The following is a 213,899-nucleotide window of genomic DNA, read 5'->3' as shown; positions in this document are numbered from 1 at the left end:
AACTGTAAAAAGACATCTTGCATGTCAGAACAGATGCAATTAAGTTAATTCAATTCTTTAATTACAATTGCTTGATGGAAGATGAGTTTTTTAAATACATAATGAATTATTTTAGTGGGTTTAATGAAAAGAAAGCTGTTCCACTTAAAGTTGACCACTTAAATGTTGATTCTTCAGAGATAAAAGTTAATTGATGAATAATTTAAGGTAGATCCTGTCTTGAATTTTCTACCCTGAAAAGGGATTTATTAAAAAGATCAAACTGGAAATGGTTTCTGAAGGTTTTATGGCCATTGTGTGATACCCAGGTGATCTCAGGGTGCTGAATTGGTTGTGTAAAACCTTTATGACACCGTGTTTAAGAGCAGCGGGCCCCAATAAACAAACTAAAGGGTAGTGTTGAGAGACCTTGGAGACCCCCTTTGCTGGAAACCAATAAAGACCTGGTCTCTTTATGACAAAGCCCCTTTATGGCATGGCCAACACAGGATGAAAGGGTGTGCGATAGCAGTCAAGGACTACAGGTACTGCTGGTCCAGCTCTGAGGTGTCAGAACCCGTGCCTTCGGTCACTTCTGTTCGGCATCTTCTACTCTGTTTTGTGTCTGTGAGCATCTCCTCCGCCCAAGTTCTGCACCCGAGCCCACTCGTCCCCGGGTCCTTAGCAGCACACGCAGACCTGGCGGTGCTGAAAACAGCATCACAGTTTAAGCTCCTCAAAATAAGCCGCAGGATGGGTGTCAAAAAATGTTCAGACTTACCCTTTTCACGGTCAAGGTACAATATAGTAGCGTGTCAAAATGATAAATACGAATGACTGCATTGTGGGCAGGCCTTTACAGTCAAGAAAAATTAAATAGTATGTCAAAAACAGTAAATAGGGAGGGGGAAAGCTTGACAGTCTAACTATCCACAATGAACTGTCACAAATAAAATATTTAACCGTTAAACCCATTGCTTGGGGACCTCCCTGCATCCTTCAGCCTCCGCCCATAAAAAGGAAATTAAAGTACATGGAAAAGTGCGTGCTCTGCAGGATTGTACAGCGTGTGTCCGGGTGACCCCACCGTCCCCCAGTTCTCCTGTTATTGCTAGTGGGGGTGTTAGAGACCTCCGTTTGCTGCCGTCATTCCCACAATCCACCTCTCAGGAGAGGGGGAACAGCGTGACCGAAATGCTCCACTCGCACCACTTTGCAAACAGGACTGAAATTACATGACTCAACTTGCTTATGTAATTTACAATTATTTCTTTTATGTATTTTTTTTTTAATCTATGTGTATTTTTAATTTAAATTCTGTCACAGAACGTTATTCATTCACATTACATTCATGTCATGTCCAATCATTGCATTTTGGCTGAAATCTGATTGTACTAATGTGAAGATATCTTTACACCACAGTAAATAATAATAATAATAATAATTAGTAGTAGCAGAAGTAGTATAGGTTATGAATTTTGGCCATAGGAATACTCCTTTTGTACTCAGCAAGCTGCTAAAGTAGAGAAATCAGGCAAGAAGTGTGAAATTCACAAAAACAATGGTAGCTAAGAAAATAATTTAATAACAGTATGAGCGGAAGCAGCGCTGTTGTTCAGGTGCTGTAATGTAAACATGGTTGATAGAGGTGAGGTGCGGTTCATACAAGACGCTGATCAGTGGCGATCAGGAACACAGGGCTCTCGGGTCACTTCCTGCCGGGGAATATGACAGATGCATTCCCTCCGCCATTGTCCTACATTCCTCTGGTGTTTGCTGCACGAATGGTCTGCTGAATAATTTAGGCATCTGTCTGCGGACATCACCATCAGCAGGGTAACCTTGAAGCCCTCCCTCGACGCCGCTACTCGCCCACCTCTCACCACGCCTGTTTGCCTCGTGTGAATTATTTAGGCCCGGAAAAAAGACTCGGCGCTCAGCGCGAGACGTGTCGGCGCGCTGTCCTTCCCCGCGGAAGCCATCCGCAAAGACGCAGCGTTGGCCAGGATGCGTTTTGCCAATGCAGCCCATCCTCACCGCTCAAAAAGTTTCAGCTGTGCAAAGCACAAGACAAAAATCCGAATTTAACCCGTTGTTCAAGCACACATGCACCGTTTGTTCCAAGCTGCTAATTTCTGGTGAAGTGCTGCAGTGGTCCCCGGCCGGGCTACAGAGTGCAACACGCAGATCATCCAGGGACATCAGAGTAAGGGATGGAGCAGCATGTTGAGTGGGTTCAGATGGAGATAAGAGCGAGCGCAGTGCTCACTGTGCACTTTAATGGCCCTCATCGCAAGATGCTTTCCCTCCTTTGTATCCAAAATGGCAGAGCGGGAGAGCTGATAAAGCAAAGGCACGCAGCGGTGGGAAGATTGCTTTACATAAATGGTGGAATAAAAAATGAGCTTATCATTTTTCACGCGACAACAGGAATAGGAATGTACCTGTAACTGAGTTTCACACTGAATAATGTGCCGGGTTCTCGGAGGAGTTAGAGGTCGTAAAACTTCGAGTTCGGAGCTGCTGCGCGGCCGCAGTTTCATCAAAATCAAATCACTTTTTTAATTTAGAGAAAGATCTGAAGTGAGCGGTGGGGGGTGCGTGACTCGTGTAATGTGCTTCAGAAAGGGAAATAACTACCCAGCCGAACAGTCAGATGTAAACAAGTTCTATTTCTGTGAGTCGGGGACGTGCTTTTGAGAACGCTCTCCCTTGTGCTCAGTAAACTCGGAATCATTTCAGCGCAATTCAGCGGAGGCTCTGAAGCCTTTCCGTCATTTAAGTTTCTGTGAAAGTTAATTCCGTGAGGCTCCTGGAAGCAGCGAATGTCAGAAGTTCTGCTTTCTCTCATTTCCAGCTGGATCCACAGGAGGCGGCTCAGGAAGTCCTGGTTCGCGCAGCAGCTAAGGGGCTGTTGCCTGGTATCGAAACCAACCCTTCGCACCAGAAGGAGAGACGTAGAAGGTCGAGAAAGGCCACAGGCGACCATCCTTTGGCCAACCTTCCTAAATCTACCAACAACCAGCAACGCAAACGTCATGAAGCAAGAGACTAAAGGGGACACCATGGTACCAGGAGGACTCCTGAACGGTGTCTCCAGCAGGCATGTGCTACATGGGCTGGGGTTCAGGGAGAAGACCCAAGGAAAATGAGTCCTTAAGAACTGGGCATCACCCCAGTCCCAAGCGCTTCAAAACTCCTCCAACATCAGACGCAGGTCTGTCTTCCAATGACCAGTGTCCCCCTACCTGCAGTTCCCAGATGCCCCATATAGCCCATGTGTGTACAAATATAAGCCCCTGTCAGAATACACGACATGGAAAAAATAGTATAAAGCTTTTAAACCAATTAGAAGAAATACCTTCTGAAGAAGAAACCAAATTCATGAGTAGTCCATGCGTTATCCTCACTCACTGCCACTCATGACACGCTGAGTTATCCTTTTACCAAATGGGGTTAGACTCGATGTGGTCAAATACCTTATCTGCCCCACCTTTGCCCCTCAAATAAGAAGGGTTCTGCAGTGCTCTTTCCAGCTAAAATCTGCACATTTTTAATTAGTAGTAACTGCTGGCCCAATGCAGAGTCATGGTAGTCCAGACTCCTTCCCCACAGGCATCAAACGTGGCAGGGTACACCAAGGACAGCATGCCAGTCCACCACAAGGCAATATCACACACACACACACACACACACACACACACACACACACACACACACACACACACACACAGGTTAATTTCGATTCAACAGTTTATCTTACACATGACTTTGGGCTATGGGAAGAAACCAGAGCTCCTTGAGGAAACCCAAACAAACATGAGAACATGCAAATTCCATTCTAACTGAGCTAAAAATCTGAGTTTTAGTAAAACATTCAGCGCAACAGGATGCTCTCTTGCGCTAGTGGTTCTAATTGGGCTGGCAGCTATGACTAAGCTGATAACCAGTGCAAGAAAACCTTGCTGAGCACATTAGGAAAGCACCGTTAAAATTAAAGTCAACTGTAAAAAATTTCAATGTCTTTATCAGAATCATTGCCCCAGAAATCATATGCACCACCATTTCAAATATATTCAATTCATTGAAATAAGACATAAAATTGGTAATGAGACAATGTCATATTTTAATATGCAGTTTATTCTCACAACAGATTACATTTATATGGTGTAAAATTAGTGAACAGCAGACAAAGCTAAGTTTTCAGTTTTGTTTTCCATGTGTGTTTGTGTGTTTAACTAACGTTGTTCTGGATGTTAATCAACTGCATTGAACATTTTGTGGGATACACTTAGGGTTGTGTGCCTTTGCCTAGAATTGCTCTAGCTGGACCAAGCTCGAGTGGAGATCTGTTAGTTGAAAAGTCGATAAGCAGAAGGTAGCGCAACACTTTGCGGAGCTGCGTATGATGGCGTAGTCTAAAGTCTAACACGAGTTACCTCCATCCAGCACCCGTCTCAGCTTCTCTACAGCTCTTTGCTTGCTGACCCTCCTCCATATTGATCTGAAGAGCAGTTTCCAGATGAGAGTTTAGCTACTGGAAATACCTGGCTGCGATAAACTCCTTTCACACCATTACACAGCGCATCAGACTTAACCATCTGTTAAGTCAAAACGTCTTTCAAAGGCTACAGTACATGAGACGGACCGGTACAAAAACAGTTCACTTCATGTTCATTCTTTTTTAGTCTCTGAGAAACAGGAATGCACATAATAATTTGAAAAAAATTAACGTGCAGTTTAGCAGAACATAGCTACCTTAAACCCCAGATCTGGCTCTGTTGATTTCCCCCGTCACGTAAAAAAAAAAAAAAAAAAAAAAGAAAAAAGGAAAACAGAGAACCTATTTTACTGTACGTAAGGCTCTGATGCAGAATCGCTGCTGTAGCTGTCCTCCGTTTTAAAGCCCTGTTCCTGGTGAAGAGTGACAAGACCAGTGAGGCTGGCTCATTCAAACCTGCATTTAGTGCGACAGAAGACATTTGTCCAGTGACGTCTATGCTTGGACGTCAGTCGTCATCAGTTCAATGTACAGTTTTGCTACTAATGAGTGAAACACTGGATTTCTTACTAGCGTTAGATACTCTGAGTGAGACTGAGCATAAGAGAAAACAGGATTAACTGTCCAACATAATAAAACCAATATACTCCAATAAAAAATAGAATAAATAAAATAAAAATATCTGTTAATTTCATATTTTCCTTTAGTTGTCCCAGGACATGCAAGGCAAAGTTTCTGCTTTCAAAAACCGCTAGATCAATACAATGCATAGATAACGCCTGTTAACATCTAATTTTACAACGACTAAACCAGCCTAAAGGACAGTAAAATAAAATAATCCATTTCGGGTTTCCCATTCCTTTTTTTCTTCTGTTTTTGTTCATTGATGCCACATACCTTGAAACTTTACACTTTGGCTAGAAATACAGTCTTTCGAGAAAAAAAAATAGAAAATAAAAAATAGCTTATAAAGTGATAAATGTTTGCAAAACATTATATATAAATATATACACTTGTGACTACTTCACATTGCTTCCCCCAATTTAAACCTCTTGGAAAGAAAAGGCTTCAGGGCAGACAGATTAGCAAGGGTGAAAATAGAGGAGTGCTGGCGCAAAACCGGCAAAGAGATACCACAGGACACCGGGGGGACATCGAGGGGACACTGGGAGGACGTCGTTCACACACACAGGAAGCAAAGGGGATACAAACAAAGGAAGAAAACAACCACGGATCTCACAAAAACTTCCCTCTCCTCTTTTGCCATCTGTCCTAGTTCGGGTTTGATCTGCACACCTTACGGAGTGCCAGAGTCATTGATGTCGTCACACCTGGAAGAGCTAAGCAAGACCCCACACCAGTCCCACTCTGTAGTGACATGTAGGGATCACATGTCTACAGGTGATTTAATCCACTGTCCCTCCACAATCCCCTCCAGTCAAGTCCAAGACTTCAGACACAGCAATAAAAACAGAAATAATAACAACAATAAAATAAGAAAAAGGATTTGAAATAAAAAATATAAAAACATTCATTTGTGCATCGACCTTCCCCTCCTTCAGTATGTCATTTTTGTGTCTGTGGTAAATGCAGCTGGCTCTGGGTGGTGGCACAAGGCGACAGGGTGCAGTCTGTAGCAGCGTGGGGTCCCAGTAGAATCTTCATGGAGGCCGAGTGCACCGACACATGCCAACATCTCTGGCCTCTTAGGCTCGTCTGTGGCCTTAGTCATGCGGGATTACGTTTGTCTAAAGCAAGGCTGCCTTTTGCGCTGTAAAGAGTAGGCGTTTCCAAAAGACCAACGTACCCCAATGTCATTTAATTCCTCACCAGTAATGACAGTTTAGTCTGTGTCATTAATTTTTTAGAGTGAGTTCTACCTTGCTAATGGACAACGTCCATGGACTGAGCACCTGGGACTCCGCTGTGGACAAAAGTCATGTCCATGTCTCTCCTATGGATCCTGTCTGTGCGATCCAGTAGCGGTGACTACAGACGGAGAGCAGGATACACAGACATGACTCTCTGACATCCATTTTAGACCAGCACTGGACGCAAGGAGGGCGATGAGTGAGAAAGATTTCAATAATCCAGAGCAGCAAATGTCAAAAAATAAAGAAAGGTTGGATACTGTGCATTACAAGTGGTTTCAAACACGCTTCCTGATTCCCTTGGTTTAAAGCAGCGAAGCCACAGGGATCCACTTGAGACGGTCGTGCACTCTCTTGGTCCCACGCGTGACGAAGGCTGGGCGCGGCCGTGAGCATGCTGGGGGCGGCACACGGAAGGAGGAACACCAGGAGACGAGACGAGACAGCGGGGACAGCAGCTATGCGTGTGACCAGACAGCGTGGTGTGCTGTCATTGGCTTCGCGTTTTGTCTTTTTTTTTTTCCACATTTCTTTGTTTCACTAGTTTTCACTTTTCACTAGTTTTTTTTTTTTTTTTTTTTAAAGTTACCAGTTGCGCTTTACTGTAATGCACTGCATTTATGTACATCGTTATTATCATTGTTATTGTATCGTCGAATTTTCGTGAACATTGCTCAGGTAAGTTGTTATTGGGGCAGTTCGGGTACCGGCCGCTTCTGTTTCAGAGTGTCAATGAGAGACAGCACGCCTCGCTTGACACTCGTGGACACTCTCCGGCTCACAGAGTCCGAGGGTGGGGAGGACGAGCATGCCTTCTGGGAGGGGGGCCGGGCTACCAAACACTTCTGGTAACGCAGCTGTTGGGAAAAGGAGAAGTTGGGTTTGGTGAATAAGACATGTAAATACACATAAGCCACACCTCCAGGGGGTGGGGACTGTTGTCTCTGGAAAATACACGCTGAATCGATACTGATATCTGATCACTCGTCATCTTACTTGCAAACTGTAATGTTCATAAAAGTAAATGAAGTAGCAAAAAAACTTTCTTTCTTATATTTCATAATGAGGTCAAGTAGTATGTCAGTGTCATCTTGACCTCTGGTATCTGTAAAACTCTAAATACTATTGAGTAAGGAACTTATTTCACTCTTTTTGTGTAATATTCATTCCCCTGACATTCATATTTTTTCCTTGTCTACACTGCTGAAAAAAGAGAACCTAAGTTCTTAACCTAAGAACTTGAACCCAGGGAACACAATGAACGTACATTTCTTCCGAGAACTAAAACAAGAGGTTATGCAAATGTTCCCCTGCTACTGAAAACAGGAAGACCCGACATTTCCACAATGTAATGACATGTGGGTGGGTTTTATCAGCATGCGGAACAAGGCTTGTGAACCTCCTCGAGCCTGAGTGAGCTTTGTCTCCTGTAGGGTATGTTATTGAGCGTGGAAAAACCATGTCACTATTAATCAATACAGCAAATTCGTTTAGGAACACACTGATCAATATGGTAGGAAACAATCACACGCTGTCTTAAGGTGTAACTGTGGTGTTCCAGATGCGGTTATGATAGGCTCGACTATCTCCAGGCTGCTTCCTACAGCTGCCTCTTTAGGGAACACAGTTTTAAATGTTCTCGGTTGGTTTTTTTAATTGAAAATTCATGCAAAAGTCGCAGACAGTGGCAGAGTTACATTAACCCTGGTGTTCAGGAACAAGGCCTAGAGAGGCATATGATGATGGTGGGAAAGTGGACCTGGTGGCTGGGTTCTTGTCATCACTCACCATGCACGCAGCCTGCACGGCCTCTGACACGCTGCCCGCATTGGGCTCACACCAGAACACGTGGCACTCAAAGTGCTGGTTCCCCGAATCCATAATGAAAGCGAAATTGTGCACGTCACGGCCGACGCCCATGAAGGACAAGAAGCGCACTCGGCACTCCACCAGCACTTCCTCTTCCTCTTCCTGTCCAAGAAGACACACATGTGGTTATTAGCTGCCAGGTTCTCTGTATCTTCTTCCTCAAAAGGCGTGGCAGCAATCTTTATTCAGCCATTACAATGGTATTGTACTGCTCATTTGCACATCTTATAATATTTAATAAAAAAATTTTAAAAAATTAAAAAATGAAGAAATAAATTGGTGTGGGTATCGAGATTTGTCTATCATGTGTCTTATGCACCTACTTGAACGATGAACCTCGGTGCAGCAAGTGGTAGGGAACAAACTAGGTTTGCTTGAGACTTTCATGTCTGCAGCTATGTCTCCTTCTCTCAATGTAATGCATAAATTGTATTTTTGCTAAGATGTACGTCACTTTGGACAAAAGCATCTGCTAAATGAATAAATGTAAATGTAAATGTAATGCAGCAGCAGTGGAGTAGGAGAATTACAGTTCATGAATACGCTAGGACCTCATATAGTAAACATCCAAATTAAGGTTTTTGAAAATACAAATGGTTCCAAGCTAATTTATTTATTTTAGTAGCATTTTCTTCACCAGGCTATTCTCAAAAATTTCTCTGTTGGGGAGCAAAAAATGGTCAGTAGTCCCATTTTCTGCCAACAGAGGCAGCAAAATGCCTTCACAGAATAGAAACTCAAGCTACAGGGAGGGTGTAATGGAGCAGGCAGTTTAACGGACCAGAGACAATTGTTGTTTTTGCTAAGAATTTTATAGATATTACACAGCGAATAAACAAGAGGTATGTTTCTATTATTATGCTGTTTTCACAGCAAAATTAACCAGTTGCTGACAAACATATTTATGTTGTGCATCCTTGCAGCCAGTTTTCTCAGTTTTTACACCACATGATCCTCCATTACACTGAATCTGATGCTGCTTTAATTCCACTGTTTGATTCTCCTGTGACACCTGAGGATTTATGGACAATTCCAAGTTACAAACTGACTCGCATTTCCACTGTGTTTGTAAGTTGAGATACAGGTGTATATACTTCTACATAATACATTAACAATCCCAATCATAAACACCCATTATGGTAAACATAATGTCACAACCCAAACAGTAGATTCAATGCTATTATTATTGATTATATTAGCTGGTGCTTTTTTCCAAAACAGTTTATAAGGTACATAGATACATACATACATACATACATTGTCTGAACCGCTTGTCCCATGCGGGGTCGCGGGGAGCCAGAACCTAACCCAGCAACACAGGGCGTTAAGGCTGGAGGGGGAGGGGACACACCCAGGATGGGACGCCAGTCTGTCACAAGGCACCCCAAGCGGGACTCGAACCCCAGACCCACCGGAGAGCAGGACCCGGTCCAACCCACTGCACTACCGGACCCCCCGTTTATAAGGTACTTAAAGATCAATATAAGACATATACGTATAATTTTTAATGGACCAATTCAGGAAACTTGCTCAAGGATAGCGCACTGGAAATATTTCAAACTGTCAAAATTTTTTTATTAATTTATTCTTCTACTTTGAGTAATTGATTGAATTTGTGCCAGTATCACTTGTGTCATTATGAACACGTGCAGGAAATCAACCTGTCTGTTTCTAGCTGGGTTACAGCACTTGCCTTCTCTTTGATGACAGTGACAGTGGCATCAGCCACACTCAGCATGACGGGCATCCAGTTGTCCTTTGTGGAGGAGGTCATGAGCCCATCAATGGCTCCATTGAGAATGTCCATTCCTGCAGAGAAAGAGAGTGTTTAGAACTTGCAGGACAGAAGGAGTCTGAGAAGTATGACCCTACACTGCAAAACGTGCAAAGCAGGCAGAACCCCAAAAAAAGAGTACTTGCACCACAACTCACGGCCAGATTAATTCATGATATTATCACTCTCTTTCAGGGTACTTACCTTTAGTAAGTTGAGACTATTAACTCCTCATTTACTCATGTGTGCTACATTACTAACCACGCATTCCCAGTATTGCACACAACTTGCAAAGTCTCCTTCAAAGTCCAGCCCAACACAGTTAGGACAGCAAAGAGGAGGGGATCATCAAGGGCTTTGCTCAGCAGCTGTGTCTATTCAGACCTTGGGACTCCCTTTTCAATGACTATGCCAGGTATGAAATAGGAAGGAAAAGCTTTATTGTTTCTACCTGACAAGTGAATTTTCTGGATATTGGCCCTTTTATTACAGGAAATATGAGCAAAATATACCCATGCCCACACACACATTCTTCAGCTTCTCCAGAAAAGAGAACAAAGGAGGACCATGCTACAGGGCACCAGATTTCAACAGAACAGAACCTCTACCTCCACCTCCACCACTATACCATTATATCTCTGATTCACCCCTTCCTACAGTTTATACTCCAGTGTACTTCTATGCATTCCTCTTGTCATACAGAAATGATGCCGCTATCCCCAAATAGAGCATGGATAAAAAATACTTGTAATGCTCCTTGAACAACAGCCCTACAGGCAACACTGGAAAAGGGCCCTTAAATGCCTCATGCTTCTTTTTATCACCTTTCTTTGCACAGAGAAAAAACATTTTACAAATTTGCACCACAGGTTCTGCACAGAGCACAGAAGGAAGGACTGACAGAGAGTGAAAACAGACTGATATGCAGAGTGTGAGTCTCAGGTTGCATATGTGTGTATGTGCGTGTGCGTGCATGTGTGTGTGTGTGTGTGTGTGTGTGTGTGTGTGTGTGTACAGTACACCCTTACCAATTGGCCTGGCCACAGGAAGCATGCCCAGGTAGAGCACGTGAAACTTCTGTACCAGCTCTGTCTTTGGGGTGGGGAACTCTGCTGACAGAATGGAAAGACGCATTAGAAGCGCGCCTCTCCTGCACACATACACACGCAAACACACACGCAAAGCCCACTCACGCTGTGCAAGCTCAGCTCAGGCTAAGTGCTGTGGAAATGACTGCCAGGAAGATCTGAAGAATAATTAGGAATTCTTCTGAGAAAAGCTGCTAACGGCTTTATCTGCAGATGCTGCTAAACCCCGAGCAGGGCAGCCTGGCACTGCATGCCCAGCGCAAAGAAGAGCTGCAGTATATTGTACTAAAGAAAACGCGCAAAACAGGCCGACAGCTGCACTGCCGCACATCAAGCTTCACGATTCAATTCTGTGTCCCACCTCCTCCCTGTAATCATGACCCGGGGCATTATGGGCTGATTTTGACTGCCGCCGAGTTGCTGTGACTGCACATTTCAGTCAAAATAAAAAAGTAATCAGTGGGGGAGGCCTTGCTTCATGGCCACTGCTAAATATTTCAGCTAAGTGGAGCTATTGAGCAGCTCCATTCATGTATTTATTACCAGGGTCAGGGACACACTCTATCAGCCGGCCTGCCCCGCAGCGCACTTCAAATGCTAAATACGCATTTGAACGCACTCATAGTGTCTAAAGCAGAAAAATCATCACAGCCTTTCTTAAGTAAACTGCACCCAGACACTATGTTTCTGTTGCTAGCAGCATCAAGTAGTCAGGGGGGCAAAATGCTTAATAACATGGATTACAGGTAATTAAAATCTGTCTTTTAAATGATGATTAAACGCATATCCTCATACAAGCAGCGGTGATATCCATTTTATCACTCGCAGTTCAGATGTTGAGAATGTGCACCAGTTCAGGAGGAATCCCTACTTGGCTCAGCTCGAGGGGTCCGAATGTGCTGAGGGGGGCCTACCTTGCAAGGGGAGCTCCAGTCCTGCGTGCACCCTCTCCTGCGATGAGCCCCCCGCCAGGGCCTTGGCACTCTTGCGTTCTGCCATAATCTGAGGGAGAAACAGACAAAGAGAGGCGACAGGTGAGAGGAGTTTGAAGGAGGCTGGAGTTGCTGATGTAAAGTCCATGAGAACAATTCACATGTTCCACACTATCTTTCACGCCTACATCGACACTGACCTACCGCAACCACGTGATGAGCAATGCGTTATGCTGCACGTGCACAGCCCTCAGGAAGAGTGACTTGAGGGAAGCACAAGATCAGAGCTGCCCTCTTTTAACTCAAAGGATGCAAATTCAAATCCCACTTCCTGTTGTAGTAACACAGATCAAGGTACATACCCTAAATTGCTCCAGCAAAAATTACCTAGCTGTATGAATAGGTAAATAATTTTCAGTACTTTAACACTGTAAGTTTCTTTCGAGAAAATCAGATAAATGATAAAATATAAATGTAAAGACCAAAAATTGGTTTGATTCCTGAATTCTAATTCCAGTGTCCATACACTGGTTTTCACGGTGGGAGGTAAAGCTCGCTGAAGCACTAAGGAACTCTCCAGACCACCCTAGGATTGCCCCAGGCTACCCCGGTGCTCTATAGAATGTTGGCTAAGTGATAAGATAGCTAGACTGCCGCGCTGCTCCCCAGCAGTATGACGTCAATCGGCATCATCGGGGGAACGCGTGCAGGAGCTTCGAATGAGGTCGCGCTGTTCGGCCCGGTTGGAGTGGAACCGAGGGGCCCTGTTGGAAAAAGGGTTTCCACAACAACTCGTTCTAGCAGACCTGCTTCTCCCGGCAGCAAATAAATTATGGATGCCATTAATCAAAGCTTTTCCTTTGTCAGGGTAAATCTGCATCTCTTGCCACTTTGGGAGGCAAAAAAAAAAAACTAAATAAATAAAAAATGGAAACGGGCTCAACTGCAGAGTGGCTCCAAGGCTGAAATCGCTGAACAGCTTGTGGAAGCGAACGCAACGCCTCTCATTCTGTTAAACTCTCTGTCCCAGAGTTTCGATGCGCAGCATAGCAAACTGTAACCTACAGACTCAGTCCTTTCTTGTGCACCACGTGCATGATTGTAAGTGTAAAGTTACACGTAAGTGGCAAACTTACGTACACATGTGGTCCTCGACTTACATGTGTAACTTACGAGCACCCAGACTTACGATGGGCGTCCCATCAACCTTATTTTATTATTTTCAAGTCCCAACATTTGGTCGTAATATCTAATGACGACCGCTCCAACTGCTTTACAATAACACGGACTGGCTGCTCCGCCGCGGGACAATATATCCGCTATTATTTGGATCACAGTCAGAATTTGGGCGTCTAGCAGCAACTGTGTTTGCTTTACAAAACTTTTTGTTTGCGATTCCCCCGAATTTATTTTCTATTTAAAATGGCTAGCAAGCAAAAAAAGTGAGCGTTCTCATGGTGGTGAAAAACAAAGTGAAAGAAAACATATTTAGAAATGAAAATACTCCAAAAACTAGTAAAATTGTTAAATTGTCATGGCACACCCCTTTTTATTTAAGTGCTGCTCCTGTAGCTCATGCTACTGTCTCTAGTATCTGCTGTTTTACTGTTTATAGTGCTAGTGTAAATTACTTGTCCTGTATGGTTTTATTTTTTGTAGTATATATCATATGCAAATCTTTTTTTAGTATTGTGTATACTGTATATTATTTATATTGTAACCGGACTCTAGTCTGTGTACTGAACTGTTCCGTATTTGCACTCATCTGTTTGTAACACACGGGGAGCACGGTGGCGCAGCAGGTTTGGCCGGGTCCTGCTCTCCGGTGGGTCTGGGGTTCGAGTCCTGCTAGGGATGCTTTGCAGCGGACTGGAGTCTCGTCCTGGGTGTGTCCCCTCCCCCTCCAGCCTTGCGCCCCGTGTTGCCGGGTTAGGCTCCAGTTCGCTGCAACCCTGCTTATGACAAGCGGTTTCAGCCAGGGTGTGTGTGTTTGTAACACACTGCATTATATGTTCTATGTGGCACGGAGGTCCAAGAGAAACAAAATTTTGTTCACCTGTATGTGTAACTCATCTACAGGTGGAATGCCAATAAAGTTGACTGACTTTGAAAGTGAAAATTATTATCGTTATACTGTAGTTACAATTATTTTAACTTGAATAACGCGTGAAATTTGTAAAAATATAACAAAGCTCAATCACACAACATAGAATTCTTGCATGTCAATTGCTTATATATCCTTTCAGTTCATATAAGGGGATTTCCAGCTTATGATAAAGCCAACTTACAATAGGGTCATCAGAATGGAACCCTGTCACAAGCCGAGGACTACCTGTACGCACATTTAATAGGATCTGTCAGGACCAGCACCATTTAGCAGAATAGGAATAGTCATAGGAATAGTCAGTGGGTGTAGAAATTAGCGTCTTGGGCGAGTGGTTTTTGCCTTCACTATTCTGATCCTGGGGGAACTTCACAGTGTTGCTTTCACACCTTGAGGAGACTAACATCTACACATCCAGCCACAAAAGCAGTGCGTCAACACCCAGACACTTCCTAGGAAACCATTCCAGGTTATAGAATCACAGCCATCATAACCAAATTGTGGGATAGGAAACATTATGGCTTATTTTTAGAGAATGTTCATGGAGTGTTCAGTTCTGCAGAAGCACAGTGCTCCTTCAACCCCCACTGGGGTCTCACATCATGACACCTCAACAAGTGCTGTGGAGCCCATCCCCGCTGCAGAAACCATGGCACTTGACTCTAATCTCTTCGAAACGTCTTTCTAGCCAGGAAGATGACCGTGAAACAGCAAGCTCCCATGAGCCGCTCTCTTGAGTTCATTCTGCTGATGAACAATGGGAGCTCAAGGACAGAACTCTCCTCTTTTGTTCTCCAGTGCCGCCAGGATGTTGGGCGAATACTCCTTATGAATGGAACATGAAGCTACCTCACAGCTCTCCTCAGTGAGCCTTATCTACAAGTAACGCCTGTTGGTTTAGCACAGGACGTGCATGAATACTCGGGTCTTCTCAGACTTGATGCCATTTTGGGCACAAAAACAGACAGGTACCTTAGAACAGATTTCGTGGAGACTAGTGGCGATGGCTTTTGCTGGAGTGTCACATCGAAACACATGACATTTTAGTATCCGGGTGTCCTTGTCTCTGGCTACGTAGGCAAAATCCCTGGAAAAAAGAACCAAAAAAACACTTATTAACTTTACCGATACACGCATCGTTGTCTATGAAGCTTCATGCAGTGTTAAAGCTGCCTTTTGCTGACAACAATTATTTATTACTTCAATTTCAGAAAACGCATTTAGATCCACTTCTATTCAAAATGCACATATGGCATATCAACTGCCATTTGTGCAGCTCTCTGATAAAGGCACAGTTTGCTAGGAGACGGAGGTCACACATCAACATAGGACCCACACTGCTCAGCACTACTCCCCATGATCTCGCCCTAAGTGAATTGTCAGCATAATAGGCGCCAAGGTCACATGTAAATGGCTCCATAGGGATGTAATGAATAAATCCAATAACGGCAGAAAAAAAAAACGACGCTATCCCGGGGCAGGCTGTGGGATGGGTTCACTCTGTGTGTCTTTCAGTGTGTTAATGTGAAATCTCTCTGTGCACACTCCTGTTTTTTCCTCATCTCCTCTCTGCGACTAGAGGTGGGAGTACATCGATGAGTCAAGACCAATAGGACACAAAGCTTATTTCCTTGTGTGGACATATAGTAGCGTATGGTGACATGCAGATGAGTACAACTGATCATGTGGTGTCACTCAGGGTCTATTTCTGGGCTGAGTTCTGCCCAAGTGACCATGATCAACCTGCTCCAGGTTCTGCTTCCACTTCCATTTTTTGAATGAAACAGCGCCTCCTTAATAAACAGTGGCCATGGAAAACATAGGAGATGAGCCGCATCAGAATAACAATATTAAACTTTCTACTTTTCAGACAAAAAAAGGAAAAAAATTGGCCTTCAGTTGCCTGTGCGCTGATGGATAATGATATTTATAAGTAATCAGAGCAATCAGCTCCAAGTGAATGAGTGTGTTATGCTGCTCTGCCATATAAATGGGTGAATGTGTGTTATAGCTTAACGTGGTGTATCTACCCATTGTAAGTCCACTTAGATGGTGTCAGCTAAATACTGCAGTAACAGTACTCACATCTGATCAATGAATAAAAGTAAATGTACTTTGCTACCTTTACTAGTATGAGCTGTGACACCCTCTGTGATGCAGAGAACCAGAGTGAAAACAGTTTCCCAAGATGGGCAAGGTGGAGAAAACAACCAAGTAAACACAATGACAATGCAAGGCCGTAGTATAACACAAATGCAGCTCAAGTAAAACGTAGTGACAGAGCAGTGAGGAAGGAAGGAGCTTTACCTCTCTCTGAGTCCAGGGAAGCAGCGGAGAGAAAAAGAAGAGCAAAGAAGAGTTATTGATATCCCCACCCTGGACAGAAACCCACCAAAACCATGCAAGTCCAGAGTGACAACAAGAATGCCCCCCATCTCAGAAGAGCAGCCAGGTCTGTAATACCATTCACATCTCTTTGGCTCACCATTCACCTCCTTACGGCTCGAGACACCATCTGTGTCCGATGAGCCTCAGTTCGCTTTAACACAAAGTCATTTTCCACACGCAACACGTAGCGGCCCCCACCATGTCAGACAGATGGGGACAGAAGAAGGAGATATTCAAGGTTAATTACAACGTCTGTAGCTCATCTGTGGAACAGTGAACGCAATGAGGGCGGCAGGGCTGCGAGTCAAAGGGTGGAAAGGGCAGCAGAAACAGCGTGCGTCAGCAGGAAGTAAGGGACCCGCCGAGTGAATGAAAGCAGCAGCCCTCAGGTAGGGATTATGAGTTCAGACATGGCAGAGCTTGGCGGGGTGGAGGTGTAGGAGGGGGACAAGTCACACCCACTGGTGCAGAGAGCTAACACATGGTGGGGATGAAGGTTGCTAACCAATGTCTTTGGTTCACCATTCCTTTGGATGCCCTCTCCATCAGCCCAGGCGTTCAGTGTCAGGCAAGGGTCGTCCCAAGGTTGAGCACGATGCCCACATTCCACCAGCTCAGCACAAAAACTCAAAACTCAAACCCATTGTACCTCAAACCATCCTTTCACGGGTAGAGCCAAAAGAGTCATAAACCAATGCTGCCTGATTGCAACAGGGTAAATACCTTGATCAAGGGTACTACAGCAGGAGGTGAGATTTGAACCTCGGTCTTCCAAGCACAAAGGTAGGAGCAGTAACCACTACGTCATCTGCTGTCACCGTGCTGACTAACTCTCAGATATATTATGAAACCCATTAAACCCCCAAAAGTACCACAGCTTTTGAGCCCAATTTATTTTATGTACAAAGGCATAAACCAGGGAGCATTCAGGGTGAAGCAGGTGATTCTGAAACAAAGCAAACAGGGGACATTGTATGAAACTAGGCTGACTTAATAAGAAGTGCCCACACTCCTTTTCACCCCCCCTTACCACAACATGGCCCATAATGCAGCGCCATATGCACACCCAGCCCAGTGTAATGACCCTTACCGCTCCATGAAAAACAAATGGCTGCAAGCGGTAATTAGGATGCCGCTGCCAACTCAGTGACATCCAACAAGAAGGAGAAGCCAGTTCTCCAATTGAGGGAATTATCTACGGTTCCAGCTCTACTGGATGCCCATCATAGCCCTCCCATCCACGGGCTCCAGTGTGGAAGCCGAGCAGCCCCCTCCTTCAGGACATGCTGATCTGACACACCATTATAGCTGTTATTAGTTAAAGACAAAAGAGGCTGCGAGAAGATGGTATGAAAACGCTGTGGTGGTAATACTCCAGCGTCCTCGTGGTTTCACACCTCTCCTTTTTCCAACTCTCCCTGAGTCTCACCTGCCACCTAAGACTCTGATTAAGGTTCTGCTGCCTGAATGGATTGCCTCTGCAGGCTCGGCGCCTGTCAGTGAATCAATCAAATGTTCGGAGGACAGAGCCGCAATGTGTTTGCCGGTCTGAGAAACGCATGGACCCGGACTCTTCACCATGACTGTCCTTCTTCAGCATCACCCATCTTGTCAGGCCAGAGGGAGACGTCCTTCTCGTTTGAAGGCTCATCTCTCTCCTGTCAGCTGTCCCATTAGGACCTGGTGGCTGGGGTAACAGGGAACAGCGTACAGGGAGACAGGGCAGGGATGGGGCGACTAAACACTCACCCTCTCATGAAACTCTCTAACTTGCTCCATCACACACCTCTTGGGTTACCGATGATCATGAACAGCCCACACAACATGTCATAGGCACCCTTTCAGGGCACAAAACACACAAGTATTTGGAGTCACACAATGCCTTTTCTCTACATACTGAGGCTACGGAGTTGAGTCACATCATCGCCTGCACCCAGTGGTTTCCCTTTCGGTCAGACTGTAGTTCTCAAAATTAACAGCTGTCCAACTCTCCGGGACAAGTAATTTGCTGAAGTTTTTAGTCAGGCAGGTAGAATCACTCTGAAACCTGTCAGACGGATAGTTGGACAATAAATTAAGGTAAAATATTAAGGAATTGGGGTGCGGTGGCGCAGTGGGTTGGACTGCAGTCCTACTCTCCGGTGGGTCTGGGGTTCGAGTCCCGCTTGGGGTGCCTTGTGATGGACTGGCGTCCCATCCTGGGTGTGTCCCTTTCCCCCTCTGGCCTTACGCCCTGTGTTGCCGGGTAGGCTCCGGTTCCCCGTGACCCCGTAAGGGACAAGCGGTTCTGAAAATGTGTGTGTGTCTGTGTGTGTGTGTGTGTGTGTATTAAGGAATTCAACGCCAAACATTGACTGATTTCATATTAAAGAAACTGCGCTGTCACCGATTTTATCGTATGCATTTTTGTTTCAAAATTGTTTTGCTCTAGAAAGGACCCACAGAAAGAAAACAAAATAGCGCTAACAACTTGCTATTTTGGGTGGTTTCTTTCTGCTGGAGCATTTTTAAACCATTTTCCCTTCTATGTGAGCCTGATTGCTTCACTTTGATTGTAATTGTAAGGGATATTTCACTCATTTAAAGTAAAGACATTTAGTCATTTTTCTTCTTCCAATATGTTCCAGAATTGGACAGGTGGAAAATTTGATGGGAGAAGTAGAAGGTATGTACCTGTACCGTGGACAACCAAACACAAAAAATTAATATTGAACCCTTCACTCATATCCCAGAATGCACCAGGATGTGATCCTCTCAGGTTAATAAGACTGAAATTTTAAAATTAGGTGAAAGAGAGTAATCCAACATGGGTAAAATCAGGGTACATGGGTACAAACAGCACCCAGGGCCTCCAACAGCTGACACCAGGACTTTATGTGGCTGGAACACACAAGATTCTGGTTATTTATAGCCCACACTTTGGAGTGGCTGTCAGCGGCAGGTGGACTTCTAGTGAGGGAAGTACATCCCAGAGTGCTCACACACCTGAAATGCACCTTTTCTACAGGGCTGTCAGTTGAGTGGTAGAACACACCTCCCTTCACACTGACACACCCCACACATACTACCATAGAGGCTTTGCACAGACTATCCTTTCAAAGAGATTAATGACTCCTAACACAACCTCTACGAAACTTGAGAAAATCGGAGCTGATGGCGGGGATGTCCTCACATGGTTTTTTCTTAACTGTGGTGACAGCTTCCTCTCTCTGTTACACACAAGCACACACACATGCATACTCGCACAGACTCCCAGCAGGCTCCCTGCTGACAGCAGCCCCAGGGAAAGGCAATGTGAGCACTAAGTCTCTGTAGGGGGTGTGTGGGGACTCGTGCGAGCTGCACCATCTGGTTCTGTGCTGCGCCACCTCCTCGGCGAGACTGTGAATGTGTTTGAGCCTGTGAGTGTACAAGCTAGGATGTTTTTTTGGGATCACACATAAATTAGAGCACTTCAGCGCGTGAGCCGGAGCCCGCGTTACATTACGTTTATTTTACATGTATTTGTTCGGCACACGTTTCTCCAAAGGGACGTACAACTCACTCACGATAAAATGTGTGAACACGCAGCACTGCTGGCACCCGCTGGAGTTCAGCTAAATCAGTGTGAGCACCTTCCTCTCGATGTGACAAATAAGAAATGAGAAAGACTAAGCCCTGATCCAATCTGGAGTCGCCGCCCGGCTACATTTTCCCACTGACTGCCATTACGGCACAACTCTCCATCAATGACAACCTCCCGGATCACGCCGTTTGACGCAGTGGGCAGTCCTTCTGTTTATACGCGCACATTTTTACACCACTGTCCCCAGCAAGTGACACTGAGCTTTGCTATGCGCGGCAACTCCTAAAAACACAAGCGCAATATTACAGTCATTTTAGAATGCTAAATATGATAATGTGACCCAAATGTGTGGAACGCTGAGTATATAGCTGAGCTTGTTCATTTCTTCAGGGTGCCTGAGAGCAGATGTGAGGGATCCCCTGAGGAATTTCCTGCTAGTGTTGTCCTAGTGCGTCTACTCAGTGTTGAATGGCACTCAGTGTAACAGTGTAGAGTGCGATGACATAAAAAGAAATACAATCTTTCCTCACCTTACAGAGGTAATTTGTCCCTGAAAAATCCTTTGTAAGGTGAATTCTCATACATTTTTATTCCATCCTTCGTTATTTTCTCTTATTCTCCGGTACTGTCAAAGCATCTTTGCACTGGTTGTATGTATGTTTATATGTGTGTATATGTCTTGTCTACTCGACACTAGCCATTGTGCACCGAAACCAAATTCCTTGTCTGTGTGTGCATACTTGGCCAGATAAATTGGATTCTGATTCTGATTACTAGTAGCTTCAATGGTAAAAATATTATTCGTTCCCCAAAACCAACAGCCATTTTTAGTAAAACATCAGCAAATCCAACTAAAACGGACAGTTACTTCAGTGGGTGATATCAGATATCATAACCCAATTTAACCAGGCTGTTTCCCTTTAATAGTGAGTCAATAATACTGTAAGACTGTCTACCTGTGTTCATTCAGCTCTTTCATAGCTGTTACGTACTGTGTGCTTAGCAAATGATCACAAAAAACATAAATACATATGATAATTAATTTATCGCAACAGCGAAGATAAAAGAAATGAATGAAAACAATGCAAATGAATTCAAACTCGCCACACAAGTTGACATTGTTTGGTACTAAATGAAATTCCAGAGTGAAATTCCTGCTTCACGAGCTATAGCCCCACATTAGGACACGTGTGGATGAAGAGATTGAGTTACGTTGAAAGGCACAGCCACCAGGGGCAGTACGTACTGTGCACTCCGCCCAAGGCGTCGCCCTTCTTTAGGCCTTCCTATGGAAATGCACGTTATATTACACCTTCATAAAGCCAGAAAAAAAAACATTCAACATAATTTAATCAATGTCAGTTTGAAAAAAGGTGCAGCGACTTGATAGTAGAGCCATAGGGCTTGTCTGCTCTGCGTGCAACTCTGTGTGTGTCAGCGTTACCAAAGCCCCTCTCTGCTGGTGTTCTTCTCACCATAACAAAGGCAGGGCTTTCTGCATGCCTCATACTCATGTTACCTCCGCAGGAGATCCCCGCACGTTAGTGCTCAACCAGTCACTCACACAACCTTGCCAGAACACCACTAAGCAGTAACTATGAAGAAAACTCTTCATATTATGGTCCTAGGTAGAAGACTTCAAGTAACATTACCCACAATATCATCAGAATCGGAATAAAAGATGACCTTTTAGAAGTGAGACATCACAGCCTCATTGGCTGATTTCCATGGACTGCTCTTGGTACACATCTGTAACGTACAGTATCCCTCCACAATCATCTGCTCTCCTGAAGCCCACAGAGCAATGCTGGTGCTTCTAATCCTGACTGTTCAGGAGCAATAAACAATGCAAGCTCCAGAAAACAATTATTTCATTCTTGCACTGTTACTTGAGATTTATGGAATGTCCGAAGAGCACGAAGCTGGAATGTAAAAGAGGGATGAGAGGAAAAGCGCCTTGGGAGACAGAGGATTTCTGAAGGTCTTCTGGAGACCTTTAATTAAGCATAGGTGAGGAAAGCTGTTTCGCTTCGCAGGGAAAGATCTGTGCCTGACTGGGTAAACCAGAACTAAGACCAGAAGGAGACCTCAGAAGGCTTTGAGGAAAGCTACCACAACCCTCAGCATGTCAGTCACTCAATTAATGTCATGGGGATGGAGAAGAGGGAATGAGGTGGTATGAAAAGGGATCCCATCACTCTCTGAGAGCTCAGAGTGCAGCTTGGCTCATGGTCACCACTAAGCCAAGCTCCACACATGACTACCAGCGGCAAAGAGCCCTTTGGACAATGGGATGCAGGCTGGATAGCACAATGGCACTGGCAACAACTGACTGAACTGAGAGACAAAGAAAAGGTAGAAAACAGGGGCTTCACCACAGACAGGCTCCACCAAAGCGGGGAAAAGAAGTTAGAGTAGAGCAGAGTACAGCAGAGTAACAGAACATAGGAAACCCAACAGAACAACATGTGAAGGGGGCCAGCAGGGCACCGACAGGTTAAACAAGAGTCGAGAACCCGGGCCCTGACACAAACACTTTGATCACAGCGGGACAGAGGCAAGCAGGAAGTGCGCGGACACCAGGGTTTTAAATGAGACAGCTGTCACCAGCACCAGCCAGCATGGAGGTCTGAAATATACAAGACTTACAGAGCTTTCTGCCACAGCTACCGCTATAATTAATTATTCACGCCGCCGCACATCAATTCATCTATTTCGGCAGTGGCAGTAATAGCATCCATATTTATTCCAGCTATTTTATTAATTAAAAACATCTGATGTTTCATACAATAATTTATTCACTCAACTGTTATGTATAATTAAATTTTTTTGCCGTTTTTCATTTAATACAATAAAACTGAAGGCAGAAAGAGATCTGTTATTTTATGTACTGCACATTAGACAGCATCAACTGTGAGCTGAAAATGAAGTTTTGATTGGAGCAAATGCACACTGTGGACTGTGGGAATAAACTGCATCCATCAGAGTGACAGTAAGCAGCAACAGCGTCCGTGCGCACGGCGCGTGGACCTGTCCCCTGCGCGCGTGGAAGCCGTGCGCTCGCACAGGCCTGCGGACGCAGGAGGACGGTGGCACTCCAGCCAACAGCTCACAGCCCAGGACAACTCATCAGCTTTGTGCCCAAACTTCTGTGGCGATCCACGGAGATGCGCAGGCGTGGCTGAACGTGACGGCAGTCTAGTGCGCCAGCTCACACATCCTCTGCATAGTAAGCGCAGGTGTGGAAATGGTGTCACACATGCAAGGTAGCAACTGTCTGGTGACCCCCCTCCCGTGCATTGATGGTGCTCTGCTCTTGGCTGCCACACTGAGGGTGCTGAGCCAAAGCCTCCGTTCAGCCCCCACCCCTGCACCAGGCTCCAGGGGGTGTGGGGGAGGTGACCGTGAAGCTGGGGTGTACTCACCGTGCAGGAAGGTCCCCGTGTCAGCGTCGCGATGCTCCGTGGGTCGTTAACCGCCCCACTGTTACAACCCCCCGACCCCCCGTTGCTCTTTCCCTTCCCCTCACCTCACCTCCCTCCCCGGTCTCGCGGTGTCGCCCTAGAAGCCCCCGGAGGTAACGTGCCACTGCTGCCCCTGCTGCTACGCGCTCGCCTCCCTGTGCCCCTGTGTCTCCCTCCACGGAGAGAGCAAAGATGGGAAAGCCAAAGAGAGGGAGGGAAAGAGCAGCCAATAGTGGAACAGAAACGGCAGAGTGTGTGAGTGTGTGTGTGAGGGAGAGAGACGGGGGAGAGAGGGAGAAACGGGAGGGAGAATGGGGTCTGTATACATGTGCTGAAAACATTAAAAAGACAACTACAAATGCTCGCTCCCTCTCTCTCTCTCGCTCTCTCTCTGTCTCTCTCACACACACACACACACACACACACACACACACACACAATGCGGCACACTCTCTCTGTGTCTCTGTGACTGAGGGGTCCTGTGGCACCGCCCTCCCCGCAGAGGTTCCATTATTCGACAACAAACGCGGGAGGATCAGTGGACACCTAGTGCGGAAGCCCGGGGCTCATGTCTCGTGTCTCCAGCTGTCCCTGAGCAGAACGGAGCACAGCAGGAACATCTACACCCACACCCGTACAATCCGGTCTTCACTGAGGGTTCTGCTGAAGGGACGGTCAAAAGAAGCCCTGATTCGGGGGATTCAAACACACTCGACATTATATACCATGAGTGTGGGGAAAATTAAGTTCAATTTATGGAACTTCTAGACCTCCAAGCTTTGAACTCAAGTACGTTTACATTTATTTATTTAGCAAATGCGTTTTCTCCAAAGCAAAATTTAACTTAGAGTCAAGAAAAGTGCATTACTCAAGATGAAGAGTTATAGATGGAGATGCACGAATGTCAAAGCACAGCTTGTTTGTTCGATACCACTGTTTGTACCGGCGCTCAGTTCACCACTACCTTCCTATAGAATTCACAGGAAACACGGAGGCGATTGTCACAGATGATGTGACGCAACTATAAGGAGCTGTTAGGAGATCTGGAGAGCAGTGGGTCCAAGAGAGATCCTTTATAAGAGCCTTCTTGGATGAATAAACTGTGCATTGTGTTTAAGCTCCTCACAGGGTGCCAACACTCACACCTGAATCATTGCAAATCTCATTTTTCTGCTGTTAAACTGGTGAGATCTGCAACCCGGCTGAAGATGCAACATCTTATCTTCACGGTTTCAAAGGAGCCGTAGGAGAATACGCGAAAAGAGCTGAGAAGACACACAAACGCCACACAAAGGCATCGCTCTCTGCGAGGAGCGGAGCTCCCCCCAGGTGTGGCCCGTCTGTTCGCCTTCACCCCTTTGCACGCCACAGCTTCGACCTGCGGTACTATCTCTTGCCTCCCTGCTGACCCTTGCGACCCAGTGCTGTTGCCACAGCAACGAGGTACCTCCTGTGAGCGAGTGACCAAGCCGCTCTGCTGAAAGATGGGAGTCCCTCTGGCACAAAGGGACAGAAGGGGCTCCATATGTGGTCACTCGATCCAGGGGTGACATCACTCCCGATGCCTGCTGGTCTGGTCACTTTTTTAATCACAGCTGCACCATGATGGATTATAGTGTGGGTGTGAGGGGGTCTGATTCACCAAGTTCTTTTTAGAAATGTTTCAACCTAATATATTCTTCAACCAGCTAGGTTCAATACACAAAGTCTAACAGTGAAGACTGACTTTAATTCATTTTATCTGATGTTTCCCTCCAAATCAATTTACTTGTTAAGCTACATTGATTTATCTAGCTATACAGCCGGGCAATTTTTACTGGAGAAGTTCAGGGTAAGTGCTTTGAACAAGGGCACTACAGCAGGAGGTGAGATTCAAATCTGGATCCTTTCAGACCAAAGGCATTGGCTCTAACCACTGCGCCACCTGCTGCCTTCACACCAGAAGTTAACATTTGTGACTTGTCCTACATGCCAGCAAGGAGGAGAACTTCACAGCTGCTAGGAGTGGAAGGGCTGAGAACATGTGCTGGAACAGAACCACAGAGACTAAGGGGGGCACCTTCACAGTCTCCAGGCCACTCGTTCCACCTGAGAGCCGCTACATCAGACTGGATCCTTTTGTCACAAAGAGTAGAGTCACAGAAGGATGGAGAGTAGGAGTGTTTAAGATTTACCAACGTGACTGTTCATCGGCATCTCCACTAAAGTCACTGCAGGAACAGGCACCCGCTAGGAAACAGTACACACTTCAGATTTAGATAAGTCCCCTCACCCTGAACCCCAACCAGTTAATGTGATGGGTTTTGCCCCAGATTTTCAGGGCTTCCATCAGACTTTTATTCCATTATAATGGAATAAATGCAGAATGAACCAGCAGGGTAAAGGCAGGGAAAAGCCTGATGCAGGAACCAAAGACTGAGAAACCCTGCAGAACAGGAGCATGTTTAGAGCTCATTTTAGAGATTTTGGATCTGATTAGTGTTACTGTTACTGATTACTAAATATATTAAATTAAGTAATTCAAAAATGGACAAATGGACTGCACTAAGGACATGACACACTATTACTATTTTATTCATTCAGCTCAAACATTTCAAACTTTTCTTCAAAGAAATGTCAGATTTGTGTAGCTAAATACAATGACTTATACATATATCCAACATGGTCATTTTACATGAACACACACACACATTTTCAGAACCGCTTGTCCCATACGGGGTCGCAGGGAACCGGAGCCTACCCGGTAACACAGGGCGTAAGGCCAGAGGGGGAGGGGACACACCCAGGATGGGACGCCAGTCCATCGCAAGGCACCCCAAGCGGGACTCGAACCCCAAACCCACCGGAGAGCAGGACTGTGGTCCAACCCACTGCGCCACTGCACCCCCCTGATGAACAATTCAGGGTAAGTACCTTGTTCAAGGGTACTGCAGTATGTATGGGGACATACTCATGTCCTTTAATTCCATGGTGACACTGTGCCACCTGCGGCCCTACTACTATTTATGCTGAGATGAAGTTAACTAATTGGTTTGTTAATTGTAACGTTCCTGAATGATTGCTTTTGGGCAAAATTCACATTTTAAATCTGATGGAATGTCTTTGCCTGGAGACTCTATTGGATACTGTTGATAACTGTTTTTCACTTCAGTTTGTCTTTTTCCTTTCAGCTTTAATATCTGTACATATACATCTCACACAATAGATATGATAATTTTAATAACCCTTACATAAATGCTTACATACTCAGCTTAGTGCACATTAACTGGAAGGCCTTAGAATTTGATTAATTATGTTGCTCCCTGTAAGGCCTATACAGGCTAAGGGATAAACACCTCCTAAGCACCCCCTACTGCTCATACTAGGCACTGCACAGAGAACTGCACCAGAGCCCAGTATCAATTCAGCAGATATGATGATGGACTCACAGCCTGCAGGTACACACAAAGAGTGCTCCACATGCAGACACGACACACAGTCTCTCACACACACACAAAGAGCTACTCTTGATTGGTGGTGGACAGTGGAACACAAATGCAGTCCCCACCACTGCTTGACACATTACAGGATGAAACTTAGATCAGCACATATCTTTGGATCATCAATCATTCATTTGAGAGCTGCTTTAGTGTGGGGGTGAACATTCAGGAATCATTAGTGTGACCTTATGACTTGAGAAAGGTGGATTTTCAGTGCAGACAGTGAATGCTTTCACAAAGTTGGCATAAAATACTTTCTTGAATACACAGCACAAGCAAGAGAATGTTGAAATGACTGAGATATTATCAGCAATTCTGACAGGGCAACAAATTATCATTTTGTGGCAGGAACAAACAGATGAAAAATGTAAAGGCTGCCAAAATTATGTTGAATAATGAGAACAAAAGGTCGAACAGCATAAACCTTGGGAATGATACTGTATACTGTTGTACACAACCCAGAAACTACCACATCGCTGTTAGGTTAACCAAACCCCAATTAAGCAAAACTGCACAGCTTGTGGCTAAAAAAACACTCAGCATCGAGCTCATCTACAGTACACCCAAGACACACAGCAGAGCACTTTTCATCTTGGTAGTAAAACTTCAAAATGTACTGACCAACCCCATGTGGTCTCTAACATCCTCCCTCCATGAAGCTGTGGGATTAATTTGCGTTTAACAGTGGGCATTTAATGCTGCAATGGCACAACGATCATCAAGGAGAACAATCACTCCACCAGCAGGAGATCCTTAACCATTCTCTTCCACTTGAGAGGCAGAATCTGAAAGACCCCCTTTATTTCCACCAGGTGTCCAACATGAGACCAGCAAGGACTCTGTAACTGTCAGTGTGCGTCAACACAAATCTCCCACTCTGCTGAAGGAAGGTGAAACACAACCGTGCAACAGTACAATGCGGGAGCGCAACCCTCACTCAGCGACAAGCTGTGAGAACACAGGCTGAGGCCTATTAAAACACAAGAATGTGGGAGGCATTTGAGGACCTCAGCAGATGCACTGGAGCACCGCTGTGAGTCTAATCAACACACCTCACCTCTGAGAGCAGGATTCTCACTGTGTGACATCATTAGCCGGCTTCTCACTGAACACACACCCGTATGCGGCATCATAAAGAATATCATAGAATATGGAACCACAACACCATCGAGTTATCCTTCATCTGAGAATGGTACTAGGCATACAAAAGAAATGCACTTTATTTTGCAGCCCAATTAACCTACAGTTATTTACACTGTACAACACACTAGTACGAGACACTTTTGGCCTGGTACTTTTCGCCACTGAGAAAAAAACATGTAATTAAGGTACACGGGAAAAATAACTATTAAAAAAAGATTTTCTGTGTCACAGTATAAAGTTCTATTCTACCATAAAAATTTGCAACCACTACACTTGGCGGAAAACGTAACTACAGGCGAAAAAGAAAAAGCAAATTGCTGTATCTACACCAACAGTAGCACCCTCAGGAAGAGATGCCTGTTCCTCCAGTGCCTGGGCAGTCAGGAAGGGAAAGACCTTTGTGTCACTAATTAGCCAAAGTCCCTCGGAAGCAAGAAAAGCAGCAGGAGGCAATTTGTTAAATGTCAGATCAATGGTGGGCCTGCAAGGGGGGCCGAGGGGTACGCCAACATGCTCTTGCCTCCCTCTGGACACCACTGTGTTGCCCTACGCATAAGGAGGAAGTTCTCAGGGCTCCTGGGGCTAAGATGGGCAAGACCTTTGAAGAGGCATTTGTTAAACCTTAAGTAAAAAAGCAAGAATGCAAAGAGAGCAAAGACAGTTGCACTCCCTGGGGAGTCTTGCTATTTTAGCAACCAGAAAATGGTCTAACATCCTCTCATAGCAAGTGGATCAATAGGGCTGATAAGGGCCATGAGACCTGAGCCACCAAGAGGGAGAACAGACCCTTCGGCACGTGACTGTCACTCCAGACTGACCTGCCGTTGTCACGGCCCACGCCCCACACGCGGATGCTGGCAATGGGCTGGGAGTGGAGAACAGTGCGGTCCATGGGGTCCACCAGGTTCAGCATGTTGTTCTCCAGGATCAAGTACATATCTTTGCCCTGGGAGAGAAGAGAGACAGAGTTGACACAATCATAGAACCACTAGGATGGCCCAAGTGAGGCTCAGAGACCACAAACATCCGTCAGCAGGTCTGATTTAAATCACTCATGTGGCCAGCCTTTCACTGGCCAGGAACAGGCTGTAAGTGATGTTTCTTGACTATTCAGAAACAAGAAGCACACACAGAATGTACTTATAGTTTGGGAGCAGTAAGAAGAACTGATGTTGCCTCTCACCGCTTTGATAAGACATTCAATTTACAAAGTGATGATTCACTGATTGAAATAACAGTGCCCTGGCTGGCTGAGAGAAGCAAATCTGTAGAGCTCTCAAAACCAGCCGGTGGTTGTTCTTTAACCAAACACAAATCAAGTTACCTTCCACCACTGTTATTTCAATCAATCAGTCATGCAAATTGATATGTTCTTAAAGTAATCAAAAGACTTGACAGTGATGCTTACTAATCATGGAACAGTGACTGTAAGGAAGGATTCTGAGTACTGGCATTAATAAGCTTGTTTCTACAACGATCGAGCATTTTACAAACACTCATGTAAGTCACAAGGTCACCAATAGACTTTGTACACACATCTTGTACACAAGTACTGAAGTGCAAGACATATTGTACATTAACCTTTACTATCAATTTAGCGTGTTTCCACGGCACCTCAGATTTCCACCCATGGAACTATGCTCTCTGACAGGGTAAAGTCCATTAAATGCAGTTGCTGTTAAGAATGAAACTTGTTGGGGACAATTTTCGTACTGAAATAACGAAAACAACCCCTTGTGACACCAGTTCAAGGCACGGTGAATTAAAGATACCCCCACTCAATTTATGCAGACCAGACTGATCTGGGTTCGATAAATTATTGAGGGGCACAAGGATGAACACAACACAATGAGGAAGCTCTTCCAAGCGGTCTTCTGTCAGGTCTCGTTATACACAAGGCTGCGGTGGGAGCGGGGTGGTCGAATGTTTCCCCATCAGTCGTCTGCCTCGGAGGACCTGCCTCCACGTCCAGTCGCAAATCAGGCAGCCCACAAAAACATGTCACAGCAGTAGCTCTCGACCATTTCCCATAATGCCTTGTTCTGAAAGGTCACAGTGATGGGGGATATTTCTCGAAGCTGACAGTCATCCCACGGGCAATACCCACCTGTCACCCACTGAACTTCTAGTCATGTTCCATGGGTTTGGTCCCTGCCACCTCCAGTGCTCCGAACTCAAAGCACCAGATTAAGGAGAATGACTGGAACTTAACTGCTGCCTGCTTGGTTTCTGCCTTAAGACTTTAGTGAACTTTACACACTAACTTTGTTTGGAATTTAAAGTTACTACGCATCCATCATTTCATATCCCTTGTCTACGTAATGACATGAAAAAAATATTTGTTCTGACCTGTTCTAAAAAGACACTAAATAAATATGTGGATAGGTAATTTAATATAGCAAAAAGTCTCAGCTTATAATTAGATTCCTAAATCTATCATATCCATGCAAGAACTCGTGTCTTCGAGACTGAATTATACACCTATTACTGAGGCCTGATATACTGTATACAGTACAGCGAGCCCCAAGGACATTTATCAGAGCTTCGTTTGACCTACCTATAATGAATATAAATAAGGTCTTAAATCACTTTAGCAGCAACTAAACTTGGAGCAAAAAACATTACTGTCTCCGCTTCTATGTATTATTCAGGACATTCCCTCTGTGAACCTACTTCTCTTTGGGCTAAGTGGTTAGAGTTCATTCAAGTTAAGAACTCTGAAAACTTTTCGTGTAACACAACTTTTCAAAAAAAACCCACATCTTGATCCATGAAAGGAGAAGGAGAATATGGAGGAAGGAACAGAGGACATGTGGTCCACAACCCCAGTTATTCATTTGTGCCCTAAATTCAGACCCCTTCTCGTTTCCCATTCCCTTCTCTTTCCACTAACTCCCACTATTTGCAACCCCCAGCCACACTCCCAGTCCTCACCTCTCCCCAGATTCCCACAGTGTCCCGGATGTCATTCTTGCAGTAGGACAGCTGGCGGATGCAGTTGTTGACGGCCACGCTGCTCTTTCCCGGCGCCAGGTCATCCTCGGCCATCTCCACCCAGCCCAAGGAGCGCACGGCGAAGCACTGTGACACAAAGGGCAGAGACACGACAGGCATGTCAATCACCCCCATTCAACCATAGCACCGGAATGCAACTGGGGTGGTGGACACTGCCATTTGGGCTCTTAGGAGCAACACCGCATCCATCACTCTGGCAGATGCTCCAGAAACTCCATCATGTGCATCATCAGCACAGCCGTCCCCCACCGTTACACTGCAAGCGCACGCACACCCTGCTCTCTGGCATCACGCTTCTGCTGGACCGCAGAGGACAAATTTGAGTGGCCTCTCTGCTCGAAGTCTGCCTCTATTTGTGAGTCCGGTGAGACAGGAGAGGAAGCGCCAGAGCCTGGTGCCATCAGCAGCGGAGTGACGAGACCGCGTTGTGCCACCAAGAGGCTGTAGGTCAAACGGCTCAGTGCGCAACCAAACACACCCACGCTCAGTGTCAGTGAGGACAGCGCACTGGATAGGAAGGAAACACTAATATCAGCTGTGTATTTTAATGACAGCAGGCTCACAATAAACGGTATTTCTGCAGAGGACTGGAAAACATGAGACAATGACACGTCTCACGGCTCTGACTGATGAACTGTACGAAAATAGGCCTCTGGTTTTCTGTGTTTCAGACAAATCAGAGACAGTCCTGCCTTTGAGGAGATACCCTGTCCATCACAAAAAAACCCTTCATGAAGTAGGCAATTGCAGAAAATTCTGGACTTATGATACCATCCCACAAATCCTGACATCACGCAACCCACCAGAGAAACCCTAATATTCAGAATATACCCTCATATAAAGTCTGCTAGAATCCATTGAAAGGTTTGTGATTAAATCCACATTCTCTACATACTACAAGCTATGAAGTGTCAGTAGCTTGGATATGAATCATACATAAAGCCTATCACTGATAATTGTAGATAAGACTTAGGGTTGAGTTAGCAACTGCAGTATAAAAGCGACACGAAGTTGTTCTCCTGAAAGTGAACGGTACACTTCTGCAAGATCGTCACACACCGATGGGAGATTTTGAACACGCACGATTGTCGAGGTAACACTGAACCGTGGCGGCAGACGCAGCGCCAGCCCATAATTGGTTTGTCTTGATTAATGCTAAGAGTGTCCCGCTGCGCGGTCATCGCTGTTTCTGCATTCAGCTGTTGCACATCCGAACGAGCTGGCACCTGTCCGCAGCGCAAGCCTCAGCAACCGAGAGCCATCGTTCCTCTTTAACTGGAGAGGTCAGGCAGGACTGATTCCAGAGCTACTAGATGAGGAACCCTCATTTGCCAACAAGTCACACACCTACATCACCCCCACCCTCCACATAGTCAGAAATCTATTGGCTCTCAGGTGAAGAAAGACACATTGAATGCCTGCCTCTTCCATTAACACTGGCCTCAACTGTGAATTTGGGAGGGTCTTTTATGAGATCAGTAACAAAAAACTTGGTATTTCACAGGCAAAGGACACACTATTAAGTCGATAATCACAACTACTGTACTTACAAAGGAGTTAAAGTTGTGTGTATTCATTGTCAAACACAGGTGTACAGCAAAAATGAAATATGTTTTGTATTGCAGGCTCAGGCACAGCATATACAAGGTATGAGCCACAAAACACAGTAAAAATAGTGTTAAATGCAAATAAAGGCATGTATTACAAACACACAATGAAAACAGACATGATAATAATACAAATACGACAAGGGAACAGCAGCCACTGATCTTGCAGGTTCTTTTTTTTTTTAAACATTTGACAGTTATGCATAATGTGGCGTGAGGTCCTTAGGATATGGTGTATGTCCAGAAGTCAGCAGATTGCAGAATAAGTATCAATGTAATAGTATAAGTGTAATGTGGAACTTTCTCCTTTTCCATAACAAATAACTCCACAAATCTAAACACAGCAGTGTGTAAAATTAGTGAATATAGATCAAATTAAATATACATTTTAAATATAGTAAAATATAGATACATACATAATATATGATTAGTAAACTACTGTATATATTATAATATACCTTAATTCAATAAATAAATAAATAAATAAATAAATAAATAAAATATAGCTTAAATACTAGCATCCAAAGCATAATTTTGGTGGTTTATGTGAAAAGATTACGCTGAGATCAAACAAGGGTGTCTTTTTCTTACTTTTACTCCTACACCGCATCAGATATTAATGTAAGTGTAGCACATCTGCAGTGTGCTGAGTAAGAAGGTCCATTGCGTCTTATCAAAATTTCAACGGGTGACGTCATCCCAGAATGCCCTGAGACAGGTCTTCACAGAAACTGGGCCATAGTAACATTTTCAAGTTCCTTCTGTTTGAACTGTGCATACTTATATTATTATTATTTACATATTTATTTTATCATTTGGTCAATGTCTCTATCAAAAGCGACTGACAGTTTCTTGGGGCTATACATTTATAACTCATGCCTTGGAATTTCACTAGAGTAATTCAGGTTAAACACCACACACAAGGCCACAATAGCAGGGATCCTTGTTGTACTCGAACAGACAACCTTCAGGTTACAGGTCAGCATGTCCCCATGGTACCAGTTGCCCAGGCAAGCTTTATAAGACTCTATATATTTGGGAAGCAAGAAACACACAACTAACAGAATATAGATCTAGCCACTTACAAATGTGATCCTTGAACTCTGATTCTTAAGAACTGTAAGTATGGAATATTTCATATTTCTGCTCAGTAAAACTATGCTTCCAAATCAATCCATCCTTTTATCAGATGCGTTTCTCCAAAATGACATATGATGATAATTAATTAGTATTTAGCCGATACTTGTGTCCAGGGTGACTGTCACTGGACCCGCTACGCTAAACTCCATACAGTCATTTATACTTTTATACACCCGAGCAGCATAGTACACACACACAAATAAACAATTTAAAGTCACCAATTCACCCGAAAAACAGAAGCTGCAAGGTGCCAGCCCTACCTGCTGTGGCGCCCCACAGTGCAATAAATGTAATGCAATGAAATCACTTTAGATGTTTCATTCACTTCCTTCCATTTTTTGATCCTTCCCGTCTCACTCAGATAGAACCGACCATCTACATGCATATAAGGGCTCATTAAACATTACAGCCCACACTTTGAATTTAGGCTCTCAGGCTCAGCGTCTAAGACTAAGGTCTTCTCCCACACATCCCACTGCTGCCCCACCACAAATGTACTGTACTGTACTCTACTCAGATGAGGAGAAACTCAGTAGTACTCTCTCCATGGGACCACAGCGCCCTCTTCTGGGCTGGCAGTAAACCGTGAAAGAGCTGCCGAGCCAAATTCCCAGGTTCAAATGAAAGTAAGACACCTCAGGAAAGAACTTAGCTGAATCCCCTTTAGTAAAGATGCAACTCCATAGATGGGCACTTTTTTCTGAAGAGACTTACAGTGTTAAATTACCTATAATTATTTATCCATTGACACAGTATGAGTAACTTTACTAGAGCAACTTAGGGTAAGTGCCTTGCTCAAAAGTACTAGATCTGGAGGGGGGGGGGATTCAAACCTATGACTTTTAGGTCCAAAGGCAGCAGTTCTAACCCCCACTCTACCAGCTTTGCCGATAAATAAAATATGTGTTGTAAATACCAGTGGAGAGCCCAGGGTGCCTTATTCTACAGTGGGCATCAGTAAAAGTGACTAATGACTTTGTGCTGCTGCAATGACCTTTGAATTGTTCAGGGCTGGGGTTCAATTAATCATCGAATCCAGACCTTAGAGATGCTAGGCACCATCATCACTTGTATTGGCCTTTCTAGGATGGAGTCTGGAGAGCAAAACCCACCTGGAAGGTGCTGGCTGACCACAGAAGAGCAAGTGCTTAGGGAGCAGCACCCATGTTTAAAGAAGCTTTCAGCACCTTGTGAACCTTGGCTATTGGACCCCGTTCAAGCTGAAGCCATAACAAGGCGTCCATTATTTATGTAGCCTGACAGCAGCTGCACCATCCTGTCATCCTTTGCATGCACAAAAACACCCATACACGTACGAACACACTCGGAATGAGTACTGTACATACAGACACACGCACAGGAACACAAAAAAAAAAAAAAACATTTCTGGAGTGTTAACTGCATTGCCATTAAATGCTAATTAATTATACATCCTGACAGATTTTGTATTACATGGCAGTATCCCACTGATTTCTTTATTTAAATTAAAATATCATTATATTAATATGCCATGGGTGGCGCGGTGGCGCAGTGGGTTGAACCACAGTCCTGCTCTCCGGTGGGTCTGGGGTTCGAGTCCCGCTTGGGGTGCCTTGTGACGGACTGGCGCCCCGTCCTGGGTGTGTCCCCTTACGCCCTGTGTTACCGGGTAGGCTCCGGTTCCCCGTGACCCTGTATGGGACAAGCGGTTCTGAAAATGTGTGTATATTAATATGCCTTACTAAGAAACCCAGCATGTACAAAGACTTCAATCTAAGGTAAATAAATGCAGCACAGCTATGTGCCACTAAAAGGGAAAGGTAGGCACTTATCACCTAGTGCAATCATGCAGAGGTGATAATGGGGTTTATTGCTACTCATAGCATATGTTATGGGAAAAATGGGACTAGTATAATATGAGCAACTGAGAGCTCAGACTGTGAGGACCAGGGCTACAGGTGGCAATAATAAAGCGACACTACATACTGAAATAAAAACAGAGTCACCCTCCAGGATCATGCTAAGATACATTCTGTCACCATGTCCCTCTGCTGAATCTGACTAGGTTGCTGTGACACCAAATACCCGGCAGGGGGAGCCATGACCCCGGGCGATAAGTCAGGCAGTGTCACTCCAAGCTCCGCCCCCTGTGCGGTGGGTACGCGGTGTTTTCGGTATTTGAAAGCTTCGTTTTTATTAACACAGCGCAATAGTAAAAAAAGAACTAAAAATGGAGCCAGGGGAATACAGATACGGATTAAGTTTAGATTAAAATCCTCGACGATTTACAGAGTGTAATAGTTTTAATTGATTTTTTTTATGGAGTCTTGTATGGTAACGAAACAGAGCCTAATAAACACACACACACACACACACACACACACACACACACATTTTCTAAACCGCTTGTCCCATACGGGGTCGCGGTGAACCGGAGCCTACCCGGTAACACAGGGCGGAAGGCCGGAGAGGGAGGGGACACACCCAGGACGGGACGCCAGTCCATCGCAAGGCACCCCAAGCGGGACTCGAACCCCAGACCACCAGAAAGCAGGACCGTGGTCCAACCCACTGCGCCACCGCGCCCCCCTGAGCCTAATAAACTTAGCTTCCAATTCGGGATTGTCTGTTTATGGATATGAAATTAGGTTAACAATAAAATTAAACTGAAATAGAACAGTTCTCCTTGCAGCAATCAAAGAAACCAAACAGCATTTTTACCCATAGTAATAATCAATATTTTCACTGATGAAATGTTGCACCTTTGCCGAATTGTTCAGTACAAGAGCACTGCCAGAATAAGTGCAGAACCATCTGAGGCCTTTTCGCACAACACGCACTTGTTGGGTAAATTCCGAAGATCACTAATACCCCTGTAGCCTTATTTCTAAGGAGACAGTCTGTGGTAACAAGTATTTTCCTCCAGCGCGCAGTATCTTGAGGGGGAGGAGGATGAAGAGCAGCAGGAATGAGTCACGGAATAAAAGGCACCTAATGAAACATTTAACGCTCAAAGCACGGATGCTTCTTCCTGCGTCAGCCGACGCTTCACTGGGAGCTCGAGCAGTCATATTCTAAAATGAATAAAACATTTACAGGAGGCAGTACAGAATGAAGTCTGTCGCGAAGAATACCAGAAACATCTCCAAATCACTAATCGATGCTTTTCGGAAATTCGTTTTCATAATTTACTGATTTTTTAGAACGCTACTTTTCCAAAGAAAATAATTTTCAATAGTATTTTACTCAATACGTGATCCGTTTGAGCGCTTTATTATTTTCCCGCGTTTCTGGCTCACGCATCGCGTCAGGGTGACGCTCGCGAGGCACCGCCGGCAGGTGGCAGCACCACGCATGCGCTGTCACCGTGCAGAATTCTAGAATGTACTGGGTGTAGTGACCTGTTTCTGCCCGGAACAAAGGGGAACATTCAGCTGCACTTACGCAACAGATAGAAATGCAGTACATCAAGGTAACAAGCTTTCATTTTCGTCTTCAGACTAAGTGCCCCAGGAGATGGCGAGCAGGATCAAAGGGAGATGGACTCCATCTGTCCGCCATCTCACTGTCTGCTGGGCACCAGGCTGTGCTGCTCACCCCTCCTCCACCCCCAGCAAGCCGAGCGTGGTGCTTCCAGACTAGTGTGTGGCTGTAGAGTGTGTTGCTGGCAGCCCTGCGCCACTGGCTTCGCTCTGATGTGATGCCATGGAGACTGAGAACGGAACAAAGCAGCAAACTCTCCAGAGAAGCTTCTGGGGATTTTCTTCAGAGAGGCCTCCTCCTCCTCCAGTTACAAAAAACACTGTTAACATATCTCATAAAAATAAATCATATTTCTCATGCGACAACATTCTGTCATGAAGATCCCACAAATTGGTTAATATAATGTATAGCACTGCACATAAGTCGAGACGTTAAAAATCAGCTAACGCATCCTTAGTGGAAGTCTACATCAGTGAGGTCTACGTTCAGATGGCTGGCAGAAGAGCATCGGCCCGAACATCCTAAAACGTACGGCCGTGATGATTTCACCATGATCACAACATCTTTGGCCATTAAGCCCTCGTCAGAATAACAAACCTGTTCTCCTTCTAATATCTCCTAATAAAGTTTTCTCCTCTTGACCCCCCCCCCATCTGACATTTAATTTCATTTAAACAAGAAATAAACACAAATAAAATCCTACACCTATATTGCTATGGAGTCAAGAGTCGCAGACTCCTCGAGTGCAGTTCTCAGCACGAACACAAGGTGCCAGTGTTGGCAAGCTTTTCCACGGAGGACATTCTAGAAAAACACCAGCACAGGAAAAGTCGAATATAACGGTAAATACACAAGTGGGTGGATCAGAGATTAAGTGTAAACAACAAGAAAAAATTATCTTATCTGAGCTGGGAGGGAAAAAAAAAGACCTCTGTGTTTATTCAGAGCATAACTCAAAGACTAATTCAAATCTCTGCTCCTGTTCACCACGCTGACTCAACCTCAGAGGACCACTGGTACTTTACTGTGTGTGGGGGGTGGGTTGTGAGCTTTTCGGCTTTAATTCCCTGAGAATCATGATTACCTTAGACCCCGGGTCGCTGCTGATGCTTCGGCTGTCCTCCTCATCCACCTGCGGCGGGTTTCTGGGAAAAAAGAACAGGACGTTAAATCCAGAGGTCTCAACTACATTTGTCCTTCACCCTCTATTTATTATGCTGCCTCAACCGGTCAACAGAGTATAAAGCTATTAAACACAGCACGGCTAGTTTCTGTAAGTACAGTTGGTATAATAGTGGTTACAGTTTCTGCCTTTGGATCCAAAGGTTGCAAGTTTGATTCCCAGCTGTAGTACCCTAGAGCAAAGTACTTACCCTAAATCGCTTCAGTAAAATTACACAGCTGTATAAATGGATAAATAATTGTAAGTCATTTTGGAGAACAGCATTAATGAAATGAAGAAATGTAACGCAGGCTGTAAATGTCTTAAGGCTCAGGAGATGATAAATCAAGAATTGCAAGAATTAATCCAATGACATTAAAAATACCCCTTTATTAAGAGTATATTGTACTCAGATAACTAGGTGCTGAAGACCTGGACCATCACCACCAGCTCCTTTCCAATGATCCATGATGATCTGAGTGTGACTAATGTTCAGGAGCCCAGTCTGATGTCATAGCACTGCCTTTGATGGAGTTTTACCTCAGCTTCAGGGAGGCATAGCGGAGGGTGGCCCCCTCAAACTCCTTCAGACTGGGATCAGGATTCACGGTGGCTTCCTGGAGGTCCTATAGAGAAAGCAGCAACCATGATGGGTCATTGGCAACTCTATACCCTTGCACCACAGCTCAAACTCCCAGCCCACCCAAGCCAAGTCTGTCCATCAGAATGTTCCCACGCCGCCTTTTCTGTCCCATGAATCAACATGCACGAGGCCAACCTCGTCCTTCCAGTGAAGCGTAGTACACGGAAAACAACATGCCGAGCACAGAAACCAAGTCCGTCAAAGGGGAAGCCAAGGAACAAAGTCCAAGCAAATGTGTCGAGGTTACCTGCGATGTGTGGGGGGGCAAAAAAAATTAAACTTGTTTTTTTTTTTTTTTTGGTGGGAGAAAAGAAGTTGTCAACGAACTAAGAAGCCAGGAGCCGGGAGAGCGCTCACTGTCAGCCATTTTTCAGGAGCGAATGGCAGTCGGGGTGGGGACATGGTAGGTAATGTGAGGAGGAGGGACGAGGCAGGTGGAGGTGAGTCGGGCGCTGATGAGGAAGCGGCAGCGCATGCTCGTGCTCAGACCGGGGTCCGCGCATGGTGAGAGTATGCACACGTCCACACTCCACACACACTCACACACTCATTCACGCTCACATACGGATATAGTCATGTGTATACTTGCCTTCCAAATTTCACTATCAATCTTTCCCCCACTGAGCACTGCAAAATCACTCCATGGCTGTTTCTACACAGTTATTGACGGGGACGAGCCGGGGGGTGGGGTGGGGTGGGGGTCGGGTGGCACCACACAACCAGAGGAGGGGAGAGAGACAAGACAAGGCTGTTAGCACACTCCACCTGCGCTGCTCTGCTGGACAATGGGGATTAGTGGGGAGATCAGATCAGTCACCTGCCCTCAAGGGAGCACTGGGGTGTAAAGCAAGTGATCAAAAAGGAACACCTTGACTCTCAGGGCACAGAACTCTTATAACTCCAGCTACATCATTGTAGTAGGGCACGTAGCAGGGCTGGGCAGTGGGAGCAGAGGCAAACAAGTGTCCTGAGTTGTTAAACCATGTGGTCCCATCCAGGCAGGAAGTCAGGGAGCACAACACAGCAAACAGGAAACAAAACAAGAAGGGCCCTAGGAACCTGGAAGTGGGGTGTGGGCAGGACCAGGGAAAGCACCTACCTTCCTGTCTTCTTCAGGTTGGAGCTCCATGCTGCTCTCCTGTTCTGCCGTGACGTGGAGCGACGATGACCGAGGCTGCGGAAGGAAATTCAGTGTATAAGGCACAGCACAGCAACAGGTGGTGTAGGGGTCAGAACCAGTGCCTTGCAAGCAAAGGACTTGGGTTTGAATCTCATCTCCTACTGTAATTACTTAATTGTAACTGTAATAAATAACTGTAAACAGCTTAGTATGAAACCTAACACTGTAACTCTAACCCTTACTGAATGAGTAAATAATAAAATCACTGCATAGCAAGGTGCAGGGGAGTGTCAAGACAGAGGAAAATTATCCAGTTCACATGTTAATTCTCAAGATGTTCAGAGTAGAGGATTTTTAAATTATCAGCTCAAGGTGAGCACCTTGATCAAGGCTACTACAGCCTGCTGTGGGATTCAAAGAATTCCGATAACAGTGCACAAGAATTTCTCTGAGCTAATGCAGAGTAGTGTTAAACTGACACTATTCCGACTTGTACTGGCCAGGCAGAAGCAATACAGGTAGAGGTGCCAGGTGTGGCAGCCTGTGAAGTACTGATGAAGATCATGATTTGTGTGTTGTTGCTGAAAGGTTCTGCAGACGGGGGTGTACTTACAAAGTAGCAGCTGTTGACAAACCCGCAAGAGGGGACGGCCACGTCGGAGGACAGGACCAGGGAGCTGTCCGAGGCGGTGCTGCCCGATCGTGAGGATGCCCCGAAAAACACGTCTGCGTGAGCAGAGGTCTGCAGGAGGGCAAAAACGGATGGATGGGGCGACAAAGGGGTGGACAGGGGGACATGGGTAGGGGGCAGAAAGAAAGCGAAAGAGACAAGGGGAATAGAAAATCAGAAATGGCAGGGCACACTGTATTAGTGTTTTAACAACATGGCCTCTGGAGAAGACAGACTTTTCATGGGCTTTAATGACCACCCTCATCCTGGGGAATGAGGGCTCATGATGGAGGCATTGCTGAAACACCAGGAAGCCGGGGGTTAGTATTTATCATTGCCCCACTCCCAAGTGAATATTTCATGTCTCATTAAACATTTAAAACCACCCTCTCTGAAAAGCAATCCAGGCTTCTTCACTCACGCTGCTGCAGATGAGCTCGAGGCGTGAAATTATAGGAAACAAGCAGGACAGAGAAGTGGTGTAAAGGTAGTTCAGCAAAGTCAGTGTCAGTGCTAAATCACTCAGCAGCAGCTTGGACCTCCGCAGGTTCAGGACACTGACGTGGCAAACTGTCGCACCTCATTCTCTGGGGTAGGAGACGGGCTGAGTGAGCCCAGAGATGGCTTGCGGTCATCCTGCAGGGTATCACGAGTGATCCGGGGTGCAGGCCTCTCCCACTGCGTTGTTCCCGTGGGGATGTGCCAGTAGTAAATTCCTGCCATGTCGGTGATCTTCTTCCATCCAGGGGGCAGGTCTGGGTCTGTCTGGAAGGACTGGTCGCTCCAGATATCTGTCAATGCAGAGACACAAGTGAAAACGGGCGATGCTCTCGTTCTCACAGAAATGTACGTAGAGTAATTTACGGAGGCCAGCAGCAACATTCCTGCTCGAAACTATACAGCAACACAGGGGCACTGGTGCTTTTTGTACTGCCTTCCAGGGTGCGAACGTGACTTCCTGACCCCGTCCCTCAGTTCCACATTAAACTGCCGTAAATGTAAAACAAACAAAAACAAGTGAAAAGTTGGCATCTGAGAGCAATTGAGGTGTGTTTCACTGATGTCATCTCTCTAATGAGGTACAAAGCAAAAACAAGGCTGTGCCAGCATGCGAGGTAGGACTCCCAAGACCGATTCTGGAAAATTGGGATTCAAATGCAACAGGGGGATGAGGGTACAAGTGCAGTAGGGGGGCGTCATTGTATTCTAATGTTACATCGAGCCAGGGAAACAGTACAACCGGCATTGGGCTGCTGAGTGCTCTGGACCCCTTGAGAATTTTGCCGGGTCTAACACAGGGCCCCCATAATGCACAGCAGTACAGCTGCTGAGCTCCACCATCACTGCTAAGAGCTGCTCCTCTTGCCGGCCCATTGAGAGGAAACAGCTGAGAAGGATACTATTTGTTGGACCAACAGGAGCTAAAAACCACATTACATACCCACAATGGTATTTAGCTTTCTCTACCAGTGACTTACGAAAACACACAAAGGACTGTAATGAGGGAAACGTGCGGTCGGTGAAGGAATGAAACCAGCACGGACTTGCTCAGTGCGGATGGAGTGCTGGGAACACAGCAGAACCAGAGTTCATTCCCAGCACTGTGCACCTGGCACCATGAAATCAGGTTGCGTTACAAGAGGGTAGGAGAGGCAGGGAGGTGTGTGAACAGACAGGGAGGAAAAGAAACAGGGGCGTTTACAATTTGACCCAGACTACTGGGAACAGTTTGCAGGGATGAACATCATATTAAGGTTGAATGCAAGTTCTGGGCAAAATTCCCTGGCACATCATCAGTATAAACAACAAGACCATCATCATCATCATCATCATCACTACCACAATTCATAGCAATCAGATTAACAGCACGCAGACCACCCAAGTTGACAGATTACACCGCACCAGCACAGCTTTGCCAGAACATCATTAGCAACATTCTGATCCCTTCCAGGTGTAAAGACACTGAGGAAAAGACCCAAACAGTCAATCTGCCAGTGTGCTTCTTGCCGATGAAAGGTATGATCATAAGCTCACAGACGAGCTGTGCAGCAGGGTCAGGTAGCATGACCACGGACATGAGAGAGATCTCTGGTGTACAAGTCTCCTGCCCTCCCAGCTCCACCGGTGTAATAAAAGGTTCCTGCATAACGTTACTTACGCCACTTGCTTGTAGCTACTTGTTTTACTATAGTACATCTTCAGCAGAGACACTACTCACATACCAGTCACTGGCATTGCCTTCATCATCAGCATATATAGTCTTCCAATGTTACGGAATCCCAGGAAGGACAAGTTTGGGTAGATGATTGCTTGTATTACTATGTCTACACACAACTCATATTTGTCACTCTTCTAAACACAAAACAACATGGTTTATATTTATGCTGTGAATGAGGCAGCAGGTGGTTAGTGCAGCTGCCTTTGGACTCAAATTTGAATGAGTTTTGAACCCAGGTTTGAATGCTACCTCTCACTGTAATACCCTTCAGTAAGATACTTACCCTGAATTGCTGCGGTAAAAATTACCCAGCTGTATAAATTATTAAATCACTGTAAGTGGTTTAACATTGCAAGTTGCTTTGGAGAAAAGCATCAGCCAAACGAATAACTATAAACTGTAAAGTAAATTCTGCCTACAGCCACGAAGAGACTTGTGATTTGAGGCATGAAGAAGTGAACATTGCGGCATGGAGAAGATCACAACTAAGGGCACAGCAAGGTACTCTGACAAGGTGAACTTCACGTCAAAGTGTGGACCAGCCCCTGCTGCAGGAGGGCAGTGGCATCAGCTGACCAGAAATAAAGACTGGGAGAATGAGCACAGTTCTCACTGCAGAGGAAATGCAACTGGGTCACCCTGAAACGGCTGTGTTTCATCATGATGAGCTACATTCTCATACCATCTCTGAGGAGAACACAAGCCTGACCTTCAGGCTCTGCCTGCACCATTCCCCCTGTGTCCAACTTGAAAACCACAATGCATCATCATCATCATCATCATCATCAGGAGCAGACCTCGCTAAAATTCTATCCTTGTCATCTAGACCCTGTCTGGAGCTAAAACTAGCCAAGTGGACGAGTGAAACTGTGCACGAATATTAACCCTCACCTGGGTGAGACAGCTGAGGTGGCTGGGTTTGTCTGCGGTGTGGTGATAAATAATGAGAGGGACTACAGGCAGCTCAAGGACAAGAGAGGCATTGTTCAAATCTTCACACACACACACCCGCAGGTCCCATGATTTAATTCAGCACTCAGGGACTCAGACCAGGTACAGTAACTCACTGCGCACTGGCACCACCTCCTCCTTCCCTGTCACAGCCCTTCCCTTCTCTGACCACGCCTCCATTTTCTGTGGCACCACCCCTTTCTTCCATGGCACCACCTCCTCCTTCCCTGTCACAGCCCTTCCCTTCTCTGACCCCGCCTCCATTTTCTGTGGCACTACCTCTTCCTTCCCTGTCACGGCCCTTCCCTTCTCTGACCCCGCCTCCATTTTCTGTGGCACTACCTCCTCCTTCCCTGCCATGGCCCTTCCCTTCTCTGACCACGCCTCCATTTTCTGTGGCACCACCCCTTTCTTCCATGGCACCATCCCTTCCTTTCCAGGAGACTGTAAATCACAAGGATCGATGTTATCGTTTAAGGGGAATGGGGCAGGAGCGCAGCAACCGAGGGACTTTCTTGCTGCTGTAGCCCCATGTTTGCAGGAGCTGGTGAAGTAAAATTCCCTCGTCTGTGTCCCTCTCTCTGCAACCCCCCCCCACCTGCCGCAGCCACTGGCACTCCAGACAGACCATCTCTTCGCGGCACCGCCACACAAGCACATTGAAAGCGAAGCTGCACTGAGGCTGGTACCCAACCTCGTAATTGACAAGAAGAATCGCCAGCATGCAGTCCATCCCCAGCATCATGACTGCTAAGACATGCACAAGCAGCATCGGCAAAAAGACAAACAAAAAAAAAAAGAGACATAGAAAAAAACAGAACGCCCTTCTTTGTCGCCCTTTGTATTACTGCGCAACAGACAAGAAGGAAAACAAATAATAACAAGGCTGACTTCCTGTCTGGGTCAAGCGGAATTCACCTCATCGCTGGGAAGTGATCAATGGGAGAAGAAATGTGTCACGTGGAGCAGTCCTTCCCCTAAGCAAATTCTGTTGTCGTAGCAACCCGAATATCATTTTCCCTGCAGTATCAGTCATGTGAACAGAGACAGGTATGGGTAGAAAGAGAGGCCAACAGGGAGACAGACGGGCAGTTTGATGACAAAATTAAAATTAAGCACACACACTGAAATGCACCAAGTGTGGTGAAAAAGAATGGTGAAAAGCAGTACAACCGACATCTGAGCACATAAAGAAAAAAGACATACATGTGGAGACACACACATTACAGTAATTCCAATCTGCATCATACGAGCTATCACCGAAGACATCCAGCAGCCCCCAGAAAACACATCTTCCCAGAAGGGAGGTTTGATGCCAGTGTTGCCTGTAAACACAGGCAGAATAAGGAAACTGGCACCTGCAGTGCAGCAGGCCACCATTTTGGCTCTGGCCTGGGATTAGCCGGAGAAGCCTGGGCCTCCACTCATCATGGAGCGCGAATGCAGACTTGCAGTTTCACACTGACCAGACAGGTGCTTGAGAGATTCTGGGCAAACGCAGAATCCGTGTACACGCAGGTCTTGTCGAATTCATGGGGCATTTTAACTACATGTGCAAAGACTGAGTCCTACAGCAGGACTGCACTTTGAGTAGGAAGGGAATTAATGGCTGCACTTGACTTCAGTTCCACTCACGGCAACCACTCCGGCGGTGCTCATGGTAAGGGATGGCACAAATCTGGTGTACCATTGCCTTCTTCTATGTATGTCTTTGGATTGTGAACTGGGGACAACGTGCAAACTCCACTCACCTTGAGCAGGATTCAAACCTACACCCAAACATGCAGCTGAGGTACTGTGAGGCAGCAACATTACCCTCTCTGTCAGTGTTCCAGTTAACGCTAGTCCTTTATTTCCTTTGTTCAGCTATCAACATGCATCTATAATGGACAGTTTCATTGTTGAGGACAAAACCAGAAGGCTGCTGGTTCAAACCCCAGGAGGAGCCCCACTGCCATGATTGACAAATGAAATGAAGGAGACAGTATTCCACAGAATATAGTGTTATCACTTCTATTAAACTGGACACATTTACATTTATTTATTTAGCTGCTTTTCTCCAAAGCAACTTACAATGTTAAGCTACTTACAGTTATTTACCCATTTATAAAAATTGGTTCTTTTTCACTGGAGCAAATTAGGGTAAGTACCTTGCTCAAGGGTACTACAGTGAGAGGTGTGATTCAATCCTGAGACTTTCAGAACCAAAGGCAACAGCTGTAACCAGTACACTACCAGCTGCTCTGTATACACATCTAGGTACACCTACCCAGAAGTCACTGCGCAAACACTGCCGGATGCCATATGGTGTAAAACGTTTACTTTTACATTGGGGCAGCAAGTAGATCTGTTGCCTTGTGCTCCAAGTACTGAGGTTTGAATCCCACTTCCTGCTGTAATACCCTTGATCAAGGTACTTACCCTGACTTATACAGTAGAAATGACCCATCTGTATAAAGGGGAAATTATTGTATGAGGGTTAACACTGTAAATTGCTTTGGGGAAAGGTATCAACTAAATAAAAAATGCAAATTGTCTGGCATACCATCTGTTATCAGTACAGCGTACCTTCTACTTTTTGATCATAATACGCTTGTCATTTCAAAGCATATATCTGCAAAACTCAGTGTCACCTAATTCAGTTACTTTCCAATATTCAGATGATCATTCGTGTTTCCTTTCAGTCACTGAGACCAATGATGGGAAAACTGTTGAAAGATGTTTAGAATAATCCCAATATGCCGCATTATTTTCAGCAGATAAGTTACTGAAGCACAGCATACCAGGTTCAAGGGTTTAGACCCAGGGCCATGACTTTAACCACTTTCCTACAAGTCCATGAGGTCCACTTAACAGGAACACAAGGGTCCCCACATTTCACATGATCCAGCGAGGATATCCTCCCATCTTTGTTCAACGCTCTGCTCAGATGCAATGTTGTGGAAAGGGTGGTTTCCTCAATGCAGGGACCTTCTTCCGGCACAGCGTGAATGTGTGGGTGGGCCAAAGTGAGCGCCACTGAAGGACATCCTAAACATATTGCTCTCTACAGGGACAGATTTGTGCTCTTCATCTCCAAGCATGACCTTACACTGGACTTTGCTGATGTACTGCAGCTGGGAGGACTACATTAAATATACCACACAAGGAAACCCCATGGGACCACAGCATCATATCCCCATGCATCATGTGTGATCCCTGCCATCCAGCCCGCTATCGACTGCCAGGGGGTCAATCGCTCCCTTTCTGCTGGAGTCTGCTTTCTGAGCTCAGTCTCCTTGTCGATAGATGCGGGTCTTTGTTTCCCAGTTCCCTCAATCTGGCACATCAACAGACCGCACCGCATTAAGTACATTTGTTTTATAGTCTCTGCAGTCCGCACTGAATTACAGCTGCAGTTTGGAAAGAAAAAAAAAAAAAAAAAAAAAAAAAAAAAAGAGTGGCTTCATAATGACGCATTGCAATGATACCCCAGTGTTTGGTAACTCTCCTGTGTGTAACTCACTTTTACACATTCATTACTCTCTCCATGCGGCTTCATTACCATCCCGATCAATTAATCAGCCTAAGAGGTAAATGTTTAAACATGGCAAAGATACTGCACCCAAGCACCATCAGATCATACAATTTCATGACAGCGATACTAGCATTTGCAGAAGGAGTTGGTGTCCCAGTCCACTTTTGTTCCAGTCCCAGGACACGTTACTCTGAATTACCCGTCTCTGGACGAGTGGCTTCCCCAGTTAATTAGGGATAATTAAGAACGGCAATTTCCTGGCTTAACTGTGGCCAGACCTGCTCCCTCCAATTCTGCTCATTTCTTTGTAAGCTTCTGTTGCACAAAAATCACATAAAACCACATACCACCATTTTCCTGCCCCAATGAGTTGCTTTTTTATTAGCAAAAACAAAATACAGATTCTATGGGAAAACTTATAAATCGAACCTTGCTCACCATTTATATAGAATTTATACAGCTGTACACTCAAATTATACTCCAAACCCACATATTTATGCAAGTAAACTGACACTCACACACAAGCATGGAATAAAAACTGTAAGAAATGGTTAATCAAAAAAGTTGGTGGGGTGTGTTGAAAAATCCGATTTTCCATTCCAATTCAAGTTGTGTTTCACCTGGTGTCTAGAAGAAGCACATGTGCCAAGTCGAAAAGGAGACTGTGGAGTAATCTGGTAACCCTCTGGTCAGCAATAGCTGGCCGTGGTGTCAAGACCACAGATCTCCTGGGCTTTGGAGCCCATAGTAGCAGCCATAGGGCCTGCACACTGCCTGGTCAGACTAATCGAAACACAAAACACTAAGTGCCGCAACCCCAAAACCAGCTGTTTAAGAACAGGTTGGGGGCACCTACACCAAACCCAACCCAGCTAGCCCAGCAGAGCCCAATCACACTTCAGTGTTAAAAAGCCCTGTGCATATGTACGGTATATACGCATATATTCCCAGGGGACTCACAGAGCATGGCCCCTCCCTCCTTGTCTCGGCCCCTCAGCTGTCCTGTGAGCAGCATGCTGTCTCCTCCAGCCCCCAGCTCCAAGTGCTCCGGCGCTCTACTGCACAATGCCCGCCTGCAGGCCCTCTGGCCCTCGGCTGACCAGCGCATCCCTGCCGGACCACGGGCATTATCTTAATTAGCTCCTGCAGCAGAGCCCGAAGCAGGAAAACATAACAGCTCTGGCCCCTCCTGCTCCATCCCCGCCTCCTGGGCTCCAATAAAAAAACCAGCCTATCGACCAATCCAATTGGTGCCTTTCAGTACTTCTGCCGCCAAAGCTCATAAAAAATAACAGCAGCATGTGCATGTGTGATTGATGGGATTGTGTTTGTGGATCATGTCCAGAGCGGCTGGCCAACAACAGGGAAAGAAGTAGGACTCCACTGCTCTTAGAGCAGGAGTTCTTGTGCTGGTCCTGTCCCTTTGACCCCCTGCCTGTGCAATATGTATTTACCGCTCTTCTTCTCATTGAATCACTACTGCAGCAAGAGACGACATCGATCTGGCTCCCTTGCCTGTCAGCTGCCAGGCCTACAAACCTACAGAAGGATTTAAGCAGAATGTGAGGTCAGAATGAAACCACCAGGAGACCTTCATGTCCCTTGCGGGCCAAAACACTGAGGAACTTGCTCTTGCTGGAGGTGGAGCTCAGGGCATTGGAGTGGGCCTTCTGCAGGAAACACCTGCTGGGACTCAGTCCAGATGGATCTAAGTGGTCCAGAGGCTACACGCTTATTTCCTGAGAGACCCACCAGGGTTTAACTGCAATTTGTATCAGTGTTTTTCCATGGCTGTCGAGTTCAAGTGCCCGGGACCCAATGCGTGCATGCTGAGAAATCCAGAGAGAAGGCCAGCAGGCTTCAGAGGCCGCACGGAAGGCAGGGATCCAGGGACAGGCACAAAACATCACCCAAAATGCAACAATCTGTAATTACACCAAAAATATGCTCAATGTGTTCTCCAAGTGTAATTTCAGAGTCTTCTGCAGTTGACCTCAAACTTAACCTCTGGAGAGAAAACCTGAAGAGATGTCACCACACTGGTAAATATGCCAGTAAAACACAGCATTGGCCAACACACACATTAACATTTGCATTTACATTCTTTTAACAGCAGTTTTTATCCAAAGCATCATGCAACTCAAAATAAACAAATCCTAACCCTAACCCAATTCACAAGTGATGAGTTAGATAAATAGAGAGTAGCTGCATACAGAACTGACGGGGAAGTTTTTGGAGCAGCTGAGAGATCAAGAGAGATGTGGCTCTGAAAGAGATGAGTTTGGAGCCCCTTCCTGAATGCTGAAAGGGTTTCAGCACCTCTGAGGGACAGAGGGAGCTCATTCCACCACATGCCAATCAAACACCATCACTGAGCACCAATGTACAGATTGATCTCTTTCAGCCACAGCATTCAAAGGCCCCTGTCCCTCCCCAGCATAACTGAGACACAGAATCTCTTGAGGTAAATCACTGACACTGTGCAATCACATATGGTTTTACTCAAGACCTCAGCTTTTGATACCTTTCTTGAATATCTTTCTTGAATACTTTGATCTGTGTCTTTAACAAAACAGAGTAAACTAAGGTGAAGGTGAAGAGCAGTCTGCTCTGCTCACCTGTCTCCTCTGGAGAGCTGAGAGATGCGCTGTCCTGGGACAGCGTGGTCCAACTGGAGTCCTCATCACTGGGAGCCAGGTTCTGGATGCGATTGAGAGCACAATCTGTCTTAGCCCCTGTCTTAGGCCGGTCCTTCTTGGTTTCGGGGCTAGAAGAGGAGGAGGACGAGGAAGATGATGCCGCTGGGAGCAAAGGGACAGCTTCAGGGCTTGGCTGCTTGGGGGGTGTCAGAGGAAGGTGGTGGGACTCCTCCCCACTCAGCAGTGGCAGGGATGGATCGTCACGGCAGGGCTGGTTGTCATTGCGCTCTTGCTCCACGGGTTCCTCACTGTAGTACTCCAGGAAGCTCTTGGTCCTGCGGGGCGGGGCTCTGCTAACCCCACCTTCATCTGGGCTGATGTTGCCGTTGATGGCATTCTTATTGCAGTCCTGCTGCTCTGCAGCTTTGCGCAGCTGGTTGGCCCCGTTCTTGGCCAGCTTAGGGTTGGCGGAGGAGGTGGGCGGCACTGCACTGTTGCCCTGGGGGTCTGTCAGGGCAGACTGCCCCATGTCACTTAGACCCATGGCGCTCTGGATGCTGGTCAGGGCATACTTCTTGCGGCACTTGGGTGGTGTGGTGGGACCCCGCCCATCAACCACACCCTGCTTCGTGACATCACAGCTGAGAAGCTGATTATGGGAGGAGCGCAAGCTGAGGGATGTGGGCGGGGTCGCTGCCGGGCCGTTGCGATTGGCTACATCGGCTGAGGGTCCGCTGTGAGAGGCTGGCACACACACTGACATCATGTTTGAGGAGGAGTCCACTGGAAAAAAAATTAGAAAGGAGCTTTGGATCAGTCAATAGACATGATGTTCAGCAGAGCTCAAATTGAACACTAAGCACCTCAGACTCAGCTGCTTGTTTTAACTTAATTCTACGTAGATTTGACTAGGCAGAGCCTACAAAACGCCAGCAAGCTTTGGACCAAGTAATTCATACATATTTATTTGTCTTCAAGGATGGAGTTCGGAAAAAGGCCCCAAGTTCCTAATTTAACGCAAGAAAAAAGGGCTTTCTTTAATACTTTGTCTGGCCGACATGAAAACACCAAACTTTTCCCTTCCCTCTTTCAAAGCTCTAAACAGCAAGGGTGGGAGGGAGAAGTGAACAGAAACCAGTGAAATGATGTTACAGACATCCATGGCAACCAATGAGCACAGAATGAAACAGTGCAGAAAGGTAAGAAACAGCGGAGGAAGGAGAGACAGAATAATCAGAGGGGTAGTAATACAGTACGTTCAGCATCGCATTCCACCTTCTCATTTTTAAAGTCCCTGCAGTGCTGAAGACGAATGAGTGCAAAAGCATGTAGGACTTCTAACCTTGGAGCATTTGAGACATGAATCTCTGGAGGGGATTTCACCGAGCCACAGAGGTGGATGAAGGCTATCACTTCAAATCTGGAAAGAGGGATGGTTCAGTGCAACATAAAAGTAAACTGTGCAGCCGGTCAGATTTATCAAGGCAGAACTCGTGTTTTTTTTTTTTCCCCTTCAACACTCAATTCCACATCAATTTGAAGAAAAGATGCTTTTATAACAATTTTTTAAAATTCAATATATACACACACACACACACACTTTTTGAACCGCTTGTCCCATACGGGGTCGCGGGGAGCCGGAGCCTAACCCGGCAACACAGGGCGTAAAGCCGGAGGGGGAGGGGACACACCCAGGACGGGATGCCAGTCCGTCGCAAGGCACCCCAAGCGGGACTCGAACCCCAGACCCACCGGAGAGCAGGACCCGGTCCAACCCACCACGCCCCCTATAAAATTCAATATATTAATTCAAAATTGAAAAATACATAAACTTTTTTTTTTATATAGAGACTAAAAAAAATGTAGCAGCAAGCGCAAACCCATGAGAATACAGGCCTCTGAAGCACAGTAAAAAAGAAGACTGTCATTGAGACCAGCAAAAATTTTGGGGGACTCTTTAAAGGGTTAACATGCAACAGAAATTAATTAATAAATACTTCCTTTCACATTCTGCACTGATAAGTCTGACATTAAATAAAACATTCACAAGTCATTTATGAGGAAAATGGTGCTGATGAGTACACAAAAAAAGTGAAAAATGAATTTAAAGGCAAAGTGTACACCTTCAAAACAGCAAAATAAGGAAAACAATATAAAAGTTCAGAATTAAAAGTCCACACAAGTAATATTTCAATCTTTTCTTCTACCCTCTAATGGGGGGTTGTTCAGATGAGATTCATCACCATCTTTTACAGCCCTGTTAACAACAATCTCGCATTTCGAGGTGTTTAAAGCAGACACTGTGATGGAAAGTTAAAAAAAAAAAAAAAAAAAAAAAACATTTTAGTTGCTTACTAATTACCAAGCTTGCTCCAAAAAACATTTTTAAATAAAGTAATTAAACTGCAAAATTTCCACATTGGCTAATAAGTTTCTGCAAAGTCATGTCATGATACAGTCAGGGATTTGTTTTCACAGACACATACCAGAGTCTTACAGTAAAAATCTAATTAGGGTCTATTTTTATTTCTATTCCAACCTTTTGAACGTAAAATGCATTTATATTTATTAATCTGACTGGCACTGTAAGGTTTGTATACAAAGCTACTTACAATACTTGCCCGTTTAATGGCTAATTTTTACTGTATCGGTTTGGAGTAAGTCCCTTTACTGAGGTCCTTCTGATTGCATGGGAATGGCTCTGTTGGAGTGTACCTATTTTTCTTATATAATTATTACCACCCTTATAATTTAATTATTACATTATGATTTGTTATGCTTTACTTTTCAATCTACTTTTTCTTTATTATTATTATTCACCATCATTTGTGTCTGTGACGTGGCCTGCTGTAGAAGCTTCTAGAAGAGGGTGTTTCTGCTGCGTAACTAGGATTGGGTGGAGAAGACCTTGGAAGGTCTTTGTGTCTGGTACAAGGCAAGTCGAGCACTATGAAAAGACACAGGAGGAAGTGTGTGTATCCATGGTGGTCAATATCTGGTGAGAAGGGCACATCTGTGATGGATAACATCTAGTGAGAACAGCAACAAAGGTTGGTGAACTCATTACTGAAAACTCCAAAGAACCTCAAACTGAAAAAGGAGAAATTCCAACAGCTCTAACCATTACGCCACCTGCTGCCTTAACAAATGTGTTAGCCATGAGTGTCTTTTGCTTCAGGTATCTCAGTGATGTCTCTGCCATAACTTTCCGAACACTTTACAGCGTATCGGTGTAGTGCTGTCTCCAAGCCACCTGACCCAGACCACCGATCTGTTGTAAAACAGCAAGACGGGTATGCGAGAGAGCTCAAACAATGACGTGCAACTAATCTTCTCATGTCCTTAAGCTGCACAAAACAAGACCCATCTCAAGGTCCATCAAGCCCATGTGATATGCAATATCCTACAAGGTTCAAACATCCCATTTGCTGGTGAACCATCAGTCCTTCCAGAATCATCTGCTTTGATCGGCATGTTCAAAGACAATTCTCTTATCTTACTGACTCAATGTTGGACCACTGAGAAAATAAAAAGCAGGTGCAGCGCTTCAATATCGAATACAACATGGTGTACAGGACACTAGTAATTTTAATTCTTCAGATCAGGGCCTAGCTTCAAAGGATTAAATCATGTCAACTGAAGTAAAATAAATATTAACAGTGGGAAAAGTAGCACAAATAATGCAATTTTTCATATGTAAAGAACAAATGGATGCAAATATAACACCCTTAAGGTTCATCATGTCAGCTTAAATGCCATGGAAAATGCCATCAGACATGACATCCCAACAGAGTAGCTGATCTGCTGTTAAGAAAGGCCACCATCCCCCAGCACCGGGAAGTGGGAGTAATGGGGGCAGGAGAAGTAATTTAATAAGAAGAAATCCTTGAGTAAAAAAATATTTTTAATAACAAGCCATCATTCCCCAACCGGTGTCAAATTCCCATCACCCTGTTTCTGCATACCAGGCTGAAAACAGATGTTCTTCTCTGTAATCCACACCTCAGGGGGAAGGTGGAGATGCGCCTCGGTAAATCTTACTTCTTGAAAAAAGAATATAAGTACACGGGACAGAAAGAAAAATGTGTTTTAATCAGTGGTTTTACCGCTGGAAGTATTTCAAACAAACCCTGCGAGAGGAAACAAATATAAGCTCCTTGTGTGATTTACAAAGTCGACAGAGCACAGCTCGGGTCTGGACAGGCGGAGCATGCTGTGTGATGTCGCGGCTCCCGAAATACGAGCGGTAGCACTCCGACAAGGAACTGCAGCGGACCACAGGCCAGTGACCACACACACACGCGCGTGCGCGCGCACACAGAGGTGAAATGGGCAGGTGAACATGTGCAGGGCAGACGTACCGGTGCTGTTGCTGGGGTAAGAAGATCCAGAGTACCGTCTGCCCATTCTGGAGCGTCAGTACATTCGAGGATCTCAAATGGCTGCCACACGGGGATCTTCAGTGGGGAATAGGCAGCCTCCTTCTGGGTGAGAGCAATAAAAATAACGCATCTTAATAAACACGTTTAAAATAAAACATGATTGCTTTCAGTGACGGCAAACAGCTTTTTAAATGTGCTATAGCCTTCCCTGCCTACGCCTCCCTCAAAGTCCAGCAGCAAGACTTCAAGCTCATTCACGGAATCTACCCCACTCCAGTGCACCTTCACAGCATGTTCCCTGGGATATCTCGAGCGTCTTTTAAGCATAAGGCCGTTCCTGACTCTGTTACATATATTCTCAGGAATATGATAGCATACAAGCTTACAGGAACGAGGCTCACTCAACCATTAAAAAAATCTTTATCAAAAATCTGGATTAGTTCCCATCTACGTTCCTGATAAACCACAACCCAAACTCACTTTTTTGATGAAGTTATCAAACTTAGGCTAATTAGTCTTACATACCTGGAAATTAAATATATTTTAGTGCTATAAAATCTCCCCACCAGAAGCCACCTCTACAAATTTGTGGTTGACCCAAGTGTCTAACTGTCTTCTGCCAGAAAAGTTAACATTTGATCTGCATAATAACCGAAATGAATTCTGGAACATCTGGACACTCTTCTGGAAGTTCTGCATGACCACCCCTGCTAAACACTGCAACCTTTTGTTCTTTTATTGCATTATGTATCTGTATTTATTAGCATTTTCTCTGTGTACTGTTTCTGCCTCTTTGTTACCGTGACCCAGTGCTGCTCTGTTATTTTTTTATTCAATAAAAATAAAATAAAACAAAATTCACCCCAATGACATCATCTCTCCCAGTGGTGGAGGGGAGGAATGAATTAAAAAAACATTACGTAACACTGCTGGTTCAAATGGAAGAAACGAGAAATGCTGCAGGCCCTTGGGGACCAGCGTCACAACTCTGGCTCAAAGTGATACAACTAACGCATCATACCCATAATCCTTTGCACCTCTTGCATCCAGATGCCTAGCAACGCATTCTAATTTCATCTGCTCTTTCCCAACTTTTTCATTCATTTAAAGGCAGTTTTAATAACCGAAATAAAAGAAAATCACAGCACTGAAGACTGCAAAGCCAGGATCAGCTGTGCAGCTGTGCCTACAAGGGGAGGGAAGCCATTGAGAGCCCAGGGAATAAAAGCCAATCCGATGATATTCCTTTTGACAAAAGCCCTCTAAAAGTCGACGGTCCTGATTGACGACAGCTGTGGGACTCTGAGTGCCAGACGGCCGGGAGGTGCTTTGTGAAGAGTGGGCCGATTAACAGGTGCCTCCCGCTGCCCTCCGCCTCCACGCCGAAGAACACTAAGCACAAAGCTGCAAGCTCCCTGGTCCTCAACACTAATGCTCCCACTCAACCTCCCTCCATCTGTTGGCCTGTCCCCGTGGTAACACAAGCCCCCTGGCCAGAGGTCTGCTTCTCAGCGGGAAAGCACCGCCAACACCCTGATCTCGGATACCGCCGGCCATATGACTGACATGAACACATGCTGGGCTGCTTCTCTTGATTCTTCATTACAGAAAGGAGGACATCCATAAGTCATTAAGATTCAAGTAAATGACCGCGGTGCTCTGTAAAAACGGGACGGCCAGCTCTTCCGGCTAAATACAAGCGGAGGAACGTAACACAAGGCCATCTGTCTATGGTTTCTCCGGAGGGGAGCTCTGAACCCTTCCGAAAGGCAGAGGAGTATATTAAATTGCTTCCATTATCTTCTTTATCTCCTTTTTATTGGAAATGGGGTCCATCTCCAGAGGGCCCTTGTCCTTTCGGAGCTCCTTATATATTAAAAACAGTGGGGCAGGTTTGTCGGCAGAAGCCGACACCTGAGACTCCAGGGGGGTCTGGAGGGTTTGCTCACATTCCCACCCTGACCCCAATCCTTTGTGGTATTAATATGCATGAGGTGTAATTGTCTCTCACTTCCTGCAGAGCACAACGGAGAAGAGGGCTGGTGCCTGCATGTGTACAGAGGGCAGCAGGGTGGAGGAAAGAAGTGGCTGAGCTAAGATCACAAAAAGGGAGGCAAGGCAGAGCAGCAGAAGCGGCGAAGGGAATAGATGGGGGCGGAGGCGTACTTTCGCCTACGGTGCTCACATGCAAACTGAGGCAAGGCCACCAGGGGAGACAGCATGTGACCGCAGACATGTGCCATAACAACTATCTCCAAGAGAGCAGGAGAAGAGACTCCTGGCAGCCTCCTACCCGCGGGCACCCAGGCGTGACAGCAGCTCGGGCCCTGACGGTCGTCACGTCGACAGCAGAAAGAGCTCCCTCCAGCCAAACTACCCTCCGACAAGCCCACTGCTGTCACTACGACACATAAACACATCCCTTGGGACAGGAGGACGACACAGACCGACGACAAGTCACCGGGGGTGGGCACAAGAGGTTGGAGACTCACAGAGCACCCGTAGCTCCACACCAACTGTGCAAGCTGGGTGAAGTGTGATTCACATGAACATTCATGAATGTTTACATTAATCCATTTATCTGCAGCTTTTCTCCGACGTGACGCACAACGTCACGTTACTTGCAACGCTTCACCCACAGGGCCAGGTGAGATTTGAAATCGAGCCCTTGGAATGCAAGTCGGCAGCTCCAACCACCACGCCGCTTATTATTCTGATGTCCGCGATGGACGCATTCTGGCTCTGAACGCCCCTCGTCGGAGGGCTTGAGAAAAAATAATAATCTCTTTAGGTTCAGCGTTACCTATTGAGCTGCCAGCAGTGCGGCTCTGAAAAGAAAGCTAATTTCACGTGGCGCTGAATACTGTCACGCATTTCGACCGGGCTATTTTTCGTCGTCTTCTCGGTGTCGGTGCAAACCCAATGGTAACGTGTCATGTCACAGAGTCCTTCTAACGCAACGAACGTGCGGAGTCGCACGACTGACTCGCGGCTATGCTAATCGCCCTCCGGAGGAAGACAAATAAACTGTCAGAAGAACTCGGAGATAGCGAGGCGGGGAGAGAGAGAGAGCGCGCCGCACGCGGGAACAAATTGCTCCACGTTCAAAATTAATTAATTCTCCGCCTTAACTAAAAGAGGCTTTGCAAATTTCGGTCGCTCTGTGGACCGCATCGTCCCACACACTCGCCCACACGCAGGCGCGCGCGTGCAGCCGACCGAGAAATTAACTCCGCGAAAGTAGGATTATTTCACCTACGGAACATGTACCTGTCACGCCACCAGAGAATGTTTCCTTTAAAAACAAAAACAAATAGATAAATGGTGTAACGCGGGAGCAACATGTGAGATTCAGGGGTCAAAGGTGAACTCCACTTTCACCGCCTTCCTCCACGGACCAAAGGTGCTGCCCATCACGGTAAATCGACACTTGCACGGAGATCCGGATGAGGAATTCTGCAATTCCGTGAACAAAGGCCAACTTGCGTTGACGTCGTCGGAGGACCGAGGCGAGAAGTGTAAGGACACGACTGAAATGCATTTGGACACCTGCAGGTGAAGACGACCGCCTGCCCTTCCCTATCGGTCCCTGCCTCCACTTGACTCCCATAATACAGACACTTTAATCGGCACTGGGACCGTATTGCTCCGAGTCGCCGTTAATTTGCGCAGGCTCACATCAAGTGCTCAAAAATCCTTGCCTTTAATGGATTCCGAGTGCAGACAAATAGAAGAGAAACCCACAAGTCCAGCCCGGATTAAATCCCTAATGCTAGGAAGTATGAAAGCAAGTAACATATCGTGCTCAAAGGAGAAGGATATATCGGAGATACCGGTCTCGCTTTGTTTGCTCTGGTTAATTATTCCCTATAACCGCATCAAATCTCTGCATCTGCAGACAATTTTGCAGCTTCAGAGCTTACAGAAGAAACCTTTCTTCAGAAAACTTGCCCTTCTGTCACCATAAAAAACCAAAACTTTTTTTTTACTGAGGCCCACAGCAAAGCGTGCCTAATGTCTGCAAAATTGCCGAGTCATGGCAGAGAGATCGTCTTACAGGATCTCACAGGAACACGTTATCAAAACATGAAGCAGTTCTACACCATCACTTCACGTTTTCCCATCGGATTCCCAGCAGAGGACCTGTACTCGCTCTGCTCTCTGCCGATTGGCTCTTGGCAGGGCTTGACAATCCCCAGGGAGTCAGCTGATTGGCTCCCCTCCTAAGAGTGTTTCTTTGTTGTTATTATTATCATCATCATCATCATCATTACCCTATGCCTTGGAGCAGGGGAGCAAAACACAACAAGTCACAGATGAGGCTAAATCTACCTCTCCAGGCTCAAACCTCAAACTACATGAGCTCTCTCAGTCTGTGAGGACAGACAGACACAGACACAGACACACACACATTGAGTGAAACCACTTGTCCCAAGGGGGGGAACTAGAGTCTAACCCAGCAACAGAGGGCATAAGGCTGGAAGGGGAGGGGACACACCCAGGATTGGACGCCAGTCTGTCACTAGGCACCCCGAGCAGGGCTCGAACCCCAGACCCGCCAGAAAGCAGGACCCAGCCAAACCCCCCACACCACCAGACTCCCTTGCCTGTGAGGGCAGAAAAGTCAAAAGCACCTTATAAATGTGAGGTACACTTAATACCTAACGTATGCTACATTTCCTGCGGATGCATTTAGCAAAGGGAAATGAGGAGGTGATCAGACCTAACCAGCAATGAAAAACACTGGTGATCTACAGCACACTTAAAATCAAACCCTAGGAAAAAAATAAGGGGGTGGGGATGCGGTATTTACCTGCCGCTGCGGGTAATGGGTGCTTCGATTATCTGTAGGTAATGGTACAAACTACATGTACACAGAGCTAGGCTGGATGGTGTAAAAGCTGAGACTCAGCCAGTTCCCAACAGTGAGGCTTCTACCAAAGTGACACTTTCCACCCTGATGCCGCATCATGGGGCAACACATATAGCAGCGGGTGTGAAACTGTGAGCGCAGAGCAACAAACAACGATTTACCCAAGTGATTTTCAAGGCGTATTGATTAATCAGTTTGTTTGTGCATGGCGGCGATCAATATTACTTCCTGGAGCACCAGAATGACTAAAACTAGACCCGTGTTTTCTTTCTTCCGCTGGTCACATTTACGTTTATTTCTTTAGCTGACACTTTTCATCCAGAGTACCGTGAAATGATTCACCCATTTATACAGCAGGGTAATTTTTAACTGTATCAACCCAGGGCAAGTGTACCTCCTTCAAGGTTACTGCCACGGAGGTGCGACTTGAACCTAGGTCTTTCAAGTGAAAGGTTAGGATGCGCTACCCAGTACACCAGCTGCCGCTGCTGTCATTTGACATCTCATAATGCAAATTAAGGGGGTTCTGGGAAAGCGAAAGCAAAGCTTTGCAGGGCCGTGACTGTCCTTCTGCTGTAGCACTCAAAGCTCTTCTCCATTCAGACAGCATGAAACCCCTGCAGCCGTTGTCGATCCAGTAGCCACAGGGTTGGGGCTCCCGCTGTCCAGCGGTCGGGGACGGGGACGGGGACGGGGACTCTCGACTGGCTTACTGCCTGGGACACGGGACTCGAGCATGAAGCTGCAAAGCCCACGACATCTCTCCATTTCACAGGCCAGGTCAACACTCGGGCCGGTTATTAAAGCCGATTCGTCACTGCACCATTTCTGATGCCACGAGCTCCATCCGAATCACGCAAACGCAAAAACGGGTCACAAGCGGCCACATCTCGAACAGCCGCGACACCTGATGAAAAAAAAGCTCCATTCCGACCGCTAGGTTTAATTTTTCCAGACAAAGCGTTAACTCGGGGAGCCGCGATTTGCATGTGTCTCGGTGCCGGTGAGTCATGGCCCCCTGGCTCAGCTAAGAGGCCCGCGCAAGCCGCGCCACCAGGGGCGGAGGTGGGGCGGACGGCCCCTCGCCGTGCCCGATCACCCGCAGAGAGGCTTGCTTTTGTCTGTCCAAAGTCCACTGATGTGGGGTTCCACCTGCGGCCCCCCCAGACACCCGCTGCTCCGCAGACAGTGAAAGGCAGGGTTCATAATTGGGGGGGGTGTGCAGTCAGGCCCTTCGCCATCTGTCGCTGCCTCTGCGCTCAATCCAGGGGTGGAGGAGTCAGTGGCTGTGGAGTGTAAGGATGGCGATTGGGGAAAGGTGGGGGGGGTCAGTGTCCCTACACACCCCCACGGTCAACTGCACTCGCCTGGAAGGGGGCTTCATGTTTGATTCCTCGAATGCAGGAATTCGACACCAGACCTCAAACCCTCGGCTACTGAACAAAGAAAGTGGGCGAGGACACACACGCTGAGTCCCGCAACACTCCTGCGACCATTTCTTATGCAACATTTGACATTCGTCCCCTCCAGATGGTCTCGACAACAAGGAGCGCCGCAGGAACAAGTCGCAGCAGTGCAAATAATTCATAAAGGGAATTATAGCGGGAAAAGACTGCTGGACTCGTGCACAGCAGCACGACGGGGCGTTTTAACGGGTCCGTGCCCACTCGGCCCGCCGCAGTCCTCACGAATATCTCGCTGACTCTATAATCAAAGATCTGTGGGACAATCGATGTACTTTGGAAGCTGAGGTCATTTTAAAAGAATAAAATCTTTTTAGATAAGACTTGTATGACCACCCTTGTCAGCTACTGTAACTCTTTGCCTTTGAGTTGTATTGTGCACATGTACGTTTTTGCATTTTCCCAGTATATTTATTACGTCTGTATTGTTGAGTATGCCTACACTGATGTGACCCAGTTGTGTTCATTGGCTAATAAAGAAAATAGGCCTAAATGGAATATTTTCCTTTTGGATTCTTATTTACCTGATGCTTTTCTCCAAAGGAACTTACAATGTTAAGGTCATAATTATTATATGCTTACAATCATTTACACAGCTGGGTAATTCTGCTAGAGCAATTGAGGGTACGTACCTTGCTCAAGGGTACTACAGCCAAAGGGGGGATCGAACCTGCAACCTTTAGATCTAAAGGCAGTAGCTCTAACCACTACGCTACCAGCTCTCCGTCATTGATGGCAGACAACAAACAACATAGGAGTTCCAGCCATGCCACCCAAACTGGAGGGAGCTGCTATTTCAGGTCCGGAGCTGTTTGTCTAGGACGGCTAACGAATGATGCTCCCTCCCTCGTCCTCCTACTAGCATCCCGCTTCCACTGCACCACTTTTTTCCTCTGGTACTCATCAAGCAGCTGGTTTTAAAAGACGGCCCGCAACAAAGGTGCCGGATGCAGAGCCGGCTGTAATTGGAGTTGCGCGGGTGGTGGGGGCAGGGGGCGCCCTTTCACCGCCCGCTCAGTGCCCTCGGGGCTGGGGCCCCCCACCTGACACCTCGCTGCACAAACACCGCAGGGCAGCAGCGAAGGCACAGACTGAAGGAAAGGGAAAAACAGCCGACAGAAGGTGGGAGGGTGGGGGTTGGTGAGGCTGGAACACCGGTTCAGCGGGTGGAGTAGAGCTCAGAGCTACCACCTTTAGGAGCTGAATTCAAATCCCATCTTGTGCTGCAGTACCTTTGATCAAGGTATTCAGGCTGAACCGATAGGGTAAAAACACTTACCTAGCTGTATAAGCGGATAAATCAGTGTAAAAAGCTCAGAACTGGAAGTAATTTTGGAGAAAAGTGTCAGCGAAATGAAGACAATACATGGAAGTGTAACGCAATTCACGTGTTCGTACACAGGCTCGCTATACGGCTTTCGTCCCCGTGATTGAGGGCGACAACTGTACATTCCTGACAGGGCCCCCCCACCCTGGCGCCCGGTGACCGTGCCTCTCCCCCGACCCTCCCCCCCACACACACACACACACACACTTTGGCCATCAGATGATGCAGTCCGCCTTCCTCGAGCCAACACTGCAGGGCTGTTATTACAGTAGCGCAAACAGAGCACCGCACACCGCACCTCGGTGTGAAACACAACACTGCACAACACAGGCTCGGCGACCGACTGCAACAAGACGCTGCACTAAGCAGCTACGCCCCCATCTCTCATCGTGCTTCACAACAACACGACTCAAGCCAGAATGCACACACGACAGACACCCGTGTGAACCTTATCTTTACTGTACAAAGATTGACAAGCTAAAAATACACACTCTCTGCAGGCTGAAGTGAAGACGAATGGGTAAAAGTCAGCTGAGACCTCATGTTGAAGGACACTTTCCTCACCAAGGACAGACACACACACACACACACACACGCAGAGGCATCGCCAGGATGACTGGGCACTTCTGCCTCAGCAGCGCTCCACACTCATCCTGGGGGGACAGGAGGCCACATTCAGCCCCGACCCCATCAATCAGCGCCCCGACGGCAGCTCGCCAGAGGGGCAGACGTGCCGCAAAGGCAACGCTGCCGGGAAGAGGCGTGAAAAAACCCGCCCACGCAGAGCTGGGCCTTTCACCCGCTCAGCTGCCTGCCACGGGTTCAAAGCAGCACCAGCTACCGCACGGCTGCGTGCTGGAAAACAGTCCATGGGCTGTGCTTCCCTCCTGGAAGAAGAGAACATCAAGAGATAAACAGGCTGTTTGATGAGCATCAAAGGTTTTGCAGCATCACAGCTTCTCATATGGCAAAATTAAAGCCATTTTCAGAGCACCTTTCGAGTACAGATTAGGAACGAAATAACCCCGTGTCCGGGAAAGCAGTTGGACAAGCACCTGAAGTATGCAGATCCAAATCTAAACATGGGCAGAGCCACCGTGCCTTTGAATAAAGGTGCCAGGACTTAAGCGCTCCCAAAACATCCAGTAAAGTAGTACCTTTTGTGAACTCTTTTGTACAGCAACTCAGATACTAAGGTAATAATTCAGGACAGCGGAATGGTGTGGACGAGTCTCCGCACTGGGAGATCCAGCGACCTTCTGGAAACCTGGCAGCTTCCCTGACTGTCCTCAGTCCAAACATGCACTGAAGCCAAAGACCCTGCGAACAACTCAGCACTGCACTCACCCCCACCCCTCCCCACCCCCCCTACCCCAATATGGCTCGAACTCCACGACAGGGTCGCCGCTAATCGGAGAAACCCGACTGCTGAATCGACAGACACCCAGCAGCTACTCCACCCTTCTGGAATTTTCTCACAGGAGCCCAGATCTTCGGTCAAATGTTCCACGCCAACACTGATCCGTAGCTCTGGCCCATTCAAGTGCTCAAAGTTCAGATGTTTTCTGACCTACGCTGGCCTTTCTCTACCCTGGACATGTTCTGTCTCAAAGAATCAAAGGTGCAACAGCAGAGGAAGCACCTACGGGGGGTGTCTTCCTTCATTTTTGTTTTGACTTCCCTGACTTCTTCCCGGTCTCAACACTAAATAGGAAATGGTCAAAATAAATATCTACACAAATAATTCATATAAAACATCCCCTCTATAAAACACACTATTCTACACTACCCTACCCTATAAGTTACCTTATAGCTCATAAATAATACCTTCATGTCTCCAGACAAGCAAGTATAAAGCCTTAAGTATTTTCAGTTTTTAAGAGCTACTTGGCTGTATCCAAACAGAGGACCGAGAGCAGAGCTTCTCCCCATGGTGCTAACAGCAAACGTCACGCAAAGAGGGACAACCAAAAGAGGGCCGAGGCGGCAGCCTGACTCGGGAACAGCAGGAGAGCCCAGCCCTTCCTAGCACCGCGCGGTCAATGGGAGGAAGTGACCGGAGACAGAGTTGTTCCGATGGTCAATGTTCTCTGAGACATTTCTCAGGCTTTGGAGTCCACACCCAGAATTCGAAAAATTCAACGACAATGCAGGATATTTTGAACTGTGGATACACGGGGCTATTCAAATAACAATGCAGCAATCGCCAATAAGACCGTAGCCTTCTTGGTCATGGCTACGAAACCACATGGGTACAGGACTACTGGACAGTGAGCTGGACAAGTGCAACAGTTGCCTTGTTTGCATGCATGTGTGAAGGCCATGGTTAGCTTCTGGTCTGCTTTTTTGAAGACTGCGGAAGAGAAAAATGCGCGAGGAATTTCGTGGGAGCGGCACGACTTTCTTTGGAAAGTTTTAATTACTGAAAATAAGGACAGGCAAGATTATTTTTACGTACACATAAACTAAACTGGTCCCAATGTTTTTAAAGAGTGGAAAGAAAGTTACTGGCCTATTTACAGCTGTGGGAAAAGAACTGCTCGCACTTGCTGTCTCTGAATAGAGCGCTTCTGTACCTGTTTAGAATTGGCTGCTACCGAACCTCAGGGACATCCTTTGAGAAAGTTCCAGAAGCAACTCCAGTAAAAACACGGGAGGACGGTAACGTGAGGGTTCAGGCACACTAGATGGTAGAACTTATTTCGTTTATGCACGAATATGAAGAGCGCATTTACGTTGAATGTCGGAAAGAGGAATGCATGGAAAAGGTCCCACTACTGCTGAGCGGAAATGAAAAGTGGTTTAGCGGTATGGAAACTGGAAATTGGAAAATTTTGTTCTACCACTGGTGGTCTAACTCCGGTGAGGAATTATCACCTCCACTCCAGATTTTGTCACAGGACCATCATCTGAAGCAGCCTGAAAAATGCAAAAAATGGAACCTGAAGTGCTTTGCATTGATTGTGTGCACATTTATGATTAATTCATGTGACATTTATGACGCAGAATACTACGTTTTGTTTAAACTACCAATAAACTACCCTACCAATGTTTGTTTAAACTATGCCTGCTACATGTACAATTCCAAAGGCAGCGGGAGATGAAAGGGTTTTCATTCTGAGACGACCGCATTAAAATGAGGATGATTTCAGATTCATATTAAGACTCTCCCGGCAGAAAAGACAAGCGCAGCAGACCTGAACAATGAAAAGAAAGAGACTGCCTGGGAATTCTTAATAACTGTCAAAAGTGCTGCAACTCTAAGGAGACGGGAAACAGGAGCCGACATCAAAATGAGCGAGACGCGAATGCGGCATTACCAAAATTTACAGACCGTGGAGGGAACCAGGCGGTACGTTCATCAAACGAGCGTCGCTTCGACTGTGGATCGACGCGGCGCGTTTGCCATCCGCTGCCTCCACATCGGGGCGCCAGTCTCTTGGCCTCAGTCATGCAGAAGCAAACTCTATAATCAACATGCAGGTTGTTCTAAAGCTGTGAATAAGACCTGCTTTAATTAGCACTGTGCACTTCGTGTACCTCTGTCACTCCGAAGGTGTTTCGGGAGTATTAAAATAAACCTGCATCCCTTCCACACCGTACCTCCATTTACTCTACTCTTAAATAGACATCTTTAATTTTCAGATTTCGGGACCTGAAGTTACGCTAATTAAATGTGCCTCATCTTGTCAGTTAACATTTCCAATAGCAAACTTTTTAACAAGTAAAATCTCTCAGTAAGTTTAAAACTTTAGAGAAAACATGATTTTTTTTTCTAATCTGGTATTGTTCCTCTTCTGACAGTTGTCTAATTACATTTTGAATATGTAAATCCTGCTCGGCAACCTAATGTCGTCGTTCATTATTGTCATCTTAACCCACGTTCATTAAGCAAGCGAGGCTGGACACTCTCGAGGCTTAATGACCGGCGCGTCTTTTTGTCGTCTTCTTTGCACGTACTCGGCTTTTCCTTTCACGTTAATCACAGAAAATGAGCGTAAAATTGGACCTAGGGGTTTCAGAGATGACCATGAGAGCAGGAAGGAGCTGCTCAGTTTCTTTGATTCAAGGGAGATTATTGTGAAGAAGTCCAGCGAGACGCACGTGCTCCGGGCCACGATGAAGGACACAACTGCAGTGTCATTCACAGAGCTGCCCTCTAACACGCCGACAATGGCAGGCAGACAAGCGGCACTGATGTCAGACGCCACGGCACTCCGTTTCACACAATTAGAGCTGCCAGTTTCCCCCTAATCCCCTCCTCCGAGCGTCCCTTACCGCGGACAGTAGAGCAACCCCAGTCAGCGGGTGGGAGGCTGGGGGAGGGACTGGGGGGGCTTTAGTAAACCGGTTCGTAATTCCCATTTTCCCGATTCCATGTTAAATATGCTCAACACGCGACCACGTTCGACTCCATCGTGGGAGGGGGGCAAAATGACAATCTCAGCTGGAAACGAATAAGGCCTTTTAACATGAATATTAAAAAATAAATAATTGATTACCCATTCCCACCAATACAAGCAGTGGAGATCTGATGCAAGACTGAGGCGAATAGATGACGCAGATGTCACATAAAAAAAAATGACGACGGCATGCTTTATGCCCGATGATTGTCAAAAAACGCGTGAAGGTAATTCAGCTCGAAATCCACACGAGTGTTTACGGCACGAACAGCAGGAGCTGGATTTGAGAAGCTTTTTAAGGTCGGGCTCCAACGGAGTACATTTTGAAGGGGTGAGCAGCCGCAAGCGACAGCGCGGTGGCACCGGGACGGGGCTGCGAAATGGGGACCGCTCGCTCGAGGGAGGCCGCTTCCTCCGTCAGATGCGGAGAGGTGCCCGCGGAGGGCGTGCCGCCGACGTGGAGCGGGAGGGGAGGAGGAGTGGCGCTCGCATTCCGACGGAGAACTCCACGCCAGGCTGCAGCATTCTCACACCGCACAAAAATGAAGAAAATAACTCAGCAAAGACAAGCGAGGCTGGAGGAGCGCGCTGGCCTGCGTTCACGTTTCATAACATATAGGGTTTCGGATGATTACAGACCGACGGCAGCTCGCGGGCCAAAGGCACGGGTGAGACGCTGCTTCGCATACAGTTTCAGCTCTTATAACGCTCTGGCATTCATCTGTATGCTGGAGCAGAACCCAAAATGTGCACCACAGTTTCTGTGCACCTGTACCTTTTTATACTGCTGAATCGAAGTGTTATCGTCACATGATGCTGCACACTGAGAGCAGTACATCAAACCTCAACATTTCACACTGTCCTTATTGTCCGATTTTGCTCAGAAATAGCTGGTAACAGCCACCTGAATAGATACCAGAAAACTTTCTGATGTTAAAAATGAGAGAAAATGGGACTTAAACATCCCGCAGGGGTTAAGACAGATCCAACCCATGGGCCTTCATCAGCACATCTGTTCAAAGGTACCACCACTTTGTCCATCCACTGAGGTCTGGTGGAATCTGCAGCGCCGGAGACCCAGACGTGCAAACTCGGGCTGTGATCTGAGGACCCAGAGAAGTGCCGAGGTTCACCAGACTGGAGGGGGGGTGTCTTCCGGGGTCATCTCACATGCCTCCACCCTCTACACAGGAAGCACGGTCGCGGTCCTTGAAGACTTTTGGGCTTCCGTACACCATCCCACCACTTCCCTTAAAGCCGAAAGCTTCCTACCTTCATTCGGGTCAAAATGTCCAAAGCAGCACACAGCACCATTCTGACCTGCTACAAGCAACCTGCAGGACTCGAGCCTGCAGAGAATCTAAACACTGGGTTAGAAAAGTCTAGAACTGGGGAAGCAGGTAGCATAGTGGTTACAGCTGCTGGTTTTAGGTGCGAAAGGCTCGAATCCAACCTACCGCTACAGCAACCTTGAGCAAGGTATTTTACACTGAATTGCTCCAGTAAAAATTACCCAGCTGTATAAACAGGTAAATAATCATAAGTAGCTTATTGCTACTTATACGCTGCTCTGGAGAAAAGCATCAGCTAAGAAATGCAGAACTGATTGATGCCCTATATCATTTTTTATGATATTTCTATGCTATAAACAGCCATGTCCTCACAGCAGAGGAGTGGGAGAAGCTAATTTAGGGCCGCAGCTGGAAAGCTGGAGACAGGGAAATGTCCTCATTCTGCTTCCTCTGCAAGGTAGTAGCCAGGATGTACTCACCACGGTATGGAGCAGAGCGGAGGGGTTCGGCTTTCTGGAAGGGGGAGTAGCAACCGATGTGCTGCCATTTCCTGCTGCAGCTCTGCAGCGAGCTGCTCCACTACGGGAGGGGTTGGAAAGGGGTTGGGGGGGGGGGTTTGGCCCACCGAGAAGAGAACAGGCCCTAACCGCTGCAGTCTGTGTGATGTCACATGGCCAGAGCAAAAGCCACTTCCTTAGGGAATATGATGACCCCACCATCCAGTACAATGGGTAACTCTTCACATCGTTCACGAGACGCAATCCGAGGACCAATCCCCGACCCCATACTGGGGTACAATTATGCTCTTTCCCGCAGATCTTGGCTGCGCATTTCGTTTGTCCGGACTTGAAACGGACAGTTGAGATCTGCAGCACAGAGGAACAACCCCCCCCACCCCCCCAACACACACACCCTGAACCGTAATCCACCCCACCAGCTCACCCCGTTTTTGAGTGCAGAGCAGCCTTCTCTGTCACCTCCCTCTCCCGTACCAAAGTATTTATAGCCGTGAGATCAAAACCCTGCCAAAGAACTTCTGCAATCGGTGAAAAATGTACATACATACACAGAGCGAGCATGTGCTCTGGCCCGCCGTTTATGTAAGCATTCTTTCCTGATTGTACATTCGTGCTCTGCCACAGGTCACTGGGGATGGGCGAGACCGGCGCTCTGTGATTCGTCTTCATCGGGCTCCTAGAACCTTACAGTTTTACGTATAATTATATCTGAGGCAGCGTATTTCTTACAGAAATTAAATACATAATTTCGGCAAAAATCAACCGAAAAACACGCACCACTTGAGGCAAACTGGGAAAGGATCACCATGGAAACTATCGCGCCACAACAGAGAAACGTGTTGATGTGGAGATCAGGGTTGGAACCCGGACACACCGACGCGCTCTGGAACAGATATTTCAGTCGCATCACCAGAGGGTCCTTTCTTACCTGTCCGCTGCCCTACACGGTTCTCGTTGCTCCCCTACATGTGGTTCTATCCACTGTGAACATCTGGTTGCCTTTCCCATACATATTAGCTATTATCATGTGCGTTTCTCTCTCGAGGACCATAAATGGGCATGAAGTCACCCAAAGCTTAGCCACAAAGTAGTATTGCTGGGATTCAAAGAAGCCACGGGCTTAGGAGCAACGAAGGCTCGTAAGTCCAGCAGCAGCTCCCTAACAAAGACAGGAACGTATGGCTCCGTTCCATTCAGGCACAGGCATGCAGAGGTGCTGTGGATGTCAGCAGGGTTCGTGCGTGTGAGTCAGCCAGAAGGAAACCGGTTCCCTTCCCACCGTCTCCACATCCAACTCGGCATTCCGAGGATGTGACGCGGGCGTGACGCGGCGAGCGGTGCGAGCGATAAGGAGCCAGCAGACCGGAGCAGGAGGTTGAACCAGCGCCGACCTGGGACGGGCCGGGCCGTCGCCAATGGGTCCGATCCCGTGACGGCACACCGGCTTGAGGGAAACGAATGGGCTCAATGACAGAGCTAACTAGGGAAGGGATGCGGCAGAGTACGGCAGGGACATTGCTAAAGGCTGCACCTTTAATCACGTCCATGCCTAGGAAGCCTCTTCATTTTGAAAGCATTCGTACTGTTATGAACATGTACGTAAGGCATCTTTGCAGAACCTTCCTTTTTTTGACCGTCAGTGCTGCGCGTTACACTGTGCATAAAGGGAGAGAACAGCACTCATGCAATGTGGCACTGATTCAGTGCATGGAATCCAAGGACATTGCGTGGAGGGAGGGAGGGAGGGAGGGAGATCATCTGGCTGCCTGACACTGAGTGTGCCTGTTGTCACGCGGCCCTGCCTGCCGGCGTGTTCCATTCCACGGTCAGATAGCCCTCTGTTGTGAAACGGGTACCTGTCAGAGTCGTAGCGCGAGGACATCGTGGCAGACAGACGCGATCGCGCGACGACGTATGGACACGCCTGTTCGCAGCTATAACGTGCTACGTTGCTCATTTCAGATCTGTTGCTAAGAAGATGTTAGGAAATAAGTGCATTCAGTCATTTTCAGATTGTACTACTTCTGGCCACACACACACACATACACACATTGACTGAAACTGCTTATCTCAAGCGGGGACACACCCAGGATGGGACGCCCGTCCGTTGCAAGGCACCCCGAGCAGGACTCGAACCCCAGACCCACCAGAGAGCAGGCACAGGCCAAACCCGCTTGTATTTTGCTTGATACTATGACAGTTCAAGTGTATTAACAGCAGATTTAAAAAAAAAAAAAAAAAGAAAAAAATCAACCAAACGGGCATCTAGATTTTCATTTATATCTATATTCTAAGAATTCTAAATAGAAAATAAAGACAACACTGACAAGAGTGTTGCCGGAGCTGCTTGTTATCAAATACTGATTAGTGCTGGAGATGGACCACCCTGATATTTATCTCCAGTAGAGCAGTGAAAGAAAATACCCTCCACGGGTAAGCATGCTCACACCTGCCAGGTTCCAGGTCGCTCAGGGTCGGTCTGCAGCTTCCAGGCTACAGAGCTAAAGCCATATGAAGAAGGTCAAATGTCAAAAGAGCCAGAGGTGTGGGGTGAAGAAACATACATGACTCGCTGGAAACAGGCCCAAGGTAAAGCATGCGGAAAGAGCACTTATCCCTCCAGCTCAGGTGCCAAAGTTTGAAGACTCCACATGTTTTCGCATTCATTTACGATAAACATCACGTATACAGAACAAACAGGAGCCAGATGTCATAACTGTCGGTTGGCGCAGACAGCTTCCCGGCCTGCTTTCCATGCTTCGGCGGAAAACACAAACATACAACAGCAGTGGGACAGGCGCGATTGCGGAGGATTCACAAACACGTCAAGCGGAAACGCGCCGCTGAGTCAGCACCTTTTTGTCTACGAGGGATGAGGTGGGGCCAGTTTATTTCGCAGGACGAGCTCAGGTTTTTGTAAACAGGTGCACCCGTACTGCTGCTGACGCCATGCTTTTTCAAAACCAACATCCACACATCGCATCCTGCACCGCAACGGCTTCGGCGACTGTTCGCTCTACAGCCAGATTTTGCAGGAACTGAGACAGAAGCACCAAACTAAAACTGGGTGTTTGGCACCGCGACGATTACGGTAATTATGTGGAGGAAAAGGAAGCGTTTAGCTGGGTCTGTTTTGGCCGCAATACCACTCATCACGTCCGCTAATTCAATCCTCGTCCACAGCCGCGCCGCTCCGATCTCGTCGACCGGGCTCACGAAACGGGTCTCCCCGGACCCCAGGGTCAGGAAAAGCCCCCAAACTACCCTGCCCTCCTGCCCCATCCCGTAACCCCGCAGTCCTTCATCAGCGGTAATTGAGCGACGTTTCCGCCGAGGAGCCGAGAACGAGCCGCCATCTCCGCAGCATCCCATGAGACGCGGCAACTGCGCCGCTCAGGAAACGGAGACTCCGCCCACGTAGGCCTTTACGCACCCCTTGGGACACGGACGCCGCACCACATGGCCACAGGGCTGCTGCAGCGCCAGCTTCCCAGACAAGTAACAGCATCTTCGCTGTCCTGGGGTAAATCACAATGCGTGCAAAAGAGCCACACAAAGGCACCAATGAATCATCGTGCAAAAAAATCACAGATAAACAGGAGAAAAAAGAAAAAGGAGAGCTAGCCGGGGAAAGAGGAGCAACAATCGCCATCGCCCTTGCTGCCGCCTCGCTTTGTCACCCCTCACAATGGAAAGCCTTCAGCGGACAAAGGTGCTGTGTCAACAGAAAGGCCAGAAGGGACCACGGCACGACCTCTCCCTGACCTCTGGGTCCCAACAAAGCGGTCAAAGAGCAATTAAAGACTTCGGCAACTTCTGAACCGTTGACTCCGCCCGGAACGCGTGGTTCTCCGAGCTACGTCCGCCACGGTTAAATATTTTAGAAACTGCACCGGGAACGAACATTGCGTGATGTCATCGGTTCAAAACTAAGGACGTTACACGAGAAATCAACACCCGCGGTCCGGTCTTTTAACGCGATTCACTTTGATTTCCTTGTAACTGATATGCACCATTAGTTTCCTCCTACAAGAGAGGCGCATTAGCTTAGTTACACGTGTCCATCTTACATTTCTAATTTGAGCTGTCATCGGCAGATGTTTACTGTAGCCTTTAATCGAGACTGCGCCCGCGCACGCACACACACGCACATAAAATCATAGTGTCATATTAATGCTGACTGCACAATCCTGTCCCCTTTGAAACAAAACATCAGCAGCTGTCCTCAGACCACCCCGACTAGACCAAACAAAAGCTGAAACGTAAAGACGATAACGGCTTAGGGTGCAGCACACCGGAGAGGGTCCGGAATGAGGTTTAGCCTGAGGAATGGGCCTGGTTTTTTTTTTCTTTTCTATTGTTTTTATGATTTTTCGCCTGAAGAATGAGATGATTTACCGCCCACTTTTGTGGAGCAAGACTTGAAAATAGGACCTCTTTCTGTAGAAGTCGGCGAAGTGAAGGTGATCCCGGCTGATTCCGCAGCGTCGCGCCGCTGACGCGAGGCCAGCGCGTGTCCTTCACACCCGCCGACGGGGGTCACAAACATCTACTTTCGCAGATTGCTTTGTTGAACAGCGCTCCAGTTTCCCTTCTTGTGCAAACATGCCTCGTTGCCTTCGGCTCCGCGGCGGGGGCCGCAGGTCCTGGCCGGCGGGCCGCTTGACTCGGGAACGGCGGGCGACAATCCGTGCATTGTTTGTCCCTTAAAGGGCACGCGGAACTGCAAACAGCCACAAGAGCGGAACCAAAGGCAAGATTCCTAGAAGCCACGAAAACAGCGGCAGCACTCACCCTCTCTTTGTACCTCTGCTTTTTTTGGACTCCGTGTAAACAAAGATAACTTATCAAAAATAAAAATAACTAATGGAGACCCAGCAACGTTTTCGTCAACACGGGAACAGCAGCAACAAAACTAAAACAAAATAGGGGCTGGATCTCTCATGTTCAAGGCAAATCACTGCCCAGAAGTAGAGAAAAAGGATATGCAAATAACTGACAGCTAATGCTTTTGTTAAAGTCCAAACATTTCCCTCTTTTCTTTGCGTTTCATTTCATGAGGCACTGATCGCAAATAAGTGGGGGAAAAAAATATATATCTATATTCTACACATAACATTTAAAGTCAGGACCAACCCAGGTACGAGCATCCTGCCTCTGGCTTTAAGAACATACGCAAGCAGGGGCCGGAAAGCAGCATCTTTGCGATCTGACCTTATGGATCTTCAAAACGTCATTCTAACGTGGCATAACCCATTGTGCCACCTTCGCGAAAACCTGCCGACAGAACGGTTCTCAACAGCACGGCAGGGTTACGAGCAGTTTTCCAGCACACGCCGCTGCTAATCTGTTTACACCTGCTGACTAAACGGAAATTTTCAGCAGATCTTACCGTCACGTGACTTTTAATGGAAAGGAAAGTCATTTAGAGGCTGTGAAGGCTAATGATTGCTCTGAGACAGGCATCTGAAACATTACTGCATTTTGTTTATATTATCCTTTGCCTGGCAGGCCACAACATAACACCACACCAGGCCGTGCGATTCCTTACATCAGAAAGCCACCAGACCGCAGCCGCACGACAGCTGGAGTGAGCGGAAAGAAAGGCCTTTCTGTTCTCGCTCTCCTCAACCCACAGAGAGGGCATTTCTTCCCAAGAGCACCGAATGTCAGGCAGCTCGCCGGCTCACTTTTTCCATACCCTTTATCTGAAGCTCCGAGTGTACCCATGGCACAGAGCGAAAGCGCAGTAATAATGCTCCGGGAGAGGTTTTCTCCATTAGCACCAGCAGCACGTATGGAAGGAGAGGCACAGAAAGCCTAGAGCTTCCTGCTGTTGCTGCAGAGCCCGCGACGATTCGGCTGAAGAGCTGCGGCTGCCGGATCAGAACGCAAGGCTCCGCAAACGAACCCGGTTAACCTGATCGGGATGTTCCTGCAGTGGATCTGTCCACCCCTCTCCCTGACTGTCACATTTCAAAATACCACAGTGCACACATTCCTGGGTTAGACAACTACGAGCATGACACGGTGATGGAAAATTCTAATTAAACCCATCCTCTAATTTGGCTGATTGTACGCTCTTATTCAGTCCATTTGTCAACAGCATGGCAATAGCAGCCACTTATAAAACGACACACAAAATTTTCCTCTGTTGTGCTTAAAATATCGCTTTTTTCCCCATTACTTGTGTGTCACGAATAGCCGCGAGCCTGGGAATTCATAAAGGCGTCATTATGGTTATTATAAGGCGGAAAGACACCTTTCTATAGAACTTTCTTGCTTTACGTTTTTAAATTTTACATCATAATGTGAAGAAACCTTAATTGAAAATCTGCTACGCCACATATATTAGTAGGACAAAGCCAGTTCTTCAGAATAAAGTTTTATTTTTCGTTAAAATGACTGCCCATGCCTTTAATAGTCACCGCAGGGCATCTGAGATCTTTCCACTGCAAGAAGCAAATCCCCAAAGAAATGGCAAATATTAGCATTCAAATCCAAAACACACCCTTGGCAATTTTATAGGACAAAGTACCCTGAAAGTTTAGATTGCTTGTTCTGCTGCAGTTATAATTGGACATTAATTATTACTGGGAATTCTAATTACTTAGTGTTGAACCGCCTTCGCCGCGTCAGAGCTGAATTATGTTTGCCATATTTAAGTCTGCATTTCAAGGCACGTTTTATCACGTATAAAATCCAAAATCAAATTCCATGAAAGGCTGGAAGTTTTGACTGAGAAAACGTTAATGGACAGAGGTCAGAATGTACCATCCTCTTGCATCCTGAAGGTTTCCAGTAACAATAACCCTCTATTTCCCTTGACCATGGTACTGTACATACCCTGAAGGGTAGCATGGCTGTACAAATGGTTACATCATTGCAAAGTTGGTAATCCAACATTGTAAGTGACTTCAGACAGCAGTACCAGCTAAATAAAGGTTAACAACAATAACTTTATATCCCTTTCTGGACAGATGAGGATTCACCACCTGTGCAGAATCAGCGATGTACAGACCAACTTGCATAAGATACTGAAAAATAATTTCAAGCCCCTTGAGCAAAGGGGGTGATTTGGGATCTCTCTGACTAAGGGCAAGAGATGAGCCCCTATGTATGTGCATCTTCAAAAGTGCGACTTAGAATGAAAATTCAGTTCAAGGTTTGGACGGATTTAAAAGCAGACATGAACATATAAGGGGAGGTAATTGTTTCAGATCGAGAGGACTGAAGGAAGTCTGGAAGCAATTACCGCAAAGCCGGCGTGCAGAAATGGGAAAAGGGGGCAAATGTATTTACTAGTAAATGAAAGAGCAGAAAGTGAACACTTGACATGATATTGCATTAAAACTCGCGCAACTGCAAAGCCTGACGCGCGTTATTAACCTTAAATAAACGAAACGGTGAAGGTAGCGGTGGCGCAGTGGGTTGGACCGGGTCGGACCGGGTCCTGCTCTCCAGTGGGTCTAGGGTTCGAGTCCCGCTTGGGGTGCCTTGCTTGCTACGGACTGGTGTCCCGCCCTGGGTGTGTCCCCTCCGGCCTTACGCCCTGTGTTTCTGGGTAGGCTCTGGTTCCCCGCGACCCCGTATGGGACAAGCGATTCAGAAAGTGTGTGTGAACGAAACCCAGTTCTATCTATTCTACGTGCAACTGAAACACCAACCAACCACCAGGAAAGCGGTGTTCTATTTTGTAAATAGTCTTCGGTGTGCCCAGTCGAATGGTTTCATCCTTAGAACTCGGTTTACTTGGTTAGAAAAGGAAAGCCTCTCACTCAGATGTGCGCAGACGTAAGTGACAATCAGTCAGTCAGTGTGTGTGCGCGTTTAAATGCATCGCCAGCTGCGCTGCGATGCGATGCTGCGTCTCCACTGCGGTGTTTCACCGTCCGCATCCATCTCATCCACTTCCCCCCCCCATCTCTCCTCCACCTCCATCCACATCACTTCCATGATCTCCCCTCCAGCTCTCCTCAGCCTCTCGTCCACCGCGGTCCACCATCAATCCTTCCTTCAATCCTTCCCCTCCTCCCTCGCATCTCTTAAGCCCCCGCTCTTCCGACACCCACGCCGTGGCGCACCGGCGTCTTTCTTTGCGCCAGATCCCATCCATCCGCAAACACTGTCATACTAAGGATCTAAATTTGAAACACAGAATCTAAATGTAGGCTTTGATCTTCAGCCTGAAACACTCAACGTGAGCGGTTGGCGCTCTGCTCCGTTCCCCGAATCCTTCTTTACCTTAACTTACTGCGTTAACTGCGTCCATTTAGAGATACACGACAGAGAGAGATCAGAGACTCAGACCGCTGACAACTGGAATTGCAGCGCGTGCAACATTCTAATATTTAAACATTGCGAATCCTTAAACGCCTCTGTATGACCTGGATGTAGATGGTGGTATACCCGACACAATATTAGCAGAAATAACTCCAGCACAGACATAACGGTGATGAAGGGACATGATCGCTGCACCGCAAAAAACCTCCTCCGATCCGCCTTCCCTCCCCTCGTATTAAGAAAGCAAACCATGTTTATCTGGCGATGGACAAAATTGGACATTGTGAATAACAAACAGATGCATCCGCGGGCGACCCGGCGAGAAACAGCGCAAATAATTATAATAAGCCGTCGTTTTCGAAAGCGATCCGTCGCGCGCTTCTGGGACTCGGAGTCGGAGTCGGAGTCGGAGCGCTCACCTCCACATCCGCGGCGCGCGGCTCCGTCTGCTTCTCTGCGCCGACGATCGTCCAGATGCCGGTGCCTCCCACTGCCTCCCACTGGCTCCCACCGCCCCCCACAGGCTCCCAGAGGCTCCCACTGGCTCCCAGTGCTTCCCACCGCCCCCCCCGCTGCCTCCCAGCGTCTCGTCCCAGTGTCTGAGCGAACCTCAGAGTCGCGCCGCTCCGGAACCGAACGCTCCCGTGGCAGCTCCACGTGCAGGAAACACTTTCCCGGAGTCGGTGGGAGTGGAGTCGCTCCGGCAGCGGGTCACTCACTGCAGATACACACACACACGAATCCGCTGACACATACCTCCTTCTTGCTCATATACCTTCATCTTTACGATGGACACGCATCGCACAAACACAAACCCACTGACATATTCATTTTATATATGAAAACCTATATATATGACATGTAGACATGTATGTATAATAAATGTGTGCGTTCTTTGATTTGCTTTTTGTTTTGTATTACATCATGTATGTGAAACTTGTTATTTTTCCTGTTTGTTCAGAATAAAGAAAACTACATTAATTATTTACCATTACTCCTTGTAGGAATGAAGTTTTCTTGCCTGTAAAGTGCAATATTTACATTATGTAAAATGGCATTTTCCCCCACTTATGTCAGAATGGGGCTGTTCTCATTCAAAGAAAGGCCATGCAAGAAAAGCACTTGCTCTTTTACCGTATCCTGTGCACAAGTGCAAAATGTCATTTTGAACACAACTGTGTATGTTTTTTCTTTTTGACATCCTCTTAAGCACCCTTCAGGTCTTTGTATTTCATACGTGAAAAATCCATAGCTGAATGGTTGTCGCATGTGCAATCCATTTCTCTCATGTTTTATTTTCTCATTAGAATAAATGAATCTTAAGTCTTGCATTACATTAGCAGTCAATATATGGAGCTTGCAGTGTAACTATCTTTTCGATTGAACTTAGTTTTATTGATTGAATGTTATGGCATGCTGCACTGTGAAAGGTTTCAAAGTGTTTTATGGTTAAATAGTTACTTCAGCAGAGTTACTTCTGACTATGGAGAAAAACAAAGGTAGCAAAAGGGCAACATCTTTTCCAAACCTCCAGTAAGACAAATGAGATGATCAGGCCTTAAGCTATACAGCTGTCTGTCTTCCCATTTCTGCTGTATGTCTCCTTGTTAACGGCTGGCAAAACCCTAAATATCAAAAACCAACATACAGTATATGACATGAACCCACAAAACACAAAAGTGCATGTAGCAAATATTGCAACAATATAAACAAAAGTGCCAACAAACAATAATTCTAAAATAATGCCCTATTAAACAGAAAAAGTGCAAACATTATTAGCCATCCAGTTTTACATTTATTAATTTAGCAGATGCTTTTCTCCAAAGTGACTTCCACTGAACTCTATGTAGCGTTATCAGCCCACACACCTTATTCACTGCGGTGACTCACACTGCTAGATACACTACTTACACTGGGTCACTCATCCATAAATCAGTGGAACACACTCTCTCTGTCACTCACACACTATGGGGGAGCCTGAACAGCATGTCTTTGGACTGTGGGAGGAAACCAGAGCACCCAGAGGAAACCCACACAGACACAGGGAGAACGTGCAAACGCCACACAGACCAAGCAGGGATTAAACCCACGTTCTCTCGCACAACCCAGGCACTGTGAGAGAGCAGCACTACTTGCTGTGCCACCGGGCCACCTGTTTTGTTCCTAAGAGAGCTGCTTGGCACCAGGTAGTTCAGGGAAAGGCAGTGTGGCAGCAGAGGGAATTTAGAAACATACTCTGCCTCACAAAAAAGACTGCGACTCCAGCGACTGATACCCATGTGTATACAAATTTGTTACAATACACATAAGTTACAATAAGCACAATTATTCTTTTGTGCCCCAAAAAGACAGAGGCAATGCATTTGTTTTTAAACTGTGATTCATTTTAATGTAATTGTGAATCTAATAGAAATACTGTCATGTATACTGTATCTTTATCTTCAGTTAAATGCAACAGTACATATAAAAATACATTCCTCCTTTTCACATAGTTTTGAACGTTTTTGAAAAGTATTGGTTAATTTACAGCTAACTGTTTTATAATACATACTAGATAATACTGCACTGCAAATGTATTAAAGGGCATTGGGTGTATAAATACAGTTGTGTAAATTTAAAGAAAAATCAGTTTTATTTAATGTTCTATTTTTTCAATTTCAAATTTCACAAATAAGCACATCTTTACAGCATTATTTACAGTGTGGGTATTGTCTGATTATCTGGATTGTATTTAATGCTATAAATTAATCCATTCAAAAATGTGTTTTAGTTGCTTCATTGGCTGGACTATAACAAAATAAAGGGTATTGCATAATATGTATTTGATCATTTGGGGAATAGTGAGCATAAAGGTTTATGTTTGCTTTAAGAATCAGCTGAAACCACTTTCCTTATCGCAAAGGTGTTGTTTATAGCAGATCTATTATGATTGTGGGAGTGATGCTGACTGACTGAATTTATACCAGTCTGCAGTCATAAAAACGTGCACTTCCCAAAAGTGCTGAGGAGAGCAGAATCAGTTTGAACAGACCTTCCCTCGAGCACAGGTGGACAGATAGAGATAACAGAAGCAGCACGAACGTCACCTGATAGGGATTTATGTTGCCCGAAAAAAAGAAGACTTCCCCAGGGCTCAGAAGGCCTTGCATTCCTGATATTCTTTGTCTATCCACAGGGATAATTAACATACCTTTTAGACACATACAGAGAAAGCAATATCTGTCAAAAAGACATGACTAGGGTTGAAAGGCATTCATGCACAGATTGATGAAAATACTAAATATTTTGAGCTAGAGGATTTAATTTATTTAAATTTGTTTAGTTGCTTAATTGTCCTACACCGAGAGCTGGGGGCAGAGTAAACCATCAAGCCCCTTGCAAGGTACCAAATCATTACTGCCCTAAAAACTGGAGAAACATCCTCACTGCTACCCTTTTGCAGGATAACAGCGAGGATGTCTGTCGCGGTAATGAAAATTTTATTCATTATAAAATTTAAAAACAAAACTGATGCATAATACATTAAATGTTAAAACTCATACTTTTTTTAAAAAAAAAAAAAAAGCTTTTGTCCTTTTGAATGTGAAGACTCAACCATACATTTTTTGAGGCGACAGAATCGGTTGTTGAACCCTTAGGCACTTCAGGCTTATTTCCATATCCAGGCTCCCTTTGACCTTTGAACCATCAGCTGCTAAATTCCTGCTCATGGAACCTCTGTTTGTTTTCCTTTTGTCCCACAGGCCACCCGGTCAGACCAACCGGGGACGAGGCGCTGCAGTACCTCTGGCTGTCGGTAGAGGGAGACAAATCCCAACAACTGCGCCTAAAGTGACGGCCACACCCAGGAAGCCAAGACTGGCCGTCTGACCTAAGGGTCGACAGTCATAAAATGAGCTTTTTGTTGTTCTAGAAGTGGCTTTACATAAATAACTGACGTTGTGTCCAGTTTGTCGTGTTTACTGTGTGGGTTCTCGCTAATGTCCTTTTTTTCTATGTTCCATCCATTTATTTAGTTTCACCTGCAAAACACAATACGGTTTTGAACCATATTACGAAAATACAGAAGAAGAATAAAGGACAAGAGCAAAAAAAAAGAAAATCACAATGTTAAAAAAAAAACAAAGGAACAATAAGAAAGACTGACCGGAGTTACACTAAGACCAGAATTAATTCTTGTATGAATGCATGTGTATAATCTATATAAAATCTTACAGAGATGGGTATTTTGTCTTGGTAACATTTTAATATGTTCCTGATGAGGAGTAAAATTTATCACAGTATGATGTGGCCGATTTTTAATCCCAATGTTGAAAATGATTTGTCCTGTTAAAATCATAAAGCACTCACATTTCTTTTTCAAGAGTAAAATAGAATCAAGACAAGCGGCAACTTCACCAGACTTTAACAAATATCACCCCCTGCTGTTGATTCCGGGAATTACACAGTGAAGTTTCTTCATATTCAAAATTGAAGCCTAGGCTATTTATCTTGAGAAGGGAAAAAAAAAGACTTTTTGATCCTAAATGACTCTACACATGATGTGCCTGAAATCCTCTGATCATTCTCCAACCTTCAGAAATCTGCCAGGAAATGTTATAGTGGTGCAGCAACATAGAAACTATCACTGTCTCTCAGTGGTCATCTGAGACTGATTTGTAATCTAGATGTTTCTGCTTTATTTCTCAAAGCACCCCTGAAGCTGAGTCAATGTGCCTAGATTACAAATTTTGTGGCGTATACACCTTCTGACACTCTGTCTTTGGGATCTATGCAGCTCCATTAGAAACCATTTGCTCCGTGACCATATCTTGTGATTTTGTGGATTACACAATCCACTAGTAAAACCCCTAGTGTGCGAGTCACAAGGTCTGATTCATGTCTTTTGATTCTCTCGAAATCCTTTTATTTCAATGTTCAGATGGCAATAGCAGAGAATAGCAGCATTTGATTCAGATGAGCATACTTTAAAAATGATCGAATTCATGCCTTCTCGTGGTACGTTGAAAAAAATGACTTGCTAGTTTGCGACATTTCATATCGAGTTTTTGAAATTTGCATTGAAAAGTACATAATATTATCTTACTTTTGTATAACTACATATCAGTGACAGTGAAGCAATGTGGGTTCAGTTGTCTGCTCAAAGGCTAAACTGCAGTTCTCTTTCTGGTATTTGTACCACAATGGTTTGGCCAAGAGTCTCATGCCTTAAGTGTTCAAACCCTTAGTGCCAGTACTACTAACAGTCCAAAGTCAAAACATGAACATATTGTAAATGCTTGATATACCCATATGATTCAGTTTGTCAGCTATTAAAATCACAGTAACTGGTCAAATTTAATGCTTTGTTTCCAGGACTGATGTCCACAATGCATAAATTTCTACATGTTTCGAAATGACTCACATCCATTACCAAACTCCGGCGATAATTCATAATGATAAATATTCAACTGTTTTGCAGCTGTTTTCTCTGCAGAAGACATCATCCAAGCTGAGGACCTACTGCCTGCTTCTCAGGCCCTGCGCCTGAGGCCACAAGGAAGTTCACACAATAGCATGAACAGCTATATATAATTACTATGATGAGACTCTGACACCTCAACCCTGGGGACTATGTGTAAACCCAGATGTATTAATGATCAAAATGAAAATTTAGAGAAATGGTGTTTAATTCAAACTTGAAATGATCTGATACCTCTCAGTCTGAGGTTCAGACTGCTAATGACAATTGAAAGGTATGAAACACCAAATATTTGCGCCAACAGGTTAACCCCAAGAAACATTTCAAATGAACAAGGCAACAACGTGTGGTGAGGAACAAAATGATTGAACCCAAGCATGTCATCTAGAAGAAAACATAGTCATTTTACTGATTTCAAAATTTGCACAAACAAATTTGCTGAACAAAGAAAAAGACAAAAGCACATGCCACGCAAACAAACTTGTATGTACATGTTTATTGACTGGTACCTCCCAATGCATGGTTCATTTACCCAACAGCTCAGATATGCACAGCACTGATTGAATATTTAATTCAAAGGGTATTTAATCAAACTGATATGAAGGGAAGTGTGAACATTTAATCACTGTGTGGCAAGTTGATTATATAGATAATTAAAAGCTGATTCCAGATACGTTATGAAACAATAGTGAGTAGCAAGCAGCAGCAAATTCTGCTTGTCTCCATAAATCAGTGTAACATACCGTGCTTAATACACAACACAAGTGCCCTCGATGAATTAATGAGCTGTGATGTCCAGGCAGCATCTGAACCGTGTGCAGCAGTGGGCTTATTTTTGCCAAAGTGCAAAAAAGCAGCAGACTGAAACGTCACACTGCGCCGGAGTGTGTTTGTCCACACCACTTAATACACTTTCACAGCAAAACCCACTCGTGTGAATGCACAAGAAGAATTAACTAACAGCTATATTTACTTTCTATTATTTATCAGTCAACAAATTGACACTTTTTGTCTTATGCTGTGCGTGCATGTTCAAAACGCAACACCCACCACGTCCTCGTACATGCATATGCATGCAGAAAAAAAGGGATGCAAACAATAAGATTAATGAAAACATTTTTCTTTTTTTTTTTTTTTTTTTATCGATTTTGAGAAATTCCCGTCACTTCACCGTTTCTCGCGGCGCGTCTTGCATATACTAGCAACTTCCATGAGAATCACACGACAATGGACCGTGCCATTATTCAGAGAGGCATTAAACAGATATTCTTGATGTTTACAACAGATGAAGGGGGAAAACACAATACCGCGCGTGCGACAGCCTTCGCCAATATTAATATATCCGTCGTATACCCGTTTCATATGCGAGAAGGACGTGCTGACTCTTTTATTTCCCCCCATTTGCACCCCTACATCCCACAGGAATGGAATGCGACCGATTGTATATGAACACCTCACTCAGCGCATGCACTAAGTCCGCAAGTGGTTGCGCGAGACGGTGTGTCGAAAGTACGAGAAGAGCCGTGACGACCGTATTAGGACTTGAAAACGCAAAACTCTGTATTTGTATTTTCGCCATCGTTCACAATGGAGTGGAAGCCCATGGAAGTGAATCCGGAGGTGGGCGGAATCATTTTTATCGTAACACGCAGAGGCTTTTTGCTGTCGTAGTCAGTGTTAGTTGGTATTAATATATTTTTATGCTTGTCTTTTTTTTTTTTTTTTTTTTCTTCTTTTGCAGATGTTGAACAAAGTACGTACCTGCTGCTGAGTCACCCTCGGCGTGGATGGGTTGTGTGAGGACGCGGGGGGGGCAGGCGGGAAGGGTAAAGGGAGGGGGTGCGTTCGTTGCCAGGGCGCGGTCCGCTCCCTTCCCCGCGGTCATCCAGTCTTTAATTGCATGGGAATATTTTGTAAGAATTTTCCTTAATGCACGAGGACGCAGTGGTTGTAATTTAACATGCCATGAATCAATGATAGCATGATGATGGGGGAACTTGGCACTTGCGCCTCGCTAATTTAATGATGCGCAACGTCTGACGACCGGGACGGGAGACGCGCGAGTCCACGCTCCTGCTGCCTTCCGTTCTCTGCAGGTGCTCGCGAAGCTCGGCGTCCGGGACAGCTGGCGATTCGTTGACGTGCTGGGGCTGGAGGACGAGTCTCTGTCCGCGGTGCCCAGACCGTCCAAAGCCATGATGCTGCTCTTCCCGCTCACGCAACAGGTAGGGCGCTGGCCGAGGGGTCTAGACGGCGGGATGCGCGAGACGCTCAGTGAGACGGGAGCGCGCGGCACCGAAGTGCAGGGCGGGGCCGCGAGCTCGTGGTGCTGCATAATCAGGACTTTCTAAACGATTAATAACTTATTAAAAAAAAAAAATCTTTCCTACGATAAAAGATTATCACGCATACTGAGAATTTTTGAATCCCCCTCTGAAGTATTGATCATCTCGGGGAACCTTTTTCCCATTTTATTCTAGCAGTGTTCTTGGTGACAAGTTGGTAAGCGCTCTTTGTTTTGAGCAAGTGCTAACAGTAAGTGATTCAAAATAATAATGTAAAGATTGTGTTCAGCAGAGATAGGAAAATGAAATCAAGTTTCATCTGTGTTGATGTCCTTTCTTCTTAATGGCAGAAGGAATTTTTTTTTTTTTATATCTTGAAGTCCATCCCAATATGAACCAGAACATCTTGTTTTGTAAGTGTTGTCATTCATAATTCAGTTTGTTAGAGCTTTTCAGTTTTTTTTTTCTTTACCCAGCATGAGGCTTTCAGGAAGAAGCAGGCTGCAGAGATTGCCGGGGACTACAAGGAGAACCCGAACGTGTACTTCATAAAGCAGACTGTGGTGAACTCCTGCGGCACGGTGGGTCTGCTGCACGCGGCGGCCAACAACAAGGGTGCTCTGGAGTTCGGTGAGTGGCCTTCCATGCGAGAAGTACACGGTTCACATTTGTAACTGCACTGACCCCCGTTGCATCAGTGGTGTGAATGTGAGCTGGTGACATGATGGGGGGGGGGGAGCATGGGCCTGTGAACAACCCTACTGTCTTCACTGCAGAGGATGCATCTGTCTTGAAGAAATTCCTGGATGAGACGGCCAGCATGTCTCCTGAGGAGAGGGCCAAGCAGCTGGAAGGTAACAAGGTATGCTTATGGTTCATGTTTCTTTTGAAAATACGAATGACTGACTCATTGCCTCGGAGTATAAGTGCAGTGTTGATCAGTGCAGCAGGTATCTGGGTTTCAGGTAGCCATTTCCCCCTCAAGTTGAGAGGCCTGTAGTTGCACCCTTAGTCAAGTGCTTAAACACAGTGGTTCCAGTGATAAATACTTAGCTGTATATGTGGGTAACACTTTTTATGATTATGTGCAATAAAGGTAATGTGACTTTTGTTTTGAAATACAATATCAGGGTTTTGTGTATTTTAAAGCTCCTGACAAACTTGCATATAAATAAGTTTTGAACTTGACAGTGCAAATGACTTGCAGGGAATATGCATTGAAAACTGCACCCAGTGGTACTTTGGCTAGGGGGAACCTTGAGAAATTAAGCTTGCATCCAGTATGATCCTTGACCAAGATTTGATGTAATTTTACTGTACAGTTCTTGGTGATATACAGCATCGTACCACTAGATGTCACTAATGCTGTACAGCTTTCCCCTGAATAACGTTTATTTGTTCTTGACAATCTACTTGTAAGGTGAATTTTCCTGAAACTGATTTAATTGGCATGATTCACTTTCAAGGAAAAATAGACTCCAACACATTACCACCCTTTGTTTGAGCAAACATCCAGAATTTCTGATACGATTACAGATTTTGCTGAATTAATGTTCAACTGTTCTGATCGTCTTAATCTGGATTTTGGACCCTCATTTCATACAGAACACATCTTCATACTTTTCCAGCCTTTAATTTTACTGTGTTTTGTCATGATTGTAAGATTTGAAAATGTTATATTGAACTGCCTTAGTTCTACCTAGGGTATCAGTATAATAGTGTTTTGAGGAGCTGCTTTTAAAGGCTATAAATTAGAATGATGCCCAAAAAGGCAATGTCATTGCTGTAATAACACTCGTATCCTGTCTGAGCTGTTTCTAAAGTATAACTTGGCAAAAGCAAATGAGTAATTTTGTACCACTTTTTTCCAGTGTAGTCTTATCACTTAGTTTCATTAATGTCTGTGGTGCTCATTGTCCCAGAGGCTTGTATTTAAATGAAATTTCTTGAGGCTTTTTTAGTAAGTCTTAAGTTGATAGGGTGTTGTGCTATACTTTTTTGTAAAGTATAGGTGGCTGTTAGTCAGCATTAGTTGTATGGTGGAAGAATGGACTAATGTAGCTGCTGCTGCTCAAGGGTGTTTCCAGTCTACTACTATAGTAAATCTACAGTAGTTTACTGTAATGATACAGATGTGACCATATCGGTACTCCTCTCCTCAGGAAATCCACGCAGCCCATGATGAAGTGGCAGCAGAAGGGCAGTGCAGGGTATGGGTATTTAATTCCTTTTACAGATATGTTCAGCAGTCTTGTCTTCAAGCCAGTACATTGGTTAAACTTGCATATTTGTATTAATTCTGAAATATCAAAATGGTGCAGACAACTTCCTGCATTTTTTCCCTTAGGCAGACCAGGGGAAGGTGAACTTCCACTTCATTACTTTTGTCAATGTGGATGGACAGCTGTATGAACTTGGTAAGATCATGCAGTAATATTGTAAAAAGGTTGCATTATTGTAATGGCATTTTTGATATAAATGTGTTTATAATTCTATCCCTGATAGTTCTGCAGTCCAGTAGATTTCAGATGCATACATGTGCTTATGTTTTTAGATGGGAAACTTGAGCATCCTGTGAATCATGGCACTACAACAGAAGCTGCCTTTGTAATGGTATGTTTAGGATGACTGGATTCTGTGCATGTCTATTTTATGTAGCTCCCAAATGTTAATGGCCATTTTTGATTTCTGCAGGATTCTGCCAAGATCTGCCGTCAGTTTGTAGAACGTGAGAAGGATGAGATGCGCTTCTCAGCAGTGGCACTGTGCAAAGCCTGAGCACAATCACTGTGGGTGGAGGACCTGACTTCTGCCATAATTCCAATAGCACATACCTACAGCTCATAGATCCACACTTGCCTCAGCTCTGTGTAGAAGTTTCCTGCAAATGTCCAATTTTCATTGGTTGCTGTTGCAGTACAGTTTTTGTTTTTTGGGGGGATTATTTTGAGGTGTTCTTCCTGACTTCACAACTTGGAATGTTTCTTGGTGACTAAAGGGTTACTGTTGAAGGACATGTTTGAGGTAATGGCCATACTACTTTTGCTAAGACCTGGCTCCTTGTTTAAAGGCCCTAGCATGTAACTTAACTGCACTGCTTGTTGGGGTTGGCCATATTCTGTTGTCTTGGACTGTTTTGTGTAGTGCTATGCAGTTGACTAATAAACTTGTTTTGCTTATGTGTCTGCTAACTGCTGTCTTTAATGGAAAATGCAGTTTTGAAAACTCCCAAGTTTTTTCTAAACCAGAACTTGAACAGTGATGACAACCAAGAGGGCACAAGTAAAACTAAACTATGGTGACTGAATATTAAGCAAGTATATGATGGCCTCTGCCTTGTAAATGTGATGAACTGTTTGGTCATTCACTAATTGCATTCTGTTCACCTTGCAAGTTGCAAATGCCCTTTTACAGGAATGTGTGTGGATGTATTAATGAATGCTATTTTGTACAAAAGGGTTTTTCTCCACTGGTTTCAGTGTTAATACCAATATACATTAGATGGTATATCTTCATGCTGCACTTCTTTCCCTCCCCCCTTTCTGCACAATGAGAACACCTTTGGCTTGTAGGTCATTGTAAAGTTAGTTTTTTCTGCAATACATTCCTGAACTTTAACAATGCAGTTGCTGATGGACAGTGTAAAATAGGGGTGCCTTGTGGCAACACTGCCAATTGATGTAAAGGTATAGCTTGTAACAAATTAAGACTTAAATAAGTTAATGATGTATGTGAAGTCTAGGCCTACCGGTGCCGTTGTGGTCTCAGTGAGAGACTCTACTATTGGTCCAGAGGTGGGTCCTAATTTTTCTCAAATGTGATGTGGAAAAGTTCTGATACCTGCAGGACTTGATAGTCTAACTGAACTCCAGCCAGACTGCTGCACACTTTCACCCCTGCCTGCTTGGTGGCCTTATGCACAGAAGGTCAAAAAATAAAAAGCTTCAGCTCATTCCAAGGGGGTAGAATGTCTTTGCAGTCTCATTCAGAACTACTGAATCCCCCCCCAAATCTTCAAGAATGGTCTGAAAACACATTCCTTTCAGACCCCCTTGACTACTCAAGAATTGTGCTTGCTGCTACTAGGACTCTCCATTTGTGGGTGTAATGCACTATTGTTTTTCTGAGATATATGCTGCTTTGGAGAAAAATGTCTAAATGAAAAAATGTAAAACATGGTGTCATATTCTTGTACTTTGAATATTTCCATATAAATACCTTGCTACAAGGGTTAAATAGTTCATAAATTATGGTTTGATTTCTTCACAGTGGGAATTAGCGTAAGCAGGTGTTTTCGTGGAACGAATTAACCCCGTTATACGAGGAATCCGTGTATTGCGCGTAGTTAGTGTAATACACGGTATGTCCAATAGATGTCACTGATAGTACACCAATGCACCATTTTCTCAATTTCTTCTTGTCCGTGCCACTGTAACGATGTGTACACGACCACACTGGTACCTCCCTGATCCGGATCTCCCAGCTACCCTCGATGAAGCTACATTAGGAGAGCAGTGCAGGGTTCAGCATCTCCTTTACAAGTGTGCCTTCATTCAACTCTTGTCTGAAAGCCCTGGGTTTTTATATTAGTCTTGATTCCCTCCAATGCACCTTTTCAGGTGGATGAAAACAGGGTGAATTTCCACTTCACCGCTTTCAGTCAACAAGGAGGAACAGCGCTATGAAGTTGGTGGGATCATGTAGTACTGATCTGAGAAAAACCTATTATAACTTTAATAGCTTTGATTGTAATATACATGAAATATACTGCAGAATATTCTGGATTCCCCATGGTTAATTATTTATTAATCCCATGCATCCATATTTTCTGTACATTAATGATTGGAATATCATATTAACCAAGGAGTTAAGGAGGTGGCCACCTTTGTCATGGTATCTCTAAGTATGACTAGTAGATGCTATACTCTTCCATGATGTATCATAAAACTGCTCAAATTTACTTGGATCTTGCCCAGCAAGACCTTCTTCAATTTCTGTAGTGAAGACCTGCTGGTGGTTAGTTTTCAGGGCGTGAGAAGAACGAGACACACTTGCTGACAGCACTCCATTACTGCTATCGCCATGGGTTGAAGAACTGACTTTGGTCAAAATTTCCAAGTGCACATACCTAAAGGCCAGAGATATGCTCTTGCCTCTTTGTATTCATGTCACAACAGCTCGAATATTCCTTTAATGAAATGCTTACTACAAAACACACCTTTATGTCAAGCTAGAGGTAGATGGTCAAGATGTTGTTTTCTTTGTTCCTTCTTGAAGGACCTGCCATGTACCTTGACTGCCATGCTGCTGATCAGGACTGGCCCAATTCTGCTATCTAGGAGGATTAATATATTGTTTAGTGCTGTGCAATGGAACAATAAATGTACCTTTTGCTTATGCAGCTTGTCCCTGGGCTTTATTAAAGAAAATATAGTTGTTTCTGACTCTCCCTAACAGTTTTACTACAATCACAACAGCAATTGTAGAGACAACTAGAGGACCTAAGAAACTCTCTAAACTATGCACTGGAACTTGATGGGTGGTACCACTGGGCTGATTAGGGCCTCCTTGCTGGGTCCTATTTTAGCTCCTATAGGAGAGGTTTAAAATATTCTACCTAGATGTACTAAATTTTTGTTTTGGACTAAAACACTTTTAAGGTTGAATTATTCTTAAGATCTTGAATAATTTTAAGTAGTAACTGTTAACTTTTAAGTTGCATTGGACAAAAGTGTTAGCTAAATCCCAAGAAATAAAAACATGCATTATATAATTAATTCTATAATATAAAATCTTTCGTAATGTGATATTCTGATGGTTAAGTGCCTTTGGCTTAGTTTCTTCAGTCTGCAGTTTCTCAGAGGCCACTGGATTCCCGGTCACTTGGCTACACCTCGCCTCCCCATTTTGTCTTTTTGCAGCTGTCAGATGATCTTACACTTACTGCACACACTCCTTCCACATACAACATAGACATCATGGGTGGCATGGTGGCACAGTGAATACCGCTGCTGTCTCACAGCACCTGGGTGGTGCGTGAGGATATGGGCTCAATCCCCACTCAGTCTCTGTAGAGTTTGCATGTTCTCCCCGTGTCTGTGTGGATTTCCTCTGGGTGCTCTGGTTTCCTCCCACAGTCTGAAGATATGCTGTTCAGGTTCACCCATAGTAGTGTTCTGATGTATGGATGAGTGACCCATTGTAAGCAGTGTATCTAGCAGTGTAAGTCACCGCGGTGAATAAAGTGCGTGGGCTGTTAACACTACATAGAGTTCACTGGAAGTTGCTTTGGAGAAAATCATCTGATAAGAAAATAAATATAACTTGGATCCAAATATTCTGACCTCTTAATTTTTTATTCATTACTTGTTTAGCTGGCGCAGTGGGTTGGACCACAGTCCTGCTCTCCAGTGGGCCTGGGGTTCGAATCCCGCTTGGGGTGCCTTGTGGCGGACTGGCGTCCCGTCCTGGGTGTGTCCCCTTCCCCCTTTGGCCTTACGCCCTGTGTTGCTGGGTAGGCTCCGGTTCCCCGTGACCCCGTATGGGACAAGCGGTTCTGAAAATGTGTGTGTGTGTGTACTTGTTTAGCTTTTATTTTTTCTGCAGTTGCCCTCCTTCTGGAACGACTGATTTCACTGACGTAGTTAAGTTTTGGCAGAATGCAATCAAATGTGTGTATCCTTGGATTTGCTTTTTAATGGCTCTCCATGAGCTTTGCAATATGGGAGACACCTGTCTGGCATATAAATCTTGTTTGCAGCAGCCTAAGAAAAGTGACACAGACCCTGGTTAGGATTCTTTGCCTTGCGCAGATGTTTTCCAGATGCACCATTTGCCTCCGCTGGGGATGAAAACGTGCTAATTTCTGCCTAACGACCAAAAGTGCATTCAAGTGTCTTGCAAGTAAATATTTCCAGCAAAATCTGTAACATGTATAATGTTGAATTTTAAAAAGCAAACACTTTGTCATTTCATACCCTGTGGTATTTTTTAACATCAACCCTAAAACCTCTGAAGGCGAAGATACATATCTGGGGACCTGGATATTTCCACTCAGTGTAGTAAAACCATCACTGGGCATCATATGTAAGCAGACTCACCTTCCGATTACTTTTTTTTTTTTTTACCTTTTTCATATAAATCTATGCTGGTTAATTATAGCAATTAGTCAACCTATTTCGGCTTCAACCTACACACAAATTATGCATCAACTCTCACTGTGCAATTGATTTTTCCTACTGTAGTGAAATAAAGACCTAAATGTATATAATATATAATCCAATAATGACTCTGTGACACCATTTTACATGTTCTGACTTGTTCTGTATTGCTCTTCTCACTGCTGTTAGCATAGTGGTTAAACCTACTGCCTTCAGATCCAAAGGTTATAGGTTCAATCCCCACTTCTGGCTGTAGTACCCTTGAGCAAGGTGTTTACCCTGAAATTGCTCCAGTGGGGGGAAATAACCTCTCTGTGTTAACAGGTAAGTAACTGTAACCTTAACATTGTAAGTTACTGTGGAGAAAAGCCTCTGCTAAATGAATCAAGGTAAATTAAAGTAACTTCAGCCTTCTTTGGATGGTTGGTGTGTACTTAGGGGCACCTTGTAGCATAATTGTTGGTTGCTTAAGGATCACAGGGATCCCCCCACAGAGTTAGTACTGTAGTACCCTTGATCAAGGTTCTTACCTTGATTCATCCAGTTTGTTGCGCTAGAAATACCCTGCAGTATAACTGGGTCAGGTGTGGTAAGTTGCTTGGGACAAATCGCCTTTTTTGTCACATAGTGTATTAATATGAGATGCGCAACCCATCCCTTTGGGGTCCTCCTGAGACAGTGAGGGACGTCGGACCGTTCGGACCCTGATCCTTTTCTCCAGCCATTCCCTTCAGCCCTTCGTGACCAGCGAGCGAGTGTCCCGCTTGTGTAAAAAAAAAAAAAAGAAAGAAAAAACAGAAATGGGCCATGTGATGGAGGAGGAGGCTGCGCGCCCCGCATTGGCTGACGGCGGCGCTCTGTGTATTTTTAGCCGACGGTTCCTGCTCACACTGCGGTGCGTGTGGATGTGTGTGTGAGCGCGCGCGCGCCTCTGTGTGCGTGGAGCGCGCGCGGTGCAGGACCGAGCAGCGCAGAGCGCAGAACAGCGGGAGCGCGGCGCGGGTTTGCGGCAGAGCGGCGGGGCGAAGCGTGTCCTGGCGGGGGGGGACTCGACCGGCGCGTGATCGAGCTCAGAACACACCTTCCCACACACAGCCCGCGCTCTTCTTCTTCTTCTTCTTGTGCCAGCGCGGGATTTCCTTGTTTTATCATTATTTTTGATATTTTGAACACGATTCCGGCGCCGGCCAGCCCTCGTTTTTCTCCCAGCTTTTCCTCTTGATCTTTGAACAAATGGCCAGTCCTGGTTTAGAAACTGAAGGGAATCCTTCTCCTCCTCCTCCTCTTCATCATCATCATCATCATCAGCAGCAGCAGCATCATCATCATCAGCAGCAGCAGCAGCAGCATCAGCATCAGCACGCCGAATCGTCCCCGGAGCCCGCTTTTCAGGAGGCGCAGAAATGGATCGAGGTGAGTGATGTTTACGAGCGACACCGCCGCAGATCGCCGCCGCGGACACGCGCGCACTCGCGCTGTCCCGCGCTCGTGAGCCGCTGCCGGCGGGCTCCGCTTGCGCGCGTGCGGCGCCGACGCGCAGGTTATTAATATTTCACCGTCACCTGTTGTGAAGGCACACGGGCGCATATATAGGGTTACACTTGTGCGCGCTGGAGTTGTGCACCATTGCGGCTTTAGGGGACAATAGGGGACAATCGCGGTTTTGTGTTGGTTTTTGGGGGGGGGATTTGAATCATGTGGCCTCCGTCGGCGCGCGCCACCACCGCACTCGCCTTCCATGAGTTCATTTCGGTGTCTTATTGAGCGGCAGCATCGCGTCCTTGCTTTTGTTGGCCACTTTTTCACAACGCAGTACATTGCAGATCGATGCCTGTGAAAATGTTGCGTGTTTCTCTAAGTTATGTTGAACTTGATAACGGCTCCCACCCCCCCACCCCCCGTGGAACTGGGACCGTCTCCCGTTGCTATAGCAACACGACTAATCCCGCTTCGGTGAGGGGCGTTCAATGATCAAGTGGAGTGGCAATAAGTGGAGGGAGGTGACATCTAAAATAGAGGATATGTAAAAATGGACCGATAATGTAGCCCGCGGTGTAAAAACTGTCCGGGTGGGAACACTTTACATGATTTGACTCTTTATCTAAAATGTTTCATTACTTCATATCATAATTAATTGTCAGTTTGCCCTCCTGGTTTGATCCGAAAGTGAAGTGAATAAGTGGTAATGCAATCATGTTAATATGAATTTGAAAAGTCTATAAAATATAAGTTCTTGAATGAAAAAATGTGTGTATTAATTGGATGACCCATTTTCAGAAACTCATATCTTAGGCCACCAAAAAAGTCTGATTGGTGGCAACCATCACACTGCTGATCTCATGTCTTTCGGCTGGATTTCTAACACCTTAGAATAAGAATAATGCTCAGAGACGAGAACTATTTCTAACTTTTAAATATAGGTCCTAGTGCATATTACCAGCGTAACCATTTTCAGGAAGTCTAATAATAATTTAAACTAAGGCTGAGAGTGGAGATCAGAACCTAGGTAATATGGGTCACTTCTGATTTCCAACAAAGAGAAAAAATCTCTCTTTTTCTCAAGAAGCATCTTTTTCAGACCGCACAGGGTGACAGGGAGTGGAATGCAAAACAAAATTAAATGTGTGGTATTTTGAACAAAGTATTTATTAAAGGACACCTGTCACTGCAACTTGGATCCCATTTCTAAATCCAAAAGGTTGAGATACATTCCAGCAATTAGTTCTCTTCTTTTGAAGGAGTTTGGAGGGAAGAGTATTGTATTGTGAAATGATATCTTATATATATTTATTTAAGCTTCAAATAGCTGTGTTGTCTGTGTCCTAGAAACCTTCCACTGCCTCTGATTTATTGATGGATTCATTCACTCCCCTTCCACCATATGCATTTAAATATGTGTCAGTCTGCATGGTTGACTTTATGGTTACATTTGTACACGGTAAATGACTCTGGCCTCCCATTCAGAAGAACGGCACACCTGTGGCTGACCGATGTAAAAATAACCCTGCCACAAATGTAGTCAAAGTACATACCCACGTCTTTCAGCGGTGGCACGAATATTATTGCTGTCATAGCTGTTGGCAAACTTTTGTTTATTAGCAGTAAACAAAAATGTCCTTTTTGGGAATAAAACCTAAGAAAGCAAACTGAAAATATGAAGTAATGTATGAAATATGTTTGTAAGAGTTCTTGAGAGAAAAAAGAGACTATTATGAGGAGCATCATAATATGTCTGTAGGACAGCAGGTGGAACAAGAGTGGTTAAGGGTGTAGAGCAAGCGAAGAATTGATGGACTGAGTCCTAGGGCCCTGTTCCTTCCAGTTGGACTGAATGCTTTTGGTAAAAAATATGCCACTGTATAAATGGGTAAAATTGTAAGGTGGCTAAATAACTTGGCGCAAAAGCCTCAGCGATCAATAGACAAATGGCAGTGAGGTGCTCTGTTGAGTCTGTGTGAAAACAAAGTGCAGAGTGCAGAGAAATGGCCTGGGGCAGGACTGCCGCAGCTATTGTGTGACATTGAATGGGTGTTGTTGTATCCCTTGAGTTCCATAAAGTTATAAAATAGAGGATAAACTAAGACTGGCCTGTTTTGGAAACACAAAAACAGCCACAACAGAAATGAGGCTTTCAGTTTGTCTCTAATAGCTGGTCTGCTGTCATGTGGGGTCATATCTCACAGACGTCTAACGTCGTGTGGGAAGACGGTTACGCTGCGAAACCACCAAAGGGTCTCTCCCGGTCACGTGTGAAGCAGCGTGCTGAGAGGAGGATTCTGGGTAGAGCATTTTTGATCTGAATTGTTGGCAGCTCTCGGGAGCTTCTTACAAGAAGTTTGGTCACGACGAGGAATGGGAGGTCTTCAGCTGGTCTTTCCAGAGAGGCTGCTGGGAAATCTGCTTACTGGAGCTGGGGCCCACAGCTGTCCGTTTCACGATGCGCTGTATGTGACATTGCTCAGCAGTTCCCGTGGGATACTCCTGGATCGGGTGTCGCGAGTCGCCTTCTCTCTTGGAGCAGCGGCTAACGGGCGACCCTATCGGGTTTCTCCATCTCCCATGGCCTCTCGGCTGCAGATCAGCTCGCGAAAACGTTTCCCCCCGAAGAAATGCACAGGCTGGCTCTAACAGGTGCTTTTTGTGACGTAACAGTTTGTTCAGTGTTCACAGACGTCGGTTCCCCCTGTGTCCTCCTCAATGGCTCGTTTTAACGGGGAATTTGCCGACCCAAAGGGATAATTGATAGACGCATTGTCTCTGGGCTTGCTGGTCGGCTTAGTGCTCCATTCCAGTGTTTTTCTCCTGAGACACCAGATTAAAGGAAAACAGCGGCACAGGGTGTTGAAAACCACATGGCACAGAGGTCAACTGTACACACACCTGGGCCTCCGTACAGTCACACTTCTGCAAACTCTTCATAATTTTCTGTTTTCCGACCGATCATTTAGGTGTATGTAGTGCAACACAAACCCCAGGGTTTTCAGCTCCTTAAACCTGCAGGAAGATGTTTCCTCAGGGATCCTAACTTTTTCTGCTGAACCCAGAGAGGCTTTAGATGACCTCTCCTATCTGGAGTTTACTGCTGTTTATGTCCAGAATTTTGTTTAGGATTTAGTTTAGTTTCTGGGCAGATTAATTCAAATTTATTTTCAGAATTTAATTTCCTTTATTCTGATACACAGTTTTTCACTCTCATTTTGCAGGACTTGAATATTCGTAGATTCGTGCACAGGTTCTAGAGATGGCCCGTACATGTCAAGTGAACCCTAGACAAAACTGATTTCTCATTCTAATGAATTATCTTCCTAAACCCTGTTGTTGCTGTGGTTTGAACTGTCAGTACCCAGTGTTTCGTAGTGGCTTCACGAATGATCGCTGGTCTAATCCCCTTTTGGCCATCATACTGTGCTTCCAGCATGTGGTAAAAGGCTATAAACTACAGTTTGGTGGATGATGGACAACAATGAGTCTGCAGAGAGCAACAAGCCACTAGGTCCAGCTCCCAGGAGTCATGGAGTGTGGAGATTAAGGGTACCCGCAGATATGAGTTGTGAGTCTTCCTCGGACCGGTCCTGGACACCCCCCAATTCCAATCTTCTGACATTTCAGTTTGAGCCCCAGCCCAGAGCATTACACCCACCTCTCATCAGGGCAAAATACAGGATGCTCATACGGCCTCTGCTGTGTCTCTGCTGAAGTCCTTTGTCTGGGGCTGCGGTGGCCCTGTTTCAATTCCCCAGAGCAATAATCCAGATTAGGGCGGTGCTGATGAACTATGCTTTCCTGTAGCGTGCGTAATCTCCAAAGGTGATTAGGTCCACTTTGTGATCCCACTGATCTGCACTGGAGCTTTGCTCTTACAGTACCTGCAGACCCAGGTCATGAGGTGGGGATGGTAGAAGTGCTGGACATGAACTGTTCTTGTTTTTTTGTAATAGTGATTGATGGAATATTCCAGACATTGGGAGCCTTTTTCTTACACTGACATATTCATACATGCCAAACGCTCATCCATGACACATAATACAAGTGTAACCTTGTGATAATCATATGAAAGCATTGCCTAAATACTTCAGATTTAAATTGATCATTGGCCTTAATGCAGATTTTTTTGTAATTTGACATGAGTTGTGAAATGTGTTTATCGGAATGAGGTCTGAAGTAATCCATGATCAAGCGCAGCTGTGTACATGTCAGTGCAGTTTCCTAATATTAAATATTTACACAGACATTCTGTGGAAATAAAGAGGCCATAACTCCTGTGCTATAAATTAAGTTATAATTCATGGAATCTCTGCTAAGTATCATTTGGCCATTTGGTTACAATGTGGTAGAAGAGAGTAGATGTACTGCAAATGTAGTGTTGTACAGCCTGGCTACAGGCTCTTCATGAATACGCTATTTTCCCGTAGATATTAAGGATGACCGACAGATTCTTGCTTCATGTCTTCATCCCGGAAGATTTTCCGCAATAACATGTCTGCAGACAGAGCTCTAATTTTGCTACAGCAATATCTTAAGACCCCTTTGCGCTTGTTCTTTTCCCGCTTTCCGTCAAAGTATGTCGTTTCCAGGACGGAGGAAATGAAAATTCAGGTCAGTTTACAAAGAAAGCTTTTAAAATACTTCTTATTATACAGCCGAAGTTCGGCTCCCGCAGAGAGATTTGATGAGCACTACATGGTCATAAATGTGGGATCTCTTCATTATTGCTGACCTTTTAGGTCATAGAAGCAGAAATGTGAGTACCAGTCTCTTTCAACATTGCCTGCCGGGTTCTCCTGGACTGGACTTCATTATTAATTTAAAGTAAATGCATTATGTTCCTTGTGTCAGCCGTCGCTATGTACATATTTCTCATTAGCCTTTACTGCAAAGGACTGAGCTGTTATCAGTGAAATTGCTTCTGATAGCAGAGAAGTTTCTAAGTTACGGTGGCCATGGACTTCACTGATGCGCTGCATCGAAAGGTCTCGGCGGTGTGGTTTTATCTGGGCCATTTTGCATAGATAACAGAACTGCTGCCTTCGGGGAGCTGGGCACATTCACTCTCTTCATGGAGGGGGCTGTAGGTGATTGAAATCAGCTGTGATCAGCATCACCAGGTTCTTGGTGGATGGAGAGACCAGGAGAGAGCCACGAGATCATGGCCATGCTTGGGTTGCTGCAGACACACTCCCCCAAGGCCAGTGCCGAAATGCCAGCAAATCCACCCAGAGCCGTCATCACCATAACACGGGGATCCCGCTTTCCCTGCGCATTGTGGGATGCGTCTCAATGAATAATGCACAGCTGCTGTCAATGGCTCCCGGCAGTGAGGTTGTCCTGTGATCTGTGTAAATACAGCGCTGTCCCGTGTTGCTCCCTAAACGGAACCTCCGGCGTGTGACGTGACAGGCAAAATGGCTTTCAGATTGCCATCATCATGTAGAACAGAGCGGTAGGGTGAAAAAACAATCCCCTGACTGAACCTCCGAAAGGGGACTGAAGAAAAAAAAAATTGAATTCATGAATGCATATCTTTGTCAGCACCTTCTGGGAAGATGTTTTCCCTGTTCTTCAGGACGGAGAAACGGAGACAAGTAAATGGCAGCCAGATGTGGTGTCATTCATGAGCTGTGATTCTCTGACACTGCCTGCCTACCAAAGTCAGGAAAGGTTGGCTGGTTTTACAGTTCCAGCTGCTTACATTTGATACCAGAGATGAGGATGGAAGATAGGTGAGGGATTACTAGATAGAGAGTACTGCACTCCTGTCAAGCGCTTCTAAATGCCAACTTTCCACTCCTGGTGCTCATTCTTCATGTGCAGTAAATGTGGAACTGAAGCATGTGGGGAGGAGTGGAAATGCAGTGTGAACATCAGGTCATCTGGAGGTTTTTTTAGGGACAGGAATAAAACCTGACAGCTCCTGTTTTTCCAGGTAGCTCTTGAGTACTGGCACTGTGGTTGTTGGGGGGAAAATGCTACTCCAACCCCACCAGCCTGTGCTGCCTAACCATGCTGGAAGGCATTTCCATAATGTACCTCAATAAGAGTCTTGCTTACTTTACCAGTGGATCCTCAGGCTCTCGATTCTAAGTTGCTTTGTTCTGTAGTCTTCAGTTCATTGCAAGTATGACATTACATGCAAGCATCCAGCAACTTCTTTAGTCTTGCAGCCCAGGGGTGTTGCCGGTTGCCTCTAAGGATGGAGAGCATCAGTGGAAGCACGAGGCCAGCTCTCACATGAACTGTCAGATGGAAGTGTTCATTCTCCTGGCCTGTGCCGAAACCAGAGAGGGGACCGCTCAAGCCTCTCGCCTAGGCGTGGTGGGACGCTGAAAGGGCCTCATTCAGAGGGGGGGTGGCGAGCGTTGCTCATTGTGCTTGCAGCACTCATATCCCAGCCCCATCCCTCCCTGGGGCCTCTGAAACCCCCTTGTCTCCATCTGTCCGCCCCAACAACAATGCAGCCTGTCACCCACCCCTGTGTAGTGAGACAATTGCCGCTCAGCTGACCAGCATGTGCCTGGACATTCCTTCACGGCACCAACAACCCTGTCCCAGCCACTGGGTTCAGTTTTTCCTAAATACCATGAGGAGATAAATACTGACCTCCCTCCCCCGGACAGGTGTATTGGCTCTACGTATAATATGGAATGGTACAACTCAATGTGCATAGAAGCATCTGGCACACTTTGAACCTGGGCGTTAGTGCTCCATGTCATTACTTAGAAGTACAGGACCACTGGTCTGCTCCAGGTTTTTATCTCACATAGACTTTTGGAAACTATTGTCCAAAATAAAATTTCAACAGAAATGTTCTCAGTTGGTTCAAAACCAAGACAGTGCGTGAAAAATGGAGACTAGAGAATAGTGTCCTTCGGAATACTTCTACTCCATCCTAAATTCCCTTGAGAAAACAGTATAAATAAATCCTCAGTGGGTGTGCCGGTAAGCACAAAAAACATATTTACACAACAATATCTCGATATATGCAAAAAGGTCTTTTAGGCAAAGAAGTCTGATCATGTCTTACAGCTGTTTTACTGAATGGGGATAGGGTGTTTTTTTGGTTTGAGACATTTTTTTCTGTATGCTGTATCCGATGTACCTCTGTTCTGCTCTTGGTAATTGTGTTTATGGATTGTATCTGTGTTGCTCTGTGTCAGCAGGTCACCAAAATCTTCTTGTCCCAGAAAGTTCCAGGCATAGAGAGGTAGAATGACGCCTGGCTGGGTGAAGGGTAGGATTTCCACGCATGGCTAAAAGCAGCAACGGCTGTTCCCCTGTCAGATGCCTGTCATTCCTCTTGTCCCGGGTTGTTTTCACAGGGACACCTTGCCACAGATCCACTGGGGGGGTCAAGAGCTTTTGGGATCTCCTCCAGGTAACTGCGTACTTGTTTGCCGCTGCTCACAAACTCCACCAAAGAAAAGGATCACAGTCCTCCTCTGGAGCGATAACAAGACTGCATTGTCCTTGACTGGCGAAACAATTTGAAAAATGTTCCAAACTCAAAGGGAGTGTGTGTGTGTGTGTGTGTGTGTGTGTGTGTGTGTGTGTGTGTGTGTCTTTTTTAATGAGCTCAAAGCCAGGAGTATTCTGTTTATTGCTGCTCACTTGGCAACCTGTACAGTATAACCGAGATGTCAACTCTGACATGTCAGATGAACATTTTACACAAAGAAGTTGTTTTGCAGGCACTGTGACCAACATTTTATGCCACATTATTGATGCTATAAACAAGCAGAGTGAAAACTTTGAAGCCAAGATGAGAAAGTCTCAGGGTTCTTTGGTGGTTGTTGGAAGAACTGTTGACGTAGAGTTCAGAACTAGACTTTCTACAGGCAGAGTTGCGACGATGTTCCCTGGAGCAAATGGCGCAAATGAGCTGGCGTTTGAAAGCTGATCCCCCACCCTCTTTGAAATGGGATGCACAGTGAATAATTAGGGAGAATGGGGCTGTGGAAAATAGCTGGAGAGAAGAGCCAGGTTTCCGTAGGCCTGTGCCAGACAAAGGAAACTCAACGGGCACTTCTTCCGTGAATCTGACTGCACCTGTTTAGACTCATGCTGATCCAATTGTTTGTGGCCACCAGAGGGGAAACAACTGCTTCACCACGGTAAAAACGGTTCATGAATTATTTTTGTTGCTTGCGCTGTACCTTTTTAGGGTTTCCCATTGTTCTAAAATCCTCTACAGTCTGTTCCTTGTGGCCAAAAATGCTTTCAGCTAGCGGCACTGTTTTGATTGGCAGGAAGTGAGATGTGTATTTTCCACCTATAATCTACTGGAGTTCAGAGAGCATGAAATTAACTAATATGGCCTTTCCTTCTTCACTGAGGATGACTTGATATTCAGTTGTAGATTAGGAGCTCGCTGCAGGCCTACGGAAAAGGGTTCTGCCAGCAAGGCCATTTGTACGGTTCCTGTTGAAATTTTCGGTGGCTCTGGGTAATAACGTCAGAATAGTAATTGCTGTAGTCCGCAGACCTTTCAGCTGTGTCTTTTCCCACTGACCCAACCTATTTGTACTCTTCTGCTCTGTGGGAGCTTCAATGATGCCATTATACCCAAACTTCTCCCTTCGTGCCTTCGTCTAGAACTCCCTCTCACTATGCACCATGCTTTTCAGATGAGGCGTTTTCACCCAGCAGAGAACATATGGCATGCCGGCCAAGAGACAACATCATCCCATGCATGTCCTTGTCCATGGGTCGCCCTGGGCAATGTGTTGTTTGGCTGGCATCCAATGTCTCCTGCCCCTCTTTGGGACAAGTGGGTATCCATGACATTTGCCCTCAAGGGGCCCACACAGGTATCTATGGCAACGAGGTGAAGCAAAAGATGCCTGTCCTCAGCTTAGCGCGATGAATGTGGTTCACTGTGTGCCATAAGGCAAAAGAAACCAAAGCTAAACGTGTAGGGTTACTCATGGGTATGTTCCCGAGAGCTTCTTGGGCCCCGATCACATGGTTGAACAGTGATGCAGTCTTTGTGGAAACATTACACTTGCTTTGAGATGTGGGGAATTCTCAGTAAATCTCATTTTATTTCTGTGCAAAGCTGCTTCTGACCTTCTGAGCCTACAGTTTGATGTTAACTTGCTTCATGATTGCCTCCTTTCATTGGGTTTTGTCGGCATTGTGGTGATATGAAAGCTTTCAGGAACGATCAGCTTTCTGAAATTATTTATAAAAATTCCAAAGTCTCGAACAGAACATAAAGAGTGATCCCATTTATGATAGAATTTGTTCCAGTTGACTGGGAAATCTATTAAATTGCAATTAATCTATTCTCTGAACACCTTCCAGTGTGATAAGCTAATCAGTTCACTTAGTTAATTTGCGTTATTAATGGTATTATTTATGATAAGTCTTGGAAAATGCAGTGAAGTTGCCGAGCACAGAGGCACCAGCATGAGGGGTAAATTGTTCCATTTCACTAAATACAGGAATTGATTGTGGAGCGATGGGTTCATGTGCTCTGTGGCCTTTTGAAAATCCCACCAGTAAAAGTCTGAAAGCGTATTTAAGTAGGCAGAGCTTTGAATGAGAGAGTCGATTTTCGACCAAAGCCCAGTCTGCGCTGCTCCATTGTGACTGCACTGTACTCTGAAGACAGTTTCAAGGAAGACGGACGATGGGACACTGGAGGAGTGAGTTGGGAATGATTTGGTTAGGAGTGTACGTAGAAAAGGAGGGGAATTACTGAGGGCCATCAGTAGAGGTGTTGAAACGGTTGAGGAACTGTGTTGTCTTCAAGATCATCTTCAGGAACTGAAGGTGCACATTAGAGACAGAATTTGGGTATATAAAGGAAGTGAACTGGATGTTTAATTCAATTTAATAATTTAATGATGACCACATGTATTAATCTGGAGCGTGATTATACCTTTCATACATAGCGATGTGTCAGCAGTGTGTTATGCAAGTACAGAATGATTTACGGAAAACTTTTGGTTCCCTGTGTGTTTGAATATGTGCTTGCGTGTGATTGTGTATATATTTTGCTACCTTCATATGGATATTTTAGAAGACGTCTCCCTAAAGATATGAACCTGACAAAAATAGACTTTGTGACAATGCACCCAGCATCTGAAATTCTTTTTTCTGGTTGCCTAACTTTTAAAAATTGTTAAAAGTGCCAAATTTGGAATTTCTGAAGTGTGTTAGGATGGAACTAGGCATAATTTATTGTTTTAAAGTGGTATGTAAACAAATGTAGGTGTATGGCTCCAACTAATATGTATATATGACTTCTGTTTCCCTGGAATGTTGCTTTATGAATCGCTATAGTGTTTGTTTTCGGATTACAGGCATCCCCTCCGAGCCTGATGTGGGTCGGTGGGGCGGTGGACTGAATTTGAACTGGGGTAGTGAAAGGAAGATGGCCCCCCTCTCATTATGAGCACATTAAAGCCTTCCATGGGCAGGGATTACCTTCGCACCAGAGTTCATGACCTCCATTAGATCTGTGGAAAGCATCAGACGTGCCTTGGGATCCCTGTAGTGTTTCCCTCATTAGGCTCCGTAGCTCATTGGTCTGATTAAATCTACCCCACAAAGTGTTTTCATTAGGATAAATATTATTTTGGTGAACTGGAGTGTTTGTTCACAATTGTAACAATACAGCAAAGTGGCGGATTAGAATTTTCCAAATACCAGTTGTCTAATGCGGGCTGGTTGGATTGATGCAGTGTTGGATTAAGATTGGGTGACCTGTGACCTTTCAGTGTAATTTCTGGTTTTCACCATAGAGATGAAAACATAATGGTTCAAGGGCCACATCTAGATTAGTCTGGGGAGCTTGATGCTCAAATGGTGATTTACAGCAGCCACCGAGTAAAGGCTGATGATTGTGGGGTAAGTATCTGTAGGAAAATAATGGTGTCACCACTACTGGATGAAAAAAAAGGTGCTCTATGTCTTTCAAGGATGGATTTTTCATTACAGTGACTAAATACTTAGAGAGACATCTCCAGTACTACATTATACTGAGGCATTACTGTGTAATACTGCTAGTAATATAAGATACTAAAGTATATGCATTTTTGTAGTTCAGTGCGTGTTATTTATGCGTGTCTTGTGTTTTTGCACTAAACTGAGGTTTGTACCAGCTTGTTTTAATGGCACAACATGTCAGACAGCCCCACTTGATTAATATGTGTTTCCTTTCCTGTAAAAGAACTGCTCTGCTTCCTACAGGGCTACACCGTGACTTTTTTGCCCCAGTGACGTCTTAAGGGCACGGCACAGCTGGCAGCGTTGGCACTGCTGTTTTACCCCTTCCCAAATAGCGAGGAAATTCTGCTGAGCTCAGATCAGGCACACCCCCAATTCTCATTTCAAAGCATGGGTCCTCGAGGCACTGACTGGCAAACTGTGTGAATTCAAGAAGGTAACTGGCCCGGTGTCCTTCATTGCCTTCTCTCTAGGGTCCGGCGATTGGAAGTGATGTGATTTTGAGCCGCTGCACCTGTTTTTCTTAGTCCTCTCAGTCGTGGGTGATTTGTAGTCCCGATGAGTGTGTTTTCTGGCTGGGAATCTGGTTAACAGTGAAGTGGTCAGTGTGATCTCTTCTGGAGTCACCTCTGTCTTTTTCAGTACTCACCGGGGCCGGTTTCATAATTAGGCAAACCTCAGCGGTTGACGCCAAATGTTGCTTCTAAAATAAAGAGATCTGCGCAGTAAATAGAATATGTGTGTGGTCCCTTAACAAGCTACAGTTGTGAAAAAAGTTTAGCTCTCAGTCCGTTTTTAGTTGTTCTAGTGCAAATTCGTTTTCTGTTCATTTGCAATGTAAAAATGACATTTCGGCCGACTATCACGATACATTTTACAATTTTTACTTTTTTCTTATTTTATTAATTTGTCAATTTTTTTGTAAATACACACACACACACACATTTTCAGAACCGCTTGTCCCATACGGGGTCACGGGGAACCGGAGCCTACCCGGCAACACAGGGCGTAAGGCCAGAGGGGGAGGGGACACACCCAGGACGGGACGCCAGTCCGTCACAAGGCACCCCAAGCGGGACTCGAACCCTAGACCCACTGGAGAGCAGGACTGCGGTCCAACCCACTGCGCCACCACACCCCTTTTTTGTAAATATTGTTTATGAAATGTTCTCAAATTTTCTTATTTAAAAATTGGTCATTTATTTAAAGGAGTTATGCTGCAAGCTGCCATCTCTCCGCTCTCCTCCTCATAACTAGTTCAGATGGATATTTATACACCCACCCTGGTGCTAAAACTGGGGGGGATGAGCGCCTCAGAGGAGTGCTGGCAGGGAACGATAGTACAGCCACGCAGGCTCCGTTCTGCTTTAAAGTAACACCCGTCTCCATTCCTGCGGCCGTACGTTTCTCTAAATGAAAGGTAGCGTCCAGTGCGTTTTGCTGAGCGCCCGTGGCTGCTCTGGAGGAGCAAGTTCCGTTTCTGCAGTCTTGGCCGGTGTTTATTCATACATTTTTCACTTGTCCTGTTTGTGCAGCTTGGTACAGCTAGCCTAACGTGTCCCGCTGTGCATTAAGCTCATAGCTCAGTAAAGCTGTTTAAATCTGATGGCTCCGCCTTCCGGAGTCTACGGTGCCGATGAGCGCGCAGTGATGGGTTGCCCTCTGATCCCAGGAGGGGAGAGCACCGGTTTGGCACCCGGGCCTTTTGTGCGTCCTCTGTTCTCTGCTCCTTCTTTGGAGGGAAACGAGAACGAGCCGATGCGGCCTCCTTTCACTTGCCCCTCATTAATGAGATTACCTCGTTTTAGCAGGAGGATACAGTAATCGGAGCCCGGCCTTGTCGATCAGGCCAGCAGCACAATACCAGGATTTCTGCACAATAAAAGTGGGGGGGTAACTGCTCGCAGTGGCTCGGTATAGTGGTTCTGGGGCTGCCATGAGCCTGGGGCCTGTCAGGTGAAGACCGACTGGGACCGGGTCCTGCCTTGGGAAAGTGTCGCTAATGAATGCCGGGTCGGGGCAGTGGTAGGGAGGGGGGTACGGAGGACGGGAGGCAGCTTGACGGGACAGAGTAGCGCTCGCTTATTTGTGCGCTTTGTGAGGAGGGCCCTGTCGCTAGGCAGGTCCCGCCACTGTTCAGTTTGCACAAAAAAGCTTTTATTTCCCCCTACTTTCTAGCTCGCAATAAGAGGGTGATTAACCAGATTAACCTTCTCAGGGCAGCTTGGTTGGACATATAACGTTTAATTACAGTTGGCTGCACTTGCAATGGACATATCTATATACTGGAAAAAGTCAACTCAAAACTCTTGGTTTAGTTATGTAGCTTGATGTGGATAAAAATGTTAGACTTGATCATTTATACTTGTATAAAAGTTTATACTTGATCTGCGTGATAATTCAAATTAGTTCTGCAATGTCGCGACACTTGTCTGAATCATACCTGTGAAATGCTGTAACTTTTTGCCCATGTTTTATGTATGTGGATGGATTTGCAATTTCTTTGTGTTCGTTTCTGTTACTGTGGCCCAGTGCTGTTCTGTTGTTAATCAGTTAAAAAGCTGGATATATCCTGGTTAGGGCTCTTGCCTTGGAATCAGAAGGTCTGAAGTCTGAATCCTGCTTTTGCTGTCGTTCCCTTGATCAAGGTACTTATCCTGAATTAAATGAGTACAGACATGCTGGGGCAGCAGATGGCATAACGGCAGCCTCTGGACCAAGGCTCAAATCCCATCTCCTGCTGTAGTACTCTTGAGCAAGGTCCGTACACTTAATTCGTCCAATAAAAGAAAAACCCAGCTGTATAAATAGTTAAGTGACTGTAAAAAATTAATGTATAAACCTGGAATTGTTTCTGTGGAAAAATCAGCTAAATGAAGAATTTTTAAAATGAGAAAAGCATATACAGCATCGGGGGAGGGGCTTGACCGGGTCCTGCTCTCCAGTGGGTCTGGGGTTCGAGTCCCGCTTGGGGTGCCTTGTGATGGACAAACCCTGTCTTGGGTTTGTCCCCTCCCCCTCCCCTTCCAGCCTTATGCCCTGTGCTGCCAGGTTAGGCTACAGCTTCCCGCGACCCCGTATGGGGCAAGCGGCTTCAGATGGTCTGTGTGTATATAGCATGAGATAGAGATGTGTCTTACCTGGCCCTGCCAGAAAATGTCATGTGAAACTGCTTTTTGATTACCTGCACAGTCACAATGTGGTTGTGTGTGAACTTGTGTGTGGTGCTGCTGTGGCTCCATGGAGATGATGGCGGCACTGCAACGGGGCACGGGGCTGGATCCAGTGCCCCACTTCTGTGTGCTCCTGCGTCGGGCCGGCTCCAGTGGCGTACCCCTCGACGCCTGGGGAGGCTTATTTTAACTCGCACAGATTCCTTGTCGCTTCCATCCTGGTATAAATAGTGTCCAGCTAAACCCAGCCTGTTGCGGGAGCTGGCCTGGGCTCCAGGGGCTTGGATACAGCCCACCAAAGCAGAGAGACCCTTGACCCCTTGTATTGTTATAACTGAATGTGCTGGATTTGGGCAAGTGCCCACTTTCTCCTGAGACCTGCATTGAGTTTTCCCTCTGTTGCACCACTCTTTCTGGGGATAGTTGCCTTGTCTTTGGCCTAGAAGTGCATCCAAAGGATTCCTTTATCGAACACTGTACTATTCTGCAGCTGCTTTCTTAAGGAGACAAAATGTTTTCTGTACCGTTTGTATAAAAACTTCTGCCACTGAAGTGATTTGGTTTGGTAACAAATTTAAGTGGAAGTGAGATCAAATATGGAATGTGATTGGTGGATTGATCGATGATTGAAAGGAAGTGGATGACTTCCTCTTCTTCCTTTCGTTACATCAGGGCTCCGCAGAGATGTCGCTATCAGCATCCCAGGGTGCTGTCTGTCACCAGGTTCGAAGGCCCGGTTAGTGACGGAGAGCAACTCCAAAGTGCTCTAAAGCTAAAACTTTTTTTTTTTTTTTTAAAGGTTTGTACAGATGAATATGAATCCAAAGTTGTTACGGTTTCGACGACTAAGTAATAACTTAGTCACAGATGAGTAATTGATAATATTATGACATGTGAGTCACTTTGAAGCAGATCTGAAGTCAGCTGGTCGATGAAAAAGCTCATGTTGGGCCGGGCCCGGCTCTCAGTGGGAGTCTCTCTTGACTCGGCGTGGAAAATAATCAATGTCGATTTCACTTCTGAGCTTTGGGAAGGTGGGAACGGGTAAGGCTGCCATGGTTACTCTCAGACCATACACCCACATGCTGGAAGGTGAAAAGTGAAGAAAAGTCTAGATGCAGGGTTCATTCAGCCTTTAAAAGCAGCCTACTAACCTGATTCGTCTCTTATACATCTTATCTCTGATGGAAGGGCTCGCCATGGGTTTCTCAGGGACTGGATTGTTCAGTATGTCATTTCCTTTAACTGTTTTTTTTTCTTTTCAGGAAGTGGTGACCAGACTGCTAAAATAGCCCAAGGGCTACGTAACCGGGTGGCTATGCTCAGTCTGAGTCTGAAGAGTGGGACTCACAGGGTTAAGTCGTTGGGTGAGCCTTAAGAATGCAATTTGTGGAGGTGTTTCAGAGGAGTCAGTAACACTGCCACCCCCTTTTCTCTCGGACCTGTCTCTCGGACCACCCTACACCAAGCCGCCTAGCCATGTTGTTTTTATGGTGCCATGGTAACCATACAACTGTGCAGACAGGTGTTCTGATCTGTGTGAAAATGTGGCTGGGTTGGGCCCTCCACAGGTAGGGATCGCTCTCTGAGTCTGCATGTCCTCAGTGCAGCTACTTTGCTCTTAGTAGGCCAGCTCCTCTAGGACCTGGTACTTCACACTTTCTCATCACATGCTGAGGAAGGCACTGATGAAATCAGAGGCAATCAGATGCAATATTCAGGGTTGGTCTCGTCTCCCTGAGCTTCGGTATGCACGTCTGTTTGGAACTAATGGAGAACATCAGCGCTTACATGGTGCACGTACTATGTTCTGACGGCACTGTGTATTGCTGATCTGTACACTTGGTTTTACTTGTACGTGTATGCAGTACTGACGTTTAAACAGGCACTCATTGCTCATGGTATCCCCTCCCAGCCTCCCACCACCTCTTGCTCTTTGATCATGACCCATTTCAGGCAGTAATGGGGTGGTTCTCATCACATCATGATTAGTATGGATGCTGTCAGAGTGCTCTGTAGAACTGTGTATTGATGTCAGGCTTGTGGTTGTAGTCTCTCTATAGAAAGGTCCAGGTCCATGTGATGAGCAGGACTTTTCCAGCCATAGGTGTGTCCACTTTCATCAGTGCAGGGGTTAGCATCACTGTAGCTCGTTCTCTGTGGCAGTGGACGGGGTACTCCTATTCGATGGGAATCACCCTGGGCAGCCCAGTTTGATGGATGTGATATTGACATCCATGCTTATGGGCCGGGGCGGACCCAGACTCTGTCCGATTCATTAACTATTTGGAAAACCATGTGGATTTGCAGCTGGAAAATCTGTTTTGGCAGATTTATTTTTTCATTTGCTTAATTTACATTTTGGACGGCTCTTGTAAGCTATGCTAAGCTAAGCTAAGCTAAGTCATAGCACATAGCAACGGAGTCATAGCAAATTTTGAGTATAGACAAAGAAAAAGACTAAAGGTTTACTATTGTTTCATAACAAGGTTGTGCTTAAACTACAGTAAGCATTTGAAAAAGATGAAGCTGGTGAAATTTTGCACAGAGACTTCGCTCTCAGCCATTCACACCATTGAGGAAAGTAAAGGTACCAAAGGTATGGCAGGAAGCGCACTTCCTGTCAAATGTCCCATCGCAGACAACCTTTCCAACGAAACTGGACAGCTGGCAACTGGCACTGCCTGCGTTTCCCCCTCTTAGTGACCTTCTCAGTATGGGGACAGAGAGACGTCTCCGTTGCCAAAATAGCATGCTATGTGGAGCATCTCCTGAAAGCCAGTAATCTCTTTAGCAAAAATAAAGACGGCATGTTTTCGCAGGCACGGCGTGCGCTTGTCTGAATCCGTTGTTGGGCCAGGGCTGTGGGGTGCTGCTTAAAGGGAAGTGTCTGCACACAACATGTCAATCTCCCCACCACAGACATACCCGCTCCCCGCCGCTCACAGCGTGTAGCTGCTAGTTTGTTATCAGGCGAACATGAGTCAGGAAGTGTTCCCTTTATGGAAGGGAAGATAGGAGGTGGGCTCAGCAAACCCTCATCTACAGACAGAACTCGTACAAAGCTGTAACCCTTGACTCAGCCAGAAAGTGTGTTGCGTACAGGGGCTGCACTGCATTCTGATTTTTGCTCTAGCAAATCTCTTTGGGCCTTCATTTTGACTAAATATTTGCATGCTTTTTCACCCCAGGTGTAAATTGGTGGCTAAAAAAAGCATCTTTTCAAAAATCTGATTGACTGTGGCCTTCCAGGACCAGGGTTAGAAACCCCTGTTATAGGTTTTATGTGAACTTCATACCTCCTCATGAAATAGGCTGGGATCATTATGTGTGTTATGAGTTTAGCGTTAAAGCTAAAGCGTTCAATTAAGTTTAGAGAAGATGGCTGGAGCGATGTCCCTTGTGAGCTCCCGCCGCTCTCCATTAATCTGCCTGCCTCGTCCTACAGTCCATGCCCAGATTTTTGTGACGGGGCCTGGATTCACCCGCACCGATGTCGGACTGAGTGATCGTACAGGCTGCTACAGAAACGCTTGGGTCTGCAGCCCTTCACACCACAAGGGCCACGTGGCGAGTCCATCTTTTAGCAATTTACACAAGCGGTGACATGCAAGTAGTCGACGTTTCCTTTACAGATATTTTTGATTGTGATTTAAGTACTGCTTCTGCAGCTGTAAGTTTTACTTCTCTTTGATTTATTGTTAGGGCCCCTGTCACCTTATTGGAATGTCGTGAGTGCTGAATAGAAAGTTAAAGTGATACAGCTAATTAAGGATAATGGGTTACCAGGAAGCAAAAGGTACCCTGGTTCTATGTTTGGTCCTCGTAAAGCCTTCTTACATTCTGCGTTCATCACCATGGAACGTAAACAGTCTGGGACAGATGTCCTAACAATGTTGCAGTTGCCTGTTGACGGCTCAGACGAAGGTGAGGTGACAGGTTAAGTTTAGCCTGTAGATGACATAGTCTGTGAAAGGGTTAGCAGGGAACGGGCCTCTTTATCACCTGTTTCTATGGTTCTGGCCAGAAAGCTCGAATTTAATGACAAAATGCCTTGATCACAGGGGCCTGGTGGCACAGTGGGTTGGACCGGGTCCTGCTCTCCAGTGGGTCTGGGGTTCGAGTCCCGCGCGGGGTGCCTTGCGACGGACTGGCGTCCCGTCCTGGGTGCATCCCCTCTCCCTCCGGCCTTACGCCCTGTGTTGCCGGGTAGGCTCCGGTTCCCCACAACCCCGCATGGGACAAGCGGTTCAGAAAATGTGTGTGTGCCTTGATCATGGTGGCTAGTACATTCTTATGTTTTATTCTTTCCAAGTGTTCCTATTTCTTACGTGCAGCATGAAGCAGAAGGCCTATGATAGATGGGGCTGCCTTCCTAATAATAGCAAATGATAAGGCTGGCGGCAATAAGGTCACCGCACACAACCGATCAGAGTCCACACATAAAAAAAATTAATGTTGGCCATATATTTATCCGTGCCATAACTGTTCTCGATTTTGTGATGCAATTTCATTTGTGCCTTAAGAATGGGAGTCGAAGTGCAGCGCCAAAGCACATCCTAACTGACCTGTTTAGTGAGCTCCAATTTGTGGGTTCCCATTTTCTGGGTCTCAGTTCAACGCAATAGGAATGAGGTTGGGAAGGAATTGCAGCTTTTTCAAGGAGCAGTCCCTGCTCGTGAATAAAGGGGGGTGATTCTGATGGTTCGGGAACAGTGCTCCCCTGGACCTTCACTTCTACCGCAATAACCGTGGTGCTGGGGTTTGGGATCGCTGCTGGCTGCTCTTGACACAGAGGCCCCAGGATACATGATGAATTGCACTGCTATTGTTGAGTCATGTAATCGGCCTCCGTGGAAGTGCTAGGGAGCAGATATTTCTGGTGCAGGTGAGTTGAGCTGGTTGTATAACCCACCACAGGAGCACGTGCAGCTCCTTATAGCCCATCGATGGCGTAAGACACATGTTGGCGTGGTTTGGAGGCTGTTCTCAGCTGCTTCCCACAGTGTTTGAGGAGTGGTTTCTGTTGCTTCTGGGAAAGCTCACTACGTTCAGTGGAAAGTGCTGCAGGCTTGGCCCTGTATGGCTTCCCCCCCTAGGTGTTTTGCTAATTCGATTTGGTTTCTAACAGAAATATCTAAGAACAACGATGTCACACACCGCAGAGCAAGGATTGTGATAGTAAGGTGGTACCTGGCTGCCTGTTAGCATGTGGATGCCTTGCATCTCCATTGAACCCAGGCCCTGGGCTGAATCCTCCTGGGCTGTGTTGCCTGTGTATGGACTGTGGTTCGAGGGGATGGGCTGGGTGCAGGTCAGGCTGCTGATTGTCATGGTGAAAACAATCCGCCTCCTTTTGTAGAACCCTTGAGCAAGATACTTACCTTGAATTACTCCAGTAAAAATGACCCACCTGGATAAATGGGTAAATCGTTGTAAACTGCCTTTGGAGAAACATTTTGGAGAAAAGCATCAGATCACATGAATAAGTAACTGTACCAGCTGTACCCAGGACAGAGTGCGGCACACTCTTGGGTTGGGCTGCCGTGGGACATTTACCACAGGTTACCCTCGTGTGACTGATGAGAGCCAGCATGTCGTTGCAGTGGGTTTGCTGTCCAGGGGCTTGTTTGCTCTGGTTCCGTCCGCCTCAGAACTGCAATCTGGTTTCCCTGCAAACCCAGATCCATCATGGTGCATTTGAGCAATTCCCCGTATCCTCTCCTGAAATCGTCTTTGTTTTTTCATTCCTGTCGTGTCAAACTTGAGTTTTTCTTGAGATCGTCCGTTTGCTGCATGCAGAACGTCGCCAGCAGAAACACCGTCGACCCAAATTCCAGGGCTCGTTCAGCTCTGCCCGGACCTATAAATCGCTGCTGTCGGACAATCGACAGCAGCCCGCCGGGCCCGGCTGTGGGCACGGCCCAGAGGAAGAGCCGACATGGTGCAGTACCGCGGTGGCTCAGCCCCTGCGAAGTACCAGCAGGACTGTGCATCACTGCTTCAGCATGTCATAGAAACACAGTAGACCTGCAGTAGTGCTTGTGAGTTTGACAGTCCTCATATATACCATTTAGGGAAACGTTTCGTTGCTCACATTGATTGCTGCTGGAAGAGTGAACACTAAGCAGTGTGGGCTCATCATTCCTGTGCGGTGAGGGATTGTGGTTCAGCTCAGCAGCATCCATTATATACCTACAACAGTGTTAGTAGGGTTTCTACTTGGCCAAAATGTGTCTATTTATGTACTGCTTTTAAAGCAGAAGCACAAATCGACATTCAATAAAACAATTAATAGGCCCATCGTTCGAAAGTGTCCTTGATTTTTACAGTGTTAAAATTTTTACCAGCTGCTGTGGCCCCAGTCAGTAGGGACTCCCAAGGTGTGGGCGAATATACATGTAGGTGAATTTTGGAGGTGCGCTTTATTTCTTTATCTCTCTTCAGAAACACACCTAGAGTCAACCGGAGGTGGAAACATCTGGTCAGCAGTTTTTACAGCCCTCTGGAACAATGGGGTGTGTTCCCAGTCGTGCAGCTTGTTTACTCTCCGGGGTCGGAGGGTGTGCAGAGCACAGACCTACTCAGCTTTTGTCATTAACAGCTGATGTTTCCAGAAGGCTCAGCAAGGAGTGGCAGATGAGAGGGACTCGAAAGCGAACTCGGGAGGGGCGGTGGCTCGTCATACGGCCCGAGATGTGTGATGAGCCAAGCGTCATTCTGCTGATTTGACAGCGTGGCTCTTGCAGGTCTTGATCGTGACCAACGCCAGAGCTCTCCAGCTTCTGGACATGTCATCGGCAGTGCTCCTCCATGTGTCTCTCTATGTACTCTCTATATGCCTGTATGCACATGTGTGTCTGTGTATTCCCAGTGTGTATTTATGTATGCGCTTATGTGCGAGATGAACAGGGATGGGTGACTTGAATCTGCGACAGCTTGTGTCTGGGCTGGGCTGTTTCTCATTCTGCCCACACGCAGGTGAGCACGATGTCTGCACTCTCAGAGACTACATCATCCATGCCTTTTTAGGTCGTAGATGCACCTGGGAGTTGAGCGATCATAACAGGATATTATCTGTTATTGGTTTGTATAAACCCCGAACTGACATTTACCATCAGTGTTTTTAATTCCTTTAAAATTCGACACTGGGGTATTGTGTGTTTATAAGTATGTGTCTATATGCGTACTTGTTTTTACCACCTGTGTGTGACTTTTGCACTGAGGACTATTTAAAGGATGGAGTCTGCTGACAGTCCCTTTTGTGTTTTGATGGCAGCACTGTTTTGGGTTTTTGTGGTGGCCCTCTAGAGGTTGCTAGTGGAATAACAGGTGCTCCTCACACCTTTGGGGGGGGCTGAGATTTATATTTATATTTACATTTGCTCATTTAGAAGATGCTTTTCTGCAAAGTGATGTACATTTCATAGAAAATACAATGTGTGCATCACATTAGCAGAAAGAGACACTTAGATGCAGACACTTGACTGTAAAGCACAGTTACTTTCCACCATATCCACCGATGTACATCACACGAGTAGCTGCATAAAGGTTTATCCAAATAATCGACAATTTCAAATCACATTTTTATTAAACATTTATATTACACGTGTAGCTGCGTTATATTCAACAGGTACGATTTCAAAGTTGTAGAGCATGAACACTTACACGTTCCACGAACTTAAAAGATCATGGGAGAAGTGAGTCTGGAAGAGGTGAGTTTTAAGACCTTGTGGTTTGTGAAAAAAGGCTTCTATTTACACAACCTCACCATCCTTTCAAGACCTATCTGCTTCTCGCTTGATAAGACAGTGTTTAAGTGTGGCCAGAACAAGAAGCTGATGTGTCCATCAAGTTCCAGGCTGGTGTGGTTCGTCCCATTGCCCCCTTTGCCAAATATACAATTTCTCAGGGGGCCCCAAAGACCTCAGGAAGCAGATTCCAGACACAGGATTTCCACTGAGAGTATTGTGTTGAAGGGAAATGTAAGATGGGGCCTCTGTCCTAGGGTATTTTGGAGAAAACAGTGGTCTCACCATGTGGGACAGCTGTTAGCGTACTGGATGGAGCTGCTGCCTTTGGACCCAGAAGGTTGCCAGTTTGAATCCCACTCCTGGCTGTAGTACCCTTGAGCAAGGCACTTACCCTAAATTGCTCCGGTAAAATTACCCAGCTATACAAATGGGTAAAAAATTGTAGGTATGTTGACAATATAAGTCGATTTGGAGAAAAGCATCAGCTGACTGAACAAATGTAAACCTCACAGGTGTGTGAATAGATGGCAGTGATGAACGTCTAGGTGGCCATTGAACTGTCAACCCATATGGTAAATATCACATGTGACAGTGGTGTGAAATGTCACTGCTGCGTGGGTGATGAGCCAAAATTTCTGTGCATGTAGGAAGGTGCCCAGTGAGGAGTTCTTATATGTATCCAGGGTTTGCTGGGCCTGCGGGCTTCTTCAAACACGCATTTCTTTCATTCTCTTATAATGTAATTTCTCATGGAATGCCATTAAGTTTATGTAGTAAAACCACATAAGTAAACACAGTGATGATTTCTTATGTTGTTAAAATGTGTCATTAGTAGATGTAATGTTATTAGTGCATTACTGCAGCAATGCTTTTTGTGAAGCCCAGTAAAATATGGTAAATTCCTGTCCTTTCTGGATTGTGTTTGCAGTGTGATTGCTGTCAGTAGCTGTTCAGCTCGTGCTTTTCTTCAGCACGTGACAGCATGCGAAAGACCATTAATCGGGCGCGAGGCTTGCACGCCGGAATGATCTGGGAATTAGAACTGTTGTTTCTCCAGGAATCACGGTAACATCCTGCGAACGAATGCATAAAGTGCTTTACTGTGCTGCGAATGCTGCCCGATTATTTTGGTGACTTCTGCTGCCTAGAATGTGTGAATAAGGCAGCTGGTGCTTGGCATGTCACCTTTTTTGTGTTTATGAAAACTCTGATTCACCAGAAATGTTAGATGAACTGGTTCAGCCTGCCTGCTCCGTACCTGAACTCAGTGACTGCAGGTATGAATAGCAGCAGTATGGTGGCACAGTGAGTAGCGCTACTGTCTTGGAGTGCCTCGGTGGTACAAGAGGATGTGGGTTTGATTCCTGGTCAGTCTGTGTGGAGTTTACATGTTCTCCCTGTGCGTGGGTTACCTTTGGGTGCTCTGGTTTCCTCCCACACTCCAAAGACATGCTGTTCAGGTGATAGAGTGTGTTCCACTAATGTATGAATGAGTGACCCAGTGTGTATCTAGCAGTGTAAGTCACCTTGGTGAATAAGGTGTATGAGCTGAAAACCCTGCATAGAGTTCATTGGAAGTTGCATTGGAGAGAAGTGTCTGCTAAATAAGTCCCTGTAAATTCAGGTAATACTTTTCTCTAAAGCAAATTACAGTGTTAATCTGCTTATAATTATTTACCCATTTATACAGCTTGGTAATTTCTGCCAGAGCAATTTTAGGATAGGTACCTTGCTCAAGCATCCTGGAGTCTGAATAGAGACGTGAACTTACAGCCTTCGGGTCCAAAGGCAGCAACTCTAACCGGTACACTACCACCTGTCTTGTTTTTGTTCTCTCTGTTTCATGAGGCAGTAAAAATAGAGTGCTGTATAATGTGTGCATGTGAACACTGGAAATATTGTCTATTATGCTAAACTTAAGTGAAATAATTATTGTTATTCAGGCTTATACTAATAACATGACCATTATATTAATGACGGTCATGAGCAGTGGCTGTGGGAAGTACAAGTGTGAAATTGCATGCGCACACACACACACACACACACACACACACACACACACACACACACACACACACACACATGGATTCCTCTGTGCTGTGTAAATGGAATTCAAATTTATAAAATGCAGTGACAATATGTTTACATTCACATTTAACATTTTATATTGAAGACCAATCTCTGGTGTGTGTTGCTGTCAAATTACTGCATAAACAGTAATTTAGTCATTTTCAACTGTGACATTCTTGGACATTTGGTGTTTTACCCAGAGAATATAATCAGAAACTTCAGTGATTTTTTTTTTGTTTGGCTCTCTTCATAAATGATGAATTATTGGCGAATTTATAGAATCAATCCCATTCGTCTTCTCAGTGGAAGCCTTTGTTGGATGGGTACCCTGTTTTTGAAATAGAAACCAGATTAGCTCTTATTTTTTGTTTTGAAGGAAAAAGTGTGTGTACAGTACTGTAGTCTCTGCTGTCTCATTAATGGGTGGGTCTGGGCTCTCCTCTTTCTGGCCTCGCCTTCGTTGGCAGAGAGGGATGTCCGCGAGGGACGCTGGAGTCCAAATTTTAACTTACTTATAATGCCTCTGGGGTTAGGGGGCGCCGGAGTGGTGGCGTGAGTAGGGTTACACAGCATGCGAGGGCTCTTTGCCCCTGGTATGTGGCAGTTTATGTGGCTGCTTAGCCCCTAGGATCAGTTGGAGGTGGAGGGGGGTGTAGGAGTGGGGGGAGTATGTGGTCGACAGAGGAGCCCTCCAGGGTGTGTCTGCAGGCCTAGTCCCTGCCCCTGCCCCTGGAACCAACCATCTGGGAAGGGCTGCTGCAGTGGGCTGCCGTCTAACTGACTCCACTGTCACTGTCATATTCAGCAGTTAATATTCTTTTCAATAAAGTGTATTGCAAAGAGCAGGGGGTGCAGTGGTACAGTGGGTTGGACTGGGTCCTGCTCTCCAGTGGGTCTGGGGTTCGAGTCCCGCTTGGGGTGCCTTGCGACGGACTGGCGTCCCGTCCTGGGTGTGTCCCCTCCCCCTCCCGCCTTATACCCTGAGTTGCCGGGCTAGGCTCCAGTTCCCTGTGACCCCGTATGGGACAAGCAGTTCAGAAAGTGTGTGTGTATCGAAAAGAATATTAAAATCGTTTATATTTTTTTACACTGCTAGATAGACTACTTACAATGAGTCACTCATCCATACATCAGTGAAACACACTGTCTCTGTCACTCACACACTAGACATCAGTTAGAGTCACCAGTCTTTGGACTGTGGGAGGAAACCAGAGCATAAATTGTTACTCAGTTTGAATGGAAGGGTGCTTAGTGCTGGTGCCTCGGTGCGTCTTCACATTGGCTTCGTTCCGTGCTAAGTCTGTCTGAAGTTTGTATTCTGAGGGTGCTCTGGTTTCCTCCCACACTCCAAAGATGTGTTTGCGGTGAAATGTTCACTCTAAATTTCCCATAGCATGCGTGTGTGCACATTGTCCAGTTGTACAGATGGAGGAATGACTCTCAGGGAGTTTACTGCAGTGTGAGTCACTTTGGGTGACAGCGTCAGCTAAATACTACACAGTAAATCTTTGTAAGTTGCTTCGGAGAAAGTCATCTTCTGCATAAATAAATGTAATACCTGTTTGTACTAATTACATAGTGATTAAAAAAACAAACCTGACTTTTCTAAAATCATCTTACGTGATATATTGCTGTTTTCTGATTTAATCCACTTTTAGTTATCCGCATATTTACCCATACGTGCCCATCTCGTCTTTACAGCACCGCTTATAACTTATTCAGTACTAACGTGTTGCGTGCTGCAGGGTGACCACGCACTCAAACGCACACACGCGCGCACGTGTAGCGCTGTTCTTTTCATTACTGCATTCAGATTCCATTGTTTATTCTGAACTTGAGTGTTTCCTCACTGGGCCACATTGACCCCAGCTGCGCGAATCTAAGTGCATCCCGTTGGCTGTCAGAGAACAGGTCAGATGTGATTGCACCCTGCCAGCAGACTTCTTCCGAGCCTGAGCTCCACATGCTCTTGAGAAGCTGAAGGAAAGGATCTTCAAGCTGAAACTTGCTTCCAACACCTGCTCTGGATCCCCTCTGCTGAAGGTACCTGTAATCAAAGCATAAATAATTCCTGCAACTGTAGGATCACAGGGTCCTGAATGCAGCACCTCGATGTACTGACAGTGTGTTTTCTGGGACAGATGGGTCACTTGAATAGAAGGAGGTGTCATTGGAGTTGTCAGGATTTCCACAGGCCGACGTGTGTCGAGCTCCTGCTGTTAGTATAAATGGAAAAAAGGAGTTTAGATACCGTGGCTCAGAATGTTCATGCTGTATAATGAATAATTGCTGATTTTTATGTAATGAACTTATTTACACGGGACTTTTTGAACCTCGTTGTCGAGGTGCGTTCTCTGGTTTCACCGCTTCTGCTTCGCTTAAGACGCCGCGGCGGTGATGTAAACAGAAAGCGGGACACGATCCGTCATCCTTCGAGGGACGCGGCACTTCCGCTCCCCCCGACCCCCCGCATCCCGTGTTGTCCGCAGCAGGTGCTGTCCTGGGAACTGCTGTCCCCTTGTCGGCTTGTTCACCGTTTCCTGACCTCCAGGGCCTGACCGGGGAGAGGAAAGTCATGAGCTTGGACAGAGGGCTCCTCTCAACAGGCGGAGGCTGCGCAACGAGCTCGACCCCCCCGAGAGCTCTGATGTCACAGATGAATATATTTTCGCCTACGTGTGGCAACGCTGAGTGCTCTGGTCCCAGTTTGAGCCGGGTGACAGCTGTGTCCCTTCCTCTCTCTGTGTCCTTGAGGCTTCTCTCTGGATGCTCACTCCCACACACACACACACACACACAATGTCCACAACCGCTTCCCCCAAGCCGGGTTGCGTCAAGCCAGAGCCTAGCCTGGCAATGCAGGGCACACCCAGGATGGGATGCCAGTCCGCCGCAAGGCACCCCAAGCAGGACTCGAACCCTAGACCCATCACAAACCCGCTGCGCCCCCACGGCTCCCCCCTTCATGAAATAATACAGGGATACCGATGTCCAGAAACGGATACTTTCTGAGGTTCCCCCTAGCAACTGAAATCGGTTCAGACCCTTTCAGAACATTCACACTACTTCATTTAGCAGACACTTTTCTCCAAAGCGACTTCTAATTAACACTATGTAGTGTTATCAGCCCACACCTTATTTACCAAGGTAACTTACACTGCTATTCGCACTACTTACATTGAGTCCTATCCTTACATCAGTGAAACACACTCTCTCTGTCACTCACACACTGAACAGCATGCCTTTAGAGTGTGGGAAGAAACCAGAGCACCCAGAGGAAACCAATGCAGACAAAGGGCAGAATATGCAAACTCCACACAGACTGAGCAGGGAGCAAACCCACATCCTCTCGCTCCACCCAGGCGCTGTGAGACAGCAGCACTACCAGCTGTGCCACCATGCCACCCGTTTATTTATTTTTTATTATTTTTCTGTTTATTTAGCTTTTCCTCATCGCTGCTTTGGGGTTAGGGTATGATCACGCTGGCATTTTCCCCCAGAAACGCTCATGATGCATACTGGAAATGTTATACCTTCTCTTTAATAGACAGTGGATTCTTCACTTGATTGGAAAAGGTCATATTTAATGCGTCGACAACACCGCACCGTGTCAGGTCTTGGAATTTTACGTGAAGGGCTCCTTTAGCGGGGGCTGGCAGAGAGCTGGATGACCGAGCCCAGAACCTCAGATGGTAACTGGCGTGAGATATGGAAATGCAGATAGTGCTGTGTCTGCAAGAGCTATGCAAACATCCTCAACGTGTTGTACCCTAGAGATGCCTCCGCAATGTGAAAACGCACATGTGGTACCGATATGTTCGCTGTGCCGCCAGGTGCCATGACCGGAGTGTTTATTCACAAGCAAAGCACTCATTCACGGAGAAGCTCGAGCTCTCGGCCTCCAACCTAGAGGCCTGAGCTGATTATCCTGCGCATCCCCAGGGCTCGGTCGTACGGCGGATGATGCGGCAAAGAAACAGGTGACGATGGACTGGGAGCCAAATGAGCGGCTAAAGAGAATTATCTGTGTTATTACTAAACAGTGTAAAAGTGAATGTGCAGCTGCAGTGGACTGTGGTTTATTGTGGTTATTGTTATATTATCGGTAGTTAGGCGACCAGCAAGACACTCGGGTTTCTTCGGTGACCGCCGTATGTGCGCGTGTGTTCATTTGGGTCCCTTTTAACGGTGGCGGGCACTTATGAAGATGAAGGAGAAGCAGCCCATTACACTGATTGGAACCTCTCTCCGGCCTGACGAACACATCCTCCTTTATGGGGCCATTAGTCACGGCCCCTGAAAGAACGCGCTTACGTGCAGGTGTAAGTGATCTCCGTTCCGGCGGAAAACTACGTTTGTGAGATCAACCAGACGTTTCCACAATTAAAAAAAAAAAAAAAAAAAGAAAAAAAAGGCCATAGGTCGGGTTCCGTTGCCCGCGTGTTCTTTTTCAAGGAGCAGAACGTGAAGCAAAGACGGGAATGATAACTGCGCATACCACGGGAGAACTTTAACACGCGCCTTTCAGAGAATCGATGTAAATGGCAGAAAAAGTGATGCAGATGTTGCCTCTTATGTAATGTCATTGTTGACTGACAGCATACATTCTCTTCTAAGTTGCCTTTGTTTGCTTTCACAAAGGAGGCCTCCAGCACGGTGTCTCGAAGCAGTCAACAGGCGCAATGAATCAGTCGTCAATCTCGGTTCTTGATCCGCCCACCTTAACTTTGTGGAAATGAGACTTTTGTGTCGTGATGGACTGTTATTGGGAAGCGCCATTAGTTTCAAAGGCGTGAGGCGATCTGTGGGAAGCTCGATTCCTCAGTCGACTGCTTAGGGTTGTGTCGTCGGCGCAGAAGTTGAGATGCTGGAGAGATGTGTTTTTAGCTAAATCAGAACAATATTTATTCCGTGCTCATAAATTGTTCGAGCAGAACTGGGATGAGATTTCATTTATCCAAGACAAAAAAAGCCTTGAATAGCCAAGTGGAGAGATTGCTGTGTTTGTGTGCTGGGGGGCTCCCGGGAATGTAGTGTAGCGAACGAGGATGGGGCCGAAAGCGGACGGGTGAGGGCGCGGTTAAGGTACGGGGTCTGGGATCTCTCATCAGACCCTCTCCACGGGTGCTTTGAAACCACACAAGTGCCAAACACGCTCCCTGCCGCCGCCTGTCCTGCCAGAGGCCCCGCTTGGGGGTCGGGGTGGTGGGCCCACGTGCCGTCCGCCACAAATTGACTGCAGACCTGGTCACTGGCACAGAGGAAGAGGGACCGCGTAGAGACGGCTGTGCGAAAACTCCAAGCATCATAGGAGTCGTCTCTCTGACCGGATTACAGGTATTTGTTGCTGAAAAATTAGCGGGAACGGATGAGCTCCCTCGTTTGCCAAGAGCTGTTGAGGTTTAGACTTAGAAAAATAATTAGAATTCTGGTGTCAGCTGCTGCTGTTCATCTCCGTGATCTTTATCTGGCAAAGCGGAGGGAAGATGATGGTTATTTATTCACTTAGCGGAGGATTTTCTGCGCAGCGGCTTACAGTTATTCACCCATTTGTACAGCTGGGAAGTTTTACCGCATCGGTTCAGGATAAGTACCTCGCTCAAGCACAAGGTGGGATATGAGCCTACGTCCTTTAAGCGCGAGGTGGCAGCTCTAACCACGATGCTACCAGAGTGAGCGCTCTCTGCTATGATACTTATTGTTATTATTGTTGTTATCATTGGCCAGTCACTAAAGGTTAGTTGGGTATTGGCTCTAGAACCCACGGTTTGGGTTCTAGACCCAAATACCCAGCTAACCTTAAGTGATTGGCCAATAATAACAGTAAGTATCTTAGCATGAAGAGAGTTGTTAGGTGAAGGTATCATGAAGTACTTCTTCAGGTAAGGTTTTGTGGTTCACTGCAGATTTCCTGGACTTGGAGACACACACACACACACACACACACACACACACACACACACACACACACACACGTTGTCTGAAACCCCTTGTCCCGAGCAGGGGTCATTGTGAACCGGAGTCTAACCCGGCAATACAGGACATGATCTGGAGGGGGATGGGACACACCCAGGACAGGATGCCAGTCCATCACAAGGCACCCCAAGCAGGGGTCAAACCCCAGACCCACCAGAGAGCGGGACCCGGCCAAACGCGCTGCGCCACCGCACCCTGCCGACTTGGAGACACTCATTATGATTTGAGCGTAATTGTCTGTGACACACTGACAGAGCAAGACTGTAAAGTGTGGGATGTGTGACATGTTATTATTTAACTGTGGGGTTAGGGTTACACACAGAAGGTCCCTGAAGACTGTTTGCACAGCGAGGTGTTTGAAACCACGGAGACCAGATGGTTGTGCACCCCGTGCCACACTCATTGTCACTCAGACAACAATGACCGTTTCATTGAGCTGGTGGTCAGGGTCACGGTCACTGAACAATAAAGGGTTTCATCTTTAAACAATTCAGTCTGTTTGTCCTCCACAAAGAAGAATCAGGGCCTTGGGGGGGGCTTCTTGAGAAAACAAGGGGATGTATGATGTTTGCTTTGGTATGTTCAGCCACCTCAACGTCAAATTACACGTTTTAAGATTATTATTAAAGTATTTAGCTGGCACTTTTCTCCAAAGCAAGTTACAGTTTTAAATTACTGCTTATAGTTTCTGAGCTTTTTCTGGAGCAATTCAGGGTTTGTACCTTAGTCATGGGTACTACAGCAGGAGGTGGGATTCAAACCTCTGTCCTTCAAGTCAAATGCAGCAGCTCTTGACCAGTACGCTCCTTGCTGCCCCTATTTCGTTACTTTCTTGTGTGCTTCCAGGACTCTACAGAACCACTACGGTAGTAGGGTTGGAATATGTTGGAGCTGTGTGGAGTTTGCATGTTCTTCCTGTGTCTTTGTGGGTTTCCTCTAGGTGCTCTGGTTTCCTCCCACACTCCAAAGACATGCTGTTTAGGTTCACCCATAGTGTGTGAGTGACAGAGAGTGTGTGTTTCACTGATGTGTGGATGAGTGACCCAGTGTGAGTAGTGTATCTAGCAGTGTAAGTCACCGCGGTGAATAAAGTGCGTGGGCTGATAACACTACATAGAGTTCATTGGAAGTCGCTTTGGAGAAAAGTGTCTGCTAAATGAAGTAAACTAAACGTAACAAACGTTGGAATAACAGTTGTAAAACTCAATATGGGTCTGTGCCCCTTTGTTTAAGAATAACTTTGTTTTGGAAAATAAATTTGAAATCTGCCATAGGACCCAAGGGTTGAACCACTTAGGTAAGGAAGCGCTTGGCCACTCTTACAGAAGTAGCTCCTGCTTGTTGAGGTATGTACGGTGTCTTAGACAGTCCTTGTCCTTGTCCCCTGTGTTTACTAGCTAAAGTTGACCAGTTATGGGATTTGCACCCGAATCCTGCGTAGTTCCTTCTTGACACACCATGCGGTCAGGGTCATGGTCACTGAACGCGGTCACTGCTCATTTTTATTTCTTCTACACCTTTATTTGTTGGGTTGTTTAACCCAAGTGCCGTACCCCCCGGGAGGCTGCGGCTCATCATATTTCGAAGGAGACAAACACTTGGCAGGAGGCTGCGGCTCCGCCTGCCCTTTGGCTGAACTCCGGAGCGAACGTCGCGGATTTACGGTGCTGTGGAACGTGGCTTCTTGCAAGCGGTCACGTCACACACAACCTGTCACTCGTGCCTGTTACATGTATCCGTTGATCTGACGCATTCCTCCGAAGCGACTTCTGATGTTCAGCAGCTTACCTTGATTTACCTCTTTGTACAGCTGGGTAATTCTTGCTGGAACTCTTAGGGTAAGAACCTGGTGCTGATGTGTGGATGTATGTTTTTCGGGAAAGGACTGGCTATCCACAGTGGTCAGTGGCGACTCTTGGAAAGGGTTTCGTTCTGGCCTTCTGCCGGCACGTCGGAAGAACAGCTCATGAAAAAAGTGCTTAATTTTTCTTGAACTGTGCGAACTCTGCTATGATTATTACCGATATTGCAGCTGGAAAGATTTCATTAAGAAAATTATGAAACCAGATCCGCTATAATACCATGTTAATATATTGGTAATTATACGTTCCTTTGTCATCCCTTTAATCTGAAATGAAGATTATATATCTGGCTCGTTGTGGTAATTTCAGTTACCTCACTGCGGTAATTTAAGTTAAATTCCTTCCAGTAGTGGTATGGTGGTGCAGCCAATAACACCGGAGTCTCAAGAGTGTTCAGGTGTAGGTTCAAATGTGGCTCTAGGTATGGGTGGACCGGTGCCATGGTAATTACTTCTGTACCTTCACTTCCCATGAAAACCATGCATGTCCAATTTGGCTCGACCCTCATGGGAGTTGAACCGACCCCCTTCGGGTTTCTAGTCCTCAATCGCTGCGCTGCGCGCTTTCTATTCAGGTTCACTGTTGGAATTAATATTTGTGTAGCGCAGGCTTGCGGTTTTAATGAGTGTGGAGTCTTGTTTAATGGGTCTTCTTGTTTTTCAGAAATGGAAAAGCTTGTTTTTTTGCTTCATTATCCATTAGATGCTGATAGTTGTTTTTTTGTGTGAAAAAAAAAAAAAAAAAAAGAAAATTCCAGCAGCAGAAACAATAAACTTGGCTGTGGGTCCATGAGAACAGTGCCTGCTATCTTGTACACGGCCCATTGGGAAGGAATGCTGGCCTTTGTTGTTGTTTAGAGACAATGAGGCTTCAAAGCGGACAATGACCAGGCCGAATTCCGCGGAAATGACAAAGGGGAACAAATCCCGGGGTTCGAGTGCCTCGCCTCGGACGACCCCTCGCTGCGCCGCTCGCTAAACTCTCTGGATGAGGAGCCACGACAGGAGCTTGGCCTCGGATAACGGAGGGCTCCCGTGCGGACGTCGCCTGACGCGGCGCGTCTCGGGTCCGTTTACCCGGCGCGGGCTCAGACCCCGGTTTCGGCCCCCGCTCAACCCAGAAGGAGCCCCTGTTCCTACCCGGTGCCAGATGGAGCGTTAGGCCCCTGATGCGCAGGCTCGGCCAAGTGCACCCCCCCGGCCCCCTAAGACACGGCCGCTTCACAGCGGTCCCGTGCCAGAGCACGGCCTCACAATGAGGAGACATGAAAAGGTCACATTCTGAGCCCCCACCTGGGAGCCCCCAGCCCGAGAATGCCCCTGCCATTACCCATGCTGCTCGGTTCCAAGGAGCCCATTAAAAGCCAATCAGTGAATAGTGCTTTTCCATCCTTTACTCTGAAGGGCTTGTTCCCCCTCAAAGGGCAGCATGGGTAAGTGATCCCTTATCGTGATGCGAGAGACGCTCTAGGCTGCAGGGGTCTGCGGACCTGCCAAACTCGACGCGGTGGGAAATTAAGTGGCGTGAGAAGGCGTTATCCGTGGCCAAGTGCTCTCCTGAATGATGCTGCACAAGTGGAACCCTGAAACTGGAAAACGGTGCTTTCAGAGGCACGGGACTGCTGGGAAAATCCTTCCCACCCCCCTTTAAATCAATACATAGGCGGTCGAACCCATGTCCTCTCACTCCGCCCAGGTGAAATGAGACGACGGCGCTGTTCCCCGCGTCACCGTGCTGCCCGTGAATTATGACGCCGTGCAAATGTGGCCGTTAATCTGCAGCGGTTTCTTTGTGAAGTTTCAGAGCTGCTCCGCAGGCGCTGGGGTTCATGGCAGCGGTGCCCTCAGAAGCATCGCTCGTCGGCTCGGCTTCCCGCAGCAGGTCTGGAGGACAAGGGCGGTCACGCCGGGCAGCCCCGAACCGACTGATTCACTACACCGTGTGTCGCAGGCATCCTGCACCCATTTGATCTGTGCGTGTGTAATAGTTCACACGCGGGATCTACCGCATTCAGCTGTGTCCGCTGTTTAAGTAACACGGAATAAAGAGTCGTCTTAACAGAGAATGTGCAGCTTATTAAACCTACCCCACTGTCTTGTTATTTTTCATTTTGCTGTAGAGAAGAATTTCCGGAACTGCGAGGCTGCCAAGACCTCTAAAAACAATACCTTGTTATGTCTCTGTGTGACAACATTGGTGGTTATTTTAGAGCTTATTATTTGGGGTACTTGGCAGTGGCCGGGGGGGGTGTTAGTGTGCAAAAACTGGAAAACACCCAGGCCTTATTATAAGGGACCCTGTGCGTGGCTCCATGAGGTCGGTGCCTCTGCGAGGAGGATGAGATGCCCACTCCCATGGCCTGTGCCTATGGATCTAACTGAGAGATGAGCTCCAGCACGCAAGGCATCCCGCAGTTTGACGTCATGTTCAAGAATAAAAAAGATCAAATGGGCTTGCAGGAAGTTTCCCATCTGCTCTCCAGTCCCATAAGGGCTGGACACCGAGGGAAGGTCGCACTGGCTGTAGTACTTTGCAGTACTTGCTAAGGTGATGTAAAGGAAGAGCTCGTAGGATCAGGCTAAAGTGCTGACGCATCTTACTTTGCCCGCCTTAGAAGGCATTCTTGTTTGTATTGATGTGTTTTCTTTTCTTTTAATTTTTTTTTTCGCGAGGGAAAGTCAAAGTGATGCTGTCCTTAAAATGACAGTGGTTTTTTGACTCCCCGGGGCAGATTAAGTGAAAATGTCTATCTGCCCACCCCGTTCTGACAAGCCAAGTGCTAACATCTGGCCTGCTGTGTCTGTTGGTGGAAACCAGATGAGCCGAGGGCTGAGATCACTGCCGTCAGCAGCTGCAAATTAAGAGATGGCCAGGACTGAACGCAATTCTAGCTTTGGGTTTGAGAAATTGTGATTATATGCTCAGAGTTTTTATAGAGACCCACTCTGGAACTACACAGAGGTGCATTTTTCAGCAGGGGTTTTAATTGTGTGTGATGGACTGGCACCCCATCCAGGGTGTGCCCTGACTTTGCAAGCACCTTGTGACTCCAGGATAGGCTCTGGACCACTGCTGCGCTGCCTGGGGTAGTGCGTGATAGTGTCTGATCATGTGGTGCTTATGGGGGGGGACAGAAGACAGTGTGTGAAAGTGGCAGCAGTATACACACACACCTGTCACATAGGGGAGAGGAGTTACTGCACTTGCCCACACACACACACACATACACACACACACACACACAAAATTAATACAGAGTATTACCCCACTATATATCATAATAATTACACTATTGTCTGTTGTTAAAGGGGGCGCGGTGGTGCAGTGAGTTGGACCGGGTCCTGCTCTCCGGTGGGTCTAGGGTTCAAGTCCTGCTTGGGGTGCCTTACGATGGACTGGCATCCCGTCCTGGGTGTGTCCCCTCCCCCTCCGGCCTTACGCCCTGAGTTGCCGGGTTGGGCTCCGGCTCCCCGCGACCTGTCTGGGACAAGCGGTTCAGAAAATGTTTGTGTGTGTGTGTCCGTTGTTATGGACACAAATTCAGGTATTAATTTGTTCTGTTTGGATTTTTTTAATCATCTTACTTTTTATTATTAGAAAATATTGTCAATTCAGTTGTGATACCAAAACTTTGGAAATGCGTGTACAACTTGTGACTCCAGTTAAACACACTAGATTGAATTGAAATTGAATAGTGTGTGAGTGACTTATTGAGCGTATTAATGATTTTCTGCTATATTCCCGAATATGCTAATTTCTCACCTGGGGAGTGTTTTAAAATAATCCCAGTCCATCCATCAGGCGGTATGAACTGGGACACAGCACCTGGCAGCAACGCCTCATGTGTTCCACTTGCCCCAGACCTGCCTCCTCACCTCCCCCATCCTACAGGCAGTACCATGTCACCTCAAGTGAGCTACGGCAGACCCGTCCCCGCGGCCCCTCCTCGGAAAAATAGCGAGATAACTGAATGTGCGCCAGGCAGCCGATTGTTGCAGATCCCGCGCATTCGCAGCTGTGCAAACAAGCTTTATGGAACGTGGGGGGAATTTAATCCCTTAATTGTTTCTACTGCCAAAGCCGAGTCAAAATGTTAACTTGTAATGGGTGTTTGTCTTTCGCTACAGACATAAATCTATTGAAAATAAGTCCTGCTTGCGGTCATTTCTTTGAATTCGGGGCATGGGCCTTGTGTTGGAGACCCTCCTCGCTGTGTATGTGGTGTCCGTGACACACAGCAGCGCTGAGGTGTTGAAGAGGCCAAAAAAAAAAATGTGCCGAGAAAGAGTTCTGCACCTTCGGCATTCCTCTCGGTGTGTTGTTGGGTGTTGTGGTTACCGATGGAGGCGCAGGCTCTACACCCCCACTCCTCCTTAGAACCCATTCTCAGTGGGCTTGCTCTTGCTGTTCCCTGTCGAACATCATTTAATGGCAGTGTAGACCATCCTTTCTGCTTCATCAGTCTCCTAACAGCTTGATGGTGCCCGACAAGCTTCCTTTTATTTCTTTTTCGTGCAATTTGGCCCGTAAGTTTAGTTGGAAAGCCTGAAATTGATCATGACATTGATTTACAGTGAGTCGCTCAGCTTGCGTTCGACGAAGGGCAGCATTGCTCTACCTTCTTGGAGCGGCGTTTATTTACCAAGTTGCGGTAGCACTCCCTCACTATCCACCACAAAGAAGCAATGGTTCTGATAACCTGGCCTCTTGGAAAGAAGACAGCATCAAGTCTTTGCGTAGGAGGCCCTTTGGCTCATCATATTTCTTAAGGAGGGAGTCTGCATGTTGTCTGCTGTGTTCAGAACCGTACAGATATGGATGTGGCCAAAAAGGAGCTAAATGGAGTTAATGCAGATCTCTGACGATGACTGCTGACAGGCTCCAATGATGGATCGGAACCAGAGCAGCTGTAAGGCTGGGAGACGCATTATCTCGTCTTGGGGAAAGACGGTTGGAACACGGACACCTTCGTAGCGGAGGTTGTGTGAGGACTTGTCAGTGGGTGGACACTGGCACTGCTGTTTTAAACTGGGTTATTAGTTTTTAACCAGAATTCTTTCCTTCCCTCTGAGATGTTGGTATCCACATTTTTGGTTCTTCACAGTTTGGTCACAGCTGAATGTATGAACTCCAACAGGACCCAACCGCATAGATGTTTCTCTGTTCGTTGCGTAGCTGTTCTTTCTGAAGCTGGAGCACGATAAACATGAGGTCGAAGTATGGTGTGGTTTACTAAATACCAAAATCACACACACACACACACACACACACACATATACACACACAGGGTAGAGTTTATTACAATGTGTTCTTCAATTCTTTCTCCTTTTTGTCCAATTTAAGGTGCCAATGAATACTGGTAAGTGGTTTCACGTTCGATTTCATAGTTCCAACTGCGGTTCTCTGGCATTCATGAGTGTTTCTCTGCTTTGCTCGCAGGCGGTGACGGGCCGACGCTTCGGGGACAAGGACTTCCGCGGTGGCCTGGAGAATGGGATCCTGCTGTGCGAGTGAGTGTGTTTCCTCCATTAGGATGTGTGCTGATAGAAGCCAAATCGCAGCAAACAGATGTTCAGCCTCCTGTCCTGAAAAGTGGCTGCAGGTTGTGCAGTGCTCAACAAAGTTGACCGGAGACCAGGGTATTGCAGGGTCGGATCCTGGTTTGAATCTTGCCGTCTCCTTGAACGGGGTGCTTCGCTGATGGGGATTCATCCAAGAACTGACCCCAAGTGAAGGTTCCTCCTTAAAGCCCCTCTGTCTGAAATTGCTGCAGTACCCATGAGCAAGGTACTTACCTTAAAATACCCCGGTGTGGAAATCTGTCCAACATTTCAAGTCTTTTAAATAAAAAGTGTCCATCAAATCAATAAAGTAATAATCATAATGGATAGAGTAGACTCCATAAATGGCGTGTGCTGAGCTGTGCATGTGTGTGGGCACCGCTGCCCTGGGGATTAACAGCCTTTGCAATTGCACCATTAATTATCTTGTTCAGCTTTGAATGAAGCGTTTTATTTACTGTAAGAAAGGTGGAGGTGGGGGTGATGTAATGAAATCGCCACTCAGTGGAAGCAGATGTAAAGACGTATGGAACCAGAACTGGAACTCCTCGACGGCTGGTAATTCCGAAACAATGGACGTCTTTATCATCTCCATCTGCCTGGGTCAGTGAGGTTCTGCTGTAAATCGTCGTCCTCGGAGCTCAGCCCCTCCAGTCTCTACAGGCCGCGCACCACCGAAGGGAGACTTAATCACTCATGGACGATTTGTGGTAAATTATATAAACTGTAGCGTTATTCCTAAGACTGCAGGAGAATGGCCCTCATTGTGCTGCACTGGAGTATCCCTTATAGGGGCTATCCAGTGTCACCCTTCATGGAAGAGCCTGCTTTGGGGAGAATTGGTTCTCCATATACAATATTAGCGAGGCTTTGCATTAATTTCCTCACTTGCGGCTTTCTTTCATTTCCCGAAGTGAGCGGCTGCAAGCTGAGGAGGCCTTGGCTGCGTGGGGATGCCGGGAATGTGTCCCATCTGTTAGCCATTACAAGTGCAGTCTTAAGCAAAGCATTTTTTATTTTCGGAGTAACAAACAGGACCAGCCATTGGCCCAGGGATGGACCCCCGGAGCCAGCGAGGCTGCGTGGGTCTCTGCGGACTTTCCCGACGCTCGCGGTTTAGTCGAGCCGGATGAGACCGAGAGGGCTTTTGGGGCTTCAAGGCTGGAGGTGTCTCCATGGTGTAAATACTTCATTGCTTATGGTGCTGGAAAGGCCAGCCAGTGCTGTGAAGCTTTTCAGCACTGAGAATATATGTCTGCGTACTTTCATTTACATTTACGTTTATTCGTTGAGCTGACGCTTTTCTCCAAAAGACTTAGTGTTAAGCAAATAACTTGTATTTGGAATAACTTGTATTTGTTAAGGAAATATCGTGTGTGTGTGTGTGTGTGTGTGTGTGTGTGTGTGTGTGTGTGTGTGTGTGTGTGTGTGTGCGTACGTGTGTGTATCTTTACCCGCACGAGTGTTTTTGCATAGGCGTACTTGTGGCTTCTAAAGTGCTAAACAAAATGAATTGTTTGTCAACTCAAAGAGCAGGTGTATCAGACTCAGTCAGCGGCAGGTTGGCCTGTACACTGGTTATTGCATCAGCCACTTCACTTAATTGCAGCGTTGACACAATCGCCTCATCGCATCATTGCTGGATGAATTACTAAGAAATCAAAATCCGCAATGCAGGAATATTTCTGGATATCTGCACATTTGGGATGAAATAAGTATTTATGTGGCTTTATAATGGACTAATTGGATCATTCAAGGCACACAAATTGGCTGCATCAAAAATCCAGAATGTACACATTTTCACTGTGTATGTCTTAATGCTGGGAGAGGGCATCTGTGTGAGTGTGTGTGGGTTAGGGAGTGGGTGTGGGTGTGGAACGGGACGGCGTGGTGATGCAGCGAACATCTCTTGCATCTCACAGCACTTGGATAGCGCAACCGGACATGGGTTCTACACGGGAGTCATTGTTCGTTGCTTTGGAGGAAAGCATCTGCTAAGTGAATAAATGTAAATGTGTCCGTCGGCGTCTCAGCTGTCGAGCAGCACTTTGTTCGATTGGCTCTCGAGGGGCAACACCCCCGTCTCCCTGCTCCATCGCGCAGCGGAGGTGGACGAGGGCAGATGTCCAGCAGCCTTGCCCTTCAACACTCAGCATCCAGCCCCTCAGCCTCATGGTGCTCATTACTGTAGCCATTCTCCCACGTTCAGCACAAAGTAAAACTATTTATTAATACCACATTATGAGAGTATAAATGCATTTAGCTAAATGGGCAAAAGCGGTGTAATGTGGTTACTGGCTCAAGCGGAGCTGCTGATTGGTTGAGTACTTTCTACTTTTTGTTAACAGTTTTTTTCAATCCACCCCCCCTCATTTTTCCATCATTTTTTCCAAGATTTTTTGCAGCACTTTTCAAGTCAAACTAAATGAGAGGTCTGAGGGCTGTTATAATGTTTCTCATGCTCGTCTGTTTTTTACGTTTTCTGACATACGCTGTATGGCGAAAAAGGTCGAATCGCAAAAACACAAAGCAGAAAGGCATAAAAGGGTCCTACGTCGGTGTAAATGGTCAGTTAAGTGCCTGTGTGTTAGTGGCGGATTAGGCGGAATACAGTCTTCAAGGCGGGGAGTGTGTTATTAAGAATGACCCCACACACAAATAGACGGTCTTGTTGCTTAGGGTTAGAGTTCGAGGTCAGAGTTCAGTGCAGTGGATCTGGCATTTTAAGTCACCTTGGATAAAGTGAAATTATTATCTACCAAGTAAAACACCAAAATGACTGAACTTTCAGACATCAGCACTACGTATCTAAGCAACATCGACAACCACTTGGCCCGAGCAGGGTCGTGGCGAGCCGGAGCCTCACCCAGCAACACAGGGAGCAAGGCCAAAGGGGAGGGGACACACCTTAAACAGGACACCAGCCTACCACAAGGCACCTCAACCAGGGCTCGAACCCCCGACCCACCACACAGGAGGCACTGGTCAAACCTGCCGTACCATCGCATTATGTAACTCCAGATAAACAAAATATTACATTTACATTTTGTTCATTTTCAGATGATTTTCTCTAAAGCGACGTGCATCTCGGAAAACAATACAACGGTGCGCTACACCACCAGAAGGAGGCATGTGGATACATACATGTGATTCCTGTGTACAGTCAATTACACGATTTAACAAAGCAAAGCAAAATATGGCCAGGGAACAGTCATGAGCAACAAGCACTGAAATAAATATTTACTATAGCTGGAACTGAACCTCGTTACCAGTTCAGTCCGCTGTACCTTTATGGGTCGCACTGGGACTTACTTTTTGCGTTCATGAGGGCAAATACATGAACTTGATACTCAGTCATTCATACACAACAATAGCCTAAAAACTACCTGTCCTTGCATCTTTCCACAGTTACCCTTGTCACCGGTAAATGTAATGTGCTCTTGTGTGTTATTGTTCTGGTGCTGGGCAGTTCCACACACGGGGATCAGTATCAGGCTACTGTTATACCGGTGTGTTCTGTGCTTTCGCGTTGAACAATAGTGTGTTAGAGGTGCCCAGCCTGTGCCCTTGGTCCCGTTCCATGTGCTCTGTTGCTCTGCGTTCAGTAGATAGCATCCCAGGTTAGTACCAGTGTTTTGAACTGCATCATGTAGTTGTGGATCCAGGCCAGAAGGAGGTCAGTGAAGGGATGGGTTCACATCCTGTAGCTTTTTTTTTTGCAACATTTTGGCCCTGGGTCCCAGCCCAGGCCCTGGCCAGCAGATCCCCAGACTTACCTGTACAACTCTGCCTGACTCATGGCACCTGGTTGCGATTGACCTGTAGTAGATGGCAGCAGGTGTGGGTCACCGGTGACCAGGCCACTGTTCAGCTTCTTGTCTATAGTATGAGCCGCAGTCCAACGGGGGCTGTCAGAAACAGGTCAGCAGCCCCTGAGGTTTGGCGCGGCGCGGGCACCAGCAAGATGCTTACCTCTGGATTCTGACCCTCCTCTGCCTCTTACACTCCTTTTCACACGTTTGCGGTGTCGTCCGACCTAAAAGGGCGGTTCACTTCCTCCGCTTCCTTTGGGCTTTTATCTGACGGTGGGAGCAGTGAAACAAAGTGCCCCACCTCCCGTTTCCCGCAACGCTCAAGATGAATGAGTGGGCAATGGTTCCGGAACGTTAATATGAAGCGCATGTATCAACCTGGCATATTTAGAGCCCCTAATGTTGGCAGGCACACGCACATTGCCGAGGCCCGGGGACCAGTATGTCTGTTTCCTGCCTCTAGCTTCAAATACAAATGAGTGGCGGGGGAGTAAAAGCCATCCTTCCTTTTGTCCTTTAGTGGACTGTACATTTGACATGTGCTGTAAGTGCTGTTTCTTGTTTAAAACTGAGGGCACAGTGAGTGTGTGGGTGAGCACCCCAGGCTTGGTTCTCCAAGCTGATGTCACCCAACATCCAGCCATCGCTCCCTTTGAACTCGAGTCCAATCCTGTCATCAGTAGACAGTGATCCTTCCCTCGTGTCTTTTTCCCACGGGTGTCCCATCGCTCCTCCGGACGCAGCTCGTCAAGGGATCCTGGCAGAGTTACATCAACCTAGCCTCTTATCTCCCATGGTTTAGACGTGAGAAACGCAGAGATGTGGTACTTTCGAAGGCGTGGCCTTGCCCCTGTCCTGCCCCAGGTCTCCTTGGTTTCCTATCAGGAAATGCTTCTCTCCGGAAGGCCGTCTTCAGATCTCTTTGTCGTCAATCTTAACTCTGCATGGTTAACACTGGAGGTCATGTAGCGGTTAGGGTTGCTGTCTTGCAATCGGACACAGGTTCAAATGCCATCTCCTGCTGAAGAACCCGTGAGTCAGTAAAAATGGCCTAACTGTATAAATGGGGAAGTCCTTGTAGGTCTCTTTGGAGAGAATCGTCTGCCAAGTTAATATGTGAACCATAATGTGAATTTCGTTTCCGCAGTGTCCTGGTTATAAAGTTGTTTGTTAATCTGGCTAAATTAATTTGAACTGTTCTTTTAATTCTGTGAGGTCCACAAAAGGTGACGTTCCTTCTTGAAGAAGGGAATGATTTAACCAGCTGATCTGTGCAGATGTGCTGACCAGGTGCCCACTGTTGCAGTGATGTGATCGTAGCTCTGCTCTTTTCAACACAGACTGCTGAGTTCCATCAAGCCGGGACTGGTGAAGAAGATCAACAGGCTTCCCACACCCATAGCCGGCCTGGTAAGTAGTGATTCTCACCGTTCTTTCCCATCCTTCCTCTGTGTCATGTCTGCTATTTCGCTGATCTCAAGCTCATACTCATACCCATGTTCCTTTGCATTTTATCAAGCTCTCTGTCAGTTTGAATGTCTGGGAACAAGCCTGGGTTTCAGCTCTTATAAAGCTTGGCAGGGTTGCTCCTCAGCTCGTATGTCCCAAAACACAAAGCGATCTAAGGCAGGCTTTCAATCCCGGCTACCGCTCTATTTTAAACTCCTGTGAGGGTCTCTGACTCTCGTGGTGCCATGTCTGTTTCTTCTAACAATGGATGCTAACTAACCTGCACGTGGCCAGTCCTGCCCTCGTGCGCCGCCCTGTAGATGGCCAGTGTTGGATTTCTCGTGCTGGGGCTCCTGGACCTCTGATCTGCTGTGTTCCTGACACACCCGTTCGGACAGGCAGCCCAAACCCAGAGCTGCAGATGAGAAGAATAGTGGTTCCTCTGTCCTGGTGAACAGGATCGGCTTGATCCGCTGCGTAGGTCTCTCCAAGAAGCTTTCTGTGGCTACCTTTCATAATTTGAAAACTGTTTTTTGTGATGGTGAAAATAACTGACCGTGCCTAATTTTTAACTACACTAAGATTCCTGTTTGACCAACAGAACAGATGATGATGATGAGTAATTGCTGGTGAAATCCTTCCTGAATATCCAAGAGGCATATTGTCAAATGAAATGCGGTGTTAAATAATGAAGGTTGTCAGAATGCTCCCAGCAGTTTGTTAGAGCACACGGTGGATCTCATATCAAAGGAACTGAAATAAAAAATGTCCAAGGGGCTTGTTTCTCTCGTGTCTCAGTTACCATTTCCAGACATTCCCTCTTTGGGTCAGGATGTGCAGCTCAACCCAATCCTGTGTCCTTGTCATCTTGCTTCATAATTCATACTACATGTTCTGTTTCGAAACCTCAACGAGGCCATAACCAGAGTTGGGTCATCTCTGGAGAATCGCTGAAAGAAGCTGAAAAGTAGTGGCTCTGAAGGCTTCTCGGCCACTTTGAGGAAACTCTCGGGCGTGCTGCACCTGCCGTTAGCGTTGGGGTCGGCAGCAGACTCACTTGGAGAAGATCTCCATCTGACCTCATCAGCTTTTCCTTGTTTTTCTGTCCATCTCTGTTTTCATCCTTCCTTCTGTTTCCCAAGGACGTCCCATAGCTGGTATTTGTTCTTCATTATAGTTCAGCTCCTCCTTTCATCCTGCCTGGAGCACTTTCAGCTGTGGCAGTGGTTTGCATCTCCAACCTCATGGTCTTCAAAACAGAGAAACTTGTCTCTGGTAACCATTCCTTTTTACCAAAGCAATAACAGAGCAGAGCAGCAAACTACTGTCATTCTGCAGAACCCCAAGATGTGCACCAAAAGGGGACTGCGTACGTCCCGTTGTTTTCAGAAGTCCTGCACAGAATCCTGCTTTGATGGCTCCACAGACATCTCATTTAGTGTGTTAAACCTGCCTCAAGCATCAAATCAGTCATTCTGACTGTAATGGAGGATGGTGCAGTTTTATTTCTTGCCCTTCACCGTCATGGATTCAACAGAAGGTACAGAAAAAGAAGTATTCACCCCCTGTGGATTTTTTTGTTTGATTGTTTTAAGACATTGAATCACAACGGCTTTTTGATACTGATCAACAGAAGAACATTCTGGCCTGGTGCTCGGGGCCGTGTCCAAGTCCAGTGCAGCCGCGGTGTCTGGACAGGCCTGCTGCTGTGGTTCCACCTGGTGTTTCCATTAGGGTCCTTCTGCCTGCTGCCTGGTGTGCATGACATCCACAGCTCTCCTGTGAGACCCCCCCGGGGAGCACTTTAGGAGAGCTGGCATTGTTCACGCTTACACTTTGGTCGCCTGTAGAATGCAAGGAAATAGCTGAGGGTGAAAAAATGCACTCGTTGTTTTCTGCCTTCTCATGGCTCCTCTGCGCTTGGTATGTGGGAGCTGGAGGGTGACTGAGAGGCCAGCGAAGATGCGAGGGGGAGTACATCAGCCCCAGCAGAGGATTCAGATGCACTTTTTATAGGCATAATACATTTTGGTATATCACTGAAATACGTCTGTTATGTGACGTATATTTGGACTCCTGGCTTTTCCATGGTATTGGGGGGGTTTTGAAGTGCATGTGGTAATGCTGATGGACAAGGTGCTGAATTCTCTGAGTGTGCCGTGAGAGGAAGATACACGGAGACGTGAGAGAAGGTCCTCAGCGAGACAGCCCAAAGGGGAAGTTTGTCTTGGCTGGATTGGACACGGCAGTCTGGATCGCGGGAGGCTCAGATCCTTCTGAGTTGTACGTCTTCGGTCTTAACAAGGAATGGTAACTGCGTGGTCTTTCTTAACAACAGCTCTCACTTTTTATTGCTTTGTGCTCCAGTAATGGTGCGGTACTTAATCACTGTTCAAATTACACCACTTCCCTCGGTAGCAAATTGTAAAAGTTACACATTACAGGATAGGGGTGGGGTCTTCTTTTCAAAGGAGCAGGTTTGAATCCCACCACCTGCCGTACTACCCTTAACTATGGTACTTCCCCTAAACCGATTACCAAAAAAATTATCCAGTTATATAAATGGGTAAGTCATTAAAAACTAATATTCAATACTAATATGTAGTTTTGTATACAAATCAAACACTGTAAGTTGCTTTGGGAAAAAAAAAAAAAAACAGCTGCATGAATAAATATAGCATAAAATTATTAAATGTTTAATAGGGTCACTTGTGACAATAAAGAAAATTTACATAATGAAGTGTCAAGATTGCTGTTTATACTCTTCTACCTTTAATATTCCTCCATATGTGGCTTATACAGGGAGCATGACACATTTTGGTGGAAGTTAGTCCCCCTTTATTGGCCTTACGGTTTCGGTCGTAAAGCTGCCATCGGTGCAGCTGCTGTGTAACAGAAACCCAGAGCAGTAAAGTGGAGCAGTGAAAATGCCTGGACGTTTCTATGCTGATACACTGCAGGAGGCTGCATGTGGCAACACCTGGCCCGATTCAGGATCCCTCTCGTACTTCGGACTTCGTACTAGGGATCACGCCTCTTCGTCTCATAATGGCTGTGTGTGAGCTGCGTTGATGGGTAAGCCCGCCCTCCTTCGAACCCCCTGCAAACCCCCAGGGGTCTGCGTTTACGTAGGTGAGAAGTGGGTAAACAGCAGCGTTGTTATCTCGGACATCCTAATTAAGCAGCTCCTCCCCCTTTCCTGTTTTGATGAGTGAGGGGGTGCCAGTAGTGGGTCCCGTGGGGGTCCGGGGGGGTGCTTACTAGGTCGAGTTCTAACACGAGAGCCATTGAAGATGCAGTAATACACCATTTTACCTCCTAGAACAAGGCTAGATCTCACATAGTTGTTTGAGAGTGTGTTCATGTGTCTGTTCAGCTCTGCATGTCCTTGCATGGTGTGTGTATGTGTGTGTGTGTGTGTGTGTGAGGATGCGTGTGAGTGCACCTGCACCACTTGCATTTGGTGCCCCGTGTGTCTTTATAAGGCATGGCCCATTGTAGCTGTCCCCGCCCCCCGATGCCCTCTTTGCTCCAGCCAGGCGGATGCTGGACAGACCTTCTCTCTCAGCAGCATGACCTGGAACAGAAGGATCCCTGTCCCTCCCACCCGAGGAACAATGCGAGCCCCGTTCTTCCGACCCAGCGGCCTGGGCTCTGATTTGCTTGGGTTGCTGCGCAACACCACTGTCACAGATATCGTTTGCGTTTGTATTTGCTTCCACATGAGTGACGTGCGTTAGCTGCAAGCGGTGCACTGTAGCGTATGTGGGTCGCATTCATACATTATGAATCCCGGAGCTCTCAGCAGTGCTGCATAGACATCGCCGCCCTACAGGCCGATTCTGGTCACTGCAAGCCTTCACATAAGACCTCTGTGATTTTTTTTTTTTTTTTCTGGAAAAAATAATTCCTCTTTTTTTCACCGGTGTGGACAGTTTATGTCTTGGCCTATGGTCACAGTTCTTTATGTCTTCATTGACAACACCGTCATCCTTTCCCTGATACCTGGAGCTGAACTGTGCGGTAGGGCTGCTCGCTTGTGCTTGTTCCCTGAGCGCCTCCTCACCACAGCCGTCGCGGGCCTCCTGCCTTGCCTCTCGTCTGTGTTTTCCTCCAATTCTGTTTGACAAACTCGGCACTTTTATTTTTGTGAAATGTTTTTCTTGGCATCAAAGGGCACATATTGCTTTTGGGAAGGAAAAAAGAAGGAAGGAATTTGTTTGTTGTTGTTTGGGTTGGGAAGTCAGCGGCTGCTTACGGAGTGAGGTTTTTTCTGTTTTTCTCCAAGTACTATTGTTTTGCTCTCTCTCTTTCTCCCCCTCCCCCCCCCCCCCACTCCATCACACCTCACATCCTGGTCCCTGTCAATAAGGCTACCCCCTGTTCCCTTTAAACACATCCCTAGGACTTCACTCAAACCTCAGGACGTTGAAACCCTTTGAGTCCTACTAGACTTGATAATGAAATATTATGCTGCATTGAATGAATGCAGGGGGGTGCGGTGGCGCAGTGGGTTGGACCGCAGTCCTGCTCTCCGGTGGGTCTGGGGTTCGAGTCCCACTTGGGGTGCCTTGCGGCGGACTGGCGTCCCGTCCTGGGTGTGTCCCCTTCCCCCTCCGGCCTTACGCCCTGTGTTGCCGGGTAGGCTCCGGTTCCCCGTGACCCCGTAAGGGACAAGCGGTTCTGAAAATGTGTGTGTGTGAATGAATGCAATAAAAAACAATGATGTGTTTAGGGTTAGGTAGATATGTGCAGTTTCAACCTAATAAAAAAACATAATAAACCTCACTTTCATGCTCATGACAACTCAGTTTGTCCAACACCTGATCTGTCTTTAAAAGTACGTATGAGAGGTTGCCAGTGTTGACCATGGTGGGCTGCTTTGTTTGCAGGATTTCACATTACCTCAGTATTTTTTCCTCTGATTAGTCCAAGTCAAAGTAACTTAAGTTCCTCTTCCAGTACCGAGGTTATTAGCGGTGGAAAACTGGAGACCCAGAACCCCTTGCAGATCAACCAAACCCAGAACTAGGTCCCCTCTCGTAGGCTCTATTTCATAACTGGCATATTTTTCTCTGAAATCCCTCAATGCCGTCGATTTAAAAAATGATATCCCTTAAAAAAGTGCCGCATTGCTTACATGCACTGGTTGTGGTATGTACTAATTTAAGCACGATTAATTTTCGCAGTTTTGGCAGGGAACGGCACATTTCCTTTATCTGCGGGTCTCTTATTCAAGACAATCCCTTGGTGCTCGTCAGGATTTTTTAAAACAGATACAGCATGTGGAGCGGTGGGCGGAAATGCTTGGGGAATCTGGACATATGCCTGCTGCCCACATTTCGAGCACATTTAACAGAGAGAACGCTACATGCGAACCATGTCTGAGCCCCACGTTGTTTGCTCTCCTCATTCACCCAGAATTGCAGGATTTAAATCGACTTGGAGAAAGGAAAGAAAATCCTTAATTCTGCTCAGCCGAGCTTTCTCGTTCTGGTAAATGATACGCCGCCGAAACAGAAATATCAACAAATCATTGTGCGCCCAGTCCCACAATTTCTACCTCCGCATTTCAGCTGGAGCAGTTCCAGAAGCAAGCCTAGACATTATTTTAGCAAACTGGTGTTTTTAATACTTTTAACCTCCTGAAATTTTATCCGTGGCCTTGTATCAGTTTTTTGCACGCATCTCGTTTAAACTCCTAAAAAATGAAAGGGGTGATTGATGCCCAGTACCGTAAGTAGCTGCTCTTTACCAGTGTAGCGGAGCAGGTCTTAAAACAGTCGCCACTCTAAGACCATATGGAAGTGAGGACTAGTACAAGAGCCATGGGTCAAGAATACGAGGAATATATTTTATGGATGGAGGCGTTTTACAGTTACTTTTGCATTTATTCGTTTAGCAGACACTTCTCCCCAAAGCAGTGTATAATTATTATTAATTAGTATTTAGTCTTTGTTCAGCATGAGCTACAGTGGACACTATATAGACTAAACTAAACCCCCATAGTCAGCGACCCATTTATATATATATATGTGTGTTTTACATATACAGTATGACGATGAAGCACCGCACACCCACTTGCATTTTCACATACGGCAGGAAAGCTAGAGTCACCAATTCACCTGAAACACCTGCTTTTGGGCTGCGGGGGCGGGTGGTAGTGGCATGCCCTGGAGGGAACCCATGGAACACGGGCGGAACGTGTCATTTCCACAGAATTGGTCAGATGTGTTGATGGTGATGTGGCGAAATGTTGCTGATGCCTGGCACATGGGGACAAAGAGCATATACAGTATCTAGCGCTATGTACTGGTAGGTGCAGGGAGCCTGCGGTGGATGGCATCAAAGCTTCCTTGCACTTCCGGAGCTGGTGGTTTAATGTGAAAAGGTGCCTTTTCCCTCATAAGTGACACTTGCGGCCATTGACCACAAACTGGCTGAATCCATCTCATCAGTGGTTGAAATTTCAGTGACAGAGAAAGACTGGAATTGGTCTTGGGAAACAGGTTGGGACAATTTCAGTGCTGACATGTTGCCCAGACCTGGACATTTCTGTTCCATATGGAGGCTCATGGTCGCTGCTAATACTTCTTCAGGGTAACTGAGGAGGCGCCTTGGCTCATCTGGTTTGTCTTATGTTTCAATTCATCGGTTTCAAAACCTTTTTTTTAATCTCTGAATTTCCTCTGACCTTGATGATTTACTATGGTAGGCTTGTTGTAATGCGTCGGCGAGGTTGGCGTAAGACAGCCAAGGGCACTGAAATACTGAGGAGCAATTCGAAAACCGAATTTCTATGAGTTGATCGGAGGATTATGCTTATAAGAACATCGGTGTGTTTGTGTCTAAAATGGCAGGGAAACCAAGCGTTTTTTCCGAGTGCAAAAACATCAGTAGATGGTGTGACTGATCCTGCCCATGTCTCCATTCTAGGACAACCTGACCCTCTTTCTCAGGGGCTGTGAAGAACTGGGGCTAAAGGGGTCACAGCTCTTTGACCCCGGAGATCTGCAGGACACCTCCATACGCGCCAACCCCAAGTAAGAAAGCGGTGCCCTTGTGTTCCCGAGCCTATCCTTGTCCCCACTGCAGATGACATAGTCTGCCAGGCACCGGGTAGTGTAGTGGCTAGTGCTGTTCCCTTTGTATCTGAAGGTTGCTAGTTCAAGTCCCACTTCTAGTTGTTATGTCCTTGTGCAAGGTACCTGCCCTCACTTGCTCCCCTAAAATTGACCACTTACATGAAGAGCTATAAATAACATTATAAGTTGCTTTGCAGAAAAGCATCACTGGTATAAATAAGTGTAATGTATTTCAGAGTATCTGAAACATTCACCTACAGAATAGTGCTGAGAATTTGGAGGCCAAACTGTTTTGCCACACACACACACACTTTCTGAACCGCTTGTCCCATACGGGGTCGCGGGGAGCCGGAGCTTGAGCCGGCAACACAGTGCAAAGGGCTGGAGGGGGAGGGGGACACACCCAGGACGGGACGCCAGTCCGCCACAAGGCACCCCAAGCGGGACTCGAACCCCAAACCCACCGGAGAGCAGGACCCGGTCCAACCCACTGCACCACCGCGCCCCCCTACTGTTTTGCCATTTTACAGTAAAATGTGTGTTTTTTACATTTCTTTATTGGCAGCAGAACAGCGCTGAGTCACAGCAACATAGAGACAGAAGCAGAACACAGAAACTGTGAATTTGTCCCCATACCTAAAACAAGGGCAAAGCTTATAATATTTCACAGGTGTGCTCATGAAACAATGTCACTGTATTTACAGAGGGAACTTCAGCAGGAGGCGCATAGCATTAAAATACATTTCCATGCTAAATATGTAGGAAAAATGTGTTTTATGTTGTTGTACCCTGTCATTTTTTTTGTTTTTAATAACATATGTTTTGCCTACCTGAAATTTAGAGCTTTGTGTGTAAATCCCATACTTGTTGGTGTTTCGAATACAAATGCATCTACACTCTTTACATTTATTAGTTTAGCTGACACTTTTATCCAAAGCACCTTGCAGTTGTGAAGGTTACAATTATTACAGCTGCATGCTTATTTACCCATTTATACAGCTGGGTAATGTTACTGGAGCAATTTAGGGTAAGCACCTTGCTCAACGGTACCACAGCCGGAGATGGAGATCAAACCTGCAACCTTTGGATCCAAAAGCAGTAATTCTAACTACTTCGCTACTAGCTGTCCCACGTCATGGGAAACGTGTATTTCCGTAATGTTGCTTTTCTCTGTTTGCGACATGGCGCTGTAGGGACGCACACCAGGACCATCGCAGCACAAATAGGAAGCTCAATTAAATTGAACCCAAGCGTTGCCCACAGTGGTCTAGTTGGAGGCAGAATAGCAGAAATCATAGTGGATAGTTAAATAAATGAAGTTTAAAGTCTTAAGGCCAAAGAAGGTAGTAGAAAAGGCACATGAGGTGACAACATACCTCTCTATCCTGATAGATCATGTTGTAACCAGAAGGAAGGGGTCCACATTCGTACCCCCTGTGGTGGGATCTGCCCCCATACAGTAATGAAGGAAACACTGCAGCTGCTGTATGAACGGGGGCAGGACAGGAGTGTACAGTAACAGCTCCTCTCCAGCTGCACAGACATTCCCATGGGGGGAATTCACTGTGGGTTTACCACGCCTGTTTGGTGCCTTCTTGTTGCATTCTCTCCTGGGGCTGATCTCTGACACCTCTGAGTGGTGGGTGGGTAACTGGGCCAGGAAGCGATCCGTTCCAGTTAAGTGCCGTGCCACTGGGTCGACGCGGGAGTCGTAGGACACTGGGGTGGGGGCGGGGGGCGGAGATCTTTTTAGCCATTTATTTAACTGGGACTTTTTCCCAAAATCCCTTAAAATGTCAGCTTTCTCACAACAGTTTCAAAGACTGAAGGCTCGCTTTTATTGTAACCACTCAGGGTCAGTACATAAGGATATTACAGCAGGTTGGATTCGAACCTGGGACTTTCGGGTACAAGGAGGTGGCTATAATCACAACATAACCTACTGCCCTGCTTTTTAACAAATATAATTTATATTAATAAATGAATACTGTGTGTATATATATATATTTATTTATTATTTTTTAGATGGATAACAGTCTTTTTCCCTCCTTCACAGGGTCTCTGAGTGCAGTAGAAAGCTGAAGAATGTAAGTGATATCTGCTTCTTTCTCCTTCTCTTCTTCCTCCATCACTGTTACGGCTAACCCTTACTCCCACCCCCTGGCTTTTGTTGCTGTAATAGGACCCCGTGGTGCTGAAACAAGGCCCCGCAATTTCCCCCAGCTCTGTGCACACACGTATCGTGGGAGCTGTGTGTCAGGGAACTGAAGGAAACCTTCATAGCTCTTTGTTAAACATAGGCTGCCTGGTGTCAGCTCCTGAACATTTACGGACCTCGCTCTGTTCGACGTTAGCACTTAACTGGAGAACGCCTCATCAGCCTTTTCCTGGATACAACATCCTCCGACAGCAGGGCACGCTGCAAATAAACCCGTAAACAGGGGGTTAACCAACGAGCGGGGCATGGCGGGATCGTGCTTCTTTGAGACCTGTGAGTTGTAATCACATGACATATCGCAGTGCCCACAAGACCACATAATTCACAGCCCACGATCATTCCCGAAGAGCACTCTCGGCCTTGGAAGATTTTGCTGCCACTGTAACTGGGCAGTGTCACTCGAGTGCTAACATTCCTTGTCTTACCAGAATTTCTAGGCTGTGGGGAAGATGTTTCAGCATGTCTCGGGACAGATGAACGCCCAGCTGAGCCCAAAGCTGAATGAAATAAGCATGTGCTGAAGGGATCACGGAGAGGAGCTCAATGAACTTTACACATGGCAAGCGTCACATCTCCTGACATAAGGGGTGACTCATGGACAGTAGGTAGGAGCTGTCATAGTGGCCCTGGGAGCAGCTGAGCGACAGACGCCCTGCTCATGGGCCCGTTGAGGGAGACCTGTGTTTGAGCTTGCAGCTGCTGCAGCTGCAGGTGCCTAGGCGATGATGATCTCACACCATGACTGTGATCTCACACCCCTTAGCGACCGAAAGGGCCGTGAGGATCTTTGCAATCCGACACAGTATGCAGCTGACTTGGCACAAGTGTTGTATCGCACTTAGCGGCAGAGTGGTTAGACTCTATGGGTGTGTGTCCAATGGTTGAGTGTTTTACTGAATTTCTGGGTGTGTGTTCAGCCTTGGCCACAGTGGTCAGTGACAGTTTGTTGCGTTTGTGGACACTGCCTTGTCCTACTGGCTTGCAATGGTGTGGTAAATACCACAGGCATTAGAACTGCGCCTTCTGTAACACTCAACTGTGCTGAGATGCTTACAGGACCAGCACTCCTGGCGCTTTATGACAGCATCTGCTTGATAAGCCCCAGGTTTCTCAGTTTAGGTAATCTCACTGGAGTGAATCTGTGACATCTTGCGAAGAATTACGAGCTCCCTAACAATAAATCATCCTCCTGGGTCACTGTGACTTCATAACTTTCCCATGTCTTTAATATTACATTATGTACAATTACACAAAATATATACAGTATGTATTTTATTGTGGCTCAGATCTTAAGTTCGAAGTCTTAATCATGTGTATTCAACAGCAGGGATACATAAATGTGATGTGAATTGATTTCAGATGGAATCGAAATACGGCCTTCAAGCTTTTCAGCTTAAACTGAATTCCATCTGTTGGCTCCTCCTGATATTGCCGCTCCCTTTCTGCCAGCGTACATGTGAACCGCGGTCAGCGTCAGCTGCTGAACGATTCTCCCACGTCTGCTTTTCCTCTCAGGTCCTGATCACCATATACTGGCTGGGGAAGGCGGCCAACAGCTGCGCCACCTACAACGGGCCCACCCTGGACCTGAAGGAGTTTGAGGGGTTGCTGTCGCAGATGAGGAAGGTATGGTGGGACTGAGAGCAGCACTTGTGGTCCACTATCGCATTACATGGCCAGGGCTGCAGTGGAAGATGGTGCTGCAGTTTAGAGTGGCAGTCTGTTCCATGCTGCTGACATACAAATGAAAGGAGTGCAGACAGATGGTAGACAGGTACTGTGTTTTCAAACTGGAAAAAACCTGCAGCAGCGTGATATGTGATTTTGCTGTCCATTGCATATCATATAATCTGATTGCTTTTCAGTTAAAAAATTAACACGTGTCCTCACGGCAGTGTATATACAATGTGGACGTTAAGGCGAAAATCTGCCTTTCGTGCTCCGCCAGCGCCCAGGACCTCAGTTTCCAGGGTCGTGGAGAGCCGGTCTGTCAGTTACCCCACAGCCCTAGACTGGAGGAAATGAGTGTTCTGCAGAGCTTGGATCTTCTTGCCTTGCTGCCCATCCACCCCTGGCCCATATATCTTCCTGGAGTTAGGGCTGGGAGTTTAAGGTTTATATGACCCCTCCCTGCCCCTAGCTGCAAAGTGTCACTCGAGGTCCCTGCTGCCTGCACTGCCCTGGGGGAAACTTTCTGCTGGAGTCAGCGAGGGGGTCCCTGGCTACCTCCATTTGGTGGAGTCCCACAACAGATGATGCCATTCTGCACAACTGACACACACACACACATTTTCTGAACCGCCTGTCCCATACGGGGTTGCGGGGAACCAGAGCCTAACCAGCCAACTCAGGGCGTAAGGCCGGAGGGGGAGGGGACACGCCCAGGACGGGACGCCAGTCCGTCGCAAGGCACCCCAAGCGGGATTCGAACCCCAGACCCACTGGAGAGTAGGATCTGGTCCAACCCACTGCACCACCGCGCCCCCCTCACAACTGACATTCCTTCCAAAAAAAAAAACAAATGTATTTTACACCCGAGAATTATTTTCCAGACATTATTCAATGTCCCAAAGAGGTTTTGAGTTAAATGTGATGAGCTCCTTTTTAACAACTTGCTATATAAACAACCACTTGGAGGAAAATTTGGCTCATTATTTTAATATTGGGCAAATTAATTGTGAGCATACTGCAGAGGTCTCAGTCTGTTAAAAAAGTCCTCCTGTAGTCTGTATTGGCTGAAATCCACAGAGCAGAACTTCGCATTTAGTGTATAATCTCAACCAGGGCAATGGACACCATACCGGAATTTAAAGAAACCCTTAAAACAATGTCCTTGTATGCAACAGGGGGTTCTTCCCAGAACAACATGCCTGGTTGTGTCAAAGCCTGAGATCTTAACATCTACTGTCTTATGATGCTTGTTATCCAACGGGACTCTGGGTCACCTTGTTGTTCTGTTTGCATGCCACCCACCCCTGACAGTCAGATGTTTCAACCGAATGAGTTTCTGAAGAACTGGATGTTTTTTGTCTTTGAGAAGAGCTGTTAATCTTAACCAGGTTCTCGACCTGCTCTCAGTGTGTCGGAGCTACATGACACTACAGGACCCCTACAGCATGTGGCATCCGTCAGCCAGGTTGTTAGTCCATCAGCGACTGCTGCTGTGCGTCTGGGGTGGGGTACGGTTGAGATGGGGGAAGCTCTCTGTGACCTTTGAGTGAAGGTGGGCTTTCAGTGGGGGGATTCTTAGAGCGCCAGTAAGAACCCTGAAAGAATTCCCCCGGCGCCCGGGTTCTGTCAAAGGCTGCCATTGTTTCAAAGCCCCAGCCTTGCGAGTCGGACACAAACGCTTCCATATCCTCCCTTGTCCGAGACTTGGCACGGAGGCAGTGTCGGAGGGAGAGAAGGCTGGGCCAGGAGTTTCCTCTTTGGGACAGGAAGGGCTCTATCTGGCATATAGCACGTTTGGGGAAGGCAGAGCCGACTGTGGAAATTTCACAGCAGGAGTTCACTCTGGACACGGTACCAGCTGGCTGAAGGAACAGGAGCTACCAGCTGGTGGGGGCTTGGTTTCAGTAAGGCAGGGGAGTGGGAGAAATAGGGTGCGATAGAGGGGGCAAGGAGGGGGAACAAGAGTGAGAGGCTGAGAAGGAGAGGGGGTGAAAGGTAAGAGAGACGGACTGGCTGCTGGATAGAGAGACCGGCAGGGAGGGAGGGAGGGAAAAGAGAAAGAGGGAAAGAGGGATGCAAGGGGTGTCTCTTAGCTGCTGGTAGACGGAAAGCTGTAGGACTGGTGTCTGGACCTACTGTTTGGATGATCTTAAATTAAAACGTGGTGTCTGTGCACTCTGAAACTGGTCTCACGCAGAGGTCAAGGGTTCGCCTGGGTGGAGCATCATGAGCATTAAACAGGTATGCTTGCATTTCTTCCTAAAGCCAAGCCGTTTGCCTGTACCATAGCCAATTCCCTGAAACGTAAGGAGAACGGTTTCCTTCAGGGGTCTGGCACGCACGGCACGGTTTAAGTGGAGGGCAAAGCCGCATCTCAGAGGCCATCTGCCCTGTGTCTCACGCGTGCCAGGAGGCCGAGGATTCGGAGAGCCCCAAGCGGAGCGTGAGGGACAGCGGCTACATCGACTGCTGGGACTCTGAACGCAGCGACTCGCTCTCACCTCCACGCCACGGCCGCGACGACTCCTTCGACAGTCTGGACTCCTTTGGCTCCCGCTCGCAGCAGACCCCCTCCCCCGACGTGGTGATCCGCGGCAGCAGCGATGGTGGGTACCCTACTTATTGATGGCATGCAAATCATTGCGACCTGTTTTCAGACCAAGTCACCGAGATCCAAAAAGTGGGACTATGAAGGGTGTCCCCTTATCAGCCTCTGAAGTACACAGTTAGCACAGTATATATCCTAAAAAAATTTCTTTATTAAAGTGTTACCAGTTTTACTTATTTATATTTCGTCCTGCTTTTTTTCCACTTCTATGCTCATATTACTTTGATACGCACATCCCCAGTCCTGTTTCTACCAAAATGATTGTATTTTCTTCACGCTGAATGTGAACCCGCCACGTCCAGTTCCTTGTATATGCGTATTTATTCCGCCGACAGAATCTTATCTCATCTCAGCTTATCTTTAAGAGCCACCTGTTTTGCAGCGGCCAGTTGAGCGTCACCCATTGTACCCAGGAAAATGAAGGAAAAATATGTGTTTAAATACCATTAGCTCTAAAAAGAGATAATTGTCCTAAGAAACAGAAACTCTGTCTGCTCTGTGTTACTGTGTGTTCCTGCTGCGCTGGGCATGAATATGTATTCTACTGGAATTCTACTGGAAGGAGTCGAAGGTCATCGCTAACAGTACACCAAGTAGCGTCCAGTGTTTGGGAGGTCCGGATTCTGTCTGTGGACCGAACAGGACAGGTGGGGAGGCAGGACGATTGACATCGTAATGTGGGGAATGAGCCTGCTGTAGCCATCTTCAGCGGAGCTCACACACCCTCCACGCTGAGACCCACCCACTTGTGTGGGCTTTAACAGTCCTCTCTGGACTGCAGCGTGGGATGTTTTCGTGAATGAATTCAGTTAGAACACTTTTTTTCTAGGAGTGAGTCTATCAATGTAGGCAGTTTTACTGAAGGAGCCAAACTAAGTGACTTTTCACATATTTTTACTCCTTCTTTTGCCACATACCATACATATGCATATTTTAAATGAACTTTATTGTGGTTAAAATATCTAAATTAATTGTATGGAATCATAGAATGAATGAGACATTGTCATACTCTTAGTCTGACATCTTGTGTGTGAGTGTGTGTTAGAATGTATTTTTTCTCGCTTGCTTGAATCCGCTGTTTTATTGGCTCATATTTGCTCTGAGCCTTCTGTCACCTGAACCGTGTGTCTCTGCAGAGTGTTTCAGACACACAGTGCTACCGCGTAATAGTACTATACATGTGTCTCACAGAATATGGTTCTTTAGAGTAGTAATTCTACCTGTGTGGCAAGGTGTAACAGGTATCAATCCATGTCATTTAGTGTATGACATTATAGTACTTATTTAACTGTTGTTTTTCTCTGTAGCGACTTACAATGTTGGTTTGCTTGCAGTTTTTTACTCGTTTATATAGGAGGGTAATTTTTACTGGAGAAAATTTAGGTTTGTATCTTACTCAAGGGTTTTATAGCACGAGGGGAGATTTGAACTCGGACCCTTTGAATGCAAGGTGGTAGCTTTCACTACTATGTTGCCTTCTGCCCACTTTTTTACATCACCCACTGTCAGTCAGTGAGTGTCCGGATGTCTGATGCCTCTCTCAGGGGAGCTACATCAGTTTGCCCCATGTTTCAGTCCGCTGGGCTGCGTGTTTGACATTCGTAAAGCGTCTGAGCCATTCGGCATGACAATTGTCAGAGGATGCAGCGGGCACCAGCCTCTTTAAACCACTTAACATTCAGCTCCAAATGAGCGGAGCGGCACTCAGACAGGGTCGTGGAGCGTATTCAGCAACTTGTTTCAGTTCAATATACCAGTCAGTCCCTGCCACATCCCTCAGATCGGAGACATTGTAATGTGGAAATTACATTTATACTAACGTTATGAAACAGCCAGAGGATCTGCACCCCGATACCTACGAAACCTGATCACTCCCTACACCCCAGCAACAGCACTACACTCTCCACTTTTAGGTTCCTTGCAGTTTCACACATGAGTTGTCCAAACATGAAGGTCTGAAGGTTCCCAGTTTTGGCTCTGATGTGGTGAAATGAGCTCCTACTGTCCCTCAGAACTGCTGAATCCTTTTTAACATTCAACAATAGTCTCAAAGCACAAATATTTTTCACAGCTTTTCTCCCTTTATCTCCTAATCGCTTCGCAAATTCAGATCACACCTTCTGTCATGATCACCTTCCCATTTCCTACCAATTCTATAGGCACCTAGTCATGTAATGTGCACCAGCAGAAACGGCTGTATCACTCCAAAGCTCTTCATCTATTGTGAAAAGCACCGTTTTTTGCTGAGTTCTGTATGAATTTGGAGGAAAATATGAATAAAATGCATAAATGAATGTGTAATCATTGTAGCTAGACAGCTACGTGTTCGTTCACACAAAAGGAAGTTTAAATGAACTGTTTTAAAATCCCTGCTGCATAACAGGTTTTGCTTTGCTGTAGCGACGGGCATTGGCCTCTACAGGTCTGGTGCTCAAGCTCTTGTTCGCTCTGAAGACTGCACTCACCGTCATCCAGTACGCTTGAAACTCTGTTACTCCAGCTCCCCTCTGGGACTCGGCTAGGTTGCCGTTCGTTGTAGAGGTTCACTTGTGGTTGTCCTCGGGCCCCTCGGCAGTGGCGAGACTTTCAGATGTCTGCCTGTCTGGTAAAGGCAGCTGCTGTAGCCCCTGGGGGGAAAGTGGGGTGTGAAACAGGAAACCTAGAACAAAAGCCATTGGTCATGGCACATGGGGAATTATCCTTTGGAAACCCCTCAAATGATCTTTCAGAGCTGTGAACTCACTCCCTGGCACCATGGGATCGAAGCCCCTTTGGCCAGCAAGGCTGCACTTGCGGAGAGATTTGTGTTGAACAGCATTAAGCCGTCCAGCAGCGCAGGGTGTCAGCGGTGGACGCCGATTCAGTCACGCTCGGACAAGGAGGGAAAACGGTCCTCAAATGGGCAGTGTTTTTATGCAGAGGGCTGTTTCAGAACTCAGAGAGGCCGCCAAAAAACCTTTTAATCCTTGCTTTTAATACCCTGCGATTGTGCTTCCTGCGGCTGAGGAGGCCCTCTTCCTGTGTATGGAGAGCCAAGCGGAGTGGAGGCAAGTGTGTTTTTCACAGAAAGTGTCCCACATCCCTGCGTGACCCCCCAACTGCCCCAGAGCCGTGGGCCAACGGCCACCTTTGGTTAGGAAGCAGAAAAGGGGCTTTGTTGCTGTGGCAACTTAGACATATTCCTGGGTTTGGAGAGGGTGGTGTTTAAAAAAAGGTTGACAGACTTTTTTTCTTCAAGAAGAAAAAACTTGGCCTTCTGAGGCTGTCTTCAGAGAAGGGCACAAACCGGAACTCACAGAATGCAATGACGATTTTCAACCATCATGCGTACCTCGCTGTGTGGTTAGGGTTAGCATCTTGCTAACGGGCTGGTTAGGGTTAGCATCTTGCTAACTGTTGGAGAGCCTAATAAGTGAACAGAATACTGAATTACTGCCAAAATGTTCACTCAGTGTTATGCAAGAAGAACAGAATAGTGACTTAGCTCACAATGAATACCTTGTACTTTATATTACGACTAAGTGTAATTTGACCGAGTAGGAGATTCCAAATGTCACTTCTGAGCCCAGTTAAAGTCACTCTTCGCTTATTTGTTATGAAATGCCTCAGTGGATTAGTTAAGAATTCCTCTCAGTGTGAGCAAGGTCAGTGTCCTGTTTGTGCTGAGTGTGTCTCAGAGTTTTTGGAAGAGCAGAGAAAAAGGTTTGAGAGAGAAAAGAGCTCGGATGATCAGGTGCATCAGGTGGAGGAGCACACTGGGTCTGTTAGCGCTTTTGGCTACGTGAGCCAAAATGGCTGCATGTCACCATGTCAACAGGCTTTTAGTCTTCTTTGGGCAGTTACATTTAATCTTCAAACACTCTTAGTGTTGCTGATCTCGCTGTGAGTGAAGATCATCTTTTCTTTTGAGTGCAATTTCCTAGTTGGGCTCAGGAAGTTGGGAAGGCAGACTAGTCAGCGCACATGGAAATTCATTTTCAGGAATAGGGAGCAGTAGGTGTCAGAAGCATTCAAAGTATTTGGTGATTGATTAATATGAAACGCTATACATTTACATTAATTCATTTAGCAGATGCTTTTCTTTAAAGCAACATACAGCTATAGTGCCGTTCACAGCAGGCTAAAAGCTTGAGATGCAAACATTCAATTGTTGAAGCGCTGTTAGCTTGTCTGACACCACCGTTTTTCTCGGTACACATTACACCAGTAGCTGCCTGTAGAATTGAGTCTGGCCTTTCTTGAATGCTGAAAGGGGTTCAGCAGTTGCGAGGGACAGCGAGAGCTCATTCCATTCAATTCTAGGGACTTTTGACTTTGAATCCCTTGTCGGTGGCACCACCAAGAACCCAGAAATGGAGGAAAGTGGCATTCTAGCGCGGGTGCAGGGAAGTGAAGCCAAAACGTGCATCTTATAAGTGAGCTACTTCTGTTAAAGATGTTTCACGACTGCTGTTTTATGCAGTCCCTCGCATGTAAGAGTGAATGTTGGTGAATCAAAGCCATGCAATGCCACACACAGTTTTATGTCCTCTTGTGGCAGAGTGCAGAACTGCAGCTCCCCCCAGGTTACCTGTCAATACTGTTTGATCCTGATGCAAACAGAGAGGTCTCCTTTATGTCTCAAAGCAAGGAAAGCACTGCGAAGAGCACACTGTTGTGCCAAAGGTCCCGTAATAAAGTGCGTTAATGGTGTTTACCATAGCGGAGACAACCAAGCTCTCCATACTTACTGGTGACGATACAGCACATTTCACCCATGTGTGCCATGTGTTCTAAGATGTCATGTTTGAGCATCGTCTGTTCCAGTGATCCTGGAATAGATCTGTTACATCTGTTGGACATTTCGAAGGGGAATCTGCGGACCAGGCACCTCGGCAAAGCTCTGCTTAATTGGAGGCAGACTTCACAGACTGGAGGCTTGTATTGTGTGGGGGGTAGGGCAGCAATGCCAGGAAATTTGCAGAAATCCACCCCATGAGGCACGATAGCTTTTTGGATGGTTAAAAACCCAGTGCGACACTTCAGTTATTACCCTGATTCAGTTCTGAGCTTCACACAGCAGTGAACACTTGAACACCTACACTTTACAGTGTCTACATGTATTTACGTTGGCTGTGTGACTGTGTTACAGCCTTTCAATGATTTCCTCCCACTCCCAGGTCGTGGCAGCGACTCTGAGTCCGACGCCCCCCACAGGAAACTGCCGGATGTGCGCAAGGACGACATGCTGGCACGCCGTACGTCCTACAATGAGCCACGCAGCGTGATGCCCTTCAACCAGTACTTGCCCAACAAGAGCAACCAGAGCGCCTATGTGCCGACCCCTCTGCGCAAGAAGAGGGCGGAGCGTGAGGATGGCCGCAAGAGCTGGAGCACCGCCACTTCACCAATAGGAGGGGAGCGCCCCTTGAGGTAAAGACCGCTATGTGGCATAGGCCCCTCTCTGCACAAGCCTGACCCAACACTGATCCGGCCTATACCTGAATATGTGGTACATATGAGCTGCTGTCCAGCTCTGATTGTGACAGCTGTAGGCCCTGCCCACTACTGACAGCGCCCACTATAGACTCTGCCCACTGTTGACACCGCCCGCTGTAAGCCCTGCCCACAGTAGGCTTTTCCCATTGTATGCCTTGCCAGCTATAGACCCCACCTGCAAAAAGCCCCACCCACCATACGCCCTGCCCACTATGGGTCCCGCTGTCCCGACACCCCCAGAAGCGTGGTGAATGGCTCTGAAAGTCAGAGATTCCCTGTAGTTTCTGTGTGGGTGTATACTGTGCTTTCACTGGACTTTTGTTATATAAAGTGTTCGCTGGTTAGGAAGGATGAGCAGTGTAATTACACAGTAATACAGCCAAACCTTTCTGTGGACAGTAAATGGGTGGAGTCTCATTCCTTTTCCACTAAGACACATAGGAGGACAGCAGCTGCTGCACTGAAGAGAATGGAAAACAGACCTTCATTTCCTGCACTTCCATGTCAATGTATGGCTGCATGAGAAGGTGGCTGACTTTGAGGGACATGGCAGTGTGGACATCAACGTGTCTTTCTCTGCAAGGGGAACTAGAACACAGCAGGTTTACATTTATAGCACACGTTGTGCGATCTATGATCTCAGATGTATCTTTTCCCAGCCAGACTTCTCTTTAAATACAGCATTCTTTAACCATGCGTTTTTTGCCTGGGTTTGGCTTCCGTGTAGGCCGAATACTGTTCCTTCTGTAGCGCTTGACAAAGCATTCAAATGCCTTGTGAATGAGCCAGTTCTCCTCAGTGCTTTTATACGTTTGAAGTGAAGAATCGGGCCCCTCATTCCCCATTTGTTCAAGTGAAAGTACAAAGGAATCCCAAATGTTTAATCATAGCTCCTCGGCCGCCGAGCAAATAAGGGCCCGAAAAAGAGCAGATGTGTTAGAAAAGCATCACCATGGATGTTCTTCCACTAAAATATCTGCGCTGTTAGGTGACTCCGGTTGTTTCTGAATGTCGGATGATCAGTGGTTGATGTGAAGTTGACGTGCTCTGAAAGGGGAATCTGCTCGCCCACTATGGTCACTGTGACCACTCCAACCCTGCGGAAATGAAGGGACCAGCGCTCAGTGCGTGACACACTGTATGTCCTGCTTTGTGAAAGCCACCCGGAGACAATACACGAGGAGGTCTCAGCACTGGGAGACGTGGAGGAGCATAAAAGAATGGCAAGTAGGAGGCCCGTGGAGCCCCAGGGAGAGGCCGGAGCCTGGGGCTGGGAGAGCCGAGCAGCTCGGCCCCTGCAGGAGGGCATGGACGACGAGGAAGCAAGGAAGCTGCAGAGGCTGGGGAAGGCCGGGATCCGGGTACTACCTGCAGTTGTGCGCTACGGCAGGTCAGCAAGGCATGGAGTGGAGTGGACTGACACCACTAACAACTGTTAGTTGATCCCCAGGGACAGGACTGCTATGGGGGTCTCTGCTCTGACTTGGAGGAATGAATCCCCTGGGGAGCACACGCTACTCACCTTTGACCCTCGGTACCTTGAACATGGTTACAAGTGTGTGTTTGTTGGCCTCTACCAGATGTTGTGGGCACGAGCATAGCAGTTTTACTGATGTAGAAGCCATTTTAGTCTACGGCAAAGAACCAGTCAAGGAGTTTAGTGCAAAGTACACTGGTTTTTTTTATTTGCGAGAAAGGGTGTTATTGCATGAGTTTTGGTGCAATGGCGGTCCGATGTGGTGTTGCACAATAACTGTAAAATCTCCCTGGCTGTTTGAGCTGAGCATTCTAACGTGATTAATGAGCCGCACCGTGGACCAACCCTGTCCAGACCGCTGCGCGATATGTCTGCTGCGTTAGCAGGACAGAAGAGCAGATACTTTGAGTTTTGGGAATTGTGTAGAAATTCCCTATTTAATGTAATTCCTTTTGGAAAATTGGAGCCCGAATATGTGTGGTCTGGCAAAGGGAGTCAGCTATTGTTAGCTGAAGAAACATGCTGCAGTGTTTAGAATAAGAGCGAGTGAGTTCTGCCGTGTTTGTCTTTCGCGTGTGTGTTCGCGCACGTGTGTGTGTATTCGAGGATGCTTGCTGAGTCGCAGCAGGGACCCGTGAGCTGGGTGGGACTCTCGTCTAGACGGATTTGTGTCGTTTTGGCCGCATGGGCCACGCTGTAAATTCAGGCGAGACTCGGGTTCGGGTTTGCAAACCCGCTGTTTGTTATTGCAGATGACTGTGCAGTTCAGTGCGAGGCCTTGTGGGGAGTTTCTCTGTTTTGTCTGGCGTGGGGCGATTCACCTCGCTCTTGGTTTTGCTGGTTTGCCTAATTCTTGTGGATGGCGGAATGCATGATGATGAGGTCGTACCCTCTGCACGTGTGCTGTCTGTGCTGCCCTCTGCTGGAGGGGAGTCGAACTGCAGGCACAAGCCGTTCCAAAACACACCATGTCATTGTGCCGACACCCCAGTGCCAAGCCCATGAGCAAAGAGGTGGCCAAAGGTCCTGTTCCGGATGTCGTCCTGCGGAGTGACAGCGACTCCCAGAAGGTCCAGCGAGAGCACACGAGGCGCTCAGGGGAGATCGAGGAGGAGGACGCGGTGGAGGAGTCCGAGCGGCGGGTGCCGGATGTGGAAAAAGATGACCTAGCTTCGCGGCGGGCACGCATGAATCGCTCTGCTCCCAGGCTGAAGCAGCAGTTCCTCCCACCTGCCTGCAGCAATAAGGACTGGGAAAAGTGGGAAGGCATTCGCCGGGCCTCCCAGCAGGCCGCTCTGCAGCAGCAGGCGCTCAGGTGTGGCTCTGTGGCCAGAGATGATGGGCTGGGGTTGCCGGAGTGTGCCGCGCATGGTGTGTGTCACCAGGAAACCCCAATGTGTGCTGTGGCCTCCCTCTGCAAGGAATAGCATCTGCTCACAGCCTGTGCACTGGCACCTGTGTTGAACACAGTCACAGACAAGCTTGGCCTGCTGTGGACTTGTGTGTGAGTGTGTCTGACCTGCTCATGGCACTGTGATGTTACCACGTATTACACTTCATGTGAGGTAACTGCTTGCTGCTGGTAGCAGCTGTGTATGGAAAGTGCTTGGAGCACAGCTGGGAGACACGACATGTGCTGACTATCTCAGTAAGAAAGTAATATAGTGAAAATATGAGTTACTCTGTGAATAAACGAGGACCAGAATGAATAACACTCGAATGCATATAGATGACAGAGTCTGCAGAGGTCGAGTGTGTGTGTGTGTGTGTGTGTGTGTGTGTGTGCGCGCGTGTGCATGTGCACTACTGATTCCTGTGCACCCTGTCACTGCTTCCTGCCCTGTCCTCATACCACCTCCATGCTGTTTCTTTCCCCACATTTCACCTACTTTTGTCAAACATGCGTGATGTCTTTTCAACTCATGACACCGTTTCGTTCTTTTCTCCTTCTCCATCTCCAATTTGTGTTGTCCTTGTCGCTGTGCACGTGTGTGAATGTGCGCTGGCCTGTTTGGGTGGTGCGGCCGTGTCGGCGGTGTGCTCCCGTGGCTGTGCTGCGTGCAGCAGCGAGCACGAGGACGTCTCTCCAGATGCGGCCGACATCGTTACCCGCAAGGAGAACCCCTTCGTGCAGCCGAGTCGGGAGCAGGACGTGGATGATGGGAAGGAGGTGGAGGAGGAGAGGCAGAAAGGCGGGCAGGGGAGCAGCCCCCAGGCCCGGCCCAATGTGCACAAGGATGACCTGGCCCGCAGGAGAGCCCAGAGCGGCCCCGTGCCCCACAGCGACCCCCTGCAGACCTTCGTCCAGGCGTCCATCACGCAGTCCGACCTGGAGAAGTGGCAACGCCTTAAGATGACCACCGAGCCCAGGTGCCTGCCTAGCCTGTCTTGTTTGACCCCCAAGTTTATCATGTGTCCAAAATCAACAACACTGATACTAAAGAGTTAATCACATTGTCTTAAGAAGTCAACATAACAAAATAATACAGTTACCATTTGTTGGGCCTTAGACAGAAGGGCACTTCTGGTACTTGTAAGTGGACCAGATCCCTGTCCGAGTTGAAGAGAAGCACTCGGCGGGACGTCGGGGAGCACACTTATGCACAGAGGTCTTGTCTCACATTAGCAGCACAAGGGAGGTTGATACACTTTCCCGACTGCGAGGGTTTGCCGGGGCTGTATTGTTCTTGGACTCGCGGAATGTTCTCTGTAAATCAGTAGAGTGCAGATGTTTGGAAAGCTACTCTTCTCGCATCCAGATTTACAGCTTCTAGTACTTTATGCTGCATTCACTTCTTCGATAGGGTAATTCCCTCGCAATAGTTTTGCTGCTAGTAGAACCACTGCAATCTGCTGTAAACAGAGCCACTGGTGCAGTTTCGTACATTTATCCGCTGAGCCAACACTTTTCCCCAAAGTGACGAGAAACCACTGACGCCAGCAAAGAGGAAAGGGTTGGTTCCACCAAGACTTGAACTGGGATTCAGCCACGTTTGTACACCATGGGGGCAACATCCATCCACCCAGACTGGGATGTAGGGTGATGGTAGCTAGGTGTTCCATTGCTTCATGTCATCATTGCTTGGCCCCCAAGTAGAACCCAGTGGCTTCCATGCTGGCCCGCCTTGGCGGCCTTGATCGAACGAACGAACGAATGAACCTCGGTAATGAAACATCTCCTCACGTCCCGCTGCAGCGAGAGCGAATTGGACACATCCAGCACCGTCACTCGTAAAGAAAGCCCCTTCCTGCAGAAGTGGCAGGGTAAGGAGGAGCTGGTGGAGGAAGGAGGGCAGGAAGCTGGGCAGGGGAGCAGACCTCAAGCCCAGCCTGCCATGCAGAAGGATGACCTGGCCCAAAGGAGAGCCCAGAGTGGGGTCCCACCCAACAGAGACCCCCTCCAGGCTTTTATCCAGGCCTCCATCACCCAGTCTGACCTGGAGAAGTGGCAACGCCTTAAGATGACCACAGAGCTCAGGTGCCTTCTTGCCCTTCATTATGCTGTTCCACATCTCCTGAACCCTCTCGGGGTCGATGCTCTGCCAACATTTGACGTATGTTTCCAGACAGAAAGTAATTACATTAGCCCTAAAAGAGGCGCTTACCTCTCCCTAGACTGAGCTTGCCGAAAATCACCAGATATTAAATGTCTGGCACGGATATTAAGCAGCTTTTCGTGTTTGGAGCTGTTCGATGTGCAGACATTTAAAGTAACTCAGAGTCTGACTTAAGCACTGATCTCGATGTGTTTTTTTACCAGATGCTCTTCAGATGATAAATTTGCCATTGAAAAGTGTTCATCTGTAGAAGTGACGGGTGTGTGTTGGGTTTTCTTAGAAGACTTGGGGAGAGCACTGCTGCTACGGTGTGTCTTGTAGAGTACGAACAAGTCCTGCATGTCTTGTGGTCACTGACGTTTCATGGTGCACCTGGATGTCAAGCACATTATTCCTTCCCAGCCAGACTGAAAAGGGAACAGAAAAACCGTAGATGGATGCCAAAGAGCCAAGGGCTGCGGATAGTGGTTACGTAGGGTGGACATTACCCTTTTCCATAGACTTTGATGCAAGTGACTGTTTGCTTTGGACCAGTGTTGCCATGGGAGACATTCATCATTCCCTCTAAAGCTTTCCTGCAGGCTTCTTTCTTTCTGGTTTGTGCGTGAAAGGTCATCGGCGGATGTGAACAGAGGGACGACTTTGGCAGTCCTGGCGAGTGCACGCTAGGGGCAATAGGGTAATGGACATCACCATGTGGTGATGGTGGAAAGCTCAGCTGTTTGGGGGCAGTTTTCCGCTTCTTACGTCAGAAGCTCGGATAGATGAGAGTGGCTGAGATCCAGCTGCCAGGGGAACCGTTGTTTCCACTTTCTGACACATACTGCGCTTCCTCGGTATGGCGACCTGCCCCAGGCACCTTTCTGATTTGCTGTCACCAAGGTGCTTCTTCTTTTGTTGAGTTTGGAGCATGTTGGTGTGTTCATCCCTGTGGTTACTATGGTACTCGTCCAATATCTGGCTGCACAGTGAGGACCCTCCACCCCAAGTCACAAATTCAGGCTTACCATCACACACGTTTCCTTTGTCCATGAAACACTCCTCTGCTCTCTTCATGGCACTTCTGTTTAATTTGATTTCCTCTCCCTGACCTCTTACGCTGTTCTAACACTCTCTGTCCTGCGTTCTGCCCCCTGCCCCCTTGTTCTGGTGGTCTGGGGTGCAGCGAGGCCCCCCCGGCACCTGTGTGCCAGGCCTGCCTAGAAAAGGGCTCCCAGCCCCCTGCCATCCTGGCAGAGACGGCGGCACGGGACGACCTTGCCAGCCGGCGTGCCCGCGCCAACCAGCGCCCGCCTGGGAGCAGGCAGCAGCGTTTCGTGCACTTTGGGCCTGTCACCGAGATCGACCAGCGGTGCTGGGAGAAGTTGAGCATAGCTCGTCTGGGGGAGGAGGACGAGGGGGAGGGGCTAAGGGCCGGGGAGGACAACGAGGCCGCCACTCTCCGCCGTCTTCTGTCTGCCGCCCCCGTGGCCACGCCCACCATCGGCCTGGGCTCCCAGCTCACCGGGCGGGCTGCCAGGTATGCCTGGTGTGCTGTGCTGCGTGACGCTGCCATCCAGGCAAATGTTCACAAGCATACAGACACATCTGGATTGCGGTGGCCTCTGCTGTGTCCTGTTACGCTAATTCTCTGCGCTCTATAGCATACATTGGCTGTGGACTGCGCTGAGGCTCTGTGGGACATTTGTGCCAAATAAGGTTTCACTGCAGTGTGCTGATTTCGCTACTGTGTCATGCTTGACTTTGCTGATAATGCTACAGGTCCCTCTCTTTCTTGTAGTCGTTGCGGTGTTGTGTATATTCTCCAGGTGCAGCTTAAGGGGGTTAGATTTGTGTGTTTTCATATTACCCTCCTAAATAAGCATGTAGGGTGTGTTAAGCCAGTCACGGTGGGCCTGTCATGGTATTACCTCTCAGTGCCATATCATTGAAAGACACTAATTTGGGTTCCTGGTTTGTAACAGTGGAACACCAGAAAACTTAAACTGGCAGTGTCTTCCCTGCCTAACTGTTTAAAACTGCAAGGGATAATGGGTAAATTAAGTGGTAAATTTGCTGGATGTCGCTCAGCTCTGCTTGTCGGTCCTTTTCTGTTTGGTCCACGGGGTCACTTTCTCTCCCTGTTACTCTTCCTTGTGTGGTGGTCCACCTCAGTGCCCTGAGTGGTGGAGAGGAAGTGCCACCTCTGACCCCAGCAGAGCTGGCACAGAGGGAGAACAAGGTGCTGGATGAGAAGTTGGCCCAGTACAGTGAGCAAGAAGAAGAGGAGGACACGGACAGGGAGGGGAAGGTCCCTGACCTTGAAAAGGATGACATGCTGGCCCGCAGAACCGGGGCATTCCAGAAACAGGCGGGTGGCACCACATTCAACAAGTTCCTCCCTCTGCCCGGGTCCAAACTACATGCCAGAAAGGACATTGTCCCTGTGAGCCCCAAAGCAAAAAGAGAGGCTGCAGGAGGTTCTGATGTTAAGAAGGAGCCTCCCTGCAGGGAGCTGATGCCCAACAGCCCCAAAGCGGGGAAGGAGCCAAGGTGGGAGGGACCGAGGCTGGTGTGACCTTGGAGCTTGATGCGTGTTGGCTTTTAACGTGTGTGCTGTGCATTGCTGTGACTAACCTGAGCCACATACTTCACTATGGTTTATGACTCAAGGAAAATGGGAAGGCAGCTTTGTCCAAGGTGACTTACAGTGTTAGTTTGACGCAAAGCAAATGTGCGTACAAGGCCACGGGGTAACAATCAGATAACGATCAGGATGAAGTGTTGCACTGAAGATAGCACAAGGTCCAACTGACACAAGGTGGACAAGATGCGATAATTTAACAGAAGAAAGTTATAAAATGAGAACAGCAGCTTAAAGGAAGAATGAAGGCATTTAAAAGACGTGCAGGTTTCGCAGTTAGTTACTAGGGATAACACAGAAGTTTATGCATTTGAATAACAGGAGTCAGGATGACATGATATGCAAGTACTGATTTTGTAATCTTGTTTAGCACCTTACTTACCATGCTTTACTCACATTTTTAGTTTGGGTATAGTCTGTTTGCAAGTGTGTTAACAACGCACCGGCTCTGCAGTGAATTCGCAGTAAACCCTTGCGATTTGACCGTTTACAACAACATGTGTTATCAGTGCAGTGATTCTGCAGTCAATTCCCAGTAAATCCATGTGATTTAACAATATACAGCATTTTGGTTTGGCTTTGGCGTGATGAATTAAAAAAACCAACAAAAAAGGTGTACCTCAGGGCACCATGCATGGACCCTATGTGAAAGTAAGAGATTGGCATTTCCCATCACAGTGTTGCCAGAGCAGAGCTCTGCTCTCAGGAGTTTCAACCAAAAGCCAATGCAGCTGCCCAGCCGAACTATGACACAGCAGTGGTTGTCTGTGTGAATGTCCAGTCCGAAAATGAGGATGAGGAGAATGAAGAAGAGGAGCTGTTACCAGATCTGGAGAAAGATGACATGCATGCACGTAGGACTGGCATGTTTCAGAAGGGGGTTGGACCAGCCTTTAACAGTTTTCTTCCAATGCCTGGATCTCTTAAATACAAAGCCACACCTGTTGCTGGCCATGTGTCTACTTTCAGCAGGCCAATGGAAGAAGGGAAGGTGTCAACCCTCGAAAGGTCAGAACAAATAGTTCCCTTCCATTTATGTATCTGTTGTTTTTAGGCATGTGTCTGTGGGAATTCTGATGGTGAAGTTATTTAAAGCAGGACGAAGCTATAATGGTTAGCACTTCAAGGATATCCGACTTTATGCACGAATGTCTCCTACTGATTTCTCATTCAAAAAAAACATTCTTGATTTTTGAAATGCGGCAGGTAATAATACAGAACTCATTATACAGAACAGTTAGCCTAGACTGACATGGAATTCTAGTTAACCAGTCTTTTCCTTCAAAACAGTGGAAAATTTCTGTGAACAGGGAACATAACGGATAACATTTTATATGCCACGGATTTTGTTTTCACTTGGTGTAAATGGATTTAATACTTGTGTTTGGCTCCCTGCGAATTTCTTCCCCCTTTCCTTTTCTGACTTTTGATGTGTAACTGGTACTCTGGCCTTGGCTCGCTGTCCTCATGACTACCAGCTTCTAGCACCCCCCCCTCCCCCACCCCACACACACATACTTTAACTGGCTAATTCTCTTAGCAGTAGAGCAGGCACGTCCCATTCGATGGAGTTATGCCGAGAACCTAACACCGCTGCGATGGTGACAAGCCCTGTGACCTGGACCCCCAAGGGCAGCCCCGGAATGTCCAGAAAGCTCCCTCAGGTGGCCAACAGGGAGGAGGTGGACAGAGGCAGGAGATCGGCGTCCCCCTCGCTCGACCTGAAGAAAGATGACACATGGGCCTGCCGCACCCTGGCTTCGCCCAAACCCAGCACCCCCAGCCCCACGCACTTCCAGCCCATGCCGGCAGCCAACGAGGCTGGGGCAGTGTGGACCGGGGCAGAGGGGGACAAAGCGCAAAGAAGGCCCTCCTGGTTAGATGAAGATCTACCCCCAATGTGAGAGTCCCCATCACCTCTGATAACATTGCAAAACATGTCAAAATGTCTTAATTGCACAGGTTTAAGGAAGCCTCTTCCCAGTGTTTAACATGCCTGCTGCAGGTGCCGCAACCCTGCCTGCTCATTAACATGTTGACCATGCACTTGACAGCGGTTTTTCTTGGTTGCCAAAAGACCGAGTGCCATAAACACATCAGACAAGTGCACCCTGTGCTTGCGGTGAAAGCAGTGGTATTAAAAACCTGCCCTCTCTGCCCTTGGATTGTGCCTCTTCTTGCATGCTAGTATACTGGACAGCACACGGCCTCTTTTCAAGATCTCCTGAACAGAACGGATTGATTGAAATTCCATTTTCGTTTCATCAGTTTTTGCCTGTTGTAGTTATTGATTTGATTTGCATTTGTCTGTCAAGTTAAACACCCCTGGGTGTGTCCAGTCTGCATGTGACCGCACGGCTGCTCGCTCCAGCACGGCCTGGCCTGGAAATGGGAAGTTTTACTGGGGGTGTGTGGTCAGTGCCTCGAGGAGGAAATGGAAAGGCCTGTGTTTTCTGGCTCCGAGAAGAGGATGAAGATACCAACCAGTGCTTTCTGTAGTTGCTGAATCGTACCTCACCTTTGCATCCAACTCACTCTGCATGGGAACTGAGTGATAAATGGAGTATGCAGCAGAAAATCCTTTGTCCTCATAGATGCTTCTGCTCTTATTTTACTTGACTGTTTGGAGCATGTTGTGGATAACACGCAGGGAAGCCGGAAACTGACCCAGTTTAACCCTGCATGACCCCTGACCTGATGAACCTGGACTGGGCTGTGTGTGACGGATATGCAGTGTTTAAAAGACTCAAAATAGCTCAGAATGTATTCATACATCATGCAGGAATGAGGAAAAGTGTGTGTGTGTGTGTGTGTGTGTGTGTGTGTGTGATTTCAATCTTGTGTTCTTTCCTATCCTAGTATTCTGAAGATTTCAAAACACTTTGTGGTAGCATGGACATTTAAATATAGAACAGCCCAGAAATCAATTATCTTTTCAGAATGATATTAAGGCCTTTAACTCTGGAGGGTAATTTTGCAGTCTTGTGGTTTCCTGCAGCAAAACTGCAAGCATCAATTTCACTTCCACCACAAATTGGATCACAGATTGGTGCAGTTCTACAAAGAGGATGAAATGAGAACTCGACAAGCAAAATCTTTGACCTGACTGTTGTGTGAATAAGGAAATTACACTTTGACAATTGGATAAGCAATAAAAGAAAAGTGGAGCGCACATAAGTGTAGGACTGTCAAATACCACATGTGCTTTCTGACTGGGGAGCCTGCTTAGTTTGTGCAAGAGCGCCACCCAGAGCTTAGTGCTACGTACAGCTGCTTGGGTCTGTCCCCACGACCACAGCTTGCTGCTGCTCTTCATAACAAGCTCCGAGAAATGCCTGCCCCCTTTAGCCGTGGCATGTTCTAGAAGGTTCCATCACTCTGCCGTGATTTATCGTCTCCCTGACCAAATGGCTCGATGCCCCAGCGAAACACATCCATCGGCGTTTCCGTTTGTGTTTGCTCTCCGCTCTGTTTTGTGTGAACTACATCATCTGTCCTCTTTTTGTGCTCTTTTTTTTATTTTTGCCTTTTTTAGATTCAGCCACAGAGCTACTAATGTGTCAGATGACCCAGAGTAAGTCTGTTAACCCTATCCCCGGCGATGCTTTCATCTCCACGGACTAATCTGCATGCCTGAGTGTGTCCATTGGCTCCTGTTGCGTGCCAGCCTTACCATCATGCTCCGACACACACACACACACACACACACACACACACACACACCCACAAGTATAATAAATGTCAGTCCCATCATATCTTGCAACAGAGATTCTAACTGTAGCACATGTTTCTCTTTAAATACTGGTGACCCCCAGTATTTTAGGTATTAATAACTGCGATCCATATATAGTCCCAGGAAACATTGAAAACCCCAATACTTAGTTTTTCCTCTGAATTTTGCTCAACTTTTTGCATCCCTGGGTATATACTGCTTACTTGTGGTTTTTCCTGGGAAGCTGCAAACCACAGGTTCCCTTATAGCACACACTAGTTCATTGACTCTAGATGACCACACTTTTGAACTCAGTTTGAGAGATTTCTGATTTGTGTCTTGTAGCACAAAAGCACAGGCGTGCATGCGTTTCACTTCTCTGCTGAGATTTGCTGTTTGCCCACAGTCACCTTTTGAACTCATGTGAGCGGGTTCGAAGGACTGGCTCACCTGGCTCTGCCGGTCTGAGATGAGCGCTTTGTACGACAGAGCTGCATGCATTCCGGTAGAGCTGTTCCATCTCGCAAGTCCGCACAGTGGGATCTTCAGCTGCTTTGCTCTGATCATCTGCACACGACTCTGGTTGTGTGTCTGTTCTTGCTCTGTTGTTCAGCACATCAAACTTTGAAGTTTAGCCTTTGTTTGCTTGTTCGAGGTTATCGGGCAGTTATACGGGCTCACAGACTGACCCATACCAGGGGCCCCAGGGGGCTTAGCTTAATTCATGCAGAATGCGGGGCATTTCGATTGTTTGTCATATTTTTTTACATTGTGCAAATTAAACCCAGATTCCTAACTGATGAAACAATCTTGGACCTTGTTTCTGCTCTGTTATACAGAAAAACTTAAATTTAAAAATATGTTTGCGTTTAATTTTTCACAACTGGAAGTCGAGGCTCTGTTCTTAACTCACAAATGCAATTTGTGTAATTCTACCTATTACTATGTTACACAGTCCGGTTAATGATTTTAAGTTTTTGTCATTTATACAGCTGTATATTTTACTGAACCAATTTGCTTTAAGTGCCTTTGCCAAAGATACTTTCCTCTTATTTGAACTGAAAGCATTGATGTTACAGGTCTCTATTCTTAGCCCCACTACTTCACCTGCTGCCTCCCTGACATCTGGTGAGAGATGAATGGACCCTATCAAAGATCCCATTAAAGAATCCAATTCACTGTGTGTTCTCACTATTTGATTCTTTAGCTGAGACCCGATTTTCTCCGAGGACAGCTGTGAGGGACCTGCCCCCGTAACCTTCACTTGCACACCCAGAGCAAACACACAGACCGAATGTGTCCTAAAAACAGCTAATCTTCTCACTCAGCTGCTTCTCGCTGCTTTGGCCTCACAGTCCAGAGTTTATGCACGTTCATGCAATACAATTGCCCATTTCGAGTGCAGAATTCTCTGTTCCTCCATGTGGAAGTCACGTTTAGAGTGGTGGTCCAAAGAGTGGTTACTTTAACAGTGGCAGAGACAGAGATCAGAAGTGGGTCACACATTGTCTCAACGTAAGAAGAGTGTCCGCAGTTGCGATGCGACATTGCAAACACAACTGTACGTGCACAACTATTTTCAGCTGCACAATTTTGGAGGCACAGGTGCAGTCGTTTTTGATTATGTACCTTTGTGTATTGCATGAACATAACCTTCTCACTCCATCAGCCGCGGGAACGACCTTCACGAATTAACAAGAAGTAACAGAAGGGATTCTTGTTACAATCCTTTTATTCACAGGCTAAGTGCATGTTTAAGTGGTTCGAGCTGTTAGTTAACAGTCTTCCTTGCAGTTGTTCTCTATGGCTTACTGTAATGTGAGGTAGAAAGCTTCAAATGAAAACGTAGCGGCTGGATGTGACTGTGCCCATCCATCCTGTTTCCATGCATTCCTGCGCAGGAGCGTGAGCATGATCGACATGCGGTGCGAGGAGGAGGCCATGCTGCAGCCGCACAGCCAGACACGCCATGAGCTTATGCATAACCAGTACAACAAGATGCGGGAGGAGGAGGATCACTGGCAGGACGTGAGTGTCATGGGGCGGGAACAGTGCTGGTGTGGACTGCCATGCGCTAGATAGGTTGGCAAGGAAATGTTTCGCCCAAGGATCCTCCAGGATTTAATTTTTCGCAGAGTGAAAAATGGGTTCTGCTCTAGTTTACATTTACATTTATTCATTCGTCAGACACTTTTCTCCAAAGTGATGCACAACTCATGGTAAGGATAGCATTTAGAGTCCTGAAAGTACTCACTACGATGCTGACGGCAGTGGTAGCGATGATTGAAAGGCTGATAACGATGATGATGATGATGACAGTGGGGATCATGTCAGGGACTGTGATGAAAATGATGATGGCGATCATAACAGCTGCCATATCAATTCTGCCGCCTCCATTGGCACACGCTGTAGGACTTGGCCCGCTGGAAAAGCCGCAGGAGGAGTGCTTCCCAGGACCTGATCAAGAAGGAGGAGGAGAGGAAGATGATGGAGAAGCTGATGAGTGGAGACGGGAACCAATCGCACAGGAGAAGGAGCATCAAGACTTACAAGGAGATTGTGGAGGAGAAGTAAGTGTGAACAGCTTGTGGCCTCTGTATATCTCCTGTCTCCCATTTCCTCTCCCTTGTTTTTCACTATGGTTGAGGTCTCATGGTTGTCTGCCCTCTTTTGCCATCTCTGCCCCAGGGAAAAGCGCGAGCAGGAGCTGCACGAGGCATATCGAAAGGCACGTACCCCGGAGGAGGCGGCTGCTATACTGCAGCGCTATGCCTTGCGCTTCACCATCAGCGAGGCCGTGCTGGAACGGCTGCAGATACCCAAGCAGCCGGAACGCGTCCCGCTCTCCGAGCCCTCCGCTTCCTCCGCCCCCTCGCAGCTCCCCTCCACCGCTCCTCCATCTGCGGGCCAGGACGCTGGTACCATGAAGTACCTGCGGCAGCAGTCTGTGCCCGTGCCCAAGTTTACCTCCACGGTGGAGACCATGGTGGGCGGAGTCCCAGAAATCCAGGCCCAGACACAGGCTGATACCCCAGATCCTGCTCCCACCCGCACCGCACTGCCGAAGACAGTGCCACTTCTGACTCCCAAACCCTACACCCAGCCCAGGAGTTCTCAAACAGGGCTTAAATCAGTGAAGGTGAGGTGAATCTCTAATCTGTGAAACTTCGGGTTAGTGTGCTATCTTGTCCAGGATTCTAGATCACATGGATGGATTGTACTAGATGTATGATAAATGCTCTGTAGCTGGGGCAGCAGGCACCATAGTGGTTAGAGCAGTTACCAAAAGGTTGTAGGTTTGAATCCTGCCTCCTGGTGTAGTTTCCCTTAAGCAAGGTACGTATCCTGAATTGCTCCAGTGAAAGTCAGCAGCAGTAAAAATGGGTAAGACACTGTAAGTTACTTTGGAAAAGCAGCAGCATGAACTGTTCATATAACGTATCAAGGAATTTAAAAGGGGGAAGATTATAATGTAGGAGAGGGTTTGCCATATATTATTTCACCAGTGATTGTGGCGAGATTTATGTGCTTAGAATGTGTGCTGTATAAGCCTTAATGTTTCCATACATGCTGTAAGTGTTTTATATAACTGGATTTTGATTGGAGCATCATGGTGCTGTGTTGTGTCCAAACCTACATCCGGATTTTCTGATGAAGTGCAGCACTGCAACCGACTGTCCCGTGAATGTCGTGCTGATTATTCACAGATGGAGGGAAGATCGTTTCTTTCTTCATCTCAAGTGTGGGAGTGTCTTGTTGAAGCACAGCGGAGCTTTGGGAACTGCCAGCTGTGCTGTGTTTTTCGCTTCCACAGCCAATAAGTGGGCCTGCTCTTTACAAAGTGCGGTCCTTGTGACACAAAGACCCACACAGGCCGACTGACCGGCTTCCATTCGTGGCCAGGAGTCTTGAGGAACTTCTTAAAGCTTCTTTCCCTAGAATTAATGAATTAATTTAAAGCACTTTTGCTGCTGCTCAGGTCATTCAACCCTTTAGGATGTATGGGTCTTCTGGTCTTCTGGAATAGTCTAAAGAAAGTGTTAGTAGCATTGGTGTAGTTTTGTCCTCATACAATAAGCCATTCCTTGTACCACGGAGGCGTATCTTTCAGCGTTTATGTTTTGTGAATTTAGCGAAGGAGAACAGACTCCATAGTTCACGATCCACTGGATGTGGTAGCATTTGTGATTTTTTTGTTAGCATTCATTGCTGGGAAATCTGTCATGATGTAAATGCAGACATTGAAGGACTGAACGTGAAGTTGTTAGCTCCAAGAGCTCTGCTGACCCACCTGCTCCTCCTGACTGCAGGCTGATGGAATGGTGCGTGTAAACGGAGAGGCGGGGGAAACGTCGGGAGTAACGAGGGACATCATGGACCAGAAAAGGACTGAGGGAGCATCCCCGGTAAAGTCCACGGTTTTCCTGACACCTTCCCTAGTTGAGACTCCGGACAGCCCCAGAAAAGAGCCACAGGAGCTGAAGGGAAATAATGAGCTCATTGGGGCCCAAGAGGGCCCCACAAACAAAACCCCAGAGGCGGGGCACCAGGAAAGCAGCAGCGCAGTGATCCCCCCAGTGTCCGCAGCACTGGACCCTGCTCCTGTCCGACCCACCTACCTGCCTACGGTAAACACCCCGCACCACCAGTATGCAGGGTGCAGTTACTTTATCCCGTACTAGACTAAAAACTCATCCATTTGCATGATTTATCAGTTTGGACTGGTGAACATATTTAGTTTTAATGCAAAACATTATTTTGCTGCTTAGTGACAATTTTATCTAACGCTACTTAAGTCATTTATTGTCAGGTCTGATGGTTATGGAAGCCATCATTACAAATACCCAGCTATAGAAAGGATACCTGTATGACAACCAGATGGCACAGCTGTGTATTTCTCATAGTGTTGTGCCCTACAAATAAGGAGCTCCTTCTTCTCCTAGAGAACATTTGTGCCGGAGGGGGTGTATCTTGTGAGTCACCAAATCTGTGGGTTTATTGTGCTACAGAGTGGGCTCTGCACAGAGACCACAGTTCATGCTGCAGCTCCTGAGGAGGGAGAAGAGGAGGACGAGAGAGCTGCTCAACAGTCACCAGTAACAGGTGATTCCCGTCTCTCTTTCCTGGAGGAGACCCACCGTCCAATGGCCCCCCTCACAAGTGCCGACCGTTTCAGACTCTCTCTATAAACACACGTTGTCCTCGTCTCGCAATATATGCAGCCTATAACAACTCTTGTGTCAGCTGTCTTCTTATCATCATCAGTCTTATATTTTGTTTAAGTCCTGATGTTTGGCTGTTACATCTAATCACGACTGCTTGACAACATGAGCTCGCCACACTGCTACAAAGCACCCGTTTTTGTTTGTGATTCCATCCGTGTTACTTTTTTTTTCAATGAGCAGCAAGCAAAAAAGTGAGTGTTTTGGAATGCAGAATGACAATGCAATTGTAATACTGTACTGTGTTCATATTATTATTCTATACTAGTATTATTTTTAGTATGGATAATGTGTGAAATTAATGAAAATATGTATCCCTATTATACAATGTTGCGTTCATGGATGCCAATTATTGATATTTCCTTATGGTTTATATAATACAGTAAAAGGGGGCTCACAGCAAGGTGAACTGACAAGCTCTTTAAAAAGGAGCCCCTTGATAACTGAAGGACCACATGTATTGAGTATTGTGTAATATGTATGGGATTGCATACTACCGTATACGACACGCTCTTCGCTCTCCCTCGATCTGATGCCTGGGTCCGCTGTGGTTACAGAAGACAAGCAAGAAAAGGAAGCAGAGGATGAAGCCCCGACCCCATTGACAGATGTGGCCCAGAGCCTGGAGACCTCTGACATGTCCATCAACACACAGGTGGGTCTCAGCCCACGTGGCTCAGCAGACAGGCAGATTCAGCAGAAATAGTGCTGCGCCGCTGACAAAAAGCACAATAAGCATCAAGGCTGTCCATACAGCTGTGTTACAGTCTGATCATTTAGTGTTAGGAAACAAGGGTTTCTTAGTTTCTCTTAATGTTTATTGTAACACCCTCACAGTGTGGTTTGTAATCCTTGTTTACCTCTTTATGTCTTTCCACACTCAGCTTAGTAGCTCATCAGACACTGTCCAGATGGGAGAAGACGGAGAGCTGTCCATCCTATTTGCTCCAAGGGGAGCCAAAGCGATGCCACCCAGCACCCAGGTGGCCTGCCAATCACCTGGGACAGGTAAACTCCTGGTCTTACCACAGCTTATACCAGGTTGCTTTTTACTCATGGGAATTTTAAAGTGAGCATCACCGAAAATGAGGTGAGACAGGGTAAGGCAAACTCCTGTGAGAGGAAAGCTGGTGTCGCTCTTAGGTGGTTCAGACATCCTTGTTCTTTAGACTCTCTGATTCTGCTGATCTTCTTATTTTTTCCTTCTTGTTAACGTGCCAGTTGGTCAGCTCACGATTTTGATATCTATTTCCCCTTTTCTCCTCCGCGCCCTTGACTCGTTCTCGGGCGTGGCGTAGAGTTGGCTTACAGTGCCGATAACGCTAGGTTACGCTGGGAGTTCTTCACCCTGCCAGGTAAAACCCCTCTCTGACTGGCTGGGCACCGCCCAAGCGGGCGTCCTCATAGGCTAGCTGGCAGTGTGTGGTGACCTTCCCACCGTCTGTCCCTCCTCAATCTCCGTCCCCTCTCCCTCCTCCCTTCTGTTCTCGTTGCCCAAATACAGTATGAGCCGCCTTAAAATACTGTATATATCTGTATGTCCTCTCAAGGCTTGTCCAGTCATAGTGCTGTAGATGCTACTTTTGCTGTTTGTTTCACTATTTTTCCCCACTGTTTATCATGGTTCCACTTTTTTAGTACATCAAAGTCTGTTCTGTGATGCAATACGTGTACTAACTTTGCGCACCTATCTTGCCTTTTTTATATTTCCGGAGCGTAACCGTCCCCGTAGGCTGGGTTTGCATAAACTGCTTCGTAGAAGTGTATCACACTGATGGTTGAACTTCTCAAATATCTAATGACTTGTTGAACCGCTGAGTGTTAAGCCCTGCTTGGAAGGATAGCCTGAGATGGACGGGGCTGAAGGCCATGGACCATCGTGCCGGTGGCGTCCCTTCCCACATCACCCAAATCCCCAGTCCTCTCTTGCCTCATCTCTCTGTCCCCCGTCCCACCAAGCTGAAGTGTGGAACTGCTGAATTGGGCATGACTGGCTGGCTGAAATGTCGTAGACTTCGTCCGTACCACGAATGGTGTTTTCCTACACTCCATACTTATGCTGTCAGGCTCAGCTTCTGCAGTAGATTCCCTATGAGATGGTTGAATAACAGAACAGCAGACGACTGAACAGAGGAGAGAGGGTTCAGTCAGTACATGACAATTCAGCTTTCCTTGACGTCTGGGTTTCCTCATGTTGCTTGATTTTTGATGTCACTGAAAAGTCCAGTGTCTGACATAGCTTTGTTTTTCAGTATTTATTTCACCGCTGTACCACCGACTTGAGTGTAAATCCCGTGGTCTCAGCTGTGCTCTAGATCTGGGCTCACGTGTGTAACTGAGAGCAATTCAAAACGAAGAGAGTTCGTTTCTGTGTCCGAATGTGTCTCAACGTCTTTAACTCATCTCCTTTCGTTTTTTTTAACAGATTCTCCAGAGAAGGATCCTGTGAGTGTAAGTAACCAAGAAGGAGGTCCTCGCTCACAAAGTACTCAGCGGTGCTGTTTTCAGCTATAAAATGATGCTAAACAGTTTGGAAAATTAAAATAATTTCAGTGTTTTTTCTCATCTGGTTTTTAGCATGCATATGTATGTATACGTATATATGTATAATTCACTTCTCAGGCATGACTGTGACTAAATTTAATGCAGATCTATATTTTGGGGCACCGTTTTCACTGAACATCAGCTACCTACAGTTGACTGGGCTTTCGAGAAAGAAATTAATGTATCGTTTATTCATTTTCCCGTTGTCATGCGCTCTCACAAATCACTGCCTCACTTGGTACTGGGTGGGATTAGCAGAAATGTATAAGACAGTCAAAAGTCATAATAAAAGAATTGTGACCAGATGAGGAAAAACGCCAGTAAGTGAGGTGTGACCTTCCTGCTCTGTTTGTTCTTTCTGTTTTTCTTCTGTGTGTTAGAACAAGTCGCTTCCGTAGTAAATGGCAGTACTGAGACATGCATGTAGAACTGAGTAGTAATAGATGGTTGCTCCTGTCACCTCCCCTCTCTCTTTGTGCGCTGTGCCTGTGTTTGTGTGTGTATCTGTGTGCGCATTGGGGTGCCCGTCCTGTCAGATCCCCTCCCCAATGTTGGGTCTGGTCAAGCGGGTCGACCACTGGTCTTGGGACCCAGAGGAGGAGCGCAAGCGTCAGGAACGATGGCAGCAGGAGCAGGAGCGCATGCTTCAGGTATATGACCCCAGCTCCGGGGCCCCCCGCAACACCCGGCCGGCACTGCCCTGCTGCAGCCCCTGGGGGGCCCCGCTCTCCCGCTTGAGCCTTGGCCACATTGGCTTCTGGCAGAAAAAAAGAAACTTGCATGTGCGCTCAGATCACGCTGCCCTAGCCTGCCCCACTTCTGCAAGCTGCTCCTGGTCCTCAACCGCATCGTTCAGCCCCCCTCCCCCCAGCCGATTCGCCTATTTTCACAGCACGTTAACAGAAAATCCTCCTCCCACGGCTCTAATGTTGCGGCATGCATGTCATATTTCCGTTCCCGTTGTTTTGGGCTGTGCTCAAGGTCCTGTCCGGCACTGCCCAGCAGGTGACGTTGTGCATGGTCTGTAAGGCAGCGCCTTTCTCCAAGACCATGCATAACATCTGCGAATGTCAATCAGGAAGACACTAACACAATATGACAATTTGAGAAGTGCACACCAGACAGCTCGCTCGGGTGACCTCGGCTCTGATTGCTGCCGCCGTCATGCTGCGTGTTCAGCTCTCTTGACCCCGCATGCTTCAGCTGACACCTGAAAAAAAAAATGCTCCTCAAAGACCAGGTACAGAAGAGATGCAGGCAGAGATTGTTTGGTTCCTTGGATGCCCTGTTTGGTGCACCCTGTGTGTGTTACGTGTGAATAGAATGGCAGAGGCTCTAGTTGTTTGTCTTTTGAGTGTCTAGGGCTTTCCTTCATGTTTTTCACTGTTTTTCCTTCCATTTCTGTCTGTAGACACACAGGCGTCTATTTCGTATCTGTCCGTGCAATGCAAGCGGCAAGCGTGTGCTGAGCTCGCCGACCGGCCCGTGTCTGAAGCGGTAGGAGGCCAGGTCGGCCGGGCTCGTGCACATGCGGTGACCCTCCGTCCAACTGTCTGTGTGATCCATCCCTTCTTCTCTGTGCCTGGTGGCAGGAGAAGTACCAGCGTGAGCAGGAGAAGCTGAAGCAGGAGTGGGAGAAAGCGCAGAGGGAGGTGGAGGAGGAGGAGAGGAGGTACCATGAAGAGGTGAGCACCGGGTTCCTGCTGCTAACATGTCGACCTCATGTTATGTCCCTTCAGGTTTTGCTTCTTCTCTGCTCTTTTCTGTTACCAGCGAATCGGTGATTCTCTTCTCCGTGCTTAGTGCTTTGCTGAGTGATCAGAGCTGAAGAATTGAGCTGTTCCATTATTGATCACATGGCAGCTCTGTTGTGCTGGTCTGAGCTAACGCAGTGGTGGGGCATGTTTGCTAGCGTTCCAGGCTGGAGAGAACTGCTTGGGTTGGAGATGATGGCGATGCGTGACCGGGTTGCCTATTTTATTACGTCAACGTGACTGAGGCAGAAAGAGAAGGTGTGGAGGGTCATGTGACGCTTTGATTGACTTGCTCCTGCTGCTGCAGGAGAGGAGAATCCTGGAGGAAACCGTGGCCCCACTGACCCCCCGTTCATCCGCTTTGCCCTCCCCCATCCGCGTTGACCCGCCCATGCCCTCCAACCCACAGGATGCCATCGTCAGGTCGCTGGCTGACTGGGAGCGCAAGCAGGAGCTGCTGGAGGAGCAGGTGATGAGCTGGGGGGATAGGAGGAGGCACAGCCCCAGTATGTACAGCAGCTACTGTGGTCACTGCAAGACAGTCAGAAAATCTTGTTCAGTATAATGATATGCAGTACAACACAGATACAGGCTCTAGAGGAGGAGAAGAAAAATATAGCACTTGCAGAACTGTGTTCTCATCGCTAATTTTACCCTGTCGCATCTGCAGAGAAGGGCGGAGGACAGCGGGCACGACACGAGAGCTGAACACCTGGCCATGGGGAGCACAGAGTGTTTGCGCCCCGCAGAAAGGTCCGTAAACAGGGGTTTTACAATCCGACACTGCCGGTGTTGCAAATGTGTGTGTCAGTGTATTACCTTCACATTGCCAGTGGACCTGAGAACTAGTCTCGCCTAATGCTGGAGTATCTGTCCTTTGAGTGGAGTCTTCCACGTATGGATTTAAAGTTTCTGTTCGCGGCACCTCATGCAGCTCAACCCCACAAAGCTTGAGCCAGACAGAAGCAGTTGCAGAGACTCTGCAGAATGGCCAAAGAGCCCCAGTGGACCAGGGCCAGACCACCGTGCCTCAGCTTCAGTTCATCCAAGGTGAGACCTCAGCAATGTCGCCCTCTGTGGGTGGAGAAGAGAAATTTTACATTGCGAATAGCCCTGTGGAGGCTTTCCTGGGTAACTCTGTACAGTAAAATGTTTCACTTGTCATCCTCGCTCTGTTTGTGATTCAATATTTATAGCATCTTTCTGACTAGAAATACTCAACTCGGCAAACAAAGTGCATTCTCCAAGTACAGTCTGTTTGTCCGATGCCACCATTTAAACTGGGTGGCACGGTGGCACAGCGAGCAGCCCTGCTGTCTCACAGCACCTGGGTGGTGCGAGAGGACGTGGGTTTGATCCCCGCTCAGTCTGTGTGGAGTTTACATGTTCTCCCCTTGTCTGCGTGGGTTTCCTCTGGATGCTCTGATTTCCTCCCACACTCCAACGACATGCTGTTCAGGTTCCCCCACAGTGTGTGAGTGACAGAGAGAGTGTGTTCCACTGATGTAAGGATGAGTGAGCCAGTGTAAGTAGTGTATCTTGCAGTGTAAGTCACCTTGGTGAATAAGGTGTGTGGGCTGATAACACTACACAGAGTCCATTGTAAGTCACTTTGGAGAAAAGCATCTGCTAAATATGTAAATGTAAACCAGCATGTATTACACTGGTAGCTACATATAGAACTGATAGAGTACAACATTTTTTAAAACATTGCATTAACAATGAGATTACATGAGTAGCATCATATAGGATTGAAAGGAAATACAAAGTTAATTGTGACAAATGACATGTTGTGAATGTATTATGTGGTCAGGAGATCCAGAGAGAAGTGAGTCCGAAACAGATGTGCTTTGAGTCCCTTGTTGAACATTGAGAGGGATTCATCAGGCAGAAAGAACTGAGGAAACAACTTGCTTTTTACTTTTTTATTTATGCTGTGGTGGGGCGATGAGTGCTTCACTGTTTTGTAGATTGGTCTCAGCATATTTAAGTCTGTTGCCGTCTTGACCCAGAGGCATCATGGAGCAGCAAGCCGCCCCAGAACAAGCAGCCCCAGCAGGAGGAGGTGTGGAATAAGACAGCCTCGCTGGACCGAAACTTGAGTACCCAGCAGGCACAGTCTGGGAGAATGAAACGGTGCGTGCATGTGTGAGGGCCGCTATCCGTGTGTTCGGGTGAGTTTGCGTGTGTCGCTAAGCGTGAAGGATCGCGGGTATGACCGAGAGCGTTCGTGTTTGTGTGCGTGCGCTTGCTCTGTGTGTTTGATTCTGATTGTTTAAGCTTGCTGTCTCCAGGTCTGGATCGTGTGAAAATGTAGGGACAAACCCATCTCAGTCATCCACATTTTCATCTGCCATCCAGTCCCAGTCTCCCAACAGGTACGACCCTCACCCAGTGACCCTTGCAGCGTAGCCCCCAGCCCCACACACCACACACACCACTTTGACTTCCCGGGTACAGTCGTCGCTTCTGTTTCCTCATTATAAACCCTCCTCTCTTGAAGTGAGCATAATTCCTGTCCACTGTGCATTTTCCTGCATTTTTGTATCATTTCGTGTTCAGAAAAAAAAGATATATTTGTGTTTCATATTTATCTGTGTCAATTAAGAAATTGCTCTGAATGACTTATTTTGAACAAATGAAGACTTCGAAAAGCATGAAAAGTGCACTTTGCAACGTCACATCATCTGGGACAGAACACATCACCCTGCCATGGTGCCGCTGACCATCGAGTCCGAGTGTGTCGTCAGCGAGTTATTTCTACTAGAGTGTCGCCCCCTGCAGGTCAGTGAGTGGAAAGAAGCTGTGCTCCAGCTGTGCCCACCCCTTAGGCAAGGGAGCCGCCATGATCATCGAAACTCTTGGCCTCTATTTCCACATTCAGTGCTTCAAGGTATGTGCAGCCTGTGTCATTTTGGTGCTCACGTGTACCTATGTAACCCATTTTGTCTTTAATTGAGTGATGTGGGTTTTGAAAACAGTGCCAAACTAGGGGTCTGTGTGTAACACACACACACACACACACACACACACACACACACACACACTGGCCTCTTGTCCCGAGCGGGATCGCAGCGAGCAGGAGCCCAGCCCGGCAACACAGGGTGCGCGCCGGGAGGGGACACACACAGGACGGGATGCCAGTCTGTTGCAAGGCACCCCCAGCAGGACTCGAACCCCAGACCCAACAGAAAGCAGGAGCCGGCCAAGCCTGCCTCACCCCCCCCCATATGTAACAGTTTGGAGATAAAGGATGAATTATTACTATGGTGCTGATAATTGACCATTTATGTAATCAGTAATGCACTTTACTTATAAATTGTGTGATTCATTTTAATGTTTTTAACAATTTAATAGCAAAGAAATACTGTAATGCAGGGTTTGGGAAGGTCAGTGTGAAGGTTTCTTTTCAACTTAAATATCTGATTAATGAATGTAAAATAGAATCCTTTACATTTATGATGAATGTGCCCCACTCTTGTCTGAGAATGAGAGATTTATTTTGCCAGGGACAGTCCTTCTGCTTCTCTTGGAACTCCCTGAAATGAAGTTTAGCACTTAACTTTTACCTCCCTCTGTTCCAGTGTGGCATCTGTAAGGGACAGCTGGGGGACACCAGCACCGGCACGGACGTGAGGATCCGAAACGGACTCCTCAACTGTCACGAGTGCTACATGAAATCGCGCGGTGAGCTACTGTACATGCACAACGAGCGAGGTATTTCTTGCCTGAGCTGCGAGAAAAAGCCTTCGTAGTCACCTGCAACTGTGATCACGGTTCCTTTCAGCTAATGGATGTTGATCGTGCCGTTTTTATTGTTATCTTACATAAGCCTGAACTCCTCTTCACAGAACCTTAGACTTGGCATAGCACCGCTTAATTATCAAAGGAAGCAGAAAAACCATGATTATGGGCTATTAGTAGCACATTTGCAGCTGTTTCCTATAACAGAAATAATTCCTATACGTCACGATTTGCCACTTACACCAAAGGATTTTTACATGAGAGTTTTAATCATATTGAATCATAACTGTTATAAAAAAAAAAACAGTTTGTCTTCTTGTTGTTCTGCAGCTGCTGGTCAGCCCACCACTTTGTGACGAGGCGGAGATAAAGGAGGATCTGCGTCGGAGCATGTTTGTTGACACCTGTATGTATGGACAATCGCCAGCAGGTCACCATCTGAAATGCCTTCCCAACGTGTGGAGACCGCGACCATTTTTCCTCCAGCTCAAACTAGAGAAAGCATTAGGATGGCCCCCCCAGTGGTTCAGGATGAAAAAAAGAACCCCACCCCCCAGTTTCTTCAGCAGGATTTAACAACCATGTCGAATTTCTTTGTGCTTGGTATGAGATGTTTGTTGTTTTTAGAAAATACAGTGTAAAGAGACCCTTATAAAAAAATGCATAATTTCAATCAAATTTCACAGTGCTTGCAACTAAAGAATCCCTTATACCTATGTTGGTGTTTCCACACCAACAAAGAAGTTCTGTAAAAATAGTCGAATGGTGTTTAAACACTGTTTGATGCTTGCAGTTTCATTGAGTGGTTGGTTGTAGCGTGACTGAAATTGTAATTGACATCTTTATCATGAGAGAATATTTCACCGTAGGTCCTATATAGTATATATAGGTACATATATATGTGTGTGTGTGTGTGTACCTGTGTATATATATAGTATGCACATCAGTATCTCTGTGTGATACTATTCTGCTTCCTCTTGTGACAGGAGTGCTCTTGTCGTAGGTTCAGTGTGTTGAACATGGGAACTGCTTGCAAAGACCGGAGCTCCTGTCACTTAAGCTCTGTAGATAATGCGCTCAATTCTCTGCTTATGATAGGCGGACAAACTGCGCTGCCCTCGGTTGTTTGTGCTGAAACGAAAAGGGCCGTTTAACACTCGCATCACTATAATGAAACATGCATCCTGATGTTGGGTAGCTGAATATGTGTAATGCCTTAATCATACAGTCATAACGAATCCAATCTTATGATCTTATTTTCATTTTTACCTGATATTTTTTTTTAGCATGTTTCACCTACATTTAACTTTAAGGAGGTAGACAGCTCCGCTTGATTTCTTAAATTGCGGTGGGTTTGTTGACTCTTTTTCAGTACCAGAATTCCTCTAGAACGTTTTTCCTGGTTATATTTCCTTTTTGAATCCCATTCAGTATTTAACCTGCCTTACAATATATGATGAAGGCAGCTCATCTGAGGTTCCTCTAATTTTTGTGAGCACACAGATTTATACGTCCATAATTGTTTTATTTGTCATTTAGTGAATAAACCATCTTATTTCTTTACTTTTTGCTTGTTTTAATTATGGTGAGAATGAATGAACCCACTAACGTAGCAGTAGTGTATTGAAATATGTTGCATGGTTTCTCTTACAGTAACATTTCTCTGGTACTTTCAGGTATTTTCCATCACTCCTCCGTTTCAGATGACTGCAGATTTATTTTACTCTCCAAGCTTATTTTTAGCAAACATTGCATTGAACATGTGCCTTAGGAATGCAACTGATTGCACACGTTGTGTAACCTGATGTTGGGTCTGAAAAAAGAAATCCAAAGATGATGTCTTTAATTTGGGACTTAATGGCAGATCAGGTTTTCTCCAGGCAGACAAAAAGACAAGGGAAAGTGATCTGCACTTTATAGTCTGCTGATGATCTGGCCCAGTTTTGCTCATGCAAGACAAATACAGCTCTGTCTTTTAGCTGATCCCTATTTAGACACCTGAGTGAGCATCTCATAAGGTTCCCAGTCAGGAATAAAATGCAACACATCTAATCTAAACTGATCATATTGATATTCGTATTAGGCCTATACAGTAGCCTATGAACTGCACAAAGAAACCAATTTCATGTACAACGATTAGATATATTTTAGGGTAATCCTTGCCTGAGATGGTCAATCGTATAAAGTTTCTCTTCTTTTCGGGAAAACACCAGGTAGTCCTGTTTTGTGCATATGTGCGTGAATGTTTTTAAAGATCCTGAAGCACAGTCTCTCCTCTACGACATGTTAAAATTCATTTAGACTAGTTACTAGTTAACCATTGCTCTGCCCTGCTCTAGCTGCCAACTTTTCCTTACAGGTTTTCTGAACCAAGTTAAGGTTTTGTTTCCCACAACTTCTAGACCACTTGATGTCCAGGATGGATTTTTTTTTTTTTTTCTTTTTTTTTTTACACAGCTTTGCTATTGAAAAGTTTTATTTGTTCCTGTTCTGCAGTATTGATTCGGTTCTGTTTATGTATTATGTTTACTTAAATATAAATAAAGATATGAAAGAAAAGGGGGGAGGGGAAGAAATAAGGCAATAATTTCTGTGTGTGAAATGTTTGGAAGGAACAGTTATATGGTAAAAAATGAGAATGATACTTGTGTTTTAAGTTCTGTATTTATTGTGATATTGCTCTGAAAATAAACAATCAGAATTTAATAGATGAGATGTTCAAATGCAATGGCTTTTATAGCAAATGTATGTTTATAAATAAAGTTGAAAATGCGGCTTGTCTTTTCATTTTTTTTAAATTTGCTTTTATGCATGCAGTTTGCACTAGAGACGTGTGTTTTCCAGCTTTGCCCTTTTGAGATGTTTTTTGCAGCAGATGTGTATCAAAAACGCTCGTCCGGGCGCTCTCCGTGGTCCTGAAAGTATTAAATCGCAGTAAAAGACATGGGAAGTGTGATGAGACACGGTTTATGTGAAAACAACAATATGGAAAGAAAGGAAGTACTGACAGATCCCGATTCATTAATTGCCATTGGTTTGTTTGTTATTTATTTATTTTATTTATTTTTTTTTATAGTTTATCGTTATAAAAATGATGTAAAATAAAAACATTCCAGAGAAAATTTAGTTTCACAAATTAACCACAAGGTGTCCCTAAAACACAACTAAAGAGAGAGCCTGCGTCTCACCAGTCACCTAATCGATTGGCCAGTTTCTATAGTGATCGATGGATAAGTCTACAGCTTTCTCCCAGATAAATAATGTAGATTCTAGAATGTTGTTTATCTCACATTTTACTCAAAGATGTTTAATAATAATAATAATAATAATAATAATAATAATAATAATAATAATAATGTTATTATTGTTAATGTGATTATTATTATTATCATCATCATCATCACCATCATCGTCATCATTTCCTAACGTTTGAACATTTGAAGAACGTCCTACCTGTAATATAACAGTAACGTTTCATTAAAATGTTCAGCTGTGGGATTTTGATGCTGAATCAGCGAGGAAAAAACACGCAAACAGACACGGATTAACTTTGCTAATTATTTTATTATCAACAATCAGGTCAATGGTACACTTTTGGAAAACTATATGCACATGTAGAAATATTTCCTTCTTAAATATAAGCATTCATTATACCTACATATAAATAAATTTAAATCCTGGAACACAACGTGAAATGCTCACATAAAAAGGGGGGAAAATAAATGTAATAAAATCTGAAAGAGGACATGCAAATGAAAAAAAAAATGTAATAAATACAACGTTTTGTATATTTTTTGTCCTTGTCGAAGAAATAAACCCGCAATGACCTTTTTTTAAAACTTCAAAAACACTCTTCATAAACTACAGGGTAGACATGTCCTATGGTCAACTATAGAAGACAAATTTTTATACTGTATTAACACTATACAATTGAGCGACACAAACACAGTCGTAGAAAGACACACAAAACTGTTAAGTATTTCTGTTTATGGTGAAATATGTACTTTTGTGCCTTTGGTGAAACGGTATTTAAAACATATAATTGATAATTATGAAAATAATAAGGACGTTTTCTTCTTCTCGCACTGCCCTATATTGAGATAAAGAGGTTACGGTCGATCATCTTAACCTCAAATTGAAAATGGCTTGGAGATGAAAATAAACGATTAAAAATTAAAAAAAAGAAAATACACTGTGAATTAAAGCATCTTGTATGAAACAAGGAATATAGTGATTAATGTCTTACTGTACAAGTTTAGAAAAAAAACTGAGAAATAATCCAGCCTGTTTCTGTTATTCGCCCTCATTTAAAGACTCAAGTGCTGAAGACACACCTCAAACGTAAGAAATAAAATGAACCTGTAAGTAACACAAATATTGTGTTATCTGGCTCCTTCCTGGAGAACCTGGAACAGACAGCTAAGCAGGAATGGGGTGATTTGCCCCTCTCCTCTCCTCTCCTCTCCTCTCCTCTCCTTCCCTCTCCTCTCCTTCCCTCTCATCCCCTCTCCGCTCCTCTCCTCTTCTCTCCTCTTCTTCTTCATCAGTCCCGTCTTGTGTGTTCGGACATCTCCCTCAGCCTTGGTCAGTGCAGCTCCCAGGGTGACATCTCTGAACCCAGGGTGACACGTGGAGCCGTCAGAACATGCTGGTTTTCACTAAGGCGGCTTTGGCTCCGTTCTGCCTTTGCAAGGAGGACAGTACGCTGGCGAAGGGTCCACCTAAGGAGTCGGGGATGGATGTGATGGTGCTGGGGGTGGACGCCCAGCCCTGGCTCGGCGCAGTAACCCCCAGACCTCCAGCTACGGACGTCTTGACCGGTTCTACCGGACCGGCACCGCCAGGGTTAACCTGTCCTCCGGTGGGACTGGGTCCTCCACAGCTGGGGTTGGGGTTGGGGTTTGGGTTGGGACCCCCGGTGCTATCGGGGTCGGTGGCTTTGGGCTCTTTGCTGTCTTCATCCCTAGAGTCCGACTTTTTGCCCGATGATCCGTTCTTGGCAGCCGCAGCAGCAGCAGCCGCAGCTCGTTCCTGTTTGCGGAACTTAGCTCGTCTGTTCTGGAACCAAACCTTCAAAACGGTCGAAAATGTCCGTTATTACATGCAACAGCTGGCACCGTGTATCAAAACTGAAATCGGATCAAGGGACTCCCGTAAATATAATAATAATAATAATAATAATAATAATAATAATAATAATAATAATAATAATAATAATAAACGTTAGTCGAGCACTCTTGATGACACAGCCATTGTACATATGGTTTGTGCCACAAGGTATCGCCGGGATATACTGTACGCGGTTCGCGGTATCCTGTCAAAAAAGGCGCATCCGATTCCTGGCTAAAATTGACGCGCGTGTCAGGCCCGCGACACACCTGCACGCGGGCTTCCGTCAGGTCGATTTTGAGCGCGAGCTCCTCTCTGGTGTAGATGTCGGGGTAGTGCGTCTCCGCGAAGACCCTCTCGAGCTCCTTGAGCTGCGCGCTCGTGAACGTGGTCCTGATGCGGCGCTGCTTGCGCTTCTCGTTCAGACCGCCGTGGTCCGTGAAGAGCTTGTAAGGGACTGGAGGGGGGCAGTGGGGCGGGGGGGGAGGGCGAGAAACAGTAACGCACCGATGTCTGAAAACAAGGTAAAAGGACAGCGTTGGTCGAAGCCCAGAAAGAAGCTGTCCCATTAGAAATATGAGTTCATTTTCGAATTGCCGAAACTGTCCTCGCGGCGTGTTCGTCAACTTCTGAAGGTCGGCTGTCCAAGTTCATCATGGAACGACACGATACTGTGTTTCAATCCCCTTTAAACTTACTGTGGAGATCCGCTATTGGAAGCAATAAAACAGAAAAAGCATGATCGCTCTTTCGATTGAATAAACCCTAACAGCATTGTCGTGTGGGGTCAGATGAATTAATTAAGCATAAGAAAATTGTTTTTTATTTTTTTCCACATTCGTGTCATAAAAGGGAGCAACTTGTCTTGTCGCAGCGTTGCCCTTATTCTCCGCGGCTCCTCTCTAGCTAAAGTACAGTGACTATAATGAGCTTTCGCTCTCTGGTTATTTAATTATTTTCTAAGCTTTACGTCTCATCGCAGTGTAAATAAATTATGCCTATCATTTTGGCAGCTTAAAGATAATTTTGTTGGCGGTTCGAGTGTGACTGGGATAGTGTAACCTCCCCCCCCTCCCCCTCTCTGTAACAGAATTACCTCTTGCCTGCAATCGCTTCTAACGTGATAAATCCTTTCATTTGTGTAAGCAAATTTCGTTTGGTAAATACTAAACACATTTCCATTTTCAAATGCAATCAAGGCCGTCCTATATACCGGAGGAGAGCCTGGATGAAGGGAGTGGGGGGTCTTACCTGCGGCGTACGGGCTGCTCTGGTGGTCCCGCAGCGTGCCGAGACTGCAGGATCCCGGGGTGAGGGAGGGACACCCGGAGGTGGCCCCAAACGTGGTCCTGATGGGGTTGTACTGGAAGCCACCGGCTTGGCTGCAGGAGCTGAAGTCCGCATAGGCTGAGGCCAGGCTGGAGGTGTCCATCCCGGCCATACACGACTCGTAGGCAGAAGAATTGAGGTAAGAATACTCCATCTTATACATTTGAGAAGGTTCAGTGGATTAAAAAAAGCTGCAGTCTCAAAAATCAGAATACGTCTACCCGAAATACAGGGGAAGAAAGGAGAGTCTTGGAGCGATAACGGTTTTGATGTTTGTTTTTGGAGGAGGCTGGACTGTGGGTAGATGTGCACTGCTCGGCTCCTGCCTCAAAACTGGCCTCCTTTATAGGAAGGGCTCCTTGTTTTATGAAAAGCCTCCTATGAGGCGCTCAGCCCCAGGTCTCCAGAGCATATAGTCCTCATAATAAACTTGGCTCTTTCCACTTGGACAATGGCAAAGCGGTTGGTCTTATTGCTGGCGCTTTTTTACATGACAATAACTCATCAGTCTATTGGGCTGGCACTGGGGGGGGGGGGGGGGGGGGGGGGGGCGAGCTGTCCAAACCGCCCCTATCATTGATTCCCTGCATCTCTAATTAGAATTTAATACCCCACCATTACGCATCGACTCCCTCCATCCTCTCTTCTAACCATCTCCCTGCCCTTTAATTCAATCACACCACTTGGAAATAATGAAAGTTGGGTGACGATTCTCCCTGATCCAATTTTCCCCCCCAAGCTTTTAAGCCTTTTAACTGATCGTATACCTTGGGCACAAATTTTAGATGGTATTTTCCCCCCTTCTTCACTCTCGCCTCCTTATTTTTTTATTTTTTTATTTTTTTTTTTTTGCCCTGGGTTTCTTGGCTTCAAGTGCTGGAGCTCCGGTGTCAGACCAAGGCTTCCTTGTAAGAACGTTACACGCTCAATTTCGCAACAAGGCAACCCCCCCAAGAGCGTGAAATCTCTCAAAGACACGGGGCACGGACAGGGAGGAGATAGGGACTGCTTACAATTGTGTGGGATGTCTACTGAGCCTCTAAAGATGACCCTTTCTCCAACACCTGGCTGAGAAAGAATGATCATAATCATCATCATCAAAAAAAAAAAAAAAAGAATAATAATAATAATAATAATAATAATAATAATAATAATAATAATAATAATAATGGAATTACCAGTAATATTATGAATGCGCAATGATATCAGTTTAATATTTTCATATTATGACACTAAACACAAACAAAGGTGTGCATTGAAAATATGAAGTCAAACTGACTCATTCTAAAATTATTTTTTTCCTTTTCGACAGTATATTGTGCATTATGGCTTAATGAAGATCGTACAATTTGATGTTTCTGGATGAAATTAGAAGGAATACATTTGCAGGGTGAATTTTAATATTTTGTATTTATTAGTTCCTTCTAACACGACGTGTTTATTTGCGTAGTCCTCGTTCTGTAAACAAGTTTGTAATATTTTATGATTTAAATCCGTTTGTAATTGGTTTTATTGCATTCATTATTGCCGTTATGTGCTGAGTAACAAGTCGGTAATTAAAGTAACAAACTCGTCAAGTCATCATCTGGACAGTATTAAACAAGATAAGTGGTTAATTTTGTTATAGCCTGGTAACAGGTGATCTTTTTGGGCTTTTCCATTCTTTCAGTAGAAATAGACATTATATTACATTATGACGGGGTCTAATTTCAATTTTATTTTATATCACAGTTTGTTGTTAACAGGCTTAACAGGGAGATCCATTTCTCATACATTATTATTATTATTATTATTATTATATGCACTAATATGTACCTTTAATTTTTAAAAAACAAATATTCTATCGGATCATGTACAGGGAACAGTGCTCCGATCATCTTTAGTGTTTTTGTGCCGATCATTTTTATATTTCCAGATGGCTTTATTGCTACACTTGTTTTACACGCATGATTTGATAGAAGTTGGTATGTCAGTTATTTATAACACTTTTTTCCTTCACAACAATGAAAATAAATGCTCGCAGTGTGACAGTGAGAAATAAATTGTGAGCATTTAACGAGTTCTTGTTTCTCAGTCTCCAGACACATATAAAAAGAGGGCGGTGGAAACGTGTTCTTTGGTACCACGAACCCTACAGAGTGGGGAAAGACAGATGTGAAATTCCAGGGTCGTTATCCGAGGTATTTATCTAAGTTTCTCCCACTCTGAGCTATGAAAATGAATACACACCCATGGTTTCATATGTACAGTTCTCAGAGAGAAAATTGCCAAATAATAAAAAAAGTCCATTCGAGGCATTAAAAGTGGCGATTATTTAAATACCGTCGATATAAAAAGAGAGCAAGTTTATTTTCGCTAATGATACATTCTTCTGATCAAATGGGGTCTCATGTTCAGAAATTGATTGTCTCTATAGCTGACTTATTTAAATAAACCGTTAGTTGATCCTCTGTGTTTCTTTGGCCCTTTCATTCCCCCTTTTTTCGGTGTTTGTTTCGCCCTGAAAGAAAGATAAATGACAAGAAAAGTTCCTTCTTTCTTGACACATCCCAGCCCCCCTTTTATGTGAATGTTTTTCTTTCTACACGCGAGTCCTGCCTAAAAGTTGTACCAAATGGTTAATCTGATTATTGGAACCAAAGACCAACTGGTTCACCGACTTCCCCACACGCGTCTGGAAGGGAAAAGAGAAAGAAAAAAAAGAAACCATCTTTAAGAATTAATCTAATAAGGCACAAAGAAGGGAGAAGCCCCTTCTGATATTTTGCTGAGGCAAATATAATTATAGGTTTAACCATCCGTTCTCCTTCATTCATTTGTGCGCTTCTAGGGGTCTATAATCCACGAGCCATGGAAACGCTCGACTTTTATGTTTTCAACGTCTTTCTTTACAATATCAGCTGGTTTCAGAACCCGTCGAGCTGAATAAAACCGCACGAGTCAAATGTAAGCTCAATACAATTGTGCATTCGATAAAATGTACTGTATGTTATATTATATTATATTGTTGTTTACATATGCGTTTTGTATTATGCTGTTTTTTATACCTCTAATTTCCTTGATTAATTGCATTTTAAATTTTTAAACTAAGAACTTACATTTCACCTCTGCACTACAGACTCCTCGTGACAAAACCGCAACAGTCTGGTATTTTTTACTATGAATGACCATATTTTACAGTGACGCCAATTCTCCGCGGCAGATGACTTTACAGGATAAAAAGGTGTTCAGCGTTTCACAATAAATCAATAAGACTGATTAGCTGGGGATTTAATGAGTCCTAAATAAAGGCTGCCGTCGGTTGTTTTGAAAATAAATCGGCCCTTAAATTTGAGGCGGTAAGTGACAATTCAGAGGGACATTTTGAAGTCGAAGAAGGGGCTCGGAGCTTTTCTGCAGAGCTTTTGTCGCTCGGGGATGAGGAATGCAGGTCGGGCGGAAACACAAGGACGCACAACCAAAATGCCATTGTAGCGCCCTATCAATACACAAAGAGCGCCAATGCAGGAGGACAACGGCGGGGAGCATCGAAAAAAAAAAAAGCCTGTCAGGTTGAGCATAACGTCTTACTTTGTGTGAATACATTTTCCTGGGGCAAAATAATAATAATTAGGAGGAGGAGGAGAAACAATCTTGGATCTCCGGGGAATATAAATAAAATATTGAGTATTAAATATTCCTTGGGGTAGCTCTCTTGGCTTTTATTGCTTGATTTCTCAATTTAATGGCTGCATTTCCATCCCAAAACGAAACTGGAGAGAGAGAGAGAGAGAGAGCGGAAAAAAAACAAAGATTAAACAAATAAACGCATGGAAATGGTTTATTAAGAGGATCTATAGGCAACACAGCAGTTTCCTCCGAGAAGGAATTAAATAAGGTCCGTGAATTGTGTCTGGGAACGTGGAGGCGTGGCTGTGTACTCGTTTATTGTGCAGAAATACGTGTAGCAGCAGTGTGTTTAAAATATTTACGAAATAAGACAGTGGTATTGGTGAAATAAAACAGGAGTGAAAATATTACAAGGTGCCCGAGATTACTTCCACCTCACCTTGAAATTTCAAATGCGAAATATGTGTGCGAGCCTACAAAATCATGTAGTGTTTTATTAGTTAATATACCCTAAAAGTCGAAAACAAGTTGTTTTCTACATCATTTGTGAAAGTGATAGTTTACCTTTAGTACAACAAGGCGAAAATAAGTTGCCGGCTTGTGATCCAATATATCTGAAGCACGTGGAGGAGTGACGACATTAATTAACCTGAAAAGAACATTTCAAAGTAGTTTGTTTCGTTCACTTCAGCAATACGAACGACCTCTAACGGAATACAGTAAAAGAAGGTAAAAAAGGAGGTGTCAGTCCACTCAGGACTCGTCGCGCGCACACACACACACACACACACACACACACACACACACACACACACACACACACACACACACGTACAGTGACATGTGGCCCGACCAACACTGCAGGCAGGAGAACCGAAGTGGTTGCGCTGCCCGAAACACAACACCGGACGAAGCACCAGAATCCTGAAAGTATCAAAGTATAATAGTACATACATTCCTCGTTTCCTAAAGATACACTATGGCAAATTTATTATTATTATTATTATTATTATTGTTGTTGTTGTTGTTGTTGTTGTTGTTGCTGCTGTTAACAACGATAAATTATGAGGTAATAATAAATTCATTCTTCTTTCTGCTTTTCCCTAATAATTAGCGCTTCAGTTCACGTTGATCCTAATAATAGTTACGTTGACAGAGACGGAACGTGTCGTACGGAACGATGCGGAAATGGTGCGGAACAACCCGGGCTTCAAGTGCGGACGAACCCCAGGGCTCTACTGATGGAATTCCGGTGTCGCCTCGCGCTCCCGCCGCTCGCGCTGCTCCCGCCCCGCGGGGGGTCCGGTGGAGTTCGCGGTCACGTGGGCCTCGCGCCAGGCCTTCGCCGCGACGTGACCGGGAGAGACACCGGGCACGCGCAGAACAATCGTCATACTAATCTCGTTTCCCAGGGATAAAATTAGCAAACATATTGGGGCTGGAAGGCGGGCCCGGGACTGGCACGAGGCTGCGCCTGGAATCAATTACGAAATTAGCTCGAGCTCTAAGTCGACATTAACAGAAAAAAATTGCCATCGACCGGCCTGAAATCAGATAAAAAATAAATATGCGATCATTAAATATCCCGGCACTATTTGCAAATCCGATTCATAAAATAGTTCGAAATAAGATAGAATTAAATTCTTAACAGAGTCCCCTGTCATCGTGTCGACCGGTCGCAGTTCGGCGTCGGCCTCCTGTGGGGGGTCGCGGAGCGCGGACCACCGTGGACAGCGCGGCGTGTTTCTTCTTCAACGATCCCTTGCTTTAAGAAGAACGGGGGGGAATTCTGGGGGAAACAAACGACAAAAAGCAAGTCTGCAGCACGGTTCCCAGCCGAACTGCTCTTCACGGAGGCCCTCCGAGCCACATGTTCATTGAGTGCCGAGACCTTTCTGGTGTCAGCCTGGTGGGCGTGGAGTGGGCAGGTTTCATTTAGGGTTGCTGTATTATACAGCTCATGGGTAATTGACAATTATTACCCGGAGACTCATATATCAGCTGGCGGCCTGTTATTACTGCTGAATGGAGTAGCTGTTGGGGAAGTGAGGGTCACTGTCATTAACCAGTCCCCCTCTCCTGCTCTTTAACACCCACAGGCCCTGCAGGCATGTGGGCCGACAGGACCTGCTGTCCCACAGGGCCCCGTGTTTAGTGCGACAGGCAGCGCTGTCAGAAACTTTTCCGAGACGCAACAAAGGTCTGAGCTTTACTGGAAATGAGTGATTAAGTACCATCTTGACAGGGCCAACGCAGACGTTCCACATCAGGGGTACGCGTGATAGAGTGGTTTTTAATGTAAATAGATACTTTTGTCCGCTGAGAGTGTAAGAAGGGGTCAGGCTTTGTGTTTCAAATAAAATGATAAATATAAGTTCTCATCAATCATAATAAGAACTGTAAAAAAAAATTATTATCATTATTATTATTGTGAAGAAGAAGAAGAAGAAACCAAGAGCAACAATAATCATGTATGAAATTGTCTTGGAAAATGATTACGGTATTTTAATTTGTTAATCCTAACAGTTAACACTTTTATGTGAATGAGTCAATGTACTTGATAGGCAAAAATGTAAATTTAAGCAAAGCCGCAACTGTCTTTAAAGAATGCGCATTGTTGCATTATGGACTGAGAAAAATTATAAATTAGGAAAATAATTTTACAAATAAAAATAATATCAAATTCTTCAGTTAATTAAGTATAACTGAAGATTTTTTTTGCTCTGTTTAGTTGTATCAGTTAATTAAAAAATGATTTTGTACTTTGTTCTTATTGTCTATTACAATAGAAGAGGGATAGTTTTGACATAATAAATGTCATGGGTTCCCTGGCTGCAGTCATTCCGCTGCTGCTGACTACTGGTCTTTGCACACAAACACCACCCTACAGAACGATGGATCTCCAGTTGAAGGCAGGCAAGAACAAAACAAAGGCCAAATACTATAACATTGTCAACATTGTTTCTGAACTCTCCCTTGCCTGGAACTCTGTATGCATTCAAGTTATCCAAGATGAAGAAATTGTGAAATCAAAATGCAAACAGCCTCAAACACAAATGGTTGCAACTTTCACGATGCTCCTTATTTCCTTCACCATTCATCGATTTAGCATCTTACACGGGGAGAAAGTCTGTAGTATCTCACTATATTTTTTGCATTGATTTTCTTTGGAAATAAATGGGTTGGATTGGTTCATGGAACACAAAATTTGCACATCTCCGCCTTGCCTGAGTCAGGTTTTCCCCACTTAGTTGACGTCACTGAGCCTCCAGCCCATGGACCGCGTTCGTAGCAGGGGGTCAGAAGTGCGCTCGAGGGTCTGGCCTCCGCACATCAACACTGGGATGTGTCTCATGTTATGACACCAACAAGAATGGGCCGCATTCTTCCTGGCCACCAGCTAACAATAAATCAAAAGTGAGCAATGTCATGTGGGCCGGGTCATTCCCTTTGTCTTGCGACACACTCATTTGTTTCAATAGGCCATTATGAAACCCTTGCATAAGCTGAACGCTGGTCCATGGTGGCGCTGCGTTTGAGGGCGCCCACTCTTCCGGAGCCTGTGACGTTTCTTCTAGCCGGAAGACATACGCTTAGACTCTTTCATTAACATTTGACGTTATGGGGCTCGTTGGGTACACTGATTACAAATCCAGCAAGGTTGACGAAAGGGAAATGCTGCTTCCAAATAACAATGTGTGCATTTTTGGGCATTTTCACTCATTTCTTGGACTGCATCTCTCTACTCACAGTTGAACAACCATGGAATTGCAGGTGACTGGCTGAGATCAGCAATATATGCACCCAAGCGGTATTATAGTATAAACTTGCTGCCTAATCATTCAACATACTCTTATTGATTGCACGTAAAATTCATACTGGAATATAAATACATGCTAATAATGCAGGACTGTATTGTAGATCGCTTTGGAGAAAGGCTTTAGCTAAATGAATAAGTGTAAACGTAACAACAATGATTGCTGTTGTAAATCGTATCCAGGAAAACCATGTTACTTGTCACCTGTTAAAGAAATTACAATCAGTTATTTGATGCCGTCGAAGACCTTTCAGAACTACATCTCCGGGCCAATTATACATTTCATCAAAACAATATTAACAACAGACTACAAAACACTAATTCTTGGCAGAAACTTGCTTTCAAATGGTTCACAAGCTATACTGTGATGACGGAGACTGACCACCTAGAGTACAAATATTTCAATCCATTGCTTCGTAGTTTGCTGCCCTTTTCTCTCGGAACACGGAGAAGTCCTAAGCTCAGCAATAAATGTATTGCAGGTGGTTCTCTGAACACGGGTGAGATGAAAATCATAGCCCAGACGTGGGCCATCTTGACCAACTGCTGAAATTGGATGGAATTGTTTTTTATTGTTATATTAAGAAAGCGGTGCACCTTGCTCTAAGAAATGTCACTTCAACAAGGGAAAGCTGAAAACACCTTGCGGTGTCTTTAAACACCATTTTTAATTGATTTTAACCGGATTATATATTTAAACGATAAGCTACTGTGACACGCAAATTAGAGAAACTGTCTCTGTGCAATGCAAAGGATGAATAAACATTTCTAGAAAGACACTGGGAGCACGTAGGATTCTATGTCCGTACAGACAAGCCTGTCCGTTAAGTAACGGTACCACTGTGTTCCAGAATACCTGTTACGATTGATTATTTCTTCTTTCCACGAATAGCTTTCAAAAAATTATTGCACAAAAAGCTGTGCTGTACGTGCTGTTGCATTTGCGCTTGTTTGTCGAAGCATCGCATTATATAGGGCAGAAGTACAGCTGAATTAGAAACAGCAAAATGAGTAATACCGACGTCGTTTCCAAGCGGCTGCAAGAATATACGGAGCCCCTGCTGTGTGGCCTTGGTCTCTTCCGCCAGCATTGCCTTTCACTGGACGTGAGAGCGATATTCCTCATTTCCATAAGTACGGAGCTTGGCAGGAGGGCGGACCTTTTGCCAGGCAAAGGCCCGGTGATGTCACACTCCCGGCACGCTGACCTTTGTTGTGAGTCCCATGGCAGACGCCACGGGCTCCCGCATCAGTTTGGCACAATTGGATGTGGCATCTCGTGGCTAACTCAATTTGCTGAGAAGTGCACCTGGCGCGGCCTTTTCTCCCAACCCCACCCCCCAGCAGACCAGCCAAGGGGGAGTCATGCGGCCCCTCTCCCTTGCAGATGTCTCCGTCTGCTGTGGCGCTCGTGTGTCTTCCAAGGTCTGGCCAGAGCGTCTCCAAACACCACAATGAAAGCCATTAGCCGGGCGGTAATCCGATTACCGGATGTAAAGAGGAAGCCATCTTAAACGCAGAGGGGGGAGAAAAGGAGGGGCTTTACTGTGCATTTAATGCTGTTAATTTCACTGTGCTCGTGTGTGTCTGCGACTGTGTGCATCCTCTGCGTAAAGATGTTTAGTAACGGAGAAGAGGTTACCTGTCAGAGATGAAAAATAAGCAGGTTTATGGACATTAGGTAATGAGTAGGGCTGATCTGCATCCCGGCAGGAGGGTGATGAGGACTGCAGCGGGGGTAATGGGGCTCTCTACTCGTTATTGGCCAAAGGACATGCTGGGACGTGGTATTTTTTGGCCCCAGTTTAATCGAGCTCTTAAAAATTGTAGCAAAAGGGCTCGATTCTTGTATGCGGTTTGCACAAGAACACTGAAGCTGATCGTTTGTTACCCACAGATTCAGGGGGCAGCAATCTGCTTTGGGCTGATTGAGATGCGTGTTCTTATTTTCATAAAATGGGTGATCCTGATAGGAGGAGGAAGATAAAAGGGATCATGCTGTTCTGAGCAAAACTGTCCTATATCATTGACCCTTAATTGTTTGGACAGATGATACAAGGTCCTAACCCAAGAAAGGCTGTCAAGTGTATTAGATAGCTGTTGTTATTCTGATGCTCATCGGAACTGGCAATATCTAGTCTCTGTGATATATATCTATGTTGCCCTTCTATCCTAGATAAGCCTGTCAAGTCCTGTGGGTAAAGTGGCTGGATCCAAACTCTGATCTACTAAGGAAGCTGTGTTTGATTGATACAGTTGGTATTAAATGTCTTCTGCACTGTGAAGAGCACATGTCTGCTCCACCGAAGTTGATTTTGGGGAAGCAGATACACAGTCTAGGTCTATTTAGGAGACAAAGTAAATACTTTCCATGATATAGAACAGATTTTTTGCGCACAAACAAAATGACAGATTGCAAGTGATAAGGCAATGATGGTCTTACTCTGAGGAGCTGAATCCAGGAAAAGAAGCTTAGGGGGAGCATTCTGAGGTTCACAAAGCTTTATTTCAGGTAAATAACTGGAAAAGATCAGTGAGATGCAAAAATCGATGACTATGCATTCTTCTCTTACTAGAGTTTAAGTCCCTCTTTGTTTTAATACTGGATTTTGTGATTGCCTGCTACCGTATGCTATCAGTAACAGCAGCAAATGTGCGGACAGCTTCTTCAACAACTCTGATTTGAAGACGGGGCATTTTGGCATCTGGCTCTTTTACTCTGATGCACAGTACTGGCACTGTGGCCAGACAAAGATGACTGTCATTTCCTCGTTAAGTCTGAAAACCTCTTTCATTCCCCCAAATGATTGCGCTTGTGCTTTGTGGTATGAGAAACTTCGCTCCACCGCAATTTTCTACCGATATTTCTTCATAATTGGCACCGAATCCTGCGTCACACCGACTTTAGCAAATGATGAGAAATGTTTTTGGTCGTTCGGCCTTGTTCATCTTCTGACAAATCCAGCAAGGCTGACAGACATTCTCTCCCTATGTAAACTTATCAATCACATTACTCTTTCCAGCACATTCAATTATGCAAATAGCTGCAAAAGAGGATAAATCAATTAATCAGCACTAATTCATTTTTGATATATAATTTTACTAAAGAAAGCAACACAAAGAATATACATCAATAATATCTTGCAGGTACTCTGTCTACAACCTATGTTGACAAAAAGTTATGATAGCATAATAATGCTGAACACTAGTAAGAGTAATCAAAAGCATAGATGCAAGGATCTATGTTTCTCTAGGATGACAAAATAATTCTGGGAAATAGGCTGTTTTTGAACAGTGACGACTGCTGGAAAAACTGATCTGAAATCACAAAATAATTCCGTTTATCAGCTCATTAGAAAGCACTGAGAAGATAAGTATGATTTCATGCTGGGAAAATATTGTAGTTTCCTCCACAAGCACAAATGAGACAAACCCAGATGTAGAGATGAGGGAATAATGGTATTAGAGTTTGCTAGAAGACAGAAGTCTGCGAAAAAGGATGTAAGCATGACAGTGGAATGACAAAGATGGGTGGAATGCCGTACATTATATAATGAGGATCAGAAGTCATTAAGCAGTGCAGGAATTTCAGGTACAATATGTTGACCTTATTTGAATGCTAAAGTATTAACCTTTGCTTTGCATTTCGCTTAACGCCATTGCTAAAGTCTGAGTTTCTGCTTTTTATGGTTTTCTCCTTTACAATGCAAACTAGCTCCGGTGAGAAGGTTTGACTGCTTGTTAAGAAGTTTTTTCTTGCTAGATGGTCCTGAATTCTTGTCTGAGTCTCCAGATGTTTGATTCTCCTTGTGTAGCTCTTTCGCACCATCCTGAATCTGATTCCTTCGGCGATGTTTCATAATAATGTCGGTGTTTAACCGACCTCAGCACTAACCCGCACTAGGTCTGAGTCCCCTCTACAGACCTTCCTCCTCCTTTCCCTCCCTCCCTCCCTCCCTCTCTCACACACTTTCTTTCTCAGAGTCGAGACACTGAGTGACCCATTACCGCCAAAAGTCATCAGGTCCCTAGGAGCCGGAGCGACAGAGTGACCTCCAACCAGTGGGGCACCAGTGAGCACACAGCCTTGCCCTGATCCTGCAGTGTCCCCATTATAACCTAGTCAAAAAGCTTTTAGGCCCCCTAACCCAGAGAGATTGATGGTGCAAATTGTTGGGAAGGGGGGGACCGAGCAGGTGGTTAGAAAGTAAATGCGCAGCTTAATGGCTTACCAGGGATATAATTGAATAATTATGAAAAGTCCCACAGCAGGATGGATGGCTTCGGAATTCATAGCATTGCACCTGTGTTTTCCATTGTAACAGGTGAGCTTTAAGTTATGGTAAGATGCGTAACCGTATTTACACACCGTGAAGTGTACTTGCTGGATAGGCTGCATATAAAAGTCTGCTTTAGAAATAGTTTGATGCATTCAGCTTCTTCGTGGAAAAAGCAGATCATTTTATGTGTTGTGTCCATGCGGTAAGCGTAAGAAACATTGTAGAATGTTGTACGCAGTCAGGTTATGTTATCAGTGTAATTATAGCGTAAACTATACAGTCCAGCCCTCAGCGAAACCACATGCTCACCTGGCCACCATCTCAGGTTCTCCTCTCCTTACTGGTCCACACTGAATAAATTTGATCCACACTTTCCTCTCAGTTTGTGTTTTTATTTATGATTTTTAATTTATGAAATTATACAAGTAATTTTGTGGTGGATATTTTTAATCTTAAGCAGCTACGCCGAAGTGCATTAAATAGTTTTACATCCAATAGGAGTCTGTGAATAACGCTCATTTCCCAAAAATATTGAATTAATACTTGTTTTTATCTTCTGCAGGTCCCTTATTGTCAGCGTCAACTATACAGTACAGTTGCGTGTTGTGCTTCTCTGTATAAAGGATGTTAAATGATAAATTAAGTTTGAATACTAAAGTAATCCGTCCTTAAAAACGAAAGGCTGTCCAATGGAGTGCGTTTTAAAATTTACGCAGAACTGTTTACAAAAGAAAGTATTTCATTTCTGCTGGTGAAAGGGATTTTTTTTTGCTATGTAACGTGTATGGCTGCTTACACAATCTATACAAAGCAAGGCTTTAATTGCTATTGTACACCTCACCCTTGCCCCTCTTTGCTGTGGCACTTCAAAAAAGTCGGAATACTATTTTAGTTGCATTGTTTTTAATGCTCGTGTCTCGGAGGCTTAAACCTTTCGCACACTGTGTCTTGGAGATGGTTGGAGATTGGTTTTACAAACCAATTCTGTCCCGTCGTATATAAAAGTCACACTGGTCCAATATCAGAAGCCCAGGGTGTCTTTACACAAATGATTCTGTGGCAACCTCACTCTATTTTGACTCCCCTAAATGCCTGAGCTGCACTGTTTTCTTCTACCCAAGGTCTTCTTCATACTTGTATCTTATTACTTTTCTTGTACAAGATTTATTGATAGTTTCTAACAAAAATATGATTTCAGTGTATTCTACAGAGCAAAATCCAATATCCCAGCCACCAATTCAATTGCTTTTATCAGAGTGGAGAACAATAAAGAAAGAGAGACTTGGCCCCAGACATTCAACATGGACGTATGGTTAAAAGAGATCTTATCCAATTACAGGAAGCAATAGATGATAATTGAATCGCAACAGGATTTTTCCCACAATACATATTAATCATACGCACTGACTTTAAACACAAGTGTGGCATGTAAAAAAGCATCTTTGATGACATGCGGAGCGAAGACCGGGGAGCCATTTAGACGGAAAATTAGCTTGCTGGTGAGTGGTTCGAGTGTGAATCAAGGCCTTGATTATTGCTTCGACTAATTCTCCCCGTTTCGCTTACTCTGCTGTAGATAAAAGCTTGGATGCAATAAAGGGAGTCTGGGGACCATGTGCAATAAATAGTTATACACTTTCCAATAGGTGGGAAATTAAAAAAAAAAGAAAAAAGTTATTGTATGTAATGCTTCTCCAAATCTCGCCAATGGTGTTGAAATTCAGAATCATTACCATTTCTGTATCATTGTGAGAAACTTAACTTCGTTACCGTGAAGGGACTCTTGAAATACTATGCCACTAGCCTCTAGGAAAATATCGACAATATTTAGTTTCATTTAAGTGGGCGCACTGTGAAATAAAAATCCTCTGCTTGGTTCTGGTGCCAAGATGTTGGCGTTTTTGCATTCATTTTGACCTCACCACATAGTGCATTATGTAGTACGTATTAGTTCCCGTCTACTGTTTCCACCATCAGTCGTCTGCCAGCATGCAACAGCAGACGACCGTGCTGCGGTCCCCCTGGTTGGGAAAGTCACATGAAGAATTTTCTTGATAGTTTGTCCTCGGACGGTGAGTCCAGTCGGGTTTGCCCTACGCCCATCTACTTTTCATATGGTTGTTGATTGCATGAGCAGTGATTTTTCAGAATTGTCATTCAGAATAAATGCACTTTCTATGTCCTGTATCATGTCATAATATCCTTTGCGCAATTATTTTAGGCCTGTTCTCCCAGCATTAGACCAGCTGCCAATGAAATGGACAAACACTTTTACCAACCAAAACAGGAAAACAAAGACGAAATGTGATTTGGCCGGGGGGGGGGCGAGGGGTGGGGTGCTGTTGCAGTGGAGGGGGAAAATGGGAAGGTAAGTGACGCTTGCATGCAGCCTGTGAACGATGTGTGCTTTTATAAGGGCAGACAATGAGGGGCAAAATAATAATAACTCCCAACTTTGATGGTTTAAATATATTCTGCACTCGGGCGCAGTGCATGCAGGCAGCAACGGGTGCGGGGCAGCAAGGTTAAGTAGAGAAGAAGGCAGCCATACTTCAGATTGGCAGCAGACTGCAGCAGGGATAATCTAATCAGCGGTGCAATTCAATTAGCCGGGTCTCCGGGGCTGTGCTGCGAGGCGGCCAAACAGAGCGCCGGCGCTAGGGCCTCCTCCCAGACGCCCTGCCAGCTCCAGTCAGCCACGCAAGACGAATGCAGATGAAACTTGAAATATGAAAATCTCAAATAATTTATGGAAGTTGTCAGAATTGTGGAGAGCGGCTGGCCGGGGGGGCGGGGGGGGCAGCTCTCCTCAGAGACAGGAGAGCTTGCTGGATCTTCTGGCTTCGTGCTTTTCTGCAGTGTGTGTTTGGTAGCTGAGCATTCCTGCCCCCCCACCCCCAAGCCCCCAAGCCCCCAGCACATGCACGACACATGCGTGCACGTACACAAAAATCAACCAAGTAGTTTGCGCACACCACCAGCTCTCAGAAAGATAAGTAAATAAAAGAATACATTATCAGCACTCCAAGAGATGAACCTGAGCTTGTGGAGCACGGGGGGGGTGCTGTCTGATGAATTATAGCTCATTACGCACAGACTTGCACCGCCCCGTTATGTCAGAGGAAATCTGTTCTCATTTGTGCATGTTTGTAGGGATTTTTTAATAAAAGCATCCATTTTCAAATCTGGAAATCAAATTAGATCCCGATTATTTTTTGGCCGGACAGATGTTTTTGTTTGTCTGATACACCGTGAACGTGGTTTCGGTCGTTTTTTTTACTCCTTTGTGAAATCATTACAAATAAAGCAGACCCATATATACGGTAATGCTTTGTCTTGATCTTAAAACTAAGTTTTGCTCATCAGTACCGGTAAATGAGAGAGTTGTAAATATTTTGAATAAAACCATGATTTTTCTTCTCCATTAAACAACCTTAATCAGTAGCTTCTTCAGTTTATTTGTTTTTGTGAAGTAAGTTCACAAAGTTCACTTCAAGTAAGTTTTTGTGAATATGCAAATTTATTATGCAATGAAAGGTGAATGTTTTCACTGTACGCTGTGATTTTTTTAATTTAAAAAAATTCTCCTTTAATTTTAGGTGTCTAAATAAAATCTTTATTCCAACTACTTTAACCTCTGTTGAGAAAGAAGAGCAGCATACAAGACATCTACGTTATAAAACAGGAAAAAAATTAAATGGTGACATTCATTGTTGTGAACATTTGGTTCACTGTTCTAAAAAATATTTGCGTTGACCAATTACAAAACTATTTGTCAAGACCTTTATAGAAATTCCATTTGTCTTTGAAGCATTCCTTGGCTATAGTGAAAATCAATTAGAGGTCTTCTCCCAGATTTGATTGGACATTTTGAAATTGTACTCATCTTGACTGATTTCAGGGAGTGTTGATAGCTGGATTTATGGGAAATCAATGACGTTGATGTTTTTATACAATTTACAAAAAAAGAAAATATCTACACTTGTATACTGAAATAGCTATTTTTATTTGTTGAAGAACACACTGAATAGAGTTTAGGAAAACTGTATAGAAAATTAAACATCCAACTCAATAAAAACCGGTGTTTAATAGAGTGTCACAAACTGAAAAACTAAAGATAAACCAAAATCTTATATATTATTATTTTTGCTTTACTCGCATATATTTACCACATTGTATGGGTGAATATTTGAGCCCATGTGTTTAACCTGTCTAACTGCCAGGTTAAGCTTACTGCTAAAGTAGCAATCGATACAGTAGCAAGGTGATCATAATCATTTTCAACAAATTAATCAGAAAGACACTTCTACTTTAGAATGCATATCATGTTTTTATTGATTATTCACATATGCAGATATCAGCTAAAAAGCCAGTTCACTTTCACAGTTCCTAGATAAATATTCAAAAAGGACCCGTGCTGCTCCCACAAGAGATATTTTTTTGGCTGGGGTTAGTTGGAAGCTGTCATGATATAATCACTTTTAGGAGAGTAGGATGAATTAGAATACATTTTTGTAAATAATATTGTTAAGCACCGCTATTTGTTATTTCTTTTTTCCTTGAATTTCGTTAGTTAAGTTCTCCATTATTTTGTCATTTTCCCTTTCCTCAAAATAGTTTAAACTTGGAGAAGTGGCTTGAAAGACTTATGCGACCTAGATACTGTAACAGTGATTTGAAATGAAAAACAGAGAGGAGCGTTTCCTTAAAGGGCATTTTGGGTCAAAATCAGTGCCGTAGCTGTTATGTGGTTGCTAAGAATCCACTGTACATAATTTCCTCTAGACTATTTTTGCACCACATAGTGTAAATAATCTCTGTTCTCCCACTATGGAAGATCTCACTGCTATTTATGTGCCTCTAAATGAGTCCATGGAAAGATTTAATTTATATTTATGGCCCATCACAAATGTGTTTTTGTGAAATTATGTTTCAGAGTATGTAAAGGAAATATATGCCTTTCTTTTTTGGAATTTACAAGTAAGGATGAGGCAACTGTAAATTTAGGCAATAGAAGTAAATGAATGATACACACAAACTATATAAAATATAGTTCAGTTATATGTTTAGCAGAATAAATTCTAGAATTATTTCACATCTAACATTTATTTGCTTGGATGCTACAGAGTATGGAATCATCAAAATATATTCGCATATAAATACACTATAAATTGAGTTTATTGAATTAAAAGGGACAATCACATGAACAAGCCATGTGTTTGCAAAATAAATATGAATATTGTCAGGGTAAAGTGATAAATGATGTGTTTCTGTGTCAACCTGCTTTTTACTCAGATGGAAACGAAACATTGTTTTGAATAAACACATTTGTAATGATGACTGTTCTTTGCAATCAGAATAGATTCGACAGTTGCATGTAGGCTGTTGTACCTCTCTACAGACCAGTGTCCTTTCCACCTAACTGTCTAGATGTGAAGGACCTGGAATTCCTTGTTGTTGGCACAGATTGAGCATCACCTTTGTGGACCTGAAGAAGATGTGGAGCGTGACAGAGAAACTGAAGCTTTGCAAAGAGCAGGTCAGTGAAAGGTTACCATTTAGCCTGCCTGTCTCACCCTTTGAGATGACTGCATTTATAGACTTCTTATAGTGGAGTTTAGCGCCAAGGCTTGGACAAAGGCTTCTATTTGTGTTTTCGGCCCAGGAAACAGGTGGAATGAAATAAAATTTGAGATCCTGCTCGCCAGAGAAGGAATTTATAATCGAAACACACTCCCGGATGTATTGGACAAGAACTGTAGGTAACTTCTTCTTGCTGTCAAAATGACTTATGATCAGATTGTAACTTCTTCAAGCAGGAGTGAAGCAACTGCAACCCACTGGGATCTATGCTTCCAAAAAATCTCATCTCACTAACTTGGAACTGGGAGGCAGGGAGGTAATCAACACAATACTGGCTACAGGATTCCCTCACTGGTGTAAGGAATCTTCCAGAAGATAACAAAGTGGATGTTGGTGCACATGCCCCAACAAGATGCTTGCAAAAAAAAAAAAAAAAACCAAATGAGAGCACAAAGGACAGAAAAAGAACCAGCATGAAATATTATTCAAACATTTACACATTTTCATTTTCCTTCCCCTCACAGAGCTCCAGCTTTTGGGTTAAGACCCACTTGGCCACAAAGCAGCCAAGCACTGACAGCAAGCGGGTGTCCTTCCACCCCTTTAGTTTACACTAATAACTCAGCATGTGCCTGGAATCAATGGCTATTCACCACCGTCCTTTTAATGGCCAGCTCAAAGTGGAGCTTCTAATTCTATTTGATGTGGCCCCAATGAGGAAAAAATATATCGCTTGCCACTGCCTTCCTTAGACCTACAACGGATACAGCCCCGTTGGTTTACAAGTAAACACATACAGTGGCAATTAAAATGAATTTCTTAAAATAGCCTTAAAATGACACTCACATGAAGCATTAAATACTCAAAGAAAAATTGAAGAAATCCTCCAATTTATACTTTCATAGGAAAAGACAAAAAGTCAATGGTTACTAAAAAAGTAAAAGTAAAACCTTATATGTTGCTTCAGTATTTTGTGTCATTTGTCACAAAAAAACACAACTGAACAAGACAAAGCAAGATGTTCACTACTTTAATACATTTATTTTGAAAAATCGGTAAGTAAAGTACATAGTGTACAGAGCAGCAATTTAAATTTATAAATTACTCTCTTTGTAGGACAGGGACTTTTGATTTGGGTTCCATGACCACTTGGGGGTTCATCAATGGGCTTCAGGGGGTCAGAGAAGAGCAGGCTTGCTTTGAAGATAGCACTGCTTACCTAAATAAAGGGTAAAAATAAATTTTACTGGGCTATTACTATCTATAACATAATTCTATGTGAAGATAATACATTTCATTGCAATAAATTCAGTGCAATAGTTTCTCCAAATTTATTTATGGACATTTTTTACGAGTGTGTCTTTAGCTTTTGTCAGATTCTTAAATGGATGTGAGGGTTGTAAAAGGTAAAGAACCTCTATTCTATGGTAAAAATATAACAGTCAGTTGGCACTATGCATATCAGTACTATTGAAATAAATATTGATGCGTTTGTTTCATTCGGTTATTTCCCACACATCCTCTTCTTCATGGTCTGTAGCAGTTAATATGAGGTCTCACATTTTCAGGTGTTCTCTGGAATGGCCACTGGGTTTCAGCTGGTGGGTGGGCCATGGTGCGCTCCTGAAGATGATGGCGGTGGCCCTTCATAAGCCACCTTGCGTGAAATGAATCGGAGGCCCCCGCCGGCCTGCTCACTTCTCTAAGGAAGGCCTTGCTGCAGGACACTGTGTAATACCACTTAAGCTAATAAAGGCAAGCGGGCAGGAGATTATTGCCCTCATTGTGCTTCTGAAGATGCTATGCTGTGCGTCACAGCAGCCGCAGAGAACCCAGCCTGGGAGAACCTTGAATAGTAGACAAGACCAATGCTGTGTATGACTGTGGGGTTTGTATTGAGGACTGACCCCCCATATCTTAGGGGACGGGGGGAATTATGGATCCATTGACGGCCTCTGCTGCTGCTTAAGTTTTGAAGCGTGGCAGGCGTCTGTTTTTTTTTGGGGGTGGGGTTGGGGGGGGGCTTTGAGTTGTTGCCACCAGGGTTTCTGGCCAAAAGCAGCTCCCTGGTAGAGGCTAAACAAAATGGGAATATGTAGGCAACTGGCTTGTGTGTTAAAAGAAGCACTGCAAAATACTTAACAAAAGGCAGAATGAATGAAAATTACCACGCTTTTATGCCACACCCACGTAGCTCCATGTAGATGTTTTCATATTTTTTAAAATTAATTTTAAAAAGTGCTACGAGAGGTCTTACACATTGTTTTCGTCCCAAAATGTTCTAATTTAATGAAATGGTGTTCTCTTTTAGATCTGTTTCATTGGCATGTGAGAAGGTCACATTTGACTTTTTTCCTACTGAATTTTCCTAAGCATCTCAATACAGAAGAAGAAAGAAGACATTTTTTTCTGTTCATATTTATATAAAGCATGAATTTATTTCCAAACAGTTTTAATTCTGCATTTATTAATTCATGATCAGTTCACAGCAGTTTTCAGTCCCTGCATATGGCTACGCAACTGTTTCGCTTGCTACTCAACTGCTTCCTACACCTACCTCCGTTGCTTGGCTTCTGGACGTTGTGTGCTGTGTAACACCCAGAACCTTGAACGTTCCTTGCTTGAGACCCCTAAGCTGGATTCTCAGGCAGCTGCAGAATGCGACATAACCCAATATCTTGTGTCAGGCCTCCTTTTGGGGGCATATGTGTGTGTGTGGGTGTGTGTGTGAATGTGCAAGCGTATGAATATGAGTCTGTGTGTCAGAGTGCACTTACATCAGTGTGCCTCTGTATGTATTTTTCTGTGTGTATGTGTATGCATGTGTGCGTACAGGGGTCTTCCGAGCCCCATTCTCCCGTCTTCACCCTCCCTGCTTCCTCCACAGCACTTATCCGGCTTCAGACGGCTGGTGGCTCAATGGCTAAATGGATTACGGAACAACGGAGCACCTTCCCTCCCTGTTTTGCTTCAATATGCCCGGGCTGCGGCTATTGAGCCAGCCCAGCCCATCCACTATCCGGGCTTTATTGAAGCGTCTATGGGGCTTTATCCAGCGAGGGCTCAGCCTTGCCCCCAACTTCATCAATCATCTCCCTCCAGCCTCGGTCTCTGCGTGAAGACATGCCTCATTACACCCTTCACGGGGATGCTAAAGGATGGTGGGGGGTAGTGGTGGGGCAAAGGGAGAGAGCAGGGGATGAGAGAGGCACAGAGACGTCTAACCTTTGCAGAGGAATCTGCATGCATGTGTCCATTTCCCCCTGCCACCCTGGGTACATCGATTCTAAAGTCAATGTGATCGGGTAATGTTAAAATTATACACAAATATTACAGGAAAAACTGTTAAAATGGTGTTTGCTCTAATTTTGAACCATAGCATGGTAAAAATCCTTTTCTTTTCCTGATACACAAAAAATGTTTGTGTTAACACAGGTATTTCTGTAATTGGACAGTTAGGTAGTCATGGCCCCAAATTCTGGTATGCCATACAGAAAGTCATGAAGTTTGCAGGAAATCCTTGAATTTCGGGAATTCAGACCTTCGTGGTTCTGAATCAGTTTGTGACCATAGCAATCCAAGTTGAGAACTAGTTAAAAGTTCACTAGGTATCATTTAGTAGGGTATTGACAAGCACCTTTATTCAATGCTACAGTGGAACTGAGTCTTCAGAATAATGATGAAATAACAATGAGTAAATTAAATACTTTAGTTAAATTGGACTAAGTGGATTCATTGCATTTTGAGTGACTTGATTATTCACATTTGCTCATTTACCTGATGCTTTCTCCCAGGGGACTTAAAATGTGAACATACCTCCAAATATTTCATCAGATGGGTAATTTTTTATTAGAGCAATTTCGGGTCAGTATTTTTCTCAAGGGTACTATAGTAGGTTGGACTCAAACCACTGAGCTTCAAATCCAACAGCAATAGCTCTACTATCCCATCAGCTGCCCCGCCTGAGGAAGTTGTTATTTAACTCTACTTTTGCTATATCTGTTGCTACACTACATTTCTCACTATATATGTTACTCAAGGTAATGTTGTTTGCTAAATGTCCTGGGCTGGTCAAGATTCAATTTGTAAAACAGAAACAAACACATGCAGCACTGGGTCCTCAACTTATAAACAAGACTGTTACGGGAAGTCATTTATTCATGAATTCAAGGTCTCTTTAACCGGTATGCTACAATCAATAACAGTTTAATAATAATAATTCCCTTAATTTTTCACAGGTTAGGTTCTGCAAACCTGATTAAGCAATAATGAATGAAAAAAACCTGGAAATGTAGGCACTAGGAAGGGTATACCCAGAATTGGAAGCCAGTCTGTCATAGGACTTTTATTTTAGTATCTTTTATTAAATTAAAACAAAATGAAAATGAAGTGTACATTAAAATAACTGACAATAAAAATCACACAGGCTCCAGTTCAATGCTGTTTATTGACTGATTCATCACATAAACAAGTGCAACATTCATCAGCATCTGGCCACTCTCAGCTTCATACACAGTCAATAAAAGCTCAATAACAGAGATGTACGTGGATTTATTCGCTGGGTAGGTTCTTCGTATAGCTATTGCAAATAAAAATATGTAAATGTAAGACTTTAAATTGTTTTACTTGAACAACATTGAAGTGAAACATAGTTTGTAATGATTAAAAAAAGTACAACAATCTCCTCAAACTCCTAGTGCCTCCAGAACTCTTTGTCAGTGTTGGTAATTGACCCATTTATTAAGTAAACATGTGCAAATTTTATTATCTTGTTACTGATCACCAACTGTCAAGAACACCAGACAGGAGCTGTTGGAAGTGAGGAACTCACTGGGTCCTTCAATCCTACACTGTTTGAGTGCATTTTGCTGCCAACCAATGGCTGGGTGTGGAAATGCAAATTATCATGGTTTTCAAATAGAAACTTTTAAAATATAGTCAAAAAAACTTTAAATGTTTGTTCCTTTGAAAATTCATAAATGAAGTAACGTGTACTTGGCTTACACCATCAACACTTGGCTTACATAGTCAAGCACAGAATTTGGAAAGACAGAGATTTCGTGTGTTTCATTTAATCCTCTGCCTAGCTTAGTACAGCAGGTATTTATATACCACACAATTTACCAGGTGTGAGGTGTTTGTACTTAAATTTTGTACTTAAACAAGATAATTACCTGCTTAATCAAGTGCAATACAATATTTCCCATTGTGAGGGCAGGAAGGAAAGCCCACACGCATTGCCAGTAGCAGGGCGAGGAATGGTGGTTGCTGGGTCACCATTTTTGCAGAAAGTAGCTGCTGTACCACTCCCGTATTTCCAGAAAAAGATGACATTCTACAGCAGAGTTGTCGACATTCAGTCCTCCAGAACTTCAAGGTCTCCCACTGGCTATTGATTTGCACTCGATGTAGCAAGGAGAGAACAGTTCTGTTCCGAATATTGACTTCCATTAAGCAAATAAATGATAAGGTTGAACAAACACCAGCACTTTGAGCAGTTTTAGTGTTTTGCAACCATGCCGCATAGTATTTTACTTCAGTTAAAATACAGTTGCATAAATGGATAAACATGACAACAGTTTATGCCAGCTAATCTGGAGAAAACTTCTAGTTCATCAATAACAAAACTACGCAGCTAAACAAGTGAAAATTAAAAAAAAAAACAAACTACTGGCTATTGATATATCTAAAAAAGAGTAATTGTTAAATAATTTTGTCACAACTCTACTTACTACTTTCCCATTTCTGTTCTGAAATTAAAAAGCATATATGGTATTGTTTTCAAAATGTATGTTTTTCTAGTTCTAGTCAATAACATTGAGTAATGTCTAATATTAAGGACAAGTAGAATACATCCAGATTATGTGAGAATGATTGCAACATTTGTTTTTGTCTTAACCCTCCAGTTCTCTTAACATCTCACTAAAAATCAAGGTTTCCATGCTCATACCAACGACATGGTATTTTTATACTTTGTAGAGGGCATTTTTAAATTCTGTAAGATAGCCTTAATGGTGGATTTGTTTAAATAACTGAGAAATCAAGTATTTTCTCCAGCGCAGGTGAGTATATCTTGAGGTAATGAGGCCGCTATGACACCCTGAATGCACTTTACCCTCAAGAGCAGACATCATAAACAAAAAAAATGGAAACGTACCCAAAACACCCTCTTTAACGAATTTTCATCATCACGTTCACCATCTGTAGTTACAATATCAGTAAGACATTACAAATTAATTTTAGCTGTAAGACATCCATGATTATTAAAATTAGTAACAGAGTATAAAAGAAACAGGAGATGACAAAGATTTCCAAGACAAAGACAAAACAATAATGTTATAAAAAGATCAGCGTGGATACTTCAGGTCCATTGATAGTGTCTCTTTCTCTTTTCTTTCATTTTGTTTTAAAAAAAGGCAGCATGCACTATTCGAGTCGCTGCTTTAACTTTTTTAATAACGATTTTTCTATGCCGTAAACTCTCACTCAGTTCCTGGTGGAATTGTGCAATTAGATTAAGGTTATATTTTACAGCGGACTGGATGGAGCAATAAAGGAGTGCGCACGGAAATGGGTCTTCGCCCATCAATTAGATCTCTATTAGCAGCCAATGCAGGCCTCACCGCAGGAAATGTCACATCCCGACTAGAGCCAAGCCTTTCCTTCTCTTTCGAAATTAAACCATTTTTCATGCCTGAAACCTCCACTCCAAGCCACCTATTCTTTTTCTTTACTGTTTTATATGTACAAAAGAAGAGCACCTGCGTATCCTTGTAAAAAATGATAATAACAATAACAGTAATAAAAACACCACATGCCACTGGGCCTTGTATGTTCCCATTGCCAACCGACAATAAGACGGCACCTGCGTATCATTGCGAAAAATCATAATAACAGTAATAATAATAAAAATACCACACGTCAGTCGGCCTGTGTATGTTCCCACTGTCAACTAACAATAGCAGAGCTTTGTGTCACAGAGTGTCCAGTAGTACGAGCACCTGCAGATCAGGGCCAACTTAATCTATCATGGAAAAAAATTATATCAGCTGCATTATTAATGATAAAAGGTTCATTATTAGAAAGTGTGCCCCCACTTTAAGGCAATTAACACTACAATGAGTCACGTACTGTACCTTTGAATGTGGTCTAGAGTCATCTGCCACCATCCATCATGTGGTACGGCAGCCTCTTCACTAAGGTTATTAATATTCATGTTCATTTTCTACTGATATGTTCTGCCGTATAATCACGCTTATAAAAACAGCCCTTGTGGTATTTATTTTTGAGGATTTTTTATTTAGGAAGAAAAAGAAAAGTAATGACTACTGCAAAAGGGTATCAGTAACAGTGTACAGCTAAAAGCTTTTAGAGGTTTTTTCCCCATTTATGAACAACATGACTTGTGATTTAATTAATTTAGTACATTTCCTTCAGCACAATCTTAGGCTCAGCTGCTGTTAAGTAAGATTAAATGTTCCTCTGTACTGATATGGATACCTCTTGTGACAGGAGTTGCAAGGGTATCTTATTTGGAAGTTTCTGGTGCATTCATTAAGGTTTATGGATATTTTCCGTGAGAATGTATTACAATAAGAATTGTAATGGTTTAATAAGGATCATTTATCATCAACGACAAACAAAAGTAAGACAGTGTGTCAAGTAAAGCTGTAAAGAGCTATTTGAAAGACTACTCTCAGAAAAAAAAAAAAAAAACAGGGAGTTAAAGGGGGGAAAGAACGAAAATGAAGTGACACCAAAGTGAAAAGTAGGGTTTGTATAAAGAAGGTACTGTTTCCTCATTCAGACCTGGTATATGCATTCAAATAGACTTTTAGGTATCCACTTGGCTGCAGTATCTTCTGAATGCTTCATTGCTACGAGGCTGCCAAGACGGACATGCTCTGTGGCTGATATTATGATTTTCATAATGCTCCTTTATGCGCACCGAGTCTGCTTCAGTGAGGAGCCCGCAGAGACGGTGAATGAGGCTTTGAAATATAGAGGCCTAAAGCCGGCGAGAACCCTGAGCCCCCTGCCGGAGTGAGTGGCATGTGGTGCCCCGGCTGGGGCGCATCCAGGCCCGCAGCATCAGCACCACCTCCTCCGGGCCATCCGGCGCTCTCATTAGCATGCCAGGCGTCGTCATATTTGGGGCAGATGATTGAGATGTGCTGGGCAACACTTGATGAATAGCGAGAAGCCGCAGAAACCTCTGAATGAATTACATAGGCTTTGGGAGAATGAGTGCGTCAGCCTAACCAAATTACAGTTTATCAGAAAAAAAAAAAAAACACCAAGGCTGTAAATGCATTCAGAGCAAACAGTCGTTCTGCAGCGCTCACATATGTTGGATGGAGTCAGGATTAACGCAGGTGTTTCTCAGTTCACTTGGTTTAAGACCCTTTAATGGCTGGTAACTGCAAATTGAATCGACGGCAAAAGTTTGTTGGCTATGGGCATATTTTGCGGTACCAGTTCCGCAATTTATAAGTGATCTCGATTCACTTTTCGGAACATCTTATAAACTCTTTGTTTCCCCCCCACAACAAAGCAGGAGAAATGAAATCGAATAGCGAAAGTCTGTTATTTTCCGGCACCGGGATCATAAGCGCTATTAATAATGCCGGTGACAATACACATGTAAGAGATCGACATTTAAGGCACTTTGCGACATCCTCGCGCGACAAGCGCTTTAAACCGCGTTCGTGTGGAAAGCGCTCCGTTTCATTCGCTGCTCGACGTTTCCTTCGCGCCAACGACGTGACGCGGCCGTTCGGCGGAGCGGCGCGCGCGCCAAAGCGGCATTTCGAAAGAGAGAAAAAAAAGAAAAAAGAAAAAAAGCCTTTTCATCATTTGAAACATCGAAGGAAACGTCGCTTCATAACGCGTTTATTACTAATTCTAAACGAAAACAGGAGCACAACAAGTGCCCCCCCCCTTAAGTTTTATTGTTTCTACCCAAAGACCAGCCATTTATCATCTTAGAAGACAGCATATTTTTTTATCGAGTTCTCTCGGTTTCGGACCCAAATTCAGCATTTTTATGGAAAACCGCAGTCAATTTGATTGATGAAATCTAAAGATGTCCAAAACAGCACCAAAGGTCCCCGACTGCGGCTCTCCGCCGGGGTGCTTCACTGTGGTCATTGTTACTCGGAAATAAAGCGAGGAAACGTAAAGAAAACGCACGAAAGTTGGGCGATTCCGATGCAAAAGGGGAAAGAAATCAAGTTGCACGGCCTTTATCTCGGTTCACACGTGCGGACAGTGGGAAAGTGGGAGCCTTTCCGTCTCAGCTGGACACACAAACCATTTCTCCCCGTTTGCACAAGTTTAATAAATGTTATTTGTAAAAAAAAAAAAAAGAAAAAAAAAAAAAGCTTATTATCATAATCAGGTGACATTATTCTGCATGTCACATGGAATAAAAAGACAGTTGGAAGAAAAAAAAAAAAACACACACATACTGCTCACATTATTATTGTTATTGAAAATGCTATGTTCTCTCTTTGAAATATATATTTTTTTATTTATAATTTTATATATATATAGCAAATCAACGTTCCATTTGGAAGGAAAAAAAACTACCCACGGAGCCATATCTTCAGCAATATCAGCAGGATTTTTGTTGACAGAGTCATTACTTTGCTTACTTCAGATGTTGTTTGCAGTGATACATGGCCAGATAATGTCACCTGGCTAATTGATCTTAATTGAGGCCCTCCATTATTAATAATCCTCTCGAACGACCTACCAGGGCCTGGCAAAATAACAAATAAAGCCCTCGCCAAGAGAAATGTCTACTTGCGCATCACCCACGGGGGAGTTTCCATAAATCTCGCTTCATTTTAACTACATTTGCCCCTCAGTCTCCTTCAGGCAAAGGGAAGCTGTGTCAAGATTGCGTTTGTGTGCCAATGCTTAGGAGCAGCTGCTCCAAAACACAGACAAGGCCTTGTCAATTAGGGCCTGACGAGCTGCTCCTGCAGTAGCCCGGGGGCTTTCGGTAACCAGCAGCCTACAGTCACCTCAATTAGTATCAATTTTTGTTGGGATCTCCAGGGAGGACACATGGCAATGCTTGGACAGGCCAAGCTGCGGAACACTGTAAGAACAAATTCTGAATACACACCCCTATAATAAGCACATCGTATCCTGTCGGCCAATATTGCGCGGCATTGGCGCCAAACAGATGTCAATCTTTGCATCCGGGAATCGTGGCGCACGGAGTCCTTCGTGATGTCCAGCGTTATTTCCCCCCGTACTTTTTTTTTTTTTTTTTTTTTTTTTTAAATTCGATTCGCTTGGTCTATAGAAAATATTCCCCACACATCCGTGTTCGGTGTCACCTCACGCAGCTGGTGGCATCTTGCGGTCTCACCACCCTGCCCTTTGACCTTAAGGGGGGGTGCCTCCGGACAGGGCTGCCGCCCAGTTTAACAGCTCCGCGGTGGTTCAGGTCAGAGGGGCCAAGTTTCCAGCAGGACAAGCAAAATCCCCCCTGACTCGAACAAAACCCCCGAAGATGGCAAAGCCCAGGGAATCATTAGGGATAGTGTTTGTTTAACTAATTAGCAAGCTGTGTAGTCAGGGGGAGACTTGTAGGACAAGGCACTTTTTT

At 45.7% G+C, this 213,899-nt stretch overlaps 5 protein-coding genes across 14 annotated transcripts; 3 read left to right on the top strand and 2 right to left on the bottom strand.

Moving 5' to 3' along the window:
* Window positions 1-6,909: 6,909 nt before the first annotated feature.
* apbb2b (amyloid beta (A4) precursor protein-binding, family B, member 2b) lies at window positions 6,910-77,422 on the bottom strand. Of its 7 annotated transcripts, XM_018735898.2 has the most exons (19): window positions 77,262-77,422; window positions 54,663-54,785; window positions 51,644-51,721; window positions 50,281-51,084; window positions 41,556-41,767; window positions 40,920-41,048; window positions 40,286-40,360; window positions 39,776-39,838; window positions 39,084-39,169; window positions 38,466-38,526; window positions 31,092-31,238; window positions 28,976-29,103; window positions 16,426-16,431; window positions 15,091-15,205; window positions 11,997-12,084; window positions 11,023-11,106; window positions 9,914-10,029; window positions 8,140-8,322; window positions 6,910-7,208 (listed from the first exon to the last, which is right to left on the bottom strand). In XM_018735898.2, exons 3-19 carry the CDS (start codon window positions 51,660-51,662, stop codon window positions 7,038-7,040), a joined length of 2,487 nt encoding a protein of 828 aa, XP_018591414.1. In that variant the 5' UTR covers window positions 51,663-51,721; window positions 54,663-54,785; window positions 77,262-77,422; the 3' UTR covers window positions 6,910-7,037. The 7 variants fall into 7 exon arrangements, with proteins under 7 accessions (XP_018591414.1, XP_018591409.1, XP_018591410.1 ...); XM_018735893.2 differs by lacking the exon at window positions 51,644-51,721; XM_018735894.2 differs by lacking the exon at window positions 51,644-51,721 and having other exon boundaries at window positions 11,023-11,103.
* A 6,343-nt stretch (window positions 77,423-83,765) lies between these two features.
* On the top strand, window positions 83,766-87,767 carry uchl1 (ubiquitin carboxyl-terminal esterase L1 (ubiquitin thiolesterase)). Its single transcript, XM_018735638.2, has 9 exons — window positions 83,766-83,923; window positions 84,045-84,056; window positions 84,400-84,528; window positions 85,065-85,218; window positions 85,365-85,450; window positions 86,751-86,798; window positions 86,936-87,005; window positions 87,143-87,201; window positions 87,283-87,767. Exons 1-9 carry the CDS (start codon window positions 83,891-83,893, stop codon window positions 87,364-87,366), a joined length of 675 nt encoding a protein of 224 aa, XP_018591154.1. The 5' UTR covers window positions 83,766-83,890; the 3' UTR covers window positions 87,367-87,767.
* A 4,870-nt stretch (window positions 87,768-92,637) lies between these two features.
* Window positions 92,638-182,317, top strand: limch1a (LIM and calponin homology domains 1a). 4 transcript variants are annotated; one of them, XM_029258855.1, is made up of 32 exons: window positions 92,638-93,161; window positions 130,473-130,543; window positions 135,747-135,816; window positions 142,792-142,898; window positions 144,997-145,027; window positions 146,674-146,784; window positions 149,240-149,435; window positions 154,597-154,849; window positions 161,115-161,468; window positions 162,104-162,481; window positions 163,251-163,580; window positions 164,113-164,472; window positions 166,108-166,146; window positions 168,186-168,312; window positions 168,697-168,854; window positions 168,973-169,423; window positions 170,595-170,912; window positions 171,294-171,387; window positions 172,064-172,161; window positions 172,391-172,514; window positions 172,805-172,861; window positions 173,932-173,957; window positions 174,587-174,700; window positions 175,643-175,735; window positions 176,112-176,273; window positions 176,475-176,557; window positions 176,739-176,854; window positions 177,817-177,940; window positions 178,099-178,182; window positions 178,589-178,697; window positions 179,389-179,491; window positions 179,879-182,317. In XM_029258855.1, the coding sequence occupies exons 1-32, from the start codon at window positions 92,982-92,984 to the stop codon at window positions 179,902-179,904; spliced, it is 4,947 nt and encodes a 1,648-aa protein (XP_029114688.1). In that variant the 5' UTR covers window positions 92,638-92,981; the 3' UTR covers window positions 179,905-182,317. The 4 variants fall into 4 exon arrangements, with proteins under 4 accessions (XP_029114688.1, XP_029114690.1, XP_029114689.1 ...); XM_029258857.1 differs by lacking the exons at window positions 161,115-161,468; window positions 162,104-162,481; window positions 163,251-163,580 and having other exon boundaries at window positions 164,116-164,472; XM_029258856.1 differs by lacking the exons at window positions 161,115-161,468; window positions 162,104-162,481; window positions 163,251-163,580.
* Window positions 156,351-161,098, top strand: LOC108924483 (uncharacterized). The gene is made up of 3 exons (XM_018735879.2): window positions 156,351-157,707; window positions 158,460-158,762; window positions 159,589-161,098. Exons 1-3 carry the CDS (start codon window positions 157,361-157,363, stop codon window positions 160,010-160,012), a joined length of 1,074 nt encoding a protein of 357 aa, XP_018591395.1. The 5' UTR covers window positions 156,351-157,360; the 3' UTR covers window positions 160,013-161,098.
* A 1,869-nt stretch (window positions 182,318-184,186) lies between the features above and the next one.
* On the bottom strand, window positions 184,187-186,149 carry LOC108924453 (paired mesoderm homeobox protein 2B-like). The gene is made up of 3 exons (XM_018735786.2): window positions 185,909-186,149; window positions 184,927-185,114; window positions 184,187-184,618 (listed from the first exon to the last, which is right to left on the bottom strand). The coding sequence occupies exons 1-3, from the start codon at window positions 186,147-186,149 to the stop codon at window positions 184,187-184,189; spliced, it is 861 nt and encodes a 286-aa protein (XP_018591302.1).
* Window positions 186,150-213,899: the final 27,750 nt, after the last annotated feature.

The sequence above is a fragment of the Scleropages formosus genome, chromosome 16 (assembly GCF_900964775.1).
Source record: "Scleropages formosus chromosome 16, fSclFor1.1, whole genome shotgun sequence".
Taxonomy (NCBI): domain Eukaryota; kingdom Metazoa; phylum Chordata; class Actinopteri; order Osteoglossiformes; family Osteoglossidae; genus Scleropages; species Scleropages formosus.
This window is presented reverse-complemented; position numbering and strand designations above follow the sequence as displayed.

What these genes read in the sequence shown, in the direction of transcription:
- apbb2b (XM_018735893.2), bottom strand. Translation starts at nt 54,708, where the DNA reads ATGGGCAGACGGTACTCTGGATCTTCTTACCCCAGCAACAGCACCG. An exon ending in TTACCCCAGCAACAGCACCG is followed by an intron (nt 51,085 to 54,662) that starts GTACGTCTGCCC and finishes TTTTTTTTCCAG; the next exon opens with TGGACTCCTCCTCAAACATG. An exon ending in TATGCCTCCCTGAAGCTGAG is followed by an intron (nt 38,527 to 39,083) that starts GTAAAACTCCAT and finishes CTTTTTTCCCAG; the next exon opens with AAACCCGCCGCAGGTGGATG.
- uchl1 (XM_018735638.2), top strand. Translation starts at nt 83,891, where the DNA reads ATGGAGTGGAAGCCCATGGAAGTGAATCCGGAG. An exon ending in CAGCAGAAGGGCAGTGCAGG is followed by an intron (nt 86,799 to 86,935) that starts GTATGGGTATTT and finishes TTTTTCCCTTAG; the next exon opens with GCAGACCAGGGGAAGGTGAA. An exon ending in TGGACAGCTGTATGAACTTG is followed by an intron (nt 87,006 to 87,142) that starts GTAAGATCATGC and finishes TTATGTTTTTAG; the next exon opens with ATGGGAAACTTGAGCATCCT.
- limch1a (XM_029258855.1), top strand. Translation starts at nt 92,982, where the DNA reads ATGGCCAGTCCTGGTTTAGAAACTGAAGGGAATCCTTCTCCTCCTCCT. An exon ending in GGAGGGGAGCGCCCCTTGAG is followed by an intron (nt 154,850 to 161,114) that starts GTAAAGACCGCT and finishes TCTGGGGTGCAG; the next exon opens with CGAGGCCCCCCCGGCACCTG. An exon ending in AATGTGTCAGATGACCCAGA is followed by an intron (nt 166,147 to 168,185) that starts GTAAGTCTGTTA and finishes ATTCCTGCGCAG; the next exon opens with GAGCGTGAGCATGATCGACA.
- LOC108924483 (XM_018735879.2), top strand. Translation starts at nt 157,361, where the DNA reads ATGTCATTGTGCCGACACCCCAGTGCCAAGCCCATGAGCAAAGAGGTG. An exon ending in CTGCAGCAGCAGGCGCTCAG is followed by an intron (nt 157,708 to 158,459) that starts GTGTGGCTCTGT and finishes TGCGTGCAGCAG; the next exon opens with CGAGCACGAGGACGTCTCTC. An exon ending in AAGATGACCACCGAGCCCAG is followed by an intron (nt 158,763 to 159,588) that starts GTGCCTGCCTAG and finishes GTCCCGCTGCAG; the next exon opens with CGAGAGCGAATTGGACACAT.
- LOC108924453 (XM_018735786.2), bottom strand. Translation starts at nt 186,149, where the DNA reads ATGTATAAGATGGAGTATTCTTACCTCAATTCTTCTGCCTACGAGTCG. An exon ending in GAGCAGCCCGTACGCCGCAG is followed by an intron (nt 185,115 to 185,908) that starts GTAAGACCCCCC and finishes GCCCCCCTCCAG; the next exon opens with TCCCTTACAAGCTCTTCACG. An exon ending in TGACGGAAGCCCGCGTGCAG is followed by an intron (nt 184,619 to 184,926) that starts GTGTGTCGCGGG and finishes ACCGTTTTGAAG; the next exon opens with GTTTGGTTCCAGAACAGACG.